This window comes from Scomber scombrus, chromosome 3, assembly GCF_963691925.1.
Source record: "Scomber scombrus chromosome 3, fScoSco1.1, whole genome shotgun sequence".
Lineage (NCBI taxonomy): Eukaryota > Metazoa > Chordata > Actinopteri > Scombriformes > Scombridae > Scomber > Scomber scombrus.
In genome coordinates, this window is record NC_084972.1 from 20,555,863 (window position 1) to 20,844,220 (window position 288,358).

At 39.8% G+C, this 288,358-nt stretch overlaps 14 protein-coding genes across 23 annotated transcripts; 4 read left to right on the forward strand and 10 right to left on the reverse strand.

Annotated features, from left to right (window-relative positions):
* Positions 1-22,521: 22,521 nt before the first annotated feature.
* On the reverse strand, positions 22,522-36,479 carry prdm2b (PR domain containing 2, with ZNF domain b). Its single transcript, XM_062445305.1, has 7 exons — positions 36,365-36,479; positions 35,074-35,177; positions 34,626-34,778; positions 33,355-33,481; positions 30,497-30,601; positions 24,713-29,253; positions 22,522-24,258 (listed from the first exon to the last, which is right to left on the reverse strand). Exons 1-7 carry the CDS (start codon positions 36,477-36,479, stop codon positions 24,241-24,243), a joined length of 5,163 nt encoding a protein of 1,720 aa, XP_062301289.1. The 3' UTR covers positions 22,522-24,240.
* Positions 36,480-51,534: 15,055 nt separating this feature from the next.
* Positions 51,535-132,335, reverse strand: foxj3 (forkhead box J3). Its single transcript, XM_062415108.1, has 12 exons — positions 132,109-132,335; positions 97,965-98,453; positions 73,294-73,368; positions 69,489-69,572; positions 67,874-67,975; positions 64,068-64,196; positions 61,996-62,170; positions 59,564-60,076; positions 58,851-58,952; positions 58,038-58,229; positions 56,752-56,850; positions 51,535-56,641 (listed from the first exon to the last, which is right to left on the reverse strand). Exons 2-12 carry the CDS (start codon positions 98,283-98,285, stop codon positions 56,529-56,531), a joined length of 1,905 nt encoding a protein of 634 aa, XP_062271092.1. The 5' UTR covers positions 98,286-98,453; positions 132,109-132,335; the 3' UTR covers positions 51,535-56,528.
* A 4,473-nt stretch (positions 132,336-136,808) lies between these two features.
* Positions 136,809-139,448, forward strand: ppcs (phosphopantothenoylcysteine synthetase). 3 transcript variants are annotated; one of them, XM_062416076.1, is made up of 4 exons: positions 136,809-136,859; positions 138,185-138,722; positions 138,816-138,919; positions 139,018-139,448. In XM_062416076.1, exons 2-4 carry the CDS (start codon positions 138,188-138,190, stop codon positions 139,342-139,344), a joined length of 966 nt encoding a protein of 321 aa, XP_062272060.1. In that variant the 5' UTR covers positions 136,809-136,859; positions 138,185-138,187; the 3' UTR covers positions 139,345-139,448. The 3 variants fall into 3 exon arrangements, with proteins under 3 accessions (XP_062272060.1, XP_062272059.1, XP_062272061.1); XM_062416075.1 differs by lacking the exon at positions 136,809-136,859 and adding an exon at positions 136,883-137,114; XM_062416077.1 differs by lacking the exon at positions 136,809-136,859 and adding an exon at positions 136,940-136,966.
* A 135-nt stretch (positions 139,449-139,583) lies between these two features.
* Positions 139,584-148,562, reverse strand: utp3 (UTP3 small subunit processome component). 2 transcript variants are annotated; one of them, XM_062416072.1, is made up of 17 exons: positions 148,359-148,562; positions 148,073-148,160; positions 147,323-147,379; positions 147,170-147,226; positions 146,987-147,080; positions 146,835-146,903; positions 146,632-146,753; positions 146,372-146,527; positions 146,182-146,253; positions 144,058-144,198; positions 141,657-141,697; positions 141,477-141,573; positions 141,179-141,316; positions 140,931-141,067; positions 140,782-140,848; positions 140,008-140,115; positions 139,584-139,871 (listed from the first exon to the last, which is right to left on the reverse strand). In XM_062416072.1, the coding sequence occupies exons 1-17, from the start codon at positions 148,373-148,375 to the stop codon at positions 139,782-139,784; spliced, it is 1,551 nt and encodes a 516-aa protein (XP_062272056.1). In that variant the 5' UTR covers positions 148,376-148,562; the 3' UTR covers positions 139,584-139,781. The 2 variants fall into 2 exon arrangements, with proteins under 2 accessions (XP_062272056.1, XP_062272057.1); XM_062416073.1 differs by lacking the exon at positions 144,058-144,198.
* Positions 148,563-151,371: 2,809 nt separating this feature from the next.
* Positions 151,372-156,198, reverse strand: fam83e (family with sequence similarity 83 member E). The gene is made up of 8 exons (XM_062445315.1): positions 155,731-156,198; positions 155,296-155,442; positions 154,227-154,351; positions 153,683-154,114; positions 153,166-153,216; positions 152,841-153,072; positions 152,538-152,756; positions 151,372-151,557 (listed from the first exon to the last, which is right to left on the reverse strand). The coding sequence occupies exons 1-8, from the start codon at positions 156,196-156,198 to the stop codon at positions 151,372-151,374; spliced, it is 1,860 nt and encodes a 619-aa protein (XP_062301299.1).
* Positions 156,199-157,660: 1,462 nt separating this feature from the next.
* emp3a (epithelial membrane protein 3a (MAM blood group)) lies at positions 157,661-160,700 on the reverse strand. 2 transcript variants are annotated; one of them, XM_062416170.1, is made up of 5 exons: positions 160,659-160,700; positions 159,236-159,347; positions 159,037-159,139; positions 158,766-158,906; positions 157,661-158,088 (listed from the first exon to the last, which is right to left on the reverse strand). In XM_062416170.1, exons 2-5 carry the CDS (start codon positions 159,311-159,313, stop codon positions 157,913-157,915), a joined length of 498 nt encoding a protein of 165 aa, XP_062272154.1. In that variant the 5' UTR covers positions 159,314-159,347; positions 160,659-160,700; the 3' UTR covers positions 157,661-157,912. The 2 variants fall into 2 exon arrangements, with proteins under 2 accessions (XP_062272154.1, XP_062272153.1); XM_062416169.1 differs by having other exon boundaries at positions 160,643-160,681.
* A 2,955-nt stretch (positions 160,701-163,655) lies between these two features.
* Positions 163,656-173,356, forward strand: si:dkey-264d12.5 (coiled-coil domain-containing protein 30). The gene is made up of 19 exons (XM_062445326.1): positions 163,656-163,783; positions 164,811-164,987; positions 165,086-165,206; positions 165,523-165,734; positions 166,054-166,149; positions 166,572-166,737; positions 166,970-167,041; positions 167,911-168,026; positions 168,962-169,048; positions 170,168-170,278; positions 170,528-170,626; positions 170,760-170,857; positions 170,962-171,073; positions 171,313-171,425; positions 171,564-171,705; positions 172,051-172,187; positions 172,298-172,415; positions 172,980-173,041; positions 173,134-173,356. Exons 1-19 carry the CDS (start codon positions 163,769-163,771, stop codon positions 173,354-173,356), a joined length of 2,277 nt encoding a protein of 758 aa, XP_062301310.1. The 5' UTR covers positions 163,656-163,768.
* Positions 173,357-174,835: 1,479 nt separating this feature from the next.
* znf362a (zinc finger protein 362a) lies at positions 174,836-188,408 on the reverse strand. Of its 2 annotated transcripts, none has more exons than XM_062415691.1 (9): positions 188,324-188,408; positions 184,375-184,438; positions 183,429-183,669; positions 181,875-182,000; positions 180,509-180,836; positions 178,691-178,915; positions 176,784-176,862; positions 176,470-176,628; positions 174,836-176,358 (listed from the first exon to the last, which is right to left on the reverse strand). In XM_062415691.1, exons 2-9 carry the CDS (start codon positions 184,435-184,437, stop codon positions 176,239-176,241), a joined length of 1,341 nt encoding a protein of 446 aa, XP_062271675.1. In that variant the 5' UTR covers position 184,438; positions 188,324-188,408; the 3' UTR covers positions 174,836-176,238. The 2 variants fall into 2 exon arrangements, with proteins under 2 accessions (XP_062271675.1, XP_062271676.1); XM_062415692.1 differs by having other exon boundaries at positions 183,429-183,636; positions 188,324-188,387.
* A 3,183-nt stretch (positions 188,409-191,591) lies between these two features.
* On the forward strand, positions 191,592-194,999 carry LOC133976975 (uncharacterized). Its single transcript, XM_062415118.1, has 3 exons — positions 191,592-191,721; positions 192,239-192,388; positions 193,488-194,999. Exons 2-3 carry the CDS (start codon positions 192,241-192,243, stop codon positions 194,597-194,599), a joined length of 1,260 nt encoding a protein of 419 aa, XP_062271102.1. The 5' UTR covers positions 191,592-191,721; positions 192,239-192,240; the 3' UTR covers positions 194,600-194,999.
* A 5,900-nt stretch (positions 195,000-200,899) lies between these two features.
* On the reverse strand, positions 200,900-232,766 carry trim62.1 (tripartite motif containing 62, tandem duplicate 1). 2 transcript variants are annotated; one of them, XM_062416164.1, is made up of 7 exons: positions 232,732-232,766; positions 230,550-231,098; positions 209,807-209,902; positions 206,930-207,186; positions 205,583-205,708; positions 205,090-205,205; positions 200,900-202,606 (listed from the first exon to the last, which is right to left on the reverse strand). In XM_062416164.1, the coding sequence occupies exons 2-7, from the start codon at positions 230,955-230,957 to the stop codon at positions 202,056-202,058; spliced, it is 1,554 nt and encodes a 517-aa protein (XP_062272148.1). In that variant the 5' UTR covers positions 230,958-231,098; positions 232,732-232,766; the 3' UTR covers positions 200,900-202,055. The 2 variants fall into 2 exon arrangements, with proteins under 2 accessions (XP_062272148.1, XP_062272149.1); XM_062416165.1 differs by lacking the exon at positions 205,583-205,708.
* Positions 232,767-233,822: 1,056 nt separating this feature from the next.
* On the reverse strand, positions 233,823-241,090 carry tnfrsf1b (tumor necrosis factor receptor superfamily, member 1B). Its single transcript, XM_062415809.1, has 9 exons — positions 240,994-241,090; positions 239,385-239,484; positions 237,199-237,324; positions 236,934-237,092; positions 235,793-235,886; positions 235,483-235,715; positions 235,287-235,367; positions 235,001-235,059; positions 233,823-234,904 (listed from the first exon to the last, which is right to left on the reverse strand). The coding sequence occupies exons 1-9, from the start codon at positions 241,042-241,044 to the stop codon at positions 234,374-234,376; spliced, it is 1,434 nt and encodes a 477-aa protein (XP_062271793.1). The 5' UTR covers positions 241,045-241,090; the 3' UTR covers positions 233,823-234,373.
* A 2,143-nt stretch (positions 241,091-243,233) lies between these two features.
* On the reverse strand, positions 243,234-248,559 carry miip (migration and invasion inhibitory protein). Of its 3 annotated transcripts, none has more exons than XM_062415931.1 (9): positions 248,239-248,559; positions 246,790-246,992; positions 246,477-246,582; positions 246,272-246,383; positions 246,086-246,165; positions 245,863-245,989; positions 245,081-245,177; positions 244,835-244,954; positions 243,234-244,180 (listed from the first exon to the last, which is right to left on the reverse strand). In XM_062415931.1, exons 1-9 carry the CDS (start codon positions 248,450-248,452, stop codon positions 244,043-244,045), a joined length of 1,197 nt encoding a protein of 398 aa, XP_062271915.1. In that variant the 5' UTR covers positions 248,453-248,559; the 3' UTR covers positions 243,234-244,042. The 3 variants fall into 3 exon arrangements, with proteins under 3 accessions (XP_062271915.1, XP_062271916.1, XP_062271917.1); XM_062415933.1 differs by having other exon boundaries at positions 244,042-244,180; positions 244,835-244,973; positions 245,077-245,177; XM_062415932.1 differs by having other exon boundaries at positions 244,041-244,973; positions 245,077-245,177.
* Positions 248,560-266,108: 17,549 nt separating this feature from the next.
* Positions 266,109-276,681, forward strand: mmel1 (membrane metallo-endopeptidase-like 1). Of its 2 annotated transcripts, XM_062415956.1 has the most exons (23): positions 266,109-266,265; positions 266,676-266,720; positions 267,049-267,108; positions 267,251-267,412; positions 267,544-267,624; positions 269,028-269,123; positions 269,651-269,769; positions 269,921-269,986; positions 270,611-270,745; positions 271,027-271,116; positions 271,766-271,902; positions 271,997-272,090; positions 272,181-272,309; positions 272,862-272,960; positions 273,067-273,150; positions 273,233-273,336; positions 273,691-273,749; positions 273,924-274,043; positions 274,142-274,275; positions 274,429-274,494; positions 274,625-274,720; positions 275,317-275,393; positions 276,582-276,681. In XM_062415956.1, the coding sequence occupies exons 1-23, from the start codon at positions 266,109-266,111 to the stop codon at positions 276,679-276,681; spliced, it is 2,310 nt and encodes a 769-aa protein (XP_062271940.1). The 2 variants fall into 2 exon arrangements, with proteins under 2 accessions (XP_062271940.1, XP_062271941.1); XM_062415957.1 differs by lacking the exon at positions 266,676-266,720.
* A 4,000-nt stretch (positions 276,682-280,681) lies between these two features.
* prxl2b (peroxiredoxin like 2B) lies at positions 280,682-287,611 on the reverse strand. The gene is made up of 7 exons (XM_062415960.1): positions 287,473-287,611; positions 286,901-287,105; positions 286,161-286,212; positions 286,026-286,089; positions 285,823-285,898; positions 284,561-284,679; positions 280,682-281,223 (listed from the first exon to the last, which is right to left on the reverse strand). Exons 1-7 carry the CDS (start codon positions 287,533-287,535, stop codon positions 281,197-281,199), a joined length of 606 nt encoding a protein of 201 aa, XP_062271944.1. The 5' UTR covers positions 287,536-287,611; the 3' UTR covers positions 280,682-281,196.
* Between the last annotated feature and the right edge of the window lie 747 nt (positions 287,612-288,358).

Sequence of the window (288,358 nt, forward strand, 5' to 3'; positions counted from 1 at the left end):
CATTTTTATGATAAGTTACTCATACATTCTGACAATGTTTTTGCTGGCCAAATTCAAGGGTTCAATTAACCCTGCTGTTTCAAGTCTTTCAACATACAAACTCATAGTAATTTGTTCAGTTTGTCTTACAGTGCAAGAGCATACTAATTAACTCCCTGACAGACTTAAACATGAATCAAAACAACTCAAGGACACACCGCTGCCTCTTTAAGTACAAGTTGTTTTAAAAGCATCACATGACTCAAGTTTGTCATCAATGAACAAATCAGATGCAGCTAAAAGCAAAAAGCTCAAAATGTCATCCATACTTGATTGTTGGACATTACTATGCTCGCATAACAGCCTCAATTCTTCTGGAAAGGGTTTCTGCATAATTTTGATTGCAGGGATTTGCTCACACTCATGCTGATGCCACACGAGCATCAGTGAGGTCACAGCTGTGTCCCAATTCATCACACAGGTCCTGGGTGAGGTTGAGGACAAGCCTCTATGGAGACCAGATGCCAAGCCCTTTCTTTACAGACCTCACTTTGTGCAGGGACACTGTCATGTTAACAGGGACAGGTCTTCCAAAAATGTTGCCAGAAAGTTTGATGCACACTATTGTCTAAAATATCATTGTATGCTATAGCATTCAAGGTTATCTCGCAATTTAGTGTTGAACTTCATTAAGGTTGGGGATCATGCAAAAGACAAAATAACAAAGAATGGTCATAATCAAAGCATATTCTTACTTTTGGTCATTTTTTGTGGTTCAAGCTACACTTCCCAAAATGTAATAGTGAAATAGCAGATTTCGGTAAAGGTAAAGGTAAATCTTCTAAAGAGGACATATCACGCACATTTCCAGATCTATGGTTTCAGATTTGCTAGCGGTCCCTGTACCCCATACATAAAATCTGTGGAGATTTAGAACACAATTTACCTAAACACCATCCTTACACACATTGTCTCAGAGCATGCTGGGAACTCCACCCACTTACCTCCACGCTACAATATACTATGCTTATATTCTGGGGCTCTACTGGAGTATCATTGCATGATTTACAGTTCATTTATCTTCATTTATCTCATACTGGTCCATTATACAGCCCCTCAGCTCAGCCTCTGTCTGAAACAAGTCGGTTTAGCTCCTTTCCTTTCTGATGAGTAGACTCTGTTCTGATCGGCCAATTTCCAAAGGCTCCTACTCAGCAGACTTCTGGGGTCCTTTCCAGAAAGCATATTCAACAAACCAAGTCCAACGCTGAACTCTGAGTTGATTAATCACGAGAAACTCTGACTGTTTGGTTTAAGATCAACTGATCGGAGTCTGTTCAATCAACTCTGAGTTAAGTGCATACGTGATGATTGAAAAAAGCCATCATCAATAGAGCTCCAATTAGGGATGTCCCGATCCGATATTTGGATCAGATCGGCCGCCGATATTAGCAGAAAATGCATATCAATATCGGATCGGCCTGCACTGGAAAATCCCGATCCGGACTCCCGATCCAGTTTGTTTTCAAAACTCCGGTCCGTGTTTTCCAGCGCACCGATGTAGGTAATCCATTCCAGTTTTTTTCACTTTTCCCCCCAAATCCGGTCCGCGTTTTTCAGCACACCTAGCGACCTGTCCAGCATCCCACTATTTATTTTCTACTCAGCTTTTTTGTGTGTTTTGCTTTTTTAATACAGTTTACAATATTGTTTGCACTGATGGCTTTTTAAGCCTTGGTTTACACTCTTGTTGTTCAAGAGCAGAGCACTGATGCCAATTCAGTTTGTGTGGTTAATTGACTATTTATTATTTTGTCTATTTTGTGTTTATTTAACCCTGTTAAGAATAAACAGGTCAGCTTCTCATTACCAACCATTGTGGATTATTCAAACTAACCTAATTAAGTTGGCTAGTTGTTCTTAAGAGTAAAACCCTTTTCAACATGAGTATAACAACAAAATAAGTAAATATCTTTAATCTTTAATACATGCTTGGATCAGCCGGTATCGGTATCGGCCTATGCTAAAAGCTACAATATCGGTATCGGATCGGAAGTGCAAAAAGCTGGATCGGGACATCCCTAGCTCCAATACTACAAGTCACCAAGGCAACAGGTAAATAAAAGGCAGAGCCTCCAATTGAATTCAGTGGATGTAAAGATATTAACGCATGTGTATGCAGACTGCTAATTAATTTTTTTAAAATTAAAAAAGAGCAGGGAAGTGTCAATAAGTTAACACAATAAAGTTTTAGTCAGTGTTGTACATTAAGTCATCATTTACAGACCTACATTTCCTTAATGGATTATAAAGTAGTATCTGACTGTGTATCAGACAGCAGTCTACATTACATTTTACATATATTTGTTCAGCTTTAATCTCACGAGGACAAAACACATAAGGCAGCAACTGAAGATAAAAAGTATAGCTAAAGATTTAAAGAACATATAGATCGAAGACATGGAGACATGACTGTAAGTTCACAAACTGAGCCAGTAATAATGTGTTTGGTGATTTTCACTTGAAAAGTTGTCAAGGTTAAAATACCATAGGTTTGAAGATTTTAGAGATCTTGGCTCAACAGCATTCAGTGATCACTCAAAAATATGAACATACAATCTCCAATATTACAGAAATAATGATCCATCAGTGGCACATTATGAGTCATGGAGATAATTATTCATTGACGTGTCTAAAGCTCCATACTGATTCTTTAAATTTAAACTGATATTGCACATTATATGAAATAAAGATTTCAATGCAGGAGCTGCTCTAACAAACTGACAGCTGTCTCGTGACCAGAGTCACAGTGTTATAACAGAAGAACATGCGGAGCTTGAGATTGAGCTGAGGGTGAATTCACACTGTGTAATATTTGAATGTGAGAATAAAAACTGTTGCTCAAAGAAATGACTGATGTGGATAAAAGTGATAACTTTACCTAAACTAATATAGCAACAATACACTAATACAACCAGGGTTTAGATTCTGACCAACAGTAAAACTCTGTTAATTAATGCACATCGATACATGCTTTTAGACAGACTGAAAGATGAGGAAATGAAACAATGTGTCTGGCTCTGTAGGAGGGAGGAGACAGGAGAAACTCAGGGAAGAAGAAAACCTGTCAGTGAGCAGGCTAGGTTCACAGAGCCAGTTACCATGGTAACTGACCCTGAGTTTAAGTTACCCTTTCTGTTTGGAAACTGAAAACCCAGAGTTTCCCTCATCTTAGGGTTAACAAATTCAGAGTTTTTACTGAACCCGCTTTCTGGAATACCACCTTCGCTCCAAAGGTTAAGTAAACAAACAGTAGTAGTAAGATTTTACTGCTTTTCTTGTTGTTTACTCAAAGAAGCTTTTCAAATACATCAGCCAAAATCTGATCCGACATATAGTATGCTAGTGGACAATGTGAACACATGGAATGACCTTAGCAACGAAAGCTACAAAACAGACAGCTGTTTGTAGGCATGTGCAAACAATCTGATGTCATCACAAGGAGGAAGCAGAGGTAACTTAACACATCCAAGTTTCAGAGCAGGCTGAAGTCCTAGCTTTTGATTTGCTGTTAATACTGGAACTTTGGCAATGTTTAACATAGACATCTGGCATTATAGCTGTATAAAAATAACTTTAAACTCTACACCAGTTTATAATGAAGGCTTTCTGTTCAATCATTTGAAGTCTGCAAATCAAAGCTGGGAAAGCACCGATGACGACATCATCAGGGTCATTTTCTCAGACTTAAAAAAGCTGCTCCAAAGCCGCAGAAGACTTTTACAACTGTAAACTTATCTCAATGTATAAAAGAGCATCACTTTTTAATTCCGTACTTGGAAATAAGGGGTATGAAAAACAAAACATCTGTTAGTATGTGTCCATATACTTTTGACCATATAGTAAAGCACAGCACAGACTGTGCCTCACATAAAATAAAAAATCCTTAAATTCTTAATACATGATGCAATGTATGATATGCATTTCTGAAAATAACAGCAAATTACCAGATCATTTAGACCCCTTAGGGATGGAGAGAGCTGCATCTCACTGTGTCAGCTGGCTCTACATTCAAGCATGAAGCTCCAGTGTTGAAGCAGAAACTGCAGGAGGGATTTCATTTTGCCCACAGCAACATTGCCACCAACTGGTCGCTTTTATACATGCTACTGTACAATCGAATGGAATGAAAAAGTACCACTCTCTCAACCTTTTTCGCTGGTCTGAACAGCTGTATTTTCCTCTTTACCCTAAATAAGGTCACGAAGTTATCTCAGACGAATTAATCTGGAACATTAAATATCAAAATTTAATAGTGAAATAACATGTCATTAATTGATTATAGTCAAATAAAGAATTATGTTTCATTCATATTAATCTTTAATCTATTCAACAAGTTGCACTTTTAAACATAAAAAAAATGTAAATTTCTCCAAAGATTAACAAGATTCATCACGAGAAAAAGATCATCCCTGCTCTCTCCAAAAGCTGATAGTGACATGTAATTAAAATAAAGTCCTTAACAGTACAGAGAGATCCAGGGTAAAGTGCCCGCCACTGGTTTTGTATAACTTTGATCAGTGTGCCACCTAGTGAGAAGTACAAGAGATCAGCACTGAGCATACCAGGTTTCTCTTTCTTCCTTTGAGTCAAAGACTTTAGAAAACAAATCTCGGGGGAGTGTTGAACCATCAGCTGAACATAAAAGCCTCCTATGGCCCTTTGATAATCTGCCTGAGGCGGGTCTTCAGCACCTGATACAACCATTTGGAGAATTGTGACTATCGCTGAAAGTCCTCCACTTAGTGAAGACAAACACACACGCAGGTAATTAATTCACTCATAAGGAGCAGCTCTCGTTGATATCAACCAGAAATGGTGCATGTAATGGTAGAAAGGGCAAGTAGCTGTGTGCGCTAAAGGTCAGGGGCCAGGAGAGGGACTGTTTGAATGATTTACTGTAAATTGATTTTCAGGGTTAAGGGTTAATTAATGTTTACATCCACAATAACTCTTTTATAAGAGCTCAGTTCAGTTACAGAGAATTAGCAGGTAAAGACAGCACAGAAAACAGTAAAATCCCATAACTTCTGCATATAAGTTAAAGGTAAAATCCACCCTCAGGTCCTCTTACATAACAAACTTTTGTTGTTGCTCTGTGCAGTCTACTGTGAGAGCTACTGTGTGTTAATTTTTATTAGTGTACCCACTTTACTGCAACCTGCTCCATATACTTAACATCAGTTAGACTTTTTTCAAATATTCCCCTAATCAATTTAATAAGAAAGGGCATGAACATTAAGCTGTGGATAGAATGTGTAGTTGAAGAAAAATGTTTTTGGTGACAATTGAAGACAAAAGTACACTTAACAAAGCATGTTACTGCCTTTGCATTGTGTTTTTTTTAAACAATTATTGCTTTATTACTTTTGCATATTCCTCCAATTTAATGCATTTCCACTTTCTCCACTAATGTTTTAGATAGCTGTTGTAGCTGTTATATGATATCTCAACACAATGTCACAATGTCAGCATTTGTCTGGTGATCCGCAGGAAAAAGAAATATGCAGCACAAATGGACCCAGGAAGGCAAGGTGCATTGTTAATAGCTGTTTTCAACAGCAGTCACAAAGCATGGAAATGAGCTTAAGGAGAAACTTTGAAGATGCGACTGGCAGACAGAAGTGAAGAAGCCTCTCTGCATCAGTTGAGATAAGGAGGGGAAATAAGGCTCCCCTCGTCTTCTACAGAGTCGGACTAAACATTGCTTGTTAGAGGAGGCCTGTGTGAGCTCAGACATGGCAATTCAAAATCCAGAGACTGCATGCTGGAGTACCTTTTGAGAGCCGGGGCTAACGGCAGCACCGGTGACAAGGCTGCAGCCAATTAGGACTGTTTGTGAGTGTCTGTACCTGTCTTCCAGGGTGGATGAAAGTGGGTCAGACCTGCAGCATATCTCTGTACCAAAGCACAAAAGCACGTTGCGCATGACTCAAAAACTTGAAATGAGACAGGTGTGGATTATATAGCTGAACTTCAAATTTGCTCTAATATGGGGTGATGGTTCATCCTCATTATCAGCCACTTTGATGCTGAAAATTCCATTTCAGAGCAGGTTTCTTATAGTAAATGAGCTACTCTATGTTCAGACTGCAGGTATTATCACTATCATTCATTAACACGTTTCTGTGCAGGTAAACAACTCTGAGAGTTCAAAGGCGTATCAACACAACACATGAGCAAGTAAGACATTCATGTGTGCAGAAAACTGTTGCTGCCACATTTTGTGGGGTCTTTTCCCTTCTGTCGCACATCAAACGCTCCAAACTGTGCTCTCTCTCTCCATATTCACATGGCCGCCACTCGTGAGCTTGAAAGGGAGAGAGTTGAGCACTGTTTAATGATGCTGAGCAAGTCTCTCCATGTATATGTCTGTGGAGGATAGCTCGAACTACGATGACATCAGAGTTGTGATGCAGAAAACACTTGACACATATGCTGGTTTGATGCAGTTCAGGCTTTGTCAGCCCACGACGGAGCCTGTGTCTATGATCTATTGGGTATGTTCGATGTCTCCAATGTTCTTTGCCTTTAGATGCAAAAAATAATCAAATTATTACATGTGCAAAAGGTGACAAAATGTGAAAAAATATAATAAAAAAGCTTTTGTCAAAGGACCATTAAACTCATAAGACCAAAGAACTCAAAGATGTAAATTTCTTCAGGAATTTACATGCAGAGGAAGATGTAAAGCAGAGAGGAGAAATGCAAGTATCTTTAGCAATTAGACCCCATTGTTACATCATCATTTTATATGCAAGTCATGACATGAGCTGTATAGGAATATGTCCTGGTTGAAGTCCAATCATCGGTGGTGAAAGAGTGAAAAAAAAAGATTAACTCACTGGACCCATTGCAAATCACATTTAATCAGCACTATTTGCAGTCAAAGATAAAGTCAATACTGTATGTTTTAAAATGTGTTAGTAGTTCTGTATTATCAAAATGAAGAAAAAAGGACATAAAGGACATGTTCCTTTTTGTATCAACCAGCTGCGGGGGCGTGATGGAGGCTTGATTAATTGACATCAACTGGCAGGCTACCAGTGTTACACCATATGGAACAGAGTCAAAGTAAACAAAGTAAACAAACTGCTTTAGCTACAAGTCATGGACAGACTGTATCCCTAACAGGGATTTTAAAGATCAATGGCCAAACCAGCATCTAACTGTACCGAAGTGACATTTTCATGACATGACAGCTTAACATGCTGTTTAATGTGCTGCAACTAAGCAACTAATTGGCTATCCAGCCTGAAAACTGATGTTAGTGGTGCACTTTTCACTTGGATTGACTCCGTGCTTTTTTTGGTTGATACTATCAGGCTCAGTGTGACCATCTTCTCTGTGATAGAACCCAATGTTATCACTTTGCTCTATCAAAATAAGGACTCCAGCTGCATAAGCAGATGATGGAAAAGCATTTCGTCCATGTAATGTAAAAGTACTGTGGGGGGCACCGTCATGAAATCAAAGAATTAAACAAATAAATGTCTCCCTTTTGGTACTTGTTTTTTTTTCTCAAAGGAGAACATAGGTCATATGATTTACAGAGCAGATTAATTGCTGTAGAAGACAAAAAAGGGAGTATAATTTCAGTTGGACTTTAAGGTCTGACAGCATCGCGATGATTGGTTCATAGGGGTCGAGGCAAAATCGAATGGGTTGAATTGAAAAGCATGGATGTCAGTGGAGTTAAAAGAAGAAAAGGAAAAATAAAAATAAAAAGTGAGTAGACTTGCACTAAGCTTTATTAACTAATTTATTTATTTATTTTTTGACTGTTTTCTCAGGTGGATTCTGAAAACTCACATATGAAAAAGCTTATTTCCCAGTTTAATTCTAACTTGGGTATTTAAGCATTCATATACTTTTCCATGAAATGTTCACTTATTTTTGCTACCCATTATATACAGCTTTACTCCACTGGTAATATTTTTGCTTTACTTTCTTACTTTCTACCTTCTGAGTGCAGCCCAGGACTGGCTTTGTTATTATAATATTTTTTCAAAAGTCAAATTAGCCAATCTTAAGTCTCACTGTGCTTCATATATTCATATATAGGCTGGTATTTGGTTAAGGGATTATTCATAAACAGTGTATTTGAGTCTTGTCTTTAATGGTCTTTAAGATTCCCACTGGTTTAAGTGGAGGACATTTAGTTGTGGGATTTTATTCTGGTTGCAGTGGCCAAAGCCGAGGCTGTGGTGCCTGACTAAGTAATATTACAAATCCATAGGACAGGACTTAAACTTGGCACAAACAAAATCTATATTTTAAACTCTGGTACAAAGGTCAATCATGTAAAAAGTGCCTGCACAATGAAAAGAATTTTATATGGCCTTTAGATGCAAAAAAGAATCAAATTATTACATGTGCAAAAGGTGACAAAATGTGAAAAAATATAATAAAAAAGCTTGTGTCAACGGACCATTAAACTCATAAGACCAAAGAAACTCAAAGATGTAAATTTCTTCAGGACTTGCACTAAGCTTTATTAACTCATTTATTTATTTATTTTAAGTGTCTTTAAGATTCACACTGATTTAAGTGGAGGACGTTTAGTTGTGGGATTGTTGAGGCTGTGGTGCCTGGCAGGTGGTGTAATGCTTATGGAGGTGAATCACAGTTAAAAAACAAGATACTTTGGAAAAGCACAGATGATTTTGTGAGTCAAACCGGTGATTCTGAATGCTTTTTTTGAGTCACTCTTCAGCAGGCTGAGATCGGAGTGAGAGGTATTCAACAAGTTGAAAGAAGCAGATTCACAGCTCAGCAGACTTACACAGAATTCACCAGAGATCTTTATAAGAGCATTAAGTGTTTGACATGGGACCTCAGTGAAGGCGTTGACTCTGGTGAGTTTGGTTTCAGTAACAAATCCTTAAACAAAAGAGGCAGCTAATGTAATGTAATATGACAAACCAGTGGCTCTACACCCGCATTAAGATGTATTACCGAGGGGCATACGTACAAAGGCAGCGTTGGAGCAAGAGCATGATGTCACTGTGGGTTCTTATTGGTTCACACATGGACATAGAGACCCTTCCAGCTGCAGCTATGCAATACAGGACAGACAGTCTTCTGAATGAGTTTAACATTGAGCCTTTTCTTATGAAGTGTTGCTTATCATGAGCTCTGGTCGATTCAGTGCACTATTGATCTGGCGACTTCAATAAAATCCAACTCTGACGACCACTCTATGTAGGCATTTTAAGAAACCCCTCCTCCCTTTGTGGTGTAAATTGATGGAAAAACATGTGTACAGTGCAGTCATGTGCCTCAACTTGCAAGCATACTGTGTCCTATTATTGGGTGCATGGTTGTAACACAGCACTGTTCATTAGCTTTTTACACAATCAAAACACCACTGAACTTTATGTACTTTATCTAAAAAAGAGTGCTGCTCTTTCTTTGTTATAATCTAAAGGAATAACCTTTTAGAACTATGAACACACAGGGTCTATAATTTTACACAGCAGACAAATGTATGCATTTATAGTTGTTCATATTTTCTGGTCCTTTGCATGGAGTCAATCCAAGTGAAACTATCGTTCTCTCATTGTAACATTGATGTACATGCAGTGTCATTCCCACCCTCAAACAGCGTGCCTTGCATGTTAAAGAAAAGCACCCAGGAGAATAGCCTATATTTCATCACCAGAGGAGCGCCTGCACTAACTAATGATGCAAATTTATACTGACTAAGAGCATAGCAGATTCTTCTCAGGATTGCTCTCTGCATCACGCTGCTGTAGTGTAATGACTGATAAGAAATGGGATGTCTGATAGTATTTATGCTCTAGCCGAGCTGTATAAGAAGGCTTAAACATTTTTTTCAGATCAGATACTTCATGTAAGCTAGGTGTTTAGGTGTTTACTGCGTTATCTCTGGTATTTGCAGCACATTTTCTAAATGCCTTACTTGCATGGTCAAATTGATTGATCAATTTGCTTGTGTTTTGTCTATTTGCATGTGTTTTCTTAGGTTGCAATGCATTTGCCATTGTCGGACACTGTAAGGAATGCCTTCTTTTTTTTCCCCCGGACAAAGTGGGTCAGCAAAGCCATTGGGACAAATTTGAGTACAACACTATCAAGGGTAAGATGGCATACAAGGATAAAAGGAGCGGTCTCTACATCTAAACAAGTTCCATTGATATAGCAGTATGCGCTCAAATTATGAATGTTGGTTTTTGATTGGATCTGTTGTTTCAAATTACACCGCCTCTCATCTGCCAATCGAATCAACCTCAATGTGGATTTCGTTTGAAGTTATGGTTACATTTTTTTCCTTTACTGCAGAGTTTGTTAAAATCAAAACATTGCAATTTGAGTTACATTGAAGAACTTTAATTAGAGTTTGACAGTAATCAGTGTTGAGTGTTGTGAAGTTTACACTGCTTGGTTTCAATTTATGTTTTCAAGGCTTTTCAGCTTTACTGCCCAGTTTAAAACATTTGTTAGGAAAGTAATCGAAAACTAATCAAATGTAATAAGTTGCATTGCTTTGATGAATTAATTAAAATAGTTGCATTGCTTATTACTTTTTAACAGGGTAACTAGTGATCTGTGATCCATAACATTTCAAAAGTAACCTTCCCAACACTGCTGCAGAGTAGAGCTGAGAAATTAAGGGGTTTATGGTGGGCAGAAAAGGAAAATAAGGCCAGCTGTACTGGGTGCGATGAGGCAGATGTGTGGAGTCAGCAGACACTCAGGCACAGGGTTCAATGATGCAGAAACACGACGGGACGGCACACTGGAAACAACTCTTGAGATTGATGAATCTATGAGGAAGATTTTTCATCAGGGCAGCTTAGAGAGTGTTTTATTTGACTGTTGTGCATCTAATTAAGTTATGTATGTGTGTGTGTTTTTACCATGCTAGAAAGTTCAATCTTCACACAAACTTACAGTTCGTACTCAGACACACACTAACACATATACATCCACACAATAACACAAAACCCTACAAATGCACACACTTAATCATACAGTCACCAAGATGAGCAGGATTAGCCCCCCTGAGAAGGCTGCTGTTGTTCATACCTTCAAACACTCTCCTGGCAGCTCAGTGTCTGCAGAGTAGATCGAGCAGCGACAAATTTAGCTGCTTTAAAGTGGTGGAGATGAGTGACTATTAAATCCGGGAGATGTGTTCGCTGAGCGCATTCAGCTTATGTGCATCCACTTTAAATTTAGCAATAACCTCAGTTTTCAAAACTTCACTTTTTTATGAGTGTGTGTGTGTGTGTGTGTGTGTATGTGTGTGAGAGAGAGATAAACAGAGACGGGGAGATTAAGAGAAAGAGAGCGAGATGAGGCACAGCAGTTCAAAGTGCGGGAAATTGTGACAATCCTTTGAAACAATGCGGAAATGTATGAAATGCCTCAGAAACAGCAAAGCACTTCGTTTTCAATAAATCCAGAAGTTTGGTGCTGTGCTGCAGCAACAAATCACTTTTTGTGGGACAGGGAGTAATGCGGCAGCCATCAGGTCAGAATGAGTATTGCACAGTGAAGTGAAGGATTATGTTGTATCCCTTGTTCAGACATATAAATAAATACAGTACACTGAGATTGAAAGCTTATTCTTGACCTTGGAAGCAGTAAAACCAGATACACGCCGTCTGCTGAGGAATATTGTGGGGTAAAGCTCCAGAACAGCAACAAAATTGAAAATTGTCAAATAAATATGTATGTTATTGCAACTTTCTCCCCTTTCAGTAACGTCTTCAAAATTAACTCTCAATTTCCCTCTCATAATAACAGACAGGTAGGTCATCCTCACAGCCAATATACCCAGCAGTCCCTGAGATATTATAGGGCACAGGCATGGGATGCCAGCCTGCACAGGCATGGGATGCCAGCCTGCACAGTGTTATAGTGCATATCACTATAATTGCAAAGTAATATAATAATAATATTACAATAAAATGATATAATACAATTATCAGAAAGGAAGAATGTGGGAGCAGTCCATTGTTTGGAGTGCCATCTGCCTCACTGCAGAGGATGTTTCTTGCCATAAAACCCATAGTCAGAGTCTGTGAGGAGCACCTGCATGCAGGATGTATAATGCTTTTCTCATCAAGCGACTGTGTTGTCACTCTGTGAGTAACTGGTCAGGAGTTCATGAAGCTCAGCATCTTGTAGATCTCAGTGTCCCCACTCAGTGAGGAGACTCCTGTCAGTCTAGGAGATGTTGATCCCCTGTCAGAAAGCAGACACGTGGATTCTGAGAGGTAACACTGAGCTAATGCTGTAAGTGAACTCCCATTGGTTTATTGACCATCCTGAGGGGAAGTGCACTAATGAAGATACATGCGATTCCCTGTCATGGAGAACTAAAGGGGTATATGCAAGTAAATGCAATTATACACAACGACTCAATACATTTCAGCACAATGCAATATATTCAACGCAGTCCTGATCGATTTTTACCAACTAATAATTTACCCTAAACTGAAACAGCACATTTACAGCAGTTTGCGTAGAATTACGCAGTAGCTCTGACTGGCCTGAGGCTGAAGCTTTGAGTTGGGATGTGCTGACTGGCAGATATAGGAGGACTGCCACTGGAAGCTCTACTGAGTTTCTCAAATTCAATATGAGGATTAGAACTGAGAAGGAGATCTAAATTATGCCTGAATCAACTCTGACAGAGTGATTTTCAGTGCTGCTGGGTATACCCGGGGACTAAAATCAATAATGTAAGTAAGGATGTATAAACCAGAGTGAGGGATGTATTAGGCCAACTAGAAATTCAGAAGAAATTATTTAAAATATATGACTGGACCTTCACCATGAAGAGGAGCAAAGTTTATCATATCTGGCAAAATTCATTTAGCACTTATGGGATTAGTTTCAGAATACACCTGCACTGAAAATGACTCTATCAAAGAAGCACTTAAAAGAGCCTTCCTCTTTGTGAATTATATTACTATTAGGTTTGATGGCCGGCAGCCCGGGGTCTAATAGGGATGAGTATCTTGGCTATAAGCCAACACCTTGACCTCCCTGAACAGAGACGTGAGGATGGCTTCACACCGGAGGGAGAATGAAGATATTCAGAGTTTATAGGCCTCTGTGGACCCCTTGGACAACTGCGGATAACCTTACACTGTGTCTGTCCTCACATCACTGTGGTCCAGTGGAGCAGAAAGGTGACTGAGAGCGCTGCACTGTCAGGGCATAGGCATTAGGGCAAGGAGGAGCAGATAGAGCCTGAGCTTGCAGGGATTTGTGCAAACGCAGTGATCGTGTTTTTGAGGCTTTTTTCATGTGGCCGTGAAACCTTGTGAACTTTTTGTCACTGCAAGCAGTTTGAGGGCAAAACGTAGGACAAAATGTTTATAAAATTAAAGGACAGATAAAGGAGGGCATTCTACCGGCAATGAGCAGGCTACATAAAGAAAGCCAAGATGTGGTGAATAATGCATGGAGTTCTCAGAAACAGCAGTTTCACTTACCATTTGCTCGGGGCAGAATTATACTTGTAGCAAAGACGCACAAAGGGGGGAAAAAAACGCTGTTAGGGACAAGAGGACAGTCTTGCTACAGTTTTGTTTAATATATGTGGTCCATGTAAGTATTAGACTAAGCAGTTCACATTTCCACTGCTCTACACTCGAGGACGAGGGGGTTTTGTCTCTAAAAAAGGAACATCTTTATCATTTCTAGGTGCATCTTTGCTTTTACATTAGCTCTTGTTCTTTTCATCATAACTTCATTTTCACACAAATATTTTTTTTTCTGGGAAAAAAATTCAAAGCCACTTAGCATAAAACCCAATTCCAGTTCAATACATCAAACCACAACAGCAGCCTAACCAGCACTGTGATTTGCATATCTGTTAGATTCGCCCCTCTTTCTTGTGCATCCAGTCTGACAACTAACCCGCTCATTGTGGTCCAATCAAACAGAATTTGCATGAGACAGACTGGGTATATACATACACATTGCAGCACAACTTGATGAGGCCTTTCATGACAAAACGGATACAGCATTGTCAGGGATTAGTTAAGAATTAATTAAAAGTTTAATATAGTTTATTAATTTATTTTTAACCTTTAAATATAGGTGTTTCAAGTGTACTTGTTTATCATTATCAGTAGATTATAATAGATGTTTAATAGTTACCATTTCACGCCCCTAAAAACAATTCAAATGAAACAAGCTGAGAGTGCGGGGAATGGCTTTGGTTGAACTGCTCTCAACTCAAACACATATAAGTAAATGTTGCATCGCTTTAAAGGGTCACAAGCAAAGATGTGAACCACTGAAATACACTCTCACACAACAGCTATAGTTCCCCTTTATACTATAATTGTTACACTACTTATTTTGATCATCATTAAATTTCAAAAACTTTCACACTTCTACATAAAAAGTCTCAGCTGTCATCCATGATGCGATGTGATAACTGCCACAACCTCCTAACTTCACTTCGTACTGCAATGCCCTCCAGATAAACTCACCCAGCAACACATCTGTGAAACATATACAGTGCACAAATACAGATAAATACAAGGCCAGTGTTTACAATTTAGTGCTTCTTGTGATGAAGTTGCAGATTGCAACCAACTGAATATCCCACCCCTTCCAAGCATGGAGAACCTACAGTGGCCATGAAACTCGCAAAAAACACAAAAGACCCTCCCTGGAGTCAGTGTTAGGTTTGTACATTCTGGGCTACTGTAGAAACATATACAGATATAAACATAACAGATATAAAGGGCTCATTCTAAGATAACGAAAATATAACAATTCTTATTTTCAGGTGATAATACATTAAAAAAACATACTTATGAATATTGTATTCCATTTCTGCTAAGTCAGTTTCGCTAGATGTTACTAAATTCTAAATACTGCCCCTTTAAAATGCTGCATATATTTGGGCACTAATACATTACATGTTTTATTATGAGTCTTCCAGTGTTTGTGTTTTCATAAGCATATGTACTGTATTATTTGTGCATAAATTCTGAGAGGGTCACACTCTCTGCTCATCACAAAAATATGAAACCAGAGAGACACACAGCAGATCAGCAGCACTCCAAAACCACTCATTTAGTTAAGATGCTTCCAGTATTCTGCTGCTCTGAAGCAGAATATTAATCAGGGCCCTGCAACCCTCTAACAGTGATATCCTCTTATCAACACAGTATTAAGTCCACGGATACAGTCGAACAAAGCACATTATTTATAAAAGGGTGCTCTTGTGCAAAGGGGGGGTGAAGAATATCAGCAAAGACAACAACAATCCTCTGCACTGGATTTTCTTGTTTATCTTCTCAAATAACTCCTCATATGAAATGGGCTAAATAAATCCCTGCAGATGAAATCCTGCAACAGAGCTTATTAAGAAACACGTGTGTAAAAAAACATGTTCAGTTCCTCAGCTCAGGAAAAAATTGACTGAGGTGTTTCTAATATTAGCTACAAAAAGTGCTGTCTTAGCTCGGTTGTTGTTAATGACACTTGTCTTTGCAGGTGGTAATGACGGGAAACAGGAATTTAAAACTGATGTGGCAAAGTCAAAATATGGGATGCAACTCTAAAAGCAGTTTTATTTTGATATTTGCCCTGAGCTCTCCTCATTATCTTTCATAACACTGTCTGAAGAATCCCTTTGCATGTATGGCATCAAAAGCATTGACTAACTTCTCACAGCAAGACTCTATGAGGAGAGATACCAAGCCAGATGAGGGAGGATGCAGCTGACACTTTCATTCTGGAGGCAAGTCAATCTCCCCCTTTTTTTCCCAGGAGAAATATGTATTCTGACCATGTGCATTACATAATAAGATATCACTGAAGTATGCCTCATTTGCAGTGGTTCAAGGTTGTATGCAATGTTTCTGCACCCCTGAAAATCTTGATGTATTCAGTTTTTAATAATTCAGCCATCAGTCTGAGCTCTGCAGCATCTCTGATGTTGTCTCAGTCTGTTAGATTCAACCGCACTAATACTATGCACCTGCGCTATGAATATGTTTCAGCAAGAAGTGGATTTTGCATCCCACCATGAAGATGAAATCTCTACAATAACCAACTGCAACTTTACTATTGAATCATATTGCTAAAAACATGAAACAACAAGAAATTCTCGTCTGAATCACAATCTTCACAAATGTTCTCAAACCATAACAATTAATAATCCACATCTTAATAATCAAACTCTGATTCATTTCATTGAATTGAATTCCCCCATAAAATGCCCAATTTCCCAAAATGCAACCCCGACCAACAGCTGAGTCCCACACCTGTCTGAAAAAGATTTACTTTCTATGTCTCTCTTTTACAATATTAAACAAGTTAATGTATCCAATCTGCTCCTCAGCAACTTGCTGCACAAACAGAAACATCAACCACAGTCACAATGACATAATCCATGTTGTGAGTAAAACAAATACCTTGAAATTATTTCTTCTTGCCCTTTACATAAGCACACGCATCATTGAGATTATTCCCTTACTGAACAGAAATAACCCAGTTTCTCTTTTTCTCTCCAAAAACTCCACGCTTTATTATAGCAGCAGCCCAGGAAGATTTTAGCCATGGTAACCTTTTAGTGCCTTAAAAAGAGGTTTGTTGCGCCTCTTTGCATCAGCTAAATTAAAATGGCAATAAAATTGAGGATGGGATCGGGGAGACATGCTGAGGGTGGCGATCAGTTACGCTGACATGCAGCTGGCTAATAATTTGTCAGGAGACAGGAGGTGTAATTGTGGCTACTCACTGGCTTGCATGAGCTGTCCCTGGCGTCCAAACACCTGGGAGAAAGTGGCATGGCTGCAGGTGAGGGTGTCCTCCATAGTTGTCCCACTGGCACACGCTGAGCAGAAAGGGGGAGGGAGGGGGAGAGGAGATAAGGGAAGGTCAGCAACACTGCGTCACGTTAAGACAGGGAAAAAGCAGAGAGAGGAAAAGAAAGAAGAAGAAGAAGAAGAGAGAAGAGGGAGGCTTGCCTTCTGTTGTAGAAGCTGGTGTGTGATCTCTGGTGTTGACTGCTCTCCTCTGGATGCTTCCTGCTGCCGCTGCTGCTGCTACTGCTGCTGCTGCTGAGGATTGAAACACAGCCCCTCACTGCTCACACCAATATGAGCAGAACTGCTCGCCACACAGATAATGGGAGGGGGTGTGCCTGCCTGGCTGCCTGCTTGTCAGCATCTAAGTGTGTGTGCGCAAGGGAAAGTTATCTGAACGTGTGGCTGTGAGAGCATTTTGGTGTGCATGTGTGAGGGAGACTAATACAGGGCGGTGAAGCTGTAGGCACACTTGCTCTGCCAGCGCTCTGATCTTGTGCTTTGTCTGTACGGGCTGACAGTCCTCTGCGACTGTGTTGAAGAGTGGAGCAAAGAAGAGGGGAAGCGAGTGGTGAGTGCAGCGTGTACAGCAGGTAAAAGTCAATCCTCCTTCCTATTCCCTCTCCACTCTCAGTGTGAGTAGACAGCAGCGTCTGTCCTCTGGGCACAGGACGGGACTGTTGTTTTCTGATCTGTGTGAGTATGCCCACTTTTCTCTCCTCCCTCTCCCTCCTCCCCTCTCTACAGCCCTCATTTGCTGTGCCTCAGCAGTAACATCTCTCTCTCTCTCTCTCTCTCTCTCTCTCTCTCTCCACCCCACCCCATGCAAATCCCCTCGATCCATCTTAAAGCTTGGGCCGCTGCTGGGAAACAGATTCTTCATCTTCCCCCACTGCTATGGAGAAAAAAAAGGAAGATGAGAAAGTGGAGGAGTTGTATAAAAAGTGAAAAGTAGGACTGGTAGGGCTGGTGGTTTCCAGAGGCTTCATCTTGAAAAGGAATTGTAGAAAACTGCTGAATATAAAATAAAAATTAGCACATACTCAACTGAAAAATACCTCAAATAAACTCCTACTTGACTCACTATGTAGTGCAACAGCTCTGAAGCATTGCACAGTGAAAAGTGCGATTTACTGCAACGTGTGAAAACAACTACCACACACTGCAGGAAATAAGTACATGAACGTGTTGTAATAAAAAATTAACAATGCCATGAGATCAAATGAGCATGTTACAAAATCTTAAAATACCCTCTCAAGCCTTGGAGGCACAGTTAGCCTGTATTCTGCCCATTGTGCAGTGGTTGGCATGGAGACCTCCACCACAGACAAGACCCTGACACAGTTACTCCAAAATGTTTTAACACTCAGGCCATCTCTGCACCGCGTAACCTCTCTGCAGCGTGTAGACCAGCTCCTGCATTAAACAGCCGGTTTCCTCCTGTGCAAAAAAGAAAAAACCTTTGCCAGGAAGCCCATTGTCATGGAGCCATCTCTCACACCGGTGCTCTGCAAGGCGAGCACACCGGGGACCTGACCGAAGCACTCACTCACATCCTTGCATCACATCCTCCTGTTTTGAAAGGAAATGGCAGGACGCTCAATAGGCCACAGTGGGAGCCGGGAGGAATGCTCGGCTCACCGGTCGGCCTAAGCAGGTGGTTTTGCAGGTGAAAAGATAAAGGCAGGACATTGAAAACCATCCCCGTCATTTAGAGCATGAAAGCAAATAGCTGTAACCTTAAGTATGTTTGCTTCAGAGCAGGTTAAGCAGCTTCTAAATCGAAATCACAAAGTCAAACGAACATGCTATGGTCAAACTGAACACTAATATTTCACAAACAAGAGGGCTCGATACGCGGCTTCACTTTCAAGTCTGAGAGACTAATGCCCAGCAGAATAAATCCCCTTTCCATTTTCATCAGCTTTAATGCCATTCTCTTTGAACAAGAAGTACAGGCATAGTGAGATTTTTAGAAGGCTGTGTATTGTCATGTATGAGCAGCTGTCATTCCCTCCCATCGTGTTTCCCGTCAGTAGCAGCCATCATTCACTTGAATACAAATAACCGGTTTAATATCAGTCATCTAGTCTGATCCAGATTCTCACATTTTAAAAACTAGAACAAAAAATTCATTCTACACTCAAACAATTGGTAAATGAAAAGATACTTAATTGGGAAAATCATACATCAATTAATACTTTTACAGGCAAAAATGTCAGTGTTGTTAAACATCAAACAAGACTGAAGTTGAAATAATGTGATGTTGTCTTTTCCAGGCCTTAAATGCAACATTACAATGACATGATTGTTATTAAAAATGTGGATATAAACAAAAGTTTATATATTGTTGCTGTCATGTAAATGGCACAGTTTATCTGAAAAAGAAAAAATCCCCAAATTAACAGCGGTTGGTACAAGAAGTCATCAAAAAATACAGTTACTGATATGAAGTTTAACATTTAAACATTTAGTAATATTTGATTTTGTTAGTGTGTAACATCCTGAAGTTGTGTGTTTTTTCACAAATATATTCTGGTTCTGAACCTTCCGCATGTGGTAATTGAGTAGCAATCCCCTAAAGCAGCCTCAGTGCTCCTCCACGTCCTAAATCAGCCTCTCCGGTGTGTCGCAGTTTATTATGTCAAGCCAGGCACAGAGCTGCATGGAATTGCATTTTTATGAATCGGGCTGAAGCACCATACACAGCAATCAAGAGAGAGTGCAGTGATATTTCACCCTGACAGCATGAGTATGGCCTAGCAAGTGGCCACCCCTCCACACACACACACACACACACACACACAAATACACACTGCTGAACACCCATAACCTACAGCTAGCCATAAACCATACCATCATGGCACCAGGGCAAACAAACACATCTCCCCATCCCACTGAATAAAGAAAAATCTGTCCTGTGGATCAAATCCAACATACAGACTGATTCTAATTCATAACCCCATCCATCAACATAATAACCTCATGTGTTATGTGAGGATCCCGTCAACAAGACATCACAGTTCTTTGGTCAGTCCGTTTCCAGTGCTAGGAGCTGTTACACACAGTCTGTCTGGTGGGCTTGATAGCTTATTAATGTACATGAGAGTGACGGATGGGGTCTGGACAAAAATAATCTCAGCAGATGCACACAGGCCAGATGAGACCTTGAAAGGTATTCATGGCCACACACACACCTTCAGTGACAGTGAGATGCTTTCGTCTTCCACACAGAAGGCCTAATATTCTGTAGTATGTGCTGCTGCCATAAAGCATAACGGAAATGTAACACATTGAATTGTTATGAATAATTGATGATGATTGTGAGCATAAACAGAACAAGATTGTTTTTTATTATATTTGTGTAGTCTTACTATGATTTATGAATGTAACACAATGAGAGTGCCCTTATGCATAGTAGTGCCCATGCAAGGAAACTAGGTACATTTACTTACAGTGCAATTCTCAAGTACTAATGTTCTGCTACTTTATACTTTTATTCCACAAATATCTGGCTTTTTACTCCACCACTAAATCTGACTGCTACAGTTATTCATTTGTTTGCAGAAATGTAAAATATAAGAGCATATACAATACAGTGTACTTGAGTTAATAGTGCTATTAAATATACTGCTAATGCTTATTGTTCAGTTGCTCTATGTTCAATACACTCACTCACCTTAAACATATTTATTTATTTTCTGTTGAAGTTTTTTTTCTACGCTATGTAGGTTGTGTTTAAAGTGCATGTTCAATAAATGGAATAAAACACTGTGCATTTTTATACATACATTTTTGCACTGTGTGCTAACTTTTATATTTTATTTTAAACAATAAATTCAATGAAAAATGTCTCTCCTACTATGATGTGTCCTAGTAAAGCTCTGAAACCAAATATCAATATCAAATTACCATGTTAGACAAAATGAAGCTACACAGCAGAGGTACGAATCTAAGGTACTGAATGACTCACATATCAACCTCTCTGACAAGTGCACTGCTCCCAAAATAGATACAGATCTCGCAGCAACTAGAAAGCTCATGACCATGGTCCCCTGGTATAGCTGCTTGCTGACCTGCGGAGTAAATGCAACAACTTCAAATATAATTTATGTTAAATGCTACATCTGTCAAACTGCAATAAAATATAAACCAAACTCCAACCAAATCTTTATAATGTGGTCGCTGACAGGTTGTAAGTGGAGAAGGCAATCAGAAAATGTAATCTGGAAAATGTTATTACTGCTGTGGTGGCAGGGACATCTATTAAGAAACAAGACTAGATCAAGATCTAATATATGGCTGGGTCATGTATGAATGCACAAAATTGTGGCCAATTTGATGCAGGGACAGTCATTGGTAGGGTCTATAATGTGAATTCATCAATATTAAATGTTCCATGTGCAGTTTTCTGCAGTGGTCTCAGTATTTGTTGTTTAACTTTACTGACGTAACTTCACACGTCACAGTTAAGCTACATTTATAATGAGCACTTATTTACTTAAGTTGTCTCAAGGCTACTGCTGACTTACTCCTAAAATTGTATAAGGCCTGGTGCTATGGCCATTATTTGTGTCTTTGCAGTAGCACGCGTATCAGAGACTTCCACCGGCCGAGCAGCTAATTTCCAGTTGTTATCATCATTATTATTGTTGTGATTTATTTAATAGGGACACATACAATATATATATATATATATATAGACAGCTAGAACAACTGTCTGATGCAAGTATCACAATGTTTATAGCTAATGCTAATCTGCAACACCTGTCCCTGTAAGGGCTTTTGGGAAAGTAAGAGATGAAAACATTTAAAAAACTGAAGATAAAAAGTAAAAAAGAAAGTAAACCAAATACATCAGCTCAATACAGTATAGCAGAGAATAAAAAAGAATACAACCTTTTTCATTTGAGTCATGATAAAGCCCTAACTTTAATAAGGATAAGATTAATTAATCATTCAGTAGTACTCTTGTAGACTTTTCAAATGTAATCACACCAAAGTCATTTCGGAGGATTGTGTGACTCTCAAAACAATTTAATCACCGTTTTAGAGCCACAACCGTAACAATGGAGTAAACTATGGAGGGGCCTTCTGTAATTATTAACTGCCACTGGTAAATGTCTACCAAGCATTTCACTTGGGAATGATGTCAAATTAATTTATAAGTATTTAGTCCTCAGTAGTATCCAAGAGCAGCTAAATATTCTGTTGGCATCAGATAAATTAGGAATGAGCTACAGAGTGGGACCACTGTAAACGCCTAGTACGTAGAAAACTGTTTGCGCCAATTAATTTTGAAAGAGCAAAAGCCAATGGAAACTCCACACTCTCGGGCAGACTAATGATGCAACTTCATCTCTCAGTCAATCAGTCTGGGACAGATGCATGTATAGGGCTGTTGCAGTCCAGCCAAAGTCTCATGAAATAGGTGCAAGGAGTCAGAGCCACTTATGAGTGCAGTTTATCACATGTTCCAATCCTACAGCTACAAAGTTGACTTTTTCATAACCAGTTAACTTTAATGATGTGGAAATAGATTGCACATTAAATCATGAACAGATCAGAGCAAATCTATCATCCATTACATCTCTGTCCTGTTTATGCCCACAGCTTGCAGAGCTTGATATAATTGGGTACCCCGTGAGCAATAAAAACTTTACACAAATAGATTTATTTTCTTTTTATTATGTCAATTACAGCAATGTTTTAGTTGAGGTCATTCGGGATTTTTGTCTTTGTTCATCCTTAAATATAATCTTGATGCTGAAAGGCAAAACATGAAGAATTTCCTGTGGAAATATAAATTAGCTTCAAATCATATTGTTCGAATTTACTTTCCCATAACACGCTACAAGTGTTTGAGCACTGCCTGTGTGTCTGCTATCTCAGTTGTACAATTGGATACAGTCAAGAGAGAGAAAGTGGAGGGGGCACTGGAGACTATAAACTAAAAATAGGCTTTTCCTTGGTATGGACTTAATTACATTTTCATCATGTACAGTTTTACCAAATACATTGACTCAATGAAACAAAGATGACTTTGTCCTCAAAGACAGAAATCGTTCAGCTACATCAGCGTGGCATGGCTCTTGAACAAAAATGACACAGGAAGCAACTTTTCACAAGTCCATTTATAACGGACAAAAAACACCCAAAAAAATACTGCTGCCTTCAAACTTTTTTCAGATTTGAGTCATGATCATGCATTTTGGCATAAAAAGTTGATTCATGTGTCACTTTCATGTGTCAAATTGCTTAACAAAGTCTTGATTTTGTTGGCAGAAAAGCTGTAAAAGTATTATTTTTGATGAAAGATTTGCACTACTTTGGTACAAATGACCAGTTTCTACAGAGTGCAACAGACCTGAATACATTCCATTATTCACCGTTTAATTAAGCCAATCTTACTGATCCAGCTAGAAATTTTGGCAGTTTGTTTTTAAAGTGCTGTAAGAACACTGGACTGTATGAGTGATATTCATTTCTTTTCATGACAGGCATTATTTTAAAAAGGAGACTACAACATAATTCCCATCATTTTACTTAACTGGAATTATCTGCTAACGTCAAATAAACAAAAACAGTTATGAGAAAGCGAGGAAAAACATGACATACTTGAGATTGAGACTGGAGGAATAGCTGTCAGGCCGCACATCCAACCATAACCATACACATACTTACCACACACACATATACAGTGTTCCTGAGGACCAATTGTTGCAGTAAACAACTGCCATTTTCATTTTTGTTTCCCAAACAAAAATAGGCCAATAAGATATATTCTACAATATAATGACTACATAAATTTAAATCAAACATACATACTTTGCAAATCAATGTATAAACTGAAGTAGGTGCCTGTTGGGAGAGACATGGAAATTGGCTTAATCTAGATTATACTCTATTCAGCACATGCATTAAGAGACTCTGGAAACATCCAAAAATCTAAACAACCAAATGGAGAAAATACGGAACGAAAGAATAAACAAGTTTCCCTAACCCTAACTGATACATGATTGCCATTTGCAATATATCAGCTTTCCAACATAACGGAGCCCTAATGTTACTGTTTTGGGTCAAGTAATGACACGTATTGTATATATTAACTCATTGCCATTTACAGTTTATTTTTCCTCTTTTTTGCAAGGCTGGCTAAAATTGAGGCTCAGTTCAGTTCAAGATAGATGGAAGAAAAAGAAGAGTTCCCTCCTTAAATCCAGCAAGGCAGTTGAGATAAGCAGACTTCACTTGGATTGAGTGAAAAAGCCCACCACAAAAAAAAAAAAGGTCAACCTCAGTGCTGTCAGTGCCTTGATTAGTCCAGAGCATTGCCTGAGAGGTGAGCACCATATTCCCAGGGACTGCTCAACAATGTCAACATGGCTCACTTCATCAGCACCTCCTACAAACAAACAAGACAAACAAAGTTAAGCAACACAGATCTGTGTAATGTCTTACTGTGGATCTAAAGCGGCACATCCATCACTAATTTGTTCATTAAGTCTGGTGTCCAGCAGGACTTGTCTATGAAACAGGATGTAAAGATTACAGGCCAAAAAAAACACACATTTTATAAAAAAACACGACAGATTAAGCAACTTCATTTGCTTTCAATTGACTAATCGCTGCAGCTCTAATAGGTTTTGAGCTGGACATTTTACAGTGGGAAAATAAACTTATCGTTGCGCATTTTGTGGACAAATGGTGTAGTGGAGACACTGTTTCTAGACATGTCTTGTCACAGTAATACAGATGTGCCTGCAGTAAGCTAATATTGGCCCGGTTGATTTATCGGTCTGGTGCTAATAAAGACAAGTGTGACACACAAATGACAAAAACACAGATCCATATCCCACCTGAGTCTCTTTTGGCTCTTGAACTGGTGGTTCCTCAGTTTTAACTTCAGCAGATGGAGCTGCGTTGGCTGTGTGTAAGCTCCTGGTAACTGGACCACCAACTCTCTCCCTTGTTCGAAGGGAGAAACGCTCCTCTTTTTTCAGCTGTTGTGGTGGTGGTGATTTGGCTTCTGCTAATCTCTTGGGTGCTGCCTCTTTACCCATGCGCTGCATTCTCATGGCTGGCCGTTGTGCAGTGTCATTGGGAGTGTCTGAAGCTGTCGGGGTGGGAGGTAGAGACTGAACTTGGCCCTTCTTCCTTTTTTTGCCAACAGACACTGGTGCTGGGAACGAAGCAGGCCTCTTTAGTCGGCCCAGTGCAGCAGCAGTTTTTCCTTTGCTTGCCGGGAATGGTTCAGGGTCTGCCGTGCCAGAGCTACGTGCTCTGGTCTTTCCCAAAGGTTTACGCTCTGGCTCTGTCTGTGATATTTCACATTCAGAAGCTTTCCGCCTAAGATTCATGTTTTTATCTACCGCAGACCCTGCTTCTTTTTTCACCTCTGCTAGACCTTTTTTGCCCTTTTTTGCAACAGGCTTCATGGGACAGCTGACTGCCATATGTTTACTGAGACTCGCGGGATAAGTAAACTCCCGACTGCAGTGGGGGCAGACGTTAGAGGCCTGCTCTTCCTCAGATTTAATGGTAGCCTTCTTTGCTGTAGTGGCAGTTTTATTTCTTTGTGAAATAGCCTTCTGGACCAGCTGGTTTTTCTTCTTATTGAGGGCACTCATTTTTGTTTTACCAGTATCTTGATTAAAATTAAGTCTCTTTGGCTGACCCATTCTACGGAAAGGACTCTGGCCTACAGCAGCAGCTGAGGGTGACACAACCCCATTCAGACACTTCACTATTTGCTTGAGGGGGATGGGGTTTTTCTTGGGAGTGTAACGCTTCTTATCACTAGCGTTGGCACAGGCCAGTATGTGCTGGTGCAGTTCGGGCATGTTGTCAAAGCTGTTGCCACACTTGGTGCAGCGAATGGCAGTGCTGAACGTTTGTGGTATGTTGTGGGTGGTGAAGTTAGTAGCCGAGGCCACAGAGCCGGCATGGGAACGGCTGTGATAGGGGAAGGGTGGAGGTTTATAACTGGGGTAGTGTTGATTAATGCCAAGGCGGACGTCCGGGCCCTTAGACTTCCCTCCCTCTGAGGCCATGATCTTTATTGTAGTGTACAGCTCCTCATTGGGGTCTTCTGCTCCATCCTCTGCATGATTACCATTAACATCAGGCTCATTTTTTATTAAATCTGAGTCATCGGGTGGAGCAGCTTCTTCAGACATCTCTGGTGCTGGTGTTGAGGGACTGCTTTCCTCTTTGGCTCTGGATGGATCTGTGTAGTTTTGTGGTCTGAGTTTGCCACTCTCTACAGAGGTATGTGTGCATGTCTCATTTGGATGCAGATCCTTCTGGTGCTGCTGAAGGTTACAGAGAAATGCAAACTCCTTGGAACAAACTGAGCACACAAAGATCCTGCCCACTCCGTGTAGTGTTGTCCGGTGAGCAAGCAGGGCTGGGGCTTCACCAAACAGCTGCACACAGAATTCACACTTGAAGGGCCATTCTGCAGCATGCTCTGTGATATGCCCACTGAGCTCTTTCATGGAGTTGAACGGCTCCTCACAGACATTACACACAAAAGTCTTGCAGTACGTCGAGTCGACTTCCTCTGCCTCAGAGGGTTTTTCAGGAGCAGCAGGCTGAGGTGAAGAGTCAACACCATCCTGAGGTGTATGATTCATAATGGACAGCTCATCTTTGCCGTGCTGAGGCTCTTCTTTTATCTTAATCTGAGGAAGAGATTGTGGATGCAGAGACGGGGATGAATCATGTGGAGGAGGCGGAGATGTTGAGGATGATGATGAGGATTCTGGCTGAGATGAGAGAGCAGCAAAGTCAGAATTCAAAGATTTCTCTGTTACCGAGTCGGGGTCTTTGTTCATTTTACCATTTAGCAGACTGTTGCATGTCGTAGTCAGAGAAAAATCATCTGTAGTGGGCAGATCTACTGATGTAGGCTCAGGAGGGCTTGGTGTCGAACGATAAAAGGGATCTTTAAGTGGAGTGTTTGGGGAGTCCAGTGGCTCAGAGATATGGTTCTCTTCCTCGTCTTTGTTTTCTTCAGCTGACAAAATCTCCTCTGAGTCTGACATGTGTTTGTGCTCAACCGATCTTGGAGACATTTTTGGCGAGAGGACAGGAAGAGGTGCAGAGGAGTCTGAAGGCTGAGAGAGAGGAGAGCTTGGCATAGCTGGCGGAGAGGGTATGGTAGGTAGTACAGGGGGAGGAGGTGTTGGGGATGTGACACTGGAGGCGCCGGGTGAAGAGGGGTTCAAGGTGACAGGGGTCAAAGAGGGCGGAGAGGGGTGGGTAGACTCTGATGCAACATTTGGAGAGCGAGAGTGAAAACAACTAAGGTTTGCTAAAACCGCAGGGCCCTCCTCAGCTAAGGTTAGACCTACATACTCATTCATCAGCACCTTTTCAAGCATGCTGGTGTTCGGCTTTCTCTTTTTTATTAGTGGCTGTGGTGCAGGACCTCCCTTTGAATCGGCCTCTGCGTTGCTCTTCCGATGCAAGCTTAAATCAAGAGCTGAATCCCCAAGCACCTTGTTCACAGTGTCACTTCTCTTGTTGACAGCGCTTGACAGGTCTAAGGGCTGCTGATTACAGGAATTTCCTCCGCTACTAGAGGGTTGGCCTTGAGTATTATTTCCAGAGGGGCTAAGTGTGTCCCCGTCATCTTTGTCCACTGTGCTTCCAGAAGGTGACACACTGAGGTTTTCCAGCTTAGGCACCTTAAGGGTGTACGAGCTTGCCACCTCAGCTTTACAGCTTTCTGCTTTACATGTGGGACTGAGCTGCGGAGATGATGGAGGAGAGGCTGTTCTTCTTTTAAACCTGCCCGAAGCCCCTTGTAGTGATGTGACTGACTGCGGGGAGGCCAGTCTATGGCTTTCTGTTAAAAGAGCAATGGTTGATTTATGAATGTCTTGGGTCTGAAGGAGTTGTTTCAGCTTAGGTGAGAGATAAACAGTTTTCTCTCGTTGAAAGGCAGATGAATCTGCGGCTTGTTGGAAAAGTCCACCCACTAGCAAGTTCGATGAGGAAGATGTAGAGGATGATGAAGATGATGAAGAGGCTGTGAAAGACGCTGTTTCTGTCTCCACTTTAAGGCTAGGAACAAGTGGGGGTGTAGAGGTTCTTCTTTTTGTTGCTGGCTGGCCAATGCTGGAGATCTGCTTTGCTGCACTGGTTCTACCCTCCACCTTCAGTGCTTGACTGAGCTGATTTGGGCTGATTAGGACTGTGTCTAGACCAAACAGAGCTGCATTTCTGGAGTCTACCTCTATCACCTCACAGGTGCTAACTGCACTGGTGGAGACAATCTTGCCATCAATGTAGAAGCTCAGATTCTCAGAGATGTTTTTGGATATGTCAACTGCATAATCATCCCTGTCTACCTCGTCTTCTGTGTCCGCACTGGGCACGTAGACGGGTGGAGGACTGGTGCTGGGGGACTCATCAGGCAGCTGCTGTTGTTGCGCTGATGCCTCTTGCAGCAGCATGCCTTTCCTGCGAACCCCCTTTGGTAACAAGTGCCGTTCGTGTATTCTGCGTTGGTGTCTGCGCATGTTTGTGTGTGTGCCAAATGCTTTATTACAGTACTTGCAAGGATGGAGCTCTTTAGACTCCCCGTTTTCATCCAATATGAAGGGACGGTCAGCATGAGGCCCCAACTCCTTTCTATGCATCTCAGAGTTGTGCAGAGGTCCTCCAGTAAACTGAGCCCCTATGGCTATATAGTGACTAGTTGGGCTGATGCAGTCAGGACTTGAACCGTCAGTGTGCACCACAGGACTATGTAGATTGGCTGTTCCAGCCAGTGAGCCAGGCCTTTTCTTGGGCCCACTTTCATGCCTTCTCTCATGCCGCCGCCGCCCCACCTGTGAGCCAAAGGATTTACTGCAGTACCGGCACTTGAACAGTTGCGTTTGCTGGTGAGTGATGGCATGAATGTGTATGTGGCGCTCCAGACCCTGTCTGGTGGAGAAGTGACGTTCACAGTGCTGACAGGGATATGACTCTCCATGGAGATCACCTTCAAGGTCACCATCAGGATCAGGTTCAAGGTCAAGATCAGGATCAACCTCCGGATCTTGCCCTGGAAGCGAGGAAGATACCAGCTTTACCTGTGACTCTTTATGGCTTTCTTCACTGCAGCTCAGAGAGGGGGCAGGTTGCTTATTTTGCATGGAATCAGCTAAAGACGAATGTTGAGCAGTTTGCTGTTGTACTTCATTTGGATCCTCCAAGTCATTTACATCCTCCTCTTCTTCTTCCTCTTCTTCCTCCTCCTCCTCCTCCTCCCCATTTCCCCTGTCTGTCGTTACTGCTGACATGTCCTGCACACTTCTATGGTCAGTGCTTCCCATGGGATGGGTTTCCTGGAGTTCCAGTGAAGGCCCTGGGGTTGATGACCTCTCATCCTCCTCCTTCAGACCTGTAAACAATACCAAGAACATTAAAAATCAGACACATGAAACCATACTTTCCAATTCTCACTCCTAAATCATAGGCTAGTTTTAAATGCAGAAAAGACCAAGGTGGACATGACATTCTCCACCACTATCCTGCCAATAAATCTCTTGCCATGTAAGATGAACTCTTGCTGAGCTGCCTTGATTTCAGACCATCAATCAAGATTCATATTGAACATTTGACTAAAAAATGACAAATCAAACTAGGCCTCTTGGATAGAATCAAAGGATGTTTGTCTTCTTTCAACCATAAAACTATTGTGCAGTCAACCTTCATGCCTGTCCTTGAACAAGGATATATTCTGTATTGTCATGCTGTCCTGTGTATCATAGTGTATTACAAATGACACATTTCATATTCATCATTGTTCTCTGTATCATAAGGCTGGTTGTTACTTACATTCAGTTAAGAATAAATAACCTCACCTCATTTTATTCATCTACAAAGCTCTACTGTTCAAGCTTCCAAACTACTTCACATCTCTTCTCTCATTTAAATGTAGTACCTACAGTACAGGATCCACTAATTACTTAGCCTTAAATACCCCTAATGTACACATTAAAGTTGGAAGAACTGGTTTCAGGTACTGCACACCTTCTAAACCGAATGAACTACAAACTGGCCTCAAACTTGAGTCTTATATTCCCCTCGGAAATTTTTAAAGCTTTATTATCTGATGTTTTTTTTATTATCATTCTTCTAACTGTTTTAATTAATTCCTTGTTTATTATGTACTTATGCTGTTTCTGTCTGCTGGTTGTATTCTTGTTTTTTAAGTGTTTCTTGTTCTCAGGTCTCTCTTGGAAAAATGATCTAAGTCTCAATGAGACTGCCTGATTTAATAAGGATTAAAAAACATTTCAAAAAACAAACACACAAGTAACACTCTTTTAAAATCATGTAACTACACAAGACATGTTCAGGGACAGAGTAGATCATATTTAATGATCATGAACAGGTAGATTTAGTTATTTTTGTGTGAATTTGTATATTATCTTTATACTCGTGAGGCTGAATGTACATATTTGTTTAATTTAAATTGTTAGATATCTCCAGGGACATTACACGTAGGCTATTCATATGTGTATGAAGTCACAGTAATTATATGAGGGATGGGTCATATACAAGTCCTGACACAAAAGTGAACCTGTTCACTCATTCACAATGTCTAAACACTGATTATCCATGACAATAGGTCAACTTACCGTCTCCCCCATCCCACATGTCCTTGAAAGTAGGTTTGGTTCCACTTGTTTTCTTGAATTCACCCAAACCAGCCTGTCTGGCTCTTTCCAGCAGCTTTCTTCTCGCTGCAAGTACGAACACACACACACACAAAAATGTGTATCAGGTTTGGCAAACACAGGTTTACAAGAAAGTGCACGTGTAGACAATGTATATTTGTGTGTTATGACAGCATTCGCCAGTGTTAGGTTTTCTCAAATATTTAATAGGCAGTATCTTCCTCCTCCACAAAGCACCAGTATAGCCGGCATAAAATGAGATTTTACCAGTCACTTAACATTTCAGAACATTTTAGGATTTTGGTTTGGTTTTGGTTAAGATCAATTTTGGCCAATTAGCATGCTTCAACTAAATTACCACAATTTAACTCCAGTAACCAAAGAAATCTTTGCTCCATTACACAAACCAATTGTAGAGGTATATAATGTTGTTTTTTTCTCTCAACTTAAAAAACATCTACAGATGTCTAAGACATATTTTTTCTTTACAGCTAATAGATTCATATAGCAGACACATTTTCTTTTTAAACCTCTTGTCCTTTCTTTACTACATGAAATCATCTGATTTGATGTTCCACATCTAGATTTTAAAAGGGGCTTTATGTAAAGTTACATGTGACTGCTTTTAGAGGTCATTACCCTTGCAGCCTACTCTTATGTAAACATTTTGTTTATTAATACAGGCTTGTGTGCATCAGTAAAAACAGTAGATAAATACGTCTCAGGCTATGTTTAACATGACTTTTTTGAAGGTCTAAGCCTGATCTGACTCAAGAGGCTTCCCTGGCACCTAGTTATCAGTGGAGTGTGTTCACAAAAAGGTCATCTGACCTGGCCTACAAAGCCTAATTCATACCAGAGAAACACATGCTGCAGGTCAGTCATCTGACCAGCACGGTTAGAGGCTGCTAAAGCTACAGCAGCAACACAACGACTTCAACGTGTGTATCATTTAACTGCAGTAGCATTTAAGAAACCCATAAAACAGCTCCAGCTTTTTCCAGGCTTTGTTTACTTCAATTCAGCAGTCAATGCATCACATGTCAAACACATCAACTCTGAACATGTCGGTTAGGCAACATGCATGCTGTTTGATATTAAGACGAAGCAAATCAGATAAATTAATCGAGGGTGACTCTGCAGTTCAGTTCAGAGCTACCAAAGCCATCAACCACACTGCAGTGCACAAAGATGACTGTTTTAGACCCTATAGCATGTAGAGTCACACATATGTTTAAACCAGCTATTATCACAGGAAATAACACATAGAAACAAACCTTTAAAATGATGACAAACAACATGTCACAGACCGAACTAAAGACAGCGTGGACTGCAGCGTACAGTCCACAAATTTGATTTTCTACCTTATTTAAGAGACATTTCAATGATTCTGGGGACCAATCACACTTTCTGTGCGTTGCCTGACTTTAAGTGATGCAATTACATCCAACAAAAGTAATTTCGAAATGACACTTGCAAGAATCTAAGTATCATAATGTCTACACTGAGCTGTTATAACCTGTGATATTACACAATAATGTTTCGGTAGCATTTCTTTACCACACATGAGGCAACGCCACATTTCCACCTCATGCCATAAATTCCACTGTAAGATAAATGGTTGAGGAGAGAACTATCACAAACAGGGAACAGATAAGATCAGATAGCATACACTTAATGTATATTTATTGATCAAGTTAGCCTCTTTTGTGTGTGGTCCATCACATAGAAACACCACACATGATCTAACTGTGTTTTTATGAAAACACAATGTCCCAAAGTTCATCCTGACAAATGTACCATTACAAAACTAAGATGATTGTTTCCTACAAAATGAGGGGCTCAGTTGATGGTGCATGATTTTCTTTATTAGGAACAGGATTCATGTTTTACACAAGAAAATCATTTATTGCACATATGTACCAAAAGTTAGCGAAATGGCGTTTCTGTCTCTTTGAGGCTTTGTTTTGATGTCTTACCTATCACAATGTTAACGCAACCAACCGGGCTATAACACAATAATAACCTTATTATACCGTATGTCAGCTATCTTAACACCAGATCCGATCGTAATAACAATAATTATGATACTAAACTTCAGACAGTTTGCCATCTGCTCAGACTGCACACCGAGATGTCCGTGCGTTCAGACATTATTAGCCTTTTAGCCTCAGCTAGCATGCAACACCAAGTCTGACAACCCGACGAGCTGGTTATTTTGGACCCAACACGACGAGCAGGGTGATTTTAGACACACTCCGGGAGATATAACTACTATATTTTAGGTTGTTATCCAATACCTGCGCTCCAGTTTAGCCGGCGGTCGGATAAGGCAGCTGGCTAGCTCACGTTAGCTAACCTGCTAGGCCATCATCAAGTGGAGAGGCTCGCCGATGGATGGCTTTCATGCTTTAGGGACTCAAGGAAGGTCACATCCTCGACACCGACCCAGAGGAGGAGGGAAAAGCTGCCAAAAAGTTACCCAGACGCTCCTTTAACAGTTAAAATACACATTTAACATGAACCAGGAGGCCGTTTTGGGAGCTAAAATATGCACGCAGCGACGAGTTTTGAGGTCGGTTGTGAAAGTAGAGAAAAGCCCCACACACACACAAACACACATACACACACATCGCAGCCGCTAGCCGCCACTAGCCTTCCTTCATTGGTAGCTAACTAGCTCGCCAGTTTTTACAACTTCCGACTGGCGAAGAGGGGAGAGAAAAATCAATTCGTGGCTAACTTTTTAGTGGCCGCGCAGCTAACGAAAGCAGAGAGCATAAGCAGAAATGTCATCTCGTAGGAAAGGCAGGCCTCACCTCGCTTCGCCCTGGGTGAATTTTTCCTGCTCAGACTGCTGGCTCTTTCTTCCTCCAGTGCAGCTGTTATCTCAGGGTTGTCTTCCACAGTGTACCACACCAGCAGCTCCTCTCCTGGCCCGATAGGCTGCAACAATGAAAGATGAGGTCCGCCACCAATCACAACCCGGCTTGCTGTTAGGCAAGGGGGATATTTGGGCCACTGTGCATCTAATCTGTCTTAAGGGGGGGGGGGGAATTTGACAGGGTTTTTTAACCATAGTCTGCAGTATATATACTCTGTTTGGCCCACATTTTGGATAGAGATGTACTGTAGTAACCATAACTCAGTTTAATCACCTTAAGCAAACGTGCATTTAATCTTTAAAAGGGAGTCAGGCTTCACAAAGCATTACCACAATAAAAAAAATTTAAAAAAGACTCCATTGCAAGTAAAAGTCCAGCATTTAAAACCTTACTTAAGTGATTGTGCAGGCGTACTGGGAGCAAAATGTACTTCCAAGAACCAAAAGTACTCATTATGCAAAATATCCCAATTTAGATTGTTATATTTATCACATTTGTTATAGCTATTATTCTGAATGTATAACTAACTGATCAATTTATGTATAAAATATTGACCTGTAAAGTAGCTTGTAATTATACCTGGGAAATAAGTGTAGCAGAGTAAAAGTACGAAGTAGTATAAAATGGGAATATTTAAGTAAATACCTTAAAATTGTACTTGCGCGCAATACTTGATTACATATACTTTGTTACATTTAACGACTGCAAAGCACAAATATGCTCTATAAGACAGTTTTAACCAACTTGCTTGTGCAGAAAATGACTGCAGAGAAATTGTACGCACACAGAATTTCACAGAAAAAATATTGTAAATTGCTCTCAAAAAGCAACAAATACATTTTTGGCCATATAGCAAATTTTGGGTACTTATCACAAACTACAATAAGTGAACAAACAGCCTTCAACTGGGCTACACTGCAATTCTGGAGGGATTTAAGTTTAAATTATTAGCAGATTTCTGTTAATAGGCCAATGAATCTCACAGAAATTCGACCTTAAACTTAGTCATATTTTTTCATTTCATGCCAGTATATTCTTACATAGACTGTCTTTGTATATTCTTATTGTATTTCACAGATCATAACAATGTGCCTGAGTGTTTTCATACCTAACAATCCAACACCAGAAGTTTTTTCATTCTTGCACTTATTCACCATATTTCAGTCCATGTACCACTATTGAACAGTGTGAATAGGTTTTCTTACCCTTAAAACTTTGTAGTAAATAGCTCTGTTGATCTCCAAGGGGAAAATATTCTGCTCTTCACTGGAGCGAGCCCAGTTCACATAGCGCAGCCAGTTCCCCTTCATGGGGTCTGTGGCATCAATGCACATCCAGCCCCGTGCTGGGAAATATATCTACAGGACAGCAAGGTAGAAATATGATGTTTTAAAACATGTGTATGTTTCTCCAGAAAAGCTGAGTATTTGTCATAGAAATGTAATGACATTAACAGCTTTTTCTCCTTTTCCCCAAAGTTATGCCTTGAAAATGTCAGAAGTTTGTGTTGATTCATTGCACACCTTTCACAGCTGACTCATTTTACAGTTCTTTTGAACTGGAGGTGTTATGGTTGATAATTTTAGCGGCACACACAAAAGGTGGTGATGAGTGTTTTAGGGACAGGATCCAACAGAGCAGCCTGTAACGTACCTCCCACATGTAAACATTACTGGTCACCTGGGACCTTTTTTTCTTCTCTCCAACAAACGGGCCAAACCTCTTGCCTTTAGGAATGAGCCGTGTTGCCCAGACACCTGAAAATAAAAATGATGAATAAACATTTAATACCTGCCATATTTCAGATTTTTTATCACTAAATGTGTTTACAGTTTCTGTGTAGTGTTTAGGTTTATTGTGGTGCCCAAAAGCTCTCCTGGACTGCGTTTATCTTTAATTATATGACAATGATGAATATTAGTCAGTATTTCTATGGTTCAAACAGTGTTGATGAATGTGGATAATCACTTACTGTATGACTGGACAGACATCAATTCAGAGTACATTCAATTTTAGAAAAACTTTTGACTCAAGAATATGGATCATGAGGATTTGCATGATGAGGCAGATAATAACCCTGACTGTAATAACTTTTGGTTGTTTAAGACAATTTTTTTGATATGAGATGATGATGAGTTGTCCAATTTCTATTCAATTTGAAAAAAATGTTCACAAAAATATTGATTAAACAGTCTTGCTAAGTTTGTAAAAGGCTGTTTGATTTCCATTACTGACAAGTGTTGCTATCCTCTTACTCAATTTGTCTTTCTTTTGTTTTCTTGCATGTGTATGTGTCTCCAAATACCTCCTCTGAGGCTCATTATGGAATAAGACAGTCTAAAGCATGGTTGTTCAGCAGCTTTAGGAATAATTTATCTTAAAAGGCTCTCTATAGAATCAGTGTGTCTCTGGCAGAAAACACTGAAATCCTTTTGATTTGAGACATAACTGCGATTTTACTTCACTTTTGTTTACACTCAAAACCTCAAAAGTATTTTACAGGATAAGTGAATAGTTGTTCAGCTTATAAAATGTCAGAACATTTTGAAAAATATCAATCACTGTTTTCCAAAGCCTAAGGTGATGTCCTCAAATGTCTTCTTTTGTCCCAACCATATCACAGAAGACAAAATAAACTGGAAAATGTGGACCACCTGTCTTCAAAAATGACTCAAAGTGATTCATCGATTAGCAAATCAGTTTTTTGTCTATCAATTATTCAATTAATCTACGAATCTTTGCAGTTCTACCTCAGAATTGTAAAAAAAAATTGACACGCTTGAAAGTTCTTAATTTTGCTTTCCAACCTGGTCTCAATGTGGTCCAGAATAATGGACTGCAGGAAGTTATGTTTAGAGTTGTACGTTCTTGTGCAGTGCAAGTGGAAATATGTTGTTGAAGTTGCAGTTATCCAAATAGACCACAGACTTACTTATTTACTCACCGATGCGACTTTGATTGATAGCAGAAGGTCCAAGACTCAAACAGTCAGGCAGACCTGTCCACACGTGGGCTGGAATTTCATCAAGAGTTTCCACTGTCCCACCAGTAATGGCCATGACCTCAAATAGTTAAAAAAATAAATAAATAAATACATTTTAAAAATAAATAATAATATAAAAAAGTTTAAAAATATGTAAAAAATGTCAAACATCCTCAATAAGTACATAATAGCTTCATTTTGTCATTCAAATATTTCACCTGTTCACCACAAGACAGTGGGCACCAAGTCTCAGTCGTTACCACATGAACTGTAATAAAATGTAGAGTAGATGATTACAAAATGTGCAGCAACAGGAAGTTCTCAAAGTGAATTCATTCCACAGGAAATGCATCTCAACGAGGGCAATACATCTAATAACACAATCTAATACCAGTTTCCTTTAAAGGGTTAATACTTTCGCATAAAACCAAAACATGGCACCTAATAAAAAACATTTACTTGCAATTATTTAAATAGTGAGTCTGTTTTGCCAAGTTCATGACAACAGACTGCTGTGTCTGTACTCCACCATGGACTTTTGGAAAGTTGTAAAAGGCAAAATTAACCACAGGTGGACATCATAGTGAAGACTGACTGCAACTACTGAATATTATCATTATCGATTAACCGATTAGCCATTTAACCTATGAAATGTTAGAAAAGAGTGAAAAATGCCCATCACGATTCTCTAAAGCCAAAGATGACAACTTCAAACTGCTTGTTTTGTCTGACCAAAAAGACCAAATCCCAAATATGCTCAATTTACAATCACACAACAGAGAGAAAAGCAGCACATCTACACATTTGAGAAACAGAAACCAGTCATTTGCTTGGAAAATTCATATTTTCAGAATACGTTTCTGTCCATTGACTAGTCCATTTCAGCTGTTTGCGTTTATGCACATAATATGCTTTAGTTGGTTGCTTTTTGTCCCAACTGGCAGAAAGAAAGACAATTGTTAAGAAGCACAATGAGCTGCTGGCATGTCTTGTGGGCTGGTTACTGCATACTGAATTAACAAATCTAAAATATTCCACACACACTCTTCACTAGCAGATATTTTGATAGATTATATGGAATATATTTATATTTAAAAAGACTTCATGATGTCAATATCCACATTAATTCAGAAGCAGATAAATGGAATGGTCATGTATGACAATTCATCTCATTGTCTTGGTTTGTGTGGCTCCAGTTAAGGCTATTTAACACCCTCCTCAACAAAGGCCTGAAAAAGAAATAGATTAACTTTTAGTAGCCGGTTCATTTTTTTCTTACTATAATCCGCTGGTGCTGGAGTTGTGATCAGACATTTTTAAATCCCTCTTAAATTCAAGCAACAAACGGAGCGAGAGATTTCAATGTGTGCGTAAAGCGGATTTAAGGCGTTTAGTCTGTGTTCATCATTTAAACAAAAAGTTGTCCAACATAAATAAAACAGACGGATATCTAAACCGTGCAGCGCCTGAAGGATGCAGTTTATTGTTACCCTTGCTACTCGTCTGCTGCCCTTATACTTCCCAATGCTGGCCGGAGGAAGGTGCTTGGAGCTTTTTTCTTCTTAATGCCGCCTGTCGTAGGGTGGTTTTGGGGTTTAAGATACTCATACGCGCACTTACCTGCTTTATTTGACCGGGGACTTGTGATTCTTTTTTATTTTTTTGGCTCTACCTGCTTTCAATCTGCTGAAAATGGCGGATGGAGGCTTGAGTCGAAAGCTTCAATAACTCATTCGGATCGTGGTGTAGAGGAGTTGGGAGAGGCAGAGCCGTGCACACCCATCCAGCGATGGGGCAATAATGTTCAAGTCAGGCTGCAAGCAGTTTTTTCTGTAGATGACAAGGATCCCTGATCGCCTCTGCTGCAGACAGTGACTCAAATCCTGTCCATACTGCAGCCTTACATGAAACCATGCCAATTAAGTACCTTCCTTAGATTCATCTGTGTAGATAATGGGCCTGTAGGCTGGTGCCATCTGTGAATACATGCATAGTTTAGAGGAACTCCAAAAAATACATTTTAAAGAAAAGCTGAAGAAAAAAAAAACGTCAAAGAGATTCAGAAACACCTGATGCAGCAGGATTTTAACATATGGGGTCAATTGAGTAATTTATGTGAAAGTAAACCAGAGGTCAGTTTGGATTAGGATTTGGTGCTTGAAATTTAACATTTCAAAATGTCCTCTCTTCTTAAAAAAAAAACCTTTTATGCAGTTGTAAGGAACAAAAAACAGTGTCTCAGTTCACAAAAAGAAAGGTGTGTTAAGGTATGAATTCATCAGAGGTCAGTAAAAACCTTGTGCATTGAATACATAAAAATCTTTTAGGCATTAGTGTAACGAGGTGGATATGGGTAAAATGCTTTATCACACTATCTGTAATGTTGCACTGTTGATGTACAACTTCATACAGTATATTTTCTGGAAAGTCAGGTGACAACTGCTAAAATGGCAATGTTACATTTTGTTAATCCAGTGAATTGGATTAACCAAATAATCAAAGCACTTCATCACATTGATGAAAAAACTCATAATGCAATATTGTCATTAAACAGTCCTGTTCACTGATTTACAAAATTGCACAATGATCTAATAATGCATTAAAGGGATAGTTGCCAATGATGTGGTAAAATGACAATAACATTATATTGCTCCCCTCTTGGCTCTATTGAGAAATACAAGAAATTACTATAATTATTTTAATTATATTAACCATGAAAACACCTAAAACCAATTGTCTCTAATGTTAGTTTCAAGACTGGCAACATGGCTTCGTCTATGGTGTTCACAGGTGTATGTAGCCTCTTTTGACCACTGTTCTGTAGCATAAAGTTGCTTTTAAGCAATGCTGTTACCACATAAAGCTGTCTCATCAGTTTTCAAATGACAAACTAGGTGATCATGACTGTTTTCGTGATTTACAGCTCCTGTCTGCAGCCACTAGAGGCTGCTGTGCTACTATTAACAGACCTTTCCCTCTCAGACGGAGATTAACTGAATTTATAACATCAGGACTGATCAGGACAAATATATTTAATTAATGCAATTTTTGGAAAAAGTCAAAGAAGCTCTACATCTAACAAGAATGTGTTGGCTAAGTTGTAACACCAGTGAGCAGATGTGTGTATATGATGTTTTTGCACAGTGAACAGTCTGAACTGTGCAAAAGAAGTGTCCTTACATCTATTTTAGGTGTGTATGCTTACGTAAACCTTACAGCAATAATGAGCAACACTATTTTCTCTTTTAATGATTATTAAACGATATGTGTTACAACTTCTTAAGGCGTGACATCACAGTTGGCAAGTACCCTACAAGTCTGGCACACAGTGCACCTGAGGGTGCTCAGCCAGGATTTTAATATAAAATGCATCTTCTTTGCATCACAGTTTTCCATTTGTATTCATTCCAAAACACTATTAGACAAGAAGAACCACACTGTGGGCCTGTCATGTACATGCCTCCTCTGCTGCTCTAATGGCTGTAACCTCAGTGCTTAAAGCACCCCTCAGCCCTCACCCAGGTGTGCTGCACTCAAACAATTCAAAATTCCTGCACCCCTGCCCCACCCTGACAACCTTCCCATGTCCATCAGGCTGACAGCAATATCCCAGGTCCTTCTGCTTTTTATGACAGCAGTAACTCCTTCTTACCAATATGAGGATGTCCATCAAACACTAGTAGTCTTGAACTAACTGCATCAGATTCCCTTTAACTTTATCAAACAAGAATAAACAGGAATATTTCATTTCCACCAAAGAAACCTCAAAAATCCAAAATGATGAATATCACAGCTTCACCAAACTCCATGTAAATATTGAAAACTTGAACTAATAAATAAGGTCTTTGGTTGCAATTTCAAACATGGTGATCATTTGGCAATCATGACAAAGAAATATAATTCATAGAGAAACCTTACTATGATTTTGGGAAACATCTGAACTATCTAAAACTGTTAGGCATAATTTTTTATTATACACAACAAAGCACAACACAACATTTAATAGGAGAACTTACTACAAATCCAGAATGAAGACACTATGTTATATACTCCGTAAGAGATTTGGCAATTTAAATCAGGTTTGACTTACTGGTACGTCAAATTATATTTGTAATTGTTTTAATTAGTGCGTCTATGTGTCGTATAAAAGCAATTTGTTCTCAGATCACTCATGATCTAAATGAGACTTCCTGAATAAATAAAAACTTCACAACTATGTGAATTAAAGGGAAGTATTTAAAGGACATGCAGTGAGGTCCAAAAAGTCAAGATACTTCTGTTTTACATTTGTTTAAAATGTAATACTATTTTTTCATTACAATGATAATATCAGCTTAACGATTTGAGTGAAAAGTTGAATATTTAAAAAGAACGTGAATTTCAGAATATCTTATTATTAGTATTTAGTATTTAGAATTCCTCCCTTTTGCTTTAATGACAGCATGTACTCGAGCTGGCATTGACTCCACAAGTTTGTGCAAAACTAGATGAATCATGTTATCCCAGCATGATTTGACATAAGAGCTTCATGTGGCTTTGCTTTCTCAGTTTTTAAGTGGCCCCATAAATGTTCAGTGGAGCTGAGGTCAGGTGACTGTGGAGGGAAACGCTCTTCTTTGGTCTTCAAGTAGTTCTTGCAAAGCTTTGAGGTGTGTTTGGGGTCATTATCCTGCTGCAGTATGAATCCTTCTCCACAAATATGCAAACCAGAATGTGTTTTATGTCTCTGAAGAATGAAGTGGTACTTCTGCTGGGTCAGGGTGGAGTCAATTTGGTGCAGGTCCAACTCCAGAGTAGACAAAACATATCCACTTTCTGTTACTGCCATAAATCTCAAACTCAAATTCATCAGTAAATACCATTTTTTCCCAGTCATCCACTGTGACATACTGGTATTTCTTGGCCCTCCCCGAGCATTTGGCCTTGTTTCTCCTACTGAGAAGTGGTTTAGAAAACACCTACTCATCCTCTGAGACCATTACAAGACGGCCTTGTTTGACAGTATTTTTGCTGATTGGAGTCTTGCGTTCTTTATTTAGTAAATTCTGTAACCGTGATGAAGGTGCTTTTCTATCTCTCAGGGAACTCAGCTTGATGTATTAATCTTCTGATGGAGTGGTCACTTTGATCTGCCTGCTCGTGATTTTGACATAACTGATCCAGTTTCTGCAAATCATTTAGAGTTTCATACACTGCAGACTTAGACACATTTAGTCTAGCCATGATGTGACGCTGAGAAAGCCCCTCTCTGCTAAGAATAACAACCTGACTTCTAACACTTTCACTTAGTTCTGATGCCATGTCTCCTACTATCACAATGCTTAGTAAGCAACAATCTGGAAACTTGGGGCACAGCAATATTTATAACAGGTGAACACTGGCTGCAAATTGAGTTACTTGAACAAGCCTCTGTTGAGTAAATCAGCTTCACCTGAGTGTAATCGCAATGCATGCTTCAATAGAAAGGATACCACTCAGAGTGCCCTTGTAGCCAAGTGGTTACAGTGCATGCAGTATACCAGCAACGTCCCTGATTTGACTCCGGTAAGGGACCTTTGTTGCATGTCATACCCATTTCTCTCCATCCTTGTTTCCTATCGGCCATTCTGCCACCAACTGCCCAAAAACAATATTTAAAAAAGAAAGGATACAACTCAAGGAAATATGTCCTTTTGATCAAAGCCACACATTTGCTTACAGTTGATTTCTGATCTGTAAATAGTACAGAATCTTACATTTTCCTTCATTTTACAAGTCATAACGTTTTTAAATGTTTATGAATCCTCAAACTTTTGGACCCTACTTTATTACCTGCCGTAAAGTTACGAGAATCTGAACCCCCAGGCAGGTCTTGTTAATCTGTATTTATTTCATACAGGCTCTGGGGTTTAGACTTATGACAGGCACAATACAAACAGGCAAGAGTTACAATGAGATATACTTACTGTAGTTGGGTGCAGTTTTAAAACAGAAAGCATTTTAAAGCTTCCATTTGGAACACTGTGTTCCTGTTACCATCCTAAAAATATTTAGAGTGTGCAGGATAAGTTGTAAACATATAGCTGGAGCTGCAGCATGCCAAAGTGTGATTGATAGGAGAGCTGTGTACTATAAGTATGACCCATGAGGCTCCTGGAAATGTACATGCTGTATGTAAAGAACATTTTGTGATTAAATGCTAAACACTGTTTAAAATGTCAGTATACCTGCACACAATTGATCTCAATTTGATTCAATAATTCTTGCATCATTTCTAAAATGAGAACATGATCACACAGATGAGATAACAATATTCATACTCACTGTAAATACACTTTACATTTTACAGATTATGACTACCTTTTTTTCATGAGGTTGGTCACACATTTACATACATTTTTCATACAAAAGTACCACTACTATATATTATAGATCTATCCAGATATTTTACACAAGAGTAATGTCTCAAATAGCTGACTTCCATCCCATAGTTTAAATTAGGTGAAGAGACTCTGTTAAGAGAGATAGGATGTTTATTCTGATGTGGTTTCCATCATTAGATCGGGTGTTTGGGGAAAAATCCACTTTCTGAGTGTCCAGACGTAGAAGAAACTGTAGTACAATGATTTCATTCAGTGGATTATTTCTCCGGACAGCTATTCCAGTTGTCAGCCCTTCTGTGTCCTGACTTCCTGAATACATAAATGCTTCACTTATATGTGAATTAGGGCTTCTAAAGTATGTCAAGGACATAGTACTCGCTCTAAATGTGGAAAAGAGAACTTGTACCCCATGGCAGGTCTCCTTAATTTGCATTTGATTCATACAGACTCTGGGGTTTAGAGTTACGACAGGTGCAATAAAAAAAGGCAACAATTATAATGGGATACACTTACTGAACTTGGATGCAGTTTTAAAACAGAAAGCCGTTTAAAGCATTAAATTTGGAATACTGTGTCCCTTTTACTATCCTAAAAGTATCTACAGTGTGCAGGATGAGCTCTTAACGTATAGCTGGTGCTGCAGCATGCCAAAGTGTGATTGATAGGAGCCCTTTGCACCCCATGCTGCATGAGGAAAAGTGATAGGCCCACTTGGTTCATGCATGTGGTGTACTGTATGCATGAGTCATGAGGCCCCTGGAAACACACATGCTGTATGTAAAGAACATTTTGTGATTACAGGCTGAACACTGTTTGATTGATAAGAAAGAACATTTTCATTATACCTGCACACAATTGAGCCGTGTGCAAGTTTAATGACCACTAGATCAGCAATCAGAAACAATTAAATTCAACAATTCTTCCATAATTTCTAAAATCAAAACATGATCACACATGAAATGACAACAATCAAACACTCACTGTAAATACACATCACATTTTACAGATCACAATTACCTTTTTTCACGAGGTTGGTCATATACTCACATTCATTTATCCTATAAAAGTACCAATACTACATCATTCAGATCTATCCAAATGTTTTACACAAGAGTAATGTCTCAAGTAGCTAATAATTGTCTCCATCCCACAGCTTACATTAGGTAAAGACACTGTGTTAAGAGAGATAGGATGTGTAAACAAAATATTCTGATGTGGTTTCCATCATTAGAGCAGCGGTTTTGGGAAAAATACACTTTCTGAGTGTTCAAACCTTGAAGAAACTGTAGTGCAATGTATAAAATGCTATGAAACTTGTCCTGCTGAGTGCTTCAGCCGCTCCATACTTCTCCAAACAGCTATTCCAGTTGTCAGTTCTACTGTGAACTAAAATAGGAGGAAGAATTATAAGTGCAGATTAAACAATAGTGTTGTTTAGCCTTAAAGCGATGGTTCGGCGTAATTTCAACCCAGCGTCATATGCACCATGCGGTCTATCTAACCACCCGCTCCGCTTTTTTTTCTTCATTTTGTCGCAAACTGGTGGAGTTAGAGCCATCAGCCGAATGGCTTAGTACAGGCGCTAATGGACCCACCAGTGTATCTCGTAAATTACTCCATTAATAATGCCTGGGTTGTTACCAAACTTCTACAGTAGTACAAATAGGGTCTTTACTCATAAATCCATTCATTGGAAAGTTTGTAAGTACACCAGGAGTTTATTAAAATAAACACTTACCTGATGGCTTTTACTCTGCTGCTACTGCTAAAGCTGTAAACATCGTCGAAATCTCGCGCGATCACTGAAATCCCGTGGTCTCGCGAGATCCCCGCACAGCACATCTAGAGATCTGTGCGGGGATCTCGCGAGACCACGGGATTTCAGTGATCGCGCAAGATTTCGACTGTAGAAGTTTGGTAACAACCCAGGCATTATTAGTGGAGTAATTTACAAGATACACTGGTGGGTCCATTAGCCCCTGTACTAAGCCATTCGGCTGATGGCTCTAACTCCACCAGTTTGCGACAAAATGAAAAAAAAGCGGAACGGGTGGTTAGATAGACCGCATGGTGCATATGACGCTAGGTCGAAATTACGCCGAACCATCGCTTTAAAGACCCTGAAAACGTATTTTCCCAGTCATGTTCTTATGATCAGTGATGATATTCTTCATGAGCACACTATTTTCAGTCAAAGTTAGAACAGTTTTGGTTATTCCACATGAGAGACATCTGCATTTCTTTTGTTCCCTGTCCTCTTTCATCTCTGGTTTGAAGTTGACAGTTGTTTGGCCAATGTCAGTCAAATATGATCAAACAACTCCCACAATGTCCTCATGGTTGTTGTTTTTTGTTTTTTTGCTAGCACTACTATTGTAATGTAAGTCTGTCGATTGTTGATTGGTCCACTGCTGTGGATCCAATAATAGTTGGATGGATTGCCGCAAAAATTTTAACAGATATTCATGGCACCAAGAGGATGAATCGTACTGACTGAACATTCCCTGACTAGCAACATCATGAGGTTTACATTAACGTTTCAGAGTGAAGTAGCTTGATTGAAAATGTGGCAGAGACGTTCATGTTTGATTCCAGGTAAATCCTAAAGTCGATGAAAATCTTCTGACTTTTTTCAATTTGCCTGTCTTATGTTAAACTCTTAAAATAATACCTAAATGTGTTTGAACACTGATGTTGCTTATGAAGCAATGAATATTTAATGCTATGGGGAAATACTTGTGATTTTCAGGGGCATTAACAACAGAAATAAGCAATGTTAAAAAAAACTATATATTACTAAACTATATAATAATTAATTATGGATTCAAGCTGATCCAATTTGGTGACGTTGTACTCACTTGTATTCACCGCAGTTTCTTGGATACAGTCATCAAAAGATATCCAATAACGATGAAAGACATCAGTGTCAAGAATGCTGCACCAAGCACCGCCCCTCTGCTCACCAGGACTGGGAGAACAAAACTCATCAGTTAGTCTTTAGTAAATTCAACAGTCATATTTACTACATGCAGTGATATTTGACTTTTCTTAATGTGAGCTCTCATGTCACAGTATTGTATGTGCTCCAGGAATTAACCAAGGCCTTTCCCACTTATTTCCTTTGAATGTCACTATAAGTGGTTGCAATTACATCCTGGAGAGTTTAAACATAGTACAAGGAAAATTAAACATTTAGTTTTAACAGACATATGATATGAAAATGTTTAAAATGCGTCAAAACAAACGTACAAATATTAAAAAACACATGTTGTAAAAATAACTAGATGTTGGATTCTTACCTATAGGTTCCTCTTTTATCACTATAATATCAGCTCTTAAATCCTCTCTGGTGCCATCACTACCTTCCAGGACAGCAAGAACAATTTCTACTTCTGCATCAGTGACAGCTGGAGCTTCAGTAAAGACCTCCGCTGCAGCTGCTGTGACTCCCTCAACCAGAACCAGTACCTCCTTTATGGTCTCACTCTCAGAAGGGGTCTCAGTGACAGGTATTGTAAGTATTACTGGATCGCTGCCATCTGGTTCAGTCTCCTGAGAAGCTGTATCCTCTTCCAGAGCTGGTTCATGTGGAGGAGGATCTGAGTGGATAGTTGTTTCTACTCCTTCTACTGTGTTATCCTGTAGATCATCCTCTGAGTCCTTCTGGGGAAATACGAGGATTGGGTCGCCTGGAGCTGGTTCCTCACTGGTCGGTTCCACAAGAACAACAACAACAGGTTCTTCTGGGGCTGACTCTTGTGTGACTGTTTCCTCTCCAGCAAGTTCCTCTTGACCTTCATCTTCAGACTCAAGCTCTACAGGAAAGAGGACAACAGATTCCTCTTCTTCTGGTGGAAGATATTTGTTTGTAGCAGGGTCCTCTTCAATGTTTCCTTCCAGGACTGTTGGGTCAGCTGCCTCGACTTCTTTTGTATTTTCCTCTGGAGCCTCTTCTTTTTCTGTTTCTGAGGGACAATGACAACCAGCAATGACAACCTGATCATCTGAAACTGACTCCAGTGGTACTGTTTCCTCTGCAGAAGGTTTCACTTGATCACCCTCTGGTTCCTCACTGGTCGGTTCCACAAGAACAACAACAGCAGGTTCTTCTGGGGATGACTCTTGTGGTTTTGTTTCTTCCCCAACAGGTTTCACATGATCACCCTCTGGTTCCTCACTGGCCGGTTCCACAAAGACAACAACAATAGGTTCTTCTAGGGCTGACTCCTGTGGTACTGTTTCCTCTGCAGAAGGTTTCACTTGATCACCCTCTGGTTCCTCACTGGTCGGTTCCACAAGAACAACAACAGCAGGTTCTTCTGGGGATGACTCTTGTGGTTCTGTTTCCTCCCCAACAGGTTTCACCTGATCACCCTCTGGTTCCTCACTGGTCGGTTCCACAAGAACAACGACAGCAGGTTCTTCAGGGGATGACTCTTGTGGTTCTGTTTCTTCCCCAACAGGTTTCACATGATCACCCTGTGGTTCCTCACTGGTCAGTTCCACAAGAACAACAACAGCAGGTTCTTCTAGGGCTGACTCCTGTGGTTCTGTTTCCTCCCCAACAGGTTTCACCTGATCACCCTCTGGTTCCTCACTGGTCGGTTTCACAAGAACAACAACTACAGTTTCTTCTGGGGCTGACTCTTGTGGTTCTGTTTCCTCTGCAACAGGTTTCACTTGATCACCCTCTGGTTCCTCACTGGCCGGTTCCACAAAGACAACAATAGGTTCTTCCTGGGCTGACTCTTGTGGTACTGCTTCTTTTGCAGCAGGTTTCACTTGATCACCCTCTGGTTCTTCACTGGTCGGTTCCACAAGAACAACAACAGCAGGTTCTTCTAGGGCTGACTCCTGTGGTACTGTGTCCTCTACAGCAGGTTCCTCTCGATCGCCCTCTGGTTTATTACTGGTCGGTTCCACAACAACAACAACGACAACAGATTCTTCTGGGGATGACTCTTGTGGTTCTGTTTCCTTTTGACCTTCCGCTTTTGAGTCAAGTTCTGCGAGAACAGTGACAATAGATTGCTTTACTTCTGGTGTACTATGAAGAGGATCTTCATCAGGAGCAGGCTCTTCTTCAGCATTTTCCTCTGGGACTACTGGAACAGGCATTTTTGCACTATCTACTGTTACAGCAGCTTCTAGTTTTGTATGTTCTTCTGGAGCTTCTTCCTCTGGTGCTTCTGGGGAAACTATGGGGATTGATTCTTCTTCAATTTGTTCTTCCAGATCTGGATTGCCTTCCACAGGAGCAATGGCAACTAGATCTTCTGGGGCCAACTCCTGCTGTACTGTTTCCTCTCCAGCAGGTTCCTCTTGACCTTCATCTTCAGTCTCAAGCTCTACAGGAAAGAGGACAACAGATTCCTCTTGTTCTGGTGGAAGGTCTTTGTTTGTAGCAGGGTCCTCTTCAGCATTTCCTTCCAGGACTGCTGGGTCAGCTGCCTCGACTTCTTTTGCATGTTCCTTTGTAGCCTTTCTCAGGGCACAACGACAACCAGCAATGACAACCTGATCCCCTGGGACTGACTCCTGTGGTACTGTTTCCTCTGCAGCAGGTTTCACTTGATCACCCTCTGGTTCCTCACTGGTCGTTTCCACAAGAACAACAATAGCAGGTTCTTCTGGGGATGACTCTTGTGGCTCTGTTTCCTCTTGACCTTCTTCTTTTGAGTCAAGCTCTACTGGAACAAGAACAACAGATTTATCTTCTTCTGTTGTACTGGGAAGGGGTTCTTCAGCATTTTCTTCCACCACTACTAGGACAGCTGCTTCTAAATCTTCTGCGTGCTCCTCTATGTCTTCCTCTTGATTTGCTTCTGAGGAAATGATAAGGACTGTTCCTGGATCCAGCTCATGTTGAGCAGGTTCCTGTGGATCAAGAATGATATCAGGTACTTCTGGGCCCAACTGTTCAGGCACTATTTCCTCTGCAGCAGGGTCCACTTCACCTGCCTCTTCTGTCTCCACTTCTGCAGGGACAAGGACAACAGATGTCTCCTCTTCTGCACCAAGAAGAGGTTCTTGAGAAGCAGCAGGTTCAACAACGGCATTTTCATCACAGACTACTAATAAAGGTCCTTCTGGAGTGGCTTCTTCTGCTGTACTTTCTACAGCAACAGCTTCTTCTACATCTGTGTTTTCCTCTGAAGCTTCATTTTCCGATGCTTCTGAAGGAATGATGGGGATGAGTGCTGCTGGAGCTTGAGTCTCCAGATCATGCTGCTCTGGAGACTCACTGTCTACGGCAACAGCTGGGGCAACCTCGACTGTACTTTCACCTGGAGATGCATCTACAAAGGCTGGTTGCATTAGGGTAGTATCCTCCTCTGAAGATGCATGTGAATCTACAGCCAAAGGTTCCTGAGGGGTAGATTCTTGAGATACAACTTTATCATTGTCAGCAGTGACCTGGTCAGCGATGAAGACTGGTTCGGGATCTTTTGCAATAGCTGGAATGTCTTTTTCAACTGTCCCTTCCTCAGATGTTAGCTTCTCCGCTGAGGATGGAGCTAATTCCTCTGCAACAACTGGAATGAGTTTCTCCTGAATGGATTCTTCTGGGTAACGTCCATCCTTCCCTGCAACTTCTTCTGGTTCTTCAGCAACAACTGAAGACTGAACAAATTCACCAGCTGTAATAGTAAAGTGGAAAGTGGAAGTGCAAAGTAAGTAGCTTAGCAACAATTTGAATTGGTTCTTCCAGTGAAGCAACAGTACAGTCATGTGGTATGTTTTGTTAGTTAATGAACATTGGAAACCTTCTTGGCCTGATATTTATTAAAGTATGTCTTCAATGAATATCAGGACAATAAAAATGGGAATTTTACACAGCAGTTGAGGAAGTGTATAAATATACAGTACCAGTCAAAAGTCTGGACACATTTTCTTATTCAAGGAATGAGTAGGAAGTAATAACCTTTTTTTTTTTTGTAATCATTCCTGGAATTTGTTTTTCTTTTAAGTTAGACATCAAAGCCTATTTTGTTTTTGCTAAAAAGCCCAAATATATGTTATATTTTTCTTCATAACTCAAATTTAATGACAGGCAATTATGTAACAGTTAAAGAGGATCTCCTGTGACCTGATATAAACATGAAGGGTGTGTGGTGATCCAAGTTTAGGTCACATGTCTCACTGGGTGGTATTCTACAAGAGCAGGTGCATCATTGAACAGGCAGTGTAAAAGTATTTGAGATAAATTTGGGTGTTTTACAAATCCAAACCGACATATGGCATTTTATCCTTGTTCACAGGTGAACTGAGGTTGACACATGTCATATTTGCATAATCTTATTGTTTGTAACTGGAAAATACGATATGTGTGTAAAGCACTATTTATTTGCCTCACTGTTTTAGGTTCTGTTGACTCACTAGTGAACATAATCTGTAACATAGGTAAGATCAAGTAAACAGGTTTACCTTACCAGCACTTGTCTTTCCAGCTGTTTGCTGTTGTAATACTCTTTAAAATAATTTGCATAATGTGCCCATATACACTTTATATACTATATGTGCATGTGTGGAAATGTATTTTATCTAAAAACTGTGATACTGGGATGTTCTATCACACCTACATTATTTTTCAGAGGCAATTCCTTGTTATACAATTAATTTTGCATTATCAAAATTGACTTAACCAGTCAGAGTCTGACTTCTATTGATGAGGACTGATCTTTTTAGAAGTTTAGAGGACATATAGCTTACGTATTGGTGCTGATGAGTACAGCTGAATGTTCAGGACCAGGGTCACCAGGAGCAAAGAGGAAGCTTTGAACATGATGTCCGTCTTGTCAGAGTCCTTCCATAAGAGTCAAACCACTGCCAATAAATCCAATACTGTGGTCACACCGGTGCCCCTGCAGTGAGTGAGTGAATATCCCACAGGGGTGAAGACCACATGCACTGCGAGTGTGGACACATGTTATGAAGTGTCACACCACATGGAAACACTAGGAGGGTACTTGGAGGGCCGGGTGGGTAAAAGAGAAACTTAAGGTATGTGACAAGTGATCACATATGAGTTTTTACCAGAAGGTTGTACACAAACCTTTCCATAGCCTGTTCCTCTGTTTTTTGACACTTCACTTCAAAATAGCAAAGCAAAAATGTTATCGATGATAAACTGCTAAAAAAAGATGTTAGATCAATTGTATTTTTATTAGACACTGAGGAGTGTGGCTCTGGAGATGACAATGACAGTCTATCAGTCAGCCACTTAAATCAAGATTGAAGTATCTCAACAACCACTGAATAGTTTGGCATAGTTCATGGTTTCAAGATGAAGAAGCCAACTGACTTTGGTGATCTCTTGACTTCTCCTCAGGCGCCACCAGCAGGTCATGGTCTTCGCATGATCTAGTAAAATATCTGTACATTGAAATTATGGATTGACATAACATTTTCCTGACACGTTTATGGTTTAGAGACAATGAATCTTAGACACCAACATTACCTCCAGTGTCACATTGTGGTTTTGAGATTTTGGATGAATTGTGATGACATTTGGCACAAACGTTTCAGTTTGTCCAGTACTTTTGTTTTTGATTAAATACTTGCAAAACTAATGATCTTCCCATCAATCTCAGCTGACACATTAAACCTGCTTAGCATCAGTATGTTAGCATGCTGACATTAGCGTTTAGCTTAATTTCTACAGATACAGATAAGTCACCTCTGTGCTCCAGCTTTTGACATCTGCTACTGTATATCCTACATGTTGGCGAGACTAAAAGTCTTCAGGAAAAAAGTTCAAACAGCACATTATTCCACAGTGAAGTTACCATATTTTATTTCTTTAAGTGCCATTCATGCATATTGGGGAAGGGGGTGGGGTGGGCGGTGGTATCGACAATTCTAATAACACTTGAGTTATTTTACAGCACTAAACGAATACAAAGAGTAGCTGTGTCACCTCATTGGACAACAAAAGTAATAAACCGTGCAATAAACGAAAAAGGACAAATAGGAGAAAAAAATACAAGAAATGACAAAGACAAAATCAAAAAAACAGAAAAATTAAACACAAACCAAATATATATTATCAACACTGAAACACTGAATGTAGAACCATAGTACAGGTAAAAGGTAGTGTCACACAAAAAGCCAATGCATTTTCATCACATATATACAATATAGATATATACATACTGTCACCCTCTGATTGGACAATAACAAAATACTCTATTCTTTTCCCTCTTCTCTCTCATGAGCAAGACCCACCCCCTGCCTTGATACCCCCACCCCCAAGAGGAAAAAAGGGATGATTGAAAAGACATATATGTACAAGCACAACGACACACCAGCACTGGATAAAATAGGCCCCAATCAGCAGTACTTGTTGGCAGTTCTCTCCCATATTGTAACAAGGCTTTTTTTTATCTTTTCATCTTTTTTTCCCCCAATAATAGTAATCTCTCTGGCAGGTACATGTCCAGCGGTACTTGAAAACTTAATTGTCTTTTTAAAAAGAACTGAAAACTCACACAAGCAAACACACAAATACACACGCACGCACGCGCGCACACACGCGCACACACACACACACACACACACACACACACACACACACACACATACAGATGTAATGTAAAATTGTGATTGTGATCCAGTCATTGTCTTCACCTCCCCCCCCCCCCCCCTCCCCCCTCTTAAGCCACATCTGTTTGCTCAAATTGTTTCAATGTTTTTCCCCTTGGCCTGATGTGCTCAAAGAGTAGCTTGCATGTTCACAATCTTCACCTGGAAGAACCGAAACACTCTATTGTAGGTCCATAGAATGAATACATATTGATTATCTTTTTCACTGCCGTCTTCAGCTGCAGTCCTTTGGCCCACACTCACCTAAAAAAAGAGTCACACTTGCTTATAGATGAGCATCTCAAATCATTTGGGTCACTCAACTGACTAAGTATTCTGTCTGAGCACTAATTATGAAATTCTGGCAGTTTGAAGAAAACTTGTAAAAGTTGAGATCCACAGGAAAGGCAATTTTCTACATACAGCGGACATTTGTGACACAAAGACAAAAAAAAATAAAAAAAATAGCAGAGAGAAGAGGCAGTTGACAGGTATAATTGGCAAGGAAAAACATAACAAAAGCATGAGCTGAAAAAAAACAAAACAACTTAAAGGCAGTATGAACGGTTGAAAGCGAGAACTTGACTTCAGTGTCTAGAGGTGCACTGTGCCAGCTCTGGACAAACTGGACTGCTTCTAGTCTCAAATAACTGTGTGTTCAAACGTATAGTTCTGTAATGTCCAATAAACAATCATGTGAGACTTGAAAGTGCCTTTTCTCACAATAACAAAGACATTATGCATTGTCATAAAAAAGAATCCATGATTGTCATCAATATCAAATCAAAATTACAGTCGCCACTGTAGCTCCTAGTAGCTAAATTGTTTTAAAGGAATAGTTCAATATTTTGGAAAATATGCTTATTCACTTTCTTACAGAGTTACATAAGAAGATAGATACCACTCTCTTATCTGTTAAATATGAAGCTATAGCCAGCAGCTAGTTAGCTTAGCTTAGCATAAAGACTGGAAATAATGGTGAACGAGCTAGTTTAGTGCAATCTGAAAGTAAAAACATCCTCCAACAGCACCTCTACACCATCAAGTTGTAGCCAGGCAAGCTGCTTCCTTCTTCCCTCTTTATACATAGCTAAGCAAAGCAACTGCTGACTGTAGCTTCATATTTACCATGCAGACACAAGAATCAATTTTCTCATCTAACTTTCCCCAAGACAGAAATAGCACATTTCCTCAATCCCATTTTTAACTACTCTTCTAAACAAGGACACAGTGTCATGGATGCAAAGCATCAAACACAGTTAAGCAGTATTGCAGAGAGGAGAAATAATTCCGGTCACTGTCAACAGCTGACAATGCCTCATAATTGCCACTAGGGGTCAGATAGTCTAACTATGAGTGAAAGAATGAACAAATGTGTGAGTACGTGAGGGATTAGCTTTCTACATCCAGGAGGTGCTTTGCATTTTTAAAATATCAACAAAAAATGTAAGTGTGCATTGGGGCTTTTTCTTTTTTCTTTAAGCATAGTGTCTCTAAAGTTCAGCAGCTGTCTGATTGAGGAGCCACTTGTTGCAGGACACAGAGGACGGGTTTACAGAACAGACAATCTCCCTGTTCTGTGCTTGAGAAACCCTTCCCACAAAAACACGTTTCAAATCTAGTCTTTAATCACTGTGTGCATCTGCTTTTGTGCTCATAGATAGCATAGAGATGGTTGCAGCAATCAATCATAGCCCTAAAATTACAATAAAACCAAAACACACAGACACACTCACTCACCATATGACACACACACACACACACACACACACACACACACACACACACACACACACACACACACACACACACACACACACACACACACACACACACACACACACACACACACACACACACACACACACACACACACAGTATGTACTTTATAATGAATCACATTTCTCATTCTGTTATGATTGTGTAATAGCAAATCTTCTATCACAACAAAACATTGGGCAGTTAAACAATAATCATATCTCCATAATTTAAATGTCAGAAGTGACATTAAACACTGACTGAAGCATTGAAACGCAGTATAGTAGGCGGAAAAAGGCAGACATTTGGATTCTACATACCAAAGAAACATACTTGCATTTTTACGTCTTTGAAAGGGAAAGTTCAACATCTGATAAATATCCTATTGATGATTATTAAATCAAAGTCTGAGGACAGTTAAAAGGCTTTCCTACCATAGTTTTGCTTGTTGAGAGGTCAGTATGAACTGTCTTAGAGACTTGAAATCTCCACCTCTCAAATGTTCTTTACATTTTACTTTTTGTTACTGTTACAGTACTATAAATGTCAAAAACGTTCATGTTTAGCACACAATTAGAGGTGCAATCATTTAATACAACCAAACCTGATTAACTGGAACAATACATATGAATAAGACTGGTTTTATTTAGTTGTTTTTGAGTGATGATGATGATGATGATGATGATGATGTTATGTTTAAAGGAACAGTTCAACACTTTGGAAAATATGCTTATACACTTTCTTTTCGAATGTTTTTTAAAAAGTACTAATAATTGAGAGTAAATAAAAGGAGGACCAAAATGGATGCAGGAATATATTGTTTGTTTCATGTATCTCTCTTGTTAAAACCTGGTGCCTAGTCCACAGATTTGGGTTCTTATTCTAAAAGATGCTAATGTAGCCTTGAACCACTGGTAAGCTCACGCCTCCCTCTGGATCACAAGACACTTTTTATTACCTTTTCACATATGCAATAGTACTCCTCAAGACCTGTAAACAGACTTCCGAGTTCCCCTTTGACTATGTAGCCGGGAGGCGATTAGCTTAGCATAAAAATTGGAAGCAGTAGGGAAACCGCTAGCCCGACTCGGTCAAAAGTTCAAAAGTACATCTTCCAGCACCTCACTAATTAACAACTACCTAATTTATTCAATCCCTCCACAAATGTAGTGCTGGTAGATGCATTTTTGAACAGGCTAGCTGCTTTTTCCTGCTTCCAATCTTCATGCTAAGCTAGGCTAATCACCTCCATACTCATGCATAATGACAGTGGTATCAATCTTATTATATCACTCGTGGAAAGAAGGCAAATAAGCATATTTCCTAAATGTTAAGTCATTCCTCCAATTATTAATAGGCTGCTAATGTAAAAAATAATTAACTTTTGCCCTTAAAACGTGCTTGAAAATGTGAACTTTTCAAGTCTTTAACAGCGTCTGATTGGTGGAGCAAATACCAACCTACATGATGCACACAGAGAACAAACCGTAGGTTACTTTGGGTTGAATTAGTTTAAAAAGACAAAAAAAAAAATCTGACTTCCTTACTATCACCTCCACTCACACTCATCAAATTCACTCATCTTTAAGTGCTTGAGACAGAGAACTACGAAAAAAGAAAAGTTGCTGTACTCCCATAACAAGTCTGTTGCCTGATCACATTGGTTGGCTACGATGCTTTCTGTGATGTTTTCTCTCTCCCTCTCTCCCTCTCTCTCTCTCTCTCCCCCAGTTTGTTTAATATCAATCCTGCTTAAACATTTAACACCCTGTTCAATACCACTGTTATTGTAAACCTAACTTTACCACCAATTCAGCCACAGTGGGGCCCACTTTCTCCCAAAAGTGACCATCGAGCACCATCACATTACTCACAGAGACGGCCTGTGTTTCTTAAGAACAAAAATAAAAACAAACAAACAAAAAAAATGTTAAAAAGAGAGATTAACTCATCCACGAGGCAGCTGAGGCCAATGTCAACACGAGAAGAATTACAAGCTGAACACGTCGCTCAAATCACATAACAGTTACGGAGCAGGGGGGCGGAGGGGGAGAGGGTTTCAGACTTTGGAAGGCTGCTGGCTAGGGATGGGGAGAGGGCGGCTGAGGAGCATGTGGTTTAAATGTGAATGTGTTCTACTTGTCTCTAGACAAGTACATAAGCAATCACTTTAACATGTCCGACTAAATATGATTGTCTTCAAAGTAACATTTTCTAGTTATGTTTTGCTTTTGTAAAAATGTCAGGACTCTGAAGTCTGTCTCTCTCCAAAGCTTGTCAAATGTTCTTCTGCATCCCACCCATAGTGGCCTCCTCCTCCTCCTCCTCCTCCTCCTGTGGCCTTTCAGCTCAGCCTGGCTTCCTCTGGCTTCCACCTCCTCTCCTCGCTCCCTTCTCTTTGCAAAAGGACGTCTAGGGGGCTAAACAATGGAGTCCCAATCAAAGTCATCCTGGATGTCGTCGGCAGGCATACGATGCATCTGGAAGTTTCTGGTAGCTATCATGTGCTGCTGGTTCATCTGTGCATGGTGTCCTGGAGATAGTACAGACGACAGGAAGAAGAGTTTGTGCATAAAAACAGGCCATGTAAGGAGACAGAATGGCTGCAAGTAATCATTTTTTCCCCCTTTAACTTTATCTCACCTGTCATGGTGGGTCCTGCGCTGCTCATGGGGGGCATGTGGGGATATCCTGGAGGACCCATCATGGACATGCTCTGTCTTGAGTCCATGTAGAGATTTCCTGACAAGAGAATCAAAACAAAAAAAAAGTTTAAAACCTGAAGTACACATCTGAACAAGCCTTAAAAACTATTTACTTTGTACTTTTAAAATGTATACCCACAAGTAAAAATGGCATGATCAACATTTCCGTTTACACAGACAAAACTTTTCTACACATACTGTCAAACTATCCATGACTATCTCCAACGCAGTAATCTTTTTTTTTTTTTTTTTTTTTTTTAAATCTTAAACATTTTGGAGTTTGTGGGTACTAAACTTTGTGAAAAGCAGGTTGTTCATGGTGCATTTCAGCATCAACACTGAGGATATTTTCTCTAAAAGAAACAACTACTGTCAATGAGATAAAGAAAATAAAAAAATGGGCTTATAGACTTATATTCAGATTTCAGTATCTATTAATAACTAGAGATGCACTGATCCGACTTTTTCTCTCCTGATACCACTTACAACATTTCAACTCAGAATATCTGCTGGTGTGAGTACCTATCAAATACCAATGCGCTTTTTCCTACATTTAAAATCTGTACACCTCACTGTGTGGAACTCACTGGAATAATCATTTTGTAAGGTAACATGACACAAGGGATATGGCACTAAAAAAGGCACCCCATGTCTGAATGAAGTCAAGTCAGTTTTATTTATATATAGCCCAAGACTGTACACTTTAATTTAAAGAGACCCGACATTCCCCAGTGAACAAGCACTTGGAGACAGCTGCAAGGAAAAACTCCACTTTGAACAGGAAGAAACCTCGAGCAGAACCGGGCGCTAGAAGGGCGGCCTAAAGTAACTATTAGCAAAAACAAGACGTTGATAACAAAACAGTTTTTAAAATGGATCGGTTATGTCATGGTCAAAACTAAATCCACTAAATCCGCATTGTGATGTAGAGATCGCATATCCCGACAGGTAAATGCATGTTTTTATCTTCGGGTATAAAACCCTTCCAGGTATTTTTATATGTTGACAATTATACAATCTTTCCCAGGAAAAAAACAGGGACAAAATCAGGTAATTAAGCAAGAGAGTCGAAGTCTGAATGCCTAAATCTTTGAAAATGCAATACCTCCCATCATCTAAATGATGATTTACATGTCAATAAACCAAAGCCAGCTACAACAACTGCACAAACTCAAAGTGTAATCTGAATCTGAAGGTGGTAGGGTTGAGGAGCGGGTGTCTAACCTGTGTTGAGGTGCTGGCTGGGTTTGTTGGGGTGCATGGAGCCATGACAAACAGGAGACTGCACTGCCCCTTGTGGCTGGATTACACCAGTGCGGGCAAAAAACTGGTTGATGGACGAGCAGAGGTCCGCTATCTGGGTGGGCTCCAGGGACCAGTTGTTCAACTCTGCTTGTCTCATACTTTCTCTCAATCCTGAGAAATATAAAACACACATTTATGGACAAAGCAACCAGAGTTACTATCAGAGCTGATGACAGCGTCCGCCTACACTGAAGTGCCTTTGTGACAATGAAATGTATGAAACTGCGCAAACCAGCTGTCCAAAGAATATAAATTTAGTAAATGAGAAACCAATTTAAAAACATGACACAAAACTTTCCTTGCAATATATATTCATTATGTCAGTAACCTTCAGTGGGTGATATTTAAAAAACACCCTACCTTGCAATCCTAGACTGTAATTGGATAAACTGACCTGCTGAGCTCGGTGTTTTGGTAATTAAACTTGAAGGCAGTGTTATTTAATTGAAGAGCTCAGTTTAATTAAACTCATAATCAACTCCACTGTGTCAACACTTCAGCATTCAATCAAAAGCTGGGGCAGTACAGTACAGTACTATCAGCTACTAGCTCTAAACGTTCATCTCTTCTCATCATGTCTGAGTACTCAGGAAGTACATCTAATAGATACAAGTGTAATCTTGAAAAATCTTCATCTCTTAACAAATAGATCAAATACATTCTGTAATGATGATTATGGTTTTGTAATATTTGTAAATGCAATCACATCTACTTGTAGTGTCCAAACCGCACCTTGGAAAGGTGAAAGGTCGACATCAGCCCAGTTATAGCTGCTAGCAATACGACAGCTTTCTTTCAGTGCATCCAGATTTGGGTACCAGTCAGACAGTAAACCTGCAAAAACACACAGCATACTATCTGTAACATTACAAGATAAGAGACGAGAAGAATACAGGTATTTTTGGTTTCAACAGAAAAAGACAAGCTTACTCCTAATTATGTAATAGGGGACAACTGCAGAATAATCACTGCAGTAACTGTCATTTACTGAAAGTTAGGCAATAAGGCCAGATCATTTTTTTTTTTTTTTACTGTATTCACATTTTTATAGCTGTGCAGGAATTCTTTTAGAGCCAAATGAATGAAAGGTAACACCAAACCAAACAGTTTATCAGGCTTTAAGCATTTCAGTACTGTGTGGTGGCCACTAGGAGGAGCCAGTTGACTGTAAAGGCTGCTGTGCTCAAAGCTAAAGTCACTGGATGCAGCATGGCTTTGTTCTCACAACATCACAGATAATAAATCAGATGATGATTTACTGTTTAGCACCTGAAACAATTTCTCAATGCTGAGAATGAGGACCGATTTGAAACCAATTTCAGTGGTAAAGTGTAAAGTGGTCGCCTTAGCGCTCGCTTACGTGTTAGTGTGATGAACAGGATGAAGAGAAAACAATGTGACGACGCTGGTTCAAAGGGAGACAATGACAGACAGAGGGGTCGTACCTGTGTTGCAGGCCATCTGTTGCTGGGTAGGATGGGGCTGGAGGGAGAGGCTCTGATGCTGCTGTCCGTGTTGAGAAGGGTGCTGGCTGTGCTGCGTGTGTTGGGAGGGGTGTGGTGTGTGCTGCTGTGGGAGCTGGCCGTGGGATGGGTGCTGCGATGGGTGCTGCCCGTGCTGGGGGTGTGCAGCGTGCTGCGGGTGCTGGGAGTGCTGTGGGTGCTGTTGGTGCTGACTGTGTTGGCTGTGCTGGGCGTGTTGGCTGTGTTGGTTGTGTTGGTTGTGGGGGCCACCGTGCTGCGGGAGGTGCTGTGCGTGGGGTGAGCCGTGGCCAGGGTGGGCTTGGGCAGGATGAGACAGGGGCACCTGGCCACTGTTGGCAGAGTGGCTGTTGGGGTGGCTGTTGGGTTGGTTGTTTGACAGGCTGTTCTGAGTGCTAATGGTGCCACTGGGGGAGTGCTGATAGGAGCAGGAGGTGTGGGTCTGCTGGGAGGATTCTGACGGTATTCCCATCAGACCTGCAAAACAGATACAAAAAAACTAAAAGCTGTAAAACTGAAATGATAGCAGATACCAAATGATTAGCTGACAATAATTGACAGATTTATGCATAATGAAAATAATCATTAGCTGCAGCCAAACTAATTAACAGCTGATCATTTTTTCTGATTAATCAATGGATCTATTAAAAACCAGAAAATAGTAAAAAAAAGAAAAAAGAAAGTGCATCACAATTTCCCAGCGTCCAAGGCGATGTTCTCAAATTTCTTGTTTTTTCTGACCAACTACACATAATCCAAAGATGTTCACTTCAATATCATAGAGGACTTAGAAAAAAAAAAAAAAAGACATTTGAGAGGCTGGAAGATGTACATTTTTCTAAATATTTGTTTTAAAACAAAACATTTTTCCCATCCCTAAATTAGCATAATACACTTCCGCACAAATACAAAGAGTGCCAAGTTTGTCACATGTAAGAGCAGCTACTTAAGGATATGTATCTTAACATCTTACGTTAATGGGATGTGGGCCTCCTGTGTTTAAGTAGTTCTGCACTTGAGACAGACCAGCTGCCATTTTGTTGTATCAGGGAATGACTCAGCATCAATTGTGTCTCTGAGGTTCACGAGCCCAAGCTGCTGTCTCCTCTCCAGCTACACGGCACTGGATTGTCTTTGACAAATTCACTGTGCTGCTGCACGGCTCTTTAACAGACATGACTGGAGCATGAACATCTGCACACCCAAACTGCAATCATCTGAGTGGCGGGGAGTGGTCTTAAGAGGCCCTGTCCTTCACAGCTTTGGCACAGTAAACCTATTTCACTGGAGTGCTTTTAGAGCTGACTCTAGCCCTGCACCTCCACAATCGGCACGTAACACTCACTGCAGGGGTGACAAAGGTGCATCTCTTATCGGCACAGAAAGCCCATTGTCCAACCAGGGAAATACAGAAAGCAATTAACGCGGCACCAGAATAATAATGCGAGCTCATTACCTATTATCAAAGCCAGTGAATTAGCTCACTGTCTACAGCGGCAGAGTGTGAAATCCTCTAGCTCGATTATTTACGCTTTTTAATTGCTAGAGCTTGTCTGACTACAAGATTTCACTTTTATGCGCATAAAAAAGGTAACAACTTTCAACTAATGAAACATAGATGATAGATTAAAGGAGAGGAACTCTTTGAAAACATTAGCATGAAATTCATTTGATTTGTGAAAGTAGGTTATACACAGAAAGCTTCGTCTACTTTGCTCATAACCCGCTTGTCAAGTGCTCTTTGTTTATCAGTCAATCAGATTACAAGCAAAACTGCATTTTGTTCTTCTGGGACTCGCAGGCTTTTGGAAAGCTATGCTCTATCCACCACTATGCATTATATCATACAAATTCCTCATCATTATGACAAATGAACCTCAATCCAATAGATTTACTGAGGACTTGTGCTGCCTGTAACCTCTTCCACTCTGATGAAACACAGCCTGCACACAAAAACATTTCAAACATGACAAGACGCAGATAGCTTTCATGTAATTTGAAAAATATAAAACAAGAGGGATGGGGAATCAATTCTGAATTAACCATATAATAAATGCTGTAATGTCTCCTTACAACCCCCAATGAAATATTTAAGACGTGAACTTTTGCTTGGCTTTTGAATATGAGATGAGGTCTTTTCCACACAGCTCTGGCAGAAAACCAAGAAAATACTTAGTATAGATTTGCTCTATAGGCTAGTCTGCCTGTTGAATACCTGTTCACTTCTCAGTGAGCCTAATTAGTGGCTTAAGACCCTCTATAGCCCCAGCTGTTAAGAACAAAGCCACATTAGGAAAATCGTTTAGAGAATCATCCTGTTCCAACATGCTGCCTTGATAAGTGAAGCTTAGGCTCTCGATTAGGTTTCCACTTGATGCTCCGGTGAGGCCACTCACCTTGTTGGCTGAAGGACTGCTCAAAAACAGACTTGTAAAGGCTGCGGAAGGAGGCACTGAGATCTTCAAATTCAGAGAACAGGAGCTGCTTGTCCCGGTCTGGCATGTTGTACTGGGACTGGGGTGGTTGCTGGAGGCTCATAGACTGGGACACGGGTTCTGGGTGACTGGTCACCTGGGGACAAAGGAGGTGAAGAAGATGGAGAGTTACAAAATGGAGCAAAATGGAGCAATATTGAGCGTGAAAGAAGATGTTTAATGTTTAATTTGTGAGATTTTTCTGAAAATAAATAAAAGCACTGGCTAGAGTTGTGCTACATCTGCAACACTGTCTACAGGGACAACTGATACTAAGAGAGGCGCACTATAACACTCAAACATACACATCAATAATATACATACTTTTCAAAGAGCCATGCTCATCTGGTCATGGAGCCGCAAAAACAGAAAACAGAAAACCTCTAGAATATTTAATGCCAAGTGTGAATGTACGCAGCAGATACACACAGATATGAGGATGGTCTGATTCTTCTGAGGAGCTACTGTACAGTAACATTGTTTGTTTCTGTTACAAGAGGTGTCAGTCACACAATATTTAAATGCAACAATCCAGGTCAGTGCTTAATGCCTGGGCTCACACAACATTAAGAGAGCAACTCGCATGGACACAAAGCCAATACTCAGGTGGCCTAGCAAAATGTATTTAAAACAAAATCAATAGCAATACCTTGTACAAATAAGCACCCATTTTATCCATTTATTTGTGTGGGCAGTCAATGTTATCATATGCACTGCTCCTGGGTGTGAGGGCAGGCAGTGTTCCCTCCAGCAATGAGTTTGCCTACGAGATTCTTCACAACAAGGCCAGCGATACGAACCCACCGCTATTTCACAAACCAGGACCTAACCTGTGTCCACTTTGGGCAAGCATTACAAGAGAAGTCACGTCCAATTTTTGATCATAACATCTTCCTCTTCCAAGATGTGGGCAGGCTGCTGAAGAGCATGGCTCACAGTCTGGCTTTGATAAGAGTGAGAGGTGATAATAAAGCCAGAGTGTTTACTGTGAGCTGCTGCTTTGGCTGCGAGAGAGAGAGAGAGAGAGCACATCCATCAGGCTGAGCCGATCGATGCCCAGCGCCTGGAGCAGGGAGCACTCTAGGATGCGGGAGGACCACACCAAAGAGGGGGCATCTCTGGTGGGAGGACATCAGAGGAAGCGCTTCTCTTTGTCTGGCTTCCAGGAGCGTGCACATTTTTCTCTGTTTCCCTTAACCCCCTTCCTGATGTTGTACTCTAGAGCATGTCCATGCTGAACCTCGGTCTATTGCTGTCTACAGCTGCTTTCTCTGAAGAGAACCTCCTGGGGTTTTCAGATCAGATGAAATATAGGATACAGTAAACTTTCTGAGTCTGGTGGTGTTTCATTTTCATTCATTTAGTGACTGTGGCTCCCCCATAGCTTGAATAATGTGGATAGAATGAGAATTTTTCATTTGGCCTTAGCACCTAGTGCTAAATAAATCATCATTTACAAAACATTTATATAAATATATCTATATATCTTTTTGAATTACCACCATTCTTCACTCTATTCAGCCTTTAAGGAAGCAAGGTCACACAATATTTGTAGAAAGGCGACCAAGATGCTACAGCAGCATCTTTGTTGTTTTGTGTTTGTACCAGTGTACAGTGAGGTCCTTGCAACCAAGACTTGACCCGCGGTCCAGTCTGAACAGGTCAGGTAGTCTGTGTGTCGATATTTCTAATACCCAAGTGGATCTGAGTAGACTCACTATCAGCTCTCATGATCATCGGGAGAGAAATGTATTTTTTGACACTGGACGGAGAGTATGAACTGTAAAGTGCAGAGAGTAAGGACACGCATTGCTGTTGAGGTCAACACTCTTTTTTTGGATTGGGACCGACTTCCTTCAGGACACTTTTTAAATTAAGGAGTCTCTTCTTGAAGTGTATGTACATAAAGTTCTCAGATTAATGATTGTTAGTAAAGAATTTCAAGAGCTCCAAAATGTACCGTATCATTGTGGAGTGAACGGTGTTGCTCTTACCGGTGTATAGCTGTGCACGCTGCCCACGCTGTTGAGATTGACGGAGGCCAGACTCTGATCAGACAGGCTGTTGTTAAGGCTGCTTCTCGGACTATCGCTCCCTTCCTGGTCTGTGTTATACAACGCCACCTGAAACACATACATGTACATTAGCTTTTTCCTCTCACACACGCACGTACGTACACACACACAAATTACTGTTACCATTGTCATCTCAACTCTTGCTAATGGTGGAGCATGTCAGCATTCCTCTGAGATAATGGGTACGGAAGGTAAAGTTGGTCTGTAGTTAACAGTGTAATTCACTGTGGAAATGTGCCTGTGCTGCATGCAATGACATGCCATAATGGCAGAGTATTTTCTTTTCCCGTTATTGAGAGTGTATGTGGGAGACACAGGGTGCTGCTCAAAACCACCCACAGTCACTGAGAGGTTCTTGTTGAACGTGTAAAGGGGTCTGCAGACAGCTGAGACATTCCCATCACTAAAGGTCACACTACTGGCGATGTCAGCCACATCTGCTCACCAAGCGCAAATCCGTTTGGGACAGCTAACAAAGGATTTCAGTGCTGCCGAGACACTGACCTTTCAATATAGCAGCGAAACTAGCCAAAGCACTTCAGGACGACAATCTTAATTATCGTCTAACGACGTTAAGCCCTCCCGCCCTTCCCAAATAAAGTGCGCCGTTAGACAATTAAAACAATAAGAAGAAGAATGATGCAGATATTGAATATAATGATACCCACAGAGAATAGGGAATGTGTTTAGTATTTAGTTTTGTATTGTGAGAAAGGAATGGTAGTAATGCACTGATGGTGCTGCAGTGGAAGGAGCCTGGTATTCTAAGATTGGTGTGTGTGTGTGTGTGTGTGTGTGTGTGTGTGTGTGTGTGTGTGTGTGTGTGTGTGTGTGTGTGTGTGTGTGTGTGCGTCCATGACTGAGTGCAGCATGGTGGCTTCTGCTCATCACTGTGAGTCGAACAGAGTGGGCTCTGTGCTCAGCACAATGAGAAAGCAGTGGCAGTAGCCTTCAGGCAGGCAGATTGGGCCAGCCCTGCCCAGCACCCTGCCTCAGCAGCAGCAGTGGACTGAAGCCTCTTGTCTTTCTGTTGAGCCGCAGCTTGCAACCACAGAGGCCACGAGGAGGCCCTGACTGCCTTCTCTGCTCTGACTGATTGGCTGGCTGACTAACATCCTGGTTCAAATCCACATGCCGAATGAGAGCGTCCAATCATATTAAGCTTTTAATATGGAGCTTGGATCCGGTGCTGGTAAAATGAGATAGAAATACCGTGATTTTTACAAAACTGAGGGTGCAAATGATGAATCCAGGCAACACTGTTCAAGGAAGGGGTGAGGGAGGGAGGGGAGGATGGGGGTAGTAAGAGAAGCTCATTAGGCAACTCTAGCCTTCCTCCACTCAGTGTGGACTTGGCTCCAGTGTTCATTAGCGTGAAGGGGAACTCAATGAGCAGCTAAGACTGAAGGCTTAAGCACGTCTACAAAATCAGCCCTACAATGCTAATCAAAAATAGCGCACCACAGAAATATAAATGTTATGTGTAATGAAGTCATAAAACAGGCTTTTAGCCTTAAGTCTCTCACCGCAATCTATTTTTACTCTACTCACCCATAAAGTGTGATGATTTCAAAACCTCACAGCTCTGTGGTTTACGCAGACCCCACAGTCCCCTGAGTGTAGACGCCCACTCAAGCACGTATCGTCACAGGCGTACACCCAGTCTCATCTCACCCACATTCATAGAATCAAGCACACACATGACACACACAAATACGCACATTCACCCATATCTGTAGCCACATATGTGTACAAAGGTAGGCCAACACACACACAGAAAGACAGACTGAGGCAAGCATGCTCATACAGGCAGGAGCGGCTCCACAGTAAATACTGTGTACGGTGTTAGTTAGCAGGCAAGCGAGTCAGTTCTATTCTTAGCAGTGAATTAAGTAAAAAGCCAGAGGTGTCTTTTACATGGGGGCCTAATCTGGAGCATGAGACATGGATTATGAAATCAAAAGCAAGATTGGCCCAGGTGTCTCCAACAATGCCAGCCAGTGTTCTGAGTCTACGTAAGAAAGGCACAAAAAAAGAGGGAGAGCAGGAAAATCTTGTGAGGAATGTCCAACAGTAGAAAGAAAAGAGAAAAGAGATTCTCGCTGGTTCAGTAGTCATCCCTCCAGCTTCTCTCATTGGTCTATCCGAGAAGGCGGGAAGGAGGGAGAGACTGGAATAGAAAGGGAGAGAGAGAAAAACAGAGAGAGGGAATTCCTGTGGCTTGGCACACTGCACCAAAGAGGTGTGGTCTGTCGTGTGTTTACAGTGTAAGACAGTGAGAAACAAGCTCTCTCTGAGGACTTAGCTGAGATCTGTTGCTATTCCACTTTGTCTTCTGTTCACTTTACCAGCGTTAGTTTTTCCTCACAATCAAGTGAACATAAAGAGGCAAATAAAAACTTTCTGACTCTTAAGTAGTCCCATTTGAGATGTTTTAAAGTGTTCTGCTTGTTACTCTTTGGAGTTATTTGACGGCAGGAATCCAGACTCTTAGCTGTCAGCTCGTCACATTAGGGCCTCATTATACATTTACTGCTGGTGGACACCAGTGCTGTTACAAGTGCTTGTTTGTTGCAATCAGGAAGGAAAAAGGGTCATCTTTCTCCACACTTTGGCTCATGAATCTGTCTGCAGCAGAAACATGAAAAACTGCATGCTCTCTGTAGAGACTGCTCCTGGCTAGCTGTCAATGACACGCTCGTCAAAACAAGCAGAAACACTATGTAACCTACTCTACATACATGTGCACACAAGTTATAACACACACCGACTTATGCTCAGACTTTTGCCTCCAACTCAGAGCTTAAGAGGCCCCGTCACATACACGCCAACTCTTCTTTCCTATGAACACCCCTTTTCACATTAAACTTTTTTTTTTTTTTGTAATGCTTGCAGCAAATGAATAAGCGACTCTTGTAGGCTTTTTAAAAATACTCCTGAGAGCTGCCCCCATTGGGCCCAGAGGATGAGAGCTTAAGGTTAAAAAGCCTATTTAAATTTCAGAGTGAGCGGCACACTCACAGCTAGCAGTCCACACACACACACACACACACACACACACACACACACACACACACACACACACACACACACACACACACACACACACACACACACACACACACACACACACACACACACACACACACACACACACACACACACACACACACACAGGCATATATATAGACATATACACTTATAAAAAACTATAAAAACTACTAAGAGCAGATGGAACAGGCAGCAGGGGTGTTCACCTGTGGTGTGACAGCGTGGCCACAGAACAAGCAAAATGACTCTGGTCGTCAACCTCCACTACAGGTGCGAATACAGAAACCCCATGCAGTGTGTGGAGTATCGTATTGCGGGTATGCACGGGACTGTGTCAGGTCTATCAGGTTACAAAGTGCTAAGTATCAGTGTGAGCATCATATTTCCGTACTGGAGATAACAAGAGCCCGCTGCCTGTTGTTGTAGAGGAAAACGGTGCTGCAGTGCAGATAGTTGTGTATTTTGGTGTGGGTTGCATTGCAGAGAAGCTTTAGGCATATGAGCGTGTGCATGTGTGCATGTGTGCGTGTGTGCGTGTATCTCCCCTCCATAAGAGTGCTCCTCTCTCTGTGGGGAATAGTGCTGTAGGTGGTTGGAGAAGTGGGTGGGGTCAGGGTGCAGCCGTGTAGCCAGGTGTGTGTTGGAGCTGGAGGCTGGATGGCTGGCTGTAGTACCTTGTTAGTCACAGTGTTGATTGCCAGCGTTGGAGAGGCACTTCCAGAGATCATACACTCCATCCCCAAAGACTCCGACTCCAGGCTGTACGGCGTTGAAGCCTGTGGGGGTTGGGGGCGGGGTGTGGAGGCAGACAAAAAAATATATAAATCAAACATTATCCAATTATCAAACACATGAGATCCCAGTGCAGGCTGCACAGAAAGACCCATTTTATGTTTTTGACAATTCTTCTCCACAGATCAGCGTCAGATACATATCTACCAGCAAGATGTGTAAAAAAACAAACAAAACCCAGGACCACTCTCATATGACAGCAACACCTTTATTTAGGTCACATTTGAACTGTGCTTTCTGAGAAGAAGAAGAAGAAGAAGAAGAAGAAGAAGAAGACAGCCCCCATCCCCACCCTCACCTTCCACCCAAACCCATACGTGCACACGAGCGCACAAGCCCTCGACAAACCCTCGTCTTGCCATGCAGCCGCACTGTTATGAGAGATAACTCTGCCATGCCTGTCTCCCAAAACTGCTTACTGTAAGAGGATTGGCTGCCAACAATACCATTTTTAATTCATGATAAACATAAATGAGATTTCACAAACTCTCAATTCAATGTCTGACTCTTAATGGAATGCCTTGTAGGCAGACGTTGTCTAGAGGGGGAAGGGTGAGCATGGCGCATGTGTCCTACAGAAAACACACTCTTCACATGGTGCGTCCCATTGTGTCATGCCTAAATGAACAGAACAGTATGCGGAGAGCTTTTGCTAAATCTGTTGGAAGAGCAGCATACAAAAAAACAATTTTACTTTTCCCGTTACTTTGCATTTCTCGTTTATAAATTCTCCCCAGAGAAGAAAAGTAGTTTGGTGAATGAATGTGATAGTATTTGGACGCTGTAGGGCAATTACATGACCTGCGTGTTAAGTTTTATGTCGTTGCGGTGCTTGTGTATGTGTGCGGTAGACAATAGCAAGTGTGCTGATGAGTCTGCCTCCCCAGCTTAACAGAATATTCCCTTCCTCATAGCCTCTGGTCAGCCACATTGTGGGGAAGGAGGAGTCAAGAGCCCGCTGCGTTGGGATGCCCCAGGGCCAGGTCAATCTGAGCGGCTCACTAAAACCTGTGCAGCTGTACGTAACGCTGGATGAAGCTCATCCATAATTAAAGACAAAAGCTCCCGCTCAGAATAGCCGGCGTGCACAGCTCTGCATTAATTGATGTTTGTTAAAAAAAGTGAGTGCAGAATGTAATGTATGTAATGGCTGCCTGGGGCATAGTTTATTAATAAGGAGCCCACTTCATGACAGGCTAGAGAAGCAGCATGAAGAGGCAGTTACGTAAAGTCTGGATATGAACTCCTACTGAGTGTGTTTGTGTTTGTTTGCATGTGTGTGTCTGCATGTGGTAGAGAAAGAGTGGGAGAAAGTGGGAGAGAAAGGAGGGCAAAAGGAAGAGAATATTGAGGGAGAAGTAGAGAGTCAGAGGCAGAGAAAAAGACTGAAGCGAGCAGAGATGGAGGCAGAAGCTTTAGCAGAAGAGCAGCATATGTAGAGAAAATGTGTTTTCGTGGGAATATGCAGTGTGACAGCGTTTCTCTCATCACACTCACCCGCTCTCCAGACCGCGGCCTCTTCTTTGGCCGTGTGGGCAAGGCGTCCTCCTTTGGGTTGGTGTCGATGGCCCAGTAAGAGCCCTGGAGACAGAAGAAAAGACCTGTGAGCTGATAAAACACAACCGATTGCTTTCTCACATGACATCCCTGCTATGTCTTGACACTTCCTCTCTTGGCATCGCACAAGCGTCAAACCTTTCTTTGGCTTTCCAGCCTGAGTGCAAAATTATTTAAAACACAGAGGCCTCGTTTGCTCTGCTAAAGCCTTTATTTGAGTTGATATCCGTGTGTTCAGAGCTTGTGCGGCGTGTGGGTGGACTTTGTTAGTAAGAAAGACTTGGCTTTTCCTCCTCTGCGGCTGCTCCTCAATGAGAGGCTGGTGAGGGCAGCTGGTGGTGGTGAAATGCTAAGCCTTTCCTGAAGCTGTACTTCCTCAGCCTCAGGTACTGAGTCAATACACTGTTGCCAAGGATGAAGGCTCCTCAGTCTCAGACCAGGAATGGAGGCAGCGCTAGCCCAGCCGTGTTTCTTTCTTCTAAGGTCTGAGCAAGGCTAATCAAGAGGAGAAGAGTTGGGGCAGGCTCTGGGGCTACAGTTAGCAATTCCACAACCAGACTGCATTATTTATCTTTGCATTCGGCCCCATTTCATTTATTTTTCCAATGGTGTTCCTCCTCGAAGCCAACAGCAAGGCAGCTTACAGTTGTTAAAAATGAGATTTTTACCCTAAGGCCCTGCAAGTTCTGAATTTATTTTTAATATTTCATATGACCCCCGATAAAATCTCAATTGTCAAGAGAAAGTGAGATCAGGACCTTTAAAATTACTTCCTTAGCAGAGAGAATAATTGATATTTCCATAAGAAATTCTCTGAACAACAGGAGAGGCCATAGAACAAGCTGTATCTCAAGTATCTATACAATAACTGCTGCAAACACATGCCTGTTCTCGTTAAAGCCAGGAAATCTGTTATTTTCACATCTCACATACCCCACTGCTGCGGTTGATAAAATGAAAAGCCAGAGTTGGCCTATATTTGTCAGGGGGTTAAAATTATTATTATTAAGTTTTAATATGTGTGAGGCTTTGGGGTCAATTAACATTTTCCTCAGAGGGAAGAATAATTCACAGCACAATCTACCAAAGATGAAGAAATGTCTCATATTTATGTAAGTTACAGTAAAATGCACAAGCCTTATTGTTCATCACATTTTTTCTACAAGAGGCTTTATTGAGAATGTGCGTAAAGGTGAAACATGTTTTCTCTACATGTGATCCATCTATGTGTTAAAATGCAGGGGTTCAGATGCAAATATTTCACAATTACGAGTCACAGAGACAAAGCCAGGCTGGGTCGTGTTTCTTTTAATTAGGGGGGAAAACATTTTAAGTTCACCCTCTTGGGAGGGGAGTTTCTGCATTTCCCTGCACCCACCCTCAGAGAGTTGGCAGGAAAAAAAGAAAAACATATAAAGAGTCATTAAATTATTCACAAATATACTGCAATATACTGTAGCAATGCCAAGCCAAGTGTGTCCGTGGAGTCTGGGGCAACAACACGGCAAAACCACAATATTCTCTGCAGTCATAAAACAAAGGCTGCTGTCAAGATTTTTTTCAAAACAGATCCTGATAACACATGTAGTCTACCTGCTCTCTACCCGAAAATGACGCAGCTAATTTTCATACATAAATTATGTCATGTACTTCCTCATTTATGTGTAAATATGAGGGAAGGATAAACACAAGTAGACCCGTTGTCCTACCAACTCCAGGGCTGAGACATGATCTGGACCCCATTTCCCATCGTTTTGTGTTTTAAGTGACTAATGGGGGCAAACATTTTTGGTCCAGTATTAAGTTACATCGCTGCAGCTTTCAGCTGCGAAACGGGCTGCAGTGTAATCTGATGGGGCAGTAGCATCAATGTAACATATTTTTGCCACTGAGCCTCAGATTGTTATTATAAATGTCTGACAGTTTTATAGAGAGGATCACATGTAGGAATAAAACCTTTTTCTTTACCTTTCACTTGATCTGGTCTGTTTGTTGTTGTGTCTAACAAAGTCTCGCTCAAGGAGAAGTCTTGTTCTGAAATCTCAGAGTTGTTGTCGAAATCAGCTAAATATTCAGCCAAGACTGAGTAGGAGAGAAGAGTGCCGGGAGGAGTGTGTTACGCTTTCTGTTATCTAAAAGATTTTCAAAGTCATTGCTGAACATTTTCAACAACAACTCAACTCTCACGAGACTTCTCCTTGAGTGCGACTTGGTTAGATACGACAAATAGACCGGCTCAAGCGGAAGGTAAAGGACACGTTTTATTTCTCTGTATGGTCCTTTCCATAATGTTGTGAGACACTTACAATAACAATCTGAGCCTGTCAGCAACAAAAACAAGCAGTGGACGTACACTGATGGTACACTGTTGCCCTTCGGATTATTATTATACTGTAGCCCGTTTTGCAGCTGCCAGCTGTAGCGATCTCACTCAATACTGGACCAATTTCAAAAATTGTTGTCCCCATTAGTCACTTAGACACAACAAGATGTGAAAACAGAGGTTGAAAAATACTGAAGTTTCCCTTTAAAATAATTATTAATGGTCCTCTTCACAGATGGCATTTTTACCTCCAAGGTAGACAGAGTGCGTACATGCACAATACTCACCGTCATCTCTTAAACCATCTCAGAGAGACAGACAGAGAGCGACATGACTCTCCTATCTCATCCAACCAGCAGTTCTCATATTCCTGCCACATTACAATATTGATGCAACATATCAAGAGCGGCTAGCGTCTCTTTGAAGTTGTCTTCGGGGGGGAAGGGAGTGAGGAAAATTCCAAATTAAACATTAAGGATGCGAGCATGTTGGCCATGCATTTGGAATGGGATCCATACAGCAATAGATTATTTTGTATTTAGTGGAGCAGCTCCCAGGAGTGTCAATATCAGAGGATTACAGCAAAACATGAAATTAGCATTCAGTCCCCATCCTCTACACAGCTAGGCGTAGCTCTTCATGCATGTGTCGGTGTGTACGTGCGTGTGTGTGTGTAATTATTTGTGCGGTTCCCTAAGCATATGTAGCGTATGCTCCAACAGTGCTGGGATGAAATCTAGGTTAGGCTACATATGGTTAGACCTATTCGTACCATCATACTAAATATAGGCCCATTGGCTCCTTCTTCATGAACTACCCAGTAGTTCAGGGGACACTACTTATCAGGTTGATTTTGCTGGAGATTGTGAAGTAAATCGGGCTGAAAAACTGTAGGTGGTCCTACTGAGATTCAAATGTCAAATTACCATGTTGGACTATAAATCATATAAATATTTAAAAAATGGGAGACAAGAAGCTGAATAGAGAGCAAATGAGGTCTGATTTCTTTCCTGAGGGGGTTTAACACCTCAAGTAAATACTTTGACCTGACTTCTACCCTGTTACGGCCCCATCTCTACCAGTCTTTGGCTTTTTTTCACCTCACCCACATCTGCTGTCTGTGCTGGTCCAAACAACTAGTCTCCCCTTTCATTGGAAATGCAATTTTGTGGGGGTGGGAGGTTCATAATAGATTACGAGCATGCCATGCATTTCCAGACTGTCAGAGTCCTGGCAGCTATTCAAAGGTAACATTTTTCTACCACAGATAGCATGATACAAACCAAAAAAATGTGGTAACAGTGAATACTGCCAGCTGTGAGGAAGGAACTAAGCAGGAACTAAACATACTTCTCTATTTGTACCTTTTCATAATTAAATGTTTTCTCTGGTATTTATTAAATTCAAGTTTAAAAGTCTCACCTTTCCTGGGTCATCTTTGGAGCGAGGCACTTTGAGAAAACACTTGTTCAATGACAGATTGTGCCGTATTGAGTTCTGAAACAGAGAGAGAGAAAGAAGTGGTGAGGTGAGTGTACACATAAAAAGCTTTAATCTAAAATATAAAAATATACAAATATAATTGCCAGCAGCAACAAGGATATACAATTGTTGGAGTCTATCATTTTAGAGTCATTCACAGCTGCTGTCATGAAGGTCAGCTTGTTTCAGTGGCATGAGATCTGGCCTACAACTGTCTCCAGATTTCCCTCTACACACATACAGAAGCACAGTCTGTGTACAAAGCCACCAGGAAGCAATATCTTTGATCAATGTCCAACAAACTGCATTCTAGTTGCACAACATATCGAATTCCACGGGTGCCAAAAATAGGAGCCAGAAGGAATCCCACACTGGGATGGATGCTGATACCAGGGCCTGATATTAATTAATGCTCCAGCAGGCTCCTGTGGGGGCAGGAAATAAATTATGTAGATCATTCTGAAAGTTAACTCATTACTGTGTTACAAGCTACTCCACAGCGGTGAAGAGGGAGGTTTCATCCAGCTGCCTGACTGGGGAGGCGAGGTGGGCTGAAGTAGCCACAAGGGCTGGAGAGCGATGCTCCAGGCCTGGGTTAACCAGCCACAGCAGGGCCCCTCAGAACCAGCTGGAGGCAGGCCAGCCGAGGGCTTAGAAGAGCCAATGGATGCACACGTTTCTCCACTCCACTTTATGGAGTGGTATTGACAGATGGCCACACTAAAAAGCTTTAGGATTCTCTGATGAGTTTAATGGATGCAGGAGATAAGTAGAGTGGCAGGGAGAGTGAGACAGAGACAGAGACAGAGAGTGAGAGACAGAGAGTGAGAGTGAGAGTGAGAGAGACAGAGACAGAGACAGAGACAGAGAGAGAGAGAGAGAGAGAGAGAGAGAGAGAGAGAGAGAGAGAGAGAGAGAGAGAGAGAGAGAGAGAGAGAGAGAGAGAGAGAGAGAGAGAGAGACCGCCAAGTGCACAAGATGGGAGCTGCTTGTTCAACACTATAGGCAATTATACCACAGGAGGGATGATAATGACAGTCTCGTTGTAATGCTGTCAATCTCGCTACTTAAATCACCCTGAAATACCAATGCAATCCAAAGGAAGTCTAACAATATTCTCCATAGAAAATATAGAGGGGGAAACTGGCGCCATAGTCAAAATAATTATGTTCTTGTGCCAGAGGGGAATATTTTCTGAAAGTGAAACTCAACCCAAAATCTATCTTTTGATTATCAAACACTCGCCCCTATAGGCTTGAAAGATGGCTGCAAAAGGTTTGTGGTTTATTCCTTCACAAGGAATTTCGTTTACAGTACAATGGATTACAAAAATGTAATCACGATGACACTGGGTACCTTTAGAAAATCGTACCCGGTTCAAGTTCAAGACTGGTGCTAGCCGACAGGGGGAACTGCTCCTTCCTGCTTCCATTACAAGATCAAATCCTTCACTTTGGCATGACCGTTGCTCTGCTCTGCCTCTACATCTCTCTGCAGTCACTCTGAGGACCCTGTGGTTACATATTTTGGCCGAAGCTCTACTCATTTTTGGCTCTGCTCTGATGGAATGAACTCTCGTCTGAAGTCGGCACAAAACCCACCTTTTCAGACTACACCGCAATCCCCTATGATAACACTTAAATCTCATGTCTTAAAAAGCACTGAACAAGCTCTTAGTTGTTTGAGATGGAAGCATTTCCAGGTTTTGATGACACCTAACACCGGGATCCCATCAGGCTCGCGTGCGTAGCTTTCTGGCTCCGATGTGGTTTTGTTCCGTCCTCCACACGGTGTGCTACCCCACCGGAAGTATTTCAGAAGCAGAGCAATTTGACTGCAGGCAAGTTGCAGTTACTACAGTAATTTTGGCAACTTTATCAAATCTGAACGAGTGCCTTTAGGCTACTGTAATTACTGCAGCAGAAGCGAAACTAAACCTGATTTTGTTGATTTGGTGATTTTCATTGATTTTAGTGCTTGTATTGTGGGTATGTAAACTATGTAGTGAAACTGTTTCTTTATTTGTCTGTTTTAATTGGTGATATACCATTAGGAGTCTACACGAGCCGTTTTAATTGACCATATACTCTATGCTGTTTCTGTGTCTAACTTCCTGCCCAGTTTTGACGTGGCTTCCATTGAAAATAGACTAAGCACATATGTTTAGCGGAGAAGAGAGGAGAGCCGCTTCAGAAACAGTATTGACTAGAGCGGCTGCAATCAGCTCTGGCAACCATGTCGGAGTCGGAACGTTACGCAGACGTGCCCGGTGGGATCAAGCCGTTAGTCTTTCTCCCATCAAGGTTGAATGCAATCATTGTAAGTCAAACTGGACAAAAGCATCTGCTAAATTAATGTTATGTAAAAATGTCAGAGCAAAAATGGCCAAAGTTTGACAAAATAATGCACAATATTTTGATTCAATTTATCTTCCCACCATTGTCCAATATAACAAATTCAAGGAAAATATAGCTGCAGTTTGTAAAGGAGCAAAATATGAAATTTTGGCTTTACCACTTTTCAAGACCACTGGTGCATGTGCTCGATACTCAAAAGATTTTGTGTGAAGTTTTACTCAAATACCTGAACTGAGGAAATTAAATCCCTGCAGTAGACAAAACACAACAGCACAAAACATAAAAGACTGGCTAACAAAACAAAAAACTCTCACATGTGATATTCCAGCAGGCTGTACTATACCGAAACACAAGACATTCAGGACTAGAAATGAAAAATATCCCTACTTACAGACTAACCCACTTCAAAAATACATAGTGTTTCTTATTTTAAATATTAGGCTCAAAAAAACTTTCGACAATAAATATTACGGCCTCTCTTACAAGTCAAGACCACAGCAGAATGCATTTAGGGAACGATCTCAAACCACAATATATTTTGGTCACACTGCTATTGGATCTCTTAAAACTAGATACTGGAGCTCTCAGGCTTGCGCTGTGATTAAAACCCTTATGTGGTATGAATTTAAACAAGCTAGATGATAGCCACTTTTTTTCAAAGTGAGGATGTTTCATCAGTTTGGTTAAAGAATATTTTAGTCTATATTTTTAATAATGTTCCCTTTAATTACGTACGTTTAGCATCCGTTTTTTTCTCTTTGTGATGCAGAAAAAGCTAATCTGTAGCATCATATCTGAAAAGTCACAAAGACGTCACACGTCTCTAAATGCTGTGAGAGAGGCAACGTAATAATGATCTAGCAGCCAGAGGAATGCAGGTCTTAGTGATCGACCACAACGCTGAGTACACGCCTGCTCTCGGGCTCGTGGGTTGGGCCCTTTGCGCAGGCTGCAGTGACGGCACCATTATATAGTCCTTGTCCTCGCAGCCGCAATCTGTCCCCTCTGTGCCTCGTCACAGTTCAACATCAGTTCAAATGAATAAAACAATGTGAACGCAGAGTGTGATCATGCATAGTGGATGGTGACAAACAGATACCAGGCTCTCCTTTTAACCGGCCTAAAATCCTGAGACATGTTCAACAGGGGAACATCCGAGCGGGAGGGTGTGTGTGACGCGAGCTGCACAATGGCCACACACACTTAAGTACTTTAAACCATTTTTCCCCGTCGCAGCCTCTGTGTGGGTCTGAGTGCGTGTGCCACTTGATGCCAGGCGGACAGAAGCAGCTTAACTTGTACAGAAAGGTGGCTCCATCCATTAAGGACCTTTTTGCTGAGCCTAAATCATTGATACAGTCAAGCAGACGAGGCCTGCTGCTACATTAGAAGTTTACTTTTTAATGAACTGTGCCTGCCTGCTCTCTCCTCCTCCTGACAGGCCTTGTGCCCGCCGAATGTCCCGCATTGTGTCAAACAAACTCTTTCCACTGCTTTAGACACATTTGTGGTATAAAACTAACAGGCTGTGGGTCATTTGTAGTGGAAGAGATGAACCAGAACAAAGGGACTTTAAAATATTACGACAGCAGCAGGGGAAGAAAAGGAAAACATGATGACAGCGACAGTCGCTGCGTTTGATAGATCATGGTGTATTTGCCGAGTAGGAAAGAAAGGAGAGAGCGAAACAATGATTGGCCAATGAAAAATTAAGGCCAATTACTGCAGCGTAAATTAACAATACGTCATCAGCTCTTTAGAGTTAATGTCCAAGTCTGACTGAATACAAAGTCTTTGCTTTAAGACAGCAGGCTATAAGTTGGTATAAGTGGATCTACAGTTCTACAGAGGGAAGTGAAAGAGGCAGAAGAGGTCAGAGGGTGTGAACAGTGGTACACAAAGTGAGTCAGACAGAGCTCACTGCAGGGGTCCTGCCCAAGTGCTGCCCAGCATCTACCTGCAACCCCCACAGAGCACTTCATATCCTACCTCAGCACAAGCCTGTGTGCGTGTGTGTGTGTGTCTGTGTGTGTGTCTGTGTATGTGTGATGCCTCCTACACACCTAAATGAAACACGCGCACACACTAGAACGTGTCTCCTAACAAATGGCGGTGATTTAACACACCAGGACAGCAGTGGAGGCGTAAGCAACTCCGCCCTCGCTGCCCCCCCTGCTGAGGAGCGCTGCAGCTCAGCAGAAGGGCCGCCAGGGGAAAGTAGGTCAGACTGACCTCTGTGCTCGGCGTGTCAAACGTTCATTGTGAGCTAAAGGGACAGGCCATGTCAGAAGCCTGCTCTTCACAGTTGGGGAGGAGGAGGCACCCTGTGCATACGGTCAGGGACCCAAGGGAGCGAACTCGGTACTCTGGGACAGACACATGTATGCACACATACCAGTTATGACATAGGGACTAACAGCGGCGACCAGGGGAGAGGAAACGTCACACTGCCGTCAAACGTGAATAAAATCAATGCCCCCGTAGGTTCCTGGCCTTCCCACATTCACACCATCTTCCTGCAACTTTATGCCTCTGGATAAAAGAAAAAATAAAATATGCGGGGGCTGAAACCAACCAACACACAGCCCACTATTATTTTTCCCACAACTAAAAAATAAGCAACACAGAGGTATTGGTCCAGTAGTGAGAGCCTGAGATGACCTAGAATGCTCTTAAAGTATTTAGATTAAACTCCAAATGGAGAGGAACTTAAATGCTGCTGGATTTGCTGCCTTTGTGATCAAAGTGTTCACCCTAGCACTACAGTGTGTGGGAAAATAGGCGCCGGTGAACGGTGTCAGGTACCAGTGGTTAAACATTACAATGACCTCCACTGCAGGAGCTGGTCATAAAGCACATATCTGAGAGTAACAAATATTCCTGAGTTCAATTTACATTTCAAATAAAGTGTAGGTCTGGTGAGAAAAGCAACAAGGTCTACAGTTACCAGCTCAGAGTGAGGCGATTTTAGTTTAGGTGACATTGTGTGTCCAATTACAGTTCCCCTCCCGGTTTAAGTTTATCCCATTTTGTATGAAATCAATGTGTCTTTTCACATTTACAAAAAAAAAGACAGAATGTACCACAGGGCTTTTCGCGTGAAAGAAATCAGCCAAGTAAAAATATTCCACAGGCCTGCGTTGCCACATCTAATATTGTGTATAGAGTGTGTGTACAGAGGAGGGGAGAATGAATAATCAGATGAACCAAAGAAAACATGCTTGCAAGTACCATCGTTTGCAGGACAGGACCTCAACCTGTAATTGACCTGTCAGCAAGTCTGAATGATGGAGGGATACAAAAGACATGAGCCACTGTTGAGATAGATGCTTTAAAACTGTTCAGAAATACAGAAATATGATCTCTTGGATGGATGAATGGAGAGGGGAAAGGAAGAACAGGTCACTGAGTTAGTGAGTGAGTGAGTGAGTGAGTGAATGAATGAATGAGACAGACATCAGCAAGAAAAACAAAAAGACAGACTGACAGTCACCAAAAAAAAGTGATAATAGTTTAATCTGCTGAAAATAATGGTGGATTTTGCTTCAACATACTGTATTTTGCTCTTATTCAAAAACATGCCAAGAATTAGAACCATGTTTCAGTAGAAACTATGATCAATAAGGAGACTCAAAACTGGAGGAAGAAACATTAAAATCGAAACGTTACCGTCAAAGACTGACTGCTTCAAAGAAAATAAAACCAAGAGAGTGGGGACGGTTACCAAATTAATATTGCCCTAATTATCAGATAATAAGAGGTGAAGCTATTTGATTAATCTTTGAGTTCAGTGACAGAAAATTAACTGACAAATATTTTGATAATTGATCAATTGTCTATCAAATTTCCTTTCAGCTTCTAGAAAGTGAGGATTTGTTGCTTTTCTTAAAGGACAGTAAAGTGAAAATCTTTGGGTTTCCTGGTCGAACAAAACTTTAAATTCTGGAAAACAATAATGGGCATTTTCATTCATTTATGACATCTAACAGAAAAGTTTGTAGTGTTTTCTGTTTATATGCGTTTTCTCTTTCCTTCTATTTTTTGAACAACACCAAGGAAAATTCCTTGTATGTGGAACCCTACTTGGCAATAAACCTGTTTCTGATTCACAAAAAAATAAGATTAATTGAGAAAATAATTTGCAGATGTATTGATAATATGAATAACTGTTACCTGCAGCCCTACAGAACAATAAAATATACAGTAAGATGTTTAAAATGAACATGGTGGAAATTCATGTTCAAATCATGTTCATCCCATGGAGATAGATGTTCAAAACAAAATCCTATAATTTCATGTTTTCAAGTATTTGGACAATAGTAAATATATCATTAATTTAGACTTTGATCGAAGAAATGTGTAAGAAAGGAACAAAAGAGAGAAAGAAAGAATTAGTGACAGTAAGCAGCAATATGAAGAGTTTAGCAAGGAAGCACACACACAATATAGGAAACAGGGATTGAATCTGTAGACACACACACACACACACACACACACACACACACACACACACACACACACACACACACACACACACACACACACACACACACACACACACACACACACACACACACACACACACACACACACACACACACACACACGTAGATGACTGTATTTTTAGGCCTTTGTTATTTCATATGGACCCTGTGACATGCCCACCAACACAGAACGTACTCCTCAGCCTCGGGGATCTGCACCGAGGCCATGGAATGTAGCACCTTCGCTGTCTATTTGTAGTGGGTGTGGGAAGGCATGTGGGATGCCACAGCATTCGCTCAGCAAGGCACTGCTTTTAAAAAAAAAAAAAAAAAAAGAAAATAAATAAATAAAAATGTTTGAACACATACGCACAGGTACAGAAAGGTAAGTTTGTCCAGGTACAATCAACATATGATTTAATCCTGTTAGCTGTGAGAGGAGTTGTGACCCTGGAGGCTACCAGGATGAGGCTCCTCTGACTGACTGGATGAAAACCTGCTGTATGGTGACAAAGGAGCACCACAGCGCTCTATGCTTCACTTGCAGCTCTTTGCACACTTAAAAACTGTCACCTCCTGTTTCAACAAGCACAAGAAAAGTTCCACGTCAGAGTTTAGATTATCAGCTTACTTCTCATGCCAAAAATAATTAGAAAAAACACCAATTAAAGCCATATTTAATTATATTTATTACTACTTAAGTCTTATTGACAACTACAACCCCTCCCCCATCGACACCATACTGTCAGACTCAAAAAGTCTGCCAACACACACCGCCCAACAAACCGCAAAGCTCTCGCATCTAGCAAAGCTACCGAGAGACCCAAAAGCCCACACTCAAATACCAATGAAGTCAACTATAACGATTTTTAACTTGATTTTTTTTTTTTTAACCATCTTCAAAGGCATTTGATCTGCCTCCCTTGGCATCTAGTAGTAATGTGTTGGCATGCTAGGTTTTAAACCCCTTAGTCTCTGATCTTTACTCACTTGTATTTAGTTTTAATAAAACATGAACGGTCTGCTCGCCCGCTGCAGAAAAATACATGCCAAGGTGAAATCTGTCATAAATATAATAACCCTGTTACACCGTGCTTGGAGAGCTCTATGTCTATGCTTATAATGTAAAACAAAAGAAAAACCAGAAAATCAAAATGATCACCAGCTTTTCCAATGTAGACCCAGGTCATCTAGTGTGGCACACTGAGGTATTATAGTAATTAAAGCTCAACAGCTACTTCTGCTAAAGGAGATGACACTATGGGGAAATTGTATTTTTCTTCACCCCCCCCCTAACAGTGAGCATTTGGCTAAATTAAACCCATTTTTCACTGGCAGGCTCATATAATGAGGGCAATACATGCAAGAGAGAAATTAACTTGATAAGCGATTACATGTGTGGACTCAAAAAGAACATGTTATCAGGATTACTGAGATCAGTGGCGGCAACAAAAAACCTTTCAGAACATTTGCAAAAGTGAAATGCTTCGACTTTTTTTGGGGTTAGGATTTTTTTTTTTTAAAGAGCTAGAGGCTGCAATTAATGAAAATAAAAACAACAAAGGAAGAAAAAAAAAAAAGAATTAAAGCTGTTAAAGTTCGACTGCAACTACAGGGGAGCCAATTGAGATGACAACTGAGGTCACTGGTTTGCATCAGTCTCCACAGGTGTGTTTTTTCCAGAGGCCAGCGCCATACATCCAAACTGCAGGAAAGGTAAAGAGGATAGACAGGGGAGGCTGCAGGTACAAAATGTGCTTCTTGAGTGAAAGAAAGCTACCTCGGACACATGTATAAGGACAGACGTTTACTCTGGATAAGTAAAAGCTAAGTGAATAGATGTCTACAGCAACATTAGACTACTCCTGAGAACTACAGCCGGCCATATTGAACCAAGCTGTCTACCTATTAACCACAGTCGGATACACATTAACCAAAGAAATCTGCAAAGACAAAGTAAAAGACGTTGAGCCTACCTGCCTACTCAGATAGTGTGGAATCCTCCACAACACCAAGTAAGCAAAGCAATCCAGCTTTATCTGCCAAGTAATTTTGCGGAGGGTAATCCAAGGATACCGCATCCTATAGAGCTCAGACAATAGGCTGAGCAAACACAAAACCCCCATAGTTCTCTAGTGGCATATTAGAAGTTTATGAATGCTGCACCAAGGATGTTCCCTTTTCAACAGAAGCAGTGGGGTTAGAGACCAAAAGCTCCAATATAAATGTTCTGAACTCAATCTCTCTCAGGCACATGCATCCACATTCCCTTCTCTAGCTGCTTTGTTGCTTTAAGGCCAACCTTGGAATGGACCTGCAGCCATTCAAGGGAAAAAATAAAAAAATAAACAACAACTTCTGCAATATTTTCTAGGTGCACTCAATGTTACAGCCCTGGCTTGAATGCTGCGTTTAAAATTTGAGCACCCCCTCTCCTACCTCCCCCTTATAAATTGGGAGGCCGTCACTGCAGATTTGAAAAGCTGTGGGGGGAAAATTCACTTAATGCAACACTGAATGGCAGGTCACACTATGACAAAAGCCCTGAGCCACTCATATGAGGCCTATTTGATCACAGTCCTTCAGAGAGCTATCTGTCTTTGTCTTTCTTTCTCTTTTGCAGATATTTGTGCCTCTGCCGCTCTCTCTCATTCTCTCTTGCTCAGAGCCAAACCGCACACAGTCAAAGCGCTCTGTACAACCTCTGGTGTTGCTACACTTGCTAAACTACTGCACGGTGCAGCATGCAGACGTGAAGCATGATTCCTTTAAGTGGATTATTTCAGAGCATCTCTGACCTTCGACAGGGTTGTCATTGGCAATGAACCAAGAAGAATTGAGGGAGAAACGATGATGGGCACGGACCTCTTTGAAAATTGGCAGGATTGAGTGATAGATAACACCATTCAACAGTAAACCAGTCAATACAGCACAGTAGATTAGGCTGGAACCAAAGGTTGAGACATGGAAAGATTAAAATCAAGTAAAGAAAATAAAATGGAAGTGTGCAACATCCACCAGCGGAAATCAGTGAATCAAGCCTTGTGTTTGAGCCAGGAGTGTCTGGGAGCAGTTCAGATGTTCCCAACTTAGCACTTTTCTAGCAGGTCACTGCATCCAAGGTGGGCAACAAATAGTGCTGAAAACAGCCTCCTCAATAAGTGCTACTGTACAAAATGATATAAACATGATGAGAATAGTTATATGTGTATTATACTAGACAACAAAATAAAAATATTTTCAATTACACTAAAGAAATGTCACATTGAGAAAATTAAAAATCATATGGACAAAAAAGGATGAGCAGGGGAAGTAAAATCCTTTGTTTCACCAGGCCCTGAAAATACATTTTAATCAGTATTTTTGTTTTAAATCAACTTCACATAACTTAAAAAATGGTGTATAACTGGAAAACTAGATACATTTACTGATACAGCAACAGTATGTATGACACTTCAAATCACATTAAAAAGTGAAGTTATCTTTAAAGCTGTCTGAATCAGACAAGTGGTAACAGCGAACAGTTTACACACGTTTATAATTGAAACATGAAGAGTCAGCTTTCAGCATTTAACATTGGTCCTGCTCTTGATTTTATGATGTATAACTGGGTCCTGGGAGGTAATAGTGACTGAACATTTGATGTTTTAAGGGGATCACTGTCACAACAGCGTTCTCTCGCTCAAACTCCGTCAGCTACATCTACTCTCATGCACTCAGAGCCTCAAGTCATCACATCAGCCTTAAAGAAACCAAAAAAAATAACTGACAGATTCTCAAATGGGGAAAAAGACGTAGCCCATACTGTATGCTTGGTCACTCGAGACAAACTGGGAAACTGGTACAGTACAGACTGACAATATCAGCAAAGAGAGCCGCTTCGCACAGCTCTGTAAATTGAGACTGGCTCCTCGGAGCGACGCAGGCTTGCACTTTTCTCCTGTGCTACACAGGGAGCTTTTTCTCTCCCTTCCTCCTCTACTGCAGAGGCAGCACAAGGCCATGAAAGATTGGAGGCAAAGTGACGTCCTCCGGTTTATCCTCCCTGAAAGCCTTCGCATGCTCTCAGTTCCACATGAGGGATCTGATGAAAGCAGTTTGTCAGTACGCCACTTAATTATCAGCCAGAAGAAGAGCCTCTGATGCTATCCTCTGACAATGGCTCACAGCAGCCTGCTGACTACAGTGCCCACTAACAATGAAGAACTGACTGCAGCTACTAATGGTGACGGGGCAGTGCCAACTGTCCACTTAAGAGTTAGACAAATTAAGCAACGGCACAGAAAGTCTTTCATGTGCCACTTCAATGTACAATCTTCTCTTTTTAGGCTTAAGTAGCAGGGAGCAAATGTTACGTCTAAATACTAAAGCTGGAAGATTCAATGTTGGGAGGATAAAATGCAAAACAGAACAAGTCTACTGAAAACACATTGTATCGAGCATGGAAAAACAGACATTTTGACCTTTTATTTTTGCTGCATGTCTACAGAAACATTATAGAACTTCTGCTTCTGCACATTACCCTCAGTCTGCAGATAAATAAAACCCTCACATGCCTTCTTTAACCTTCTGTCTTTACATGGTCATATTCTTTTGACTGCTGACTGGTAACAAAGTAATAATGACTATAACTGTATATACAATGTATTATAATTATTATTTCTGTGTAGGAAAATAAGAGAAAAAACATGCCCTTAGTTTTTATATAGCTGAGGAGTAACAAAAGAAATTCTGGCATCAGATTAAAAATATGACATTTGAATCTCTTACTGAAGGAAAACATCTTCAACAGAAGCAGCGCTCTGGTTGCTCACATCGCAACCATGCATTGTTTGCCTGGTGTCTGTGAAAAAGGCTAGTATGTCTAACAAAAGTGGGGGTGTCTTGTAGCAAAAGGATCAACAAGCTTCATTTTCTTAGTTGCACTCTTGTTACTTAGCTCACAAACATTAACTACACTCTTCCACAGGCTCTTGAATACACTCAGCCTGAAGGCTACTACTCAAGCAGTAGTATAGTAAGCCATTTACCGCCATATTAAACTGATCTGATACTTAGTTTTTCATTAGCAAAGTGCATGATTGTACATGTCAATGATAGACACGAGGTGATGACTCAGTGTAACTCAGCATAGGGACGTGCATAGGGACTCAGCATAGGGACGTGTCAGCAAGGAGCAAATCCACAAAGGAAAGACAAGAAGCAAAGCCTTGTTTTGAACCGCTGCTCTTACTAACAAACTCTGAAAAAAGTCTTAAGAAAGCTTTTTTTTTGTAATATGCATTAGATTTGATTTCCTTCTGAGAGGGAATCACAGACCCACCCTACAGTCCATTAGCCAAGTTAATGCAGAGCTGCCAGACTTGCTGACCCATTAATAATACATTGCAGTGGTCAAAAGAGGCCAGACACCTCCATGCACCCCTTCATCCCTCTACACGGCCACATTAATGGACTAATTCAGATGCAATTAACTGGTGGGGAGAGGCAGTGGCCTTGCGGCTGCTGGAGCACAGGCTGAAGGGCTTAGAGCCAGGGTTTGGATTATAATCACTATGAGCACACACATGAAAACACGCACACACCAATTTACATACTACTAGAAAGGAGCCAACACATTTGTAGTGACACAGAATGCAACCTTCACCATAAGAAAATTAATGAATAACATTTATACTGGTCATCATGTTTATCCCTACTGTTTGTAAAGAGGCCCTTTGGTAAATATCTGTTTTAGTCTATTTCCCCACCACTTAAACACTAGCAATGCTTTTATGCTATGAGGACCATTCTTATAAGCTACGTACATATTACAGGCTGTAATGATCAATTCAGATTTTTTTCTCTTTTTCTGTTGGTGGTTCACAGTCATGTTTTGAGACACATGTATGCAGTATGAAGACTATCGAGGTCCTAAACAGTCGTGCATGTGCAGATTTAACTGAAATGTGAGCCACATGTGTACAAGAATAACAAGTTCCTCCCAGTTTGGCTTGAATAGAAACTTCCCCATTAATGTCCAACAAATTTGAAATTGTCTCTCCTCTCCATTGACCAATATACAAATGTGTAGAGAAGTGAGATGTTAAAAAAACAAGTTCAATCTGACCACTCTGACAGCGATTGCATAGCCAAGTTGGGCCCTTGAGCATGTAATGTGAACGTAGCCATATTGAATCTGCATGAGGGTACAAAGTGTGAAATGCTTCAACTGCCTGTTTAATTTATTCTATTTTACCTTTATCCTTTACAACAAGTTTCATTCAACAACGTAGCTGCGTAAAAGCTGCTCTTTGGGAATGTGACGTTGACAAATGAGCAATTACAGGAGCAATATTCATGTGTCACATCTGTGGCCAGCATGACCCGTGATTAGCCCTGCTAATGCTGAATGTGAGATGCAAGAGCTGTGCTTGTCAATACAGGCGCCTGGGAAGGCAGCGTGGCCCATTCTGGCATGTCATCCATCACTGGTTCCACTCGGCTGCCACAGCTGTGTCACTGTCTCTCTGTCTCTCACAGGCCGCTGACCCCACTGAGGACGCACCAGCAGGATGATCAAATATCTCTCTGGGATAAGAGACAGCCATCCCTCTTCACTGACAAGGCAGAGGATAAAAAAAACCCTTTTCCTACATATCCTCCGACACGGTGACATCTTTATCAATAAGTAGCATTTAATGCCAGGCAGCAACAGAGCCCTGTTAAGACACATGGCTGCTCGCCTTTCATTTTTTTTAAAAAGGAAAAAAAAGAAAAAAAAGCAGGGATTGTGAACAGCAGAGTGGAGCCATTAGCTGTGAGAGACTGACACAGAAGGTGATGAGGGTTAAATAATTGCTGGAGAAGAGAAAGTGTGGATTAAAACAAAGATGAAATGGAACAACATCAGCCAGACGTATTCTCACGATAATTACTTGCCGTGGAGATTCTATCAACATGCTAATCATCAGGGCCGGTCTGCTCCTTTTAAAATTCCTATCAGATATGAATGACCAGTGGCTGAGCTCCCAGTTGCACTAAGTGGATATTCAGTGTAGGGTTTACCTCAGTCAGCTACAGACCTTTGACCATATCAGCAGTCTCAGGTTGCTGTAGACTTTTTAAAAGATCCTTCTCCAGCCCCTGCTAATTAGTCCTGCAGCCTTTTTTCCCTTTCATTTCCAAAAAGGGAAACGCGGCATGCACGATACAGTGCTGGCAGATAAATTAGCAACAAGCTTCACAGGAGGTAAGCGTTCTTGAGGAAGAGCAGACTACCTTAATTATGAATATTATTAATTACATTTCAGAAAAGATGAGGAGAAGAAAAAAAAATCATCAATCACACTCATATTAAAAAGATATTTGTTAATATTAAATCACACCTTGTTTACTTGAAAGGGTTGTGAAAATTACATGTTATGTAGTCTGGTAAGGGTATAAGGAACATACCACGAGATGAATTATCATACAAGGAATATAAACACGTGGATAAAAATTCATAAAAAAACAACTCTTTGTCCACCAGTGGCCGGTCTAACCCAGCTGAGATTAATTTAACCGCTTAGATTCAGTGTTAAAGACTGATTCCAAGGACTGAGCTCTATTTATAGCAGGCAAAATCAGCGTACCCCTCTCCATTCACCCACTCCGTGTCAGGGCAAAAAATCAGTGCACATACAAGAGGCTATGTAGAAAGGCACCATCTGTAATCTCAATATACACAAAAGGTAACCTGCTATTCAGACTGAATGGTGATTGTGTTGCTCCTCACTTCATCATGGAGTCTGACATTACCTTCTTATTATCAGCTTTCTGTTCGCAAGCACTTGCTTTTTGCTTAACCCGTCCCTAAACTAATGCATCCAGAAGCTTGGATTGTCAGCCTGCATATAGATATAGTGTGAGTTAAGCACATTTACAGACAACAGCTGCTGATATTGACAGTAGAATTTTATACAAAGACAATTAGATTCTGATAGAAGTGTTGATGCATGGCGGGTTGTCTTGGTACAGGAAAATAATACATGAGGAAGAGTCAAATATTTCCACAATGATAAAAATCAGACTCCCCTTCAATAAAGCCCCTTTCACACGTGCACTGCAACGCTAAAATTATCCTGATATTACCCACAGGAGTTATATTTGAGAATGCAAATGCCCAAATCAGTTGGACCAGACATTAAATGGACTTTAACCTGCCAGCTCTCTAGCACAAAGTCCACCCATGTGTGAATACAGCAGGTAATTTTCCGGAGAATTCACAGTGAGCGAGTGGGCGTGTTGATGATGTTTCTATCATGCGACTGGCGCGAAACCAGAAGAATACAAAAATCTGAGGGTGAAGACGAAAGGTTATTTAGACAAAGACAGCAACGAAAATGTTTAACTGGAGACACAATGAGATTCTACGCCAAATTTGTCAAATTCAAAGAACAGTAAGAGACTCAGTGATTTATGATCAAAATAAGAAACTGGCTACATCACTGCGCACACTTTTTGTGTCATGTCCTGCCTCCTGCTTGCTCTACCCAGGCTCCACCCCATCCTAAACCAAACAGAGTATTTCCAAACTGTGACAACATGCCTGACACAGACAATCTCCTGATGTGTGCCACAAGTCTGAAAGGGCAACTCTGGACAATGTCCAGACCTGACTCTTGGGACATTTTTGGGGGTTCATCTGAGAAAATGACTTGGGTCCTTTGTTTTTTGTAACAGGACACCTCAGAGGTTATTGTCGTTATGATAAAATGGACACTTATCAAAAAAACAATGGAGTGTATGAGGATAAATAATTGAAGCATTTAAGATTTATTGAAGGCTGCACCTGCTCAGTTTAGTTTTTCTGTTACCTTTTTAGAAACCTGAGGATAACTGAGACATTTTCACAGTAGTTAGCTAAGTTGGTCAATTTAAGGCCATGAACACATTTAATTAGCATTTATTCTGTTATTACTTACAGTTTAATATATTGCAGGCAATAAGTTAAAATAGTGATTAAACAGAATATGGTCAGAATGTCCCCATTGATCTGACTCAGCATGGCAATGTGACCAGCTTATATGACATGGTATTTATAAATGTAATAATAATGTTAAAATGATAAAAAAAAATCAATTAAAAATGATATAGTTATGGTTTATTTTCACTTGTAGCGAGTAAAACGTATGTAAAAATGATATAATTTGTAATGCTAGTCATTAAAATCAAAAATGCAAAAAAACATATCTTGACTATCTAAAACTCTTAATTTGAATGTGATTACACATGTAATTTATGTTGTCAAAATGACTGGTTGGGCTTTTAAGACAAGGCAGTATTTGAAAACTGTCTTTCCTTTGAAAATCCATGATGGCAAGGCAACTTTTACAGACGTTATCATTATTAAGCTCTAAACTAAAGCGAAAATTACTCTGGACATACACAGCATTACACAAAGACAACAGCAAACAAAGTAGAAAAATGATATGAGGGCAAAAGGCCACTCAATAGGAAAACAAATTTAAAATACAGGGAAAGCAATAGCAGTGCTATTTTTGTCTAAATCTTTCTAGCCACAGAAAAATGACTAAAGAGTTTCTGAGCAGCTCCCTATGGCCCTTCATCTTCCCCTCTGAAGAATCTAGGAACTAGCTAATGATTTTTCCAGTTATGAGTTGTTCTGAAATGTGCTTCAAATTCCTTACAGTTCATAACTTTAACTGTGACACCAGGGTGATTTTCTTGCCCAACTGCACTTCAGGCTACAGATCTGTGACAAAGCAAAGGCACGGCCTGCTGGAGGTAATGATCTCAGTCACTTCATAAATGGACAGCTCTGGAAAAGACATAGAAATGCAGATCCTGATCCCTTTCCTCAGTTATTAAAGACTCTTATGGGTCTCATTAATGCCAGTCAGCTAAATACTTCACTCTATAGTTCTCATGTCCAAACCCCTATCCAACTGAGACAAAGGCCAAGCATTAACTAACCAGGAAATGGCAGAAAAAATATCTATCAACAGCCCAAAGTCCTTGACCTCTCATATTTCCCCAAACTGAAGAGCATGTCTCAACAATGCAAACTGATTAAGTGTTTATTCAAAAGCTGTGACTAAGAATGTGTGCAAGAATCAAGAGCCCATCATCTGGTGTTATCTGCATTATAAAAGATTCTTAGACAGAAGAAAAAAAAGCACCACAAGTGGTGTGTCCTGTCCTATGAGTCAGTATTGAATTTAATGGATCTCATTAACAACGAGGAAGTTCACTGAATCAATTGATGACCATAGCCGACAGCTTTTACAACAAGCTGCAGAATCACATCTAACTGAGCAAAAACTGTGAGGTAGCTGTTGAGTAATGAGTAATGTATGTGTATATATATATGCACATTGCACATATATGGGATGAACTGGATGAACTGTGAGGTCATGGCCGTGACAGTCAAAAAGACAGCTAAAGTTTCAAGTAAAATTGAAGCCAACATCTCTACACAGGCCTGCAGGCCACAAGAGGAAGCGATAGAAGCCTCAGGCCTATTATGTTCTGCACTGCAGTCAGCACTTCACTCAGCAGAGTGTGGGGACAGCAGCTCCTGCCAAAAAGTATCCGTGCCAAGGCCTGCCAGCCTGCTCTCCCCGCCCACTCTGAGGGCCAGAGCGTGAGCGGTGGGGCGCCGGTAGGCGGGTGCAAGGTGAGGCTGGTGGGCGGGTGGCCAGGCTGGAGCTTCCTGACATGGGAACCCGCCTCACAGCAGGATCAAACTGGCTGCCGAGTGAATCACTACCCCTCCCACCACCTGACAAAGTCAGTGCCCGGCCAGCACGCAGCCACTTTTGCTGTTTCTGCAATTAAAAAGGAATCCAGAATGAGACAAAAGTGCTAAAAATACTGCCATATCGCCTCATCACTCATCAGACTGTATCTCAGCCAAGGTTCATGACACTGCACTGGAAAAGAGAAATTTATTAACTTAAAAAAAAGGATCATCTTGGAAGAGGTGGGGTGCGCAGGTTACAAGGAACAGAGTAGCGCTCTAAATATGTATCAGTGCTCCTGAAAAATTCAGTATAAGCAAAGTGCTTAAAATGTAATGCTGTAATCATGATACAGGCTAAGAAAGTAGATGAAGGTATCAGAGAGTCTAGCACCCCAGCAATTTTACACTTTCAAATTCCAAGCCCTTCAAACCTGAGCTTGAGGTGGGAGATAGGGTAGGAAGTGCAAATGCTCATACCTGACCAATCTTTGAAATCAAAATTTAAATAGGTAACAGGAGCAGGGATTTTCTGCGCTGTGGCTAGTCACAAGTCAGAGGCAGGAACATTATCTCCAGAGTAAATAAAGTCCTGGAGGACCAGTAGCTACCCAAATCGCTTCTTAAAAAATTGAAAACTGCTTCAGGCTGCTATTATTAAGCCTCAGATCCAATGGGAAGTTGAACCTTTGATCTGTTTAGGGTACTGTGTATTTGCATTTTATAATGAGATCAAAGCAAGGTCCAGGGCCGCTACAGAAGGCAGCTCTGTGCCCCATCTCTGCACACTGGACGATTTACAGACCAAAGCTATATTTCCCTGTTAACAAGATCATGTACGAGCTATGGACCTCAGTGAAAATGCAGTGGGAGATTCAATGTTCGTCAGGAAATCGACAGTAGCCTACACTGTCTTCCAGTTAATTCTCTTTCCTGTACACAGGTGTGGAAAAGAAAGTAAAATAAAATCATGCCAGAAGCAACAATCTCCTCAACAGTTAAAGTTCAAGAGCAAACATTTCAAGCATTTTTAAACTGGTTGAGAATTGCTCCAGATTTTCTTTGGCATTCTTCACCTGGAAGAAATGCAGAGGGGAATTTACACACTTTGCCTGAAGTGAGCCTACAAGAAGTCAGGAGTAGGTTTGAGATGAGCATGGAGGTCAACGTTGAGTGTAGTCGTCTATTCAATACCGTTTCTGACCCTTTTTTTCTCCACAGGAAATGTACCAGACAAGAAATCACACACACTGTCACTCTGTCTCTGGCTGAGCTGTGCTGAGGTGAGTCTCACATTTTCAGACTGCCTGATCAGAGCAGAAGCTTGGAGAAGGAATGCACACAGTCAGTCGGGGTGAAGACTTTCATGCAGATGATTAATGGTAAAGTCAGTCATTCTAGAGAAAGGCTGCTGATATTTAAGCTAAACACCCCAAATAATATACCCCTCTCTTTATGCTTCTTCAGAGGCGCCGCCCCTCAGATTCATGGCGCATTACCAAGTCAACGAGCAAAAGAGAAAAATGACAATGGATCAACTGTAAATGTCACCTCTGTTCCTCTTACACATGATCACTAACAGGAAAAAAAATCACTTAATATGAGCACAACAGTCCATACCCACTCTCCACCTCTCTGCGGCCTCCCCAATTCTTACTCAACCTGTGTTCCGCGTCTCTGTCCACAGAAGCAGCCGTCTGTCAGCTGCAGCTCCAGGTGAGCTAAGAGGAAAGCGGCCGGACTAACTGCATTCACCAGGCTGACTGACGGCAGGATTGTACTGAACCAGAAGAGTTAACAGGTGAATAAGTTCACACAAACATACAGAGTAGGACATTCGTGGGATTTAAACGGCTGCTTCCTCAGATTACGCTTCACTAAAAGTGACAGAAACAGACTTGTAGCGTAAAAAAACACCAGGGGTTTCCACAAGACTGTCTTGGATTTAGTGTGGATTGATACAAGAAATAAAACAGAAGCGTATCTGTTTCGTGAGAAAACACTTTCTATGTGAATTGGCCAAAACCACTCTCTCTGACCTACTACTTGTTCCAAGCCACTGTGTTTATGAGCCCATTTACAGAGCCAGTGCTTTGATTGGACACCTGATTTTTTTCCCCCCAGTGCACACACAGAAGGGACAGCTAGCGGACCGTGAGGACATATTCACTGAATTTGACAAATTAGAATCGCTGACTGTATCTTTAAGCAGACGCTCAGACTAAAAACAACGCTGCGTTAAAACATGCAAGGAGCTGCGCTGTTCTTCAGGTGCCAATGAGACCTGAAATATGATCCAAGAAGTCCAGTCTGAGTACTAAATCTGTGAAGTTGAAGGCTTATCAGATGCACAACAGTTTATCCTCAGACGTGATTTTATGACCGTGGAAAGCTATCACAGCGGCAACCGTTTCATCTTTCATATGGTAGAAAATGGTGGTTCATGTTGGAAAAGTTATCTGCCAGGAATGCGGACTTGCATGTATGTGACCGGCCAACACAGTGTCTTGACCATTGACGCCATGTTGCATTGAGGCAAATGTGCGCCACTAGACTCCATCAAATTAATTAGTAACACCTGAATTCTTGCATTTGATTCTTAGTTTGAGGTTGCATAATTAATTTACAAATGTCAATATTATGTAGTAACATGTATGAAAGTAGTAGAACAAAATATTTGTGTAAATGTATTCCTTGGATATACTGTTGGCTTGTTGTTTTATGACAATTTGAAACCACATTTCCCATCACATAATACTTAATTTATCTTAAGCCTTTGTCTTAAGACATCCACACTGATTTAGTTAGTTATGATATCATATCACATATCACATAATATTAATGAAAATAATACCGACCCGGTTAATTACTCAACACTGTACCCATCACTTAAAGATCACCACTCCATCCATCTAACTGATCAAGCAACACAGTAATTTTAATGAAACCTTAACCTTTAAACTTGGTTCAGACTGCTCTGACGGTCTTTTACCCTTGCGCCCATCATGATGTATGCAGGTAGAGGATGACTAAGGGTATACCCCCTCCTCTGCAGCTATCTCCTTGAAGTGTGTTGAAACCACACGTCTGCAAATCATTTATGCAATAATCGCACCACAAACAGTTGTAGCGAAAGTGAGAGAGTGCTGATTCGCCATTCATGACACGCGAGAAAGCCTCCTTGACAAGAAAAAGAGGTGATAGGAGAAAGTAACAGCAAGAGTTAATTACAAGTCACACACAGTTTCCGAATTGTAAAACTTTATAATAAGTGAAGGTAAAAAAAATAGGAATGTAAAATTCATGATTATAGCAAAGATAAAGCTGGTAATACTATCAAGACTTAAGTAATACTATAGGTCAATTTAGAACCGCTACTGGCAGAGAGATGGGTTCTTCTGACCTAGAAGTGTTAGTAAACTGTTTATATTTATGTTTTAATCTCAGAGGAGTTACTGGGCCATCATACATTGCCTGTAATGACTTTGATGAAAAGGACTGAGCAACAGATGAACAGACAACGAGGACATTGAATAATCAGGAACTCATCAGTACAGTACACTGCGCCATAGAAAAGTGCTGCAAGCAAAAGCCTCTACCTCTCTTGGAAATGTGTATTTAGGAATCTTTGTACCTGAAATATCCTCAAGCAATGTGGCAGACCTGCAAAAAGCTTGCTATGCTTGCCCCACAAAGAACAGAGGGACGCGGATGCTACAATATATGTGCTGCTGAATTGTACACAAGACTGCTTAGACAAACCTGCAAAAAAGAAAAAATGAATCAAAAGCGCCTCAGAGAGCTGGAGAGGGTGTTAAGAAAAGCATCATCTAATTGCTTGCTCATAGATGCGAAGCACATATTCTGCACTCTTGAAGGCAGCATTCACATTTTTTTGACCTTGATGAATTATCTGTTTTTATTGACAGCACTTATTGATATTTCTTAAAAGCGCAGGCTAATGGAGTTCTATTGAGATGATTAAATGAGTTGCTGGTGCCTGGATTAGCCTGGTCTCATCTCGCCGGCACAGCTTGCATTATCATACTGAACAGACGCATGCGTGTGCAGAGTCCCAAATTCCTGCGACTGACATCTCCAGGGGAACAGAGGAGCGATGACTACATCCGACCTACATTCACCCCACCCAGGCATGCTTGCTTCCAACTAATGACACACACAAACACGGATACTCAGTCACACTATAGGTGGATTCATAGAATAGTAATAGGCCCAGTGCAGGGAGAGTGTTACTCCTGCATGCATATTACACAATTTCAAGGTGTTTTAGGTGCTATGCCATTGTTTCAAAGACGCATCCCTTAGGGTGTTAAAGCTCTCACAATGGTACAAGCTCCTAGTAAACTCCCGATGATTGGGAGAGAAAGTTATCCCAGGCATCGATGAAAATATCATTTGCGTATCAGCACAAAAACATTAGTAACAAATCTAAGGCTACTGGAGCTCATTCAAATGCCACAGGCTTGGAAACAGTACTATTGGATTTTATTCAAATGTCTTGAAGTTAAATTATTTTATACAAATTGTATACACATTATTTTAGTTGTTTAGATTCTCAGAAAAAACTATGGCAGGGAAAACACCCTATTAACAAGAACTGAGAAAAAAAAACTATGACGCATGCTGAAGCCCACGAGCCCCATCTTCAAACCGCTCTTTCAGTGTTTCCTGTGCTGTACAGCATCCTGGTTGGAGTGATGTGGTTTTTTCACACTTTTGAATGTGAGGGGTATTTCTACAGTTACAGCCCACATTTAGACCAGAATCTGTTGATCTATGCAAACCTTTACTAAACTAGAAAGTACTTGAAGAGCGTCAATCTCCGCTGACGCTGACTAATCCTGTAACCTGAACTTACACCCAAGACATCATTTCAGTTACGTCAAACCTGCACTACACCTGAAACTGAAAACAAACCATTACGATTGCAGCAATTTATACCTCTGTTAGTTTCATCTCCATGGATACAAAAAAATAACACTCTTAAAAGGTAGAAATCCAATAAAATCTATAATCAACTGTTGCTTGATCTAAGACCTGTCTGTCCACCTAATGTTATTGAATCTAAACTATATGGGCCTTGGCAGAAGTAATTAATGGGATGAAAATATTGAATGTTATGTATTATGTACTAAGGACTAACTACAGAGCAGTATTGATACTCAGTGGATTATCCTACTGAAATAAAGTGAATTGAATTTAATCCACATAACCCCTCTCAGTAACTCAGAATTACCACACTTAATAATAAATCTGATATTTTGTTCGCTGTGTACCAGAATTTGCAACTGTGCATTGAATATGTGGTTTCTGCCTTTCCTACAGGTATATTTCACACAAGCACAATAACTTTTACCTTATGGACAAATGTTTTGAATGAAGAAAAAAACCCAGAAAAAAACAAACCACCAGCCATGATCTAGCAATACTTGAAAATACGTGCTTAACTTCCAATATTGGAAACTTGCCTTGTTCAGTTTGTCAGTTAATCCTAAAGAGGATTGAACCCATTCGCTGGTTAGCTACCAAATAGGCTGTTGCTGACAGACTCTTGCACAGAAAAACATCTCAAAAATATAGTAGTGTTGTTGACCAGTCCAGCTGCATTTTCGCCAAATCTAAAATGTCTACAAGACTTGTCTACAAGACAAAACTTGGCATCAGTTAGGATTTCATGACATTTTTAATTAATTACATTTTTAATGTTATTCATTATCTTTAGTTAACAACCTTAAAACATAGCAACAAAGACAAAAAAACTGCTGCAACCTTGTACCAGCATCTAGAGAAAGTGTCTTTGTTTGTATGCAATGAATGGTTAAATTCAATGCCTAAGAAGGTAGGCGGTATACAAAAGAGAGGGCTGACGTCAGTGTCGAGTGAAAATACCTGTAACTCAGTGCAAGAATGGGACAGACAGCACACACTGCTGTGCTGCTGACAACTAAATAAGGGATGATGAAGGTAAAAGAGGAAACAAAGGTTGCAAAATAAAAACTATTCATTTCCTTAAAAAAGGCCTTGCCACAAAAGCTAAAATCAATCCATTTATAATAACACATGCTTTCTCATCTAACACACACACACACACACACACACACACACACACACACACACACACACACACACACACACACACACACACACACACACACACACACACACACACACACACACACACACACACACACACACACACACACACACACACACACACACACACACACACACACACAAGATCTTGTCGCCCCAGGAAATGGGCTTCATACATCTTGTCTGACTGCAATAAAGCAGTGCCTAAGATTCTATTTCCAATAAACGTCGACTGATTGGAAAACCCATTCTAATATCAATTTCCATCTGGGCCCTTTAAAAGGCAATCAGCATAGCTTCATCTCGGTATATCATGGGCTCCTTGAGATGATGACACAGCACTGGCTCTCTGCTTCTGCATAATGGCCTTCTCCTATCAAGGCATCTGCAATGAATAATACCACCCATGAATGGGCTATTTAGTCTGTGTTCGCACAGATAGGGGCCACTTCTCTGAATATTAATCCAGGGTTTTACACTTCATATGGTTCTCTCAGGGCTGCACCATTTTTCATTCGGAGGAGTAAGGCACTTAGTGTGATTTGGCACACTCAGAGTTTCTCTCTAAGCTTTTTCAGAAGTGACAGTGGTGATTACCAATGGCATCTCACTGTGTTTAAGATGCCCAGTGCCCACAAAACAATGATTTAAGTCAAGAAATATTAATTTCAGCTCTAAAAATACTGTCAACAGCTTACTACAAAGGTCAGAGAAGAATTTCCACAAGTGAAATCACACGAGGTAGTCCTGCCACTGCAGAAGCCACAACATACCATTTCAACTTTCAAAAGCACTAAAAATAATATGTAATCCCTGCTTTGACATTAAATCAGAGTGCTTGTTTAAAGCAAAAGCACCACTATGACCAGAATGAAACTTTTATGTTTGCCGTATCTGAAAAAAAATAAAAGCCAGATGTCTCTTTTCTCTCACCTTCCAGCCACTGCCCGCCTCCCTGTAGTAAGGAAAGTTATCACAGATCCACTGATAGATCTCGCTCAGTGTCATCTTCTTCTTTGGCGAGCTGTTGATAGCAAACGTGATGAGGCTGGCGTAACTGTAGGGCGGCTTGCCATCCTTGTGCTGCTGCACCTCCTCCTGGTCCAGCGTGGTGTTAGGATCCAGTAGGGTACTTTTCTTGCCCATGCCAGGCCCGTGGGCATTCTGGGCGTCCGCTTTGCGGATGGCCGCCTGCATGGTCAGCTGAGGAAGCCAATCCATGGAGGTCAGGCTACTCTCCAGCTCCGACGTCATGGTGACGGCAGGCTGGACAGGAGGTGACGGTGGATGCTGTTGGAGCTCGGTGACTGATGGAGAGAGGACCAGGTATAGAATAACAAATGGAGACGACTGACGGCTTGAGGATATAATCGTGGCTCCCTCAGCTCAGGACATCAGCATGGCGTCTTCTCTAGGTGAACTCTGAGGAAAGAGGAGACAGACGTGTCTTTATCAGTCAACTGTTTTTTGTTACAACAACCAACTAAACATTTGCAATAACAAATATGTATATAAACAGTACTGCAGATAACAGCAACAGGAGGAAATGTAATGGAGAAGGCAACTGTGAACAGCTCGCTGTACATCAAAAACCAAGTGTCTCTGTACGGTCTGCTTATATTCGCTGTGCATTCGCTGGAGATCACAAGCCCACCACTTTCTCCACCACTTGCTGCTCTCAAAGCTGACTCATAGCTGGGACTCCATCTGCACAGAGAGAGAGTAAATGCCAGGCAATTGTTTTCACAACTGCCAGCCAAATGGGGGAATGGCTCAGGAGGAATTCCGACTCTCTTGAGGGTAGTAAACCCCCTCTCCTTTCTTCCCTGCCTTCCAGCTTGCCTGCCTGCCTGCCTCCTCGCTTCGCCCCCTCCCCCCCACCCCAAACTGAGCCTCTGCCGTAAACAAGCCAGCCAGTGTCGTCTTGCAAAGCGTCCTCGGCCCTGTGCGTGTCTGCCTTGCTGTGCAGTGTGCAGCCTGCAAAAGCCTGTCTCTCTGTCCTTCTCGGCACACTGCCCTCCCTGTCTTAAAATAGAGGGGCAGAGTAGAAAGGCCTAAAGTTACAAACCTAGGTGAACATGGGCATCTGCGAATAAAAAAAAAAAAACTGGGCAGAATGACACGGTAACCTGGCAAAGGGTGAAAAACAGAACAGGAAGGAGATTGAGGAATCCTTACCAAGTTGTATGTGATAGTGTGTGTGTGTGTGTGTGTGTGTGTGTGTGTGTGTGTGTGTGTGTGTGTGTGTGTGTGTGTGTGTGTGTGTGTGTGTGTGTGTGTGTGTGTGTGTGTGTGTGTGTGTGCGTGCTTGAGTGTGCACTGAGGCTGTCAGGCTAGGAATAAATACAGTCTTGACAACACTCAATAGGTCAAATACCACATGCTTATGTGCAACGTGGAAAAGTATCCAATTCATTTAACACACACATTTTCACACTGTTTCAGGTCAATCTTAAATATTTTGGCTGAATTTTATTTATTAAAATGAAATTGACTCCAAATGCAGTTGTTCTTTTTTCTATTATAATTTAAGTCTTTGTTGAAAACTTTTTCAAAAAGGTTTGAAATATTTTGAGAGATTTCATCTATTGGTACAGTTCACATGCAAGTATTTAAAGTCTGAAATTTAGTTCAGCAGCAACTAAAAAAGGAGGTGCCTACATTTTAAAAAACAATCCCATGGGTGTCTGCTGTAAATATGAGGTGCAGCAGGAATAGTCAGAAACAAACTGCTTTGGCTGCAGTTGGTCACAAGCAGTTTGTGGTTGTCCCTTTCAATTGATCTCTCACAGCAGGGGTTAGCTATCAGTGTAGACAGGCAGATAGCGATGATGAAGGCATTTTTTATATATCCAAACAGAATTCTGAGAAGGGACAGACCAAATCCAGTTAGGGGAGATCATTAATGGAGTGAAACATCTGCCTGTTCCATCTTAAATCTTCCTTTCTGATCACTGTTGGGTTTAATAAGGCACAGTACAGTTTCAAATTAAGGTTTTAGTTTTTTTCAGATGAAAAATGCATTTACATTTGTATTCCTTCGATTTCATTCCTTTATTTCAAAGTGATACTCCACCTTAAATCTATCCTTTGAGTATCAAATGCTTACCCCCTTTGTCTCGAAAGAATACTGTGAAAATATAGCAGTTCCTTCACTGAAGGAGAACAGCAGCTTTAGTCACCTATAAAAAACTGAGGTTTTTAATGGAAGAAATATAACACCAAAAGGTACAAGCCTATCAAACCACTCCTGCAGCATGACTAACCCCTGCTCTATCCATCTGTATGATCATCCACATGTTAAAAACAGTCATATTTTTTGCCAAACTACGGTCAAATATGCTACTTTTGGTGCATTTAGTCATATTTTGGCGAAACAAAGAATGCTTTAAACACACTGAGCATAAAGATGGATGGTAAAGATGCAATTTTTTGGAGATGTAGTTTTGATTCCCAGTGTGAATATCTCTCTCCTTCAAGAAGAACCCACCATACTTTTTACAGCCACCTCTCAATTCTTTTGTTACTCAGAACACAGATTTGGCTTGCACTTCTCTCTGTTCACTTAAAAAGCAATCGGTTCCTTCCTTTTACACTGTGCGTTAGCCTTCATTAACACTTGGATCATGTTTGTTCACAGGTTAGAAGGCTTGATGAAAACACCAAAAGCTTCGAGGCAACTCCTAACCTCTGCACTCCTGAGCCGACAGATAGATGAGCAGACTTTTTAACTGACTGCCAACAGGTGAGTCAGCCAAATGGGAGAGCAGTTCCTCATCCCCACAAAGACAAACAACTCAAACACGAAATATCTCCACCCTGTAACTGAAATCAAGGTGAGTCACTGGCAGCTAATTGCAGTAATTTTCCTCTTCAAAAGGCAGCCTATACAAATAAAAACAAATTAGATAGCAAATATTTACCTATTTACCTATCTAACTGAATATCTGCAACATCCCTCAAAAAGGGCCCAAATTCATTATCAACGCACACCTTTAAATAAAGCTCCTTCTGTCTCACTGTGAATGTTAAAGTGATCACAGTTGAGTCTGTAGCACATGTGATTAAACATTTACCATTACTGCTTAGCATCAGTTTAATACAAATAGCGTTCGCTTTCTACTCACATTACAGAGAGCAATCCATAAAAAGCTGACATTTCAGCAACAATTACAAATCTTAACCTACTCCTCTGTAATGAAGACATCACTTGCTTGTTCCCAACATTGAGACAAATGATTTCTTTTAAGAACAAGCAATATATAAAGTAGTTGCAAAAATGTGTGCTTTTTAACTAGACAGTGCATTGTTTTGTTTAGCCGATGCAGAACGTGTCACCTCCCGCTTTAAGTGTATCTAATGTTCTTTCAACACCTTTTAGTCTAAAGCAAACAATTCAACAGCAACTCAAACTGCAGACTAGAAAATGACCATGGATTTTATTGTTTCTACATTCCTTTGGTACAGAGTTGAAAAAGATGAAGATAATCTTCATAAAGATTATAGCAAAGCTGTTGTACTGGATTGCAGTAGATTTAGCTACTGTAAGTGTATCCGATAACTGGCAGCTCAGTGTAAGTATCTATAAAAGTTAACTTCTGATGGCCTCGATGTAAGCATTTCCCCTGACACAGAACCCTCGGTGTGAATGGGAGCAGCAAGGAGGAGAAAGCAGGCAGACCCTTCTGGTGGCTGCCGGAGGTGAGCTGACAGAGGCAAGGGTTGATGAAAGGCGCTCCGCCCCGCTACACGGAGATGCATGCCATTTGACCCTCCACGCTAATGATCCAGCTGCTACATAATCTGCAGGGCAAAGTCAGTGTCTTAATTAGAGAACCTTGGGCTGTGGCAGGAATGATGAAGCGCAACACAGCCAGGCAGTAAGGCGGCCCCCCTGCTGCCTTCATTAACCTACCAGGCAGCGGGACAGTCAGAGCAGGGACATGCCCCAGCCTGCTGCCGTGTCTGGGAGGACTGTACGAGTTTGAGAAGACAAGCCAGGGAAGATGGAGCAGCAGGGGAGGCCAAGAAGGGCACAATGATGCTGGTATCAGGCTGAGGAAAGAGCAGAAGTGGCAACAGTGTCTGCATCGAAAGGGGCCGCGAGTTTAGGCGTTATGATTACGAGCCCAAAGGGAACAGACTGTGATTCCACACACACACACGGAGCTGCTTTGATCTAGCTCTAGGAAAAATGGGGTTCTGTCACTGTCGACGCTGCAAAAAAAAAAAAAAAACTTTCTTTCTCTCTAAACTTTAATTTGTTTTTTTGGTTTTTTTTTTTAAAAGAATGGAGCACTGAGAGTATTTCCGAGGGCTCAGAGTGAGAAATGAACGGTCAAATTCATTCTCTATTCAACACTCAAAGTTTCTTTATCCTCTGGGGATTAATGGCAGATTTAATTCTGAATGAGAAATTGAAAGCCTTTTTGAAACATCTTAATTTAAGTTCTTGACAGGACTCATCAACGTTTCTGCGGCCAACAGAGCACTGACAGCAAATCAGTGATTATGTTTTGTGTCTCAGCTACTAAGGCCTAGTCCAGACATACATGGGTATTTTTCTTTCCTTCCTTCTCAAAAAAAGATCCCATCCCCACAACCGCTGTTTTTAAAAAAGATCTCTAAAATCCCAAAAACACTGTCAAGAGCATGCCAAACCAACAGGAGGAGATATAACCCTGACCCAAAAGCCATGTTGGTCAATCAGAAGCCTGAAAAAAAAGAAGCTATTTCCGGTAGGCTAGCTATTTTGACCACGTCTGCCATTGCATGAAATGTCGCCTCATGTAAACAAAGGAGATAACTGCGCACACTCTGACGTCACAAGCCAAAAGTTTTCCTAAACGTTTGTTTTCAGCGACCTGGAACACAGTTTGCATTTTACATTGTCAAAAACACATGCGCAGTCTAAGCCACTTTTGACTTCCACTACACCTAAGACAGACATGGCTCGATCAACCTGACAGTGTGGTTATCATATATGTGCTAGGTCGTCTTTCATTCAAGAATTTCCGATGAGGCAGTGATTTGAGTAACAACCACAGATTACTCAACAAAACATAGCAGATTACGTCCACTTCATTGTGTTAAGCAAGTGCTTGCGGAGACGCAAGTCAGGAAATGCGTCATAAAATCAGTGCTGTTCCTCATGTCTGCTATTGCAAAATTGATACTTAACAAGCACTTAAAATTTTTAGTACCCCTAACAATACATGACGAGGACGAAATTAATATTTCAAGAGTGATACTGTTACCATGAATGGTAATTACTGTCTTCGACATTTTATATAATGTGTTACAACCCTGCAGATGTCTAGGAATAAGGGAAGCAACACACTGCCGATGTAGTCAGGCAGGCACTGCCATATATTTTTCAGTGGACCGCAATGACAAAAGTTCTACTCAATAGTTAAATGGGAGTAACCAACAGAAAATGGAGTCAAGTCAGGAACAAAGGGAAAGACTATGGGTGATGCCAAATCATAAATCATCATAAGCGACCTTGGGTACCTTGAAAGGCGCTATATAAATCGAAGTCATTATTATTATTATTATTATAAAAGAAAAAACACACTTCCTAACCCAACAGATTCCCACTGACAAACTACAGCTGGAAACAGCTGAAAGAAATGAAATAAAACCCTAATTCCTGTCAGAATCCAAACACACACTAGCAGCCACCCAAATGGCCTCTTGTTCAACTACACAGTCAAGCTACCTACGTGTAGTGCCAAAAATAAAGAATGTATGAAAATAAAAAACTAAGTAAGCCTAGTCAGTAAGCCCAGATCCTGAAAGCACTATTCTAGTGTCTCAATCAAGTTAACGTTATTTCAGTTAAGCTCAGAGAAAACTGTCATACGAGTTAACGTTACTACCTGGAGACACAGAAGTGGACTGCTCAGATTAAATCTGGCATTTACTTGAAGCAGCTTTTATCATTTTGAGTGATTGATGGGGCAGGCTGGTGATGGAAAGAGGAAGGACTAGCCGAGGATGGGGAAAACTGGGGCACACACACATGGGAGGTCCGGATGCGTTGAACCCGTAACACTGTAAGATGATCAACAGATAATTAATCTAATTCTATTTAAGAGTATGGAGGCTTTAAGTGTCTGTATGTGAGTCAGTATGTATATATCTGTAATGGGGTCAGTATGCTTCAAACTAAGTACTTGTTGAATGATCCAGCAGCATCTGAAAACCTCGTCCCCAAACACTATCTCGACATCGGCGGTGGGAGAGCTACGTCCAATAATTTTGCAACTTTCTGAAACAGAAAACAATCACAGAGACTTTCGGCCACGATTAGCCGAGTGTGAAGGGGAGAAAGTAAGCAGGGTTCAAGATCTGTGTTTTTATTTTTTCTCTCTCCCTCCCTCCCTCCCCCCAGCCCTTTTTTTACATCACCTTTGATTGCCGCCATTCAGACCAGCTACAAACACTTTCGCTTCAGACATGGTCAGACAAATGTCATATGAACCACTTTAATTTTAGCATAGGCTTTTCATGCTGAGGTTCAAACTCATTCACACAGGGGGTTTTGGTCTGCTTCAACGCGGTTTCTCTGGTGTGCTACTGCAGCCTAAATTAGAAAAACAGCTTTCAAAGAACCTGTTGGGTACAGTGCTTCATCATTTATTATCATTTTTACAAAATCACATTATGACAAAATTCTCATACCGAGACATTAGGGTTCACAGTTCCCATGTCTAAATATGGTTATATTTTATCTAATTATCATATTATAACACATGTTTAATACTTGGACTTTTTAAAATTCTAGGTTACTGCAACAGTTTCAGAGCTACGCCTAATGATTATTTTCTGAGTTAATCATTTGTCTATAAAATTGGCACATGTTTTGTTTCATCTGATCAAGATATTTACTTTTTTATCATGTATGACACAGAAACACTTCACATTTAAGATGCAACCAGCAAAAAATTGATAAAATAATTATTTGAAGAATTAGGAATACTGTGGCATTTTAATTAAGTATTGTAAATATCAAACACCAGGATGCAGCAAGCCCACATGAAGTGTTTTGTAATTTTGTGGTGTGTCTTATTTCTGTTTTTTGGCTTGCAACAAAACTTAGTGTTACAGTTTCTTACTGTGTCAAACTTCCACATAAATGCAACATTATCACCAGGGACAGCAGCTACGTTATTGTTTACAGTTACAAGCGTGATGGGACACAAACTGGTGGTTAATGCTAACCGATGGTAATTACATTTCATTGCATCAGTTCTTTTACTGTGAAGGATCTATTGGCCAGCAGTGACCAAACATAATCAACAGTCTCCCTAAATAGAGCGTGCAGGTGCAGCATGCAATTTGTACTAACTAAATTATTCTGCTTCAATAAAATTCAGTTAAGATCTTAAGCTTTTTCACTCTTATAATACGAATCTGAATGATCTGGTGTCCTAATGTAATCAAAGATAAGAACGTAACATGTGTGCAATACAGATGTTATGTTAAGAATTGTGTTCAGTGAGAAATATTTTAAATGTATTGGGGTCATCTGCATGACTGATGCTTTATGGTAAATGCAATTAACAGTTAACATTTACTACAAAAGATATAAAGACTACTCTTTCTACTTTTTACCAAATTGCCACCATGTTTTAACACATTTTCCCCATCTCCTGCTGCAAGATGACAATGTTGACTGGGTAGACACTGGCAAGTACACTGCAGATCATGCAGTATCCCTCAAAACTATTAATGTGAAGAAAAACAATAAATAGTGAAACTACAAAATGTGTGTTGCTAATACATAGCTCATCTTTGCAAGGTTGTACCATGTTTGAGCCTGTTGACTAAAATCGGTGTGTTTATTTTCATAGGAGCACATACACAGCATTGGCCAATGCCACATACCACAGTATTTATAGCCAAAGCCTGTTTGTAAGACCTGTCCCAACAGAATGATGTAACATTATACTTTGATACTGCTGAGCTTTTTTCAGAGGATACAGTGGATTGTTCTAAATTGCTGAATGTGTTTTTTCACTGCAGTCTACTGTACAGTATAAAAATCACTGTGCAAAAGACCTGACACCTGCTGAGACAATTAATCCATCTTAGCAAACATGCCCAATTGTTCTTTTATTAAAATTATGTTAGCGGTTCATTTAAAACAAATAAAAAAATGCTGATATCCTGTGTTTTGTTGTGAAGCTGTGAAGCTCAGGACATCAAAAATCGATGCAAAACTGTCACTAGGATCACTAGAAATGTTAAAACTGTGACATCTTACAGTATCCTCCTTTCCTATTGAATATTTGGTATAAAAAATTGCTTCAGATTTCAAAAGTGTAAAATGAACATCTACAATGAACTGATCTGTGATGACTGAAAGAAGAACTGGTTACAAGATTTGAGATAAACTACCCACGAAATCCAAAATACCCTAAAATAAACTCCCACCTCTTCAGTCAAATGCAGCCTACACCTTATGAATGAAACTAACACCCTGTCTCTCTCTCGCTCTCTAGCTTTGCGCAAAAGACAAAGGGAACTACTGACTGAAGCAGAAGTAGAGGATGCACACTAAAGGGAAGTAGGTAAAACGAAAAAAGGTAAATAAAGCTGGTTTTACTGTTTGAACTACAATCCATGTCCTCTCAGTTAAGAGAAAAACACATGTACAAAAATCTGGTTGCAGCACATTCCCAGTGGGGAGCAGCATTTAAAGACATGGCATGACACCCCACAGGAAATGTTAGTCAAGGATAAGTAGCCTAACCGAAACAGACAGCAAGCACACTTAATGTTTTCATCTGCCGTTTCTGTTTAATAAAGTAAGGTCAATAAACTCGACTGAATTAATTCATGCTGTGATTGAATAGCCAAATCAGTTTACCTGTAAGCTAAATGAATACAGGGACACAAAAATGCATGGATGAAAGAAGTGGACTAAATGCGTGGCTTGTTTGACATGGTCCCTGTGTCACTGTGTCTTTGCTCAGTGCAGCAGCCTATAGGGATGACACAAAGGAATAAATCAACTGTTACTCTCAGCCATAATTTCCACTCCTCTTAAGAGGGAAAGCTACTTAGTGTAACTCACATCTTGTCTTCAAGGTGAACAAGGTACAGATTCCTGTCACATTACCAATCGCCGGAGTAAACACCCTTTCTTTTGTCTACGCTGCTCAGCGTGTGTAATCTGTGTAGAAACAACACTGCTGCAACACTGCACTTTTTTAGCAGGGGCATGTACTGTATAAATATGCAGTTGCTGACCGTGTGTATGAACAGTAAGTACAACATATTTACCCAAGACCTTATGTTTGTTTACAATGATCAGCCTGAATCCCTGAAAGCAATAATAAATAAAACAATGTATGATTAAACTCCAGAATGTTTGTGCTGCAAATAGCATTTTATAATCTGATTTTCACCTGTTCTGGTAGATTTGAGCCCATTTACTACCATTTTCTAAATGTTTGTTTTTAGAGGGACACGTACACACTGAATTGATAAATGCCACATAACATAATTTACATACAGCCTAAGCTGGTATGCAAGACTTGTCCGAATAGAATAATGTACCTATTTAAATGGGGGTTGAATCCCTGCTGAATAAAATGTATAACAGACCTGCAGTATGTACACAATTCAAGACTGGTTCATACAAGCAATCCAGTTTAAATATTAGCATGATTACAGTTAAAAATCAATTCAAACAATGTGATCATTTCCAAATGATCATGTCCCTTATTGGTCACAACAAGCTTTTGGTTAGAGACACATTCTGTATTCAGTGATTTAGTGTTGAATTAAATTATACTAATTTTTTCAGGGTTAAGGGCTCTGCTTTGTAAGGTAGCATAGTTTAGTAATAAAGCATGGTATTATTATTACCATTATTATTATGTTACTCTGGGATCACTTTCAGTGACCAGATATCTGAGTGAACTAGCTATTCAACACACCTGAATCAGTTAGCTTTGGCCGTATATCATAATAAATACTTGGTGCCAGTGTACTCTTGCAATACATGATGAGTAAACTGGCACCAAGTACAGCTGCTTTTAATAAATGTAATGATCATAGTATTTTTACTTTAATTTCTTTTGTAGATTGTAATGTGCCATTTTGAGTTTCCACTTTGCTGTTTCAACTCATATGTCGACAAAATGACACTTACACACATACAAACATATTATATTATTATGTAACATCCCACCACAGCTAGCCTATTTTTTATTTTCTACCTAGAATATCTAGCTGTCTACCTAGAACAACTTCCCCTCAAATACCTGTGCATTACTGTCATCATTTCCTCTCTGAGAAAAGAGTAGGCTATTCAGCTCACATACGCACTCCCACTTGCAGACACAGTACTGTTGATAGGTACCAGACCAGTGCTCTCCTGCACTTATCTGCAATTTCCGCGATTAATCCCCTTTTACTGCAGTCATGGATCCGTCACGGGTAACACTCCAACAGCATGTGTCTGCTCAGCTACACAGACGCAACCATTAAGACCTGTGATGGTTGTACTGCCTCATGTGCTACCACAGAACTGAAGACTTGATGAATGCTGCATTAAAAACAATGTCACTAGGATTCAAACAGACCACAATAAATATTTACACGACTGAATGTTAAATGGGAGGGAGGGAGAGAGAGAGAGAGACAAAGAGAGAGAGAGAAAGACACCTTATTATGACAAGAATCTTCCTGTAGTGTGATGGTAACTTGGCAAAAGGGAGGGGAATCGCTAAGCGTGCTCCCTCTGTTATGCCTGAAGATTTGGCACACGCACTCACAACAACAACAGTGATGTAACCTGGTAACAAGCCTTTGGCATCTTTACTCTCGACCGAAACCCAGGTCATACCTTCCATATCAACGGCTTTATATCCAGCGTGGGAGAAGCCCTTGTTTTCCTAGCGATTGCAAGAGAGATAAACAAGGGAGGGGTGGGAACTCTGCTCACCTGCCCTTCAGTCAAAAGGAGACTCCTCACTTTTTCCAGCCCTGGAGGCAAAGGACTTAAGGAGTTATTTTTGAGATCTCACACACTAAAATAGCAGTGTGTCTGAGCATTGTGATTGCAATGTAATCATGCAGCAAACTACCCTAAGCCTCATCTTCATTAAAATACAAAAAGTAGGTAAAAGCAATACCAAGGCAACAGCTTTTAATGTCAGTCTTCCTTCTCAATTAAAGGCTTAATGGTTCCGCTGAAACCACTCCCAGGAAGAAAGCATTAATAACCCGGTCCTTACTTGCATTTTTAGGATCTGTCCATTATCGCTTCACCGCTCACGCGGATGAGCACATTGTTCAGCTTATTGCAGCATACAGCTGAGCCGGTCGTCAACCGGGCCTCCTCGCTGCTAACAGTAACTGTGCAAGAGTGTCTTTGTTTTACAGTGCAATCTACGCGTCAGTGTTATTAGTGGGCTATGTTGTGTTGAAGTTGCTTTTTAAAATGCACGCAAGCAGACCTCTCCAGCTGTACTCTTGAAAAAGAAAAATGGTATACATGCTCTTTCTGCTCCCCTACTCCCTCAATCCCACTACGCCTGTGGTTGAACAAAGTCCATAATTATTCTGCCAATCAATCGGGGGCGCAATGCAACCATGGCTGTGGGGCAGTTAAACGTTGAGGAGAGAGAGAGAGAGTTGTCAACAAAGCAAAGCCAGACCCCGAGTTCCTCTAAACCCACTGAACCTAAAAAGGCAAGAGAGACACCTTTGTCTTATTAGTCAGTGCCAAACAAAAGGAGGTCTTTTAAGCATGTGGTAAAGAGAAAACGCATCCAGCTGCTGCAGACAGGGAGCGGGCAGGCAGACCAGGCAGAGGGACGGCTGATCAGAGAGGAGGATCTGGGAGTTGGCTGTGGATCAACTGAGTCGCTACAGGCTGTCTGGAGAGGCCACAAAGCAAGCAACAGGGTTTATGACCTCTGAATGCAGACACTGTCAAACCAAGAGAGAAATTGTAGATAAATGCAGCAGTGTTACATATTAGAGATATTAGCGAGATGCTCTCAGCAGTCAGCCACTTTACATATTAATGTGGGTTTGGTGGGGTGGATTCATATATACATAAAGGAACAGAGAGAGACAGATGAAGGGGGCACACACAAGCACAAGGCCCTCAGCTCATTGTGCAATCTGCAGGTCAACAAAAAAAACAAAAAACATACAGCATTCCAGTAATTGAATAAGCCTTTGCAGTGAATCAGTGCAGTGATCAAGAGGGGTTTGTCTCTCTGTCCCTAACAGCTTGCCTGGGAGGTGGCCTTTGTTTTGGAGGTGGCAGGGGTGCCCTGACACCGACCATGCAAACCCAATTACCCTGGTCCCACAGCCTGGGGGCCCACATTAACACACTCCCCCTGGGAGGTTGACTCCATGCCAGCCTGGCAGCCAGCAAGATCCTGCTGCTGAATCACAAATAGACCACTTAAGGCACTGGCAGGGCAAGCGATTTGGTGGCAGTCTTGAGGGCCTATCCTCATATGCATTCGCTAGAGCTAGTTCAACATCAATGTTAAATATTGAACCAGTGTTTGAGGCAAGCAGCAAGGTAAGTTTAGCTTGGGTCTGTCTGCCTGGGAGCAGCTATTCACGCCAATGCCCAAAGCAAAGTCATAGCCGGAAAGCTTTGGTCCAACTGGGAATATAATTCAACTATTTTGTGGTTAAAACAGACAAAAGAGAACGTAGTTTGATCTTGGGTTGAAACAATCGCTTAATTGGTCGACGGAAAATTAAATCAGCAAATATTTATATAACTGATAAAATCTTTCTTTTTTAAAGATGCCAAATATTTATTGGTTTTGAATCCTCAGCTGTGCAGATTTGCTGTTTTTTTTGTCTTACATGACAGTATACTGAATGTCTTTGATTTTTCTACTAAACTACTACATTTTCTACTGGACAAAACATGCTACTTGATCAATTTTAATTTGGGCTTCAGGAAATTTTGGCAGCCTTTTTTATTTAAGACATTTGTGATTAACTGCTTGAGAAAGATCACTAATTGCACCCCAAGTGAAAGGCATGTTCAAATATGATGATAATTACAAAATTCTGTCTACATAAATACAATATACTGCATGTTCTTAATGGTAAAATGGTGCTCTTTCAGCCAGAAAGGATTTGTTGTCCTCTTATTGAGCTCAGATATAATGTGGTATGGTTAAATGTGTCCATGTCACTCTTCAGAAACAGCCATGTATGAGCCTCATTTTCAAGTGCAACAGACGTGTTAAAAAGAAACCATGCTAGAGTTACCCAAGCGTGATTTAAAGGAATTACCTGGGTGGGCAATGCATGTTCTGAGAGTGCTACACAGAGTAGGAATCAGGTCATGAATTTCAAATTTAAAGAGTGGATCAGCATTGGCAGCTCTGAAGCTGAAACTGAGAGAGGGAGCTGAGAGGTGCAGCAACAACACCAGCTACACTCAGACAGATCGCTCCACTTTCAAAGCCCGAAAATACAAAGCATAAACAAAATTCAAAAGACGAGTTGAAATAGCCAAGGTTTGGCAAGTTGTTAGATGTTCCTCTCACGTAACGCCTAAAATCGTCTTAATTTAGGATGGCACTAGAGCTAGGGTTATAATTAAAATCGTTTTGCTTTTTAATCAATATTCAATCTCTCAGAAATAATTAACAGCGTATTAAAGAGTTTACTGCCTGACGGAGCTGGATGCCTCTACATCATTAAGCTGTTGAAGCTCTGCTCTTTGACTCCTCATGTCCCATTTCACTGGTTTACTGTGCCTCTGTACAGGCTCTTTAAAATGCTCCTGGAGTCATACTGTACCTGCAGATAATAACACAGCCCACTGATAACATGCAATATGTACACTCTCACTCAGACACGCTTTTTAAGATGAGACACATAAATGCTACATGAGTGAACATGTATGTGACAAATGTAAGGCTTTCACAAGTCTGCTGAATGCACAACCTTTACAAGAAATAGAAATCTATGATCAAGGTTTTCAGGACCGCTGAGGGGCGGCCACCCGGCATAAATCTATGACCTTTCCCCTGTTGCACAAAAACATGGCACAGAACAAATTAGAGGGATTAGAAGTCACAGGTCAGTAGTTTCGTATTTTCTTGGACCTCCATCTTCTGCTTTACTAAGATATTGTAGCTGAACAGACAGCTCTGCCAGTACCAGGTTTTAACCTTCAGACTCAGTCACTCTCACACACACCAAAATGTACGTGCAAACACAAAGCCGAGTGTGTTATAGTAGCGGCGGGAATTACCAATAAACTCATGATAGGATACTACCACGATATTCTTTCCACAACACTGATATATCCCAACAAAGGCGATTCTGCGATACTCAATATATCGCAAAGATATCATCTACAATGTATCACAATATCTGTTACTGAAAAAGAAAGACAACAATACTTAGAAATAAGCAATGTTATGTATAATTTTTATTGACAGTACGTTCGTTTCACAGAAAAGAAATATATAATATTCCTTTCTGTGGCAGTAAACACAACACACGATATTCCTTCAACTAAATGTGCTATATCCAAAGCTTTAAAAGATATTCAGTGCTGATGAGTGACAACAGTAACGTTAATAATAAACAGAAAGGCCACGGCTACATACTGATATCCACCAAGGACCCACACACATCAGAAATCCTCTCATAGAGCTGCTAGCTCAGCTACAACACAGAAACACCTACAATGCCCATCTATCCGACTGTCACCAGTCTGTTCAGTGACTCTATAAGGAGGTGGAGGGTAATGGCGCCCTGGTAGTGGTAAGCCAAAGTAGCTGAATCGATTTTGAGCGATCCTATGTTAAAAATAAATCTATTGATACTTGGTGCCTCCGTGTATGTATAAATATTGTAATATGTTGCAATATCCATTTTTTTGTCCCATCCTTAGAATATAGCACGTCAACTGTCTGCTCAATCAAAACGCATCACATATCTGCAGAGACTTTAACAACAGAAACACAGAACGCAGTATGAAGACACTCCAATCAGCTGTTGAATTTAACCCACGCTGTCTTACGTCACCAGGAATTGTCAGTGTTTATAAATTCCTTGGGCATTCTCCAGGTGACTTCCGTGGAAATTTTGGGGCAGCTTGGTTTTCATCTACTACTGATTAAGAAGAGAAAAGTAGAGTAAATCATGCAACTGAGGCCTGCTACGGCAGAGTCTGACAGACCACAAATTTGTTTTCATGTGGAACGGACAGCTGTCGGTGTCTATACCTGTTCTCTTCACCCTGCTCGGTCCACATCACTTCAATTAATTTGGTTTCCTGGAGACAATGTTGCTATTTATCTATTTATCTGGGTGTGGATTGGGGGGAGGTAGCAGCAGTCATTGTTGGTTTAAGCTTCGCAGTGAAAATACCTCCTGGCAAAAAAATGGATTCATCACTATGTGGTTACTGCCTCACAAAAGCCACAATAGGTAAACATAAATCCACAGGATTAATCATAATAAAAGCAGAAACGTGAGTTAGACCTAGAGCCAAAAGTTGTTGGCTTCCAGTTCTTAACTGACAAGACAAGATTTGATTGCAATTCAAAAATAGGAGCACTAAGCCACTCGTGCCTCTGAAGAGCAGATATCAGGCAAATGATGGATTCACTCCAGGCATAATATGGTCACAAATGAGCAAGCCAACAACACATGCCATTCTGATACAGCAAAGAAACTAAGATACAAAACATGACAAATTTAAAGTTGATATATATCTATCACCCAGCACAATTTATAGCCTTGAATTACACATATCTTATGTAGTTTGTCCTGATTTTGGTCAGATTGTTGAAAAATAGTAAATATTTCTATATTTATCAGAGGTGACAACAATGCTATAGGATAGAAGCTATTTGAAAAAGGAGAACATTACTCAAAAGGGGTGTAAACAATAAACATGAACACTTATCTTACGCCTGTCAAAATCAAACCAGAAAGACAAACAAAGATCAAACATGACCATGATGAAAAAGAGATCATGTGGATTTAGCAGCTTCTTATATAAGAAATCTTACATACTGACGTTTACCACCAGCACATAGATGCACCATGTTATCAGACTTGTCATATCAAATGTATTAGGCTCCAATATGCAAAACACTACGACTACTAGATTATTATAACACTTGTAAGTGTGTAGACAAAGGAAAACCCTTAACACTGAACTTTTAATTTATTACAATGAAACCGATAATGCTCAGTTTGTTTTGAACAACAAGAGTAACCCTTGACTTCATTCACCAGTCAGCACTAATGTCTACGAAGGATGAGCAATACTCAACCTGTTAGTCAGTCTGTGGCAAATAAAGGCCAAAGCGTCCTCAGACAGCCTGAGGAACTCCGATGACGTCCCCACCCAGCACTCCCTCCGATAGCCCAGCCCATCAGAAACACAGGAATTCCCTTCAGTGTGAAGACGCAGCCAGGCAACAATCTGAGAGTTTTGTCTGACAATAGCCGCAAGCAGAAGGAGATACTGTACTACTATTGTGAAATTGTCTGTGGTGTTTCCAATGGGGAACCTCTCATTTCAGAGGAGGAAGGTGACAAAGCTATGTGGGCAGCTGACATTTAATTTCTGCTCTAGCATTATTTTGGCCATGATAAGTCTGCAGCCTCCGTGACAGCTTGTGAAATTGTTTGATTCTGGCAGTAAATATCAAACATGTCAGAACAAAATATTTATGGTGTGACACATGCATATTGTCTCATCTAATATCAAATATTGACATGCAGGACTTTTTGACAACATAAAGCTTTTTTGAGAGATTTGAGTATTTTACCTGTATATCAACCACAAGAACTGTGGTCTGACTGAAATTTCCAGATCCCCAAAAGTCCCTGCTCTCAGTGTAGGAAGTCTGAAAGGCTGACAGGTCAGACAAAAAGCCTCAACTTACAAATATGTACAGCATTTTTATTCAGACACCAACAAAGCACTGGCTTGTCATTTTCATTAATTTTAGGACTAGAGATAGAAATTAAATTATTTTAATGTTACTGATGAGCAGTTATTTGGCTGACTAGTTTCTAAAAAAAACAAGTATGAGAAATTAGATGTAACTCTATTTGCCAATTGTTTTAATCTGATTATGTGCTAAAGAAAAAAAATAACAGAAAAAACACTCATCAGATCCTCTGTATTTTGAAGATGGAAGTCTAGCCTTTGTGCGTTGTGTCAGACAAAGCTTTCTAATCCAGTATCATTGTAATTTGCCTAATCTTCATGAGTTACTTCCTTATTTCAAGATCCTGGAGCTTATAGTTGCTGGGTCAAAATGGGAACAAGCCTCACCACTGTTCCCCATGAATAGTTATAGAGGGTTAAAGACCCTATGACATATTGTAGGTGTCAGCTTATGTGAAGTGGCTGTTAACCTCCCATCGATCTGCAGAGCTCATCAAAAGACCTGAGTGATTTACATTATTGGATGGAGACCGAGGCCAAAGCATCCCAACATTGACTAGGGATTTAATTCTTTATGAGTGAATAAAATCACATTTGCAAAGCTATTGGACAGCCCGGCATAGACTAATGGGGTTTATGACACACTTCACGGACTGCAGCGTTGATGACAGGTGAAATATTCCTGCTGCATCCTCACGTCAGTCAAGGAACCGGTGTCCACAGCACTTTACCTAACCACCGTCATAACTTATATCTAATAGTGAAGGGTAAGAAAACTACTGTAGAAACACTGGGAGTCATCTTGTTTTCCTGAGTTTTCTTCAATTGTGTGATTTTATCTCAAAACTAGTGGTGTGATTCTTCTCATCGAAAGATTCTGTAACTCAAAATGTTTTTTATAGTGATAGGTAAGGATGGCTATCGAGAACCGGCACTAAATTGGTACCAGTTCCTGCCTGGTTAGTACCAACAAATAGACAAGCTCCTGGACCAATGGTGCCTCTATCAGTATTTATGCCATGTCAACTCATTCTAACAAAGCCGTGTAGGTAGCGGTAATGCACCTTAATGCTGGTTGCCGCCCACCATAAAACAATAAAAAGAAGACGATAGCGCTGCACAGTCAGCAACAGGCGGAGGAGACGGCCGCCGACCAGGTTGAGTCTAAGATGGAGGCAGGAGCACAAGGGCTGCTCGGAGGAAGAGAGGCCTTGTCTGGGCTTGTCAAGCTTTGAGATTATGTTATCTTCTGCCTCCTTCTTAGACATGGTCGATTTACAGCTCAAAGCAACTTAATACAATATAGTATCTGGCATTTGTTTGATATCTAACGTTGGCAAAAAATGTTACCGACACTATATATCACCATGATATCATTACTAGCTCATATGGCTGTGGTGTGGCTGCACGACAGTATCCCTGATTACGCTATCACGCTAGCCGGGCTAACAGCTCTCCGTTCAGACAAGTTTGCTTCATTGTCAGGTAAAGCCGGAGGCTGTGGCCTGTAGGTGTATGTTAAAAAGTACAGGTAAACGAACAGGGGGATGGAATACGTTACTTTTTTGGGGGTTGCCAAACCGCAGGGATGATTTACCACAATAAGGAAAAATCCATCACAGGGCTAACTTGGCTTGTTTACTATATTAAGTGAATGGCCCTCCTAATGATACCTGTTCCTTGTGATAGGTTAACATGTTACCTAATTCTAGAAAATAGTTACATGCAAACACAAATCTAGGGATTACATTAACAAGTGTTGTAGGATGCTAAACTTTTACCAGAATTCATTCTAAAGCCTCATTACATTCGCAAACAGTGACGACGATCATGCACTGTGTATTTTTTTTGTTTGTTTGTTTTTTTCACACCACGTCTTACTGGTGTAAAAGATAAGGCTAATTAACGTGGCACCATTTGCATCTTTACCTCAGTGTTTCAGCAGCGAAAGGGAAGTGAGCAGCCACAGCAGGCTAATGAATGTTTGATTTGAGAGAGAAGACTTCCTGTCACTTCCAACACTCCTGACATAACCCTCTCCTAAACCCCTTAAATTCCCGTGCTCTGCTATCTGGCACGGCTGTCGGCGTCTCACCTTCCCCCCCCCCCCTTCCCTTTCTCCACTTTAAATTCCTGAGTTCATCCCCCATCCTCGCTCCCCACTACCAGCACCACCACCACACAGGCTGCGCTCATTACAGCGGATTTGCATGTCTGCTCCAGAGCCGTATGAGAGGAGATGAAACAGAACTCCCAGTGGCTGCCTCTGCAGAGCTTCACTCATCTGACAGAAAGAGCTCCACTTTGGGCCCCAGACACAGCCAGTAAACAAATGCAGGCTTCTTAAAGGGGCCATACGCATATACACACACGCACACAAATAAACACAAAGATACTACCCCAGAAAGAATTTATGCTGCAAAGTATTCAGTTTAAATATATCTATATGCTGGAAACAAATTGAAACACTGAAGTCTACCCTCCAGCATATTGCTTCCCTCACTGCACATAACCAATCAAGCCTGCTAAGCAGAGAGGGATGAGACCACAAGTAATGTTAATGTTTCATCAGTCTGCAGTCCCTCTGTGAGGTCCTACACAAGACCAATGACCATCGATATTATTTGCATATGTTGGTCTTTAAACCTGTCCCCATGATTTTATTTCAGCAAATTTGTGAGACAGCTGGGTGATAATTCAATAATTGTATCATGGCCAAATTCTCATGTTGAGATCATTTCAGTTTTAAAAAGACTCCGTCTTACCATGCACTCTTAAATATGTTTTTTTAAAATTATAGAATATAATTTTTTGCACAATATTAGCACTGTAGTAAAAAGGTCTAATCCATTAGCCAACTGATTTAACTGCCAACAATTTTGATGGTCATTTAATGGGTTAAGTGATTTCTTCGGCTTTTCTCCAGAAGAAAACACAAGGTAAACACATCGTAAAAATACTGCCTTCAAGTCAAAAGCTCAGGTTTCCGTCTGCTCTGAGCGCTTAGTTTGCGAAGTGACCTCCACTTCCTCCTTGTGATGACATCATATTGTTTGTGCATACCCACTGTCATTAGACAGGTGCATGGAGAGGGACGAATGCATCAAAAAGTTGCAAACAAACACACACACACTGTTAACTTGCAATGACAATCACTGAATTGCAAGTTAACAGTGTGCAAGAGTGTGTTTGTAACTTTGAGTAAAGAAAAGATGAAAGAAGCGAACAGGCCTGCATGAAGGGCCAGTATGACATTAATGAGTAAGATTTTTGAATTGTAAATCATGCAAATATATTGCAGTAGAGCCCCAGAATATACAGACATGGAATTGTGTGTGATATGTCCTCTTTAAATATCCGTTTCTGATTGTTCATCAGAAGAAAAACATTTTCAGATCTTTTTATAGATCAATTTAACTATTTTTAATTTTAAAAAATATAGATTTACAGATTTATTGATAATTAAAAAATAACTTATTTGGAGCCCTAAGGGAAAAGAAAGGGAAATCGTTATAATATAACAAGAATACTAATCTTGAAAAGTTAAACCGAATCATATAATCATCTAATTTTGAAAATATATAATGAATATCTCTCAGCACTGACTGACAAATACAGGCAAAAAGCCAAAAGTAAAATATATTTAAAAAAATAAAAAATAAATACAAAGAACTAAAATGATCATGAGAGAACAAGGGAGAAGTCAATAAAGATCCCTGGTCCGCTTCTGAGCCTTGACGAGCCCTGTAGTTTAAACAGTGGAGGGAAAACAAGGTTTCATCACAGAACGCCGCAGTTCACGGGATTTCTAAGCGTCAATATGACTAATTTCTGTGAACTACAGCAATCTACACCGCGCTCCACTAGCATGTGGTATAACTGTAACAACAATAAAACCACTAAATTCCTAAATGAATGACTGACTAGCCGTTTGGAGTCATTGGCTGGGGTCAGACAGGCATTTCAACTATCAAACCTCATTTTGGTATAACAGTAGAAAAGTATTTTACTATGCACAAATGCATAAACGAGCACATTCCTTAACCGCTGCAAATTTTAACCACAAACACAAATAGTTTGTCAGCTTCTTGGTCAGCAATGAGTAATTGTCACACACTAAATGAAGAAGAAAAATAGAAAAACCACAATAAAAAGGAATAAAAGTTTTGTTCTCGTTTCCCTTCAAATGAGGTGCTCTTGTTCAGGATGACTCACACGGTGAAAGTGCCGCATCATGTGCCATCAGACATGAGTCACTGTGAAAGAGAAGGGCAGAGAGACCTATACTGTGCAAGCTACTGACCTAACCTCTATTGTTCCCCAATGACCACAGACCTCACTTTTAGTAAAGCAGCACTAAGCCTCAGTGACCTGCAAACTATGAAAGATAAAGGTCATTCAGAAAATGTGTCATATTTCAAGTCCATATTTTATAAATTCGCTGTAAATCAACAAACACACCCTGCCACTCTGAACAGTCTAATGGCGCTGTTTGAAATGCATTTATTGCCTCATCAAAAAGGAAATTCCTGCTCTGTGCGTTATGACTCATGAGGATATGACGGCTTACTAAGTCGATATAAAATAAAGAGAAATAAAAAATGAGAACTTGGGCATTATTTTTGATTCAAGACTTTCAGATCCATATTCTCGGTAAAGTGCCACTATTAGGATAAAAACATACACATTTATAGACAATGAAAAAACAAGTTTATCACTACTATCATACTATATTTAAACACTGTTTTTTTGAAGATATTAAGGCAAAATAAGGCACAATGCAATTGATTTATTACATTTATCACCCCAACATAAACCAAGGGGTTATCCACTGTGCCACCTAACTTTATAACTTTGTTTATGATTATCTGAATTGAGGTTTTTTCTGATAATTTAAGAATACTGTACTTTGGCTCTAATGTAGCCACCTCTCTCTGTCTCTCTGTAGTCACAACTCCGTGGTCATGAGTAATGTCCCGCCCACAGCATGATCTGATTGGTTACACGTCACCAATAAGAGCTTATCAACACTGAACGCTACTGTGCCACAGACGTGCATGGAGGAGCCTATTTGCAGATTGGAGCAGCTCTGGTGTTTTGAAGGTAAAGCAGCAGAAATGTTTCTAAGTTGCAATAAATGTCACAATCCTCAACGCTGAAGTTGCAAAACCCCAATCTTATGATCTATTTGAAAAAATTGATGAGCTGTAACATATTTCTTGCCTGTTATACTCTCAACCCACGATAAGTAACGTTACTGAAGTGCATCCTGAAGCTGTCTCGGACTCTGTTTCTTGCAGAGAGGTGCAGGATATTGCTTTGAGAGACTTTAGACATAATAAAACAGCATCAAAGTCCTGTTTTAATCCATACATGGACTCCATATAAGGCATACAGATGTCAGAGTTGAATAGTCACTTCTATTGCTCTTGTACATATGCAGCTATAGTAATCATTAGTAATGAAGCAGCCTAGTTTTGAATGACAGGTTACCTGCTATCACGTTTTATGGTAATATATAATATTTAAATAAATGAATGGCTTTCCAAAGCTGTTTTGCTGTAATAAATGAAGCATAATCGTGCGTTAAGCTTATGTCAGCCTGCGGCCCCACTTTTAACTCTTTCTCTCTTTCTCAAAACACTCACTGCAGATGAATGCACTAAAGAAAAGGTCTAAAAGTGCAATACGGGAGTATTACACTCAACCAACACCAGGGAAGGCAATCTGCAATACATGCAAAGAAGGTCACTGGAGAGCACACTGAGCAACTCTGCTTTCACACCACAATCTGGTGCTGCTGAAATGGGACTGCTAATTGAGACTCAAATTCAGTACAAATTTAAGTTTTACTACTTTTATTCATTTTTTACTTTATTTACTTTAGAAAACTTTGGGGAGCTTATTTATTTATTCATTCATTTATTTATTTAATAAGAAATGCTGATGGGAGCTTCCTGCACTTTTTTGTTTTAAAGTAATGTTGAAATGTTCTCTGTTAATTAAACATATGCTTAAAGGCACTTCAACAAAGTTTTGTGTTGGAGTTTTTGTTACTTTACATGTTAACACCAAGATTCTAATTTTTACTGCAAATATATGTCAGTACTAACTTGGTTATCGGTCTCCTTGATTACTAATAATCAGTATTGGCCCTGAAAAAACCATATCATTCAACCCCTAGTGAGGCGTATCATAAATGAACATGAATACAGATGAATCAATTCGACACTTCTTGATGTCATGGTGAGGTGTCAGCAAAGCCACAAGAAATAAATGTGTTCGCTGCCGTTCAGAAATGAGAATTCGGTGTTTCACCTTGAAAGTGTTTCTGCTGGGGTTGCACTGGAGTAAAGGTGGTGACGGTCGTGGTTGGGGTAGGGTTGACGTCATAAGAACCCAACTGCTACCACAACATACAGCCCACAATCAAACATGCAACTCCCAACGGGACTTTTTTTATTAGGTCATTTTTCTGATTTATGTCACAAGATAATCGAAACTACTAAAGGATTATAATTTAAATATTTTCAGCTTACTATAATTAATAAATCATTGATCCTTTTTCTACAGGTTTCTTATATCAATTTGCTAAAAGCAGTAAATTCTTATGGAGACTGAACTCTCGAAGCAATTTTTTGTGTTTTTGTCAGTATTTGTGTGTATTTTAAGTCAATCTGTTGGCTGTTACCTGATTAACAACAAAAACAATTTATTATTCAAGCTGTCACAGCATTACACAGCATGTTTTGCACTACAGTAATCTGATTAGTAATTGCTGCAATGTATCGACACTGTGTTTATTATGAGTCAAGATATGAGGAAAAAAAGCTAAAAACGTGAATGATTTTAACCTTTACATTAAGCTGATGTGAAAATAGACTGCATGCCATTAAAAATGATGTACGTTGCACACTGTAGTCTAATTATGGTAAATTAAACTATCACAGCCAGAAAATAACGCATACATGAAATGAAGCGTACAATAGAAACACAATCACATGAGGTCTGTGTGGTCATCTCCAAACCCCGAGATAAAATTCAAACGTCAGATCAGATGTTGATTTGGCTATGACCGACGATTCCGGTCATAGAGATGCAAGAGCTGTCGCTATCATTTGCAACTACAATATATCAAGTTATTTTAAATCATTAGAAGTTAAGTTTATTAAATACAATTAATGTCTGTCTGTGTGTGTGTGTTCACTGTGCAGCTTTTGTGACTTCTATGACCTCTCTCCTTGAAATGCATTCAAAATGTTAATTGAAATTCATTTTTGCAGCTTGTTCCGGCTTTATTTGCATGTCCTGTGACTCCTGTGAGATCAGTGGTTCCATGACAAATTATGCACGGTGCCAAAGAAAATTTTGGGTGTGACCTGATGTATGTAGAAACCATGAACAGAAAAAGTAAACTGGCACCAGCAGCACCAATGTCTATGTTTCCTTTCGGTTCAGTAGCAATATTCTAGTAAAGCACACAAGCAGCAAAAAACAAGGACATGCCACTGCAGCAGACTGAGCGTACAGTATATAGGTGATAACGTAGGTGTGGACTGCAAAATTTCACGCTTGGACTTTGTAGAGAGACCGGAAGGATATTCACTGAAAGCAAAATGGGTGGTAATACAAAAAAGGGAAATCAAAATGCCAGAGTGGTGGTCAAATTGGTTCACCACTGGGACTTCTAAAAAAGTTCATTGGAGAACAGAAGAGATAAAAAGAGGTTTCAAAAAGGCAGTCATTTCAGATGACTAAATAGGGATTATCAGGCATAAACCCAAGCAGCAATCAGCATTAACCAAAGTCTTGATAATGTGTTCCTCTCCAATTATAGTCACTTTTGTCAGAGCATCATTTTGACTTTCTTTGACTGAACTTGCACAAAAAGACAGAAACCATAGCACAGAGAGCTGCCTGCACAACTTAGCTGGAGTGTGGCCGGGCTGTACAGTGCACATTAAGTCATTAAAGTCCCCATGCTCACGGTCCTTCCCTTACCCCCCACTGTACACACCAGTAACACCCCACCTCCCCCCTCCCCCCAGCACTAAGCCTTTCAGACCAAATGCTGCTCTGCCTTCTACATCTTAATAAGAGGAGGGAAACTAGAAGGGAAGTGAAGGCATGGCAGTCTTTTAGAGGAAGCTGAATAAATGACTGAACACACACCCTGGGGCGGGCATGCCGGGGGGTTTCCAGGAGGTCGGAGCGAGCGGGGCCAATCGTGTCAAGACGAAGGCGGCAGACTAAAACAAAACTGACATATCAAAGCAGCCAAGCCTTGTAGAAGGGAAAAGAGCAGCCAAGACACCGCATTCAACTGCACAGCTTGTTTCTGCTTCAATGAGAGACAACAAGACTAAAAAACAGCAATTAGCGATTAAAGTGGAAATTCCATCCGCTGCAAAGCGGCATCTTTTTCCATTAAAAAACCAGCTCAAACCATCAAACCTTCTGAGGGATCCTATGGCCTTTGATCCCATCCTTGTTTTATTTTCAGAGGTAGGCAAACTGTAAATCAGGCATTTGGGAGATTGCTTCTGTACCCAAACTTTTATCTGCCGTCCTAATCCATATAATATTAAGAGCAACTGTTCAAACTTTACCATGACAGTAGAGCCAAGACTATCATTACGAAAACAAACTGACTAGGCCTGCAGGCTACTTTCACTGATTCATGTAGATAAACGCTTTGTCTACACGTAGAAAAAACATAATCTCTGACAACCTGGATAAACTGGGAATGTGAAACACACACATATTGCAGGAGTATAAAAGCCCTTAAATGAGTTATAGTTTTAAATTGGCTTGATGAGAGCCAGTGTGGCCTTAAACTCAGTTTGCTTCTAATGAGATATCAAAGCTGAAATGTTTACTATGTATCTTCTTTCCTTGTGATAATGAAGGGAATCCTCTGAGGTGGCTGCCATGCTGACACAGCCTTTAGGTGCTTAAATCCAAAAATGGGTGCATTAAGTGCATTTTAATTGACTTATATTTACCCACAGTATTGTCTTGCAAATAAAAAAAGAAATCTTCTGGCACTCCTAGAAGACTTAAAAAAGTAGGTCACTCAGTCTCCTGTGAGTCATAGATTTTGGCAGGGGACCAAGAAGAGCAGGTATGGGAGAGAAAGAGTGCAAGCTGAGAGGAGCCTACTGTTATACTGATACGGTTTCATCAGTATTATAAAAAAGGTAATCAAGTTTACTTCCAACTCTGTGACTTTTGTGATACAATGCGATCTTAAGTTTAGGGAATTAAAACCAGAGTGGTACAAACTTAACTGTATGCAATCTCATAAATTCAGGCGCAGAGAATTATGTTGCAGTCAGGCCTCTTGAGGAACATTTAAGCCTAGTAACTGCATGCAAACTCCTCTACAGCCTTTTCATCCCATCATATAAATATCTTTCAGTACGGCAGAGAGATTTCTCAGATTGCAGGTGCAGCCTCGCTCCTTTCCAGAGCCGAGGCCCCGGGCTTTCCTCCCAGGGCCACAGGCACCTTGGCAGAGCGGCTGACTTGTGGGGTCAGAGCTGAGCCTGAGATTTCCTCACAGTTACTCTTTGAAGGAGGTGACTCAGCCCCGCTCAAAGTCATCAGGCGCACAGCCACCAAGGGACAACCACTCTTTCTTTTTTTTTAATATGCACATCTCAGGTCCTGTGACCAACACACTGATACTTTCTTAATTACATTGAGCAACTGGCACAGACCACGTTGTCTTAGCCACTGAGCCCCTCCTCCAGCTAACCTCTCCGCCCTCTCATTCATCCACCCTGAGGGAGAGGCATGCAGGCCAGAGGAAGTATGACTCATCTGAGTAACAAGATGCATTCTTCAGAATTCTCTACAGACGTGTTGTTTGCTAAGTGAAGAGCACAGGAGAGTATGGCGCAGAGAGAGGTAACGAAAAACAAGCGACGACACAAAATAAAACAATAATTTGGAGACGGGCTGTGTGTGAGAGCAAGAGAGAGAGAGAGAGAGAAAGAGATGGGGTGTGGGAATGATGGGGCAAGAGCGAGTCATCGCTTGTGTGGGTTCTCTGGTCCACGCAGATCAGCATTTCCTCCAACTCCAGCGAGAGAATCCTTGGCTTCTGTTCGGGTTTTTCTGAATCACAGATGGAGACTCCAAGTACTACATCTAAAGCTAATCCATCAGGTTTCATACAGAGAGAAAAAAAAAAAAAAGAAGAGGCAAATGACGACAACAGAGAGAGGTTTTGACGTGCAATTCTGCTGAGCATGCAGAGGACTGTGAGGCACAGGCAAGAGGTATGAAGAAAAGCGTTAAATCATCGGGTCCAAGAGATCCACCACAGCTCCTTCCCGACTAACACCACATCTGAAAAACTTGGCACCCGCCCCTACAGATCATGAGCCTCACACACACACCACATCACACACAGTCTCCAACTTCTACATAAAGCTATTTCTGGACCAGCCCACATTAACATTGTCTGAAATCACAAAACAAACGGAGAAAATACACACAGCCTCCAGGTCTTATCACCGGACACGAGGCTGTTGAAATGCGCCCAGTCTTGTGATTTCCATGATAAATGATCAATCTCCCACGAGTTTACTGTCAGCCGAGGATGAACTTGAGTGATGTGGCAGTAAAACACATCCTCAGACTCCACTTTTTAACCTTACAACGCAGTCTTGGGACTGTGGACTTAATTAAACCCGACTCTCTGAGACTTTCCTTTCCAAGTCTGTTTGACACTCAAACATGTGAGAAATCCTTTGCTGTTGCTGCACAGTGAACACACACACACACACACACACACACACACACACACACACACACACACACACACACACACACACACACACACACACACACACACACACACACACACACACACACACACACACACACACACACACACACACACACACACACACACACACACACACACACACACCTCCCTGTAAAAAGTATAAATATTAAACCTATGAGGTCCAACATCAACTTGCATCACACTTATTTAACAAACACTACTCCTGCTAGAAGTAAACAAGCAAGTACTAATTCACTTGGACTTTTGGGCTTCTAGAGACACTCCTGAGCTGTAAATTTGTGACTGACAAGATAACCCCTCCTATCTCTTTGAATCATTCTATCTGTACGGTTCCCATGAACTGCAAACAGCATGCATTGTTTACCTAGGCTGGTACGCATGAACCAACCACCGCCCCACAGTGCGATTACGAAATTCAAATCAAGTCTGCTAATTAAGGTGGACACTTCACTTGACACCTTTAAATCGTCATGTCATGCATGTAAGAAGCTAAAGGTAACATCAGGGAATATTGTGTTATTAAAAATGTAATTTCTTCTAGAGGTTTTGGTGCGGGAGCTGTTGCCCTCGTTTCTACGTTGTGTCATAAATAACATCTCTGTGGCTGCTCATACACAGACAAGACAAGGTTGTGTTGTTAAGTAAGTTGTTGGTGCTACCTTTCCCCCATTCAAACCTAACATCTCTTCTTAATTAATAATGTCTCAAGATTATTCTGCCATTTTCCCTGGAAGTGAATTATGTATTTGCCACAGGAGCCACTGTAACGATTAAAACAGATACCGAGTACTATGATGAAAGCTCTGTTCTTATTACTTAAGCTGTGTCAGCTTAGCTCTTCTTCCTGCACGCGGCTCGAAAGTCTCCTAAGAGTGTGAATCATACAAGCATATCAATTGCTCCTACTGAGTAAAGAACAAGAAAAGAAAGCTTAAGAGAAATACGCTGATTCTGAGGGCCTATCAGAAGTCAAGGACAAAGCATACAATATGATGAATTATTAAATCCTTCAAGACATACAAAAGTCAAGCCGGTCTTCTTCATTTAGGACTCTGGCATTCATTAGCACCCGGGTTCGTAAAATCTCAAATAACGCAGATACTTACAGTGCATTTACTGTGAAATCTTTGTTTTACATCTCATTAAGCACCACATTAACTGCCCTTAAATGGAGTTGATTTGTAGGCCCTGATTTCATTTGCACATGTGCACTACAACCACATAACACGTTATCTATTTTCAGATAAACACTTATGTTAATCTACCTCTGCTGTGACTGTAATGCAAAGATAAGAACAAATCGAATATTTTTTTAATAAACTTGCCTCAAACTTCATTCATCTTTTTTGCTATCGCTTGGCTTGAATGAGTCACAGAAACCACCCTGCGCTACAGGAGCTGCCACCCCACCCCACCAACAATATCACCATCATCCTTTTTCTGCTATACTTTCTAAGCTTACCCAGCAAGCTTTAGTGTGGGTAGGTACAGTAGTTCCCCTGTAGATCGAAGGGCCCGAATTAGTCAGAATGGGGAAATAAATAGCTAAACACTTTCAGATAAAACATGCATCTGAGCAAATGTGCCAATAACGTTAGGCAATGAACCAGTTAAATAAAACATCACATGATTCCCTCACTGATTCAAGTCCACATCCAATTCCAACCCAAAGCATGGATTGGAGCATATAGGACTAGTTCACTGACAGATTCTGCAGACTGGGAGGAGGTGGGATGAGGAGAACTAGGCAGTGTATTGCTGGATGAATAAAAAATGAAAGTGTAGTGCTTCAGTAAATTCGCTCTCCATCCCGTGAGGAGGGTGGGTGGGGGGTGGGGGGGTGACGGTGGAGTAGGGGCTCGTTTGAAAACTGAACCAGTGCTGCATTCCCACATCCACCCGTATCCAGCGAGGGGCTCTTTAAAAATTCATTAATTTACAGCTAAAATAGATTAAAGCACCCAGCTGAGCAAAACTCAAAATTTGGCTCCTGAATAACATTAATGATAAAACATCTCCCTCAAGCCCTAGGGGTTTTGCCTGAAGAAAGAGTGCTGGCTTTTTTCACCTTACAGCACCTTGAGAATAATTTATTTTCAATCATTACTAAAATGATGCATTTCTAATTGTCATTTTTAATTATGCTTTTCTTCAGATGAATAAAAAAAAAGAGCTGAGCAAAAACTAATTAAAATCCATCCAAGGATCTGACATTCCCATGATGCCATGCCAATGTCATTCTATTCACTATTTGATATCTCAGCTACAGAGACTTTATGACAGCTGCTCCAGGCCCCAAAAAACGCCTAACTGCAGTCACAGTAATTGCTCTGGCCAGCACTAAATGAGGTTCACTTAAGTGCAATTATCCCCCTCTGATCTCTCACATAAAGAGACTTCTTTAACATGGAGAAGTGGGCTCACACAATGTGACTGCAAACAAGATTCAAATTGGAATCAGGGAGGCATTTCCAGCAGATGAATGGCTTCATAGCTCATCTGCATTCTAGTGATGCACAGCATTGCTAATGAAGACTGAACCAGTCCCTTCTCACCAACACGGCTTCCATGAGAGCAAAACTTCACACTGGATATGTGGGGGGGAGAGTGTGTGTGAGTGTGTGAGTGTGTGTGAGTGTGTGAGTGTGTGTGTGTGTGTGTGTGTGTGTGTGGGGGTTCAATCAAAACTGTCCTGTCATTTGGACTGAGCTGCATTTTAGAAACGGCCTTGCCTCCATTCAGAGTAAGCAGCTGTTGAAAAGGAAAAGGAAAATCCTGTTTTTTTGCCCATCCAAGGTGAAAAACGCACTGAAGGACAAGATTGCGCGCAAAGAAGTGAAGGGAAAGAAACTCCAACCTAAAATAACTTCACATTCCTGAGCAGAGAGGAACTGAAACATGCCCATTTTGGATGGAAATAATGTACTATCTACAATGAATGCAATATCTGCAACATGCACTCTGTTTTTGCTTCGGCTATCAGTACTTGGTTATCATTCTATCATTTTATATTAATAAAAATTGTCATTTTCAACTCCTCACTGACAACTATGTTGTTCTATTTTGTACTGTCACATATATATTTTTATATTTATATTTATTACTAGATTTGACTAAGAAATGTGTTCCTCCACCCTGTGTTCCTGTTGCTTTGAACATGTTGATGGTAAAAGGGATTAATAAAGTTCATTCTTTATTTTATTTATTAAGATTCAGACTAAAATGAAGTCATCGTAAAAAATACTGAAAACAGGCCTTTGACCAACAGCATCACCTCTACACCATGCCAAAAAAATATACCAGCATCCTCATGAATAAATTGCTGTCTGCCGATGAATCGCCTAACACAATAGGCTTTCAGCCTGAGGGGTAAGATGTGGTGGTCTAATAGGGGTTGCTACACAGGGTACCTGTTGGGTGTTGTCCAACTATACAGGGTGGTGGGGGTGGGGGTGGGGGGGGGGTCTGCGATGGGCATTCATGTTGCCACAGGCTCAACTACCACCAGGAGTCTGATAACTGCATCTCACGGATGGCCATTTGAATAATCACTTCAACAAGGGGAGAAATTAAAAAGCCTCTCAGTGAGTCGGGGCTAGGCACGGGGCCACATACTGAATTCTAAATGAGGTGCCGGTATTCAAAAAGTAGAAAACCCGCTATAAATTCACACTACTCTACTGGCTTGCTGGCCCCTGACATCTATCCAAATTAGTCACATATTATGTCATTACTCTATTTAATCTAGTACATTATATGCCATCACCCTCCAGCTGAACATCATCTGTGATGATGAAATATCAATATTTCTTTTAACATAGTTATTCTATATAATCCCGTCTTCTACAGATGATGACAAAGGATTTTTTTTTCCAGCGATAAATAAATGTGCCACCAGTTCTGTACACAGAGAACACCAGAAGACCTCGGAGGTGTAGGTGCCATGTTTTGAAACCATTAGGCAATAGACTTTTCAAAGAACACTGCAGGCTAAAACCACCGCTAAAGAGAAGCTGCATCACATCCTCCCATTCACACTTGTTACTTACTGTTAGAATAAACAGATGTGTAATCTTCTCTGTACTTTTCTTCACAACATCTCAGTCCATTCATTATAACCTCAAGGTTGATTAAAAAAAAAGAGAGAGAGAGAAAACTATCAAAAAGAAGCCACAAACTCTAGGCGCAATCTCAGTAACAGCAAAGAAGAAAAATGTCTACGCTGTAAATCACCAAAGAAACACGCATAAACATGAACCTCGTGCCCCTTGCCACAACATCTTTTTTTTGTTTGCCACATCTTAACCACACAAATTACAACTTAATAGGCTCCGATGGATGCAATAGCAATGCTCTAAGAAACACATTTTTACAATGTGTACACCATGATTCTTGATTCTGCATGCAATATGTAAAAAGCACGCACAGGTCTATTCTTTATCAGCTTGCCTGCAAACACCAACAGCAAAATGTCACTTCCGCTGCCTGTGCCAATTATTCCACTGCTTTATAATACATAGCTGCTCACAAAAACACTCTTTCTAAAAAGCTTTTTTTTTAATGAATGAAATCAAGGTCCAAAGTATTTGTAATGCAGGAGTTAGGACATATTTCACTGTCAAGACTGAGCTGAGGACACTGCATAACATAACATAACATAAACTGCATCTGGAGCCTCAGTTCTTGAAAATAAAATAAAACAAATCAGAGCATCAAAAGTGGTAGGATAAGGCAAATGCTCTTATGCATTTCTAGTCAGTATATTAAATTAAACTACTGACTGCTGCTTACCTGGATGGAGTAACATCAAAACTTAAACTCCATGTGTCTTCTATAGCTGCATGCACAGATAGCTTCAATTCAGACAGCTCCCTGTAGGCCTGCTATTTAAAGGATGGGTGATTAAGAAGCAAACCAGGTCTGACCTTTGATTGTGGGTGCTGACTAACGCTATGGGCATTTTGTTGGTTCAAGCTTAAGGTCTGGCAGAATCGGGACGTTTGTGGGGGAATTTATAATGATTTGTTATAGTCATAAATTCAACCTTTTGATGCTCACTTCATGGCAAAAATAAACCAAACCTATAGGAGTATCAGCTAATAATGTTCACCTCATTGCACCCTGATCATTAAAATAACACCGTGACTTCGTTGATAAAAACTTGCACAAGTTGACAGCGTCATCCATCCTCTTATTAAAAAAAAAAAAAAAAAAAAAAAAAAAAGGTAAAGGATAAAGCAAGGACACTGTTTTGAACACAGCTGCACGCAAATGCCACAGCGGTTTAAAGTCGTAGCATTAACTAATAAGTGTCTGCCCTGTGCGATCACACACACCAACTGGTGTAACATCAAAGCAAAGGAGAAGCAATGAAAAATGTCTTGCACACAGGACCCTATATCAAGCCGCAACAGCGTTTGTGCCAAGGGTAAACCACCAGAGGCAAAAAAGACAGCCCCTGAGATCAAATTCAGCGGCATTAAATACAAAAAAATCACCTGAAAACATGCTTTGCACTTGTTGAGTGTCCAGCCACATGACAGACCTCCGCCTTCTCGCACAGGTCGATTAGTTTTACATACAGTGGATCATTATTTTTTTCTGGAGGAATGTATTAGCCGCCTGAGAAACAGACGATTGACAGACGAGAAAACACACCGCAACAGCTGTGAGTCAAAATACCATCGGAGCACGCAGAAAAGCCAAATGACACTGGGCTCTCTCTCTCTCTCTCTCACACACACACACACACACACACACACACACACACACACACACACACACACACACACACACACACACTTCATGCTGGATACACAGCGTCTCACATACCGAACAGCTAGCTAACGATAGCTGTTGGAGGGCTGGGATATAGGTCATTATATCCACCTAATGCGAGGACAAACCCAGTACACACACCTAGTCCTGGCCCGGGAGAAAGCCCTGACAACGCTCAGCTAAAGTTAGCTGGCAACCACAACCGGCTAGCTAGCTGTCAAAGTTGCCCCTGTCAGTTGTCACCGGTTGCACGTCGGTGCTAGCAAGGCTAACGCAAGAGCTGTCAACTTGGGAGAGTTATACAGCAGCACCGACCGGGGGGGTACTAACATAGACCGTAGGGGAAACACTGACTGGCTCTTTCCCCCCCAACCCCAACCCCCCCCCCCCCCCCCCGCACGCCCCGCCACAGTGAGCGGAAAGCCGTGTGTCAGGGCCTGTTCACCGGGCTCAATCCCCAGAACTTCAGTGCAGCTCACTTCCCCGTTAAAGTCGTCCATTTCTGGGGCCTTAGTTCAACTTCCATGCCCGTGTAGCTCACTTACTCTGGGAGAAAGCTGCTGTGGCGGCGGCTCTCTGTAATCCTCACGGTAGTTTGAGAGTAACTGCCCCCTCCCCTTCCTTCCACCTCCTCTTCTACGGCTATCGGGGGGGACCCCCGGGAGTGTCCTGTGCTCTTGACGTGTATCGTCCTGTGCAAAGACCCGCTGTAGCCGTAGCCTCGCCGGTGTGCCTGCGGTGCCGTGGCGTCCCTCCTCAGCTTCTCTCCGCCTTCTCCCGTTCGCCTTTCTCTCGGCGGCCGAGCCAACATCCGGGACTCTCCCCCCTCCTCGTTTGGGTTAAGTGCCCGGAACTACTTTCACATACGACGCCGCACATGAAGACTTTGTCTCTCCGTCTCACCCACACCACCTCTGCCGCCACAGAAACTAGCGCGCGGTCAAACGCAAGCCCGCAGCGGAGATACCAGCAGGGAGCAGCCACACGTCAACTATCAACCACTTAATCAATGAATCAGCTGTATTTACTGATCATTGTGGATAATGTAACGCAAAGTGTCCTCTCGTGTAAGATATTGCCCAATAAGTTAAAGGATTTGAAAAGACACAATAAAATCCGTCAGCATCACGAAATAAATAAAGCAGAAAGTAGAAGGGACCGTTTATAAGTTACCCTTTATAAAGGGTTTTATAAACTAAAACTACAGGCTTTATTATTGGGTAATAAATCATTTACTAGTTTCCAGCCAAAAACAACTTTTAGGTTGCCAGATTGTGGAAAATTCCTTCTGGTTGTTGTTTATCCTTCTTGTTTTGTAATAATCCAGTTTTATATGTTCATGGCAAATGTAATCCATTAATAAATACTTGTGAAGTTCACACTTTCTACTAAAGATAAAAGATTAATGCACAATTTGATACACAGACCACTGTTATGTGAACATTTTTCTGTTTCCATAACACTAAAAGAGACTACCTTAATAAAAAATCATTGTCTCTACTCTCAGAACCAGTAATTTATTTATTCACCTTTAATACAGAAATATGTGTCACAGTTTCCTACACCATGATCTAAATGCTGGTTCAAAATTTTGATATTGACTTACTGAATTATCTTTGTGTGTGTGTGTGTGTTTGTGTGTGTGTTTGTGTGTGTGTGTGTGTGTGTGTGTGTGTGTGTGTGTGTGTGTGTGTGTGTGTGTGTGTGTGCGTTTGCGTGTGTGTTTGTGTGGTCGTAAGTAAGTCAAAAAATTATTTGTATTTTGCCTTTAAAAGCCCAAAGCCCACCACGTCTAAACGTTGATTGAAACATTTGAACTGCATTTAAGATTACTTAATAAACCTCCCAGAGGGAAATTACCAAGGACGTCCCTCAGTAGTCTATTGAGACCATGATGATCTCATCTTAACTCCTTACCTCGTTTCATGTTATATTTGACTTTAGTGTCTGAATCATATTTCATTATTACTGTGATATTTATGATTTAAAAAAACATCCCTTTTTGTATGAGACATAGTTTACTTACAGTTTTCTGACTGACATGAGTCCATCTGTCAAAGAACTGAAAAAATGTTATTGGTAATACTTTAAAAGATTCATGTAGTTTTATTAAATTGCATGTAATTTCACTCCACTTATAGGACTCAAGTTTTAGTTAGTGTAAAGTTGTCAAGATGCAATCAGAACCAGAGAAGATTACCGATACAAGGTACATTAGTATCTGGAAAAAAAGGCTATAAGTGGAAAACAATAGGCCAGAAAAAAGTATCCTATACTAAAAAAACAACAACAATACATTGCAGTGTTAACTATAGGATAAGCTAAATATTCTCCAATGTGGTGGCAATACTTTGCACCAAACACTGATTTTTGACCATTGTTTGATTTTATGCATCATTTCCAACATTTTAAACAGCCTAAAAATATTTTAAGTGCTTTTTGAACTGACACATGTGACTCCAAATAAATGGGTTTATTCAAACCTGAACCAGCTCTTATTTTACTGACTTTAACTGGTGTTTAAGTAGTGACATAATATCATCTATATCAACAAAATGTGCCGAAACTGATCAGGTTAATCAACAAAATCAACATGCAGTATTATGAAGTACAGTACCCTGTCAAAATGATGTGATTGTCTGTTCAGCAGTACAACAGCGCCCCTTGTTGGTTGACAATGGGACTGCTGTTAATACATCCTGACAATGTGCTACAGTATGGCGACGTGATAAAATCAAAATGTTTACAGCCACATTTTAACATAGAGAGTTTATTTTACAGACATGGATCGTGCTGATTATTTAAGAAATTTAAAAATAAAGGTTTTATAAAAATGTGGCTGAAGTTTACCTAAAACATTCATTTCCAATCAGTCTCAGTAAAACAATTACCATGTTATTGACTTGTGAAAAAATAGCAAACTCTTGACAATGTTGCATTTTAAGTCAAATGGTCAAAAGTTATCAAGTAATAAAACTGTAATTAAATGAATAAATACAAAGCCAAAAGTAAGATTTTTAGCTGGCTAGTGCAGAATGTGGTTTTCTAAAGTGCACCTTTGTAAATCAAATACAAATTTGACAACCAGCTGTAGTTAGTTGTATAATAATAATTAATAATAATTTGTGAAAATATATATTTTTTACACTTTGCAGTTTCTGAGGGGGGAAAAAATTACACCAGACCCTACAGAAATGTAATTCTTTCTTCAAGGCAGAAACACATTAACAAATGTAGAAATCTCTCCAGAAACAAATGTTTAATGCAAATTCTAAGGAAATCAATCCAGATCCAACCAGCATCCCTGAGAAAGCTCTAACTATTTAAGACTAAAAGAAGAGTCAAAAGACAATAAGCAGTTTATCTAATGAGTTTCAATTACTCCAGATCAACATCAAACAATCAAGTATCTTTGTCGTGAAACTGTGCTGAGTCAATGGGAGAATTCAGACCAAAAGATCCCCTTAAACAGAAATCCCCCGTCTGCTGTCCTGGTGATGCAAATGTGTCACTAAGTCTGACACCTCATATGAAAGTGAGAAAGAAACTGTCACACTACACTGCTTCATCACCAATTACCTGACTCAAAAATGCCATGAGTGGCAGTGGTAGTACTTCTTGAAGCTACTGGTGGTGCTGACAGTTTAAGACCAAAGTATCCACCTGGTGTCAGGATCTGCAGTTCCAGTTCCCAGAGTTGCAATATGCAAATTGACATCAAGCTTCTTAAGTGTGTATATGGTTGAGCTGTACACCAATTGGCTTTAGAGTGGGTTGAACAGGCCAAACCTAACATGGCTCTGATCTGTAATGACTCAGCATCTGCCTAAAGCTGGGTACATCCAGTAACCACCAAGGCTTACTATTTGAAATAATGGAAATACACTCACGAGTAATAAAACAAGGCACTGTGGTCACACTCATCTGGGTTACTGCGCACATGGACATTATGGTTAATGAGAGAGTGGACTAACCAGGCAAACAAGCTGTTAAAAAAAGAAAACATAGATACCCCAATTAAACTTTAAAAATCAGAGGGAAATTGTATTGTATGGAAGAAAATCTGTAAAGAGAGGCTCCAGTACTGGGATCAGGAGATAAGAGGAAGACAACTAAATGCAATACAAAATACAGGTTGTATTGAGAGAAATAGGAGAGGAAATAGAAAAGAGGAGATAGTAATGACCAGACTAAGAATAGGACACAGTAACCTGAATGAAACTCTCCATATTACAGGAAAGCATCTAACTGGACTTTGTGAGCACTGTCAGGTGGTAGCAGAAATAGAACACATACTTGTTAACAGCAGGAAATATACCTCAGAAAGAAAAGACATGATGGAGGGAACAGAGTTGGGGAGTAACTAGTTAGATATAACGGTGTTATGTGATTTAATTACAAAATAAATGTAACTGTAATCCCTTACAGTTACTGAGAAAAAAAAAAGTCTAATTAAATTACAGTTCAGAAAATGTTCATTAAAAAGGGGGTTACATCTGAGGTCAGACCTTTAAGATTTGGCTCAGTAGTGTTTTTTACTCATTTTCTAATATTTAAGATGTTACTGAATATATATAGCTATTGCTGTTTTTAATTCTTCGACATCATTATATTTTTCATATTTTGTAAATAAATCATAATGTGTGCTTAGATGGTGCCACAGTACAAATGAAGTCCATGCCAGACTTTTTTCATAAAATATCTTTATTTTATATTCCAAAATTTACATGAACTAATGAATACATTTTCAAACGAGAGATAAATTTTGCTTTATAAGAAATGATCTCCCTTAAATCATGTCAGTATCCATGAAAAACACCTGAACTTAGATTTTGGTGCTTAATGGGTACACTTACCCCAACAGTTGTAATCAAAAAGTAATCAAATGTAATAAGTTATATTACTCTGGTTAAGTAATTGAAATAGTTACATTACTTATAACATTTTAAATAGGGCAACTAACCTGTAATCTATTACATTTCCAAAGTAACCTTCCTAACCCTGGGAGGGAATGAGGAAATCAGAGCTTACAGGAGCAGGTTTAAACTGGTCATACTGGTGTGTGGTGGAAGTGAGCAAGGTAAGAAATGCCTGGTAAACAAATCTGACCAACCTGACACTGTAGGAGCAAAGTAACTCAGGAAAGGAGGCAGTAATACAAGACCAGTAGGTGGCGATATGAAACTTTAAGGTTGGTTTGTAGATCACCAATAAAACCAAAGAAGAGGAAGCAGAAGCAGGAAGAGCAGAAGTTGTGAAGCAATCTGGTAGCAGTCTTTCCACCTTGGAATATAAAGTAGGACTTCTTTCAGGTTTTGATTTGTTATAATAAAGCAAGCGTTGTCTTTTTAATTCAGTTTCATTCGGGTCTTTTTATGGTGGCAAATTATTGAAAAACAGCAGGTAACGTTACTTTACGTTATTGTTTGCAAAAGAGTGCACAAGAGGACTCCCCTGCCCCCATTCTTCTTCTGTCATATTACTGCACATCTGTCGGATAAGTGTTCGCCTGTAACCCTGACAAACTTATTTAAAGAGTCTGGAAAGAAAGGTATGGTAATGCATAATGCTACTGTAGGGATTAGTTTGGTCTAGTAAATTAAAAATGCTGTTATTTTAAAGTGTGTGTTTGAGAGGGGTCGATTCAACTTTATCAGCATTTTGAAGTTTGTTGTGCTGTTGGTCAAATATGTTGTAGTGTTAAACTAGACCTGCAATAATTACCAATACATTTTTAAAAATTGAACATGATAACCTTCAGGATTTGTTGCATTGTTGTTTTTATTAAGGCTGCATTAGTCCCAGTGTACCTAATAAACCAGCATTTTAGTGTATGTATTATAGGATAAAACAATTCATTTCAATGTTAGGTTATTTAAAGGAGGAAGCAAGCACTTTGTTACTGTTTCATTAGGGTGAAAGACAGAATAAATAAATAAAAAGAATGGTGCAACGGAGGTCTAAATATCCTGATTTTTAGTCAATCATGTGGGTTAAGCCCCCAAAGCAATGGATCCTACACTTCATATGATTCAGTCTGATTATGATTCAGGTCTTCCTAACCCCACACCTCCTCCAGATTATAGATAATTTCTAAAGGGAAAAAAAAGTATGTGTTTAGTATTTCAAGACTGTTTTACTCACTTTAATTTGTACAGTATATGCCTCATGACATCATCACTGCTTAATTTCTTAGACTTTAAAAAGTTCTGTCCATCACTACTCCGAGACTTCTTTAAAGGACAGTGTTTCCGTGTTAAGCTGCTGTGGAAGTACAGTAACAACAGGCGGGACTTTGTACTAAAAAGTCTAACGTTAAAAGATGTCTACTGGATTTGACTGATGTGAATGGTCAAAGCTTCACATTTGCTTCAGATAAACTTTTAAATAGTTTTTGGCACGGAAGGAGGCTTGTGGATTTTGGCCCCCCATCAGTTACATTGAAAATGCATTATGAAGTGATCTTTTTATGGCCAATATGAACAGGAGGAATGATAACAGCAAGGAAACCTCTTTGGGTGTTAATTTGGGTACCTGACTATTGTGTTATGACAGACGTGAAAAATTGTGAGCCTGTCCTTAAATATGCTTGTTGAATTAAAGATTCCTCTCTCTCACCAGGTGATGGCAGAACCCAGAATATCTTCAATTGATGGCAAATTAGCGGAAGAATTTGCCGTTCCCTCCCATGTTGAGGAGGTCAAGGAGAAGATGTCTGCTTTTGCCACACATCATGCTGAAGCGGGCCGCAGAGTGGTTCTCATCACATCAGGTGGCACCAAAGTTCCCCTGGAGTCCCGCACTGTTCGCTTCCTTGATAATTTCAGCAGTGGCAGGAGAGGAGCCTCCTCAGCAGAATATTTCATAGACTCCGGCTATGCTGTCATCTTCCTACACAGACATCGCTCCCTCTACCCCTACACACGTATGTTCTCAACCATAAACATGCTGGATGCCCTGCAGTTCAGAGGAGGAGACGGAGAGTCCAGTACAGCTGGCGAAGTGGTGATTAACCAGCAGGTGCTTCCGAACATTGGGAAAGTGCTGACGCGATACCAGGAAGTGATAGAGGGTCAAGTTCTCCTGCCCATTGAGTTCAGCACTCTGTCAGAGTACCTGCACCTCCTCAAAGCAGCAGCACAGGCACTCAGCACAATAGGTAGAGATCAACAACACCTTAAGAGTTTGAAGTAGCAGCTCTTGTCTAGCATATTGATCATAACCTTTCCTCAAATGTTTTTTCTGCACTTAGGATCTAAGGCCATGTTTTATTTGGCTGCAGCTGTGTCTGATTTCTATATCCCAGCATCTGAGATGCCTGAACACAAAATCCAGTCTTCCAATGGACCTCTTCAGGTGAGTGAAATAAAAAGAATCCAGTAAATGCAGCTGTACATGAAAGTGTTTTTAAGATTTGATTAACTCAAATATCAAAACTTTTTTCTCCCCTTCAGCTCAGCCTGAATATGGTCCCCAAAATATTGTCCCCACTGGTGAAGGATTGGGCACCACAGGCTTTTGTCATATCCTTCAAGCTGGAGACAGATGCGACCATCCTGCTGGACAAAGCTCGGCGAGCTCTGGACACTTACAGGCACCAGGCAGTGGTGGCCAACGTGCTGGACTCAAGGCGGGGTTACGTGGTGGTGGTGACCCCTGAGACTCAGGCTGAGCTGATCCTTACAGAAGAGGATGCAAAGAACGAGGTGGAGATCGAGGAAAGAATTGTGAATAACCTGACATCAGCACACAACCAGTTCATAAGTCAACAACTGGGCTGACAATCACCATCCACTGCATGTCTGAGTTATTGACACGGCTGTATGTTGTGTCTGTGCTCTCACCCAATCCTGAGCTTGAGTTTGGCTTATATTCTTACTTGCCTGTTCTGCTGACAAATTCCTGTATATTCAGTATGTAGGATGTTTGCATAACCTTAGTAATTACCGTCACTATAAACACACAATGCCTTCCCTTCTCCTTTGAAATGTTCTACAAATGAACCTCTAATGTTATAATGCTGTTTCTGTAAATGTTTATTCATTTTCTGCAACTTTTCAGTGTCTTGATACAAACATGACTGACAGTTCAATAATTCAATGACATTCTTATACAACAGTGGTCACCTCCTGTATAATAAACACTGACAAATACAGTCCGTTGGTTTTCTCTCACTGTCATGGCTTCACATATTCTCATATTTTGAATTCTCTCTGGGTTACTTAAGTTTGACGCTTTTCTTGACTCCAGCACGAATACCAGACATTTCGCCACTGTATCTCTTGTCCTCCCGTCGAACGTCACGGACCTGATGAACAAGAACAATACGTCTTAATGTTGATGCTTTTGATTCAAACTGATGAGCGTTTAGACAGCATCAGGAAGCTTTACAAAGCAAAAATATGTAATGAAAGTGGCATCTTCAGCGTGTGTGGAGTACAAACCTGTCCCTTTCTGCGGATCTTGGCACGTCTGAACTTCTCTCTGTGCTTGACTCTGGGATTACGGTCAATTTTCTTCCTCTTTGGTGTGAGACCCTTGTTCTTAGCCATCTGTGGAATTGGGAGGGAAGAGGGACACAATTAGGACTGCCGTTCAGAAATGGGGAAGTTTGAGATGGGATGCATGACGTAAATACAGTATGAGGGGCACCTTGTATTGAAAAGCACATTTTTGAAGATTTATCTAGAAGTTGCTCTGATGTTTTTGCAGAACTCCAATTATGTGACAAATGCTTTCTTTGAAGCTGCAGTATTGAGTCAACTATATCTGTAGCTGCACCAATGCAACCCCTTTATTATTGCACTACATAGACAGATCTATGCATGTCACACATACTACTGACCCCCCAGCAGGTGACACTTAGTATACATTCCCCCCTCTATGATTTGTCTTCCCAAATGTAGGAGCAAGAAAATCCACATATGGAGAAGAACTATACTGCTGTAAATTTAATCCTGTTGTGCATTTGTACATTTAAACCCATATAATATAATCAATTCAGATTTGTTAGTCCAGCATAAAAGTCGACTTCCTGTCGTACATCTGCCATCTAATCACTTGCAGGATACAACTGCTGACACATTTCTGTTTTCACCTGATCTGAACATGTGATGTTCCTGTTGAGTACTAAACAACTTGCTATGGGTAAGAGCATCTGACACATATCCCAACTGTAAATTAAATATTTCAGTGTTTAAGTGGCAATATCTCAGTACCTGGTAAGTGATGCCTCTCTTAGCGTCTGGATCAAACTCTTCCTTCTCATCTTCGTGCTCCTCCAACCTGCAACAGATTGACAATTGATCACATGCCCCGTTTTATTTGTCACAGCTTCCCTTTAAAGATTCAATATTTTCCTACTCACCCTTCAGCTTCTGGGTCGTTGGTCTTCCTCTTCAGTTTCAATCTCGCCTCCACTCCTCTGTAGAATTGCAAAGCTGCCTCCTCATCCAGTTCAGAGTCTGAATCCTCCTCAATCTCAGGCACCGTTTCACCAGAATCCTGCAACAAACATGTATTCATTAGCATTCAAGTTCCAGATTAAACATCAGCAACAGATTCAAATTCAGGATGTCCTTCAGGACAGCAAATCTAAAAAAAAAAATCTCTCACCATGTCCTTCTTACTGGAGACTCCGACCTTCTTGCCCTCTGCTGGTCTGCTGGTGGCCTTATCTTTACCCTCACCAGCTAGTAGCTTCCGAAACTGTGGTGCAAGCCGGGCGTCTACTGCACCCAGTTCATTGATGAGCTGCATGAAGGTTATTCAGAAAGTCAGTAAGACAGAGTTGTAACTAATGTAAAGTCAGCTGTTCAGATTAACAGGTGCAGTTTTCTTGACAGCTAGATGATGAAAATACACTCTACAGTGTACCATGGCAACAGCTGGCAGGATACACATGTGGACTTACATTTCTGTAGGTAAGCAGTCTTTCAATCACGGGATGATTGTGAACAGGGATTCGTTTTGCTTTCAGAACCAAGTAGAAGCTGATGTTTGTGCAGTAACTGTAGCAGGAAACAAAGGTTAGTCAGAGAGGGACAATTACACAAACTTTCCGAAATTATATTACAATTTAATAACAACTTACTTGAGATAAAGTTGCTGTTTTGTCTTGAGGTAGTCAGCACCCTTTGGAAAACAGTACCCGAGTTATTTAGATTCACAAATTGTATTTCCAAAGAAAACATTAATGTTTCTGCTACACAAGGAAGACAACTGGTGATTAACTCATCTAGTGTTAGCATTTTTTAAGAAGTAGATAGTAGTAGATTACAATGAAAAGCTGGGCAATATGGACAAAATCAAATAGATATTTTTGACCCAATACTTCAATATTAATATTGCAACAATTTTGTTTGAATGACTATTAGTGTTTTCAAAAAGATATTTTTGATAAATAATCATCAGCAACGTAAACATAATGACCAAGTAGGTAAAGGCAAAAAAAACCAACCTTCACTTTACTGTAATGTAGCCTTTAACACTAGAACCGCGGAAACGGCCTGACGGGCCTTTGGGTTTTTTAAAATATAAATAATTATGTTTAAATAAAGACTACAAGCCTTTCAGCCCATGACTTTTCCTAAATATGTGTTTTTAATATTTTCTGAAGCCCATAAGGTGCTACAATAAAATACAAAGGATTTCTGAGCATTTATCCCTCTCTCCGCCCTGCGGTCACGTGTACCGCAGCTGAATTGTTACATTTATATACATTTCGCGGGGTTTGTATGCTAATACAGCGCGTGAGCTTTATGATTCGCGGGTCTATTGTATACATTTAACAAGAAACCTTTGTGTAAAAGGATCTGAAGATGGAGAGAGGAAGACGCCAAAGATACACTGTTGATGAGGATTTGATGATGATACATCAGCTGAGAGAGGAGGAGTCTGATGGTGGAGAGATTGACCTCAGCGACCTTGATTGGAGTGAGGAGGAGACCCCCGCCTCAGGGAGAGTGAACCCCAACGCCAAAAAAAGAAATTTGTGCCAGCCGCCCTGGCTGTTGGTGTATCCACTCCAGGTCATTATCATTATTATTATTGTTATTATTGTTGCTGTTGTTGTTATCGGTATCATTATTATCAATGATCTATGTTGTTCATTAGGCTAATATATAGGCTAATATATTTGTTTTATGGAGCTGATGCCAGGCCCGGGAAAGCTTGGCTCGTGCCAAGCTTTCCCGGGCTGACAGCGCAGCCAGTTGACAAACTAGACTAGCCTATATTTTGGGTTATTTACTAATTGATTACAAACTAGATACTGATTTTGTAAATAATATGGGCTATAAACAGTAAGGAACATCTAAAATTATCATCACAAATAAAAACATTTAAAAAAGGAATTATAATGTAACCCTAATAAATCTCAACAGTGCAACCACCAGTCCAAGTGCTGCCTGTTGCTGTTCAGTCCAGCCCACAAGCTGCACTGATCTCGGCGAGCGCTCATGCGTCATCTCCAGGTAAAATGGTTATTGTAAAACACTTATGGCTGTTTTCATATCATGTCAAATGCATATACTAAATAAATAAATAAATAACAATGTGATAAATCTCAACAGCAACATCGGCAGGTACTGACACCAGAGCGTGCGCACCATCTCCAGATGCGGGTAAGACTTACAAAATACTGCTAAAGTGCACCAAAACACAAATGTTAAACTACACATATGTTTAGACCAATCTCTGGAAACGAAAATATTCATTTGAAAACGAAAATATGTCTACAAAATAAATAGGCTAGGCTATAACCTAATTAGCACAATGGAATAATGGAATATACACACACACACCTATTTATGTTTTGCAGTCCCGAGCCCATGTGAGCTGGGAAAAGATGGGACAATCTGGAGTGCCATCGCCCCTGGAGGACACTCAGGGAGACAACAAGGCCAAAATGTCCTCACAGAATCTGCCGGTCCTACAGCGTTTGCTAAGCGCAATTTAAAAGACGCTCAGAGCGCGTTTTGTGCTTGCTTGACAGGCAAATGCTAAAGATTATTTGTGAGTGCACTGTGGCAGAGGCTCATCGGGTCGAAGAGAACTGTCAATGGGATCTCTCTGTTGGAGAGCTGAAGGCATTCCTCGCTCTTCTTTTTGTTAGAGGAGTCTTTAACAAAAACATTGAAATGAAGAGCTTTTGGTCTGAGGAGTGGGGGTTGGCTTTTTTTAACTCCACGATGCCAAGGAGCAGGTATAGGGAGATCATGCGCTACGTGCGCTTTGATAAGAAGGAGAGCAGGCGTGCTCGTTTGTCTGGTGACAAGTTTACATTGATGTCAGAGGTGTGGGGGAAATTTGTAAAGAACTGCATTGCATGCTATAAACCTGGGGCTAACATCACAGTAGATGAACAGCTGTTCCCAACGAAAGCACGGTGCCGTTTCACACAATACATGGCAAACAAGCCCGATAAATTTGGAATTAAATTTTGGATAGCTGCAGATGTTGAATCAAAATACATGTTAAATGCCTTCCCATACCTCGGCAGAGATCCAACCAGACCAGCAAGACAAAGTGTGGGCGAAAATGTTGTTATGAGGCTGGTGGAGCCCTTCATGGGGAAGGGAAGAAATATCACCACGGACAACTTTTTCACGTCCCTCACCCTCGCCAAGAACCTGCTGAGGAAGAACACCAGCCTGGTTGGCACAGTCAATAAGGCCAGAAGGGAACTTCCTCCTTCAGTCCAGCAGCAGAGAGGAGAGCTGTTTTCAACCAAAGTGCTGAAGTATGAACGCACCACTCTCACCATCTATCAGGGGAAACCCAGAAAGAACGTCGCACTCCTCAGCTCCATGCACCAGAGTGTGTCCATCGGGAGTGACCCGAAGAAAAAGCCGGAGACAGTCAGCTATTATAACTCCACAAAGGTAACATATGTGATGGTTTTATCATATATAGGAATAATTATTTATTTATTTTTTATAAATTACTGCTCTGATGCCATTATGTTTATATTGTGAAGAACTTAAGGCTGCGTTGTATGTAGGCTGTGACAATTGTTGTTGTTATAGTATACTATTATTACAAACGTATTTACCTTGCACTCATTTCGATCATTATAGTTCGGGGTTGACGTGCTGGATCAAATGGCACGGCTCTATTCGGTAATAGGGGCAACACGAAGATGGCCAGTAGCTGTATTCTACAATCTCCTGGACATGGCTGCAATAAACGCCCACATCCTATACAAGAAGTGCTTGTCCAGCAACGTTGCAAGGCGAGCCTTCATACTTGCAGCTGGCTAAAGAACTGCGGGCGGAACACATTTGAGCTAAGGCCGGTCCAGCAGTACCTCTCCTGACAGAGCCGCAACAGAGCCACCAAAGACAGCAGTGTCAGGTGAACAGCCACTGCAAGCAGAACAAAACAAAGGTGTCCTATAAAGGATGCGCGCGACCTGTGTGTGGGACGTGCACCGTAAGGGTGGAGAGCTTTTGCTCCAGCTGTGTGCCACAGACATAGTTTTGTATCGGTCCGTTTGTAACGTTTATGTAAATATAGACTTTTATTATTATTATTATCAATATTATTATTATTATTGTTCTTGTTATTATCATTATTATTATATGGCCTGATAGTATTGTATTGCATTGTGTATAATTGTATTATTAATAACAATATAATGTTGTTGTTGTTGTTATATTAAAAATATTGTTATTATTATTACTATTCCCCCATTGTTTCTGAGTTTATCTCTTTTATTGTGCATATGTTTATTAAGATACAAACTACTGCCTGCAATGAGGTAAGTTACACATTTTAAATAAGTGTAGGCTTATTGTATTTTAGCATTGTGCGGCAGATTCGTCCATTAGACGCGAAACACGCAGCAGCAGCAAATAAGTAAATAAACATATATGCATAACGGCATTAGGTTCACTTATTATCATAATTATTTTAATTCTGCCTTGTGCTTTGACTGATCCCCCCTCCTCCCCCCCGCAGCCATTCTCTTTGATCCTTGTCTCATTTCTCTCCTTTTCCTAGTTATCTTGTGTTGAACAAGTAGCTTGTACACTAAACAATGACTGGTATTGATTGCCTGACTATGTGACAGTAAGTTGTTTCCCGTATCCCTATACACCTGAAGGGTTAAACAACACAAACAATGAAATTACATATAGCGGTCTGGCGGACCTAGCGGCGCTAAAAGGGGGTGTTCGAATGTTGGCGGTCCTGGTGTTAAATGAGGAAAAGACAACACCTATGCCGTATCATGATATTATGATATCCAAAATCTAAGTTGATACCTAGTCTCATAGATATATTGTTATGTCCTACTTCAATGAGAATACATATTGCCTAAAATGAAGACTAAAATATTTTTGTGTGGAAGTCAATACTGATTAAATACTGGTCTTAAATCATATTTGTTGAGTTAAAACAATCTCTTATGTTCCAGAGAAATTATTGTCTGTGTTTGGTATATCAGTGAACAAGAGCAAGAAATTATAAAACTAAGAATTAAAAGGAGTTTCCTTGTTCAATGAAATTTTCTATGGTAATAAAGAAGATAAATGTCTCACAATATCTATTTCTGTAAATCTTTCAAAGTCTGTCAATAAATTGGCAGTCAGAAATGAAAATAAAGGGAGCTTTACCTTTCCTGGTTGGATCTTTCCATCCTTTACCATCTGTACGAGGGGCTGCAGCTCATTCTTCATTTCTGCAAGCTGCATACATCACACAGGAGAAGATACGTTTCTCATCAGTTACATGTTGGTCCATGGTAACTAACCAAATATCTTTTGGCTTGTTCAATATGAGGTTGTTTTAAAATGTGTGTTTCACCTTTGTCTTGAAGTCCTGAATGAGTTCAAGCAGCTCTGGTGATTCCTTCTTCAGAAGTTTCAGTTTTTCTTTCTGAGACATCTGCTTCAGGTCTTTCACAATCCTCTCCTCTTTTTTTGCAGTCTTCTTTTCATCTTTCTCCTCCACAGCAAGGTCCTTTATTTACACAGTCACATAAAAATGACAAAAGTCAACAAGAGAAGACTATTTTTCATCACAGGTGGAATTAAAAGCAGGTGTACCGGGAGATTTATCAGTACCTGAAAAAAGTTTAAATCGTAATCCTCCTCGCTGAGATTTTCAGCTAAACGTTTTTGGATATTTTTTGCCTCTTCTTCCTCTTCTTGTTCCTCTGCTTCCAGGTCTTCTTTTGATTTCCCCTCTGTAATAACACAATTCAAATTAGCACCCAAACATCAGCCACACAGACAACAGAAGGATTATAAATCAGATAGATACTTACTGCTGGTCACATAATCAGAATCATAGAACATCTTCTTCTTGGTGCCCCATGCCATTTCATTAGGAAGCTCTGTGGAGGACAGCAGGATTACAGTTAAACAGGCTGCTCTGACAGTCAACTCAAAACTAAAACTGATGATGTTTTATGTTAACCTTCATCTTTTTGCCCCTCTAGATCACTCTCCATGTCTGCTTCCTCCTCCTCATTCTCTTCTGACTCAGAATCATCCAGCGGCATCACTTCCTCCTGCAAAGTTCAGATGAACATAAATTTGCTCTTGAACTAAAGTGATTTTCTGAGGGTAAAACCAAACAACCAAAAAAAGTGTATCGCACCTCATCGTCCAGTTCCTCCGGATCGCTCTCCATTTGAACTCCACTGGCAAGAAGTTTCTGTGTCAAAACAAGAGAACAAAAGAGAAAGGTGAGAAAATAAAAACAGTATTGTACTGAACACTTTCTGCAAAACAACTAACGAAGTGAACTTACTGCAATCTTCTCATCGTGAAACTCATCGATTTTGTCCTTTGTGTACTTTAAAGATTTCTGCAAGGAAGAAAAGCAGAGTTGAAGTGTTGACAATTTGCTGATGATTGAGAATGGCTTGTTTTCATTCAGATGTGGGAGATAAATCTTAGCATTACAAATATGGGACGAAAATACTGAAAACACTAAATTGCAGTTAGTGCAATGATAAAAGGTTATACAGTGAAGTGATATCATTTTCTGAGCTTATGTGAGCTGTTCAACCCTGATGTCATATGCCACATTACAATAGTTTGTTTCCTCAGAGACCAAACCATCCATCTGTAGTGTGCCATTCAGTGTCACATTACTGATATTAAAGTTTTAATTCAAAAATTCTAGTGAAAACCACTGCAGACAGCACTACAAAGCAGGCAAACCTGTTGCACATGTAGGCTGATATGTTTCTTAATTTACATACATTAAAAAACAAACAAACTTGTGTCTAGTGCTCTTTGTCATTGCACTTGTCTGGTCAGCTGCTTGAGAGTTTATGCTACAGCTCTTTCGGAGTTACTGTCCTCTAACCCCTGATTGTCTTTGAATAAAAAGATCTGCCAAATGACTACATGTAAATGTTTAATTGTAATACTGTACTGTCCTGTGTGGTCAGTGTGTGGTCAGTAGACATCAGTCTTGTTTTTAATCATAACACACATTCAGACTGTGAGGAGCTCTGCTGTCAGTGTTATAAAGCACAGACAGCTCTCTTACCTTATCAGGGACAGGCATGTTCTTGTAGGCTTCTTCATCATTTTCGTCGTATCGCTCGGACCTTTTAGGCCTCTGGATTTGTTTACCCCTAAATAGAGACAGGAGGCAGAGATGTGCTGAAATCTCTCATCTCCTGCATTCAGAGGATCTGTATCTAAACATTTAACTCCAGCTTGAATTCTTGCAGCTCTTCTCTGCTTGCTGCAGGGTTTATTAGTCACAAACAAATATTTCATACTGCAATGTTCCTGCATCAGAGCAAAGACATCATTAGATTTAAACTTACCTTTTAGCTCGAACCATGATTGAAGTGAATAAAAGTCGCTTTACACACGTTAGCAGATTAAACAGGTCGATGCATTGATGACCAAATCACGACAGATATTACAGCGACAGTATTACAGACTTATATCTGGTAACTGAAACCGTAAATATCCAGATACTACTTTTTTACACGGTTAAACACATTTCCAACCGTTTACCATGTGTTTCCTCTCTCTTCTTCTTCTTCTTTAAGTTAATTGGCGGATGGCAAGCAGCGTATTGGTGCATTACCGCCACCAACTGGTATGTGTGGATCACCAGGATAAATAGTAGCCTATTTACAATCATTTAAAAAAAACTAAACAAAATATATCTTCTCAATCAATGTGGTTATTCTGAGATAATAGAATACATTTCAATAACACTCATTTCTTGAGTTTTTTTGTAAAATCAAATTGTACTTTTTCCTTTCTGAGCTTTTGAATCACGTCTTCTTTCTTTCTGACTGCCTGTCACAGTGTATAACAAGTTCTACTGTTTCCTCTTGTCCACAGAGTCCACATCTGCCTGTCCCATGCTTTCCTATTATGAATAGTGTACAATTCAATACTGCATGTCCAAATCTGAGTCTTGAAATTACAGTCTCATCTCTCCTGTTCATTTCCTTTACCTTTCGTTGAACTCTGTAAAACCATCGTCCAGCCCTCTTTTCCTCCCATTGCTTTTGCCACCTTTCTCTCAATCTCTGCGAAATAAAGTCCTTGATTTCTGTTTTGCTTCTGCTTCGTTGTACATAAAATGTAGCCTATTAAGTTTTGCAGCCTCCTTTGCAACCTTATCTGCTGTCTCATTGCCTTTTGACATGCCCAAGTCTGTTAAATCACTTTAGTTTCTCCTAGTGTTTATTGTCTTATGTTTCCTGTTTTATTTTGATACTCACCTCTTGTCTCATTTCAGGTCATTCACTTCCTGCCCTCATGTGTTTCCCACCTGTGTGATTACCTGCCCCACCCTAATGTGTTGCACCTGTGTCTCATTGTCTCCCCTCCCTGTAGAGTATATAGTCTGCTTGTTTTTTCCCCTCCCCTGTGTGCCAGTTCGTCTTGTTCCCCGGTGACAGCGGTCCAGCATTGTTTTTATTCCTTGTGAGCCTTTTGTGTTTCTTGACCAGTTTCTCCTTAGGCCAGCCTTTTGCCTGTAAACTTTGTAGTTTTGCCTTCACTGATCGATCTCCTGTGTACTGACTTTTGGCTTCAATTAAAGGACTTTTTCTGTTTTATTGCTTTGTATGAGTCTGCATTTGACTCCCTGCTCGAGTCACTTGTTACACCTTTAACACCAATATGTGCCTGTATCTATAAATATAACCATCAGACCCATCATTTGAATTCTGTAAAGTATTTGTTGTACTTTCATCAAAATATCTGGTCTGCTGTAGACTGGCTAGTGCTGAGCTTGAATCTCAACAATCGATTGTCCTCATTTCTCCTGTGTAAACTGAAACTTCTTCATTGATCCTTTTCCCTACTTTGATATAAAATTCTGGCACAGTAAATGCTACTAGATCTGGACATAACTGTGGTATCTGTCAATATATCCCAGTACGATATGTGAATTATAACTAAACTCCTTATTCTTGTTCTTCTCTCCTAATACTGTAAGATCTGTTGTGACATTCAGAAGTATCCAAGGTGGTATTGCTGATAATGGTACTGTGCTATTCAAAGTTCTATTGCTTTCTGTGTCATTGTCCATCCAAAGCTTTGTGTTTTCCTCCTCTCCTTTTCCAAACAAGGTTTTAAAGTTTCTTGTGTTGATCGCTGTATCCTTCTCATTTCTAATTATATGTCCCCAATCTGTACCTGTAATGCTGCTGTTGGAGTTGTTTTAAATGCACATGTGCATCATCTCAAGGCCTGATATTGATGTGCTTGCTTTGGATGTATACACCACACAACCATAATCTAATACTGACCTAAAGCCCCCCTAAAATAAGCCTAACTAAGCTCCTGGGGGACAAAGAAAGAATTAAAAAGTTATATGAAGCTTCAGTCATCGAAGTTAGTCAAATCAAGTCAATATCTTTCAGAATTTGTCTTTTTGATGCCAAACTCCCTTCTTTTGTTATGATCCTTCCAGCTGAACAGGAAAACGCTGTTAGAGGGAATCATTTACTAAAAAGACAGTAACTGTGGAACAAATCCACTTTATGTGACTAACTCAAACAGCACAAACACAACACCTCTCCATGTACACTGCAGAAACCTTTTCTTCTGGACAATGTACATGATGGAGGTTATTGTGTCATTTTATAGGTCAGAGGTGTCAGATGGTTTTTCCTCTGATCAACATGAAAACAATTCAAATCATGATGAAGGTACAAATGTACGTTACTAACTTGCTACATACTGTCACACATTTGAGTTTTGCATGACCAGACCTGTAAGTGGCGGTACAGATTATGACTTTTTGGTCATATTTCATATATTTTGACATGATGTTTATTCGTTATAGATTTTGCTGCAAGAGCAGTACCTTGTAGCAGCAGCAGCTGGCACTCTAATCAGCTAGCAGCAATCGCATGTATCTTCCTTTAGAAATGCATATTCAAATTTCTTATTATTATAATACCCACCTTAATTGTCTTAATCATATATTTCCTGCCATAGTCATACGATATACTCCCACCTGCTGAAGCTTCATTAAAATGATTTCAATCAAAAGGTCCTGGCATGACATTGTAACTATAAAGTGATTGAAAGTTATTCATTGTGAGCAGCATTAACAGAATAATTTTATTCATTTAAACATATTCTTAAGTAAAGTATTGCATCAAATGTGCAGTATATAGAAAACAGTAAATCATCTAAACATTAAAGTCAGTGAGACATCAAACCTACAGACAAATCTGTTGTAAATCCTGCATATAAACAATGGTTTTCAGAGTCACAGTTTGTTAGTTTGGGTAATTAACACTGCAGAGGTCATAACTATCCACTGAACATACTGCTCGTGTATGTCTTCTTCCTTGCTCCTCATTCATGTTGTCCTTCCCTTTCTGACAGTGACCTCCTCCAGTCCATATTGAGTGTATAAGAGGAGATGTGAGGCCTCTCTCTAGGTTGGAAGGATTTTGGAGTTCTGTACAAGACTGATTTGATTTCATCATTCCTTTTCTTCATCAGGGCAAAAGCAGGTGTCATGTGACCCGGGTCAAAACACTGTCAAGGAAGCAGAGGTTAACAAAGTGCATAAGTCAGGTACTGTGAAGTAGTGGAACTTTATATCAGCATTCAGATAACCTACACTGTTGAATTACTTCTCACAGGTTATAAATCTGAGGGGCCTGAAGATGATTACAGTATTAATACAAAAAAAAAATTCTGTTATGCAAAATCATGTTTTTTTTGTTTGACTTTTACCTTCAAATGAATCAATCTGGCAAGAATACTTCACTCTTTGGTTGACCTGCTCACAACTCATGTCCACACGAAGGACATAAGCTGTGATTTATGGTCACAAGAAGACAGACACTGCTTCATTTGAATATATCACAAGCTAAAAAGGCCAGGAAAAACTGATGTGTAACTAATATTTTTGGTGTTTCCATTTCACTTTTCTACCAATACCTTTCCTCAGAAATAAATAAAAAGGGTTTATTAAAGCGGTAATTTCACAATATCTGATATTTCTGCCTTCCCACTATTTTGTTTGTGGTGCTAAAAGCATTAAAATGCAGCACAATAAAAAAACAACAACAAAAAAACAAAAAACAAACAATGAATCTGTTAATCACAGATCCCACTATGAACTTTTTTAACTACAGTACTTTGTAAAGAGGCTAACAGGGACATTTATTTCTGAAAATACACATTACCTTTCGGTATTTTTAAATGCCAATTGTCAATGTTATGAGCAGCACCACAGTCTGCATGACTTGATGCAATGAGGTATTAAATATGTTGGGGTTTTTTTTTTAAATTTTTTTTAAATTTTTTTTTATTTTAAATTTGGGACAACAAACCCTTTGATTGATTACTTTTTTAAAGTTATGGTTCATTACTGTTACTTGAGTAAAGGATTTGTATTTTTCTTCTTTGGTGAATGGCAGTTCTGAGAAAAAAACCTGTAAATTAGTTTTTGTAAGAAGTGTCTTCAGTTTCTTTCATTCTATACAAACAAGACAAATCTACACACTCACACCAGCCTTCAACCTCGGCACTGGGACTCCTCTCTCGTCTTGATCTGTATCCGTATTGTGTACACTCAGGTTCATCATGGACTGACTCAGTTCGGACTTTGCGCCCTGTGATCCCATCCTGGGCAGTCCTGAAGTGCTCAGCTGAGGACAAAGCCTCTTCAAAATGTCACTCACTGGGCCAGATCTCTCAGATTGCGGCACCATCAAGATTAAAGGTTTCTGTGAGGAGATAAATGTATCTCAGTTTCTTCAGTTAACAGCAAGATATCAATAACTCAAGTGTTTTGGCAGCAGAAGACTTACCCTAGAAGATGGTATGTTGTCCACCTTGGAGTTAGTTACATCTATGCTGGTCTTCACCAAAATAGGCTCCCTCCATGAGGGCTCTTTTCTCTTAGTAGAGGAAAGCATGAACATATTTTGTGTTGGCTCTCTTTCTTTATCATCAAGCCTTGTTGTTTGTCTTTCCCCTGCATTTGTGTCTTTCTCTTTGGAGAGCTGTCTGGACACAGCTTGCTCTATTTTGTGTTCCATCCTGCAAGAGAGAAAAATGCACTATCTTTTGGACATGTTCCATTTCAATTATCTTTTATCAAATGTATTCTTTGCTTTATATTTTTGGTTTTACCTTTTCATTGCAACTGCAGGTGCTGTGTCTCTTGGGGAGGACTGTGTGTTGCTGTGAAAATAATCAAGAACACAGGAAAATGTTATCATAAAGCATGAGCAAAAAATATATGGTCAATACATCTAACTCAACAATATGTAAAAACTGGCAAGTGAAACAAGACTCACTTGAAAGTTCTTGATTTATCTGGAATATTGTTTATCACTGGAGAGGTGTTTTCATATACCCTGTCACAAATAGAGATCATTTAAAACCTGTGCAAACAACCTGTAGCTTAAAATAAAGAACCTTGATAACATTAATCAAAGAATGACAAGGAACTGATAATATTTTAAATATTTTGGAATAAGTTTAAAAAATCTGAATCTTTGTAAACTAACAAACAAAACCAACACAAATGGTTTCTTGTACAGCCTACAGCAGAGTATTTGTGGAAATTACAACATGATTTTTAAAAAGTATATACTATATGCTTGGTCCAAAGACAGCTTCAAGGATTGATTTTGTCAATATGTACCTTCTTTTATCCATAAATTGGTCTCCATTGTGAATCAAACCATCCACAATAGGTGTCTTTCTATTAAACGGCATGTTGTTCTCCGGTGGTATCTTCTCTCTCACAATCTCCTCATGATGATCAAGAGGGTGGTCTGCATAGGAGTCTCTCTGGATGACACCCATGGCTTCCCAGTCCAGCAAGGAATCAGCAGGTGGGGATGAAGGGCTGGCAATCTCATGCCCCAATGAGAAATGCTTTTGATACCTGAGATCTGGGAAGTCTTTTAGCTGATGAGCCATATCTGCAAGTGTACCAGCAGCCCTCCTTGTGTCTGGGACAGGGAGTGAAGCGGCAAAAAGGATTCTGAACTCCTTATCGAAAGAGTCTACAACTGGGCCGCTTAGAACAGTGATTATTTGCCGGTGCAGGTGCGCATCTGTCCATGTGAGGCTGTAGAGTAGGGACACAACCTGTTACATCACTCATATGTGTGTGTGTGTGTGTGTGTGTGTGTGTGTTACAAATATAAAAGGAATGAGTAGAAAGACATGACTGTTCGTACCTGTAGCTGCCATGAATCACTGTCTCTAAATCCACCAGAAGGAACTTGTCTTTTAGTTCCCCGACCACCATTCTTCCCTCCCTCGAACAGAAAGTTTTACCTCCAAGAACTCGGACCCGCATATTCTGCCAGAGCACAAGTTTAAAGTGAAACTCATCACTGGGATGTGAATGGTAAACTATGTGTTGACCAGTGTGAAGTATCCTGTATCATACACAAGGTTTAAGAGCCTACAGACATATTATGGCAACTTTGTGAGGCTTCACAGTGGTGCTTTAAATGAAATGTTAGCAAACCATCCAACAGTCAAGACTTTTCACTAAAAACCAATGAGCCAGCCCCATGATGGCGTGAGAGGAATGGTCAGGAGATCACCACAGTCATTAGTATGTTTGTCTATAAATGATAACCTTGACTTGCTGGTGGCGCTACAAGAAAAGTCAGGGGAACACCAAAGTCATTATGATTCATCCTCTAGGGACCCAGAATATCTGTACCAAATTTCATGGCAATCCATCAATAGTTTTTGACATATCAGTGCGGACCAAAGTGATGGACTGAGCAGATAGCTTTACCATCCCTAGATCCAGACTGCAGGCATGGCAAAAGATTGTACATGAGTTTGCTGTAGTCATAGCATAGCAGTGTTATTACAAGAGCTGTGATAATTCTGAATAGTCTGCTCCCCTTTTATAGACAGAAAATAAGTTCTGTTCAGTCATGAGTCTATGTTCATCATGTAAATAGTTTTGGGTTTTTTTTCACTTTGTCTCACTCAGCATCAGTGTGGTTCCTCACCTCTTGAAATGTTGTGCAACCAGTTCAGCTATGTGTTGCTAAAAGTACAACACATAGCTTTGTCTTTGTCTTTTGGCCTAACAAGCATGCCTGAGTAACTAGACACGCTTGCAGTTTAAGAAATGCCTCTCTATAGTAAGTTTGCAGTGTGTCAAGTTTTTAATGATGATGAACATTTATTTTCAAAAATCAATGGTTTATCTTTTGCCTTGTCAAACATACTCTAGAGGGTGGCTGCTAGGTGTGGGATGATTTGAAGGAGGTGACTCACCGGATGCATGAGCCTGTTGAGCATGAAGTTCTCCTGAATTGTCTTTTCGTTCAGGATTATGTAAACCGGGACACCCCGGGAGGCAGCACTGTGTAAATCACCAATTACTGCACCATCTGTCAGTTTGTCTGTGACAATAGCAATTACCTGCACAGCAAAGAAAATGTCACTTAGTCCGTAATTGGCCAGATTATATAAGAAGAGAATCATGTAAAATGAAGCTGTCCATCATAAGTTTATCCATGCTTTTAGTGTCAAATCTTAATATACAAAGTAGGTATTATTAACTAAAACTATCAAATTAATGTTGTGGAATAACATTTAACTAAGTCCTTGACTAAATGTACTACCTACTCCTCCACCCATATGAAAATGTGGGTGGCCAATGTTTTGTGTTTATCCATAAAATATAAAAACTACATCATATTTTCATACTTGGTTGGCCTTTTGCAAATGCTGTCTGATGATCTCTCTGACAGGTGCTTGCCCTTCAGCAGGAGGACTGGTGTGGACTTTAACATTTCCCGTTGGCCCCCAAGGGCTTTTTTCAGGCCAGCCCAACTCCAAACTCGGGGGTGGTGTGTCAGAGTAGGAAGGGAAGTAGGTGGAAGAGAAATCCCCCATCGCTGAGTTGCCCTCCTCTCCATTCTCTTCCTGTTGCACCTGTAGCTGACTACAGCGATAGTCCTGAGCCCAGCTGGTTATCTGGCTGACCTCCTCAGGAGACAAGAAGCAACCGGAGTGCTCTGTGCCAATGGAGCTGTAGAAGGCCTCAGGACCAAAACTCAGGAGTCTCTCCACAGCTTGGCGCTCTGTCTCTGAGTAAAGGAATTCTGGGGAGGTCTCAGTCACCGGCAGGAACACTGCATTTTCATCTAAGTTCTGCTCTTGAGAGTTCGGCATAACTGCGGCCTTGTGTGTCTCCTGGAGAAGTGTTACCTATCAAAGTTTAGCTGAGTTTCAACCACTGACTGCAGCTGTGTGGGGATGCCACCATCCCAAGTCAACTGTCACCCTTCAATCAAGCGAAAATATTTAACTCATTCATTTTTTTCTGGCAAAGGATCACACTGTTTCCCATGTCGGCAAGAGCTGAATACAATTACATCTGATATCTTGATGTTTTACTGCACGCCTTGCTGAGAAAAAGCTTGATCAGGATTTACAAGTTCAGTCCTCTTCGACACCATCCTTGTCCCCAGCTCATGTTAACATAAGAAATACATAAATTAGTAGAGGCGATCACTGAGCTTTCTATCACCTTTACAAAATTTGATTGAACATTCAAAGAAAAAAACAAAACAAAAAACCCAAACAACACACATTGTGAAACTCACCTGGGCAGTGCGTCTCATCTCTCAGACTAAAGTATTTACTCAGAAGTTCTCAGGAACTGCAGCTCGTCTTCGCGTGTTCCCTCCCCTGCATGTCATCTCACTCTATTTAACCCTTCCACTCCTTGTCACCGGCATTGTTCTCAGACTCCAGATATTCAATGCAGTTGACAGACGACAGTTGACTTTGACACAGCTGCAGTTTGTGAATTAAATTACCACCTCTGATATATACCATACCATACCGTTCCATACTGTACTCTACTCTACCATGCCAATACCATACCATACCATACATACCATACATACCGCATCACAGTGCACCACACCACAGCATACCACACATACCTTACCACTTCCTAATGTAAGTGAGGTGTGTAAGGGAAAAATATTACCATGTGTAATTTATTGCCTAGAGAGGCTGCTGTTTACCTCATAGTTTGCTATTTGAACTGGTCCAGCCTGACAGGTAGGTTTATCAGCAAGAGTGATACCCATGAATGCATCTCACTTGCTCTCTACGGGTGTCAGGTGCATTCAAAGCTGTTTCTTTTACATTTCTTTGGATATGAAAAACCTTTTAGTGAATTCTGATACTACGGACGTGCCCCCTGCTCAGTTTGTTATCATTTAATCATAGCATTTCCTCATTCTATTAAAAAAATAGTGTGGGCATGCTGGGCAAAGTAAACAATGGATGCCACAAAACAATCAACGATTAAAGGACAAGGATAACACCATGGTATTGTCAGAAGGTTGCATCGGCACTGTGTTACACGTGAAGCTCTTAACACAAAACGACACAGACCTTACACAGTTAGTCTTCAAAACCAGGAATACTCAAATAATTTCAATGTGTTGAACATTTAGTGAGTCTAATAAATGATTCATAACATTTCTTAAGAAGCGATTACGTTCAGTGTATTACATTTTTAATAAGTAAGCACAATTATGTACAAAATACAACAACTTATGCATTGATTAGCAATTTATGTCAACATCCTTCATATAACATGTGGCATTAACAGGAGCTTTGTATCTTACAGCATGACTGAGTTGCAGTGAGTTTCAGTTTTCTTGATCTGGTTTTCAGTTACAGTGTTCACACAACAAGGTGATTGACAAGCAGAAATGCCACCACGATCAAATAATGAGTGAATAGTATCATTTAGAGGTATTTATTTCTCAATCATCATTTCCTTAAGCAGGCTCACTATTAAGTGAAAGTGGTAAGAACACTACTCTGCGCCATGGTTTGGTTTTTAATCTTATGGTTTTTTGGCTCACTGCTTCTTGCGCAAGTGAACATACAGGATTCCACTTATGAGAAGGAGAGGGACACAGATCCATGCCAGGATAAAACAGTAGCCGAAACGTCCTTTGCTCAGATCTCTGAAGTCATTTAAAATCTCCTTTCTGTGGAAGGTGAAGATAAGGCAAGCAGCAAAGTCTGCGAAACCTGCAAAAGTCACAAAAGAGAAACATTTTTGTGAACATTTTCTAATCTTATCACAGTCATATATTTTCATGGGGTTTATTTAACTAGTGATTAATGATAATACCTACTTAAATATTACCACAAATATTAGAGTTTTACTTTTTTATTATTTTTTTTAAATCTTCTAAAAGCTGGGCTCTAACAAGTATTAAAGACAGCATGACTTTGTATATGGGCTTCACTGAAAATAAACCGCAGTGCCCAATGCCCATATTTATGCTAATGAATGGAAGGAACATGTTACCCAATCCAAGAGTGTGACTCACTCATGTTTTTAATAGTTTTGGGGAAGAAATAGAGGCCTAGCAACGAGCAAATATGCAACAGTATTGGATGCACAGTTCAGACAGTTCATTGTTGGTTTTGATTTTTATTTTCTAGTATTCTTATGTATCTTTAAACTCCTTCCTCCATGTGAGGACTCTATATATGCATAATCAAAAAAGAAAAAAAAACCCAACCCAACAGTTTTTACTAACTCGCACCTTGATATAAAGATCGTCCCTTTTTACAACTAATACGAGCAAGATAAGCTGAATCACAAAAAGTGTATTTACAAATTGTCATGAGAAATATCAATACTATCTTTTGATTTTGATCTACACCATTTTATGTGAATCATGGAAGTCTTTACACACCTGCAAAAGCCTGACAGAGGCCTGTGAAGTAGAAGAGGCCTCCTCTGGACATTGTGAACAGCTGACCCAGAAAAACCAAGAAGGAGATTGAGGAGAAGACTATAGAGAGGACCATGAGGGCCTGGACAGACTGCAGCCAGTCTGGGAGAGAAGGTCACAGAATGAGTGTAAGAAACAGACTGAGAGGTCAAACTTAAAACTTAAGAAAACAGTGTACTATCCAATCATGCAGAAGTGGAAAATATGAATTAATAAGTAAACAATGATTTACCGCTTTCATTAGTAGCAGCACACAACCACGTTTTTGTGGCATTATCATGGAAACAGTTATACCAGAGATCTGTGATTTCTGTATCAGCCCATATCCACCAGGACTACAGGAAAAAAGAAAGAAAGGTGTGTTTCTCATATACTATAGGGATTAACAGTGACATTTACTGTAAGAGCAACAGCAACATGAGTTTACACACCTTCTCCAGGGTGGCGATGAGGAGCATGGCCAAGGTAACCAGATGCAGCACAGTTAAGAATACGAGGAGGAATACCATGACTGCTTGAATATATGAGGAAGAGCTTGGTATCCTGTGTACAAACAACACAGTGATGTTATCATAATTATAGTGTGATGTCCTCACAAAACCAAATGCCTGTGAGCTGAGATTAATAGTTTAATACACCACCAAACAGCTTTGTAAAGTCAACGAAACTCTTTTGTCACTGCTAAGCATCTTCCTTTCCTTCCATGTCATTTAAAATGGCCAGCAGATTCTGAAAGCTGTGGTGGGGAACAGTGGGCTGTCTGTCTGGCTCTTGAGAAAACTTGAGCACTTTCATCATGCTTCCTAACATCTGCCCTGACAATCTCTGCCCATTTATCAGGCCAGACAGAGCAGAGGGGGCTCACCCTATCTTCAGAGGCCGGGCAGTCTCTGAGGATTACTTCACCCTGCTCCCTTTCTAAATAAGCATTGAGTTTGAAACCCTATATATCAACAGTTTCTTGTGTCATTTTTATTAATCTGGGTACAAACTTTACAGTAGACAGTTAAAATAGATGGGATGGTAATCTGTACATGCACTTCAGATTCATCTATCATGAAAAACCTACAAACGTATTCATTTCTCTTTATGATTTAAAACACATTTCCTAATGATCCACACCTTAGAAATCTATCCTGTAATTTGACTGTTAAATTATCAGTGGGGAGAATGAGTAGAACTGTTAATCCTGTCTATCAAGTCGGCGCAGTGGTATTGTTTTTCATCAGAAACTTAAATGAGGACACCAGCACAAAGGGAAAGTCACATTATTAAGTAATGTGTTTTTGGTTTCAGTTCACTATTAAAATTCATTCAACATTTTTTAATCAAAAGTTGTGTCTAAAACACCAAAAATGTCTGTTTACTCATTTTGTGTCTGTGGCAAGAAAAATAAATTGATGCTTGATTTCACATTTAATTCATTTTCAAAAATACAAGGGCTAGATTTGGACATACTTTTCATCATTTGGACATCACTGACCCTCCAGTACACACAATACAATATTTTATAGGGCTGGTTATTCTACACCCTGCACATGTTTGTCTCTTTCACTCAGCTCTGCCCAAAGAGGGAAATCACTTGCTGTTGAGGACAATTCAGAGAGGCATGTGTTTGATTACATTCTACTACATCTGGTTCACAGATTTCACAGTGGAAGAGCAGCAGAGCTTCTTCATAAATGTTCAGACAAAATCATTATGGAGGTAGGGTTTCATTAAATTTGCCTGTGACCAGCATCTCATTAGACTAGTTAGTTAGATAAATAGAAAATAATAGCAAATTCAGGCACCATTCATTTTAAAACATCACTGAGTTGTTTTGATGAAGTTCTTACCCGTTAGCTTCAGTACCTTAAAGTCTGCACACTTCACTGATCCTCTTTTCCCCGGTCGCTGCTGTCCTCCCTCTGTGCTCTTTCTCTCAAAAAGTTTTGGCTCCTAAACTTGGACAAGGGTACAGAAGAGGAATGTGCAGTGAGATATAGGAGGAGTCCTCAACACCCATTTCCTCTAAATTTTCCCTGCCCTCCCCCTCAAATCTGTGGCCTGGACCAGCTCAACACCAAAAATAACATTCCTCTGGACCTGCATAAACACCGAACATAGTCTGAAAAGCTATACTTCATACATCCACTGAAAATGTGGAACAAAATATGATAAGATGATGGATGCACATTTCCATTATTTGGGTTGAACTGAAAAAGACAGTTGAAATTAAATTGCCTTTAATTAACTGTAAAAGCTGCATGGGCTGGCAATTGTTAAAATTTTGAAGTCACACTTTTCGTAGGTACATTTTGTTCATCCAGCTGGGCAGCTTGGCATGAAGACCACCACACTACTCCCACAATGAAGTGAATGAAAGGCAGGAAACAGGGGCTTATTACTGCCCACTTTTGATAGTAAATGAGCAGGAAGTCTCAGACCACCCAAGACACAACACACAACGTGAAAACGCCTCAGAAAGAATACTAAGCTGCAAAGAAATCCCATTTCATTAAAAGTAAGACATTGTTATACAATGACTAATAAAACATAAAAAAATGACTAATAAAGCATAAAAACACATAAATCATCAAGAGTAGCAATATATGTGTAAATATTGAAACTTATGTAATCATATAGCATATGAAAATGTTAAGTTGTTCGTTCATTATATTGATTACACTTACAGTAATAAATATGTTTACAACCCACCACTACTCATGTGGTAATTTGTATTATGTCGAGTCAAAATGTGGACTTCTTGAACTAAAACTGAAATTGAATGAAGTAAAATTAAGAGTGTGCCTACACAGTAGGCCTACTGTGAATTTTACACTATTATATGCAATATTAGATTGTTACTGATGCAATAAAGGATGGGTTCACAATTTTTCAAGTCTGTCTTTAAACAACAGTCAGGTCTACAAATGAACGTTGAAATAGTTTTTTCTTGCCACAGTCATTCCTCTTGTTCATACTGGCTATTAGAGATTCCCTCAAAATACACTTATAATGTAAATAAAATGTAATTGTAAGTTTATCTGAGGCTTATGTGAAGCTTCATCTGTACAAATTGGTCAAATCAAGGGAATATCTTTCAATATTACAGTCTTTTTTAGTGCCAAAGTCCCTCTTTTTGTTATATTTACTTCCACAGCTGCTCAACAGGGAAACACTGTCAGAGGAAACACAAAAAGTGAATTTGATGCTTAAAAGACTGTAAATGTGGCAGATATCCACTTGATATGACTAACTCACACTGCTGAAGCCTCATATAAGCTTCAGATCAACTTTTAAATGCATTTTTGAACAAAGTGACTATGTGGACACACTGTGGATTCTGGCCCCCCACTCACTGATACAAATAAAAATTGACTTGATTTGTGCACTGAAGAAACAACACCCTTTGGTTGTTTTGTGTGAGACAGACTTTCTTAATTACATTTTCTGACACAATTGGGGCTTTGCCATTATACAGTTCTAGCACTACTCGGCTCTACTGGATTCGACTCTTCTCAGTTTTGGTACCAGGCGTTGATGTCACATTTTCGTGAGCCAGAGCAGATACCCAAAAAGGTACCAGGTACTACCCCTTAAGTAAAAGCAAAAAAACCCGAGTAGTAATCATGTCTCTTTGTAAATATGTAAATACCACTTTATAGCATGATTGATCTGTGGTGACTTGTCAGAGCAGTGTTATCGTGAAGTGGGCAAAAGAGACCTGTATTCTGTTATTCTAAAGATAAATACAATCATTTTTTATTATTTTATTCCTGGTTACTCTGATCTAGAAACAGGCTACATCATAACTCAAAGTTGAGTCATATAACTAATTGTTAATCAAAGTTGAGCCTGCATGTGATACCATTGGTGATATCTTACTTCAAACTCTAGCCAGTTTTGAAAGAAGATGAAACTGCGCATAAATAAAGCTGGTATTTGACAAAAACCCAATTCCTTCCTTGTGCCTATTCATCTGATGGTGGACTTGTGTTGTAAGGGTTTGGGGCTTGATACCCAATCTCGGAATCCCAAGTTGTTTCTTTAGATGGTGGGGTATGAAGCTCCCATATATCCCACATGCTCTGCATGTTACCCCTCTCACTTGGTTTACTTGTATGTTTTTAACGCGCGCACGTTGTGTGTGACCTGTAGTTTGGGAGATGAGGAAGCGATGCAGCAGTTAACATTTTGGATAACAAGCAGATATGGATTTAAAAAAGGGTCTCGTGAATGGCAAATTCAGCTCCAAAGCCCTGCCAGATGGTTCTATCGACATGACCAAAGTTATTTACATTTATTGTCGATGTGATGGAGTTACCACAGAAGAAAGTCGAGCCTCAACTACCACCTGTTGGCCAAACATAGCTACAGCTGATACAGAGAGCCCCCTCCCATTCACCAATGGCAGACCGCACTAGATTTTTTTTTTTACTTAACAGTACCTTCACTCTTCACTTTTAAGTAAACAATTGAATGGAATGCAGTACTTTAAAGTTTGGTATTAATAGTTTTACATCATAAAACGCTTCATTTACTACTGAGAAAACCAAATTTCCCAGTTAGAAAAAGGGTGAAAATAGGCAGAGTTTGCCTCAGGCCCCAAAACTGAGTCAAACCGCAGACTAACATTTTACTGTACATTCCTTCAACCTCAACCCACGTTGTAGCCTACATTTATACTCTGTCTGACGTGAGAGTTTAAAGTATCTGATTGTTTAATCTCACACTTTGAGGAGTTTTTGCGCTCCTCACGTACCGTAAATCGTTCAAATACAGCTGAACGCTGTGCGTGTTTACGTCGCAGTGTTCTGGAACGCGTGGCTACCATGGATGCGGGGGGGGGGGGCACATTCTGTTCCAGCTCGCGTGCGGCTGGGTTCGGTGGTCGTGTTGACGTCAGACTCTTTCGGAAACATTTGGGCTCGTATGTGACTGATCATCTCGCTCCAACGTTGTTTCTCACCGTCCTACAGATGGCTCAACCAGAGGTAGCGAACTTCTGTTTTTTCTTTTTCTTTTCGTTTACTGCACAGCTAGCTAAAACATAAACTTTTGCTGAAAATAATTACATAAATCGGAGACGTTTAACATCGTATCATAATGCTCCAGATGTGACATTTGATCAACTTTACCGCTGCAAAGCTGGTGATGAAATGAAAAACACTTCTTAACAACGTTTCACCTTTTGTTTCTACTCAGTCTGAGACTGGAAACATCATCTTATTCCACAGCTGTAACAGCTGTTGAACCATATTGTGCCGAAACTGTCTACAGAGTTTAATCCTTGATTTAAACAGCATCACCATTTTAGTAGTCAAGTACTTATTTTCGTTTGCATCATCTTATACACAGTTCTCACTGTGACATGTTTTGATTTGGCACAGTTGGAAACTTCAGGGTCTCCAGCATTATTTTAAATACAGCTTTTTTGGTTTGAGTGACGTTTGGCTGCACAGCATGACTTTGTAGTGACTGAGGTTAACACACAAACGTCTGGTTCGTTATTATTCACGGTTTTAGACCACCACATATACACAATGAGGAAGCAGTTCACCATATTGGCAATGCCAGCTGTCTACACAGAAAGAGAAACAGCTGTTCCTCAAACAACTTCACCAAAGCCAAGGGAAGTGTCAGATATCTCACTAGTTCAGATTTGGGGGGCACATTCATTGACAATTATACTATTATATAAAAGAATCAGAAAGATGGAAAATGAAGAAGTTATCAGTCAGAAGCTGATAATCTTTCATATCTGCCACAACCTCATCCTGTAGCCTGTACCATCAGTTTCAGTCTATGAACTGACATTGCATGGGGAGATGTAAAGTCTGCAGTTTCTTATAATTATGTCCACACAGGTAATATTACATAAGTTTACGTCAGATACTGGTTGGAAAGATGAAATTCAGTTTCTCCTCGTACAATGCAAGTAGTAGAGACAGTAAGGCATTTATAAGCAGATGAGGTGGTTCGTCAGTGACTATGTCTACATGTCACCCATACTGTCTCCAGGAGGAGCTGGAGCAGATCGCCACATGGTGTAGTGAGGAGGGACTTGCAACTGATGCCTCTAAGGAGGCTCAGCTGTGTTCGTTATGGCGAGCCCACCAGCACACAAAGCACCAACTAAGCAGTGTGATATGGGACATGGACACCCAGCGCTCACAACACTTAGCAGAGATGGCAGAGGTATGTTATTACATTACATTATCATCAAGACTTAGAATAAATAAAAGTCTGTGTATGTAAAGGAGGCGTTTGATGTTTGTGTTATTTTTATCTGTAAGGTGCGTAAGTCTTTGGAGCAGATCCGTATCTTTACAGAGCACAAAAATGTTTTGGCTCAGGAGATACAAGATGAAAATGATCAGCTCAAGGACCAGCTGCACCGCCTCATATCCCTTCAAGGTTGGACATTTTTTGCCAATATACCAGCAACAATTAAAAATAAAACCAAGAGCAAGAATATCTATCTGCACATTGCCAAAGATGTTTAGTGTCTCAATATTGTTGCCTGTATTATCACATAAATTCATAGTATAGATTTTGAGAATATAGTGTAGATATTTCAAGGTTCAAGGTATCTTTATTATCCCTGTGGGGCAATTCACATCCAGCAGTAATACATAGACATCAAATACAGCATATAGATACAACAACAAATACCAAATACAATTTACTTTGATTTACTTATATTCTACTCCCACAATCTCTCTTTTGATAGACGCCCAGATAAGCGAGGTGGCTAAAATGCTGTATCAGCAGGGTCTCACAGAGTTGATTCACAGCAGCCCCAGTGAGCAGGTGGCTTACCTCCTGGTTGAGAGGGCCTCCCTTCTTGAGACGAGGGAAGATCCTGTCAATCTCTCAGGTGATGAACACAGAGCCAGACCACTGGTGACAGGCGCCCAAGGGCCGAACATCCATGCACGCCAGGTTAGTGGGAAAATGTTGGTGAATGTTGATGTTGGTGTAGAACTTAAAGACATGGGTTAATAGTTCATAATTATACTCTAAGAACTTAAAATATGCATAGTTCTCAACGCTGTCATTTCAATTATATGAAAACATAAAGACAGCACTGAAAAGAAAGACATGCCATCCTCCTCTCCCCTTTTCATTTTGTATCATTGTACCATAATTCAGTCAGATTCTTATGTACAAATTGCATTTTTTGATATGCTATGATATAAATGAGCTTGCCTTATACATACATTTTTCTGTGGTCAAATGTCTTATACTGTGATTTCCACAGTCTCCTCACAAGGGGGCACCACGCAATGGCCAGAGCCCATGGAAGAGACTCTTCGGACTCCACAAAGCTTCACAGAGCAAACACACTTTTATTCCTGTATGTCCTTTTATATGCAGTACTGTTACTGCAATCTAATTAGTACTAACAAATACTAAAAGCTGCACTCATTTTAGTTGGAAAGTCAGAGATTCAGCACCACTGACTTTATTGTGTGTCCTGAGGTGTGTGAATGTGTCTTGCTTTCAGATCAGCTATTCATCTGTATCTACATTAACTGCAACCTCTTTTTTTGTTTCAGTACTATTAAGTTCTGCACAAGCTAGGGAATTTTGCATGGCAGAAGAAATTCAAGATACTACACCACTGATGCATCTTGATCCAGTGCACTTCTTAAGGTTTCCCTTCTGTTCTTGCATGTATTTCTGAACATGAATTCCTGCTTGTGTCAATCCATTCCCTCCCGAGCATGTCAGTATTAGTACTGTCATGCATTAATTGTTGTTTCCTTTTCTCTTCAGGCAGAGGCCAGACATTTGGCTGGCCAGGCAAGCAGTTTAGAGAGGGAGTGTTCCCGTCTGGAGCGGGACCTAGAAGAGGGCTCCCGACGGCTTGCAATGGCTCACAACGAGATCCGGCGTTTGACTGATGAGCTAGAGTCTGCCCACTTGACCCAGAGAACTTATGGTTAGAGATAATAATCAGCTACTGATAAGCAGACTGTGTCATCCTCAAAGAGATTTCTCATGATGATAATACAGTAGCCTGCTGTGCTCAGTCTTTTCTCCATTTTAATTTATCATGAGTTAAAGTTAAGTTTGCCACCATTGACAACTTTCACTAAAATCTACTATAAATATAATATATTACTAATATTCATAGACAAACATCAGGGTTTATTCTACCATCTGTTTTTCAGAGCCTGAGCTGCAGGAAGCACAGCAGGAAGTAGAGCAGCTCAGACACGAAGTTGAAAAACTGAAGAAATACGGTAAGAATTTCTTTCATGTGTATTCTACTATTGAGTATACTGTGATATATTCAGTTGAATCTGAATTATGAGTTGAATTTTCAGTGAGGATTAAATAATTCAATTTTATATTACATTCAGTTTCAAGTTTATTGGAATTAATTTCCAAATTAATAAATTCAATTTCATATTATGCAATTAAGATTCTATCAGTCAATCAATCAATCTTTATTTATATAGCGCCAAATCAAAACAACAAAAGTTGTGTTATATTATTCATTAATAATATAATTTAAAGATTCAGTTTTCAATGCAATTTCTCATGTTAAAAAAAATGCAAACTCAAATTATGTGATTCAAATTAAGTTTTTTAATGCAAATATTCAAGTTGTGGAACTCAAATTTAAATATAAATCATTTTAATTTCTAGTCACAAATATTTCTGTCCATACACTTGGCTCTGAATACAGCTTTGAAGCAATATTAGGAGTATTGTGTGTGTTGTTTCAGACATGAGACACATTTTCCTACTACCTCACAATGCATGATGTAATTGCATGCATTTTCTAATTTCCATTTGACCTGCACATCTTTAGACTGTTGGAAGAAATCCATACAAACAAAACAAACACAGAATGAAAATGCAAACTCCACAAAGAGAAAACCCCTGCTGCCCTGCTGGCTGGGTCAGGTGCAAACAATATGCAACTTTTGTTTTGCTAAATCATACAAATAAATACAGAAGCCTCAAAGAAGTGCTTGAATTTTTACTTTTGCATCATGTTAGAAAACTTCAAATCAATCAGCATTTCGTAGACAAGAATGCATGATAATACGGAAACCCCTCTAACATGTATTATTAATAATCTGAGCTAACTTTATGTCAAAAGAAATGATGGAACTGCGAAAGGCCAAAGAGCTGAATGATCGTCTGGACCTGGAGATCAGAGCTCTGAGGAACAGGGTGCGCTCCCTGGATGCTGAGAAAAACTCTCTGCAAGAGACGGTAAGATACCTGCTGGAACAATTTATAATATCAATGAACAGTCCTTTCAGCTAAGCTTATTCAATAACAGAATAAACGTAAACTATATTAGTAGTAGGAACCAGACACATCACTCTAATTGCTGCTTAGAGTTGGTAAGTCATTATATATTATATGATGGGTTGAACAAACAAAAGATACAGGCAAATATTTACTGTGTGCCCTTATTACATTTTATTTTCTGGATAGAGTGTTAGATCTGCATGTCGTAAGGCACATTTACAGTTAAGCTTGATCAAAGTGCATAATCCAGTGTTATTTCAGTGTAATGTTTATCAGTCTAAATCTGGCAACCCCACCGTCTGAATAGTCATAAAAAGCACTTGTCCTGTACATTATTATAATTGAGGACTGACTGTTGTAGCTGAGACTTGTGTATATGTAGCACTGTGTTTGTAAAATATGTGTTCGATAGCAGCTGCACACACCAATGTGTACCAACCAACTGGTACTGCTGCTGATCACTGTGCCACATTGCAAAAGTGACATCACCAGCATAGCTTACCATGACGTGACAGTCATAGCATTAAGAAAACAAATATGTGAAAATGAAATGTCGCTTGCGGTCTGAGGCACTTAATTACAGTAGAGCTGAAAAGATTTGCTGAATCACCAATTAGTTGATCGTCAGAAAATGTATTGGCCACAATTGTGATAATTAATAAATATTTTAAATCATTTTTGCCCTACAAATTTTCTAAAATGAACTGGGTCTAACTTCTAAAACATGTAGATGCAATGTTTGTCTTGTGTAACAGTACATTTGGGTTTTGCTGGTCTAACAAAACATAACATGCATTTTTTGCATGGTGAAATATGTAGTAAAGTAGATTTAAACAGTGATGAAAACAATCATTAGTTTCAGCCCCACCTCAGAGGATGTGTGTGTGTCTCAGCTGGTGTCTCTGCAGGAGGAGGTGGACCGTCTGCAATCAGCCCTGCAGGACCAGGTTCAGAGTGACCAGACTACAGAGCTGAATAAAGTAAGTTCAATAGCTTCAGATCATTAACTGTGAAAACATATAACAACATTTGATCACAACTTGTGATCACTCTGTTATTGAGAATAGTAGGCCAGTGTTAAAGAGCTATAGTCTGTTCAAAGTCAAGTTCTGATTGAAATCACATTTAAAAAGTCTAAGAGAGTCTTGTTTTTATGTGTCAAAATATAAAACATTGATATTAACCAGAATTTTGGCATCAAAGTATGTCTGGATTATTATATACACACAGAAGATATTTACAGAATAACCTTGTTACACAGACTGAATGAACTTAAAGGCTCAAAAGCTACTCAATGTCAGACCATTATTACATGTATGTCACTGCAAAGGTGCTTGTTTATTATAGGGAATACTGTAATACAGATTGGTTCGAGAAAGTAATCGTTGTTAGAATTTCTTGTTCCTGCAACCCTTCAATGACACACCTGGTGGTTGCATGTTGAAAATGTACCTCACTGTTGTTCATGTTTCCAGTCTCAAGCAGCAGAGCTAGCACAGAGCAACCAGACATGCAGGAAGTTAAAGGAGAAACTCGCTGCTCAGACAAGATGCCTCTTGGAAAAGGAGGAAACTGTAAGTACATACAAATAAGAACAGATAGCAGATTTGCAAACTAAAAAGTTTGTATGGTTATCAAACACACTGACTGCTTTATTTCTACTTCGCTGAATATAAATACCTTGAATGGCTAAAAAAAAAAAGAAGCATATCATAGGTAGTTTAAAAATGTCAGTGGTCAATTTGGTCGTCCACTGTGTTGTAAATCTGTTTGTACCATCCATACCTTGTCTGAAATGTCAGTGAGCAAGTATAAATGAAAGAAAATCCTGTGTTAGATACTTTATATTGTAGGATTTTAGGCTTACAGTGAAATTGCTTGAAAACAAGATATTTATTGTTTTGAAATATTTGATGGGAACTCCAAAGACAAGTTTGAGCACAGTTGAGTTTAAATATAGTCATTATAAGCAAATGAGAAATAATAACCTATGTGAAGCTTTGATGTCTCTTAAAAACTCAGTCAGACCCCTAACATGAGAGTGTGGGGGCTGTGCTGGGACAGATGTGACACACTGATCTATATAATGTTCGTCTTAGGTTGTATTTCTACAGAAGGAGGTGGAGCGGCTTGAGTCAGCCCTGCAGGAACAACAGCAACAGCTTCTTGCTGTGCAGGCTCAGGCCAACAAAGCTAATGAGTTAGCAAAAGTAAGTCCCACTGAGCATTACATGAGAGGCTTATGTTAGTCTTCCTGCCTTAAGTGTGGAAGGAGCAGAATGAGCATAATGTGCATTACCGTCTGCAAAAAATGTGTGAATGGTAATGCTGACTCAGTCTTATCGAGATTCTTATCCTTGTTTTACACAGTGTAGTATACATTGGTATCTGCAAACATAACTCATGAAATGAGGTTGTCTTCAGTACATGGCTGAGTGCTGTTCTTGTTGTGTTTCTAGTCCCGGACAACTGAACTGAATCAAACCAATGAGATGTGTAGAAATTTACATAATAAGCTCAGCGCTCAGACGAGAAGCCTTTTGGAAAATGAGTCAGAAGTGAGTGAATCAATATATTAATGGAATACAGAGACATTTCAGATAATTACATTAAAAGACATTCAGAGGAATGCACTACTATGGCCTTTGTTTCCTCTTCCATGGTGTGAAATACCGTTTCTTATGTTTTCAGATACATTCCCTAAAGGAGCAGCTAGACAATTCCCATAAAGACTTTGATGACCTTATAGCTACCATCTGCACGAAAGAAAGCAATTTCCAAGATCAAAAGTAAGCATGTTCTACCTTCATACCTTCAGCTTCAGCAAATACTGTATGTGTATGTTCTAATAATATATAATTGGAGGTTTAGCCATACTTGTTTGTGCTTGAAGGCAAAAAGACTTACAGCATTGTGAAAACAGTCACAGGCAGCTGGAAGCCTCTTTTGCAACAGAGAACAAAGAGCTGCAGACACAGCTGTCCAGCGAGAACACACTGTGTAAGGTAATTTTCTTTCATATTTGAATGTATGGGTTACATAATAAGACTATGTATGTGTGGTTACGTATAACTTCCATTTCTTGAGTGACTGTTTACCATCACAAAATGGCAGGAACTGTTGAGCTTAAAGAAAACAGAACTTTAGATCAATTTGATTTTAACAGAGTGAAGCTGCCTAACATATAGTTTACACTGAAGCCATCAATTCCTGTCACTGCTGATGTTTGCACTCTGGACTGCAGGAGTGTCCTGATTATCATGAAGCTGTGAAGAATCTGCTGGCAACCCAAGATGAGTGTGAGACACTTAAGAGCGAGATCTGTCAAACCCTAATATGCCTTGACCAAGAGCGGAGGTAAAGGGGCTACAACACTGCTTTCTGCTGAACTATTTATGAACAATATCCACAGAGAAATCATAATTTTATACTATGCCTTATAGTGGTTATACGGATTATGTCTGAACTGTTCTATTTTTGTCCATCTGCTTACAGTAAATTTCATGAGATGAAGGAGAAACACAAAGCAAAACTATGTCGAACCAAACAGAGATTTGATGATGAAGCCACACGGCGTGATGAAAAGATAAAAAATTTAGAGCGGGAACTGTCCTTGTGTTCGCATTCATTAGCAAAGGTAAATCTGCAGGTCTGCTCTTCTTTACACACAAAAAGACAAGTTTGGGGTGGGGCAGTGTGCTTGTGATCATTTCAATATCTTCAATAGAATTTAATTAATCAATAGTTCTCATGTGTAAGAATAATAAGATTAGATAAGAGGGAAAGAGATTGTTTCCCTCTTTTCAGTATTAATATTTATTCTCTCCTCTGTTAACAAGTATATATTTGCTCAGGCTACCACTTTTTTCCTCTATGTCAATATATTGACTTGGCTGTCAGGAGCGATGTTAAATGGCATCGGATGAACTGTCCTCAAATATATTAGCGCATATAAAACTAGATGATGGTGTTTCCTTTTCAGGAGAAAGAGCTCATTAGAAGTATAACTGCAGAAAATGAGAAACTTCTTGTTGAGAGGAGGAGATTACTGCAACAGCTCAATGAGGAGGAACACAACAAGAAAGACAGTCATCTAACAGCTTCTTTGTCCAAATGCAGGTACTGAACTAAGTAAGCAGTCAGCGCTTCACTACATGATGAATCAGTCCACTAATTATGTTCAAAGGAATGTAAAATAGAAAGTAAAATGTGCTCGTTTTAATCTCAAGGGTGGATTGCCTAGAAATGGAAAACAAGAAACTAAGAAACAAAATACTCCACATGTCCAATCAGCTAGCTGCCCTGGAACGAACCCTGCAGAACATTCAGTCTCTACACTTTGCTGAGGTACTGCTTCATCTATAAATACAGTGCAGGCTGTGACCTGGAGTTGCTGCTGTAGTTGTTATAATGTTTCAGTTTGACCACTGTAAAAGTACTGACTATGACATTTCAGTTGGTACAAGATCCCATGAGACTGAAATACTTCATAAATGCCAGGAAATTGTTCCCAACTTTGCTTTGCCAAATATGGAATGTTTGGCCCTGAGGAATGTAAGGTTTGGCAACAGAGGAAAGGTCTTATTATAACCTAAATCAGAAGTGTTTTATCATCTTTACCGTGGTCAATAGTTTAGCCTCCAGTGAGAAGTAGATTTTGGGACATTTATGAATCATTGTAATTGTGCTTCATCACTGAAAGGTGTGGAGCCACACATAAAACATACTATACAGTGTGGTGAAGAGGGACTGATTTTTGGGTAAAGCCCTAATATATTAAAATGCTAATGTGCTAAATTAGCATTAATCTGTAATGGAAGACTGTAGGGAACTCATGAAAGTTTGCTGTCCTTAAGAAAAAGACAGACATAATTAATGAGTTGTATAATAATTGTTTGTTTGTTTAAATAGGAGCTGAAGAAAATATCGAATCCTCAGCAGATTTTTACATCTCTCCCTTTGCAAACTTCAAGGTAGGTCTGATCCCAAGGCGGAACTTAAGTAACCCCTTTTTTTTGGGGCAAAATGAAACACCATTAAATGTCAACTTTGATTTCGTCTACAGTGTGATGACACCTGAGCCGTCTGAAATTCTGGGCTTATTGGACAATTGTCAGAGCAGTCTGACCAAGCAGACAGATATGACTTCTTCCCCTCACTGTCTCATCTCTGCTGCTCTGTCTCGATCAGCAGATATTGGCTATCTGAACCTGACCTCAGCTCAGAGCCACTCGGACTACTCAACTCCCCTGGGTGCACTCAGCACCTCAGAAACTACATTTTCCTGAAATGTTTTGTCTATCTGCAACATGAATATACTGTACAGAAACAATACTATTTGTTAATAAATAAAATAAATATATGTATGAACAGAAGAATTTCCCTGCCAAGTTCATTTTCAAGTTCAGATCACAATGATCTCTCAAACTGGACCTTCCTAGATTTATGACAATTTAGCAACAGTTGTAGTTGGAATAGCTCTATTTACACTGAAAATTAGTGCACACCTTTACATTGTTCCAAATATTGACTTAAACATTCATCAAGGCATTAAAACCTGACCTGCCTGATGAACATATGATGCTCCGATTTCCCCTCAGTACAAAACCCCCACACACACTTATCTGTCACAGTTTCCATCATCAGGTGAACATGTTTATCTTGTTTTTTCTTCTGTTAAAACAAACTACAGTAGCCGGCACTGTAGCAGCTGTTCATTCTAAAATGACCACAGGAGCTTCATGTTTGCCGCTCTCACTTGAATATATTTTTAATATTAAAGTTACTAAATGTAAAAATGTTTTTATTTTGATTGCAGCATCTGATTGGCTGCTGTATTTGTTAAGTATCATTTGACCAGCTGGCCTCTCAGTCAGTTCAGCACATTAATTCCTACGTATTAACACATATCCTAACAAAGTTCACAAACCAAAATGAAGCCATCCACTCTGACTTGGTGCTCACAAGTAAATTAGTTGGATGTTTGACACATTTCACACACTATCTTAACTTCAGACTCTGATGCATACACACTATTGGCAATAAAATGTAAATTAATAGAACAAAATTAGGATCTTTTAAATGTTTAGACATCCATCAAACACTATTACTCCATAACATAAGAAACTTAAGAGAATCAATGCACAATTCCTGGATAATTTTTTTCAACATCTTCAGAACTTCAGCTGTACTAAATGTCTTCTTCGCCATATATTTGTATCTTTATATGTCACTACTATAAACTTCTCTCTGCTTTGAGCACAGAGCAACCAATCAAGCCTATGAATCAGACACTCCGATTGGCTGTGACGGTACCCACCTGAGCCAATAGGAATGCCCGATTCAGAAACGTGACTGTATACTTATACGTCACCAACAAAGATGGCGGATGAGAGTTGATTGATATACATAGAAGGAGCAATGCGCCGGGCACAAGGTGAGACTTTCCACATGTTCTACAACTTTACTGTTTGTTTTATTGACGGAAGTGGATAGTTCACATGGACAAACGGGCTGTTTCTGTAGTTTAGCAATGAAAAAAACCCTGTCTTGTCTCTAAACCAGCCTTAAATCAGGTGTTTTCAGACAGAAGTTGGAAGAAGGCGCCCCTCCCATCCATTTCATTTCAATTTGATCCCACAGACACTCAACAATTGAGCCAAGATAACCTCACATTCAAATAATAAGCATCAAGTGACAATCATTCAAAGATTCTTCAGGTACAAGTCCTATCACTGGAAAAAATCAAATGTAGACTTTCCTGTAATTGTAGAATTATTTATTATAAAACATGTTGACAGTTAATATAGGTTATTTACAGTATATATCATGCTATGACATAAAAAGCAAATGCTAAGTGATAAAACAACAGAGTGGAGTTGTAACAAAGTTAAGGCTTAAATGCTTATAAAATGGCAAAGTGTTCATTAATAAAACAATGAATATTGAATTGAATTGAATATTAAAAAAGATTGATGCTTCATCTACACATTAAAACTGAAAACCCAAAAGATTGTTCATGTTTCCAAGACTATAACATATCCGTCTGTTTGGCAGCAGCAGAGTGGTGGTTTAGAATATCAGTCTTGCCTTTATATTTATTTTTTGCACAACCAATTAAATATGAAGTGGATTAAAGCACTTTAAGTGCATCACTCAATATAATTCTAACATAGTAATCCTAAATATTATGATGAATATTTGGAGAAATAAAGGCGTAAGAATACTTAAACTATTTTTAGGGAGTTATGACCCGCTCATAAAAACACATTTTGATACACTTTCTGTGCTATGGTAGCAGAAGTTCATACATTGCATCAATTAAAGTTTCAGTTCAGTATCTGAATGGGTTTTTAGTGTTGTTGGTTTTTTAAAATAATTTATTTAATCAACATCTCTATAACAAGAGACCGAAAACACCTTTTGAAATGTGATCAGATTAAACTGTGTACTCAAGAATTGAGCATAATTTTAGTTTTGTAACATAAATATGTAAAAAAAAAAAAAAAAAAAAAAGTCCATCCTTTCAGTTATGATTCATCCTGGTAGGAGTGAACGTGGCAAAATGGTTGAAAATAAAAACTGCTGAAGAGAAAAATGAACAGATTATTTGTGTGTGCATTATGGTGACATGTATGGTGAAACACTGCAAACACGGACATAAAAAGTGGCACAATATACATGAATACACATTTATATAAGCATTCAGCTTTATGTTCAATTGGCCACCGAGTTAATGGAAGACTATTTCTGATGCAAATACATTTTTTTGCAAAGACTTAAGAAAGGAAAGGACCATATAAAAAGACAAAGTAATCTGTTACAACACAAAAAAGTTTAAAAAGATTTTCCATGTAGCTGCCTGGAGCGATACCTTTTTTTTCTGTGAAGTCACACACAAAAAAACATTTTTTTAGGCCTGTCATTTCCAGGCCTGAAAGTGCTGAGAAATCATCTTTGGATGTTCCAGATAATACTATCTGGTCAGCATGAAAGAAAAGGAGGATATACTCATTAAAAGAGCACCTCTTCACAAGATACGAGTACAATCTGGCACATTTTTTAGAACCCATTCATGGGTTCAAAGTCCATCAGGGGAACGTTGATATCACAGGAATCAGAAAAAAAGGAAGGGCAGGAGACGGGTGAGGATTAAACCTCGTGGTGGAGTTCAGATGAGGGAGATCCGTATAGGGATGCTGGGGGACTCTGTCCTGTGTTGAGGGGAGTGATGGGACACCATGTGTTCCACCAGTGTGTGTTTAGACATGTGCTTCATAAGGTAAGTCTCCTGGAGGAAGAAAAAAAGAGCTTCATCAACAAAAAAAGAAAAGCTTTAGACATGAACGCTACAGTAAATCCAGATTTTTAAAATGTAAGATGATTTGGATCTCGAACTCACTGAGGTGTACGCCCTGCCGCACATGCTGCAGCAGTAGGCTTTGGCGTTTTTGATGGCGTGTGCGGACAGGTGGATCTGCAGCGACGCAGAGTCTGAATAGGCACGGTAACAGTTGGAACATTTGAAGGGCTTGTCTTTGTTGTGCTGCCTCTGGTGAGACTTCAGCAGGGAACACAAAAAGACAAAACAACACAAAATGAGACACATTCATGGAGTTTTGAGGAAGTTGTCTCACAATCTCGTCACAGATCTATTCAAGCAGCAGAGGATGGGGGTGGTAAAACAGGTTGAGGAGAAAGGCAATTAATATTTACCTGCAGATTGGATAGCTGAGTAAAAGCTTTTTCACATCCTGGATGGGCGCATTTATACGGCCGATCGCCGGTGTGGATTCTAAAACAGGAAAAGTGAGGCAAACATTAGCCAAATGAAAATCTTTTCAGGCAGGTCAAAAAAAGAAGCTACAGTAACTTTCAACCCACTGAAGCAAACAAAGTGATGAAACATACTCAAATGACAAAAATTGCTGCCAAAAATAACTTTCCTAAGATAAGAATTAGAATAAGAAGTGTGTTGCCAGTTTAAAACTTTTTTGCTGGGGGATTTGTCTTGTCTTTGTTTGCACATCACCATGAGAACCCAGCAGCAAAATCTGTCTAGAAAAGAGTAAAGAGTAGCTGAAAAGGACAAAGCCAGTTACTGTCATCACTAGGGAACATCTACACTAAAGCCTGTAGCTAACACTGCGGGTGCTCCTTCCTAACTGTCTGAACTGAATGCAACAAACTAAAGCCTGCTGCATTAATAAGTTACCACTAAAAAGGGTTGTCCCTCACATATTACAAAAGAACACATCAAGTTTTCTTACTTGCATATCATAAAATGATGTAGATGTTTTATATTTATTTATTTGAGAAATAATCTCAGCATCACTTTTTTTCCTTTAATTTTTCAAAAATTGTGTGACACAACATGCAAATTGCACATTATACACATTTACATTTTATACCCAATTCATGAAGTAATGTTAATAGCTTTGAGTAAAATGTCCTTTCATTTTTTCTAGTGAGGTAATCTAACTTTCTCTTTAGGGTTTCTCTTTCAAAGACTGAAAAAATAAAGACTTTCCCAAATAACACTGAGTAAACCCACTTGAATAACCACATAGGTCATTTGTAGCTGTACTCCAGAACAACCCACTGAAGCATAATATGGCATTTTTCAAAACTGTAACAAATCACTGTAAAAAATAATGATGTTTGATGGTGTGACAACACTTTGGTTTAGGCACAAAACACACTTGGTTGGCTTAAGGGAAACATCATGATTTGTGGTTAAATGTTCCTTGAGACATTGTTATTACTTCCTTAAAGTTAACTAACCTTTGTTGTCATGGGAACAAGAAACACCACATTAAAAAAAAAAAAAAGTCCAGACTTGTGGTTGGAAACAGTAAGTGGCAGCAGTCTCCTGCAGCTAAGTCCATTTTTTACCACCCGCCTCCTATAAGAGCACATGTATTGTAAGAGCACATGTTACCCCCCGGATGCTGCGTTCATCAAATGAGCGTCGCCTGGCTCTGCCGGCCGTACAACCACGGCAATCCAGGTTATTCTCATTTGCAGTTCCACGTTGGTGGAACGAGCTGCCAAAAACCACCTATTTCTATTTATCATATTATTCTGACAGCTAGATAGATGGTGTTTTTTCACTCAAAGTTAATTTTACAAATGATCTATTGAAGGGAACTAATTACTGACTTTTGTATAAGAATTAACAACAGGTTTACCCTCATTGTTGGCTGGAATCTGCAGGAAAGTAATTAAAATAAATTACAAACCTACCTACCTAATAACTGCAAACACATTTTAATCTGTGATTTTGATCTTAGATTTAAAGTTTTAAAGTATATCATATGAATCATTTTGACTACAGTCATGTTCCCTCATAGTTTTATATTCTTATGCTCATGAAGAAATGGTACATTATAGCAAGCTTACTTAAGCTTATTAAAGCTTTGGTGGATAGCAAAAAAAATGTCATGGTCACAGAGTTGGTGGTCTGATCCTCAGCTCCCCCTGTCTACATGTCTTGTAGGACAGTGAACCCCAATTTGCTCCATATTGGTAAGTGCCTAGGGCCTTTGGATAAAAGCACTTTTGTACATACATACTGTCCATTTACCGACACAGAAAGGATGGAGTGTATGTAAATATCAAACCTGGTGTGCTGCTGCAGATGTGAGAGCTGTCGAAAAGATTTCTCACAGTATGAACAGCGGTACGGTTTGACGCCAAGGTGTATGCGGAGGTGCTGGGCCAGGTAAGACGCGTTCGCAAAGGATTTGGTGCAGTGAGGACACTTGTGAGCCTTTGCCTCTGTGTGCGTTTTAGAGTGGATCTGCATGTCTGACTTGGAGAAGAAGGTCAGCGGACACATTTTACACCTGCATAAAGAGCACAGTGACAGAAAGAAGACACAGAAATAAGATGCACAGAGAAACACACATGGAGCCAGTACTGTAGATATTGCATGTTCCTGAATTACAGATTTGTCACTGGGACTTGTTCACTTATGCTGCTGGGAGGACTAATTTGAAATATACAGGAACATTATTGAGCAAGGAACGGTATCATGTCTTTAACCTAAAGTAGAAATATGTTTTTATAGGTTTGTCTAAATTTATATGGTTCTTAAAACAAAACCCCATGTAAGAACAACAACCTCAGACAGACTGACTGCTTTGCATTGAAAGGTGTGAATAATATTTTGCTGTCCTTGTGTAGGACAAAATATTAGAAACAATTGTCAAAAAAAGCAATCCAGTGTAATACCACACACCCACTACCACCTTAATAATAAAAATCAAGTAGAATTATGACTTTCTGACAGTTTCAACAACAACAACAACAATGAGAAATGATAAGCTTAGTAAAAGTAGAATTCATAGCAGAGCTGTTTGGATTGCATTAGACTGTACAAGCTTAACTAATTAAGTGTGCATATTTTGGGAATGACCCAAACTTCTGCCTTATCAGAAAGAAATTCACAAATGGTTGGAAACCATTTTTAAAAGAGCAATCCTGTTTGATGTTTTAATATTGTCACAATATTTTCTGACAATCTTACTGATAGAAGGCAAAAAACAACAACAAAAGAACCCAAAAGCTTGGAAATGGCTCCATCTACAGTTACCAGGAACTGAACAATGGTTAAATATGATACATGAAATATATGTGATGCAAATCTGACTTTGTCTTAAAGATAAATGTACAGACAGAATGTTGGAAGGTAGAAAAGGAGTAATAAGAAAGAAATAATTTAAAACACTGAATGCTTAAAGCAGAAAAAAGACAACATGTGGTATCTGCTTGTCGTATTGTAAACTGTGGCTCAGGAGGTTCAATCCCCGGCTCCTCCCATCCGTATGTCAAAGTGTCCTGGGGCAAGATACTGAACCACAAACTGCTCCTGAGAGCTGAGCCATCAGTGTGTGTGTGTGCGCGTGAATGATTAGAAGCTCCTCCTGATGAGCAGGTTGGCACCTTGCATGGCCTCTTTCACCAGTGTTTAAACATACATAATGTATAAATGCAGTCCATTTACAATTGTTTTTAAAATAAGTAATGACACATTTGGAGGGTTAAAAGGGGGAAGAGAACTACTAGTAGTCCTTGGAGCAGGAAAATTACATTAGAAAAGTTGATGTATCATCATTAATTAAACCATTTGTGTAACTATTCATGCTAAATTAATTTCATCTTATGATTGAGTTCATTTTTCATTAAACATATATATTTTTTTTTGTTGGTATTATTACTTTTTAAAATCTATTTTTCTATCATGTGCTGTTTGTATAATCCCACTACTTTGTAGTACATATGGAGATGTGGAACCTTCAGTATCTAGTGTACCACTGAATCTGGAAACAGTAGTGAGTCATGGGTCAAAGGAGGTAACCATGCATTTACAAGACTTGTTAGTGCCAGTATTATATAAGAAGACATGGGAAACTTTCAAGTGAGAGCAGCTGCATTACCTGTAGGTTTTTCCTTGTTTGGCAGTGATGGTGACACAGGACTGGTCATTGCCTGAGGCTAAGATGGGGTAGGGCACCACCAACAGTGAAGACCCATTCTCTGCTTTGATCTTCTTACGCCCTCGTTCCTCCTTTGGAGGCGGCCCGAGGAGTCCCACAAGGCCCCCGTTGTTTTTCCCAGGCTCCATCCCGTGGCTGCTGGCTAACCCTGAGATGAGGTGAGGTGTGGGGGCTCCACCTAGCCGGCTGTGGCTACTGGAGGTGGGCGTGGTGGGGGTGATGATCTCTGAGGTGTTGAGGTTGCCTGTTCTGGATGCCAGCGCCACACCTGATGGGTGCATGGAGGACGAGATTGCAATAACTCATTGTAATACAGAGGGGTTACATTTCTGAAAGTGCAACACTAATAGGCAGGTTACATTGCTATTTGCTATATTCATCTGTTTATATACTGTATTCAGTGTTATACATATAAAGAGACAGAAGGTGCTTGTGGAGATGCATTTCAAACTGTATGATTTGAAATGTCTATCAGTATTGTGCATTTAAATGCAGCTGATTAAAGTAGTAAAATTATTTTACCAGGCTGGCTAGTAAATGCAGCTTTTGCATTGACCGATACAACAGTGATACATGAAAACATATGTATGCGTTTTCATGTGTGTACACATATAAATGATATATCTGTACACACATGTACACTGAAAGACAGATATATACACAGACACATATATACAAAGCCTGATAATCAGACTGAATTCCCATTTTGCATTCATGAACTTTATCTGAATATATATTTTTCTATTTTTCTATAACTGGGAAAAAAATCAGGTATGTGGGCAGCAATTCAGAAATCTAGCACCAAGCTAAGTGTATAGAAGAGATAACAAATAATGACTGAAATTACAGACACTGCTACAAAGACAGGTTTTATAAGACTGAATGTTTTTAAAGCAACATTATTCACCTAACAGAAAGATGACAAATCATTTTTGCTAAAACTTCAAACTGTAAACGCAGCAAAATCAATTGATGATAACACTATCAAATGATTATCATAGGCTGACTGACAGGAGTGCAGTATAATGGACACAGGGCAAACACTGACAGTTGGCATGCAGGATATTATATGACTCCCTTTTGTAGCTGTGTTTGCAAATTGACTTAACTTTAAAGTTCAAGTCATTTTGCATTTAGTGTTTAAATTGTTCTGTCTACTTCCTGCACCTACATACAGTAGAGAGAAGTCAGGTTTCGACAACATTATTTTCCACTCCAAATGAATTAATCTCACACCACAGACCTGAGTATCTCTATTTCTTGACTATGACTATAGGAAGTGTCACGTTGCCGGCTTTGTGGTTACCTGAGACATGGTTTGTTCTAGAGGGATGGTCTATGAGTTGACGCAGATGCCAGTCTTCCCATAATCCTCTGGCTTTTATAGCTGCCTTATCGTCCAGATTCAAGTTTACATCCCCAAGAATACGACCTGGAAAAGATGTGCAGAAAATTCACATTTTAAATAATATACATTCATCTCTCATTATTCTATGTAGGCTATACATACTCAGTTTTGGGTCCCAAAAATGTTGCATGTGTAAAAATAATGGTAATAGTAATTGCTAAATCAAGCATTTTTATTTCAAATGTATTTTTATTCCATTCTGACCTTATTAACCCCCCCCCCCCCCCCCCCCCCCCCCCCCAAATTATAAAGTGGTTACTGTTTGCCACAAACCGGACTTGTACATTTGATAAAGATGAAAACATATGTACATTTCATTGTTGTAAATTTCATTCATTTCATTCAAGTCATTCATGTTGTAAATTCTACAGTATATATAAGTTTTAAATGCTAGAAAAAGCGAAAAAGGATTGCCAGATGCAGACACCTGCACTCATAAGTCCACAGGAGAGGCAAAAACACTTATTTTGGGATTTGGGTGAGGTAGTGCGCCATAAAATGTGCTGTCAAAACCAACTACAGATACAGAGACATATGTGGAATGACATGCAGCATATTTGGAAGTTCATATCTGGAAGCAAACCAGAATGTTGGGGTTCATGGTCAGTGCCTTGACCCCTAGGCCACCACGGCACCCCAAAACCTGAAACTCATTGTATTTAAGCATGATTTACAAAAAGAAGTAATATATGATTTTCTGTAGCAGACTTCTAAAGCATATCATCAGTTCAAAACCATGTTTATTAGCTATAAACTCTCTTAAAATCTGTGAAATTCATGAGGTTTCAAGGTGATCAAAGAATCTTAAAGGGGACATTTTGTAGAAAAGAGATTTCCAATTCTTTTTTGATTATAAAGCAGGTCAAAGTGATATATAAATACTGTGGTTTCAAAATGCTCACTCCACAGAGAAATGCACACAGCATGTGCCTTTAAAGAAGCTGTTTGGACTTTAGTAAGGTTATGATGTGACAATTATACGCTAAGCGCTGAGGGTGGGGCTAACACACACACACACAAAGCGAGCCCAGAGCCCTGTCTTTATCTAGCTACAGTAGGCTACAATCCATTAGCCTACCTGTGGCTGGCCTGGGTGCACGTCACTCAGAAAAGAGTCAGCCAATCAGAAGAGAGGGGCATTGAGCAGACACAAAACAGCCCATTTCAGGCAGATTGAGACAGAGAGGCTGCATCCATGGCTTGTACAGCTGTCACTAAGTGCATTTTGACCATAAAAACATGCAAATGTTTGTAAATAGACCATGAAAATGAAAATACTAAACTGGGAAAAGGGGCATAATATGACCTCTTTAAGTATGTTTTTAGCACTCCAAAGAAAACAAAAAGAGATTACTACAACAGTTCAGAGAGATACTGCAGGATGGATACATTTCATGCACATTAGTAAAAAGTGAGGACCTGAGAAACGGTGAGGCATCAGAGGAGGCGTACCTGTGACTGAGCTGGAGGCGGGGCGGGCGTGCAGAGCGATGTCTGGCTGAGACGGGCTGTGGCTGTGGAGAACTTGCATCTGATGGGCTTTGGACATCACATGCTGTCCACCCTCCGCCTGGCTGTGGGGAGCCAGTAAGGGCTGTTGGGAAGGGACTGTGGTGGGAGGCAGATGAGGCGTTCTGATCTTCTCCGCCATCAGCTGCTCCTTGATTTTATTGATCAAGACTAGGTTATCCAGCTGACAGCCAGAAAACAACATTTGTGACAAGAGAACAGTCATCAGTTCAGTCACTGTCAGTTTATGACACGATGGTTCCCTCTAATGGCTTATACGTCACACTGTACCCAAAACATCATCTGAGGATCAACAGCTAATCACTGTATTAAACCAGTGGTTCCCAAACTTTTTGGCTTGTGACCTTTCATTACAGGGTATGACCTTTGCGTGGTCAGGGGTTGTAAGCAGAGATTTTTCTTTCTTATGCAGAATTTTTAGAACCCCAAGAGATTAAAAAACAGGCATACTACTTATTTAAGGGATTATTAGAGACTAGAAGAGCTAAAAGTGCCCGATATTTATTTTCTAGAGGCCTTAAAAGGTAGTATCTAATACATTATTAATAAAAGAGCAAAAATTAGTAAACTGTAAGAATGTTTTAATGTATCCATTTAATCCCTGGGTCCTCAGGTTGGGAACCACTGCATTAAAGGAATACTTTGGGAAGTATGGTTGTTCATTTTCTTGCTGAGAGTTATATGAGAAGATTAACACCACTCTAGATGTGAGTGTGATTTCAGTCTTCTCTAACTTTAGGCAAGAAAGCAAATTGAGCATATTTCCAAAGCTATTCCTTTTAAACTGTGATTTTTTTTTTTTTAGTATCATAAAAAGCAACACACATTTCTACAGAAAATGTACAATACATAGACCAGAGTCACTCACCTGGCCTGGCATCGCAGGAGGTGGAGGCCAAAAATAGGGATTGTTAAAGCGAGGTTCAGCCATCCTGAAATGAATACATAATAGGTCATAAAACAGATGCGGGCATGACTCAGCTGCTCCATGTGTCCATCAGTAAAATACTGACCAATACATGTATTGAGTGCATATTTGTAGTCAAACTTGTAACAAAGTGGTGCCAACCTTTTTGACTTTTGACCCCTTAAAATAAAGCAATGTTTGCTTCTGAATGGGTTGATTGCTATATTTTGTTCTACTTTCAGAGTCATAATTTACAAGAAATTAAGCAGTTATTATAGACAATCAGAAAAAAAGCATAACTTTGTGTTTGAGATACATTTTCTTACCGACTCTACAGTTAAGCTTGGAGGGTCAAAGGGTAGAGGTTGTTGTATTGCTGTAGAAATGTTAAAGCCCCCTGAAGCAAATTTGTGATTTGTCATATTGGGTTTTACAAAGAAATTTACTTGACATTCAACCACTCGGGTTTATCTTGCAGCCTTTTAAACTCAGTTGCCCCATGTTTATAAGATATTCCTTAAACCTTTAAAACTGTAAAATTATGTGAAGATCTATTGTTTGTGAAGAAAACAGCGGTTAAAAAGTTGTGCCACTGAATTTCCACCCAAGCAGCAGATGACTGTTTGATGTGATAATTTGGGATAAATTGTCCCTTGATCATAGTCTTGTGATGATGTATTTTCAAAGACATTCTGTATTAAGTACTCCTCTTTTCCTTAAGTGCAGTGTATTCTGGCACTTTCTTTGAGCCTCCGCTTCATTAGAGATATCAGAGAGGAAGGAAGAAGATAAAGTGAGTGATGCGAGACGGGGTTCACTGTGTTGGATTCGTTGCGTTCAGCTTTTTCTGAGGAGTTTCAACTACAAGACTGCATGATGGGCATGCTGCCTTAGACATAGCCTCTCATGTGATAACAACGGTTAGTAAGGAACTGAATGGTTATCAGAGAAAACAGAAACTTTAAAAGTGTTGCGGTTCAGATCCTAATCTGTCACTAACTGTCTCCTTCTCTCGACACATGAAGCCATGACTGCAGAGTCTCACCTCAGAGTGCAGCAAGACCTGAGTGATGTTGGTTAGTGATCCAAAGAAAGATAAAGCATGGAATAACTTTAATGAGGATGCTGGTCAGAAACCAAAAGCTACACTGATTTGTAAGTGACACACAATTTTCTTTATCTTTTTTTACATCTGTGACAGTGACTTAAAGATTGTCTTTTTAAATTAGTATATTTCATTTTCTTAGCATGCAATTAAACATAATGCTTGATGAAGTTGCTCTTCTACAGACTGTGTCTCAGTTTTTAGGGAAGACAAAGCTACTTGCTGTTTAAGCTGTGATCTGTAGGCCTTTTCTTTCCACAGTTTCTCTTTTCAACCCAGTGTGAAGTTCTTTTCGAGACATTTTGCATTGCGTGCTTTGGCACACTCCACCATTCCTAAGTCTGTTTGGCTTAGCAGAGGCATAACACAGTCCATATCGGTGAGCCAAGAGAAACAAAAACGATACGTCCAGGGGTACGAGCGTACACTAAACCCCACAAAATATTTCTCTAATGATGCCAGTGGGGATCAGTTTCACTTCCTGGAGGCTTTCTGCCTCGGAGGAGTTTGACTGCTGCTGGACATCTCTGTGTCGCTTTTTGAAATTACACGCTTCACTGAGAAATCATTTAATGTCAGTGAGGTACTGCGTGTGACTTACAGTTCCTGCACGTTGCTTTACTTTTATACTGTATGCTGGCATGTGCTGTCTTAACTCAATGTGGCATCAAGACCTTGTAAAGTCAGCCAGCATTGTGACCTGTGGAGTCAGGTCTAGACTACACTGCCTTTACCAGGATAATGCAACTAAATATTAAAGTCCTTAATATTTATACCTGCATGTAATAATCAGGGTTTTATCGTTTCCAGGGGGTTATAAAGAATATAATAAATTATTGCTGGTATATAGATGCATCAAAGAGAAGCTCAATATAATGCACAGTGCATACTACTCTTTAGGTTTGTAAAATATCCCTTATAATATCTCATAGTCCAAGGCCAAATTCAACTGTCTACAACCCAAATATATTCAATTTACTATCATATAAGACAGAGAAAAGCATCAAATCCTCATACTTGCTGGAGCCAGATAATACTTCTCCTTGAAAAATGTCAATTAATTATTATTTAAAAAAAATGTTGCCACTGATTCAATTGACTGATCATTTCAGCTCCTCTGCACCATCATTCAAGACATTTATGGAATCTGAAGTCATTAAACTGGTAGGCTGTAGTTAGTAATAGTATTTTCAAATAAGCAATTCTTTGTGTTAGTTGTGATTAATGGCAGTTAATAAATAATTTAGTAAAGTTTTATGAAAATTAATATAAAAACGTTAGATGTGTTGCAGTGTAATGTAAGTTTTTATGTCTAACAAAAGTTTCACCACTGGAGTCTTTTCCAGTGTCTTTTAAATCCAAGTTGCCTGGGACACAATAAATAACATAACAAACTAATCTGTTACAAGCCTTTTATAATAACAATGTTTGGGTTGTCAGGTTGTGAAAAAATCACTTAGACTGATCACTAACTCACTTATCAGTACTTGTGACTGCAAAATTAATGGATCAAAATCCATTATTAATGACTTATTCAAAAGTGTGGAGACTTGATAGCTCATTAGAAACTGAGAAAACTCATAATAATTTTTTATGGATTACCAACATGATAAACACCGGAAAGATGTTTTCACTACCTTAAAACCTTAAAAAAGTTGTTCTTATTAAGGGCTTATAACTGATGTATAAAGCATTAGTACATCTGTTATTGACAAACATATATACATCATATCCCCTTCATAAAGGAAGCTTTTACCTAAAGTGGTATAAGAAAGTGATAAACACTTGCTGTCGATTCTGTTCTATCTCTTATGTAAGCAGAGATGGTCCGTCAACTGCTGTAATAATCCTACAGATGTTAGTAGTGGAGGGTCAAATGTCACCACAGTGGTGTGCAGGCAGCTCGTCCAATTATACATACAACTTAGAGTACAGCTTCAAGAGATTGCATCAGGACAATCAACCAAAAACATAATTACAGTGAAATCACCTCTGGAAAGAAATACAACATCTGGGAGGAAAAAAACAGCACTGGAGCAAAAGTTGAGGTTAACTTTTCCCCTTTTCTGTAGGCTACTCGCACGGGCGAATTATTATGATCCCGCTAAAAATAAACTAAAATGATCTGACTTCAAAATCTTAATCTCATCATCATCATCATCATCATCATCATTAAATGAGAGCATCTCCTCCTCTAGAGAAACGATCCTCCGCTGCGCCTCGGTCTGTCCGCTGCCTCTCCCTCATTCTCAGACAGTTTATTAAAAAAATTCAGACAAAAGGAAAACAAAAATGGCAGCCCTGTCTTATTTTTATAAGCACTGGACGCCATATTCTGCAGATCCGAATATTATAAGGAGGTAATTCTCCACATGCAGTGAACCGCTGGGGATGCGTCGGGATGTGGCTTATTTGCATTAAGCGTACGAATGATTGTTTACTTTGATTTGCAGGTTTGAATAGCCCGGCTTGAGGAGAAAAAAAACCCTGACACTTCCTACAACAATCATCATGCCTTTGCTGAAAGCTCTGCAGCCTCTGAGCCATAAATCCAAATGTCGAGCTTTGCACAGACTCGCAGTGGAAACGTTTATTTTAGCGACACAAGAAAAGAAAGCAGTGTGGATCGTTTACACGCTGCTAATGCTCCTTTTTTATTGCAACTTTTGCATGACTTGAATAGAAACAGCGACGAGGCGACACAAGGCAGCTGCGTGTGAGAAAGAAAAAATGAGCACACGCACACACACTCACACACACACAAAAAAAATCAGGCAGAGATTTTGCATCGAGCGGCTAACATACCTGAACCAGCCAGAGCAGAGATATTTTATAAAGGATTAGACTCTTCTTTCTTTCTGCCTGCTTTCAGTCGGACTTCAAACCTTCCGGGTCGCCTGCTGTTCACTTCTGGGTGCTGCAGGCGAGGAATTGTTCAGCGTGAAAACAGCGAGCTGAAACTGCTTTTTTAACCCATTTTCTGGTTTCTAATTTTCTCGCAGATGTCATTGTCGCATCTGCGCTGCAGCGTTTACATCAAACTAAGCATATGCATGGGGAGTTCATATTTAACACGCCTTTCCTGTACAGTGGAAAGGCGTGTGTGGGATTTTTATGTTATTATTGCATGTGTGAGGCTGACTTCTCTCAACAGTCTGAAATAAACGCAGTTATATTTGTCACCAGACAAAACCTCAGAAGTCCAGTTCCGCTGTGTGAGTGTATAGTAGTGAGAATATTTTGTTGCATCACAGATGGCCTTTTCTGACGTCTCAATAAAAGCTGGTCCAAACTGTCATGTAGTTACAGTAGATATGAGCTGTAATCCTCTCAGCAGCAGCATGACAGGCTGCTAATGTGCTCTGTGCTTAGCTCAGCAGGAGATGGCACTGCTGCCACAGCTGAGACACACAGAAAGAGGCAGATTGTCAGATAATCATGAACATGATGCATTATGGCTGAAAACATGAGGACATGTTTTTGATTTCTGAAAAAAACAACAACCAAAAAACAGTGATCACTTTACATGTGGAAATGAGAGATTGAAATCATGTAATACATTTTTTACCCTTAGATGAAACTAATGCAGTCTAATCCAACAGCCCTGCAATAACAGTCCTACATTTATGAAGGTTATAATGTTCAGTTTTTGTTGAAACTGTTTTAGAGAGATATTGATTAAACTTTTTCTTTTAAAGATATGGTAATTTTGAGGCTGTGGTGTTGAATTTTTCCCCGAATTTTATTGAATATAATATTTTATCCACCCCATTCATCTCAGTGAGGATGGACAATATGTTTGAAACATCTCAATGTGAAGTTTATATTCTCAAACCTAATGTCCATGGGCACAAATATAAAGTGCTCCTGTTTCTTTTTCAAGGTACTATATTAGTTTGCTGTCTGTCTTTCATTAGAAAAATGATGAAATTCATCAGCACCACAAACTACAGCCTCCAAAATAACCATAAAGACATATTAATGCCTCTCAAAGGACACAAATTGCTTAACAGACTATTTATTATCCTGTCATTTTAAGTGATTATCTGCCAAAAATTGGGCCTTTTATCGTCGTGCACTACGTCCCGCAGTGTGGCCATATATTTTAAAAAACAGTCAAATGATTGTATCTTTTCAGTGACAATAACACAATTCAGTGATGCTTGTGTGTTATTGTCACTGCTCAGCCCTGCACACACGATTGATTTCTCACCTGCAGAGTATTTCCTGTATGAGGAGTTTGTTGACACACATACAAAGTCACACACACACATTCATATTTATGTTTACATATATATTGCCAGTGCAAAACTGTGCATGGGCTCAGTCTTATACATGTGACACGAGTCAGACTGAGGATGCAAAAGGCACATCAATGTGGTGACTGCCAATAATTACAGTGAGAGAGAGAGAATGCAGAGATTGAGAGCAGTGATATGATAAAATGTTTGGAGTAATTTTTCACTGACAGATTTAGAAACCAACCTCTCTGCAGCTGAAGCTTCTCAATATCTTAAACATGGTGAAATGAAGAGACTATTTAGGACACATGTTGTTTTTAAAACCCAGAGCTCACAATATAATCAAACAGGTTTGTTATTTTGGTTGGTTTTTTTGAACAGCAAAAATTGCTTCCTATTGACTTTATTGGGCTATATTTGACACAACTTTCTAATTGCTGCTGTAGATAACTAAGAGGAAATAGATCAATAAACCTGATAGGAAAATGTTGTTTTCCTTATATCACCAGGACATACACCCAGTGAGAAGTTGCAACACAGTTTGTTAGTTATTCCCTTATTTAAACAAGTATTCTCAATGAGCTCAAGATCTCTTCTTCAAGAGAGAGAGAGACATGGATACAAAATAACACACATAGACCAACACAATCGCAGAACATACATAATAGCCAAAGTAGTTCCACATTAAAGACAATAATTACAGTACCCGTAGCATTCAGGACACCTGAGTATAGTTTGACAGTTACCACTAAGTCCATTTAGCTATTCTGGAGCTCTCAATCATATCACACATTCTTCCTCAGCTGATGAAGTCTGTCCAGTTGTCATGGAAATGTACAAGTTACATTTTTTCTGAGTACTTTAAAGACTTCTTGTCCACATTGACTCAAAACTTTAAACAATCGCAAATCAGTGGCAATGAGGCAGTTTTCTCAGGGCGCTCTGGTGGCGCAGGGCCGCTGACTCCCAGGTTTGAGTCCGGCCAGATATCTTTGTTACTTGTCATTTCCCATCTTTCCCTCCCTCCCCTCATTTCCTGTCATCTCTCTCTCTCTCTGCTGTCGCTATATAACAAAGACATAAACGGCCCTAAAAGATAATTGAGTTTTCCCAGGAGAGCCTTATAGATAAATAATGTAAATTAAAGAGGACCGCGCAAACAGTCCAAACAATCTACAGTGGCTGTTACTGTAAACTAAAGTGATCATTATCAGTCATGATGATATGCAAATTATCATGACAATTGATGTTGGGGTAATCCTTTTTAATAGGGTTGACGGTTAAAAGGAAAGTTGACTCTCATTGAAAAGCATGAATGCATCATATTTCTTAACCTATCATTGAACTTTTGTTGATTCAACCGAGTATCACCAGGATGTAGTGTCATCTTCTTCAGTTATTTGATCTTCTGTCAGATCCTGCTTTATGAAACTCCCTGCATGTGTGTTTTTGTTGAAACCTCTGAAATAACACATAGTTGTCGGGACAAGTTGTGTGTACATATTTATTCTATATGATACTTTTTCTTTCCCCCTTATCCTTGACTGCTAGCAACAACTTTTTCTTGACACACACACACGCGCACGCACGCACGCTCACAAACACACACACACACACACACACACACACACACACACACACACACACACACACACACACACACACACACACACACACACACACACACACACACACACACACACATGAACTTTGTATCTGTCAGTGTTATTAGTTAGTTAGTTGCCAGACTGGTTTTCCAGTCTGTACAAACAGGGCCACACCCTCCCAGAATGCACATGTTCTGTCACCTCCAAACAGGCCAGGTGCAGGAGGAGGGCAAAGGGGGATAAAAGGGGGGGTCATTATCCCCTGAGAGGGTGGAGCAAAGGGGAGGTGAAGAAGGCGGATGAAACATTTGAAGCTCATATTGACATGCTGCTCTGGAGACTCCTGTAAGCACAGGTAAGAACAAATGAACCTCACAGCAGCATTTTACATATCATCCAAATTTTCCTCTCGTCATCACGTGACATATCTTTTTCACAGGTTGAACAAGTCTGACTGTATTGTATCATAGTCAGGTAAAGGACATATTTACAGTCAAGTTATAGCAACAGTGTCTGTTCCCCTCAGGTCTGATAAGGAAATAAAAAGGAAATATAAATATCACGACAGAGGAAGACAACTTTTAATGAACAATCAACTGTAAACAGCTGTCTAGTCCAGGGTTCACTACTAATGTACACAATGAAATATTGATCTACAACCATGGAGCAACACATTCACTGAGAGTGAAATGATTCTGTAAAACAATTAAGTAAGTTTATGAAATGTTATAGTAGCTTTACAGAAAGGTTTATCATTGCTTTGAGGGGCATGGCTTACTGTCAGCAGAATGCCTCGGATGACTTCTGTTGCACTGAGTCAAAAAGAAAACAGTTTTACAAATCCTGATCTGTGTGTATGTGTTTTGTTTTAGCCATGGATGGTGTGTTGGAAGAAGCGGCAGTGTTGTGTGTGTGCAAACTGGCCTGCAGTCTTCTCTTCCTGCCCTCACTGGCGACGTCCTCCAGCCCTGTCAGCTTCTGCTGCTGCTGTCTCCAGATCTTCACAGACTTCCTGGTCACAGGTGAGGACATGACCAGGTGTCACCACAGTCCTGTAATCCAACTCCAATCCAGTTCCTTTTTAGTCTGACGTACCCCAACAGCTCTTTCATTTTAAACTGGATGTAATTTAACACTAGTAATCATCATCATTAATTGATTGATTTTGTCTTGTTTTTTAAAGCAGAGAGCCAAATATTTTCTAGACTCTCACTTGTGAGGATTTGCTGCTTTTCTTGTGTCTTGTCGTCTGATAGTAAATTAAATAGTTTTGGGTTTTTTTGTGTTGGCTTTACAAAACAAGTAATATGATCGACATTTTTCAACATTTTGTGACACTTTTTAATGTTTCAAATCTGTCTCCTTTTCTAGTTTTTACAGTAGATTTAGTTTGTACTTGTACATTTGGGTTCATCCTAAACTAAATTAAAAAACAAACATAACTACTTTTTGCAATCTAATCTTAACATCAGTTTTCTCCAAACTAGTTGAGCTACTCCACAATCCTCCCATGCACTCCCTGGCAACCTATGGTACACATACTTTGTGTGTGTCTTGAATGAAGTCAGTCAATCACGTGCCTATATGACTATTTCAACAAGTTTTGCTTGCTGTAATCATTCCTCCTGTTAACACAGACCATTAGACGATTCCTTCCAAATGATTTTACAGTGTAGGTAATGGGGGACGAAATCTACTGTCCTCATTTTGAGCAAATGTATTTTAAAGTTTATCTGAAGATATAAAAAAATATTCTCTTTGTGTTTGCCCATTGAGCTGTGATGGAAGTATAGTACAGAAAAAGAAAGTTTGGCACTAAAAAGACAGTAATGATGAAAGATATCTTGCATGCTTTTACTAATCAGTTGAAGCGTCATATTAGCTTCCAATAAATTTTTGAATACATTTTTGTAGTGTAGTTTGTGGATTTTGTCCCCCGTCACATTGTAAGTGCATTATGAAGGGATCTTCTAATGGTCAGTATGAACAAGAGAGATGATCACAGCAAGAAAAACATATGTAAATGTTCATTTGGGAATCTAACTATTGTTTTAGGACAGACTTGAAACTGCCACAACTAAAGTCACCTTACTGACTGACACTTTGTGTTTTTCTCACTAGTTTTTCTGAGTTGCCTTTGCATCTTTGAGACCTGGCTGACTGACCTGACCCCACCTGGTGATGTCATCGCTGTGCGCTTCCAGCTCTTTCTCAGCCACACATACGGTTTTGTGTTGGTGTTGATCATACCTATGATCGCTGTGGAGACTCTGATCAGACTGCTATGGCCTCACTATTCTGTGGCTCACAGGACGGCGGGTCCAACAGTGGGCTCTGATCATCAGCATCATTATAAAGGGGAAGTAACAGTGGAAGAGGAAAAGGACAGCAACAACTCAGACAAAGAAAGTTTTCTGCCTCATGGTGTCAGCTACCTCTGCTGCCTGACAGTGTGGGTTGTCATTGCCCTCAATGTCAGGTGGCGATGGAAGCAGGAGGAAGTGTGGACTGCTACCTGTTTGCACACAACCAACTCCCTGATCAGATGTTTGCCCAACCTGTTCAGCCCCATGCACAGTGCCATGAACCCCTACTGGGGCATGGCCTTAGTCTCCCTCCTCCTGTTCTTCCTGATCACATGCGCAGGCCTGCACAGGCAGACCCAGGCCCCAGCACAGACAGAGAGGACACACACACAGAAAAATGGAGTTAACAATAATGGCAACCTCGTTCCAGTAATGTCTGCACCCTCCAAACCTGTGCACCCTGGGATATTGGTGTCAGAGCCAACGCAGTCTGTTGACCCAGAGAAAACAGAGAGCAGCTGCACTGTTCACAAAGCGTATTCCTGGAACAGCATGCAGATGTCGGCGCGTCACCATGGAGACTTTGTCCTCCTCTCCCCTGAGTGTTTGTCTGCAGAGAGGAGAGGACAGGAGCACGAAAGGACAAAGAGAGGTATACCTCTGACATTTATCATGGAGGAACACATGAACTCAAAATGCAGGAGCCAGTGTGGGTGGCGACAGTGGGGTTTTCCCTGCCTGGGGGTGAATGTAATGATAGGGTTTGTGGGTGTGCTCTCCATCTTTGTGCTGCCTCTGAACCTCTCTGTGAACATTCCTCTGATCCGGACTATAGAAAATTTGTTGGAGCTGTGTATCAAACCTTTAGTTTCATTTTCAGCAAACACACGCATCACGTCCGTCTCTCACAATGCAACAATTGTATGAAACCAGACAGGTCAGAAACAAAAGGATGATCAGATTAATATTTCATGTATGCAGGCAGCAGGTCTACCGGCCTGTCAACACTGGTTTGCATAAAATGTAAATAAGCATTTCTGAGCAGCTATTCACATGTGAAGAATAATATGTGGAAACAGCTGAAAGGTGCTGAGGAGGCAGGTTGAGGCGTGCTTGCTACACAGACTGTTCTTACTGCTCAGGGCCAGGAGATCTGCAGCAATTTGTCTTTACACAATGGGTTACAGACTGAGCCTCTCCAGTTTAAAGAAGACTCCATGGTCCAACAATGCTTTGAAAAGATTAATATAAAGTGTGCTGATGTTGATGTGATAATCACATAAACTCTGCATTAAGAAATGTGTAAATAAATATTGAGTGACTTCAGGGTGAACCACAGATTTTATTTTGCCTCTAAAGCTTCAGATTGATCTGACAGCAATATTTACTGTTGTAATGTATGCACTGAGCCAAACTATGAAACTCATGACCACTACACTACTAACCTCCTATGGGGCCTCGGTGCAAACATTTTTTGTTGGGCCCCTATTGTCCCCTACTATACATGATGGTACTCTACAGCTCAAATGATTTGTGGATTAATCAATTTGTTGATTGACAAGAAATTGACAACAATTTTGATACATGATTGATCATTTAAGACACTTTTAAAGCAGAAAGCCAAACATTCACTGGTACTATCCTCTCAAGTGTGTTCTCACAGTTTTCCATGATACTAAAGTCAACATCTTAATGTTTTTGACTATTTTCAGACCATTTATACACTTAAAAATTAATCCATCTTTAAAGAAAATAATTGTCAGACTTATAATAATGATAAAAATGATGAAATTAGAATAATAATGAAAATAACATATTTACAATACTCCACGATGGAATAATACTACCTTGCCTTCAGTTTTCTGTGTGCAGTTTTAATGAAACAACCTTACAACAAATGAGTTCAGTATAAACTAAAACAATGAATGCCTTACTGGCCAAACCAGTTACTGGCAACAATGCATTTAGGTGTGTCAAGGGTGAGATTTAAGCTTATTTAAGAGTAGATAAATGGTTCATACAGAGACCTGGCAAGAATTTTTTTAAAGGGCTTGCCCTTTTCAAAGAGTTTCAATTATCACCTCTCAGATGGTTTTGTGTAACAAACAATCTGATGTATCAGGTTAACATTTTCACACAAAGTCCCTTATCAAAATCAGGACTATAGGATGGAGAATGGTTCAGTGGTGCAAATTCCTGACAGGTTTTTGAATAATTATATAGACCCAAATGATATGAATTAAACTATGCTAGGTTAGTAATCCAGCCTTGACTGAACTACTATACTGCTACTATTGGTTAAAATGAGTTCCTCCTCAACAAATTACAACAGTAAAATGCTGCTTACACATTAATGCATCAGTAATAATAATCCAACAATGTAATCATAGAATAATACACATTTTTTGCATGATAGTACTTTCACTTATGATGCTACTTTAAGTAGGGGAGACCGGGGATGGTTGTAACAAAGGGTCAGTTGTAACAGTGTCACTTTCACCAATAAGGGATGACAAGAATCTTGTGATAAATTTCATGTATAACTACTCCCTCCCTGACCTTGCACGTGAATTTGCATGGCTGTGTGAAAAAGTGTGCAGATTTTACAGCAAAAGCAAAAATTATTCAATTTTATAACCTATTTAAGTATAACGCTGGGTTACACAAGTATCTCCTCATTGTTAAACCCAACTGAAAAGTACAATTAGATCAATGCACAAACCACTTCTCTCCAGTGTTGCAGAGTGAGGTGATTGCTTGGCAGAATAAAACACCTTTTTTCTGACTTTTTTTCTTGCAAATTTGCGAGTTTTTATTCTCACAAATTTGTGACTTCTTTTCTCACAAATTTTGTGAGTTTTTTCTCGGAATATTATCCCCCCCTCCTCCAGGTCAGTAGTCAGTTTTTAAAAAAAAACAAACTTATATGGCCCTAATACGCCGTCGTATCAGACAACGAGGCTCCAGACAACGAGGCTCCAGAAGGCTCCAGAAAGCTGCCAGCATTTACAGTACAGTAACTAACTCATAATTAAGTGTGATAGTGTGGGCTATCACAGCTGTCAAAAATTCTTCAATGCAAAGCAAGAGGAGGTGTTGACTGGTTACTAGATTGAGGCAGCAGACTTGTTCTATGGACTCACTCCACAAAAGGTACGCCTTTTAATAATTCAATAAAACACAATGCATGGTTAAAAATTAAGTTCCTGACTATTTTGGCGCCTGACCACTTCAATAAAAACAACAACAACAAAAAAAACCAAACAAAACAAGAATCAGTTTCAGGTTGTCACATTTCAGACAGTTTGTAGTTCCACCAAAGAGACATTTCCTCTTTAGTCATTCAAGGCCCAGAGGGGTAAACATACACATTTTACAAGGAAGCAAAGATTAGATAAAAATGAAGATTTATCTAGAGATGCTTTGACCCAACCCTGAGGTTAGGAACTACTGGACTAAACTACCAAATGTGTATAAAGTAGTTAAGTAAGTAACAGAATACTACTTACATGTGCTGAATGAGTACATTTACTTTTCATATTTCAATGTATATATTTTCTGATAAAAACCTGCTGCCTACTTCTACTTAAGAAAGATTTTGAATGCAGGACTTTGACTGTGACTTAGTCATTAGCAGCATAATGACTAAGTCACAGTGACAATGACAAGCAGTATTTTTTACATTGGTGTATTGCTACTTTTACTTGAGTAAAGCATCTGAGTAATCTTGTATCACTGCCTCTTCTGTAAGATGATATAAAGAGACACATTGTGTGACTGGATAAACTGAACAAAGCAAATCAAGGAAACTTCTGCTGTGATGGGGTCAACTGACAGATGTTGTAGAAGAGCAAGGTATCAACACCAGAGGGCACTCTGGTGCAACAACAACTCCAACATCCAAGATCATGAAGCACCCAAAATGTGTCACAGATGAGCTTTAGGATGTAACAGGAGAAGGATGAAGAGGGTTCAGGAAACAAAAGGTATTTTTAAGTTGTCTTCTTACCTCTGATGGAGCCAGAGGGCAGAGTAAACAGAGGCACACCACCACCACACAGAGACCTGTACAGACTAAAACTTAAACACACACTGACTGTGGCAATGCTCTTCTGCATGTGTGCTCATGCTATTTTAGGACAGGTGGAGGTACTGGTAATTCCCTGATGTATCTCAAGTTAAATAATTGCTTCAGAGCTGTGAGATCACATGTTCTTTTGGTGCAGAATAGCGAGTGTTTGAACAGACAAAGGTTTAATGAGTGCAGTGGTTTTGTGTGTCAGAGGATTTTATTTTAATGAGGGCATGATGACATTAAAAGGAAACGTCTTAGTTGCTGTAAGTTTTCTCAGTCGTGATGTTGTTACTATTCAGAGCAAGCATGAGTAAGATCAGGAAGCTGTATAGCAGTGGTGATACATTTTATTGCTTCAACAGCACTCTCACAATGGATTGAAATGCTCCCAGCAAGATGACTAATCCACTCATTCACATACATGTGACTCCTTTGCACACAGTGCTCTGCTTTCAGTTTCTAAGGCAGTACGTCTCCCACATTCAAAAATGTTTAGTAGTTTCACATTTCATATGATTCTCAGAGGTTACATTCATTTCCAGAAGGTCTCCAGTGTGAGAACAGTCTGTGCTGGAAACAGGTTACAACAGTGTACTGAAGTTAAATGTAAATCCTCCGTTATGATTATACTGTATATCAGTCAGAGAAGGGCTGAACCTCAGCATTAGAAAACCATTTAATGATGATGATGATGATTCAGTGTGCTTGTTTGACCAGCTAATAACAAAACCCCCCAAAATATTACATTTACACACATAACAGTGAAAAGCTACAAATTACCACATTTGAGAAACTGGAAACCACAAATAGTTTGCATTTTTGTTTGATGGAAAAAATGGGAAATGATTATCAAAATTGCTGGTGATTAATTTCTATTGATTGATTGTATAATAATTAACCCAACTCATATTTAAACTGACACATAATCCTGAACACATCTGCAATAATAGGGATGACAGATCTGTTCATGCCACCAGCAAAAAAAGAAAAAGAAAAGAAGTGATGACAAAAATGAGCCTCCATTTCTGCTTTTTCCACCACTTGCAAGATTAAAAACCTTACACTCTCCCCTCAGGAGGGCCACATCAGGCTGGAATCAGATACAGGTCTCTCAAAGGAGGGCTCAGTGACTTTTTGATGGACCTTTTTCCCTCGGGTAAAAATGTATATTACGGGATGGACACCTCCTCCCCGGATAAATATGCCTCTATATCTCAAAGTGAGCGGAGAAAAGTACTGTGACTCAAAGCTGAGAATATGAATCCACTTGTCCTGAGGATGTGTTGTGAATAAGCGGCACCATGCTACAAACTGCACAGTTTTTTGTGGAACAGCTGTAATCATGATGCAACAACACTCAATTGCAATGGAATGTGAAATAATAAAGCAGCAGGGTACAAAGTCAAACAAAAAATTACTTCCTGGGTTTCTGATGCAGTGTGTGGTTCAGATATAAACTTTCTATCATGATTTCAGCATGTGTGACAATTTCTTCTCTCCAGTTTAACAACCACTGTTTCAAATGTGTCAAAGATGGCAAATGAAGAGGACCTCTTGCAGGGTGCAGCTCACCCGCAGTGAGGGAACAGGCTTCTGCCTACACAAAGATGGAGAACAGAAATAAAAAGAGTACTTAACCTCCCAGCTCTCTGCTGGAAGGCTTAGCAATGCTGAGAGTTCGGCACATCTCAACTATGTCTGGCTTTAAATTCTGACTGAACTGCAGCAGGTTTTGACGAGTTGAGGCAAAGCCTTCCTGCATTTCAAAAAGAATGCGTTTGCCTCCCAGATATGTTTCCTGTTAAGGGTTTCCAGTTTAAGTATGTTGAAATTCTGGGTCAGCCTAGTGATGACACAGATCATGATCACTCACTAAAGACTAAACAATAAGACACTGTCAGTGTGAAAGCAGAGTGACACATACTGTAGACCCATGTCCTCTGCAACCATTTTGACTTGTTACCCTTTGAAATGAAAAAATGTTACCTCAAGACCCCTTAATGAAAGGTTTAACTTTTAACTGACTTTTAGTCATGCTACAAGCCAGGCTGGGTGGATGTCAGTGGTCCAAACTGAAATATCCCAACAACTATCAGATGGATTACCATAATGTTATTTACAAACATTCATGGTCACCAGAGGATAAAACTGAAAGGACTTTGATGATCCCTCAATTTTTCCTCTACAGTCCTCATGAGGTTTATATTTGGGTTTTTTTGTGAAACGTCTCAACTACTATTGGACGTAAAATTTGTCACACAAGTTACCCACAATATAAATTGTAATGAAGTCTAATAATGTAATGATCAGGTTAAAGCTTTTATATGTCTGGTATTTTAGTTTTCAACCAAATACCTGCACACCTCACACCAACTTCAGCTGTACTATAGTAATTATACAATGTTTGCTTGCTACCACTGAGATGGTGAGCATGATTTTGCTTTTATGGTCAATTGTACACACAGCATCTATTGCATGTCTTTCAGTCCTGGGAGAGGGATATCTGATCTGTTGCTCTTCCTGAGTTTTTTCCCCATTGAAGGGTTTTTAGGGAGTTTTTCCTTATTCGAATCATAGGTCTAAAGAGAGATGTTATTGTATAGCTGTACACATTTGTGATTTATGATATTGGACTATATAGTTAAAAAATGACTTGACCTAAACATAAGCTTGTAGCCTGCAGCATCACTCAGGCTGTACTATGTCAGTCTTGTTCCTTTCTCAGATTGTATATTGAGTAGATTTTATAAGCCTGATGGAGTAAAACTATCCAGATTTTAACAAAAACATAGCGATGATGAAAGAAAGTTTATGTACCAGACACATTTACAGCTGAAACTGTAACTGATGAGTCACTAAGAGGACTGACAGAAGATTTATCAAACATTTTCAAAAGTCAAAAATCATTTAAGTCATTTATAAAGCTGAAATGCCAAATGTTTTAGCTAGTTCTAGCTTCTCAGATGTGACAGATGTGACTGCTGCTTATCTGTTTTTTACGATTGTAAATCGAATATTGTTGGGGTTTGGACAACACAACCAGTTTGAAGGTGAGACATTGGGTTCTGGATGCATGTGATGGGCATTTTTCAAACCAGGACAAAATAAAGGAGATTGGCTGGTTTAGCAGTAATTTATTATACATTAAAACATTTCCCACAAACCTCCAGCAGACTAGAGTGTGTTCACACAATGATGGATGCACAGCGGCCATCATCAAAAGACACAATCATCATTATAATCATTAAAAGTGTCATAGTTTTCATCATAATCATAAATCATTTTAACTATTACCGCCACCAATATCCCAACACCGCCTCACATGAATCTCCTTCTGAATATCCAAACAGAAACCCCAGTGGTGTTGTAGACCCCACTGAGGTCTACAACACCGCAAACTGGGGTCAAATCACTGAATATGTGTTAACCTGCATGGGATTTACTTCGGATGGGCAATTCAGATCAGCCAATCAGAGAGATGTCAAGTTCTGTCCCGATTGACAAAACCTGGTCATTTTTAGTTTCACACTTAACTCTGTTACACAAGTTTTACAGATGATTTCATAGACCTGCTTTGTGAAACATGATCCTGCAAATCTGTGCAAGTTAAAACAAAACACCAGGAATCATTTGCAGATGTTCTCAGTTAGACCCCAGTTTGCTTCATACTGCACATTACCAGAAACACATTGTACAACATCAAGGGCACTGCCCCAAGTTTCTTTTTAAATGGACAACAAACATACAAATGCAAAGATGTAGAGTGGCAAAGAAAGGATGAAGTGGGTATTTTTTCAGCTATTGTAAAAAAAAAAAAAAAGAAGTTTTATTTGATCCCAAAAGTATTTTGTAATAAACACTTTTGGCCAATGCATGGGGTATGCTTGGAGGGCCAGATGAGCTTTATCAAGCACAAAAAGAGTAGGGCCTGGGACAGTCCCTTCTGGAGAGGGGAACCACCTTTTTATTTTTATTTTTTACATCACTGCCACAGACCCCAGAGGAGCCAAGGGGTCCATCTGACTCCATTTAGTGTCATCTTTTTGGTTTAAGATGAGGAATGAGGCTCAAGTACAGACCGTTATCGTGTGGTTGTTTCAAGTCACGAAAAAATAACAGCGCAGGTTTTAAGAGCAACATCAAGCACAATTCTTAACACCGAACTGAAAGAAATAAACATTTCAAACACCCTATTAAACATTTTAAACGGATTTCTTGAACATCTTTTGAAACCTACAGAAGTCCTGTGAATTCACCTATGATGGATTCATCTGTCAGGACAAACGTGACAATAGATGTGCGTAGCTCTTAAAGGCGTACAGTGTTGATTCGCAGCGGCTGCACATTCTTGCCGTTGGCATGGCTCTGGCCGGGACTGAAGTAGGGAAAGACCTTGGTGGGGAATTTCTCCCTGTAGGTGTAGAGCCAGGACATGTCGTCTGCATTGTAGAAGATGAGTAGGCCTTTGGGGTAGTCCAGGTACACCCCCACCTTCTCTAGCTTGCTCTTGACGTTGAGGCGGGTCCAGGGCTCGGTGCAGGCGCTGTACTGGTTCCCATCATGCATAACAATGCAGTAGAAGCCGCGGCTGGGCTGGATCTGGATGCTGCCCTTACGGCTGACTGTCTCGTTGGCCACACCAATCATCCACTGGGTCTTCTCCGACACCATCACCTCCCAGTAATGGACGCCCGACACAAAGCCCTCTGCACCCAGAACGGACACCTCCACGTCAAAGCGGCGCGGGGAGTCCTGCAGCGGCTGTGGGTGGAGGTTCCCGTAAGCCACGATGGTACAATCATCTGAGAGGATCAGTCTTTGGTGGGCTGTGATGGGGTCAAGAGTCAACGCTACCGGCACTGAGGAAGAAAACAGAGGAGACAGATCAGCATAGAAACACATTCATTTAAATCTTAGATTTAATATGGTGGAGAGACAACCGTCAGCCTAGATAAACAGGCCAGTCATATATATGAACATAAAAAAACCCAAAACATATCAGTATGTTATGAGTTTGGACAAAGAACAGTGAAGACTGCAGTGTCATTCTCAGTGCCTCATTTTTCTGTAGCGTTGCAGATGCTGTGTGAACAGTTTTATGCTGAGGCAGAGGAGGTAAGTAAATACATCCAGACTGCTCAGCCACTTTAAAGGAGGAGTGGGTCAAAGTAATGAACTGATCTCTGAAATGCTCCCATAGGAAGGGGGGGGGGAATCACAGGCAATCTGATGGAAAATGTATACTGATGAAGATTATACGTTTTGATCATGAGCTCATGTGAAAAGCTTAAAAGATGGTTTTGATATATAGATTTAGATTAGATTAGATCTCTGTTTCCACCATATCATAGTAGAGTTAGATGGAATTTAATTAGTGGAGCTCAAAGTATTGAAAAATCGAGGTTTAAAAAACTTTTTCCCCCTGCATTTTCAAGTTTTGACATTAGAGACAGAGACAGGAAAGGTGGGGGCAGCAAGTTAAATTAAATGTGATCACTTGGATGAAAAATGAAATTAATATTAAAAAACCTTTAATCATCATAGTATCCCTACATAAACCGACTTCACTGTGAAAAGTTTTAATGGCAACTACTTTCTACCAAAGAAATAATCCCTCTGTGGGTTATCAAGAGTAAAAAGGACATTGTTAATAGATACAAGATGTTACTGCTTTTTAAAAATAATGTACTTTTGAAATGATGTAAGTACCACAAACATATTTAGGGGTAAAGGTATGTAACAGATATACTAAAACCTGGACAAATAAAACCAAAACTATTCGCATGGTAACATAGCACTAGTGTTATATGAAATGTGTTTTGTATTTTGTGTGAACTGACCCTTTTAGACCAACAGACCAGAGCAAACATTTCAGTGTATATATGACTACAGCTAGAGTTAGGTGATCAAAGCCGTGCCCTGTGGTAAAATATGACTGATGGCTTGTTATTAAACGGCGCACCCAACTGCTGCTCGACTCTTATTTCAGGAAAATGAAACAAGGAGTTGTGCGACTGCGAGTGCAGCACAATACATTTTTTTATAATCTGTTTTTACCTTCATGCATAAAGTAGACTCTTCAAAGTCAAATGCTCTCTGGAGTCTGATAGGGTAGCTCAGTTTGAGCAATATCGTACCAAGCGAGCGGTGCAAACAGTACAATGAGGCAGTAATTATAGCGATGGGAGGAGCAGCTCCAGCTACACAGGCTCCAGGCTGGTGGGAGGCTGTTCCTCAGTTTGCAGTTATGTGATTTTAGGGAGGGAGGCTCTGCACCCAAGTCTGCTGAAAGCAGTCAGTTTTAGGGAACCATGGCAGGCTGAACAATAACTGCTTGTTTCCTTTGCTCTTTTTTACATAAAGCAGAATCAGGAAAGAGTGGGAAAGACATTTTTCAGTTCCTCTGTATTTATATCTGCCGGGATAAATGGAGGTGAAATGTCTGGTGGGCGGCCAGCAGATAGGACAATGCCTGCTTGACTCAATGACATCTACAGTGTTTGTTACATTATAGTAATAGTAATTATAGTTGTAGTAAAATTTCATAACCTGAGTGCCTCTTTGTGTCATGCTGAGAAACATGCGAGAACACAAACATCAGTGGAGGAACCATTTTTCCTGCTACGAGACAGAGAAGGAGGGAAGAAAGCACATCGTCTGATAGTTATTCCCGCTAACCTATCGGTGACAACGAGGGATGAGGGATGATGGGAGGAATGTCTTTGTCCTGTCTCGGGCAACCGCTGGTGATGGATTGTAACCAATTGTTCCATTTGGCAGCCAGTCAAGGGAGGCCAAAAAACTGCCTGGCTTCCCCTCAGCAGCCGACTGGAATGGGAGAATTGATTGAGTTGAACAAAAAAAATAAAAATCCTGCACGTTATTTTAAAAAATCTCCTGTGAGTGATGGCTGTAGGCAGAGGGAGTATAGCACCTCTCAGCACTGTCAAATGCAGAAGGGCATCACCGCCCTCCAGTTCCGACCACCATTTCTCATTAATTGAGTGGGGGGGCTCAAAGCATACAGACAGACAGTCTTAATGCTGCTCAGGATTAGTTCCTACACAGTGTATTTATGAATCAAACCGTAACTGTCTGCTACTGAAGGAAAATTAGATCATCAGCCTATTTTGACTTGATTGTAACAAACGCTGGAAGTGTCACTGTCCTTTCACCTCAATTTATCCCAATAAAAATTCAAACATGATTTCCTACAGAATCTGCTCTATCAAAGGAGCAAGCAGTTATTGTTCACCTTAGAATAAAGTCCATGCTGCATGTTTCTTAACTTTCATGTTTGAGTTACACAGCTCATGTTTTGGTAATAATTGTTCACACATACCTGGAGAAATATCCTGGAAAAGCGACTTCCATATTGTGTACTGTAAGGGCCCCATGTACTTGGATGTCGGGAAGTCCTCATACGTCAGATTGGTCTCATGTATCTTCCCTTTAATCCTGGGACAGAAAAACAGATCAATAACAGTCTAAATCCAATTTGCTGTTTTCCCCCAAATAATGCTGCGCCTTGTTCAACCCACCATGTCGACGCTTTGAGTAATTTATCTGATTTGTGTCTTGGAAATGTGCTGTTATTGGCATTGGACAACTGACAAACTGTTTCATGAATCTCCAGTAGAGAGATGACTATATCAGTGAGAGTTGGTAGAAGCTGTAATGTCATTACAATATGATAACAATGTGATCCTCCACATGAATCACTCAGTGCACTCCTACATGTAGTCCAAAGTTCAAGCAGGACATTTAGTGGGCTGGTTACTGCGCTGAAATCCACAAAATCACAGAACAGTATGTTGAAAAAAAGGGAATCATACATTTGTTCTATAGCATAGGTGGTTCTTCTGGAGTATCGTTTGTGTGAGCTTTCCTGAGCCAAAACACAACGTAAGATCACTTGAATCTTGAAACCATCACAGTCCGCCTTATTGTATCCCCTCAAACTGGAAGATATAAAAATGTGTGATGCATTAAAGGGAAAGAAAACAACATAAAGTGTCTTAGTAAGATGGTGGGCTACCATGAGCCTCTGCAACAGTGTCAGTGCTCCTCAGCAAATAATTTACAGGTGTGTGGATAGAAGAACAGCATTCATTCAAAATATATTCCCTCTTTGTTGCTTTGATGTTGTTTTGTCTGTTTTTTATACCGTAAGTCTTCTTTGTTTCTTCTAATGTACAACATCCACCTACCCAGGGACCGCTGATGAAAATTAGCCATTTGGTGAGATGTGACACATTTACATCATATAAATGATAATATATGATGATAAATGATAAATGATAATTAATGTGCGTTATCTCTGATAAATAAATGAATAAGATAAAGTGCCGTCAAACATTTTGTTCCAGCATCTCCCATAAACGTTGGAGAGACTGAAGACTGTGACTCAAACCATCCAGAGAACCCTCATTACCTGTACATTTATTCAGATTTTTCCTTTAATGTCACCTGTCTGCGTGTTGTTATGGATACTACTGTTGTGATGCAAGAGTGGAATATAGTAACTCATTTCTTATACAAGAAAGTAGATACAATGTAAAAAGGAGCTTATCTATGGGGCTGTTTAAAATAATATAATAACTGCCTTCATTTGTGTCAACATTTGTCTGGAAAATATATTTTTCATTTGACAAAAAAATATTCCTCTAATGCATCAGGAATTAATTTATGTTAGATTATCTTATCTTAGATTAGATCAAATAATACTGATAAAACTATTTTAACATTATTGAAATTGTAAAGTCAAAGATATTGTGATGTTTGAATCTGTCGCTCTTGTTAGCTCTATATTCAACCTCATTAAGCTGCCCTAAGATATTAAACTGTTCAATTAAAACGTCCTCAAGTACCTCTCCCAGATTAAACATTGCAGTTGGTTTATTTCAGGCCTAATACACCATCTGTTCAGAGATTAGCTAATGCTGTTGCTCAAATCTGTACTTTCTTTTAGCACAAGCAAGAATACACATTTTGAGAGTTGTGAGGAGTCGCCATAGCGACAATGTTCATGCAATTTATTATACAGCTAAAGTGTTGGCATGAGACTTCGAGAGCTGATTAAATCTGATCCTTGAATTAAATGTGTTTCAACCACTTTTTCTTTTTTCTTGCACAGATGATATGGGGATTGTGTGCTAGCAAGCTTAGGGCAGGTGAAGCACCTCTCTGATGTGACAGCTACTCCCTCCAGGAAGTTGTGTCGCCCTGTCTCGTTGAGGCGCTCCTGCAGGATCTGGATGCCTTCCTTGACGTCGTGCAGCTGCTGGCTGTAGCGTTGGATCTTGTGCTCGATGTCGGAGAGCTTGCGGGCTGTGTCCATCTCCAGTTCCTCTAGCATGCTCTTCTGACGCTCACGCAGGAAGCGGTGGAGGCGCTCAAAGGCGTCGCCGATGGTTGCACGCAGACTCTTGGCCGAGGACTGAAAAACAGAAGCAACAGACGGTCTGCTCAGAAAAACCAAACCAGCCTCATCTGGGTTATTTATAACTGCCATTAAAGGACTGTGAGATAGACTTTGTACTGTACTAAGCTGGGTGTGTTGAGTGTTTCAGTCACAGTAGCCTGACTCTTAATTAGGTAGGGGGTCACTAATTCAGGGGCTTACAAAGTGCTCTGAATTGTGTTAATATTACATTAACAATTATGCATTGATTCTGCTTGTATTGATTTTATGTGGCTGTCTGAGAACAGTGTGTGTACAACCTTTAACAGAGAAAATAAAGTAGGTTTTACACATCTATAGAGAGAAACTGCCTAAAAAGATGACCAGGAAGGGGTCGCAAAGGACATCCTGTGTGGGAAGTCTGCTAATTACAAGACCAGCGGACAGCCAATGAAGTTGAAGCCATTACTGGAAGATCCGAGCAGCTTGCAGGGTACAGAAGACTGGCAGCTGAAGAGACGAGGGAAAGAGTTGAAGAAACAGATTTGTAGCCGAGGAAGGAAAAATGGGAAGCTGGATATCAAAGAGAATGAATCATCTGAGTGTTAGCAGTCTGAGTGTCAGAGAGACAGAACAAAGGAGTGCGATGTGAAAACCCTGCAAGAGGAACCGGAGACTCTTAATTTGAAGCTTCTGAAGAATGCAAAGGCTGGACTTCATTCAGCATTTTGTTCAAACTTTATGCCATCCGTCCCCAGGCATCGTTTTACTCAAAACTTTAACTAGTGTTTGTACACACTTTCAAAAGATAACCGAACATCTGCCCATCAAAGGCCAACAAAGAACAAGAGGAAAATTAATGACTACTGAATCAAAGTGAAATAGATCTAAATAAGATTTCAAATGGAACTTATTTGTATGAATCTTTGGTGACTGAAGTCTAGTTTCTCTTGGGGATATCAACCACTCCTCTGATCTTTTGAGGAGGATTTGGATTTGGGAACTGTGATCTGAGGTTTAATTACACTTGCCTAAAAATTCAATCAATCCCCTTCAAACAGCAGGCCTGTGTCTGCTGCTCTTTCTCAGACCGCGGGCAGGTATTCTTTCTCTGTTTGTGGGAACCCATTAAGATGACTATTTCTCTGCCAGTGTGAGAGCTATGACATTAAGGTGGGCTGTATCCCAGCCCTCCTACCAAGTTAAGAGTTGAGAACTGATGGTACGAAGGAGGAAGAGGAGGAGGAGGACTGCAGCAGCCCAGCCATCAGTCTCGCTGACATGCCTGCTGCTTTGGCCCAGCAGCACTGAAAGGGTGTCTGCAGCCCTTGGAGACAGGAGGCTGGCTACCTTTCAGGGAAGCATGTGATTATTGAGCGATCCCCGGTGGGTATGTGAATAGGACACAATGTCTATCCTTCAGATAGAGACCCTCCAAAGTACACACGAGCCAAAGACTCAAATTGGAGTTCAAGGCAGGCACATTCAGTGTTTCCTCCTCAATCTTTCTACAGTCTGACATTACCTACAATAAAGAGAGAGGGAAAAAAAACACAACCTCAAATTTAGCAGGACAAAGAAGAAACGCAGGGAGACATTTCATTGTCAGCCAACTAAATGCATCAGAGATCAATGTGGTCACATCGTGGCCATCTTCCAGGCAGAGCACTCTGTGCAAATGGATGTAAATCTAATGAGATCAGCTCATTTCCAGTGAGGAGTGGGGGCGGCTGAGAAGCCTGCATCTAAGCAGTTAAGAGTGAGTCGATAGATGGACTGAAATGGATGGGATGGCTCTCTCTGGCAGCAGAGGGTCCTGCAGTGCAGAACTTGGATGGAGAAATGAGTGATGCCCTGAAATCAGACAGCAGGTACAAAAACAGGAGAGAGAGGAGTGTGCTCCCAAAATGACAAGTAATGCTGACGGCTGCGACACTGTCTCTGCCAGAGACCCTCCCCTGGTCAATAGCTTCAATGTCACTACAGGAGAGGAGGGGGGGGGGGGGGGGTTAACATATTGACCGGATGCTCACGGTTCACTAATTAAAACAAGGTGTTGAGATTTAAGAGAAGCTCAATAAGCCAATTTAAGTGTCAGAATTTAACTGTCAATCAAAATCAGTTAAGGAGGAAGATGGATAATTAGCGAGTGGAAGACTGCACACATTAAAGGACCAGTGTGTAGAATTTAGTGGCATCTAGCGATGAGGTTATGGATTGAAACTAATTGAATACCCCTCCCAGCCCCCTCCTCTTCCAAGACTTTAGTAGAAAATAAATAAAGTATCCACTGGATTACTCTGTTGTAAAATGGCTGCAATTTATGAAAACAATGATACTGTTTGCAGAAAAACTGCTGGTTTACCATCAGTGAGTTCTGGGACATGTTATGATTTATGTCTACCCTAGAGGCTTGTGTGTAATTATTTAGTTGTTATTTAGAGTTAAGATGCAACTTCGCATGGTGCAACTGCTCTCTGATCTGTGCAGCTCTAGACTATTGGCTGGATAAGGTAAGACGTTACCATTTGGATCTGCTATTTTCTGACATTATATAAAATATGTCAATACTGAAAATGAGCTTTAGTGGCAGCTGTAGTGACAATACTGGCTGTTGGTCTAGCTCGGTATATGAGAGCTGTTGTTGTTACAGTACCTTGGTCTCTGTGAGTTGTCTCTGCAGGAGCTGCAGGGCTTCAGTGTGTCCCTTCTCACTGTCCTGCAGGGTGGCCAGCTGCTCCTTCATCTCCCTCTGAAACACAAGAACCACCAACACACAGCAGGTCAGAAACTAGTGAGCACTAAAACTGCATTTAATCAGCCAAACTAATGGAAGAATTGTACTTAATCCAGTATGATGCTCCATTTCTGCTTTGCCTAAATACTCTCTAAAACCTTGACAGTTACATAACAATAATGCTAATATATTTGGCAGACAGATATGTTTGCAAGTCAAAATCCGTGTTTATTAAACTTGTATTATTTACATAACTGCTCACTGTGCTCGGATACAAGGCAGCAAAGACTTCAGCCTCAGCTACAAAACAAGCGGGCAAGACGGAGAGCGAGATATGAAAGAGGTGAAATGAAATCTCTGGAGGTGTTGGGCTATGTCAGAGAAAACTGGGTCTCATCTCTAGTCAGGCACACACTGGCAGAACCTGCAACACTACGCCACCTCAAAGTCTCCCTGAGGCAGGCGGGAGCGAGACTCTGTGGGAGCTGGCTGGGACGAATGGTGCAGAGTCCCATGCAGGTCCCATGTGCAAACAACACCAGTGCACGTAGATTCAGGTTTTAGGACTGAAGTGATTCAGCAGATGAACTCCCTTCAGTGCAGATTTGTATTTACAAATGAGCAAAGACTCAAAGGTGGAGCTCTGTGCTTTTTAATCAGCACTTTGCTGATGTCTTCATACTGAGCGACTAAAGATGAATGAGCAGTTACAGATCCGTGTCTCACTGAGAAGGATGAATCTGTTGCTAGGACACATGTTGGCGCATCAGAATTCAGAAAGGATAGCTTCACATTTTTACTCTTCATTTTACTCTTATTCACATGCCAATGTAAGTTCAAAAGTTGTAGGTTACTGTAATTGTTCTTCCTGACCCAACTGGAGCGGAAGAAATTTTACTTTGATTTCTTTTGAAGAGATCGAGGACAAAATGCACCGACCTCATTCTGTACAAAAATACATTTTAAGGTTCGGTTGAAGTTAATGAATTTGTGGCAGTCTGAGCTACTCGGCATCTTCCAAAGTAAAAGTCCTTCAAATTTCCTTTAAGAGAGTATTGTAATGTTGCCCTGATGAAGGCAAGGTAGCTGAAAACATTTGGTCAAAGTATAAAAAGAGGCTGGGGCCCTTCTGTGTGGAGTTTTCATGTTCTCCCCGAGCATGTGTGGTTTCTCTCCAGATAATCGAGCTTCCTCCCACAGAACAAACGCATGCAGGTTAGGTTATTGGTGACTCTAAATTGCCTGTAGGTGTGAATGTGAATGTGAATGTGAATGGTTGTCTGTCTCTAAACATTTTAGCCATGTGATTGACGGGCGACCTGTCCTCACCCAGCGTTAGCTGAGATTGGCTCCAGCTGCCCTGTGACCCTCTAGAGGATAAGCAGTAAAGAAAAAGGATGAATGACAAACAAAATAATGAATAAATAAACAAACATCTGACCAGATTTATGAAACAAGATAGCAACAATCCAATAATACCTGGCCACACTTTATTTTCTTACACAGAGGATAAACAATCATACACATGTATGTATGGGGAAGTACTAATGTGTGTTGCTACAATGAAACAAAGAACAGTGATGTGAATCCTGTTTAAATCTGATTTGAGTCTTAACACTGCAGCATTTTATGAGCTGTCAAAACCTGCATTTTCACCATCAGCAGGACTTGATGAAAAAAAGCAACAACAAAAAAACAAACAAAAAACCCTCAAACCTCTTTAATACCTTAAAGTCTGGATCTCTGCTAATTAATAAAAGTTGGGGGTAGTATTCAAGTATCAACAACAAAATTCATTAAAAAAAATTAGAAAACAAATGTGACCTTCAGGAAACAACTGCATTACACTGAAATTATATGTTTTCAGTTTTCAAAAATGTGAACAATTACACACAACACAGTTAAACATGAGAATGAGATAAAAGCATGAAAAATGTTTTTTATGTGCTCTGATTTCAGGGGAAAATAAAAACTGGAATTTAAAGGAAATACAACCTGATGCAAGCCTCATTTATTTCAAAGCCTTCTGTTAAGCCACCCCGCTGCCCGGTCTCTTTGCTCATGTAACCTGTGCGTCACCTTCTCTGTGATCCACAAAGCATCACCTCCCTTGAACACCAACTGCAGCAAAAATCCACCAAATGGAACTGTCAGCTTAGCAAGGCTAATAAAACAACATCACTCAGCTACAGACTGAAATAAATAGCAGAAGAGATCCACGCTGACAAGAAAAATACATCATAATTTAAACTTTCTAGTCTAAAAATGAAAGGTACCAGAAGAGAGGGAAAAAAATAAGCATAATCAATTTGTAATTTATTAGAAAATCCTTGACCTCAGTCGCTGCAAAATTAAACGGTAAATGTTTTCTGTTGAAGATGAAGCATGTCTCTCCTCAAAGACAGAAATGGAGGGAAACAATGGTTGCTGCAGAGGGGGAGCGTGACTCTCAATGTTAATGATAGGAGTGCGGCAGGCTCAGCAGGTTCTCCGCCTCATCGCTATGCGCTTGTCTGCAGCAGGTCAAAGGCCGCTCCCACACAGTGGGGTGGACTGATACTGACAGACTGGCAGAGAAAACATGCTCCTCAAACTCTTCTGTTGCACATCATCTTACTGGCTGGTCACAGAAAGGCAGAGTTAACTGTGGATGCTGCCAGTCGATTGATATATTTTACACAAACCCAAAGTTTCTTTTTTAATAAATAACATTTTAGATTTGTAAGGTTAAAAGTCGCATTTTCTGGGAGTTTTGCCACAACCTCATCATCGTCCTGTGCATTGCAGTGTGTAACAAACTCGATATACCCGCCATGTTCCTGTGAAAATTAAATACACTGGAGAACATGTGTACTTAAGCTGAATTTAAGCAGGCAAAGCAGGCATTGTTGCTGTTTAGAGACAGCAAAAATCAACCTCTGAAATCATCTTCATACGTTTCAAGGCCCCAAACGTCCTCCATAACGTGCAATTATATAATCCTCTTTAATCTTCCTGGAAGCAAAGCCCGTCCTTTGAGTATCCTACAGATGGAGATTTTCTATGATGACATTTCTAGCAGAAGCGATAGAGAGCAATTAAGTTGGCAAATAATTCAGCAGTTGGTAATTAATCGATTATTTGACTAATCATTGCAACTCTAATCTAGAGACAGAATGTGTGGTTGATGCTGAGCAAACCCTTATTATGAGACAACAAGAGGATGCAGGTGGATGAGTGCTAGTATAAGCAGGAGTGTGTGTGTGTGTGTGTGTGTGTGTGTGTGTGTGTGTGTGTGTGTGTGTGTGTGTGTGTGTGTGTGTGTGTGTGTGTGTGTGTGTGTGTGTGTGTGTGGAGGTGTGTCTCTTCTGTCCATCGCATCTGGCCAACACAAGTCTGACATGACATTTCCCCAGGACGTCAAGTTGCAGGAAATGGGGGTCACGGCTGGAGGATTATAAATCTAAAACTCATTTCATCCTGCTGTCATTCCCTTCTTCCTCTTCCACTCCTGTCACGCTAGCCGCTCTTGGGTTTATATTTACAAGTAAACGAAAGAAATCATATTTTGGTGAGTGTTTCTCCAAAAAATGTGCATAGAGCTTAAGATTTCCTCAAACTTTCCTCACAGCTGCGAGCCTTATTATGTTCAGCAGCTCGTTCAGGATTTAAAGAGCATTATTGGCTTCAAACTGCCAGCCCCGATGAAGAGGCGAACAAAACAACATGCAGTGTCACAGCATGAATAATAAAGAACCTACAGGATGGAGAACTTCCTCTCACACACAGACAAAAGTATCTTCGAGTGATTTCACTCGCATACACAGGATGACAGAAAAAAATAAAAAGGAAAAAATTTGCAACTTATCTCCTTGCTGGAAGACATACAGGATGCAGCACCACAGTGCGATTTAGTCTCATAAATTCAGCAGGATGCCTTCAAATGTTTATCATTCAGCGATGAGTGAGAGCTCCAGCAGAGCCCACAATAACTCAACATGCTGCCAGTGATCTTCGCAAGGACAGTTTAGCATAACCTTCGTCGGGCTGAGGGTGTAATTCTGTCAGGTAGCAGACAGGGTGGGTAAATAGGACCCCAGTACAATAAGGCAGCGGTGAACACACAGCAGTCGTTACAGTTAGGCAGTAAGCGTATGGGCTTGTTGTGATTTAGCGTGGGGCGTCTCTGAAATATGTCGCACACATACACAACCAGCAATTAGACCCAGATACAGAGTCACAAGGGCTACACACACACACACACACACACACACACACACACACACACACACACACACACACACACACACACACACACACACACACACACACACACACACACACACACACACACACACACACACACACACACACACACACACACACACACACACACACACACAGCTTACTGCTTCCTTTCCATTAGCTATTTGTAGACAGAGCACATTAAAAGGTGCTATCCTACCTTGGTGCAATTAAAATCTGGTGTGGTTTGCTTAGGCTGGTGTGAAAGCATCAATCATACCCTGCTGCAAGTTTAAAGCAGATTTTAGTGAGATTTGTTTATGTTGTTAAAGCAATTCAGATCAACCGCAGGATTTTAGCACTTGCAAATCAAAAGCTACACTATTGTTAAATCCATCTGCTCATCGAGAACTATAAGGAAAGACATTTCCTGATTTTTAGGCTATAAGCCATGTATAGTGATGATATACTGTACAGTATAACAAAGTGAAAAGACGTAAAATGAGGGGTGTACAAAAAGTATAAAAGTGTACAATTTTATAATATTCATCCCTGCTTTCTGTGGTTCCTGGCTGCAGGAGGGAAATAATAAATGAATTAAATTGCAAGATGAAAGATAAAACGTCAACACTCACGTCATTAGTTGACTCAGCTAAAAGTAAATACGGCACTATTAAGTGGAAATGCAAAGAAACAAGACCGCAAAGAGAGGAAGGAGCCAAGACAAATAATGTGTTTGTAGACCAGAAGTAAGTGAAATTCTACAAAGTGCTACACTCTCTAATTGGGATACAGAAGCAAGGAGTAAGTGAAAAAAAAAGAATCTACACACACACATACACACACACTGCAGCCCATCTCATCAGCAAGTTGTCCTGATGAAACATGGTGACATGTGATGCGGCAGCGACGAGACAGCGCGTCTGCCCTCCTGTCTTCACAGTGCGAGGACCCTTTCACAGCCCTCATTTCCAAACAGTGCAGCCTGAAGACACTGACACAAGCTGCAGGGAAAGAGCTAACAGCACACAGCAACTACAGATGTCACAACCACAGAAAGACTCGCTGTCATATGAATCATTTGTGATTTGAGATGCACGATTTTAAAGGTATATTTGTCCTCTTTGACGCATAGTTGCCATTTGGGGGGCAAAATCTAACTGTAGAGCAATGACTTCTGGGAATACATTGTGTAAGCACACAGTTTTCCTTAAAATATTATAGAGGTCATCATTTTCATTGGTAAGGCATTAAAAGCAGCCAATTTACTTCAGAGTGAAAAATTAAGACAAACTGTTGGAGGCCAATCGTAAAAATGTTTCACCGGTCTGTCTGGTGTGATGGCTGCCATTCCTCAGCCCCGGTGGCAACCAAAACAAAACAACAGAACAACAAAAATGCGTTCTCAGGCTGCAAGCTTGGGTGTATTTGTTCCAAGACATCAAATTGAGCTCAAGCTGCGCTTTACATCCCAGAGCCTTGTTTCCTGTAGCATCAGCAGAGCCTGCAGCCTCTCCAGGGGGACGAGCGTCCCTGCAGCCTGAGTTCAGCCAGCAGAGCAGACAGAGGCCAGCTGAGCTGACTGAGCAGGACTGGCTCAGAAGTCACCTCCAACATCTGTCCTATAGAGACAGAGACAGCCTGAGACAAGAACAGTCTGTACAATATGCTGGTATGTGTGCATCTATCCCAAAAGTCTGGATGTGGTGCTGCCAAACTTTCTGTTCTGACCCCACACAAGTTATGAAAAAGGTTTCTCTGTGTAAAGTTATAATGCAGGCCCTGTTCTGTCACACTTTATAGATACAGTCATACATTACCTTTTTTTTTTAAATTCAGGCTGCAACTATCAATTATTTTTTATTTTCAATTATACTTTCTACTAATTGTGTTAAAAAGAGTAGATTAATTAATCGATTGACAGAATATGATTCTTAAACCTTCAATCTTGTCAATCACTCTGGTTTCAGCTTCCTAAATAGAAGGATTTTTTTGTTTATTATGATGGTTAACTGAATATATATTTGGGGTTAGAACTGCTGTTTAAACAACACATGTAATTTTTGGGGTTTTGCATTTTCCCCCCTCGGTAAACAACTTAAACAATTCACCCATTATCAGAACTTTTACATATATTTTCTGTTGATCTACTTTACATTTGAGCAAGATTTTTTTCCCCACTACTGAATCGTTCAATGGTAATCTCATCATCCGGACCATAAAAATGTCAGCACAATATGCCAGATATATGATTTTTTTTTAAATATATATATATATTATATTTGACAGACGAAAGAGCTCTACTCTAAATAATTTTGAGCATCAGATCACAAATGACCCCCACATCTTTAACTTTTGGTAAACGCACTGGGGATGAGTGGAAGCACTGATGCTGGCGGCTTCCTCCAGTCCTCTGAATATAGGCCACGTCATGTAAATGATGAATGCTCAGAGGCTGCTGCTCCACTTCCGGGAGCGAGGAAGGGCACAGATTATGCAAATGTGTTACCCCAAACATGAATAGCTACAGAAAACAAAGAACAACACTATATGTCAGTTTTAATATTGTTATCCTTAAAATGAAAAGAGATTTATGATGTTTGAGCTGCTGACAGAGGTCTTCAGATTTTCCACAGTAAGCTGAGGGAGTAGTCAGAGCGAAGTAGCAGGATGTCTGAGGATTTTAAGAAGAAACAGGTCTCAGAGCCATCAATGTTAGGTTTGATCATGTAAATGGTGGAGGACAGGCCATTTAAGTGGAACAGGGGGTTTGTTGTTTGCACTGGAGTGGAAATCTGAGACGTGCTGAGCGATAAGAGCGGACCTGCTGCTTGTGCAGAGTCACTCAGTGTTTCACCTTCAGTCTAGAAGCTCTTACAGCTCGTCTTGTCCTGACAGCAGATCTAGCTTCTACAGCGCTATTTAAAATAAGCAGTCCGAGCCTGTGAGAGCCTGCCTGTAAGAAATATTTCTTTCAGGCAGCCAGTTTTAACACTTACATGCCTAATGTGTATTGTTTATCAGAATATTCTCACTGAAGCAGCCAGTCTCAAGTCATGTCTGAAGAGCTATCCATCAAGTCTGTCGGGAGAGAGATGCTAATCTCAGAGAGGGTTATACATCATCTCAACAGGCAACTGATAAGAAAAAAAACTTCATTTAAGCCTTTAACATTACATACTATCTTTTTAGTCCTATCAGGGCTCCTCAGATTTTACCATTGTTGTTTATCAACTCAAATGTTCAGACCTGGTGGGCGACATCACACTCACTGTGTTGGTTTCATTAACTTAGACTTTGAATTAAATTTACTTTGAGCACTTAATTTCAAAGAGTGAGCGTTTGCTGCTGTGCCAGTAATGACAATGTTCTGTGTTTTTGATTCGGCAGCAGCAGGATGCAAAGCCGCCGCCACGACTCCTGACTACTATATTTACCAGCCCCAATAAGACTTTAAAGCTGATGCTCTTCTTATTTCCTCTTACTTTCTCTGCTCGTGAAAAATCAGGAAATTCAGATACACGTAAAATCATCTCCTTTGCTGTGGTTTTTGCGGTTGCCATGGTCACACAACAAGCTGCGGTGACAAGTTGAAAAAGCTGTTCCGTCATGAATTTCGTCTGCAGCGACAAAAAACTGAGTGTGCTCACGAGAGAGGCAGCAACATGCAGAGGAAAGGCAGATGCTGCTTGCCAATGTGCTTATATTGAAAACAATGGCGGTGGCAGCGGCAAGTCAAGGCTAGTCAGTTTTATTTGTATAGCCCAATATCAAAAATTGCCTCAAGGGCCTTTAGTATCTGAACAGCAACACCACATCTTCCCTTATTAGACGCTCCAGACAGCTGCAACCGCTTGCTGATTTTCATTTCTACATGCAACACTTTACGATGCAGACACTGTCTTCAGCACTTCCACTTCAACTGAAATTTTGACTAGTACCACTGACATGTAATTTGACGCTTCAGTTTAATTCATTTCTTACTATTAAACTGAAATTTGAACCATTTTCAGTGCTTACAGCGATTAAGCTCCAACTGACGCTTCAGCTCCTTTTAATTCTGCACTTCAATTGATACTTCCAACCCTTTCAAGTCTCACATCTTCACCTTGGAGCAAAACTATAAAAATAAAACATCTTAAGGTCTTTTGAGTTGCACAACTTCCATAGTTCATACACAATTTACTTTAACTGCTCAAATAACACCTCTCAGTTCAAACACTTGAACTCAGAGACTTCCACCTTAGAAGACCCTAACCCTTCCGGCTGGTTAGGGTTAGGATTGAAGTTGGATTTTCAACTTCTTTCTGGACATTCACTTCAACTGATCAAATGATTCAAATGTTCTGAGTGCTTACTTTGAATTGACAATTCAACTTCATTGCTAACTTGTATTTAAGTAGTTAAATTTTGGATTTTCACCTCAATTACACCTTCAAAAACGTTGGAATTAATTTAAACGATTTAAAATGTTTCAACTGCAACATTTAAGCAGCAAGCGTGCCTACATTTTCTCCATGTAGTCTTTCCTTCCAAAGAAAAAGGTCATTATTAAGACCTTAACCAGCTTTAAACAGCTATGTATGGAAGCTCCACCTAGCTGTGCAGAAACCAGACACAGAATCAAAACTCAATAGGCATAACAACGCAGCTCTGGAGGACTGCATTTCCTGCTAACACTGTTATCACTTTCCTACTGCAGAGTGACTTCACTCTTTGAACGCAGTGAGTAAACACACCCTGAAAATGACCCTTGCATATGTTTGACTGCCAGAGGATTTTGGCCACAACCTTATACTCGCTCGTGTCATACTTTAAAAAAAGCTTCTTAGGATTATTCAGACCTCTAATAGTCAGCATGATGTTAATATAAAACCATGTAGTATGTGTCAAACACACAAATCACCTTGTAAAAAAGCATGATGCTGTTGCATGCTAGCCAACGCCACACAGCAGGGATAACAAACAGATTTGTCTGCCTTTACTTCATCTTAGCGGCATGGGTGCAGCTGAAAGCGATTTTGTTGTAGCGGCTGTGTATGCAGAAGTGATTGCTACAGCTTGCCAGCAGATCTATCTGACCAAATAAAGTCTGCGTCTGCTTCTTTTTCGCTCAGTCCCCTGACATCAAATAAATATTTGGGATGTATGTCTCTTTCGTCAAGTCACGCTGTAAAATAACAAGACTGTTTTTCCAGACACTGTTTTGGCAATACAGTTCTATGAATTTTAAGTATAGCCTCCGGTCAGGTCTGCATGTTAGTGATTTCCAAAAATCTACATATTGTAGACCTGATCATCATATGAAAAACTCATTTCCGGCAATGTTCAAGTTATGAGCAAGAAAAAAAAAATCTATTTGCAGTTAATGCATGTCATGTTTGCAGAATATTAAGCAGTTTCAACCCACACAGGTCTTCGTCTATGTTCACACAATTTTAAATAATGAGTATAATAAGTCTTCAAGAACACACTATCTTAGTTTTACTCCTAATGATACACAAATACACTTGTTAACAGAGTACTGTGCAAACAACACACACAAAATACAGCATAAATGATTTATAAATACATTTAAGTAACAACCACACAACAGAGAGCCAAATATGTCCTCACTTTTGTCTAACTGAAGCAAGTAAAACTGACACTTGCTTTATCCAGACATTGTTTGCATAGAAGGGTTCTTTCATTGGTCCCTGTAATAACTGGAGGTTTTTTTTTATATATAGTCAGCTAAATGTGAAACTGCTGCTTTGACTGGACAGTCAAATCTGAGCAGCTAATCACTTTTCAACTTCAATTAGACACACAGATCCTAGAGTTGATTAATGTTATATTTATTTATTCAAAGTATACTGTCCAGCATAGACATAGATAACAATTCAGCTAAAAATATGAACAAAAACCCATAGGGGTTATTATTTTGCTTTACAGAAAGATAAATCTTAAGATGTTGAGAGGCAAAAACTAGTGGAACAGAAGCTAATCTTAAAGTTGGGCTCCATATGGACCTCCATGAAAAAAATCTGGCTTCACACTAAACAGTGTATTCATCCTTTTATGGTCAGGAAATAATAAAACTATGCAGCACAGCCATCATCTAGTAAGAAGTGTGACAGACCTCTGTTCTATGTCCTCACCATCTTGTGTTTTCTGTTGTTAGACAACTGAATAAACATATAATAGTGAAGCGGTACACTGGTGTGTCACTGTGCTGAGATGTTGATTAAATCGGTATTATATGACAGCAAAGTTTGCCTGGCAAAATCAACATAAAGTTCAATGACATCACATGTATTGTCAGCCATAGAGACACAGAAAGGTGTCGCACAACCCCCGACAATGATTTCGTAATGCGTATCCTTGCCTACACTAAAACATGGTGTCAGTGCTTTCAGATTCATCCAGGAGACCATTTAAAAACTTAAAAGACACAAGTGGTCTGCTGGACACCTTTGAGACGCATGATAGACACAGGTGTGAACGGTGATATGTCTCAGCTGTCCACTAATGATCGGATAACCAAAACGCATTTTAAAACTAAGTGTAAACAGCCTCTGAGGGACCAATCAACTCATGCAACTCATCCTCTCTTTAATCCATAATATCTTTTTAATAAAACCATTTTTTAGAAATATGCCACTGAGACATATGTTAGATGAGCTTTCGAAAGCATAATGTGTTGCAGAAAAAAAATGTAATGACTTTCAATGGAGGAGTTTTCTGTCACTACAATATATTAGACTCCTGATAAAAGGGATGTTCTCACTTGACTTTTCCTGATTAAAACATGTTTTCTCAGCACACTGAACTATCAGTTTACACTCTTTATGCTTGAGGAGTGCTCACTTATTTTACAGCTGCAGTTATTGTGAGTCAAAGCGGATAAGAGCTTCTGCTAAATGCCTAAACTGTAAACAGCTGCAAAAGCAGGAAACCTTGTTAATGTGCAGACTGGAGCTGTGTCTCAATTCAGGGGCTGCATCTAAAGGCTGAACGTGTCACAGCTGCATGACCATGGCTGCCCCATTTCAAACATTTTTTACCAATTGCAGCAGAGAAATGCAGCCTTCTTTCTCTGAATTTGGGGGATCCAACAGATGGATACTTTGCGGCCCAACCTATCCCAGAATGCATTTCACACCAACCTGCAGCAGCAATGGTGGACATTTTGGTACCAGGCTAAGCTGTTGTAATTTTCATTGTAGGACTATTAATATGTTACTTTATTATGTTTTAAATTTTTTAGGCAAGAAGGTAATCATTTTCATTCACCATATGTGGTCAGCCTAGCCAAATAACAACTATTTGGAAATTTGCTCCAACGATTGTGAGGAGGTTCTGGCCAGGTGAGAAAAGCCGGTCATCTAAGCTGTTAGCTGCGCGACTCCGGAGAAGATCAGAAGTCAACATCCCTTGTCATCCTAGGGAGAATATGATCTGATGAACTAATCAGTGCAGCTCTTTGGTGATTCACTGCTGGCTCTAATGTCTCAGCTGCATTTTGATATATGATGTACTTCCTTTTGGAAGATAAATACTGGCCTCACGGATGAAATCTAACAATTGCAGTTGCCACAACAGTTTGTCTGAATGTAAAGTGAAGCTTCATGTTTTTACTGGAAAGAACGACAGAGCTGCCTCTGAGGCTCTATAGCTATACTCACCACATTTCAATAAATATAAATGTATTAAAATGAACAGATCAGTTGAGGTTGCAGAGAGGCAGAGGAGAGGAGAGAGGCTGTTCTCTCTACTCGAGAGAAAAGTACTGAATTAATGAATGAAAATAAAGTAAAAGTTCAGTACACTGTATTTCATTTACAGCATTCATTACACCTATTTACAACACAAATACAGTAAGTAAGAAGTGGAATAACAGGGTGTCTTCAGGTCTAACCCTTAAAAAGACAATAATATAAATATTAGACTTTATATTGTGTATTATGTTTAATGCTGCTGGACTAGGATGGCCTACCATAATAACAAAATTAAAATTTCTGGCTCAATTTCTACAAGCTGTGTCCCAATTGTCAACTGCAGCTGTCAAGGTTGCTAGGCGACAGGAGCGGTGCTCTGTGGCACAAGGCTAAGGGCGGGAACAGTTGGTGACTCAAACAGAAAATCCTCCGTAGACCAGCCCATCTCTTTTAACAACGCTCAGTTCGGCCCTCACGGTACACGGAGGACACATCATTGTACACTACGTCCCTCGAAGAATGCGGGCCCCTGAATTAGGACACAGCTTATAGGAGGCACAGTGAGGAGACGGACAATACAGCTGGCTGCTCCCTGCTGATTGGTAATAAAAAAGCTCAACAATACCTGGCCTGAGAAAGCAGAACTGGTCCTACGTTTACACTGCTTAATTTATTAATGAGGATATAAATTATTACACAGGCCTAACCAGGGCAGTCATGCAGAACTTAGTGACTTACTCACTTTCATCTTGGATTTTTCCCCCCCTTTCAACAGATAATCACTAAAACCGATTATTGAACAAGCTTTTTCCCCTCACAACTCTCACAATTGCACAAAAACTGCTGCTTAATTTGACCCTTAACCCCAAACATAAAATAAAATTAGACTGAAACTGAGCATGTGAATGTGTTCCCAAACTTATCAGTCACCACCTATCCCTCTGCACCTGGACTGCGGCGAGAACCACACGTTGGTAGGTACACAGAAACACAGCTTGCTTTTTCTCTCGCTCTCTCTCTCTCTGTGACTTGTTAGCTAAGGGTAGGGTGGTTAGATCTGAGTCTGGCTGATTTGGAAGTTGAAATGAGGAGCACTCCTATCAGCAGCAGGTCTAATTAAATCATCTGCAGCAAATCACAGACACAGGGAATTACAAGAGATTAGAGCCCAGTCCGGCCCTGCCCAGACCCCCGAGAACAATGGCCTGTAATCTGTCTTAATTCCCCAGCTAATCAAGCAACGCAGGGCTCAGAGTCTCATGGCAGCCGCAGCAGGGTACAGCGGTTGACAGCCATCCAGATATCAAACTGACACAGGCAAAACTAAAAGGCAGAGAGTACTGAATTATAACTGCTTTGTGGTCACTCAACACTCCTGGATTTTTAACATTTACCAAGATCTGCAACTGTCTCTGCCACACACCATCGTTCTCAAATTCTCATTTCATATTCATCGCTTCTTTTACAGGCCGTTCTACCTCTAAAGGGAGTTAAAAAAAAAGAAAAAGTTTTACACAACATCTTTCACTGCCTGCTCTTCTGTTATTTAATGCAATCGTTATAACGGTGTTACTAATGTGCAGGCTGCTTTCCCTCCCTCGCATTAGGGGGCCAAGAGCTCAACATTAAGCCTTGCTTTAAGCCGCAAAACTTTAAAGACAGCACTTCCCCTTTCATTCACTGAGATGACCAGGAAATCTCTCCTCTCCGGTGATCCCTCCTCTCCCCTCTCCGGCCCGTCAGACCAGTTACAGCACGAGGAGCACTCTCGTGATCTGCAGGTTTAACTGGCTGACAGATACATGTCCAACTATTGATGTCACTACAGTGGATTCAATTGTAATGAATCATCAAGATACTGTGCAGTGTGCATGCAGGAGCTTGTGTACTTCTGTGGAAAACGATCACAGAGCACACCTCTCCAGAAGAACTATTTCTCCAGGCTGTTTAATGTTTGTAAGCAAATACACACCCAGTTTCCAGTTGATTCAACACGCGATCCAAATTAATGTGGTTTACTACAGCTCTGCAATAAATCTGCATGAGCGTCATAATATTCAGTTGAACTGTTTGGAGGACAGAATAAATATAATTAATGCTCACTGTCTCTCTAATGAAATACAATTAAACCGCACCCCAAACTGCTGCCTCTCAGATGAAGTTTAATCTCTCTCTCTCTCTCTCTCTCTCTCTCTTCTCTCTCTCTCTCTCTCTCTCTCTCTCTCTCTCTCTCTCTCTCTCTCTCTCTCTCTCTCTCTCTCTCTCTCTCTCTCTCTCTCTCTCTCTCTCTCTCTCTCTCTCTCTCTCTCTCTCTCTCATCTCTCTCTCTCTCTCTCTCTCTCTCTCTCTCTCTCTCTCTCTCATCTCTCTCTCTCTCCTCTCTCTCTCTCTCTCTCTCTCTCTCTCTCTCTCTCTAACAAAAAGTGAACATCATAACCTCAGTGAAGGTTGAATTTACTGCAGGATGGACTGGATTAGCTGTCAGTATGTTTCATTCAGTGCTTTTTGAATTTTTGCAATTCTCCCAATTCCACATTTTCTAAATTTGTTTGTAATTCTTTGTGACTGAGCGTCAGTATTCAGGCAGTGAATATAAGAACAAGCAATACTTTATTAATCACGGTGAAAGTTTAAGTGTCACAACAACACTGTCCAGCACACATAACAAACAGTGTAATAGTTGAATAGTAAAATAGAAAAAGTTGTTATATCGATGTAGTCCTCCTGAGTGTAAGCTTGTGGGAAACAACGTGCACACCAAAAAGAAAAAGAAAAGGGAAGATATGTGAACTGAAAGTATACCGTCAGGTGAATGGTATTTCAGCCAGAACAGATCAATATATTAAATAAGAGGAAGTAGAGGAGGGCAGTGATGACAGAAACTGGCAGATTGATTGCACATATACAATGATAGATTCATTTTCATGAGTGTGTTTGTTCTTTTTTGTAAATGTAGAGCATCATTAAAAGCGAAGAAAAATAAAACATTTAATGAAACCTAGTGTTTGGTTCCTCCTTCTTGAGAAACAGTTAGCCTACTATGAGTGGGCAGAAGGTACTCGCTAATCTATGATAATTTCTAAGAGTGACTTAAGCGGAGATTGCTTTTGGAAACACCTGTTCATCACAAGGAGATGTGTAAGACGGATTTTACAATCATCTTTAAGCTATTCAGGATACCCTAAGATACTTTTAGGAAACAGTATCTAAAGTATGCAGCTGTTATACATATTTTTGCATGGATGTTTCCTGCTCTCCATTAAAATAATATTTTTTACATCTAAGACCATATGGAAAATTACAAAACAGACTCTTTGGTGCAGGAGGACAAAATAAACATTTCTAATGCACAACAGATGTACTAACATCTGACTCACTTAAGTTAAGCGCGAGCCAGAGTAATCATCTAAACAAGACAAAATCATTTGTGCAACGGACACTGCACAAGCTGTACTTTCTCCAATCAATGCAGCTGTTTATCTACTTATCTAGCAACAGCATGGGCTGAAGTAAACATGCAGTGTGCCTTGAGCATCATCAGTGGTATGAGTAATAAGTGCAGTATCTCTCTCTGGATGAGGACATTATGCCAGCACCCCTCTAATGGAACATGACTGTTGTGTCTTTCCCATGGCTCCACTTCTGCATGAATGCTGCCTCTCTGCCACACCACCCCAAGTGACCGCCAAGCTGGACAAACTCATTTATTTTGGGATGGGTAGGTGGTGGTGGGAAATTAAGACAGATGAGATGCTGGTTGCAACGTCCCTCATAAAACCTGGTTACCAAAAATGAACTGTGGCATTTAATAAAGGCCATACCCTAGACACAAGGAGAAGCTTCCTGAGAGAGAAGATGGCACAGGAGAGAGAAAAAACAAATGAGAGACAGAGAAAGAGGGAGATGGAACTGCTGGAGAAAAGGGAAGCAGACTGAGGTAAGCCACAGGGGATGGCAGCCGTGGGTGCCCTTGAAATTGCCTGACTCATTACTGCAGCAGCACGGTCATGCGTGGTGATGGCAGTGCTCACAGAGAGCTCTCGGCTGGGCTCTGACAGTGGGAGAGTGAAAGACAGCCCTGTTTTTAAACCATCAGAGGAATGCTTCAAAAAAGGCTGGCATGCTCATCTTCCTTTTTCAAACACCACACTGCATTCAGCGGACGAAAAAAAAAACAGCAGTACATTTCCATAATTAACCCCTGTGTTTGTGGTCTGATAAGGAAGGAATAACTAGGCCAGTATCTGAACACTTTGAATGACAGACCTGTGTGGGTGACTCAACACCACAGTAATCATTTAATTCTTCAGCAGCGTGGGCTTCAGTGTGCGGGCCAGCATCACTGCACAGCTTCTATTCATGGTTTGCATACCATCTGCAGTATCCATAGTTTCTAGAACAAAGTTACGTCCCCAAATATGCATGAATAAACAGGGTCTGCAGTCTTATATCCCTCCTTCCATTCTTATCTGGTCTTACACCACTGTCAAGTAGAGCGTAAAGATGTCTCCAGGGCATACAGACAGCAGAAAGAGCTCTGCAATACTGTGGTCACACACAGCCCCCTGACAGTCTCCATCATCACAATTAAAAGCACTGTGGCTGCTGCGGCTTCCACTTTGTCCTCTGCTGCAGTTGACTGCCAACTTTAGGCCAAAGTGGTGTGATAATAAGTGCACGGCTTCGTCCAGCTCCAATCAGGATTACAGCGATCCAGCCAATCACTATTTAAGATGCCGCCAGTGCTCCGAGTGTAGCATGACTGAGGGAGAGAACCGTTATCTCATCGCCATTAACCATGTTGCCTAAAATAAAGGCATTATTCCCCAGAACATAAATCACATGCTTTAAAGGGTGAAGGATGTGGCTCCGTAGATAAGAATGTCTGGCTTTGACCACATTTAATGAGTTCAAAGTAAGAAAAAAAGTAAGTAAAACATTTCCCAACAAAATAACAGCGAATAAAATGATAAGATTGCTTGGTATGTATTAAGTATTTGATTGTGCCTCAGTTTAATGTGTTATTTCTCAAGAAGTTGGAAATCATTATGCGTTAAGGGTGCTTTTTCCTCTTATATGTTAGGTTTAAATTGGGTTTAATGCCATCCAATATGATTGGTGCAATAAACCCCCTCCTAATCACAATGCATTAGTTCTCTCTAAATTCTCCGCTCCCTGAAGCAAATGGCAAGCTGCAGACAAATCCTCCTCGATCCTACCTTAATGTCCTTTATGTTGAAAAATATGTGTAGGCAAGCAATTACGTGCTGGGTGAATGTTTGCCAGATGTGTGTGCATCACCATGCAACGGTAGGGTGCTGAATGTGTTTGTGCATTACAGATTTGGCCGCATGAGCGTTTACGGGTATGCAAATCAGCAGGAGGTAAAGCCCTCGATGCCACAGCAAGACTCAGGGCCCGAGGTCAGCAGAGTGACACGCCAGGCTAAGGAGATTACAGATCAACCAGAGGCTGCCCTTGTCAGTGGCCACCAGCCAGCCAAGCACACTGTCAACACATAGTTAAGGCGATGGTGGCATGACATAACAGAAGTCTGTCATATATCTGAACCCTGTGGGAAACTAGTCCGTTTGAGAATAGAAAATCAAAGGCTTTGAATAATGAAATGTGTGGTAACAGTGAGTCAAAGCTTATGTAAAGTATAAACCATGAACCCATTCACATTGCGAATTTTTGTATTCTATTGCTCCTGATGACGTGTGACCAAAGTTGGTCTTTATTTCATCAGCAAGTCTTGTTGAGATCAAGATCTGTTTTGCAAAAGAGACCTGAGAAAGAAAAACAGAAAGACCTAAGAAGGAATTCTGAGAATTTGGCCAACATGCATCAGTTCAGGGTCATGACTGACCACATTTTAATGATTCTCTATTTCATCATGGTGGCCCATTAGAGGCGTTGATTCAGGCGTCTGCCTTTTAAATAAGCATCAACAGCAGATGTTTAAACTTCACTGTTATTTTTGTAGTACTGATTGTGAAACAAACTAACTTGTGTTTTGCTGTCAGAGGACAGAAACGATAACAGAGGTGGAAGAGGATGGGACTGTGTCATCCTGCTGGGCGATGGGATGAGATGATGACACGACCTAAAAAGCAAACACTGCTGGGAAGATTGGACTATAATAGCGAAGCATTATTACACAGACGTTATGTTTTTGGTTTTCTCTGAGAAGAAAATGACTCAGGCCACAGAATATTTGGCAATTTAAACCAAACTACAGACTCTTTGTACAAAAGGTGTCATACTTTTCAAGAATCTTACAGATTATTAGTAACACAACTCTAATGGAGGCAAATGAGAGAACAAGATTTAAGGGGCAGAAGTAGACACAGTTAAAGCCAGTCCTGGGTGCCATGTGCCAAAACTGTCAAACAATTCGACACAAAGAGGCCAAGCTTTGGCTCTCAACCTACCAAATCCTTTCCTCCTCATCTACAAACTTTCCCACCCTAGTAAAACACTCAGGTTCATTTTAAAGATGCCACCAAGCTGGCACGACATGCATCCCTCTGGCCCAAATAGTCAGTTGCACTTTAACACATCCGCACCATGTTGTTGTGGCACTTCACTTTAAGTACTGTCGAGCCTCGTGCTAAAAGTGAAGTTTGGGTCTGCAGGCGCAGATCTCACACATTTGTTCCTATCTGACACACACAGCTTCTGTGTGCTCACTGGAAAGAAAAAAGAAATGATAATGAACCTCATTTGAACAAGTAAGGGAATAAAGTTAGAACAGACGCATTTGTAATCATGAACTTTGCGATCTTAGACGACATAACAGGAAATAATCGAAAAACACCATCTGCAACCTTGTTCTGATGTTTGTGTTTTTCTTGTAAGGATTTGAAGTTATGTAACAAACTACACCACTTGTAGATCTAAAAAGGGCGAGTATGCCAAGCTCATCATGGAACATGGTTGTTTCCGATGGGCCCCTCTGTGTACTGGAACTGTACTCCCTTTCAGTATTGTAGATCTGGGAAGCCTCCAAAGCTCCTGCCAGAATACAAAATGCCAGATTGCTTCCTTGAAAAGAGCTCCAAGCAGAGGGACAAGCTGGTGTCCAAGAAAAGAGAAACGTCTTGTGCTGGGCCTAATTACTTCTGCTCCCAGATTACACAGTTTTGACCTTTCTCAGGCTTCCAGCGCAGAGCCTGATTGGAAATTAAGGAGGACACCATTGATGTTCACAGCGTTGTTAATTATATTTAATGCATAACACAGAAGGGCAAAACTGCTCTATACTATCCACCAACCGCCTGACTGTGTTTACATGTAATCTATTAATTTAATCTGCTAAATTTGTCTTCCATTCTGCGTCTTAATCCTTTATTTCCTCCTTACAAACACGTCAATGGATTTAATTGTTACTATCCAATTAAAACAGTAAAGAAATGTTATCGTAAAAACCAATAAAACTTAAAAGCAACAGTTCATTTAAGTCAATTTTAGTTGGGTAGATGTTTTTATATCAATCTGGCCAATAAGTGAGTGACGTATCTGTTCTGTTCTAATAATCTTTAGTCACTGCAAAAGCTGCAGCAGTTTTATGTCGATCTAAGAAATATGTCAATTTAAGGAGTTGTTATCACTGTAAATTGACCTGCATGTATATAGTTATAGTCTGTATATAAACCTGCTCATTGACTCACAACTGTGATGCAGAATGAGCTTACCAGTGTCAAAGATACACTTTCAGATGGATGTAAAAGGTCTCTGCAATGAGGAAGAATGCAAGATAAAAGTTTCATTTGTTTTAAAGAGTCTGAGGCATGAACGTTTATGATACAGCAAAGATGATAGTATAACATTAAACTCAAAGTTATGAATCACCAAAAATGTGAAACCCAAATCTCAGATGTTTATAGGACATCTGATGCCGCACTGACAGAATATAGAACCCCCCAGACAGTCAGCAGCACAGCTGAGTGTTAACCATCAACCATTCTCTTATCAGAAAGTTCACCTCGCTGTCTGCCAAGAAAACTGGAAAACCAAATGTTTTTTATGTTATACACAACAGATGTGCATGTACAATGTACATCTGTATTGGTAACAGCAGACACAAGAAATGAGACAGACGACATAAAATTAAACTGGAATGTGTTTCTGTGCATATTGGAACGAAGGAGGAACAGGATTAGGAGCTTTGTTTCACAGTTATTGGATTTTAGCTCTGTGGGAATGGAATTATCCAAACACTGAGAGGAAAGTAAATACTGAACCATTCAAAATAATGTGGAAAGAATGACTCAAAGTAAATACATAGGACACATTAACAGAAGCTTAAAATAAGTTTGTGTCTTCAAAGTCACTATCATGAAATTGTCTTATAATAGATCATTAAGGGATTTCTTAACATCTGAATGCACTTGCATTCCTTGTCAAGATCTCTTTGCTCATGCAAATCACATTTCTCATTTGTGTAAAACATATTTTAAACACTTGGATGTTTCTCTATGTGATATGATGTGAGGGAACTTAATAGAAGCAGCAACAGCATCTACTGGACATAAGGTGCTCATGAGCAAAGAATTAAACACCAGCAGTGGAGCTGCTCTATGGCAGCAGAGGACTGAGGTTGAGCTGTCTGGGCAGCTCCCACGGGGTGAATGAGTGCAACTTCCTGAATGTGATGGCTGGTGCTGATGGGTTTTAAGAAAATGTCAGCCTCACCGTTGCTAATGAGCTGTCACAGTGTGTGTGCTGGAACTGACCTGTATCTCCTCGTAAGCCTCGTCTATAGTGGTCACTTGGTGCTGCTCGTGTAGCGCCGGCTCGTCACAGAAAAAGCACACCAGACTTTTGTCAGTGAGGCAGAAGAGCTTGACTTTCTCGTGGTCCTTGCATGGATAGGGGCTCCTCTGGGCGTTAAGGATGGCGTCCAGCGGGAAGGCCGAGTAGCGCTCCACAATGTTGGATAACTTGAGGCTTGGAGAGAGGAGAGGATCGGTGAAGGTCCTGCGGCACTCAGGGCAGTCCCGCACTCCGTGAGGCTCCTGTCTGCTCCAGTGCTCGGTGATACACTTTCGGCAGAAGTAGTGCTCGCAGCCAAAGCTGACCGGGTCCTGGTAGATGCTGAGGCAGATGGAACAGAGGAGCTCGTCCTTCAGACAGCAAGCCATTTGCAAAGACGGAGACTGAGCGGCATCTACGAGGGCAGTGCTTTGGAGCTTTGGAGTGTACTTGGTTTAATCTTCAGCTGAGTGGTTCACTGCCATGTGGGAGTTGACTTGGGAAATTTTGGAGTTTCACCTTTATTGTCTCTGTTAGAATATGGTAAATAAAAAGAATGAGATGTCATTACTTTATAATTAGAAAGTAGCATCATCCCTGCATGATCTAATACATTTATAACAAAGAAATCATTCACAGTGGCAGATTATTTGGTTACACATTAACAAAATGATCTCCAGTGAATACCAAGTTCACTCATTATGTTCCTCACACAGATTTCAGTGAGCTGTCATAGTTGGTCATCTCTCACACTGCTCATATAACCCAAACCTGAGATTGAAAGTAGAGCTGTAATGATTATTTGTTTAATCAAGGGCTGCAACTAATAAATATTTATTATTGATTAACTTGGTGAAAAATGTCTATCATTGTTTCCCAGAGCCTAAGCTGACATCCTCAAATCTCTGTTTTTGATCCCGCCCGACAGTTCACAAACCAAAAATATTCAGTTTACTGTCCTAGAAGACTAAAGAAACCAGAAAATGTTCATATTTTAAAAAGGTGGAATCAGACAAGGTGGAAATGTTCTTAGAAATTAATCAAAACCATTAATCAATTAAAATAATCTAGCACTTAACTTAGCAGTTGGCGATTAATCAACTAATGGTTGCAGCTCTAGTTTAATCAACTATACATTTTAAGAAACACATTCTCGAGGTAAAGCTCCACAAGTCTGAAAGTTTGCTAGTTCACTTAAACTGTCATGATGGTAGATCGAACATCTTTTGATGTTGGACTGTTGGTCAAATAAATCAAGCAATTTGAAGACGTTACCATTCGATCTGGGATACGATGGGTACCTTGTAACATTTCATATACCAAACCATTGATTTGAAAATCAAATTAATCGATAATGAAAATGATTGTTAGTTACAGCCCTATTTGAAAGCACTTTTGCTCAGAGGATACCTGTGCTGTTGATCAAATCACCTTAAAAACAAGCACAAACTGAGGATGACAGAATAAAGAACCTGCAATATGTCCAAGGTTGCTCTTGTAACCTTTATCATTTAATCATTAAACTCTATTTTAATGCCATTTTACCAGAGATGAGATGCAACCCAGATTCCCATTGCTCTCTGTTCCTCTCCACCTGCAGAAACACCTGCACCTGGTGATCCCTTTACACCCTCATTGTGAAGGATCTTTTCAGTCTGCACCAACCAACAAGCAAACACCTGCAGCAGTATCATCTCCGCTGCTGTCTTCTAACATGCTTTCCTTTTAAATCCACCTTACAGGAGAGTTTCAGCAACCCCGGACTGAGCTGTCTAAATCTTTCAATCAACCATCAACTATCGAGTCAGCATCCACAGATGAGAGTATGTGCTCTTTAACTGGCTTGCTCTCTAGCTGGATTTGTAAACATGCCCCACCAAAACCACGACACCAGCAGCCACAGTGGGAAGATGAGAGGACACACACACACACACACACACACACACACACACACACACACACACACACACACACACACACACACACACACACACACACACACACACACACAGGGACAAAAAGGAGGCAAAACACTAATTTAATAAGCAACATGTTAAAAAAGCTGAACACGGGGAAAGCACATGAATCGTAAAGGCATCCTCTTATGACAATTAATAATCTTAGAAAAGGATAAAACACAGAAACAAATCCCTCTCAACTCACCAGTTAGTCTGCGGCGATATCAGCGGCTCCAGAGCAAGTCTCTATCAGGAAGGAGAGCAACACACAGCGGCAACAGGCGAGACCAACTGTCCCGAACAATGGGGGGAGTTATCAAAGAAAAATGATGACAGGATAACAGTCATCCGTCTATGAATACGATATTAAAAGAATATGAGTTAATTGACATTTTATGTAGGGCTTTAAGTGATTTTTTGAGTAAATACGAGCCGTATAAATAACGATTTGGAAGTTTTATCCCCCCGTAATAATGGAGTTGCTCAGCCCCCCCGCTCTCCCCGCTCTCGGTTTTCCTTGCATCGCTGCTATGGTGCCTTGATTGTGACAAACAAACAAACAAAAAAAACTAACCAAAAAACTCTGACTGCAACTTAATCCGCATGAAAAACAGTTTAACCTGAAAACAAGAATAGGAGCTGTCATGAACATAGACTGTCACTGTTCAAAGAAGCGTCTTTATGGGCCAGTGGTCAGAGGCTGCAGTAGCCGCTTTCAACCAGCAGGTGTCAGGAGCGTGCGACAGAATCCTCCCCACTCCTCCCGGTTTGTGTGTGGTGAGCAAGTACTCATGTTACACCCTCTACACCTATTACACTAATTGTCACTCATCCATCTGATCCTTACAAGAATTATGGGTAAATCAGAGGTCAGTATATGTTGAAAAATATGTATTTTTGTATATTGATGGATGATTTTTACCACTTTAATACATGTACTTCAGTTAATAAAGTTAATTATCATGAGGAATAATGAAAGGAGTTATAAGTCATGTCAGGAAGGGGGGAAAGGCCAATGTAAGAGATATTTTAACAAGAAAATCGTAGATGTTTTTTAGTTGAATTGTAGGATCCATACTAGTGACTAAAGGTCAGGATATCTGGGGCTCTGCTGTATCAATTCTGACCATTCATTTTGTCCACCAACTTCACAATTATGCAATACTAAAAAACTGGAGTACCCTTTTAATATGGGCCTACAGATTTTGTGAATTTGGTCTTTAAAATGTGCATGTGTGACACCAATTTAGGATCATATAGGCTACATGTAACTGGTGGAACGTAAGTTACTACACTTATTTGAAATACTTTACTTGAGTTTTTACATTTTATGCTTCTTACAAAAAACAGGTGCATATTCAATACAATGCATATTGTTAGATAAAATCACTTGATGGAGCATTTGAAATTAGCATTAACATTAAATGGTGCTCGCACACTAATGCATCAGTAATCATAATCAAACAATGTTATACTGACAGTGGCCCTTTTGCAGCTTTATGAGAACTTTTACTTTTTGTCATGAGTGTGGGGGCACCTTAGAGGGTACATTTGCAGTAGTATTTTTACCAACCCGCCACCCCCCACCCCCTCTGATGACCGCAGAACACAGACCCTTTCCAATCTGTAACAACACAATACCAGTGAAGGAAATACAATATTTACATTTATTTACAGCAGACTATTTATAAATATAAACAGAAAAAGTGGCAGTATGTATAGAAACAGAATAAAAGATGTGCCTTTCTTGTTGTCATGAAGCATACCTACACGTCCTTTTTTCAGTCAGAAAGATTATTTTAAATGTTGTATCATTACAGAGAGAAGGTGTTCATGCAGGTGACTCCTCACATACTGTAACTGGCACTCTCCTGAACTGACATCAGGGATTGCTTCCCGGCTTCTTGCTGTGGGATGCTGAACGACTCTTCTTCCTCTCCAAATGGGAGTTTAGGGTCTGTTTGCATCAAGTCTGTTGGCATGACAGACGGTGTCCCGCAAGTCCCATTTCCTATGTGGAAAGTGATGTTGACGCTGACCTGGGGATTGGGGGTTACTGGGCTAATGATCTGTGGGCTTGTAGGCTGAGAGGAGCACTGTGTGGATATGCTGGGCTGGGGTGTTATCGGCTCTATGTTGGACAGTAAGGTCATGGGCTCTGACAGAGCAGAGTGAGGATTGTGAAGGGCTAGGGTGGATTGCAAAGGGCTGATGGATTCATGGCTGCTGTAGCCATCTGTTCTGGTTAAAGTTTCAGTATTACTGCTACACTGACTGTGGTCATTGCTGGCTTCCCCTTTCTCCAGCAGACACTGTTGTTCTGGTGAGGTAATTGTGAATGAAGTCATCTGAGTTTTCCCCACATAAGGATGATTGATCTGCAGTTAAAAGAAGTAAAAAGTGAAATTCTCAGTATTTTATATGTCAACAACTACTGTACACTCAGTCACAAGTTGGAAAAGAGAAGGACTCACTTCATCACCACTTTCACAGTTGCCATTTGCATCTACTTTAGGATGAAATTTTGCAGTGTCTAGCAAAAAAAGTGATTGAACATGCAGAAACGTTAAGTAAAACAATTGTGACGACGACAACAACAACAACAACAACAACAACAACAATATCTCTGATGTAGATACTATGGCATTTATCATTATGTTTCCTTATAATCAGATTGAAATGTTGATATAAACTAAGCTTTTCCAAAAAAACAAAAACAAGTACACAATAAATTGATGATTTTTTGTAGGTTACAGTTACCTTTCCTCCAGGTTAGTTTACAAAGGGCCACCAGAATAATGATCAAAATCAAAAGTATTCCACTGACACTGAATCCTGTAACTAACAGATAAAGAAATTCAACACAGAGGCAGAAATAAATACATGTTGAAACAGTAATTAGATTTCACAAATTTCACATTATGACTGCTTAGTAACACCAAATCAGTTACCATACCCAGTTTATTTTCAGTTCCTTTGCTTGGGGGCGGGCTTGTTGCTGGATAGGTCAATATTGCCTCTAAAGTAGATGACATGACAAATGCAGAGTCTATCCATCCATGGGGAGGTGTGGAGTTTGAGGTTGTTGAGACTATTGTGCTCGTTGCTGGACTTGCAGTTGTGTGCATAGATTCGCAGACTGTGTCTGAAAAAGTGTCGCCGTTTTGAACAACAGCCACTCCATTACAGCTGGAGAGAAACACAAAAAGAGGTCAAATATCTGCATGCCAAACAGGCAAATACAGGTGTGTCTGCACTTGACTCACTTTGTATGAGGCCGACAGTGGTCCGTGTAGGATATTGTATCAGAGAACGTCCCATCAGTGCACTTTGTACACCTCACATCTGAAGACGCTGTCCCTGAGAACCACACAGAAACATGTTTACTTACATTTTACTACTTAATTTTAAATTCATGATACACACTGTATATTATAACACGTTACATTTAGCATGAGCTTAATACATATGTTTGATATTGTATGCGGTTTGTACTGGTATTAGAATCAATTGTACATGTTCAACGATAATATTCCAGATATGACACTGTAAATTTGGTAGCATATTTATTACAGAAATGTAGAAACAATGGCAAATTGATAGTAAATACAAAACTCCTTACATGAATTGGCCTTTACAACATTTATATTGCTAATACACTCACTGGGCACTTTATTAAGAACACCTGTGCAATCTAATGCAATCACCTACTGCTGCCATAAATTCTACTCTTATAAGTTTATACATTGTGTTGTACATATGTTTGCTGACAATGATCACTCTACTTTATGTTTATTATTGAGTTTGTAGTGGTAGGCGGACTGAACTTGTTTACTGGACTGTATTACATTTAAAAGTATATCTAATATTTTGTCCACCTCATTAATATCCATGAGGGAATTAATTTATTGACACGTGTTGTTCACAATGAATATTGGGACCCTCTCAAAAACGAGATGGAGGATATTTACATTGTTTCTTTCACAAAAGCCCTTCTAGGGACAGGTGTTACAAATTAGCATTGACTATGAACACTGTGATACTTGCATCGGACAGTTGCGGACAGTTTAAATAAACCATAATAAATAAATAAATAAACTAACAATTATTTTCATTATCGATTAATCTGCAGATCATTTTTTCATCGTGTCTATAAAATGTCAAAAAAATTGTGAAAAATGGCAGTTGTATTTTTTTGAGTCAAAAAATAGTTCTTCTTATCATTTATGTATGATCAATAAGTTTGAAATCCTTGCATTAGAGAAGTTGCAACCAACAAAAGTAACTAGTATTATTGTTATTATAGTGGAAAAAGATACATTTCTACTAATCATTGATACAGTGATTGTATGTCTTAATGAATGTGGTGAAATGTGGGGAAATGGTGAAAAATAGCAGGTGCTGCACCTGACGTGGAGACTCCATAACCGGCTTTACATTCTTTGTACTTCATACAGTCGGTGCAGAATGGGGCTTCATATCCCATTATGCAAAACCTCCCAGTCTTGCATTCACAGTGGGAGTTTCTGGTTAAGGAGCAGTTATTGGCATACTGCAGACCTTTGCCTGGTTATAAATAGAAAAGGATAGTTTAATCACAGAGACAGTGTAAAAACAGAACAATAAATGAAAGCTGCATTTTATAACTGAAATTTACAGTACAGCTACTGACTTGATTTGCAGTGGGTACATCTGAAGCATTTTGGACTATAGTTCCAGCCCTCGATGTACTGGCCCAATGGACATTTTTCACACTCAGTGTCTGTAGTTCCATTGCACTCATTTTTCAGTCGCTGTCCTGTTATAAAAGATACATGATAAATCCACGTTAGTCACTTTTTATGCATTTTACTATGGCACATAGTCATTGTAACTAAGTGTAATTTTACACTAGAAACACACAAATTTCAATACATTTCACAGTAATCCTCCTACATCTTAATTGTTAACTTAAAAGAATAATAATGATTTTTCTTAATATATACCGTAAATAACTGCATAAGACGCACCTTAAACGCGTTTATTTCTGTATTTTTGCATTTAAAACTGGGGTGCGTCTTATACACCGGTGTGTCCTAAACAGCATTTAAATGCAGAGAGAGGTTGGATTCTGGATATGATCATAGGTCTGTAAAAGGCCATCTACACTAAGAACAATAACAATGTCTATAAATATAATGATGTGAGCATCCACGTATGACCTATAAACAGCAGTGTCAATGTGTGATGTATAATTGTTTGTAGGGATTGTTATAATACAAATCTTTATAGGAAGATTGGGAAGAAATTGAGATGACAGATCTGATTAAAAAGCTTTAAAAAAGAAAACATATGGAGTACCCTGGTGGTCGAGTGGTTAGAGCGCATGCCACATACGCACAGTGTCCATGGTTCGAAACTTTGAACATTTTCGTCTGTACCTTTCATCTCTGTTTATAGGTGCAAGTGGGATGAAAAAGATGACTGTTCTGACCCTGCCAGTCAAATAATCTTTTCAGTAATTTCTTCAATAATATTGTCAAACATTTTCCCACTTATTAAATGTCTTCTCTTGATATTTTAGAATTAAATATCTTTGGCTTTGTCTGACAAAACAATTTGTGTTTCCAATATGTTGTAATGAATATACCAATTTCGAGTTTAAAAATAAAATCCAATACTGATGTGGGCAGCTTGTCAATTTTTCTTATGTAAACATGTATACTTTTTAAAACTAAAAACACAAGAGCAAAAGTGTAAAGAATCTGCTCTAATGCAAGCTGCAATTGTTAGCAGCCTCAATCCCTCCCCTTATGTAGGAGATGTAGAAGAACCTACAGTGGCCACGAAACTAACAAAACTAAAAAAAAAAAAGATAGTCCCTCTCTACAGCCACTGTTTGGTTTGTCCATTCTGGGCTACTGTAGAAACATGGCAACATGGTGGCCTCTGTGGAAGAGGGCCTAATCCCTGTGTAGATATAAATGACCAATATTTTTGGCCCATAGAGTGATATTAGTATAACCACATTTTAGGGATCATTGCAAAAGAAATTGTGTTTATGTATATATTTCGTATAAGATTATTGGCCAGTATATTGATATCAGATTTTTTTTACACACTAATATTGGTATAAGTCGCCCAAAATCCATTATTAATTAAACATACTTACATACATACATACTCCCCCTACATCCTACACACAGGTCCTTTAACTACAGCTGATCAAATCGGCTAGTGCCAACCTCTGTCTGAAATGTAGGACCTATTACAAAAATAACTGAGGATTTTGAGTGGTAATTCAGCCATCATTATCACTGTTATTTACATAGGAGAATTTGAGAGTGAGTGTGAGAACAAAACGTTTGACGAGCGTAGTGACAGTAATTTGTAAACTATGCTGTGGGGCATTTTATAGTTAAAAAATAAACTTGTCAGTGCTCTCTGATGGAAAAACATGTAATGGTGACACTGTTTCTAATTACCTCTAATCTATTTTGGTATTTCTGTACTGCAAATTATCTTACAATGACAAGTGCAGCAATATTGATACAGTACATATCTGCTCAGGTGATAAAATGTCCAATTTATCAGTCTAGTTGTACTCTTGAATAAAACAATTTCTAAAGTGAATAGTGGGCACAATAAGCTCAGAGTCGCATCATGTTTCTTGTCTCATGAGACATGAAACAGAAGCTGATGAATGTCTTTAGCTAATGTGGGTGCTATTATCTTCTTTCACACATCCACGCCCAAGCGTTCACCAACATGTTTCAAGATTTGTGCCATAAACGGCACATAATGTACCTGAGTGTTGGTATGAGTGGGAGTTATTTAAGCAACTTTAAAAATGTCTTGCATGTACTCGGTAGACCTTACCAGGGGGGCACTTCTTGCAGCACAGGGTTAAGCCGACTTTGTAGTCTTCTTCGCTACGACACTTTTCATCTGAGTCTGCTTGATAGGGCACAGACCATACCTTATGGGAAAGAAAGTACAGAATACTGAAGAGCAACTCATTTTTTTCTGTCCAGATGAAGAGTTAACAACACTCTCATAACCCACTGACACAAATGTGCCTCATTAAGACAGCAGTTTCAAGGTAAATTGAGTCATTTTGAAATTAGTTATGTGGAAAATATTTGCCTACTTTTGTATCAATCAGACACATTCCTTTGAAATGTACTTGCTCTGAGGCAAACCATAAACCTACAACCCCATCATTCAATCAGTGAATATAGTCATTTAAAATCAACTATTTAGTCAAAAGAAACAGACAAGTTGACCAATTACTGAGAAAGTGTTTTTGCCTAGTTAAACAGGGGCTTGAAATAGTACTATACTACCCACACTTGAGCCCACTTCTTCCTTTCTGGTAATGTTGCTGGCCTGAGCTGCAGACACGGTCATACAGGCACCCATTGTTCTGAATTTGAGGAGACATATCACCTTCAACAATCTTTGGTATTTAGGCACTGCACACATGTATCCATGCAGTAATTCATGTACAACTTTTTTTCTCACTCTCTCTTAAAAACATAGTGATGTGCCGGAGGAAGTCATGACAAAGTATGCTTCTTACACCTGTCCTGTGCTTAAGACGTGAAACCACCTCACCGCAATGCCCTCCAATGACAAGCAAAAGTTAAAATATGCTGACAGCAGCAGCTTATTTCTCGTATTACAGGAAACGGAGGCGACAACCCAGAAGCTCGGCTTAGGAACACAGTCTTCTGTGTGACCACTGACAGCACGGGATGTGACGATAAAGATAAACCTCTGTGAAAGCTTCATGTTATTAATTACTGGCAGTAAGTCAAAGAGAGCATTGCTTTTTCCCTTTTTCTTCTGGCTGTGTGCCCTAACAAACTCATCATCTTAAAGAGAAATTCACACGATACTGAAAGACAGTCAAAAAAGTTAATGAATCATTTCATGTCAGGGTGTCTTAGCGAAATAGTCACTCTGAAACTGCAATGGATGCAAAGTAAGATAAGATAAGACTTTATTGTGCCAGTGGGAAATGCCTTGGACTTCACAGTGTCTGCAGTATAAAACTGAAACCTAATATTCATACAGGTTCATCACACCACAACTATGTGTTAAATCTCTTTCTACTGTAACATATCATCACACTAAGGATTAAACTGATATTGATGTAGGAAATAAAACTTTTAAGAAATTAAGAGTTAAGTTACAGTACAAAGTTCGCCGGTTTATATGATACATGTTCAAAGGGGAGACAAAAAATGTCAGCATTACAACACAAACATCATTTGATTTTGAAAGTAGTTATGGTTGTAATGTTTAACCTCACACTCACTGGCATTAATCAAACTAAATTAAACTTAATCAATTTACATTGTTTCTGGGCAGTGCTTTGGTCAGCCGATTAATCCTGAACAACACTGATACCCAACCTGTCCAGTTACCCCGAGTGACACCATAAACATTCATGACAGACTCACAGTCAAGACACAAAGCTTACCTTGATAGCGTGCGCATTCAGCAGAACCAGCAGAACAAGTATGTCCTTCATTGCTTCTTTAAAGCAAATAATAGACTGTAGAGGATAAAGCTGCCAACATGCGCAATGTACTGTTCATTTTACAAAGGCGGGTCAGTAGTCTGTGCAGACAGTCGCAATTTCCTTGAACTGGGCTGAGCGTTTAGGGGAGGAGGAAGGAAACCATCATGCAGGCTTTCTCCCGTACTGATCTGATGATAATAACCAGTATGAGGTTAGACAGACTTTAGATGAGGTTAAAACTGCTGTTGCACTTCCACGCGTTAGATAGCTGGTACTGTGTATACAACATGAAAATATAGTGCTATACTATACTGTTGCTGATTAGGGGAAAGGTAGTGCCTGTGAAAAGTGGTAAACCCCCTTGGAAATTTTCATGTTTTACCATATTGAATCAAAGGGGATTTATGTGGCTTTTTGACACTGGTCCTCACAAAGGACACATTAATAACAAAGCGAAAACAGATTCCTATGAAGGTATCTAAATGAATTACAAATATAAAATATAAAATAGTTATATAGTGACTCATCACCTTTAATAGGAACTGCCAGTAACCTCTGGTGCCGCTAATTGGTTTTTAGAAGTCACATGATTAATTAAATAGAGCAAGGGGTTTGAGCCTGGAAACCTGGTCCTACTGCTGGACTTAGAAATGTAAAGATTCATTCATAAATTTACTTAAAAAGCTTGGAGGCCATATAGAACAATGAAGCCATGTGAAATGAGTTAATTCTCCCTGCTACTCTATGTTTATTTGATTTGGTGGGAAATGTGCAGCACAGACTTTATGATACCAAATGAAACCACTGCCAAAATAGGAAGTGGACCCATTTAGATGTTCTCTTCTTGTTTATGATGATGTAGTCCCACAGTGCTTACTGTAATGGTAACTGTTAGTTATAGGTTTGAATCATAAAGATAAGTTCATTCACTCGGTGTGTCGTTAAGAAGCATCCGTGTGGTGCAGTAGCAGGATATTGTGCTAATCAGTTACACAACTACGGCCTTTTTGTTTCACATTTACATTCAGGATTACAGTACAGAGACTATGATCTCAACCAAGTGCCCAAGTGCATCTCTCTCTGACGGCTACATTTTATCACTGAAGCTTACAACTTCATCCCTGACCTTACAGATTCACACATTGACCTCCCAGTTGGCACAGGAAAAAAATCAAACACACATACGAACATGTCTTCTTATAATTCAGTGTTAGTACTGTAGCCTACAGATGCTGTGCCCAGTTTAATGCCCATATGCTTCATTTTGTTTCTTCCTGTGAGAGAGACTGACATTTCTGAATAAAGTTCCCCCTCCCACATCCTTAACATTTCTGTAGAGCTGAAGTGCAGCACTGGCAGCCCTGCCTGCAGTTCCTTGTGGTCTTGTCACTGTATGTCTTTACTGTGTCATTCTGATGTGATTATGATCACCTTATAAAGTATAAACTGTGAACTACTTAAACTATGTAGCGGACATACTGCATATATATTTTACCGTCCTTTGCTGCTGAGTGATTTACCATGTACAGTTTAGGCCTATGTCACATTTTTAAATGAGACTGAATTACCTATGAACATATATGGCCTGCTTTTGACTTCATATCAAACTGATCATATCAGCATTACCATGCAATAACAATGAAGCTCAGAAAACAGTCAGAGCACATATGGCAACGCAGTGATGGTTATCAGTCTTAGGCAAGTTTCAAACCCTGCCTTGATTTCTACATTGTGTGAAATAGAAACCAATAGCAACATTACAGTCAGCCACTGATATCTGCTGAGTCTTCACTGTTGACTTAGATCTGTGGGAGCTCTAAGCTAACGTGCATCACTGCACCACAGTGGCATTCTAATGAAAGTGAGAAGATTATAAAAAACAAGGGAAAAAAAGAGTATTTGAAGATAAGAAAGACCACAACAGTCTGTGATAAAAATCAAATGTAGTATCACAAAGTCTCATCGAATGCCAAGAATTTCTCGTCGTGCCAGTTTTAAGATGACTATCAGTCGGCTGCCTGCCAGATAACAGTTCACCAGTGATGCCTTCCTTTAAAAACTTGTATTACTTAAGTATTGTTGCTTAAACTCACTACAGGACAACCAAAACTAAAACAAAACAATAAGTTTAATATTTCAACAAACAATATATCATTTTCTTTTGAGTTCATTCCACCCTGATACACTGCGTTGATTCTATTTATTAAAATGTTAGTGTGCAAACAATACCAACTGGAAAAAAACTCTAGTGTCATGTCTCACCATAATGTTTGACATTAAGCATGAGTGCTTGTGGTTTCCTGTGAATTGCCACTTCTGTACAGTACACTTGTCTTAGCCTTTGCTTCTGCAGCGCTCTCAGTGCCTCAGTAAGGAAGTATGAAAGGAAGTTAAAAACAGAAGTATTCATGGTCTTGGGAGCCAAAGAAAACAACTGGGAAGGGAAACATGAACTGTTGCCTGAGCAACTTGCTAGTTCAAAAATGACTTCCTAATGTGGTGAAATTTACAAAACAAAGACATATTTAACCTTTGCTGTGAAAGGGTCGACATGTGGTAATGTCCTCAATTTCCACTGTGGTGTAATGTGATCTTTTGCTTCACGAGACTGTCACATGTCGGGTGTAATTAATGTGGGAACAAAAGGAAGACGACTAAAATGTAAATTATATTTGCTGCTATATATTGTAAATCGCTCCATGTTACTGGACTTACATGATGTTTATTCTTTAAATCAATTTATTGAATTCAGAACAAATGATTTCATATTTCAGCTGAATCTATTCAAGATAAGGCACTTCTGAAAAGGCCATTGTTTCATATTGAAAAGTCTAACTTAGGAAAACATATTTAGACATTATAGAAAAAGCATTATTCAGATAGAACTTGTACAAAAAAGAAATACAAAAGAATTAAAACATGAACATAAAAATGGGGAATTATTTTGGGCGCTGCAGGGCACAGCGTTTCTTTCGCAATAATCATAAAAATAGATTTTGATGGTTTGTCAGCACGCAGGGTAAGATGTGCTTCCTAGTTTTCTTCGGGTTGAGGAGTGCTGAAAGTTGTGACGAGCCAAGCGAGACACATCTGGGATCTGGTCAGAGCTGTGCTGGTTTCTGGACACTCTGGACAAAGAGAGATCCTGAAAAACAATTTGAGAAAGCTGGTTAACCCAAAGTGAGGAAATTGGCAGGACACCAGGATGTGTTGCACAGGAACATGTATTGAAAATGGATAGAGGAGAACAGAGTTACAGTACAAGTGAAAACACTGTGCCACACCACTCAATTCTGTGGTGTAGAATATTTAAACTCTTCACTAAATCCTTACCCTTACTACCCCCAGCTAAGGTTATTCTTTACTCATCTATGCCTCTTTTGGCTATTGAACTATAAACAAGACACTATGCTGATTAAAGATAACTAAAGTCATGTAGTCTATACCCAGGCCACTTGCTATCCATTTTAAGAAGAGACCAGTCTGACCGTCTGCACATAGCACAGCATATTTCCGTCTGACCTTGGTAACCATGGGAGACAGCCAGCCTTATCAAGACAGTTGCTTACCCCAGCCAACTTCAGCAGACAGAGATGAACCATACTGAGAGATCTACTGCTCCCAGGAGAGATAATGACCAGACAATGACCCGGGGAACACACATATTTCCTCCACATAACTGTTCCACGCATTTCCTCACGACTCGACCCTTAATATTTGTTATTGTTTTTACAGGACCTTATCAGACACATTTGAGTCAACTGCTATTTTTTGTTTGAGATACAATAGGAAATCTTACCTCCAGGTCCTTGTTGTGCGGCCCTGTGGAGCTCTGCATATTCAGACTGCTCCGCAGATCAAGGCTACTGGGTGGTGACAGGGTGCTCTGACCTGTGTTCGACCAGCCTGAGAGACAGTGCTGGACAAGAGCAGAGAGCCTACATTAAAGCAGCCTGTGGTACATTTATAAATGTTACTATGTTAATTTATACACAGAGATGTTAGCAAATCACACATGGGTTTTCTCATTTGAATACTCACTCACCGATGGTAACCCCAAACTATCAGAAGGATCAAAGCTGCATCGCCGGTGAGCTTTGTACTTGTAAGGTGGCAAGAGGGTGGAACGAGGGATGCTAACCCTGAGAAATGACAGAAGAAGAAAATGAATGAGACAGTATACAAGTTTGTGGTTACCCTTTAAAAAAACAAGAAATTTAATGAAAGGCTTTTCATTGATTTTAAAGCTGTGAACACGCAGGGATTCTCAAATCCTCATGAAGCAATAAATAGACAAACACCTGATTTTGTCATAGTGACCACATCAGGTGGTTGCCTACTGATACATCCAGCAGACACAAAGCAACATTAGCATTCATTTGGAGTCATGTTTCTGTCCACCTAATAAATGTTTTGACTTCCACCAAGTCTGGCTCTGTAGCTGTGATTGGTTCCAGCAAATGTTAACTTTGTCTGTGTGCTGTTTATTTGTGTGGTGAGCAGGTAATGTCAAATGGGTTTTTAGAGCATTTTGTGCTAAAAGCCACTGCCTGCTGTGGTTGATGAGAGTGGTTAGAGTGAACCAAACAGTAAACATGTAAAACTGAAACAAACTGAATGACACTAAAACCACCTGTAAACATGGTGGGTTTGTCAATATGAGTCAATGTTTTCACATCACATGTAGTCATTTTATATATTATTAATATAAAAAAAGATTACATAACCCCCAAATTGGCTTGAACACAGGATGGAACACTCGCACACACAACCTAACTCATACAGTAGGTGGCCAGAAATTGCAGTTTAAATTCACATCATCATTACCTGATGAGAGCTGGGTCAGCACTAGTATGAAGTTGGGAGGATTTATGCTTTTTACACACAGGACAGCACTCTTCAGAGAGAAGCGGAACGGGGAATAGTCTGCTGTTAATCCTGTAAGAGAACGTACCTGCACAAAAAGGTGAGCGAACAGTGATTAGAGTTATTTGAGCTGTCATGAAAAGAAAAGACAGTGTAGCTTATTCAAATGAATGGCTCCTCTTACACTGATGAGTGTCCTTGTTGGCCTCTGGGCCGTCCTTGTCTGTTAACAACAGCAGGTCTGAATGGTTCTCCTCAGAAAATCTATAATGAGAGCCAATTAATAGTCTTTTAATGATGCAGTCATCAGTCACAGGTACACATGACACACACAGTCAGTCACAGGCGTCATCAAATGAGAGGCACTCACTCCGCTTGTTGGGTGTGGACGCACTCGTCTTTATTGAGTGATCGAAATGCACAAAGGTCACTGAAGAACTCATCAGAGCGCTCTATCAAAGAGTCTTCCACATCCAGGACTCCTTAAAGGGAATAGACATCTCCTGTTAGTGCTCCATTAGATGATTGTGGGTTTAAGACAAAAATTGGCAGACAGAGAGACCAATAAGGCGTACCTGCTATCCAGTCATATCCAAGTAAAGGCTGCAAATGATGTCTTTCTAAAGCAGGTATCTCTTCACATTCATCAGACTGAAATGTTACTCGACTCCGTGCCTCCCTCTAGAGAAACAAACAAGTGGTGCGCAGCATTAGTGATCAGCAGTTTGGGATGAACGATTCCTTGAAGCCAACCAGTTTGGACGATTAAGTTATGAGATAGCGAGAGATTTGGGGAGCATGGTCTGAGTAGGGCTCAACACCAAACAATTTAATTCAAACAAACTGGAAACAAACTTGAGATGATCATCCTGTGTTTCTTTGGCTTACCTGTTCTTTGCCATGATTTACTAAACAGGATTTAGTGCTAAGTGGCCTCGTGTCTTGTAGCCCGTCATGGACTCGGGTGTATCTGTTGCCGTCTCTACGTGATGAAATCTCTGCTGTACGTTCAGCAGTTCCTCCTCTGTGCTTGAAGGTCAAAGGTGGTGTCGAAATAGTTGCCTGGGTATCTGTTTCTCTCTCACATGCATCTAATGGAGATAAAGAAGAAGTGAATCCTGTAGCAGTAACTCTGGGTTTATTTTATCTGTCACATTAACACCACGGGATATGTAGCGAAAAACTACAAAAACTGAGTGTGCAGTATGAAAACGCAGTTAATGGACCAATTATGATTTTATCATTATAAATGATAAGAAAGGTGCAGCTATCTTAAAATCTTAATTTAAGGTCCACTTAGTAGCTTTAAACTGCACAATATCTTATCATGTGACTCAATGTCCATACATAAGTCAGACAATAACAACTGAGCTATCTCAATGTGCTGAGGAAGACCATGAGAAGCAGTTAAAAGATCAATTGATTAACAGATACTGAATCTGCTATAACGTGAATTAATCTTTAATAGAAACTTTTAGGCAAAAAATTGCAAACTTCTCCAGCTCCAACTTCATTATGTGATAGTAAACATCATATCTTGAGTGTTGGTCAGACAAAGCAACGTGTGAGCATTTTCACAATTTGAAGCCATTTTATAGATTACCAAAAAGTCATCAATCACCAATTAAAACAATAATTTGTTGCAGCACTCATTTCATGGAACGTTTTAATTGTTATTTAATTGCATTTGGCTGTTGTTTAGTACTTTAATGTGATCCAAGATGTTAAACTGGTTATGAAACCTTAAAAAACGTTGTGAAAAATGTATCCGAGCGGGGTTTTTTTTATTGTTGTTTTTTTCTTAAAATGATGTGGTGTATGTGTTAGCTTAAACCTGACAAAATTATTTTTACAAACTATGTTAGCATAGAGATAAGAAAAAGTAAATTAAAGATCCCCTCCAGACATGTATTAAATACTCTGCTTGGAGCAATAATGTGTTTGTGTTCTTATATGTTTTTCCCCACAATAAAAGTATAATTACCACTTTAAAATCCTTAAAATGGCATCTACTCCTTCTCCCTCATTAAACATTAATGAATATGCACATATATTTCATTTAAAAGTGTAACTGCTGGACACAAGATATCCCATCTCTCAATGTCAAGTCCAGTCTCACTATTTGTGCACTGGAGGCTTCACGTTTACAGGTCAATCTCTGAGGACCAGCCTTTAAAATCAGATTTTCAATAAGCAGAGAGAAAGTTTCCATTTTCAGCATATGAGTGCGCACATACATCAGTGAAGCTCAAACAAACTACTGGGACATAATGAAACACGCCTTATGTACAGGCGTGTCTTGTGCCTTTAACCTCGATGTAAACACTTTCTTTTTACCGTCAAACCTCCCAGTGGATGTGGTGAGGGCGGCCCTAGCTGGCCCTCGGTCCTCCCCGGTCAGGGTCCACACATCCTCGGCCTCTCTCTCCCTCTTGCGGCTCGGACTGCAGCAGCCGCCCAGACGCTGCAGCTTCTCTCTCTGGTGCTTCAACTGGATCAATAAATCTTTGTTACGCTCTCGTAAAACGTCCAATCGGTCTATCGATGACATTTTTTTTTAAATAAATGCAACCTAAAAGGCGCGTTTATGTGTGAAAAAGTGTGAAAAACAGACTAAACTCCGCTGTTTAGTGATTTAAATGTCACCCCACCTCAGCAGCTCCATAACAACGCATTGTCAACAAAGGCGTGATTGTCTACGATCCTCTGACCATCATGCTTTGCAACCGGTGGGGGATTTTCTTAAAGAGACAGACACCACACATCTGAGTTTAGTTACAGTTCAGGGTGTTGAACAACAGAGGGCGCCATATACTTACTGTAATTATAGATGATCGATAGAGTTGGTACAATGGGTTAGGGTTAGAGGTGGAAGAAGTCAAATCCTTAAGTAAAAGTTAGCCATAATGTGTGGTCTTCTATATATTCTTTTATTGTTCTCAAATCTTCATTAAAATACAAAAAAATAATTTAATTGATTCACAAGGCACTACTGTGTAACCAAAAGTAGTGGAAGAAGTGTTCAGATCCTTTGCTTAACTTCCTACGCTTTTGTATGCATTTTTAATTTATCCTAGATATTTGGGATTAGTGGGACCTTATAAGTACAACAACTAAGCATTGTCTTTGAACAGGAAACTCCTCATATGGAGTCAATGGGTTTATTTTACTCTATAACACAATTAATTCACTAGTGTATAAAACAATTTATTTCCTTACATTGACACCTTCGCTTTGCACCAATGATAATAAAGTCCCAATATCATCAAACGAGTACTTCCTGATTAGCAGTGTCATAGCTTTACGTAATGTTATTAAGCATTAATAAAGAAGTTTCAACCATGAAATTGGATAAGGTTTTGTACCTGGTCCACTTTTGTCTGGGGATTGGCTGTTGATCGAATCGGCCAAATTGCCTGCCATCTGGTTTTTACACGGATTGATGGATTGTGCTTTTGCTACCACTTGTATGAATGAGAACAACAGATCAAAATTAAGCAGAATGAAATATAAGGTCCAGCAAACCAAAATTGTAATGTCCCCATATGAGGACGCAGGGTAGCGGGAGGTTAAGTACTGCTCTGAGTAAAAATGCTTCATCGCCCGTCCTGCATTCAAAATCTATCTCAAACGTAAGTAAAAATATGCAGCAAGATGTAGGCTACTTACAGTATTAAAGTAAGTGTAATCGTTATGCAAACGGTCCCCATTTAGAATTCCATGCTGTATTTATCATCAATATATTTTTGGAATATTAATACTGATCTATGTAGCTACATATAGAAGCAGCGTTTTAAAGTTGTCAACATAGAGCTAATCTTAACAGTTTATACTGTTGGGTAGTCTGATCTATAACAATGTTATTTTATTAAGATGATGACATGTTTTTATGTAAAAAATATTGAAATCCTTTAGTTACTTTTCTAAAAAAAAAAAAAAAAAAAAGTAACTTCAGCTGTCAAATAGATGTAGTGAAGTAGAAAGTACAATATTTCCCTCTAAAATATAGAGGAAAAAAGTAAGCAAAATACCACCGAATGGAAACCCTCAAGTAAAATACAATACCTCAAAATTGTACTTAAGTACAGTACTTGAGTATATGTACTTTAGGACATTATTTAATCTTTTTCATAAATTAATCTATCTGTAACTATTTTTATACATGTATGTCTTCGTAAAACTTGGCTTGGGCCTGATTACTACAAACAGAGAAGAATGCCTATTGACCATTGGCTTTGGTCTTTTCATGGAATTTCTTGACAATATCAAAAATATAAATGAACACCAGCTTTACCTTTACTTGCAGTAAATAAAACATGCGTTCACATTTTTAAATTTTGTAAAAGTTGCCAACTTTCAGTCTATGCTAATAGCCTATTGTCTATTATCAGCAGTACATAGACTGAAAGTATCAAAAACAACCATTATGCAGAATTAATTTCATACTGTTATATGACTATATTATACTATAATATATTACGATATTATATCAGAATATAGTAACTATCTGTCAAATAAATGTTTGGGGTAAAAAGTAGGCAATAATATTTTCTTCTGAAATGTAGTAAAGTAGAGGCATCAAATGGAAATTCTCATATTCTCATAAGTACCTCAAGACTGAGTATCATTGGTATAATTTCCACCACTGGTTCATGAGGATAACCACAGTTAATAATGTAAAAAAAAAAAAAGTAAATATGTCTATGTACAAGATTTTGTGTATTTATCAATCTGTTATGTTAAATTCATGAGCCCTTTCAAAAAGAAAAGTTTAAGTAACTGTCTCAAAGAATTGAACAGGAAAGAGACTAAAAATAAAAAATAAAGTGAAGCCAAATGTTTAAATACAGTATACAAGACAATAAAACTCACTAAATACACTATAGTCTGTTGCAGACATAACAATCTTCAAAGGCTAGTTGAGTTTAAACAGTACCACTGCAGCTCCATAAAGAACAGGGACAAATACTCCCATGTGCACCATGTAAGGTAGAAAGGAACTTTTGAAATAGGAATGCAAGGGCAGCTGCAAGAGGTGCCACAACAAAATGATAAAACCAGGGTCCTGTTTCATAAAGCAGGATTACTTTTTGTTTAAATTCTTCATATGTCTCCAGCAGAAGTGTCTTTGGTGGTGGATTTTGGCACTGTGAATCCGTTTGATCTGTGTTCGACATCCTGGGCTGCTTATGAATGGCGTGCACATGCAATTAGTCCTTGAATTAGTCTGATCGCTTGAACATGGATCGGCCTTTTTTGGAACCGCTTTAGCAGGCTTTATGGAACGGACTGCAGGAGTAATGTATGTCATTTATTCCACTGGGGATCCCTCAATCAAAACAATAACAAAAGACAGAGTTTGATGATGTTGTGAAGTAATGTGGAGTCATGAGAGTTGTTTTCTTTGCTGATGAAAATCGATCTGACGTGACTCAGGCAGAAGAAGAAAATAAGAGAGGCGAAAAATGTACTCAGACGAGGTAATGTATTAATGAGGATTATGTCATTTCATTCTAATAAAATAGCTGCAAGTAATGTTAGCTAACGTAACATTAATTTATCATTTACACATATGTTACCATATGTATTAGCTTGGTGGCTGGCATGAGCCAGTAAGCTAGCTTACTATCAATATTGATATAGATCTATTTATTAGGCCTCTACTGGACTACTGTGTCGCAAATTAATGAAAAAATGTACTTGTGTAACTTAGCTATTCAATTTGACTTACTGTGCACTTACATCCAATGATAAATAAGTGACAAAAGCAGCCGGAAGTCATTTCATTTCAATGAAAGCTGTTGACAAAGGTTTCAGATGCTTTGGTAGCAGCGAAGCAGCACAATGCAAGGGCCAAGAGTGACAAGTTCAAGTTGAGCAGAGTTTACCTTTAAGCTAATTAGCAGCGATGCCACTAAGGCAGCAACCAATGGCAGATCATGATATGATTTTTTTCCACAGCACCCAATTGCACTTAAGTTTCTAGCAAACATTGGTTCCATTCATAAACTATATAAAAATAATGGATGTAGCTACTGTAACATCATCCTTTGGTTTGTGGACTCCTGTTTGGAAGCCTCGAGTTTGGTATTTTGACTGTCACCATCTTGTTTTTTTGGAGCTGGAAGGGGTGATAAGGGACCATATTTGCATGAGAGCATAGAGCTGGGGTGTAGCTCTCCAGTTTCCAACTATGGCGCTTCACGCACCACCATGGTAGTGACTTGTCAGTCACAATGTAGCCACGCCCAAGCGCATACCCTGCTTTATAATCTAATTTACTCTAAATGGGACCATAATTTACTAAATGAATGTCATGCTGTATTAAAGAAGACTTGAAACTAGCGATTGAGACCATAAACTCATTATGAAAGTGTTTACTGAGGTAATTGATCAAGTGAGAAGTAGGTAATGTTCTCATAGTCTTCTATACAAATGGACTTCTTTTTGGAACCAGTTGATTGCCCCCTGATGGCCATTAGAGAGAATACAGGTTTAGTCCATAGGCTACTCAGTCAACAACATGATTTGTTGTAAAGTAAAATTATATTTTTATTTTCTTAAATGACAGTAATATCGACTAGCCACAATTTTCTTACTAAATAGTGGCAACATAAAAAATATTATATATTATTCTCTTTGTCAAGTTCACTGCTTAATAGCTCATCTACGAACTTGATATTGGCCACAACCAAACATGATGTCTGCAGCGTTGCTTGAATGACCCACCCCATGATGGGCTGGCAGAGGTCAGCCAGCGATCAGAGTGCCCACTGCTGCAGAAGCATCATTAAAGGGTGTGCCTCTATAGTGCAGGTGCACAACATGCAGGGAAATGCCATCTGACATTGAAAGCAAAAGTTGTGACATGACGGAGACCACCTGCATAAGCAGTCTGCCCCACATGTATTTGTTCATTTTATGAGCATGTACTGCGCTTATCACAGCGGCTAAGACATTACATTTATGTCCTCCATGACACACAGGAGCCTTGGGATGAAAACTGGGAATACTGCTATGCCACTTACAGAAATTTTGTGGTGTGGTGCACTTGGGGTGGGAAGCCATGTTGTCTTCCCCAGCTGATGTGTGTGCAGAATACAAGATAAATACCCTGACCCAAATGGCCAGTACACTGATTACATAGCAGCGGTGTTCTAATTAGTGTGTTTGCTGCAGCCACCACACTCCTGTTCTGTCCTAATTCATTTTGCGATCAATTTAGGTTCAAATTGTGAGAGGCACATGGGAACAAGGCTGTAAAGTCATAGAACTGCAGCATGGAGAGATAGACTATACTATCCAGCTGTGCACCCTAAGGAGACAAATGCAGCTTTACCTGCACATGGTAGAAAACTAGTACAATGCAGTTCAGAGTCTGACCTCCTCCTTGTGAGGAGGACACATACAGGTTATTTGAGAGGAAGTTTAACTGAGCAAACTTGAAATGTCAGACAAAAAGTTCACTTATCCCCCATCTGCACGGACCTTTAAATGACAACAGATCCTAGACAGTGGCATTAAATTTTTATTTTCACTTTCGTCACTGCAATCCTTTGGATTTTGTCTATGTATCATCAGATAGTATCATGTACCATAGCTGTAATTCTGTGTTTTTTGGTCCCATCAAAGGCACATACCTAAACAAAAATGTGGCTTTTGGCACAATAGTCACATCAGTCATTACCTGTTTAAAACATCTGTGTAGGAGAGATTTCTCTAAGTTTACACACCTAAACACACTACACTAAATTAAACACTTGTGTGAACTGGCTTCATTAGGCAGCACCACACTACTTTCGGAGCGCATGTTATTTCTTTTAATTTTTTTGGGTTTTTATAATCAGTCTTTAGTGTCCCTGGCTAACATTTGCCCTTGTATCTCTGTGAATACATCCCCCATCACTTTCTGAACTGCTTGTTATCTGAATGGCCAAACTGTACAGATAAATTTATCAGTAACATTTTATGGTCTGGAGCAGTCCATACAGAAACGATTTGCACGGTTTCTAATCTGCATGTATTTCCTTATGTTTACATCAATGTGTAGATATTTCATGCACAACATGCTATGCAGCCAAGATGAGCTGATACTACAAACAGACTATACAGTCACTTGTACCTTGCAACTTGTTTACTGGAGCCATATTTCTGTATATTTCTTCTGACCTTTTTGATAGGTTGGAGTGTGTGTTTTACCTCGTGAGGCAGCTAGAGTCACAAGGTCACGACATCATATGAGAATCCATCTTGTCAGATTTCAAGTTATGCGCTTGTGTCCGAACCACTGGTGCTTTAGGCCAATCAGCTGCCTCGTGGTGATAGACAGTGACAGGCCGATATTTCATCCAATCACCTGACAAGTATTTTTTCAGTTTCCAAGGATGACTGCTCAGATGGTTCTGTGTAACAAACCATCTGGCATGTCAGTTTAGTGCGTGTAATGCATATCACAAATCTACACATTCTGTACATGTTATCTGTTTGTATAAGTTGACTGTATTTGATTTGAGATCCAGGTAAAAGTCATAACTTCTGGCTTTTTTCTTTAGTAAATACATGGTAACTGATATTTGGTAGATTAACATGTTGATTTTCTTCTCACTGTTTCAGTCTTGAAGGACAACCTGTGTTTGTAAAAGTGGAGACAGTGGTGTGTATTCATTCTCCACACACCAGCCGTGTGGCTTGATGACATTGGTTTATTCAGATCAAACCTGTCTATCCGTGGTGGCAGTAATGACAGTGTTGCAGGTGGTGGAGGGTCACAGCCATAATGATATGCTTGATCCCCCGTGGAGCGAATGGTGTGGAACTGCGTGGGTGAGCTGCTGCTCAGTATTCCAGTCACGGCTCGTTTGCACTGAGAGCCATCCAGGCCAGTCCAGTATGATTAGTTGACCACAGTAGTGTGGAGTTGCACCCCATTATCATTAAACGGTGCCAGTCATGAAGTCATATACTCCTCCCTGTCTCTCTAATTACACCCCCACTGTTGGGCTTCAAGCAATTACTGCCTGCTGCCAGAACGCTTCATCGTTCATTAGGCAAAGATAACGGACACATCAACAACAAAAACATAAGAAAAAGTGTAATTACTCATATTTCTGCAAAACAACAAAAATATGATTTTTTTGATGTCATTGTTTTGAGGAAACCAAAGGTGTGTCTTGAAAAAAGCTGTTAAAATTTTTGGAAAATTTGTCCCATAACCCAGAGAAACCGACATTTTGTTAAGGAGGGAGGTGTGTCACACTCTCTGCAATTTTTGGTTGTGTTCCATTCAATGTCCTGCCTTGTGTAAAGACAGTCTTATATTGTAAATTTCGGTGGCTAATTGGGGCAGGGGGGGACTGTTTGTCATAAATAATAATAATGCTTGTTGTGTAGCCCTACAGCTAAGTGTTTAGAACAATGTGCCAATGTAACAATGTACATCTTCCAAAAGCTATTCAAGGAATAATCAGTCAAATGTCAGGCACGGAGATGACAAATAGGTAATATGCAACTCGAACAAAACATACAGTAATCTTAAGCATACACTCACACAAAGGGGAAGGGCAGGGATTTACACATTATGTTGCCTCCTTCTGTCTTCTGCAGACATTTTATGACAGGTGACCTTTATGTGGAGCACCATCTATGTAATACATAAAGTCCCAGAAAACTTGATTTCAAAGTTTGAAGTATTTCCGTACTACTTTAATTATGTGTGGCTTTAAAAGTACCAATCATAGTTAAAGTTTAGAATACAAACTGTGTTGGCAAGGCTGGATCTGATCTGATTGATAGTGGTTTTATCAACAAGATTGATAAAAAATGTTGGTCAACTCTGATATACATGACATCACCTTTTTCCAATGGAGGTCCACTGTCTTTAAACAAGACCTGAGTGCATAAGATCATCCATCAGTTCTTGCTATGTTATATTAATACAAAAGCAGAGTTAGATTCTCAGGTATCTCAGGTTCTTGGTGATTGTTGTCAATATATATCCCAGTTAGAGATGTTTTTAAAGTGTTTGGATTAATTCATTATTTTTTAATGAGGTGTTAAATGTAATGATATGGAGGTTAAAAATTTCACCAAAAATCAGCCTGTAAATTGGTACATTTTTAAGTCGTCTGCAGACTGTTGAGGTAACAGAAGTGGCCTCATTTACATACTTGCAAATTGTTTTAAAGAGTGCAATTCATTTATTTCTAAATAAAAGTGCTGTTGCATTAAAAGTTGTTTGCGCTAAATGCACCCAAAGATGTAATAAATAAAGAAAATTACTCAAGCTTCCTTAATATGTTTTACCCGATACTGAATTTAACAAAAAAAACACTCAAAATTGCTGCTAATAGTTCATTAGCTCATGAATAGCAGACTATGTAAGTATATACAGTATATAATTTCCTCAGACAATCAAAGTGATGCTCATTTATCTCAGCCTCCGTTACCCAGTGGAGAGGAAGGAGAGAAACACATTAAGAATTATCCGATAAAGCAGTGGAATTGTATTTAGGCTGAGATATTGGTTTTATTTTCCTCAAGTCAGCCCACTGCTAGAAACGATCAGTCAAGGGCCCTCTCAGTAAATATTGCTTTAAAGTAAAGCATGCTGAGTTTCATTATGTGTATGCTATAAAAAAAAGTTATCAAAAGTTTGAAAAGTATGCCTGTTAAAACACAATCTATACACTTGAGTTGAGCAATTGTCCAGGGAAGCCCGAGTTTGTGGTTACACAAACTGCACTGTGTGAGGGCTTTGAAAAGAAAACTGGGTATTACCACATAGTCCACTGCTTGCAGCTATCCCTGCTTTTTTAAAGTGATCTGAAAATTCTCTCTTGACTCCCTTGTTGCTGAATGCTCATCGTCACAGTGGGAATATGAGAAGGCAAAGGAAAATAACCCTGAGCCAAGATATACATTGTGTGAGGCTGTGTGTGGCTGAGTGTGAGCATGCTGTCCCCGTCTCCAAACAAGCTTTTTTTTTTATTTCTTGGAACAAGGCATCTCCAAATAAATACTTGTTCAGTAAGATTGTGACAAAGCACAACGAGATGAGGTAATGTCAGAGAGTGACAGACCAGCTAAGCAATCTGGAGGAGACAGGGAAGGATTGGCTGAGTCTGACAGAAGGGGGTGACCAACAGGAATGGTCAGGGAAGTGTTTTTTGCTGATAAAAAAAGGGAAAGGATCGATTGTCCCCAACGCTCCTGTGATAGTGGTGGATGCCATTAAGATAAGGACGATTAGACCTGCCCCTCTGTCCTAGCTGCTACAACCTCAGGGACAGGTGGAGAGTAAAAGACTTTGCCTTTCAGTGACCACCACAGATGTGTGAGGCGCCCCAAAGAGACTGATTCAAGCAGGTCAAGTTGATGATTCAATATGATATTAAGATTAACAGCAATCCAAGCAGCAACAAGCAGCACAGAGCTTATCTTTTCTTGAGAAACACACAACCCAAACTCTGAACTAAAATATGTATTATTGATTGCGTAAAGATGCTCAGCGATAAGATGTCCCACCCAAGATAAGAGTGATAGACCTTGAAAAATAGCTCTCCAACAATCACCTTTAACCCTTTTCGCTATCATGTTCATTATTTTGCGTGCAGTTTTACATCTGTTTGAGGAAACGCCTTAAGGAAAAAACTATTTGTTCTTGTTAGTGTTCATGCTTGTCTTTAAATCCTAGTGTGGACACTCATTGACATAATGCATTCCCTAGCCCCTTACTCTAACTTTAACCATCACAACTAAATGCCTAAACCCAACCCTTACCCTAAACATAACCTAAACCCAATTTTAACTGTAACGTTAAAACCAAGTCTTAATCAACCAAAATGTCCTCACAAGCCTGATTTTCAACTGAAAATGGTTCTCTGTCAAAGATAGAAAGGTGTGCGCACGCACACACACACACACACACACACACACACACACACACACACACACACACACACACACACACACACACACACACACACACACACACACACACACACACACACACACAATGCAAATAACAAACATGTTAGGAAGGAGAGAGCGACACTAAAAGACACTCAACATGTTCTGTATAGCAGGCCCTGCATAAATAGATTACTCTTTCTTTTTAATGGCCTGTTTTTACTTTTTCGAAGAGTTCATCTCCAAAGCAATTATGCTCTGCCACGCTCTGGTTTTGCCTGAGTAAGAGTGAGGAGTGAAGACGCCAGTGAAAATGTGCCCAGCAATCACACTGTGGTCACCCTTGTTTCAACACATTACACCTGACAGTCTAATGGAGGCTGATTTATGAGAGTAGGACAGACACCATGAGGCTTGCCTCAGGTTTGGTTGCCCTGAGTTAGTCAGCAATGGGACCTCATTTTGGGGCTTTTATGTCACTGCTGTGCTTAATGGCCTCTGTGCTTCTCTGAGGCCTATTAAACACATCCAGTAAATCAGCAGAGAAGAAACATACCTGTTAATCACAGCCTTTATTTCAAGCTGAGGTCAGGTAATGAATCTACTGAAAGCCCCCGAGCTGACAGAGTGTGTAAGGACAACTAACGCTGTCATGTCAGGACAGACGGACTGCCTCCACAGCCACCATGTCAAACTAGAATCAATGCCATTAATTAATCCAGAATCCACTGCTTTCAGCAAATCTCCATCATATACAAACAAAAGTATATTGTTCATATTTCTAAATGGGACAAATGAAACAAAAGTCTTCAACATAGGATAATATCACCTTTTCGCCCAAAATGACATGGATTTTAAGTCTCGCAATTAAAGACTCACATATTCTAGGCTGGTTAAGCTCATGCTGACTGCTGGCGTAATCCGACAATATTTAACACAGGACATAATTAAAATGGAGAGGAGAATGTAAAGCAGTGATTACTACTATTGTTAAGCTGCAAGCTCCAAAATAGTGGTTTCAGGAAACACCCAAAAACAGGAGAAATGGAAGAAGTACATGATAAATGCTGATGAATTAATCTGGATAAAGACAGATAAAAACATTCTTATCTCGGTCTTTTGTTGTAGCCAAACAACAGAACATTACGATTTGGTCCATGTTACACAACATGTAATTTATCATTTCAAGATATGAGACAATTTTTGCCAAAATATATAAACTGTCATACAACTACAACAACTGTATCCCCTCTCTTCACTGAAAGTGTCTAAGCAGTGTGTTGCATTTTCTGCCACAGGCTTTTAGCAAGTTGAGCAGCCTTCCCCATCAAAGACATAGCATTCATCAACAATAGCCTAATTAAAAAGCTTTCAAGCTTGTTTTTCAGATCCACTAATCACAGAGATATTACAGTATTTGTTGATGGCTTGCATGAGAACAAACATGCACCGGCTTGCTGCAAATAAATCTCCAATAATCGAATTTGTGGTTCCCTATTTAAACATAATTACCCTTACTCCTGCAAAGCCCAGGATATAGTCTGCACTCAGCTCAAGAATATAACATATAGTATCCAGACTAGAAACTGCAGCAAAGAAAATATTTGATGTCAGCAAACAGCTTATTTAAAGGTAGGTGACAATCATGACCAAATGGAAGAGGCAACACATAGCTGACAGTGCTGCAACACAGATCCAGAAAGCAAACACAGCTGGCAAATGTGAGACAAGTCAAAGTAGTGCAGCATAATTCTGTAACTGAAAGAGAGCAATTCTTTAAAAGCCCTGATGTTCATCTACTTTGATTAAGTAGAAATACATTAGTCTCAAAAGAAACATTTCTGTAAATAAGAGCAGAAATAAAGCAGCTGTCTTACTCAGATACATAAAAAGTAATTTCATGGTTGCAGTCACACGGGTAAATGTATGAGTCTTTTGTTTTCAGTGTACCTACCACCGCGCTTGTGGGGTGACTTCATAGTTCAGAGGGGTAGAAAGATGACCTAACACGTTATGCCTGATTACATGTTGTCTCTTGACCTTTCCTGATCTCTGTGAGTAACATCACAGTACTTCCCTGCAGGAATAACATGTATACCTTAAAGGACAGGTTCACAGTTTTTCAAGTCTGTCTTGAAACATCAGGTGGCCAAATGAACATTGAAACTGGTTTTGGTTGCTTTTAGCATTCTTCCTGTTGCCCTCCAGATATAATGTAAGTGATGGGGGTTAAAATACTGATTCCTCATTTGGTGCAAAAATGTATTCAAAAGTTGATCTAAAGCTAATATGAGGTGTCAGCCATCTGACTTAGTTAAATAAAGTGGATATCCTCCAGAATTACAGTCAATTAGTAAAAGAAAACACCCTCTTTTTCCTGTTCAGCTGCAGTGGAATGATCAGATTCATGAATATATTTCCATTATTTTGACTAACGTCTACCTGAATATTAATTCCCATTAAAAACCTTGAAGTGTAATCAATCTTTGACTGCCTGTGACACTGATAATAACATTTAGAATTCAAGAAGACCGAAATACTAATAATTTGATTGCACTAATTTGAAAATACTTATCACAATGACTATATGAGAGGAAACATCCTTTCTGCTAAATAAAATCTATGAATAAATTATTAACTCAGTTGCAAACCTCGACTCCCCGCTGCAATGCGCTCCATCAGTCATGTTGTTATTAAATGACTGTGAGCTTCTTCAATTATAAATGTATCCGTGAGATTTGTTCTCAAATAGATTTAAATGATGCTGCATGTGTGTAAGCCATGAAGGGGATCTTTAACACATTCAATGCATCTTAACTGCATGTTTTAGTTTTGATCACTCTCTACTAAATGTATTTACTCTTTCAGAGGTAATCTCTCATCTTGCCTTGAGGCAGCAACAGCACCTGAGCAACTGGGTGGCTAAGAAAATCAACCCCCACTTTCTTGTTATTAACAGCTAATTAGTGTGGTTAATCAGGCTGATAATGAGGCTGGGCGCCATGCCATTTCAATCTGACACCAGGTCAGGGTTCAGATCACCACCAGGCACTCTGTGGGCATCCGAGATCTGCCTGAAGACGAGTCTTTCTGGACATAAGAGGACAGAGAGGGTAAAAAGTGGTGAGTGGTGTTTGTTTTGATGATAACAGGAGGGCGGTAAACTGCCACCTTTATGGCCACTGGGAAAATAAAAACAGCAGAAAGAGGTTTAGAAACTCATGCTGTAAGGATACACGTTTTGTTTGTCTTATCTCTCTGCAAGCTTTCCAGATTTTTCAAGGCAGCACTTTCTGCTCAGCAGCTGGGGACACTTCACAGTGAAAACAAGATATTGATGCTTACTGGAACCCATCCAATTCTATGTTGACCCCTCAGATACACATGCATATCATAATCCACCTCAAGTCCTCGACACGCACATACATACCCAGCATTTTTCTCATCACGGTCGAGTTATAGAAAACAATACAGTACTATCACCTCCTGTCTGCCTCCTTTTTCCTCTCTCTCTCCTCTCCCTCCTCCCTCCATCCATTCCTCCTGCTCTTGTTCTCACTCTCTCTCCACTGCCTCACTCATTCCCTGAGCAGCACATTGAACTGGATAACATCTCCTTCAACCCGCAGCACAGACTCATTTCTCTACACACCAGCTCTGAGTGGATGCTCAGCAGGGGTGTTTGAGATATTAGCGCACTGTGGGGGAACGGCTCAGGGACTTCTACCATCCACATACAAAGGTAAGCCTCTGGATTCTTACATTACATTCTTGTTTGTTTGTCAAGTACTAAAGTGAAGGTGGTTAAAGTTAGCCACCTGAAACTGCAGCCTTTAGGTATCACTCATGTCAGATTCTCAGCAGCAGTCCCAGGACAGATTTGTGAAAGTGGGTTCACTTCATAAAGACTACAATTTTGAGATTAGTGGTCAGTAGCTATGTGAATAACTAGAGAAAGTGTGGAGATTGCTGGCACAGTCTGACCTTTGTGTTAATCCTTGTTTTGTTTGGAGCACTAAGTTTAGGGAGGAACAGTACCAGTCACTGCACTCCGCCACAAGCAATCTTAATGTGCTTAAAACGAGGGGCTGTTCAAACATTTAGGACGGATTAGTCTCACTTTCAGGAAAAGGATTTTATTTTTGACATAGTGAACCTGTGACCGGATTAGATTACACCATGTCACTAGTATGTTAGCACTTTGTTTCTTGCATCGTATAATATGCTTTACTAAAATATAATTGCCTGTGCTGCCATCTTGCTCAAATCAAAGGTGTCCACTATATGAATCAATCCTCAAGCTGAACAGCGTGTCCCAAATCATTAGTGTCACTGATTGAATCAGAAGCTTTTTGTACTGACGTACCTCTCATCGGTGACCGAAAGTGCCATTTTATTAAATAGTATCTACAGTATAAACAGTGTTTATTATATATGTTTATTATTATGGTCCAAAGATTGTTGAAAGACTGAAATAGTAATGATAGATAACTATGTGACGTCTGTACCCTCAAACCTGTAAATTGTGCTTTTAACAGCCTAGTTTTGTACTTTGTTCTAATTACTTAGTAGACTAAGCTAAAAACAGATAGAAGACGTGTCATAAAGTCACAGTGTTGTGAACGATATGATTGATATGATATGATTGCTTTAACACATAGTGAGTGACACTGAATTTTTGAAATTAACTGAATAAAATTATTTAAATCAGCAAATTGTTTCTGATTCAGTCACTCACCAAACTCAGATACGTTGGATGTAGAAATGGAACTCATGAATCCCTTGGCTGAACAAAACTAATCATTTTGTTCAGTTCAGTTCAGTTCAAATATTTGTAATCACTGACTACAGTTTCTTCGCTTTTTCCTAAGTTTACACTTCAGTGTGCATCAGAAAATGAACACATCACTGTTCATTACTCCTCAACATTCAGTGCAGATTCTGTCTTCAGTTCTTTGGTTTAGTTGCACCTTCAAAATAAAATGTGGCCTATAAAAACGCTTTATACGGTAAGGTGAGGCGCTATTTGTAAGGTTGGCTAAAAGCTCAACCAGTCAACTATTTGTTATCATATCATGATTGTTTCTGTTGCTTTCGCAGTCGTTCAGTAAGGTTTTAATCAGGAACAGACGTATTGTGTTTATCACGGCTGAGCTGACAACAGTGCTCTCAGTCACCACTCAGGAGCTTAAGTTTGAATATTCTGTGTTCAAAATGTGTTCCTACATCTACTTGAGACCTTTAGCTTGGAAGACATGTCACCTACAGAGGCCTGCGCTTCACTTTGGTGCATGGGCATAAAGCCGGTGGATGTTGTGTAGAGCACAGTAGGAGGAGAAATGTGTCTTATCTGTTGTCACAGTTTTTTCACATTTCAATAAAAAAAAGGTAGATGCATTCTTGGTGTGGACTGTTACCTTGCACTCTCTTCAGTGAGCAGCTTTTTTAATATAATATTTGGTCCTGCATTTTGTCTCTTAGGCTCCTCAGGCTGTCCTAACCATCTGGCTGGTGGTATCACTCTATTTCGGGCGGTAAACAGTACAAATCCTCCACTACCTTTATTACCAATCTTTTTCATCTCTAGAATTGTAAATGTTTCCACTTATTATGTCTCAGATGGTTTTGTGTTATGACAATCCATCCAAGCACAGTTAGGACACCGACCACGAACTGCAAAATCCCTGGTTTAAATCCAGACATGGACCTTTGTTGCATCTCTCTCCCTCAGTCTCATGTCATCCTTCAACTGTCTGGAGCAAGGGATTAAAATACTTTAAAAAATACTTTAAAAAAGAGAATAAGAGAAATAATGACAAATAATAATAACAATAATGATACACAATATTCAGCAGGGTTAGTGCATTTGAAATGAACACATAATTTATACGGTTTTTGGACTGGCCTTATTATGAAAGGCATAAAGACTAATGTCATCATAGCTGTATAAATAAATACAAGAAATAACATTCACAATGTGCTCCACGCTCTGATTATTGACAGCCTGCTTGATAATGTAATTTCTGGTCATAGCAACAACTGTTGCTGCAGCACTTTGTTGCTGCAGCACACACATCCATGATGATGCTGATGAGTCTAAAAAGTATTTGCTGAATTCTGTCAACCAACACAATGATTTGCTGATCTGTGCAAATCTGATGGCATGTATTAGAGGCTGGTGAGTCTGAATTATTTATCTGACTGGAAAAAAAACTTTTGTAAAGCCATGTCACCAAGGCTTAAAATATTAAAATGGTATGTGTTAGTTGTATTGTCCCACTCTACCATATTGCTGTATTGAGCTGGAAATGAGCCATGGACTTAATATGCTTTGGATTCATGGTTGTTGATAAATAAAATTACTGTACAAATGCATGTAACTATGAGTATTTAAAATTAGGAACGAAGGGGATATTGAATAGACATGCAGCAAAGCTAGCTGAGGACATTTAAAGATATAAATAACTCTTCATATTGACAGAGCAGACTGCACATTAATGAATAGTTTTCAGTAAAGCAGGGCCTCTCTTTAATGCAATGCAGCAGGGTTTTGCCTCAGAGAGCGTTTCTGTGCGGTCTGATGCTGAGAATGGCAGTGAAGCTGTAACAAGCCCCTTCCTGCTCTTCATCACAATAGTGCCAGATATGTGGCCATGAGTATTCATCAGTAAGGGCTAATGGGGCACTGCAGTGTGAACCATTGATTTATAGCCCGTCCCCTGTCAGGTCTAATGATAGGGCAGTGGGGTTGGTTATGGAGAAACAGGTGCCGCAGAGTGAATAGATGCAAAGCAATGCCGCTGAAAGCCACGGGTGATTGTCGTTTTGTCCCCCGCAGAAATGCTCATTTGCAATATTGTGTTCACACACACGTAATTATTGTGCATAGAAATTAGCTCTCTTGAAGCAGGATTATGGCTTGAAAATATGTGTGAATGGTATGTGTGTGTGTGTGTGTGTGTGTGTGTGGGGGGGGGGGGGGGGTGGCAGGCAAGTGAAAGTAAGTTTAATGGTTAATTTACTGTTCGCCAAATTATTTCCAACATAAACGTCACACTGAATATACACAGCGACTCTCTATCCTCCACTATACAAGCAACAGATGGAGTTTAATGATGAAGGTAGAAATAATGTCCTAAATGAATTCATTCATTGAGCCAAATGCACTGAACGTGATCAGGTCATTGAAACAGGTGGAACCATCATTATTATCGTAACAACAACATTTTGACAATCATGGCATTACACAGAGAGGCATTTGGGCTTGGCCATATGGAGAGAAATAGACATTAGTATAACGTTTTCTAAATTCAGTATAGACTGCAATACCTGTTTCAAGTACAGAATGGAAAAATGCAATGTCAAGGAGGATTACAGCACTGCTTCAAAATGTTAAAATAGAGTGTTAGTTGCTCAGCTGGCTCAAGATTGTTAACTTAGATAACAGTACAGTGTGTGATAATACAAAAAATATAAGGACAGCCACAAAATAACCTTAACAAAACAAAATGGTTAATAAATCATCTATAATGCGAAAGACCCACTGCAAAGTTCTCCTTGCAGTTTGCAAAAAAAGTGTGTGTCTCCTGATTACACTCAATGAGAAGACTCATGTATTACCCACTTAAAGATCGGAGATATACATCTTAATATCGCCTACAGTACATTGCCTTACAGTGCCTTTATAAAGGTTCAAATGATAGGGAAAGAAAAGAAAAGGCAAGTTTTGTACTGAAAAAGGCACACTCCGTCTTTATCTTCTCTGAAATTGCAACAACCTGGATTTGATTAATTTCCCAATTCCCTTTTATTTCTGAATTAGTCCTCCTTGCACATTCATGATAAATCAATAAGTCAGAGACAATGCAGGCCCACTAGCTCCTATGATTTTATCCAAGCTGTCAGGTTTTTTTTTAAGATAAGAAAGGAACAACCCAAGAAAAACTTTTTGTTGTTGTTGTTGTTGTTGTTGTTGTTGTTGTTGTTTTGCATTCAACATGCTCAAAAATAGTAATGCAATAAAAATTCTATCTTGGCTGAGACATTTTTACAGCACTTAAGAAGAGAGCAATGAGTAGAGTGACAAACTGTTTTTTGTGAAAACAATTTCACAACTCCTGTCGATGAAGTTGTTGTAGGTGTTCAGCAGTTGAGGCTCACTCACTGCAGGTCAGCTGGCACAGTTTACAGATGGATCACTGCACAGCCCACACACACGCACACACACAATGGTAGCTCTCTGCCTGGACCATCCCACACTCAACAACGGCGTCTTTCCCACAGAGCCGGCAGTCAGGAGAATGGGCAAATCAGAAAGCCAAATGGATATCATGGAGAAATCAAGTAAACCTGGGAAGCGTCGTTGGACTGTTCCAGAAATCGGTCTGTCTGTGCTGCTGCTGTTGGTCAGCTGCGCCTTGGCTGGGCTGGTAGTCCTCTACACATCAGTTGTGAAAGGTAATGGTTCTGTCAGACTCAGTGTGGAAAGATCCAGATATTACAGCTGGCAGCTATAATGACATGTGTCTCCCTACTCTGTTTTGTTTGTGTGACTGCAAGCTGGCATTGATACAGGAAATTACCCTTTAACTGCCTCCAGTAATGACCATGCATGCTTGATGCAATATTGGTGCAAGTCATGTCATCAGTTCTTTTTCTGATATAATTTAAAGGTTAATGTTACTCATGAAAAAGGCTGCCAAACACACATACAACACTGCATTAGACTTGTATTTACAAGACAAACACACAAGTATTTTCTCTTTTCTTTTTCTTTCTCTCGATGGCAATTGATATAAGTTAATGAAGTATAGTTTATGAAGTCGTGCTGACTGATGTCTAAAATCTGTTTCTTCCAACCATCTCAGAGGAATCTAACAGGCCGAGTGTGTCGAGGAGCTCAACAGGTGAAGGTGAGTCTCTCTAAGCTTATAAATTAACACAGGATACTGTGGGTTGGAGTGTGTCATATTCGAGCGGCACCTTTGATAGACACTATAATACTGTAATTCCCTTTACTGCCTGATCAGCAATGTCACACAAAAGTGAAAGAACAGAGTCACTGCTGACATAGACAAGCCTGTAACACACAGACTACACTGTAGATCTAAGCTGTTTAGAATTAGCTCTATATCAAGTCAGTCTGAAATTTGTTACACAACATCTTCTCTGTCTGAGCTGGGGTTTAAATTGTCAAATAGTCAACACACATAATTGTTGATTCTTTTCTGATTTTTCCAGGCCAGCTGTATCGCTCCAACCTCAACAATGTGTGCACAACTGCGGACTGTGTTACTGCAGGTGAGAGGAACTGTTTTTCCTTTGCTCTCCTGCTGGCTTATTTTGCAAACATAGTCCCCCCATAGCCCTAAAAATAATTGTTTTCTAACCTTGTTTTTCCCTCTGTCTCTCTTTCCCTCTCTTGTCTCTGTGATACATAAAGCTGCCCGCCTCTTGCAGAACATGGATATGTCCGTGAAGCCTTGTGATAATTTCTACCAGTATGCCTGCGGGGGTTGGCTGGAGCGACATGTCATCCCGGAGACCAGCTCCCGACACAGCGTCTTTGACATTCTGAGGGACAAGCTGGAGATTGTCCTCAAAGGTCAGTTGGGGCAGTCAAACAGCGTTGGGTTGGGGGGCTCAAATCTTTGGTGGGTAGTGGGCTGCAGTATTGGGAGCTACATGTGGGATTTCTTCAGAGAGGAAATGTCTGCATATGTTTTGTTATTGCAGGTGTTCTTGAGACGGGGAGCGAACACGACAGGGATGCCATCAAGAAGGCCAAAGTCCTTTACAGCTCTTGTATGAATGAGAGTAGGTTTCTTTTGACTCAGTCTAAAAACATTTCATCTAAAAGGAGGCATGTTGACAAAAACAATTTACCACAAGGAACACTCAGTAGCTGTTCTGGAGCTTTCAATTGTATAATGTGATCTTCCTCTGCAGATTATATAACAGTCTTCCTAAGGAGTTGTCCAGTTGTCATGGAAATGTAGACGTTTTTATTTTTCTCAGTACTTTAAAGCATAATGATGGCAATTTCCTATATTATTCTTATTGTCAACAAATTTTATGTGCAGAGCCAAACCAAGTATGAAATCATCCTAAGTATTGTGTGCGTATCTGAAGCCTGATACATCCAACTCATCTGTGCCGTAGAGCTCCATGGTTGCCAAAAAACTATTAAATACACATCAGTGAGCCACACCGCTGAACTGGGTGACATGTTCCATCACCATGAAGATTACAGTCATGTTAGTTTGTTTAGAAACAGCTCCAAAGAATAATAACAGCGATCATGCTTTCAGTCTCTGGAGAGCAGTTCCTTGTACAGCAGACGCCACAGAACCTCTGGATTTACTTGTTATGGAAAAATCCTGGAGCAGAAATACCAGGAACCTCGGAGGTCTTAAAGCAAAATGTCCACAACTTATAAACAGCTTGATTGATCAAAAAGACAACGGTTACAAGTGCTGGTGTTGACCAAGTGAAATGCCACATCTGATGGAGAGCTGTCTGCTTGCCTCGTTAAACCTCTCACGTTGTCCAGTTAAGGACACCTGCGTAGTAGACAGCCTTTGCCCAAGAAAATTGCCCAACAAGCAGACCCTTGCCATACTTTAACGCTTGCTCCTCAGTGGAGAGACTGAGAGGTATAATAAATCCACCCAAAAAACAGTTGTCTGCATTTTCTCTGCCTGTTTAATTTTCACAATCCCTTATATGAAAATTCACAGTACTAAAGCTCTCTGAAAAATTTGCAATGTTGCATAAAGTTAATATGATATGATATGAACAACAAGGTAACAAAGCTCTGCAAACAGAAGCTTGTGTTTTTAATACATTTTGAACAACAATGGAGGTGTATGGGACAGAAAAATATGATACTGTGAGGCTTTTACTATGAAGCTTTGGATACACACACACTATTTATCAGTTGGATCAATTCATTGTTGGTTTGGCTCTGCACATGAGATTTGTTGACAATAAGAACAACATAGAAAATAACCAGCCTAATCCTTTAAGAATTTCTCTTCCGTATTGGCTTCACAGTTAAGACAAAGTTTATTTCTTGTGGGGAGATTGTTTGTTAACTGCAATTTCCAAGGGCAAAAATTAACTTTCAATCTCAATAAAGCATATTGTTTAACTGCTTGAATATTTAAAGGGCTACAGTGTTGTTGACATGTTTTATAGTTGAGGTATATCACTTGCAGGCCTCATAGAGCAGCGTGACTCCCAGCCCCTTATGAAGCTCATTGACAGTATCGGAGACTGGCCTGTTGCATCAGATGACTGGAACGCCACTACAGGTAGAAATACCTCTGAACCACACTCTGATTAATGTCTGCAGTTTGTTCTGTATAAATGTGCACACACACTCACGTTTCTATTCAAAATACATGTGCTCACACAGAGCCAGTGCAGCTAAATTTGTACTCAGTGAATTGCTGAGTTTGAGCTTTGTTGGCGGGATCAAGTGAGCGGTTGAGGCTCTTCAGCTTAGGAGTCAGGTGTGGAGTTTGGGAGCGTGATGAGTGGGCAGAAGGGCAGGTCCTCAATCAGGACTGTGAAGGTTGCTTTAAATAGTCTACTCTGCTCATCCCCAAGCGCCTGACTCTTGCCGCTTTAATTAAATGTAATCATGGACAGTAGCTCAAACAGAATTAACCGCGCATAGCTGCATCTGCACACACAGATTTAGACAGTGTGTACCCAGTTAAATGTGCAGCATAGGCAGAGAGGGAGTCCTTTTGCAGCTTTCCTGCTACACTGAATACTTCTTTACAGTTAGGCAGCTGTGTTTAGATGAAGTGCTGTTATTTTCCTGTTCTTGCAGAAGAAGCCTGGAGCCTTGAGGACACATTGGCCACACTTACAGCTCATTTCCACAAGAAGGTTCTGTTGGACATGTATGTGTGGACAGACGACCGGGACTCTCGGCGCCATATCATTTATGTAAGATCTGAGCTGTCTGAGGCCAAGTAACAAATTGTAGCCATTATGTGGTCATTATAACAATTTCACTGTTTATAACACACAAAATGTAAATATACTGACTTTCAACAAGCAAAAGACACAAAATCTACCATTGTTGTATTCTGGTTAGATTGACCAGCCAGGACTTGGAATGCCTTCAAGAGACTATTATTTCAACGATGGAAACTACAAAAAGGTGAGGCCCTACAACATCAGTTCACATGAACCCCACCCCCACGAAACTCTAGTGGCAGGGCTCCACCCATTGAACTCTCTCTATTCAATTACTTTTTTCAGTATGTAAAATCTGTGTATCTTGTTGTGTGGAACTTATTGAGATTATTTTTTTAATTTAAAGTGAAGCCACGGATTGACTCAAAACCAAATCTGTGGCCTGCCATTACTTAATGAATGTAACTGATCTGGCTAATACCCAATCCACTGCACAAGGTTTATATTGGCTCTGATACTGATCTAGCAGATAAGTGTCAGTGCATCCCTTTCTAGTGGTATCTAGCTATGCAGACAGTTGTGGTTTTCTGATATCTTCCTGATATTTCTGCCTCCACCTTAATACAGAGGAAAGCTATTTGTTGTGGTTAGAGTTATCATTGTCCAATTGAAAACTGTCCATATTGAGATCTTTGGATGATTTTAACCACCAGTTTGTGTTTGGAGAGAGAGAGAGAGAGAGTCTTTGAGATTTCATGTGTCATTTTCTTATCTTATCACACATGTACTCCCATTCATCTGTGTTGTTTGACACAACCTTGATTTTGTTGTAGAAACAACTTTTGTGGCTTGCGTAATTGTATCATAGGTTCGAGAGGCCTATCTACATTTTATGGTTTCCATTGCGAAGATAACCCGAGAGGACAGGAACCTGACTCAGGATGATGACCGTGTGTGGGAGGAAATGATGCAAGTGCTAGAGCTGGAGACAGACATCGCCAATGTGAGTGCCAGTCACAACAGGAAATGGAATTGTGGGACGAGGGCTAAAGAAAATTAATAATGACAAGATGAAAAATGAGCAGCTCGTCCCTGCTTCCAGTAAATGAGAGAACCAGGCTACATTTAGTGTGGACATAGGAGATCTGCCAAGCTTTTAACCTTTTTTTTTTGCACCTGTCAGGAGCATGACAAATGACACTTCACTGATGAAAGGAGTGCAAAATGTGAATATAACCAAGCAACAGTTTATAGCAGTTTTTTCCCCCTCCTGTTGCTGGACAGGCCACATCTCCAGCTGAGGAGCGCCAAGATGTCACCATTCTCTACAATAAGATGACACTTAGTGATCTGCAGAGCACATTCAGCCTGAATGTAAGTGCAATTTCAATTATTTCAGGTGTGTGTGTGTGTGTGTGTGTGTGTGTGTGTGTGTGTGTGTGTGTGTGTGTGTGTGTGTGTGTGTGTGTGTGTGTGTGTGTGTGTGTGTGTGTGCAAAGTGCAAAGTGGAAACTGTGAATAAGCATATTTCCCAAAATGTCAAGCTATTTTAAAAAAAATTGTAGAACAGGAATCATTCAGTTAGCAAGATATATTAGACTGCAGGTAACCATAGCAACAGTAGGCTACCTTTTCTTCGTGCTAAATTCCAGATAGCCCTCACAGGTAAAACTAACATAGTGAAAATTAATGAAAACAAAATTAAACAGTTGATGAAGACGTGAATGAAACTGAAAGATGAATGTAAAACTTGGAAATGTTACCTAGTAGCCATTGTTCAGCCTTTGCCAGAGAAGTTGGGGTATTTGACTTGTTCTTATTTGAACAAGGTAGCTTATCTCTATTCTTCTATTGTACCAGCATAAAGAAAGGAATTTCCTATATAGAGTTGAATCTATAATAAATTAAATTTGCTGTAATCCATGTAAAATCCTGTAAAACATATTTAACCATATGGTACCTTCACCATATTAAGTAAAACTAAAAATTTGCAAAGGATAATGTCCTACTTTTTGTTTTCCAGGGTTTTAACTGGACACGATTTATTCAAGGTGTGCTGTCCAGTGTGTCCATCGATGTCCAGCTAGAGGAGGAAGTGGTGGTATATAGCTCTCCCTACCTTGAGAAGATGAACGAAGTTCTTTCTAGACACAGTGTCAGGTCAGTCATACGCAAATATAAATCCATGACGATTAAACTATGACAGAAAGGTTACAGTGCAGCACAGTTAACCAAAAATGATTGATGTTTGCAGAACTATGCAGAACTACCTCACCTGGCAGCTCATCACTGACAGAGTTAATAGCTTGAGCCGCCGTTTCAAAGATGCCAGAGCCCGTTACAGAAAGGTGCAAAGAGCATGACATACTACTCTTAACACATATTTATGTAAGATAGTTCAAAAACACAATTTCAATGAGTGATTCTGTGCTCGTCAGACTCTGTATGGGACCACTGTGGAGGATGCTTGGTGGCGAGAATGTGTCCGTTATGTCCAGAGCAGCATGGAAAATGCAGTTGGAGCTCTGTATGTGCGTGAGACCTTTGCTGGAGAAAGTAAACGAATGGTGAGTTATTTTTGCTCTGAAAATGATCCCAAACAAAACAGACACCAATCCTTGATAGAGTGTGAAAATCAGTTACTGCCATAACATTTATTTCAAAGCATGGTCAAACGATGGTCAAACCAAGCTAACACAAATACTGCATTGTGTGCACTAACTCAGGGGAAAAACACACATTTAGTGCCAAAAACCTGACGTTGAGGGGCTGAGCGTTACTTTTCAAGCTTCTAAATGCATCATCATATCTGCCATTTATTTGTAATACTTTTGTGAAATGAAATGCTTTTTTTTTTTTTGCTTTAAGTGGTATGAAAAACATAAAGTATTATCGCATAAGCATTTAGTGTCATGAAAACATCTCATGTCTCATCAAACTGTTATGTTCTATCAGGATAATTATATTGCAATTATAATGGCTCATAATTAATTATGGATTAATTTATATTTTTCATATATTATATTGCAGCTTGGGTTCCCTGGAAACTCATAATTATGAAAAAGTATCTCTGTATGAGACTATGATTAAGCCCTTTGTTGTACATTATATTTTCACAGGTCAGTGACCTCATCGGTAAGATCCAGAAAGCCTATGTGGAAACACTGGAGGAGTTAAGCTGGATGGATTCTCCCTCAAAGGAGAAGGCAAGACAGAAGGTACAGTACATACTTGAGCAAAGATTTTAGTTCACTTTGCAAAACTATCAATGTATCTCCAGTGGATGATAGGTGATGTCTTACTGAATGTGGTGCATCTCTTTAGGCCATGGCAATCAAGGAGCATATTGGCTATCCAGACCATATTCTGGAGAAAAGTAACCAGAAGCTCGACCAGGAGTACGCGCATGTAAGTAAGAACTGAGTCTATTTCCAGGCCACATTTTAATTACCTGAAATATGCACTTAATTTTGCCTGTTTCTCTTTTCAGTTAAATTTTAGCGAAGAAAACTACTTTGAGAACATCCTTGAGAACCTGAGGTCTGAGGCGCACAAGAGTCTGAGGAAGCTCAGAGAACCAGTAGATCCTGACTTGTAAGCTCTAGACACATCTCAAACTGCAAGCTGCTCTTATTTATAAAATAAGCTCTTGGACATGACATGACACGGAACCTCTTCTAAATTAAACTGATCACATAATAATGTTTTGAGAGATGAATAGTTGCAGATTTTTGCTCATGCTTAGTCTCCTTGTGGGGCTTTTCCATTATACAACAGAGTAAACAGGATTTTTTACTGTGTCCTCATCAAGTCATTCTCAAAGAAAATAAAGGTTTAAATATGTTGTCTGATTCTTAAAAAGCTCCATGCTTTAATTGTGCAGTTGCTTTATTCACCTGAAAATTATTTTTTTTATTAGTTTTAATCAGATTCTCAATCACTCCTCAGGTGGATCATTGGTGCTGCTGTGGTGAATGCATTTTACTCTCCCAACAGAAATCAGATAGGTAAGAGCTTTATGGCTTACGAGAATCAATGAGGCCATGGGCAGCCTGTGAGACAAAATAGATTTTTTTTTTCTTCATGGTAACACTGTCTCTCCTAATCCTGCCAAGTGCTGCCAGTACTGAGTGTTTTCTCTCCTGTTGTTTATGTGCATCTGCTTGTTTTTGTCTGTCCAGTGTTTCCAGCAGGAATCCTGCAGCCGCCGTTCTTCAGTAAACATCAGCACCAGGCTCTTAACTTTGGTGGAATAGGAATGGTTATTGGACATGAGATAACACATGGATTTGATGACAACGGTGAGACATGGGTGATTCGTCATGGATATTTTTGGAAGCCAAAACCAATAAACACAGTTTAAACAGTACTTAACATATTGCATTTTGTTTCCTTGCAGGGCGTAATTTTGACAAGGATGGTAATATGCTAAACTGGTGGAGTAATTACTCTGCGGAGCATTTTAAAGAGCAGTCACAGTGCATGGTGCAACAGTATGGCAACTTCAATTGGAAACTAGCGGGTGGACAAAATGTAAGCACATAGTGGTGTGTATGACATTAGATGTTTTGTCTCCATCTGGAATCCCTGACTGGCTATGATCCCTGACTATGTAAACTGTATATTTTGTGACCATTGGAATGATTGTTTACATGTTATTGTGTGTTCATGGTTTGGTGATTGCAGGTCAGTGGAATCAGCACTTTGGGGGAGAACATTGCAGACAACGGAGGGGTTCGTCAAGCATACAAGGTTGGATGTTACCTGCAAAAGCACAAAACCACATCACTATTTCAGCAGTAATGACAAACTACAAATTGCTTGTAATACACTTGCCGCAAATATGAAATCTGTTTTTGAGTTTGTGAACATGTGTTTACAGGCTTATCTTAAGTGGGTGGAGACAGAAGGCGAGGAGCCTCGTTTGCCCGGTCTAGACATGGATCACAAGCAGCTTTTCTTTCTTAACTTTGCCCAAGTAAGTGACAATAATGAGGAAAGATGTTATTTCTGAGTGTATTATTACAGCAGAAAGATGGTTTCTAAAAATTTCCCCATCTGGAGTCAAGAGACAAAGCTCAGGAGAAGCATTTTTCAGTGGATGTTTGGCACTGTGAAGTAAACACTGGGACAAAGGGAGAGTTATGGGGGGAGTCGCTCAAGCAATCCCAGGATAAATCAGGGTTCATCAACAAACACAGAGGATGAGAAGAGCTGCCAGAGACGTTCTTGGTGCCAGAGAATGTAAAGCACAAAATACAAAACTGTAATCACCAATAAAATAGGTCAAACACCCACAACAAATCTGTTTAAGAGCCACAATCACTTACACACTTACTACTGTGATTTCACTAGTCAGTAAAATAGGTCATACTAAAGTGGCATTTTCAGACAAATCTGTTGAGGAAGTATAAGATGCACTATAAATACTTAAATATATTGAAATATATTTTTACAATTTTAGAAATGCATTTGTTTTGCTACCTGCAGACATGTTCATTTAACTCCTGATGACTGCTTTAAAAAAAAAAAAAAGGATTACACTTTACTCATGTAATCTGTTTCTTTCTCCAGGTGTGGTGTGGTGCTTATCGGCCTGAGTATGCCAGCCAGTCCATCAAGACTGACTCACACAGTCCCTTAGAATACAGGTAAGGAGTTTTAATATGATCAGGTATTAATATTAGACAACATGTGCAGTGATAATAAACTTTCAGAAACAGATAGAATAATTATTTTGTAGTGTAACTGATTTATTTAATTACCAAAGAAGTGCAACTCCATTATTGAGTATATTGAAAAATCTAGTGTTGACCTAATGCAAAAAATGATAGAAACGACTGCTGTATTTGATATAAATGTGAACTGGAAAATGTTGTAACCCTTAGATAAAAAAACTAATATTTTTCACGAACCATTAGAATATAAAGCTTAATAGTGAAACTGTATGCTTGGCTTGTCATTACCGACTCACACCACGAACATTTTACTAGCTTTGTTAGCTGTGCTTAAACCAAAGTAGCTTCAGAGCTTTCATCACTGCGGTGAAGCTTTAAAATTAGATCCATGTCAAGAGATGTGTTACAGCTCTTTAGGTACAAACTAAACATATGTATATATTTTTAAATGACCCCTGTCACTAAATAATAGAAAATACACGTTTGTTTTGTTAAGTTCAGCTAACCACGTGTATTTATACAAATACATTAAATAGGCTATTATCAATATTTTTAAAGGTTCACATAGAGAATCATCACCTGACTCTGCTTTGAGTCTTTAAGCTCATTGTTTTGATTTTCCAGCCACAACTTTACTGTTACTGCTCTCATGTTGTAGTTTTTCCTGATCAGCAGCCAGCTATTTCCAGCTTATAAGCTCTAAATCTCACTGCATGATACCTGATAATTCGTCAGTGTTTTTACAGCTTGTATCTACTGCCCCAAAGTTGCCAAAAAAACCCTCTTATTACAAGATTTATTATTGTCTTTTCTAAAAGTGACAATAATTAATTTTAAACGTTCACCTCCTTTTGTTGCTTCTCTCTCTGTGGCTGGATTCAGAAAACTGCTTCACCTCATCCCTAGTCTCAGCACAGCCACACACCTCAGCTGGTACTCATTAAAAGCAAAGATACACCACACTGTAAATATAAGTCTAATGCTCCCATTGAAAAAGTATTTTGTTGTACCAAAACGTAACTCATTAAAGTATCAGAATCCGTGATGCTCAGTTCACTGAGGACTTGAAGTCTGGTCTCACACTTACTAGTGCTTATGTAACATTCATAACATACTTTGGCTTCTATGGCTAATAACAACCTGTTTTTCTTTTGTTTTAAGGGTGCTTGGATCTCTCCAGAATTTTGAAGCATTCTCTGAAGCTTTCCAGTGCCAAAAAGGCAGTCAAATGAACCCTGAGCTGAAGTGTCGCGTCTGGTAGAAAGTTTTACTCTTGAGTTCTTTATTTCCTGACATGGGCAACTCAAATCAAAAGTTTTACTTCTTAAATCCACAGAGACCTCCTGCTTAAGACTAATTCCAGTTTATTTGGGGCAGAGTGGTGACACAGATATTTGCATATACAGTACAGTAGATGTATTTGGAATGGATGACATCCGGGACTACACCCTAGTTTGAAAACTTGCATGTATAATATAAAAAAAGTTTGTCCTCAAGTTTGAAGTGTTGTCTATGGATGAGTAGGTCACTTGTTCGTTTTTTGCTGTGTCCCACGACAGATGTCAAGTGGGTACATGGATGAAGAGGCTACATAGAAAAGTGAGAACTTGTGAAAAGGTTCAAGCCTTTCTTCAATGAAACCTTAAATTGTGCAGATCTTTGTGATTTATCCATCAACATTTGGCACTGATTTAACTTGGCGTCTGTTCTCTGATGTATTGTTTTTAAGACATTGTGCCACTTCAGAAGGAACAATAGTGAACAAAGCTTAACTCTGACTGAGGCGTGAGCATGAAATAAATGAAAGCTTGGGGCTTTGCTGGTGCAAAGCTAAAACAGAATTAGTCACACTCTGCGAGTTTGGTCATTCACTGTTACATGAAACTAATTACCTAAAGACTTGAAGACTGTTAAACCTTTGCAGCTTTAACCTTAAATTAACATCCTGAGAGAGCTGCAGTTTTCAACATTTTTACACTTACAGAGAGGATAAATATTTAAAATCTACAAAGCTATTTAGTATTTTTTGGAGGATAAAAGTTTCTTTATCATGTCCTACATATGATTGTTGCTCAATACTCTCTACAGAGATATATATGTATGCCATGACATCTTGCTTTAAGAGACCATGTTCCATATATTTTGATAAATATTGGTGGCCTGCTACTTTTTAGCTCTTGAGAAAAACTAGACGCCCTTTGAAGATTGAGTGATGTGATAATGATGAAAAAGCTTGGCTTAGCTTAGCTGAAATCAGCAAGTTTAGACGCAGGTTTGGCTTTACAGTAGGTTGCTAATCACAGTTGTGTTGTGTGGTTGAAGCTTGTCCTGCTCTTTGTTATGCTTCCACACATTCCACATTTTACATGACTTTGAAAGGTTCCCAAGTGGTCATAATGGGGTGGTGTATAGCTGCCAAAACTCTAAACATGTGCCATTTGTTAGATGACACAAATCTACATTTATTCAAAATGAGAACGCCTGCTTCTATGTTATCTGTGTGTCTACATTTAACCCTTGAAGTCAACGGATTTGTATGAGAACTAACCTTTTCTTTCACCACACAGTCTCCTGAGAGCAGACTCAAACACAGTGATGACAAGACTTTAACCCTCTGGGCATAGCCAATTACACGTTTAGGGTAGGAAGAAGAAATCCCCCTCCCCAGGTGCAGTCACACATGGACAGGCAGCAGATGAAGTGGTTTGCCTTCTGATCTCACATTGATCAGCGCCGTAGATGAAAGGATGAAGTGCAGTGCGCTGAAGCGTGGCAACCACTATAACCGTAACATGACCACACAGGCAGACACACTGAAGAATAGGGCTTGTCATTAAAGAGATGGCCAGGGCCTAGGACTGTTATTTTCTACCTTTATTAACAAGTAATGACAAGAGAATCAAAGCAGAGGATGGAAGCTGGCTGGAGGTAGCCACAGGTAGTTTTTGTGGTGAAGAGAGCTTTTAAACACATCTGGAAAAAAATACAAACACACAGCCAGTTTTTAATATTTGCGTTGCCATTGGTCACATTCAGGATGCCTTGGTAAACTGAACTCGACTGTTAGGTCTCAACAGAGGCTGCTGAATGTGCATATTGAAGCTTTATACTCTGTCTCTCAGTCTTCACATATAGGCAAATACTGTTGTGTTTAGTAGGGGGTGGGGGAGTAGCGGACAAATTAATGAAAGACTGTTTTACACAGAATGTAAGTGCTGACAGTGTGCTGCCACCTTAAACAACAAGGCACATGTATTATGTGTTGTTGAAAGAAATGCTGGAGGCTAAATCATAAGCTACGATGCAACATTGGGCTACCATTTGAAGAGTAACAGCTTGTATATGGTTTACAAAGAGTTAAACAGTTCAAATGTGTTAACTGAATACAAAGAGTACATAATATACAATGCGTCATTGTACATACTTGATGTTCTATACTGCAGTATTTACATATAATGAATTCAATTCAGGTAAGAAAGACATTGTGCATTTCTTACCTTAGGTCTAGCTTCACATTTAAATCGTGAGATTGTGTCATTTTGAATTACCAGTCGAGTACAAAAATGTTTCTTTTTGCTATATATATATATATATATATATATATATATATATATATATATATATATATATATATATATATATATATATATATATATATATATATATATATACATATACATATATGAACATGTTTCATCTGTATACCCATCAGAGGAATTTATTTATCTACATGAATATTCATGAAATAGCATTGTTGCTTTGCAAGACTTCAGGTGTTAAAAAAAATGTTTTATGAATGTTTCTGCTGCTATGTTATTATCTAGACTAACCGCTATTTTTGTGACTCAGATCTGTAATTATTGCCATTAAAGTGACTGTCCCAACTGGTACAATATCAAGTCCTTCTTTTAAATGTGTCATTTAAATTTTTTTTTTTCTCACATATTTTTACGCTTTACTCTACATGCAAAAGATCAAGTGGGCTAGAATATGTGTTGCCTTGGTTTATTTTATAAAGCTTTTTGACATTTTGTTCACTAGAAGTTCTGAAACCACTTTATTATAAGTTACCCTTTGTAATGTGTTTGGTATGTCATTATGATAGGTTGCTGGTTAATAATCTATGCTTTATACATGAACTAGAAGCCACTTATAGGAACACATTTTGCTTTGCCAGGTTGTGGAAAAATCCTGTTGGCTAGTGTTGACCATTTCTATTTGGTAATAATGCAGTTACAAATGTTGGCAATCCGTTAATAAATGCTCTCATTTTCAAATTAGCCACCACACCTTGTTGTAAATGATAACAAGTGGTCAACAAGTGAATTTTGGTCCAAGCATTTCCTAAAAGTGAAGTGGTCTAAAGATCCATTTGCAAGGCAGTGTCATGTTGGAGTCACGGAGGTTTTACACAACCTGACAACCCAGTTGTTCTTATTAATGGCCCTCTAACTTATCTTAAGTGCTATCAAATGATTTATTATCCATTATTGAAGATATCAGTTTCAACATCTCATAAACTGGTATCAAAATTCTAAAATTAATGTAATTAGTGAACCTGCAAAGCATCATATGTTCATCTTCATGTTTCAAAAGTCTTGACTTTTTGGGTTTTCATATGTCTACTTACTGTGTATCAACCAAAGCTCATTTTACTTCAGCCAGTAAAATCAGATCAGACTCAGGGTGGCGTCTCAGTGGTTTTAGTACAATTCAGTCCTTCACTCATACGGGGTCATTTCAGAAGTGAACTTTTACAAAGCCAGAGTGAAGTACCACTGATGAGCTCCTCATCCTTATTTCACTTCCAAAATCCTGGTATTGCCTTATTATAAATGGCTTGATCTCTGGTTAGTTGGTCATCTAATTCATTTGAGAAGTCCAAGTCTTTAATCTAAATGCAAAAAGTGCTCAATGCAAGATTTGTTGTACTTAACTTCTAGCAGGTTGTGGGTTAAATTAATGATTATAGGTGAGCCTCACGTGGCAATAGCATGCTAAATTTAATAGCAAATCTGAACCCTTGTTACAATTTTGGGAAATGTGTCTTAAGTTCAATGCAGAAATACATTTCAAGCACTTATGTTATTCTGAATATTTAACACACACACACAAAACAGTTTTTAAAAGTTTGAAGTTTACTTTTTGTGATGTTTTAAGATTTTTAAGAGGGATGGTGAGGAAACAGTGAGGTGGATGTAAGTGGAGAAGAGTTGTTGGAGGGGGAGTAAAAGGAAAAGTTCAGTTACTGATCATGTAAAAATGTATCTTGCGTATAGGCAGGATGCCTGTTTGTCATGTAAAAAATGTTTAACACCTCAACAACCAATTTAAAACTTTGCTCATGTCTGCAATTAAAAGATTTATTACAATTTGATAAATACAAAAAAAAATCAATATATTTCATAAACAGAGCATGTTAGAAATGGTTCTACATATATCCCTCAATTTAAAACAAAACAATCATTGTGAACAACATGTAAGTGTAAGGCACTGTGAGTTAAATTCAAAATTAACAACAATTATTGAATTTAAACATTCATAAAAATGAAAAGTGAAATGCTCTTTTTTTCAGATACAGATTAAAGCTTAACTGCATGTACAGTGCTCTTTCACAATACATATTAAACACCTTCATAAAGATCTCACAATCAATTCAGTACATTGTCAGTAGTTTTATGTTTAGTACAACATTTTAATGATAATCTGCATCTTAAAGTCTGTTTTAACTTCTCGAAGTGTAGATGTCCATCAGGTACCGTGGGCAGCGCTGTCATCATCGTGTACAAACTTCATCATTGCACTGCAAGAAAAGTACAACGGTTAAACATCAAATAATGAGGGAGAACCATGATGAAAAGGAAGCGTTTGTCATTGAAACATTAGATCTCAATCCAGCTAATCTCCCACAAATCCCATGTGGTGGAACATATCTATAGGAAAAACTGATTAATCATTAATGTCAGCAGCTTAATAAGGATTACTGGGTGGAAAACTTTGAGGGAGGTTCATTTTCCAGGAAGGAGAAAATGGTTTCTATTGAAATATAAATTACATTACTACAAAAACATCTTAACTCAAGAGGGAATATTTTTATTAACCCAAAGCACACAGTGGTCATGATGTATCTGCAGATGACTGATAAGGGTTTTAATCAATGTGGTGACTCAATAACAATTTCTAGCTTGCACTGCTAACTGGACATCCTGCCATCGGTCATTTTCATGACACTAATACTTAACTGGGCTACATTTACATGTTTAAATCCAACTGGACAGTGGAAGTCTTTGATTTAAAAACAATATATTCAGTGTCCTGTTTCACTGTGCCTTATATTCTAATTAAGCATCTGATTAAAGGACCAAAAGGTAATATAGCCTCCATCTTCTGTTGACAAAATCCATTTTGGAAAACAGCCTGCAGCCTATTAATGACCAGGAGTGATTTTTTTCTGCTGGGCTCTGATGGAATGCTACAATGAAAATATCTAAAGCCGAGTAGAGCTGTTAAGCAGCAACTAACATACTGGCATTCAAATTCAACAAATCCTGCAGCTACATGACTGGATGTGGGCCCCAGCTTTAAAAGAAGGAGGTCAAATAGTTTTAAACAGAAGTCATTGTTACAATTCAAACACAAAAAACAACAGTACTTCAGCATACATATAAAGACACATTTCATTACATTTGACATATAAGTTAAATTAAATAAGGTCTCTGTTGGGACTGGGCCTAAATCACAGCAATTCTGCCAATGGACCACATGTGCTTATGTAAAAGATTCTTTTTTTAAAGATGTTTTGGACATTTTGAATTCACAAAGTAGGTCAAAAGATCTTGCATTCAAACCAGTCCTTTCTGTCCTCTAGGCCACCATGAAGCCGTATATAGTTCATTTTAACTACAAACAACTTACTTTCAGATAAAGTGTTTGGTGACTTCTCCTCCTATTTCAGAAAAAGGTACATCTGTTTATCCAGGGGGAGTCTTTAAAAAATCTTTAATTTATGGTGTTTCTGATCAGAAGATGTCTGTGAGGAAAATCTTGTTTGAGGGTTCCTCCAGACACAGATAATAGAGCTTCTGAAGAGATCAATTCTGACTATTGGCTGTTTGAACAGGAAAAGTCTGAACTAGAAGTCACCTATTTCTTCTGAATGTAAAGTAGTCACTAAAAAACGTTCGATTTATCCAATGACATCATTCTGTAAACAAAGCTTTACTGTAACGGCAAACTTTTCCAGGCCTTTCTTCCAAGCAAGTATATCAGCTAGCTTGTGACTCATACTCGTTTCTGCCACATTTTGAACCTCAGAGAAAACAGGGTCTATTCAGTTCACTGACTGCAGGGATGACATCTGTTGGTCTTCAGATAGCTCATGGGGAAACCTGCTGTACATGTTTCAATAGCTCTGACATGGTGGGCTTTGTGGGAAGGGAGCAACAGAGCCATGGGGCAAGAGAGACCATGTGCTGGATGTCATGGGCATGCAGAAAGCCCTGATGATCACAGGACAAACCCCTAAGCTGCCTGGACTCAAGATGTGAAGTCCATGAGCTCTGAGCAATTTTTAAAATTATGGTATCGAACAAGGATGAGATCTGAAATAGTAGTTTGTATTTAATGATGCACTATATATTGACACCACAGAAACAGAATCACCAATGTGGCTCAGTCAGTGTTATCTCATTCTCTGTTCTTAAAAAGGTCCTCATTGCACCATATAGCCCCACCACTACACTGTTGTCCAAGAATGCAAGCTTACTTATAGTTCCTAAAAACTCCAAAAGTAGAACAGGAGGCAGGGCCCTCAGCTATCAGGCTCCTCTCCTGAGGAACCATCTTTCAAATTGGATCCGGGAGGCAGACCCCTTCTCTATGTTTAAGAGTAGGCATAATACCTTCCTTTTTGATAAAGCTCATAGTTAAAGCTGGCCTAGTCTTACCTTGGACAACCCCCTAGTTATGCTGCCATAGGCCTAGACTGCTGGGGGACTTCCCATGATGCACTGAGCTCCTCTCTCCTTCTCATTTTCTTCATTTGTATGCATTCAGGTACCATTATGGCAAATTAGTAACTTGGCTTCTTCCCTGGAGTTTTTGAGCTTTCTCATCTTACACGTCTCTTTGGATCATGATCATGGACCCTGTGCTGCATTGTCCTGGGTTTACTCACACTCACTCTGACTTGAGAGGATGTCTTCATTGTCTCTGAGTGGTAGTCAAATTTGAACAACACTAACCCATTCTTCCTTCATAATCACGCCATCCTCATTAAGTAGAAAAGTTCAGCACTATAAAAACACCAGACACATGCTTTGTATCTGTAAACAGCATTTTCTCAGAAAACAAAATCAAACTCTGAATAATTTGTTCCCGCAATTACATGCAAACACCTTTAGATTTAATCAGTAATTAATAATGTGTTACAATACAATACAATTATGAAAAGTGCTGTTGGAGCTATATAATGATCTCTGTGATGACTTATATATTTAAGTATGTATGAATAGAATATTATATATATGTGTGTATATATATACACATATACACACACACACACACACACAGTACCTTAATGTGTCCAATCTTTTGACTGGTTCTGTATATTTCATAAATCTTGGGTAAGGCTGCCAGTTCTGGTTTCCCATTATACACTATTTATGTAAATTGTATAATAAGTTCTCTTAGTGTTTATGTGCCATTTTCAAGAACAATTAAGTACAGATGGAGATCATCACTTGAGTTTAAAAGGTTTTTTGGGGCCTGTGATACGGACACTGACAGACTGTGGAGATTGAGTAATAAATGTGAAATTGTCTATGAAGAGGCTACTTTGATGCATGCACCGCTACTGACATAAAACAGAGTCTGCTGAATGAACCTGCGGCATGGACTAGCCCTCTGTGCTTTAACAAACACATTTTTTATTCCATTTAACCCATCACTGTACAGTTTGATGCAACCAAGTTCACCAATAAACAAAGAAATGTTGAGGAAAGGTGGTAGGGAAAATGGAAAAAGAAATTAACAATGGAATGTAGAAATAATGACTTTAAGTGAGTGAGTAATTGAAAACCTAGAGTATCTGTTACATCTTACGTCTTGTGAGATGTTTTTATGTTCATGGAATGTCTTACCACTGGCCTCTGTCCAGCTTGTACTTTTGTTGAGATGCCCAAAGCATTAGAAATGTCTTCCAAAGGTGCATGGTCTCCTGGTGAATCCTGGATGAAGTGTAGTAGGACCTTTTCTCCACCTAGGCAGTGCAAGAAAAAAATAGAAAGGTATCATCAAAAACTTGCTTGTCCAATTTAAAGATTTTCATTAACATCACAGATTGCTGTGAATTTGCTTTGGTGACCACAAGACTCCACTGAGACAAATTATAACAATAAAGGGGCAAAAAAGAAAATGGGGGGAAAAAGAGTTAATTATGTAACAGACAGCAGATATCCTGTGGTGGTTGATAAAAAAAGACCATAAAATATATTAATATAGAATACAGACATAAATGCAATAAGATGCTAGAATAAGCAAATGGTGCAAAAGTTTCAGGTCTCCAAAAATACACAATCATATCTGGTATTACTTCAAAGCTTCTAGTTAATAGACTTGAGTATTAAGAATCAAAATTGTTTCCTACAATACTTTTAATCTTAGTTGCCAAAACATCAAAAAGAAGAAACACTGGTGTTAACTGTGTCAAAACAAGGAGTTTTGGTGGAATCAAGATGTTGAAATTGAGGAGACAGACAGGACAGGGTGACATGTAATCTACTTCCTTCAACTGATTATTTTCTTTGAGGACCAGCCTCCTGTACCACACCCTAAAAAAATAAAAGAAAGTATTAACACATGAATAGAAAGATTACTAGGACTCTGGCTTTTTTGTGCTGTCTTAAGAAGACCACATTTGAAAAACAACAAAGTTTTACTCCATCACCTATTTTGCTTCCTCATTACCCCTTAATTAAACCCAATTATACATCATTTTCATTTTCCTCTTTCTAAAATCCTTTCCCATTTATTTCTCATAATGTAAAATTCATTGGTGATATACTTGTTTGTGTACAAACAAATAAGTCAAAAAGTGGAGAGAGGCAGTAACACCATTGAGCACCAACACTGATATCTTTCTGTGAACTTCCAGCCACACTATGATGATGCTGTATTGCCCTCTGGAGGAAAGACTGCAAAAATGCCATTTTAACTTTAAAAAAAAAAAAAACCTGCATTCAAATGAGTGGACAACTTATCAATACCATCCAACGAGGTCATTTACAAAACCCCAATTCATCCTGCCTTTGGAATTATCATTGTTTCTTTTGTTCACATATATTCTTTCAAAAGACAGACTTTACTAATAACCTCCTCTGGTGCATAGCAACATTTACTGTACCTTTGGCTACAATGAGCATGCCTCCACTCTGGAGCAGATCTCCTGAGAAGTTTCCCTGGATGCCTTCAGCGTTGGCCTGAAAAACAGCAGATTACAACACACAGTCAGAAGTCAGTCTGTCGATCTGTGTATGTGCAACTTTACCACCTCCTCCTGTGACCATTGAACGTATGAAGTAATTATGTAACCATTAAGATATCTACCTTTGCGGCTACATCTCGTACTTTCTTCCCCAATGCAGCAGGAACAACAGTTAAGGCTGAGTACCTGAGGAGGAAAAAATGTTACTTTAGAACTAATTATATTATTAAAAATGAGACTTATTATCTTTGACAAACCTTTTGAAGCCGAGATCCTTGTAGCTTTTCTTTTGTTGGTCAACATAAAGGGCTAAAAGAGAAGATAATTGAAGATTATTTACAGACAAATAGAAGAATTTGGCAGTTAAGAGTGATAGGCTCAGTAAACATGCCTGAAACCGTTCAAAACCGCCTTTTCTGGTTATGCAAAGATGACAATGCAGATGGTAAGTTTTATGTTTGTTTGTTGTTTCTGTTTGTGCCGTTTGTGATGTTTGTTTTCTTTGTGTGACACTATCTTTAAGACCTGTGGCTATTTGAGAGGCACTTCTATTTAAACAGGACCAGAAGGGGGACCAGTGACCATCAGTGACCAGCTTTTGACCATCATTTCAGTCCATTTTTTATTTATCTAGCTAACTAACAGTCTAAAATGTTAAAAATATTTAATTAACTGTCACATATGACAAAGAAATACAGCAAATCTTCAAATTTAAAATGGAACTATCATGTGTTTTGCATTTTTACTTAAAAAAATGACCAAAACGATTAATCAATCATAATAATGACAATCTGAGTTTTCTTTGTGTGACACTGTCTATAAGACCTTTAGCTATTTGAGAGGAGCTTCCATTTAAACAAGACCAGGAAGGGACAGATGACAGAAGTTTTTTTTTGGCTTGAAAAATGACCAAAATGATTAATCGATTATCATAATTATTTAATTTTCTGACAATCGAATAATCTCTTAATCGACTAATCGTTGCAGCTCTACTTACATCCTTTAAAAAACCCTGCTTCTTGGAACTCCTTCAGCCCAATCTCCTCTGGTCCAACTCCCACCAACGCTACACCACTTGCTTTCAGGTCTGGCTCTAGTTTGCTGACCTCTGATGCCATCCATCGACACACCTGACAGCCAAACCTACGCAGGAAGAACAACACCACCGGCTGGTCCTGCCATAAAGACTGGAGCTCTACACTCTGAAATACAGACAGATTAAAAATAACAACAACAGCAGTGAGACCACAAAAGAACTGGTGACACACAGACTACATGCATTTCATCTATCATAGGTTCAGACTGTACAATACCATGATTCATATTCACAGGTATTCCCTTCAGATCACCATTATGTCACCCTGGAGACCCCATTTGACAGACATTATTTCAATGCTGTGAGGTAATGACAGGTCTATTACAGGAGGTCTCAGCAGGGCACACTGGCCTCTAATGGGAAACCAGGTGAGTCTAACAGAACTACTTTAAGTTAAAAGCACGCATCTTTAGTTACAAACGAAGAACATTTCTTACAAACATAAACAGTCGCACAGTAGCTCCATTACTTACATCTCCAGTATCAGAGCTCTTCAACAAGTTCTTCCCAGCTAGAGCAAGGTCGACGTTAGGCATGTTTGATAAGTTAAATTCAACAAAGCTACAAGAATGGGTTCAGTTTATGATCTTGTAGTTTTGATGGTTAAGTAACGCCCGCACTACAGTTGCAAAACAACTGCATCCTGATTACACCCCCTGGACACTAACGTCCAATCAGATTCGCTTAGCGCTGAAAAGTCAGCCAATCACAGAGCACGGTGTGCGCAGCTGAGGCGGGGCATATTAAGAGCAACTTTCAACACGTGCACCTCACCACTATCAATGAAGCCAAGTAGTAATTTTCTTTATAGAGTAGTTATCCTGTTTGTTGGAGCTAATTGTTTTCTTACAATCTACCCTCCACATGAAACATCTGTTCTCCATTTTAACATGAACTTAAGTGAAGACTGAATATTTGAATATATTGTTTTTTATGCAGGTTGCATAAGGTACAGGTGAGCTCAAAGGTGAGAGGATTTATTGCAGTGTTTGCTCTCTTTCATGGCTTAGATTTGTGTTAAATAGCTGTTAGTTTTGTCTCAGTCATCACCCGACACCCCCTTCTAGAAACCATTGATTGAGTGTAATTAAGCAGGCTGTATTTACTCAGCTATAGCCTACTTTATACTTCTACTCCACTTCAGAGGGAAATATTATAGGCCTACTTCATACTACTCTACATTTATCTGATACCTATGTTTGACAGATTAAGATTTTACATACAAAGCATATGATCAACCTCTAAAATATGACCCACTGTTTTCTGATAAACTACCTAACAGTAGGCTATAGTTAAAATAGTTCCACCTCAACCAACTACAACAGTAAGATGCTATTTATTTTGTAATAATAATAATAA

What these genes read in the sequence shown, in the direction of transcription:
- prdm2b (XM_062445305.1), bottom strand. Translation starts at nt 36,479, where the DNA reads ATGGCCATTACTGGTGGGACAGTGGAAACTCTTGATGAAATTCCAGCC. An exon ending in GTAATGTTTACATGTGGGAG is followed by an intron (nt 34,779 to 35,073) that starts GTACGTTACAGG and finishes GCTGTCCTGTAG; the next exon opens with ATATATTTCCCAGCACGGGG. An exon ending in TTCACCCAGGGCGAAGCGAG is followed by an intron (nt 30,602 to 33,354) that starts GTGAGGCCTGCC and finishes TCGTACTTGCAG; the next exon opens with CGAGAAGAAAGCTGCTGGAA.
- LOC133976975 (XM_062415118.1), top strand. Translation starts at nt 192,241, where the DNA reads ATGGATGGTGTGTTGGAAGAAGCGGCAGTGTTGTGTGTGTGCAAACTG. An exon ending in CACAGACTTCCTGGTCACAG is followed by an intron (nt 192,389 to 193,487) that starts GTGAGGACATGA and finishes TTTTCTCACTAG; the next exon opens with TTTTTCTGAGTTGCCTTTGC.
- fam83e (XM_062445315.1), bottom strand. Translation starts at nt 156,198, where the DNA reads ATGCCGAACTCTCAAGAGCAGAACTTAGATGAAAATGCAGTGTTCCTG. An exon ending in ACAACATACCATCTTCTAGG is followed by an intron (nt 152,757 to 152,840) that starts GTAAGTCTTCTG and finishes ATCTCCTCACAG; the next exon opens with AAACCTTTAATCTTGATGGT. An exon ending in TGCCGAGGTTGAAGGCTGGT is followed by an intron (nt 151,558 to 152,537) that starts GTGAGTGTGTAG and finishes CTTCCTTGACAG; the next exon opens with TGTTTTGACCCGGGTCACAT.
- znf362a (XM_062415691.1), bottom strand. Translation starts at nt 184,437, where the DNA reads ATGGCTGAACCTCGCTTTAACAATCCCTATTTTTGGCCTCCACCTCCT. An exon ending in CTCAGCTATCCAATCTGCAG is followed by an intron (nt 176,629 to 176,783) that starts GTAAATATTAAT and finishes TCCCTGCTGAAG; the next exon opens with TCTCACCAGAGGCAGCACAA. An exon ending in GCGGCAGGGCGTACACCTCA is followed by an intron (nt 176,359 to 176,469) that starts GTGAGTTCGAGA and finishes TTCTTCCTCCAG; the next exon opens with GAGACTTACCTTATGAAGCA.
- utp3 (XM_062416072.1), bottom strand. An exon ending in GAAAGATCCAACCAGGAAAG is followed by an intron (nt 144,199 to 146,181) that starts GTAAAGCTCCCT and finishes GTTCTTCCTCAG; the next exon opens with CAGGTTCTTGGCGAGGGTGA. An exon ending in CTGGTTGGATCTCTGCCGAG is followed by an intron (nt 141,698 to 144,057) that starts GTATGGGAAGGC and finishes TGTTTTCCAAAG; the next exon opens with GGTGCTGACTACCTCAAGAC.
- prxl2b (XM_062415960.1), bottom strand. Translation starts at nt 287,535, where the DNA reads ATGCCTAACGTCGACCTTGCTCTAGCTGGGAAGAACTTGTTGAAGAGC. An exon ending in AGAGCTCTGATACTGGAGAT is followed by an intron (nt 287,106 to 287,472) that starts GTAAGTAATGGA and finishes TCTGTATTTCAG; the next exon opens with AGTGTAGAGCTCCAGTCTTT. An exon ending in CATGCTCATTGTAGCCAAAG is followed by an intron (nt 284,680 to 285,822) that starts GTACAGTAAATG and finishes TGCACTGCCTAG; the next exon opens with GTGGAGAAAAGGTCCTACTA.
- tnfrsf1b (XM_062415809.1), bottom strand. Translation starts at nt 241,044, where the DNA reads ATGAAGGACATACTTGTTCTGCTGGTTCTGCTGAATGCGCACGCTATC. An exon ending in TTATGGAGTCTCCACGTCAG is followed by an intron (nt 235,887 to 236,933) that starts GTGCAGCACCTG and finishes TGTGGTTCTCAG; the next exon opens with GGACAGCGTCTTCAGATGTG. An exon ending in AGGAACTGAAAATAAACTGG is followed by an intron (nt 235,368 to 235,482) that starts GTATGGTAACTG and finishes TTTATCTGTTAG; the next exon opens with TTACAGGATTCAGTGTCAGT.
- foxj3 (XM_062415108.1), bottom strand. Translation starts at nt 98,285, where the DNA reads ATGACGTCGGAGCTGGAGAGTAGCCTGACCTCCATGGATTGGCTTCCT. An exon ending in AGGCGGGCAGTGGCTGGAAG is followed by an intron (nt 73,369 to 97,964) that starts GTGAGAGAAAAG and finishes TCTCTGTTTCAG; the next exon opens with AACTCAATACGGCACAATCT. An exon ending in TCAACACTGTGACTAACAAG is followed by an intron (nt 64,197 to 67,873) that starts GTACTACAGCCA and finishes TATGTGTTTCAG; the next exon opens with GTGGCGTTGTATAACACAGA.
- emp3a (XM_062416170.1), bottom strand. Translation starts at nt 159,313, where the DNA reads ATGGTATTCCTCCTCGTATTCTTAACTGTGCTGCATCTGGTTACCTTG. An exon ending in TGCTGCTACTAATGAAAGCG is followed by an intron (nt 158,907 to 159,036) that starts GTAAATCATTGT and finishes CTTCTCTCCCAG; the next exon opens with ACTGGCTGCAGTCTGTCCAG. An exon ending in CCTCTGTCAGGCTTTTGCAG is followed by an intron (nt 158,089 to 158,765) that starts GTGTGTAAAGAC and finishes TGACTTTTGCAG; the next exon opens with GTTTCGCAGACTTTGCTGCT.
- mmel1 (XM_062415956.1), top strand. Translation starts at nt 266,109, where the DNA reads ATGGGCAAATCAGAAAGCCAAATGGATATCATGGAGAAATCAAGTAAA. An exon ending in TGCGGACTGTGTTACTGCAG is followed by an intron (nt 267,109 to 267,250) that starts GTGAGAGGAACT and finishes TGATACATAAAG; the next exon opens with CTGCCCGCCTCTTGCAGAAC. An exon ending in CACAGTCCCTTAGAATACAG is followed by an intron (nt 275,394 to 276,581) that starts GTAAGGAGTTTT and finishes TTTTGTTTTAAG; the next exon opens with GGTGCTTGGATCTCTCCAGA.
- miip (XM_062415931.1), bottom strand. Translation starts at nt 248,452, where the DNA reads ATGTCATCGATAGACCGATTGGACGTTTTACGAGAGCGTAACAAAGAT. An exon ending in ATCCACTGGGAGGTTTGACG is followed by an intron (nt 246,993 to 248,238) that starts GTAAAAAGAAAG and finishes TATCTCCATTAG; the next exon opens with ATGCATGTGAGAGAGAAACA. An exon ending in GTCCACACCCAACAAGCGGA is followed by an intron (nt 246,166 to 246,271) that starts GTGAGTGCCTCT and finishes CTCTCATTATAG; the next exon opens with ATTTTCTGAGGAGAACCATT.
- si:dkey-264d12.5 (XM_062445326.1), top strand. An exon ending in AGACTACAGAGCTGAATAAA is followed by an intron (nt 169,049 to 170,167) that starts GTAAGTTCAATA and finishes TGTTCGTCTTAG; the next exon opens with GTTGTATTTCTACAGAAGGA. An exon ending in TTTTGGAAAATGAGTCAGAA is followed by an intron (nt 170,627 to 170,759) that starts GTGAGTGAATCA and finishes TTATGTTTTCAG; the next exon opens with ATACATTCCCTAAAGGAGCA.
- ppcs (XM_062416076.1), top strand. Translation starts at nt 138,188, where the DNA reads ATGGCAGAACCCAGAATATCTTCAATTGATGGCAAATTAGCGGAAGAA. An exon ending in ACAGGCACTCAGCACAATAG is followed by an intron (nt 138,723 to 138,815) that starts GTAGAGATCAAC and finishes TTCTGCACTTAG; the next exon opens with GATCTAAGGCCATGTTTTAT. An exon ending in CTTCCAATGGACCTCTTCAG is followed by an intron (nt 138,920 to 139,017) that starts GTGAGTGAAATA and finishes TCTCCCCTTCAG; the next exon opens with CTCAGCCTGAATATGGTCCC.
- trim62.1 (XM_062416164.1), bottom strand. Translation starts at nt 230,957, where the DNA reads ATGGCTTGCTGTCTGAAGGACGAGCTCCTCTGTTCCATCTGCCTCAGC. An exon ending in AGGCTTACGAGGAGATACAG is followed by an intron (nt 209,903 to 230,549) that starts GTCAGTTCCAGC and finishes CTTGTGTTTCAG; the next exon opens with AGGGAGATGAAGGAGCAGCT. An exon ending in ACCTATGCTATAGAACAAAT is followed by an intron (nt 205,206 to 205,582) that starts GTATGATTCCCT and finishes TTTCTGTCCCAG; the next exon opens with GATTAAAGGGAAGATACATG.